Consider the following 288,358-nt stretch of genomic DNA (forward strand, 5'->3'; position numbering starts at 1 on the left):
CACATGTTGTTGGGGTCAGGGCCATTTGCGGGGCCCAGCTTATGGAAGAACTTCACGCATATAGTCCACATCTGCACTATATTTTAAGGCACTATGATACTACTTGGTTTCCCCCAAAGAATCATAAGAACTGTAGTTTAAGGTTTATAAGCAGTGCTAGGAGACTGCTGTTCTCCTCACAGAGCTACAATGGTCTGAGGGTAATAGAGGTCATGTAACTGATAAATCAGCCTCATATAACCAGTATGCTTAACTCTAATTAATGCACGAAGGGGTTAAAGCCATAGAGTAGCCTGTCCTTTGTTCTCCCACTTGCACCAAGTGACGAGGTCAAAGCTGGATGCTCCAGGCTTAGACCACTTGGTTTAAGCAAACCATCTTTGTGTTTCTATACAAATAATTTACCTCTTTTTGAAACTCCAGTTAAACTGCCTGTGTTTTGTAGTGCTGTATGGGAAAGGACATGAATATGACCTTTGGAGAGTTTGTAAGTAAGGCATTTTTTAACTTCCCAAATGTGTAGTCTCTTTCTATGCTAAGGGAAGTGGGGAACTCTGGAAGCAACTTGTAAGGGTTAAAGGTCTAACAACCTATATTTCCACACTTTACTTTGGTGCATTTTTGTGATTTTAAATCTCTGCTGGGGCTTCTTCACCAAAGAGTACTCACCCAAAAAACTTTATCTTAGGCAGCCAGGGAATTCTCCTTTTTATTTTAATATATTTTATTTTTTCCTTTTACCAGACTAACACCAACAACTCCCACCATCCTTAAAAAATTATAGTTCCAGAATTCTTTGGTGAAAGCCAAGACTGTTAATGGGGCATCATACTGAGTTAAATGCATAGTGCCAATGTGACCATAATGGCTTATAAAATCAGTCTCCTTACCCACAGCATAGCACAGTAATTTTTCAAGTAAACTGTGTTAGAAGCATTATATGTTAATAGACGAAAGCTCCATCTATCTTTCTGCCAAGCAAGCCAGACATTTCCTTTATCATAGACACTACTCTAGTCTTGCTTGTTATAAAGAGATTTACGTGAGCTGTTTTCTCAGTTAATCCTATTAGCCTTGTGGATTAACTGGATAGTGTTTGCTATATTCAAGAAGCTCGTGAGAAACACTCAAGCATAACTCGGCAGTGCTGTATATTATTCGAAGAACAAGTGTGCCGTATCCCCGTAATGGCTCATTTTTAAAATTGTGTATGGATATATATCTTCCAGTTAAATGCCTGGCAACCTTTATTACTGTCTTTGAGAACAAAACAAAAAGGATGGCACTATCAATATACTTTGTAAATACTCCCATTTATTTATTTATTTATAGTTTAGTTTAAGAATTCATCAGCCAGAGTGCCTTAAGCATACAAATGGCATCCTCAAAGTGGTTGTTTAATCTACACAACTTCAGAGACTTCATTTAACTTTCCCCCCCTATACAGTGGTGCCTCGGGTTAAGAACTTAATTCGTTCTGGAGGTCCGTTCTTAACCTGAAGTACCACTTTATCTAATGGGGCCTCCCGCTGCCATCACGCAATTTCTTTTCTCATCCTGAAGCAAAGTTCTTAACCCGAGGTACTATTTCTGGGTTAGCGGAGTCTGTAACCTGAAGCGTATGTAACCTGAAGCGTATGTAACCCGAGGTACCACTGTAGACTGAATATTGTTACTGACTCCTCATTCAGTAAGATCAGTGTTGGCTGCAGTACTCAAACAGCTCCAGGCTCTGAGGAGTTCTGGCTGAAAAAAAGCCCTGGGTAGAACTGAGGAAATTCTCTGACTGAAATTCTGGACATCCAACACTGAGGTAGAAAGACCAATTACCTGGCTTGGTACAAAGCAGGTACATTTGTTCCTGTGAATGTAATTTTGCTGCTGGGCCAGTTGCCAGAGAAGCAAGAGGCAGTTAAGGCTGGTCCCCCCCCCACCGCCTTAATGGTTCACATCAGATGAATACAAAAAGATTTGCGTGGCATCTTACGCATTTATTCTGGATTCTGCTCCAAACCGCACCAAAATCTGGATCCATAAATAAATAGCTGGTTCTGCCCAGGGCCTGGCTCTGAGTTCCACTATCACAACTAGAAAGGTCACCTGCAGTCCCAATACAGAAACCAGAAATTTGAGCTGGCAGTCTTATTGGGAAAATAGAAAACAATAGTATAGCAATTCTGCGTAAACACTACTAACGTAAGGGCAGAGGAAGATAAGATCTAGTTCAGCATCCTTTTCCCCAACTAGATGCCTCCGGGAAAGCCACAGGTTGACAAATATTTTGTTGTTGTTGCTTTTAAAAAGCGGCTTGCTCATTTATTTTTGTGTTGTAATTACTAACAATAATTTCCTGCTGTAATAATTTTTGGTGTTCATTATTGTGTTTGATGAAAGTGTTTTTTTATATGGTAGATAATTTTTTGGGAGAAACACTTTTAGTACATTTGCATTGCTTTAACACATTTTCTATTGTTAGCTTTATTTTTTGTGTACTGATGCCTTTCAGGACTCCTTTTGGCTGTGTGAAGCATTGCATAAATTTAAACCATGGGTTGGCAAACTAAGGTCCGCGGGTTGGATCAGGCCCAATTGCCTTCTAGATCTGGCCTGCAGACGGTCCAGGAATCCAGGCAGCCAGCATAGTGCGTGTGTGTGTGATGGTTTTTGCGACTCAGCCAGGCTTGGGGGTCAAAAGTGAGACGGGTGGCTACTTGAGACAAGCCCCTTCTCCGTCCGTCGTGCGCATGCAGCAATATTTTCTTCCGGGGTGGGGAAGAGTGAAAAGGAGCCACAGTTCGGATTTCCACCATGGAGCTGCTGGCGACTGACCTCAGGAAGGGCAGTTGCGGCGGCAGGGGCTCGGAGGTGTCTTGGGACCGACGCCCGCCGGTGTCTGTGGAGGCAGTGCTCCCCGCTAAAGGAAGCGGGGAGCGCCTGGGCGGTTGCACTCCAAAGCAGTTCAGTGCTTTACTAGGGAGGCTGCTTGTTAGCTACATGGTGCAAGCCATGGAAAGGTAAATAGCAGCCGCCTAGTCTTCCCTTGGACGCGGGTGGTGCTGTGGGTTAAACCACAGAGCCTAGGACTTGCCGATCAGAAGGTCGGTGGTTCAAATCCCCATGATGGGGTGAGCTCCCGTTGCTTGGTCCCTGCTCCTGACAACCTAGCAGTTTGAAAGCACGTCAAAGTGCAAGTAGATAAATAGGCGGGAAGGTAAACGGCGTTTCCGTGCGCTGCTCTGGTTCGCCAGAAGCGGCTTACTCATGCTGGCCACATGACCTGGAAGCTGTACGCCGGCTCCCTTGGCCAATAAAGCGAGATGAGCGCCGCAACCCCAGAGTCGGCCATGACTGGACCTAATGGTCAGGGGTCCTTTAGTCTTCCCTCACGCAGGGAAAAGAACGTTTTTGCTTGAGTGGCGCCAGCCTGACTTAGCGTGGCCAACGGCTTTTCCTTTCACCCACGCATGTGCACACGCTCTCCAAGGCTGACAGGAATGGTGCACTTACCTCAGCTCCCCACCCCGCCTTACGAGAGAAATAATAAGTGTCAACGTGTAAAAAGCAAAGGAAGCAGTGTGTGTGCATGAGGACCCCCCCCCCCCAATCACATTTGTGCAGCATTGGGGTTGGTCCCAATAAGGGTTTTTGCAAAAAATGTGGGTCATAATCATGGCGACATATAGTCTGCCCCCCCCCACAAGGTCTAAGGGACAGTGGACCGGCCCCCTGCTGAAAAAGTTTGCTGACCCCTGATTTAAACCAGGAAAATGAGGAAGGGGCTATCGAAATCCTACTAACATTGGTAAGCACTTTAGAGCACTTTCAGCATAGGTACCTCCACTCTTGGTTATGTTGTTAATGCAATGGTACCTGCTGAACTACACTTCCCAGAGGCCCATTTTGAGCCAAAGGATTATGGGTAGTGTAGTTCGGATTAATAGACAAGCTGAACCGAGCGCCAATCAGTGTGGAGTGTTTGCTAAATGCTTCCTGCTGACGGAAACTGCCGTGTGCTTTTATATAACAGTAAGTGAAAAGCTTTAATTTGTCATTCTTGACTACTGTCTGACCCTGCAGGGATTTAAGACTGAGAAGCAGCTTGGAGGAAAAAGCAAAACTGCACTTTTGAGATCTGAAGTTCAACTTCTCTGTGATTGATTTAACATTTACGGTATGGAAGAACCCGCCACAGAGCCTTCCTGGGACTTTGAATTCCTTCACTGATGACAGAAATCCCGCTTACATATAACTCTTTCTTGCTCTTTGACATTGCACAGATCGAAATAGGACATTTGTAATACGGAACACATCTTGTTTTCAAAACTAAAAATTAATTTCTGAGTGCTTCTCTCTTTCCACTTTTGCATATGCCTGAATACTTTTGTTCGCCTACTGTAGTACTACTGTAGAAGTACTGAGTAAGCTCAGAGGCTGTGTCTGATCCAGTGAGTCACATGACTGAGTAGAGATTTCATCCTGGGTTTCTCTCAAATCAGATACTCTTAACTCTGCACCATGTCAGTAAATCATCTTGCAACTGAAGTTACAGTATTTCCATTGTTATTGCATATTTTATACTTTTTAATATTTTTATATACTTTTATCTCTGATCCGCTTTGCAATTTTGAATGGCAAATGGTATAGAAACAGAAATAATAAATAAATCCCATCAAATTAAGTGGGAGTCAAGGGCTTTCTACTGAGTAAACATGCATAGGATTGCATTTTAGTCTCCTGCTTGATAGAATAGCTGCAACTGTAATGCAGGCAGCAACTATTATTGGCGGATAGAATGGAAGGAAAGTTAATGTACCTTTGTGCTTTTTAAAATACATTCCACGGGGAGGGAGAGCTACCAGAAAATAAGGACTTTTTTTCTGGTAAGTAGGAAGAGCTGGGGCTTCTGCAGCTGTTCCTGAACTCTCTTCTGTCTGTGACTTTTAGGGCAAAGTACAGTTTCTTCTCAAATGTCTGTTGTCAGACAGTAAAGATCTGAGGATACTACAGGATTCTATGACACCCTGTTTGTTTTTTCCTGTTCTGTTTGGATGGTGCAGTTAAGGTGGAACATAAGAAATTCATTTAATGCATAGTTGCAGTAGCAAGAGTTTTACTGACTGTAAATGATACCTTCTGTAGGTGAGCAGACAGAAAATGTGGGTGTTTGCATTAATGGTTTAACTTACAGTTTTTACAAGAACAAGAGAGAAAAAAGGCAGTAAGGTATGCTTGTGGTAAATCGGGTTTTTATTCATTTTTATTGAATATTGAAAGAACTTGATTTTCCTAAAAATGCAATATGGGTTCACAGTGTTGATTTTCCTCATTCATAAATGAGGATCCATCAGGGTTATTATAAGTCATGTGTGTTTGAGTGTGTGTGCATATATATCATTGAAGATGTATATCTGTGCATATGTATGACTTATTAATAATAATATGGTATTTTTCTTGTTTTTAAGCTATGGCACACAAGATGGTAATCACTTTGGTCTATCGAGTGGGATATAGAAGAGCTTCTTCTCTGTATTCCAGGCTGCATTCAACCTATGTCAAGAAAATGAGGTAAATGCTTAACCTGTGGGGAATTTGAGCCCAATATGCTAGAATTTGTTGTTAATGGGATAAAGCTAGAATTACTCCAGTATGTTTTTACGGCTTACTGTTTTAATTACCCAAACATCTGGTGGCTGAAGACTAAGGTTCATAGCAATCTCTGGATAGAATCGTGTTTTTAATTGTAACTGTTTTTCGTTTTCACTGTAATTGTTTTTAGAAGGTTTTAGAATGTTGGTTTTTTTTGCTGTTGTTGCTAAATTATGGATACGTTTGCTGGCATGGGCTTGTCTGGGAGGAAAGGTAAGATATAAATTCAATCAATCAGTCAATAATAGACCTTGTATTATCAGTATTTTTTCAAGTATCTGCAGCACAAAGATGGAGAATGCAACAACAGGTTCTGCCACAGAATACTTTGGATACAGCCCTGTACCCATATTCCCTGTACAGTGGTACCTCGGGTTACATACGCTTCAGGTTACAGACTCCGCTAACCCAGAAATAGTACCTTGGGTTAAGAACTTTGCTTCAGGATGAGAACAGAAATCGTCCTCCAGTGGCACGGCGGCGGCAGGAGGCCCCATTAGCTAAAGTGGTCTTCAGGTTAAGAACAGTTTCAGGTTAAGAACAGACCTCCAGAACAAATTAAATACTTAACCCGAGGTACCACTGTACTGGGAATAACCCCCATTGATCTGAGATGGACTTACTTCTGTGTAGAAGTAAGTAAGGAAATTACATGTTGGGCTGCAGTGGGAAACTCGCCTGGAGAAAATACCGTAGGAACAGATGCGTAGGCTTGCACAGTTAGTCTTCTTCATGTGCTGCACTTTCTGATCCTTTTCTACCTGCAGGTATATGTCCGAGCTAAAAGACAATGATGACGCTTGCAGGAAAGCCTCTAACTTGGGAACTTTCTTCCTGTTTCACAACTACTCTCCCTTACTGCAAGAGAAAGGAAACATGCTCCTGGTGCCAAAGTTAAATGCAGCAGGTAACAAGTTTATTCTGCAACAATCCTTCCTTTTCACGAGAAATGTCCTATCTGTTAAGGTGTTAAAGATGCTTTTAGTGCCTGCTCCCAGAGAACCTGGGAGAACAGTAGATTAAGCAGTGGAAGGTGGTCCGTTAGGGCAAAGAAGGCATTGCCTCACTAACCGGCCAGCCCCCACCTGCCAGCCTTATTACTTACAAGCAGTCCAGCGGGAAGCACTGCCTGTCCGCTTCCTTCCACCTCAGCCTCAGTGTTGTCCTTGGAGAACTCAACAGTGAGAAGGATGAGAGAGGACAGGGATAAACCTAAAATTTGTTGTCTCTGTCTGTCATTGGGTTTTCCTTCTCCTGCGGTTGGCTTCTGTATCACTGAGTTTAAATGGGAGGGGGGAGAGAGAGAGAAGTCAGGGGTCAGAAATTTTCAGCAGGAAGGTATCAGCACTCTAATAAAACTTAAATTCCTGGCGTTCCTTGATGAAACTTTTAAGCATGATGGCAAGGGGTGACATAACTGGGTTTCCGAGCCCCACAGGCATGCCGCAGAAAGAATGTAGTAGGTCAAGGGAGCCATGGACTCAAAAAGGTTGAAAACCTCTGTACTAGAGGTGCCACAGGCCTGATCTAGCAAGGCTGTGTTTATGTTCCTATGAAATTTTCAACTGTGAAACAAATTTCAAAACGACTTCAGGTTTTGTGGTAGAGATTTATAAAATATACCTGTGGCTTTTGTTTTAGGACAGCGGTCTAGGCCTGGGCGATGTACTGATACATCAGTGATGAAGGATGCTTGAAATCAGGGTGTGTGAGAGAGAAGGAAGGCACAGGGAGAATCAGGCATGTGGTGAAGGATGCTTGAAATGAGGTTGTGAGTGTGTGAAGGAAAGAGCTGTGAGATTGGGCGTGCGGTGAAGGAGTGTGGAGAATCGGGCGGGTGGTGAAGGAGACTTCAGACTGGGCAGGAGTGCACCGGAGCCCAGAGGACATATCAGCTCCTTGGAGAATAAGCTGCCCTGAGAGGAAGGGACTGTGGTGCTGGGGAAGCTAGCGAGCAAGAAGACGGTGCTCGTCTTTCCCCTCTCCTAGCTTGGTGTGTGTGTGTGTTCCATCTCCTCCATTTCAACAAAGCAATATATCGTCATATTGTGATGTTTGGCTGGTGATACATCGCAATGTTGAAAAGCGGACATCACCCAGCCCTACAGCTGTCCCAGATTACATAAATGTTAACCAATGTTGCGCTGATGTGCCTTTCTAAGCTTCCTCTTCCTCTGTTTGTCTGGTTTTCAGAAATTAAGAGGATTCTAGAGAAGTTCAGACAGAGCGAAGAAAAGATAGAGGATTCCATGCTGGTTGGATGTTCAAATGAGTGCAGGCCGTATTTTGCTTTGGACCTAGGTTAGAATGACCTTTTGTATACTGTTGCATGCAACCCGAATCTTCAAGCAGCAAAAGACTGCAGAGGTTCCTGCACTTACCCAGGGTTCAGTTTCCTTGGAATGAAGTTCAGTAGCGACTGTGGTATTTTTAGGATATGTGGCTTTGTTTACACACAGAGAAAGAACATAGGGGCTCACAGCATTAACAACCCAACACATCTTGCTTCTTGATTAGGTTTCCAGGGAATTGCCAAGTCCCATACAGAACTGACATGTCTCTATAACCAGCTTCTAGCACCTACCAGCAAACTCCCAGACACAACTCTGGCTATTGTTCTTCTACCTAGGATGAGGTGGCATCTAGCCAAGTGCAGGGAGCAAGGAAGCCTATCCACGCCCCTCCTTGGAGAGTGCCATTGCTTAGTTGAGATGCTGATGAGAGCACTTAACTACAACTCCCATCATCCCTCATCATTGGTCCTTCTAGCAAGGGATGGTGGGAGTTGTAGTCCAGCAACAGCTGGTGACCCAAGTTTGAGAAACACTGAAGGCAAGGAAACTTGCAAGGAAACTTGTCTGAGAAGTTCAGCAGCTTGTTCTACTACTAGATTCTAAGCCTCACTGGATACAGGATCACAGGCCTGAAAGGGATCCAAGGATATCATCCAGACTGGCCCCCCAACCCATAACAATACATATATATCCTGCTCTAATCCGAAGGTGGGAGATAGCCAGTTCTTCAGCCCCCAGTAGTGTGCCCCAATATGCATCCCTTTATGCTTAATTGTATTGAATTTGATTTCTTATTTTGGTGCCCATTCACTCACTCAATTTGGAGCCATTCTTCTGGAACACTTCGCAGAAAAGTTGGCCTTTCACCATCCTGAATAATATGGTGTTACCTTCAAACTTGTATACAGGCCTATATTTTTCACACCCGCTTTTCACTGAAGTCGATTTGTCCTAATGTGTCTTCATTTTGTAAGAACATACTGCTTTTGGGATGACGTTGACGCCTGTGTGACAGCAGTAGTCTCATCTGAGAGCCGCCCAGAGTGGCTGGGGAAACCCAGCCAGATGGGCAGGGTGTAAATACTAAATTTATTATTATTATTATTATTATCAGCTACAGTGCCATAATCATGTGCTAGTGATATAGATCAAAGGGCGTGGGGGTAGGGGTAGTAACTGAGATATCCAATTCCCACAGATTTATTGAATTCCAGGATCCTTGGAAAGATCTGCCCTTGAAGCTGAACTCAATGGATCATTTGGGGAAATGAGGAAAGCTTTCTTCCAGTTACAAGAAGAAGATGCCAGTTTGATTTCCACGGTATGATTTTACGTGTAAACACAGAGACTGCTTGTGTTGGATATTATATTAATGTTAGAAAGCTGAAGACCAAGATGGAGCTGTTAATTCAAATGAGTGTTTTTAGAATCCAGATTTTCTTACCTCCGCAGGTTCTGGCCCTGTGAACTAATTTTCTCTCCCACTTCTTATTCTCCTCACAAATGTCCTTCTAGCCTTATCCTCTCTGCCTCAGTCCTCCAACCCTCCTTCCATCACTGTAGGCCCGTTTGCCTGCAGTCAGGACAGCCCAGCTGAGCCAATGACATTCAGAGACCCTGATCAGAGTGGGCCGAATATTTTAGCCAAAGAACCTGGGGCCTGTCATTCCTTGCCCCTCTGTGATATTGAGACAACGCTGCCACTTGCTGCTAGAGGCTCCACTACACAATCCCTTAGGTCAGGGGTAGGCAAACTAAGGCCTGTGGGCCAGATGCAGCCCAATCACCTTCTCAATACGGCCCGCAGACCGTCCAGGAATCAGCGTGTTTTTACATGAGTAGAATGTGTGCTTTTATTTAAAATGCATCTCTGGGTTTTTTTATGGGGCATAGGAATTCATTCATTCCCCCCCCCCCCAATATAGTCTGGCCCACCACATGGTCTGAAGGACAGTGGATTGGCACATGGCTGAAAAAGGTTGCTGACCCCTGCCTTAGGTGGTTGAACCTTGGCTTAGCATCCTAGGTGCACTTTCTGGCATCTCCAGGAAGAGCTGGAAGAGAACCCTACCTGAAATTCTGGAGACCTCCTGCCAGTCAGTGTATACAAGATGGACCTAATTCACTATGGTGCAGCTTCCTATGTAGAACACATTGATGTAAGAGGGAGGGTGAAACTGAACCGCTTCTTATGCTTTTTGCGGTTTGGGGCTGGTTCCCACATTTCACTTTACCACATCAAAGTCCTCAAGAAATGCTTTTATCTTTTTGGTTGAAGTGTGCCCAGCCCACGGCAGTGTCGGCTGTTGTTTATTCATCACACTGCGGGAGAACCAACTCTTACCGGAGCTGGCAATTGGGTTGTCCAGGACCAAAGATGTTCATACACTCAACAGTTGTGATGCTCTTACTTGAGGGGCATCAAAGTGGGCTCTTGAAGACAATAAAGCCCTCGAAGGGCTGCAGTGGTGATTAAGGAAAGCAATCCATTGGGGAGTAATTTATTCTGATTTTATAAACCCCCTGGCAATACTTGAGAAGCCCGCTCCTGAGAGCAAGTGGACACGGAGGCCAAAGAAGATGGTGGGTGGCTCCTTTTGTTACAAGGCTAGCATGGTGTATTGTCTAGAGTGTTGTGTTTGGTTGTGGGAATCTCAAATCTGTTTCTCATCCATGAAGCTCAGTTGTTATTCTTGGGCAAGCCTCTGCCTAGCCTACTTGACCTGAGGGTTTTTCTCTTAGAGATTGTGCTACTGTTAGAGGATGTGTGGGGAACCTTGGAACCTTCAGATGTTCTTGAACTACAACTTCCCTCAGCCCCCCAAGATGGCCAATGACTAGGGATGATGGAAGTTGTGGTTCAGCAACATCTGGCAGGCCAAAGATTCCTCACACCTGTGCCATATGGAAAGAAAATATGCATTTCCTGGAGCAATTTGTTCTTATTTTGTAAACCAAGTTTTGATGGGTGGGGGAGCGGGTTAACAAATGGGTTGCAGTTCGTATCCTCTCAGCGTTCTTTATAACCTGATTGATGTTTATAGGCTCAAGCTCTCCTTCGTTGGCATGATAACAACCAGTATTGTGGGAAAACTGGACAACTCACAGTGAAGAACTTGGCTGGAAGCAAACGGGTCTGTCAGAGCAGTGAAATAATCTATTACCCACAGGTGGGCACCCTCAAATATTTTTGTCCAGTTGGCACGTGTCTTTGAACTCTGATCATGCATCTTGCTTGTCTGGATGGGGGACAGAGAAGGGTGGGTGGGTGTATCTAGAAACTAGCCAACTGTACAAATGTAAAATTTGCATCCAGTGCTCCACCTACTTTGGGTTCCCCTCACTGGTGTCACGTGGCCCTTGAAAGGTTGCCAAGAAAGGAGCAGGAATTTATTATATTCACTGGACACCCAGTTACCTGGGCTCTCTGGGCGATGTAGAATTGAACCATTTACCGTGATTAAAGCAAAAAGAAAATAATCAATTAATTGTAATCATAGTATGCTTTGTTGTTGTTGTTTGTTGTCAAATAATATGGAACCTAAAACTGTACAGAGAAAGTTGATCACAAACAGCTAAAATAATCTAAAAGGACAAAGCACCTTCTGCCCATCATAAAAGCCATAAAAGTGTCACTTTCAATATTTTTAAAGGATTAAGATGGTGTTCAAAGGCCTGAGAGAACAGAGAAGTCTTTGCTTGGTGCCTGAATTATGTTAGTGAAGGTGTCAGACAAGCTTCTCTAGGGAAACATTTGTAACAGGGGAACCATCAAGGCCCCCTCCTTCAGAATTCCCCAGTACCATGGATTGGATCCCAATCCTAGCATCTTCAAACACACCCAGCCCCCACCCCACCTGCATAGCTGCTATTTGAAAAAGTTTTAAAGAGACAGAGATGCATTCCACATCTCTTGTTTCCGCAAGAGCACTAAGGTGGACCCTGATAGTCAGGATGGTGCCAAAGTCTGCAGCAGGATCCTGTGTTCTGAACTGCCAATTATTTTGCTCCAGGGTCTGCCCATAACAGCCAGGAAAGTGTAAGTGTGGGGGCCTTTGTAGTGGTCGCTTGCATTTTTCACACATCCCGCTCCTGTGGTTGCAGTTTGTACTCCATATTGGAATTAGCAGGTCTGATCCCTCTCTCAATTTCTTGTCCTTTTTGGCTTTTTTTTTTTAAACATAAAAAGATGTCTCCAGTCGTTATTACTTTGGTGTCCGATGGGAGTCGATGCCTTCTCGTACGGCAAGCATCGTTTCCTAAAGGGATGTACAGTGCTCTGTCTGGCTTCTGTGATATAGGTAAGGAAACATGTGACACCAGACTGTTAAGTTTGCATGCACAGTATTCTAATTAGAGGGCTGCTACCTCATAGCATGTGGTAGAAAACTTGCTCACTTCAGAGATGATATATGATGAGTTGTGGGGAACCTAACAAGAATTTGCTCATTGTCTGACACGTAACTTACGAACCTGGGGAAGCAACAATTAATACAGTGGTGCCTCGCAAGACGAAATTAATCCGTTCCGCGATTCTCTTCGTCTAGCGTTTTTTTTGTCTTGCGAAGCAAGCCCATTGACGGCTTAGCGGATTAGCGCTATTAGCGGTCTAGTGGCTTTTAGCGATCAGCTGAGAAGCGGCTTATCAGCGGATCAGCTGTTAAGCGGCTTAGCGGCTTAGGAAAAGGGCGAAAAAAGCGGGGAAAAAATGTGGGAACTCGCAAGACATTTTCGTCGTGCGAAGCAACCCCATAGGGAAATTCGTTTAGTGAAGCGCCTCCAAAACGGTAAAACCCTTTCGTCTAGCGGGTTTTTCGTCTTGCGAGGCGTTCGTCTTGCGGGGCACTACTGTAGCTGTATTGCACTTACAGTGGTGCCTCGCAAGACAAAATTAATCCGTTCCACGAGTCTCTTTGTCTTGCGGTTTTTTCGTCTTGCAAAGCACGGCTATTAGCGGCTTAGCGGCTATTAGCGGCTTAGCGGCTATTAGCGGCTTAGCAGCTTTAAGAAAAAGGAAACAAACTCGCAAGAACTCACAAGACGTTTCGCCTTGTGAAACAAGCCCATAGGGAAATTCGTCTTGCGGAACGACTCAAAAAACGGAAAACTCTTTCGTCTAGCGAGTTTTTCATCTTGCGAGGCATTCGTCTTGCGGGGCACCACTGTACGCTGAAACTAACAATGATTGAGTCAGTTCTTGAAGTACTTTGATGGACTTAGACATTTTGCAAATTGAAAACCATTTGTGTTAGGCTTTTTGCAATTATATTTTCAGCATCAGTGCTGGATGGGTAGTGATTTAAGGCCTGCTTTCTTCAGGGAGTGGTTATGTGATTGAGTTCTCCTTGAAAAACTTGGTTGCACAGACAATCCAACCATGTCTCTACCTGCCCCTCAATTAATGTCACGTATGATTTCAGGTGTGGGGTACGTAGCCTTGGTTTGGGGAAAACAGCTTTGCTGGCCAAATTGGGTTCCTTGCTTGGCCTAACTTGGTGTTTGGACTGAGTCCTCCTTTAGGACTCATGATAACAGCTGTCTTGTACTGTGTCACACCATTGGTCCAAATAGCACAATACTGTAAGAGCTGCAGCTCAAAGGTAAAAGTGGATTAATACCATAAAAGCAAAATGGATTTCTGGAAGGAACTTCATTATTCCTGCATTTTTCCTGCTGAAGATGAAGTCTGAAAAAGGTGCAAGTAGATATGAGGAAGCCATATTCTACCATTTTAGATTCCCGTGTTTAGCATTTAGCAGTTAGTGCTGGTGGTGATAAAGATTAGCTGAAGAAAGGAGCTCTGTTAAAGTGCTGAGGGAAACCAGCCTGTAAAGGAAACATGTGTATCTCCATCGGTAGTTCCCTGTTCTGTTGGTTCGCTTGATCCAAAACACTGGAGTCACTTTTTACAGTGGCTCTCCAGCAATCCACCAGCCAAGTAAATTCTCCACTTGTCAGAATATGCATTAAGATCAAGTCTCAACTCTTCCAACTTAGTTGGGCACTTGACCAGTAAAAAATAAATAAATTGGTCAGCTGTCCCATCAAGCATTTTTTATTTATCTTTATTATCACCAAGTTTAATCATTGTGTTTATTTGTCAAAAACAAGTAAGTTAACTGCTATTGTGAAATAGTGAATTAACTTTTTAAAGGCTTGCAATAAATCATTATGACTTAACAATGTTAGGTAGGCTTTTCAAAGATGTGAACAATTCATGGAACAGTTCTTGTCATTGGTTTTTATCCTAACTCAACAGGGATGAGTCTGCATTTCATTTAAGAAGAAAACGTAACAGTAAGCAACTATTAAATGCTGGTTTTTCAAAGGCAGTTGTACCACCAGGTGGCAAGCCACCTCTTCAGACACTACCAGCATCAAGCCTTCATGATAAAAAAAAGTTGGTTGACTATGCTTGACCAACCCTGCTTGAACTATGTTGAAATAGGGCATTTAACCTAAAAGGTGGGCTGGAAATCCACTAAGCATAAACAAGAAATGCTTATCGTGAGGTATATCCTCATGCCTACTCAAAAGAAAACTTGTAAGCGTTCTCTCAGGATACGATGCTGCCCTTAGAGACTCTTTCTACTTCCAAGGTGAAACTCTGGAAGAGACACTCCGGCGAGAAGTGGCTGAAGAGGTGGGGTTAGAGGTGGAGTCTGTCAGCTATTCTGCATCTCAGCATTGGCCATTCCCAAGCAGCACACTAATGATTGGCTGCCATGCCCTGGTGAACCCGCAACGGAGCAAGGTAAGGAGGTGGTGGTGGAATCTTTCATACTATCCACTTACCTTGTTGGACTACAATTCCTATCACCGCTGACCAGTGGCTAAACTGGCTGGAGATGATGGGAGTTGTAGTCCAACAACATCTGGGGACCCAAGGTTACCAAACCAAACTTTATTGACTTGGCTTATCTAAATGTATATGATCAGTGACGTAAAATCCTTCGCCGTCTTGGTTCTTCTGTGGTTTTGACTAGCGAAAACAGTTCTGGAGAGCATGAAGGTGCATTCGTATTCCCAGCCCTGCTTGTCTATCCAAGCAGCCTGGCAAGCAGACGTTATTTTCACTGTCGTAAATAGCTGACTCTAATAGATATGTGTGTATGCACACAAACACACACACACACATGCATATTTGTCATTGTTGGCATCTGTCTGGCTCGAGAGACAATGGAGTGTGCCTCTGGGGGTGAGATCAACTTTCGTGCTCGCTTCGGTAGCACATATACTAAAATTGGAACGATACAGAGAAGATTAGCATGGCCCCTGCACAAGGATGACACGCAAATTCGTGAAGCGTTCCATATTAAAAAAGAGAGAGAGAGAGATCAACTTTCTGTGTTAGCAGCACTGAAGTGACCTTTCTGGGGTACAAGCCTGGGCAGTGTGTATGGAGGTCCTGGGCTGCTCATATGACAAAACCCCCCTCTCGGTCTCATTGATGTGGTCCAAAGGAAAGCAGAGAAATATGTTTGGCACCAGCCAGGCTGCAGGAGTTGCTGTTAAGATAGGTTATTGTTATTAACTTCACATTGATTGGGGGGAGAGGCAGGAGTCCATTGTCTAGCCACGAGGTGATTGTGTGACAGGGGCAAGATTGGTACTTGAGGCATCCTGTCTGTTAACTACAACACTACTCTAAGCTCTCATTATGACGCTGTTTTTATTTTTAAAACTTTTCATTTGCAGATTAATATCAACAGACAGGAGCTAGAAGCTGCCGAGTGGTTCAGCCATGGGGAAGTGGTGAAGGCTCTTGGGCGGAACCCAAAACCTTCCAAAGACAAGGATGACAACCTCTCATTTTGGGTGCCACCTAAGCAAGCCATAGCCCATCAGCTGATTCAGGAATGGGTCAAAAAGCAAGGTCCTGTGCCTACTTAGAGACACTTATTCAATCATTTACTGCTCCAGGTAAATATCCGAGTGCCAGTTGGCATCCTAATTTCAGTGACTCCATATGTTAAGATTTTCTGCAGGACATTTATAGGCAGAGAGGGTGGTTCCATTTCACACTTTGGGTTTGTAAGGGGGGGGGAGGATGCTAAGGGTCAGTGGCTCCTCCCTGCAACTTCCAGTGTTTCAGTTCTTGATGGAAATCATTCCCAAGTGCTTTTCTACAGTGTAACTGGTAATTCAGAATTGATCCAAAGTTTAAAGCAATGGTAGCCAGCCTTTTCGGGCTCATGAGCACATTTGATTCTATAATTTGCAATTGTTGTGGGCACCCCACAGCCTCTGCTGTTGACAACAATAAAATGAGTATTTCAGGCCCAAATTCAGTGGGAAAAGGAGCGAGGGGCATGGATCCCATGGGCAGTGACATGTTGGCAAGCTCTGGTCTAAAGACTCTCACGATGTTTTGTAAAGTTATTTGCTAGATACAATGCCAAAGTTCCAATTAAAAACAAAAGCCTCTAAAAAGGTTACGCCACCAGAAATGTGATTTATTTATTTTATTTAGTGACATTTATATGCTGCTTAATTGTACAAACTTCTAAACAGTTTGAAGCCAGCCGGCAGCTGAAAAACGAATACTCTACAGTTATTTGTAAAGTTCACTTTAGTAAAGGCGTTCAGCTCTCATCTTCTATTTCACTTCCTCTGTGACAGCCTGCAACTGAATTCCTTCTTCCTGGCAGAAAGTAGTTAGACTTGCCTTTAGAATGCGGCTCTTAGTATTTACTGCTATTGCTATAAGCTCTCTGCGGTTTGAACTGTTTCCTACTTCTTTCTTTCTTTCTTCTTGTGTATCTGAAGAAGTTTGCATGCACACGAAAGCTCATACCAAGAACTGACTTAGTTGGTCTTTAAGGTGCTACTGGAAGGAATTTGTTTTGTTTTGACTACTTCTTTTAAGGAACTGATATATCAAACCTGAATTATTATTATTATTATTATTATTTGCTTCATTGTTTCTCTATGGTAGTTCACAATTTTTCCTGTCTTGGGCGTTGTCTGTGTATAACACTCTCATCCTGCAAATAAAAAGGATTCCATCAGCCCACATTTCTTCTTTCTGGGAATATTGCCCATACGCTGCTTCCAAGCCAGAGTGCTCAACTGTTTTCTTGTTCGAAAATGCTGGAATAAGGTTGCAGTGATAAATGCGGTTGAAGCACCCATTAGGTTCAACAGCTTATTTACCTAATTAAATGTTCCAGATGGAAACTCAGATCAGTTATATAGAGGTCACATTCAGTTTAGGAGCCTGCTTATCAGTCAAAATGTAGAAGGCACAGCAACTGCCCTGTCCTCAGGAAAGATCAGTAGATGTTTCAACCCAACAGAATTCTGTACTGGGGCCTGCCACTCTGAGAAAAAGACCTTATGAGATTCTTGGAACCAAAGTGGAGTGGAGGGTTTCTTTTGGCCTCAACAAATGTTACACTTATCATCCACGACCTGCTATACTTAAGTTTGGGAGCAATTGTCCATTCTTTACCATAGATGTTTGATAAATGAACTGTTAAGGTTTATTTTAATTGATATTCATGTTTAAGGTAGACCATGTCCTAATTTTCCATGCATGTTGAAAGACTAGCAAATGACTCTGCAAGTATTTTAGCTATCTTGAGAGTCGTTATGAGCAGCTGTAATACTATTTTTTTGTTTTTGCATAACCTCACCTCTCTCTCGGGATGTGTTCCGTTCCAAGAGAAGGGTGGATTTGAAGCTTAGCAATGAATGTCAGTACTTCCTCCTATTGTGGTAAAATGTTTTGATATATTCCTTCTTTTGAGAAAGGCCAGAAGCAGATACTTATTGGTACTTAATAGAAAAGTCAGAAGAAAATAGAAGAAGAAAATACCTCAGGCTTGGTTTTCAAACAGAATGCGTTCCGGGAGTCCGTTCAACTCCTGGAACCGCCCAAAAACCAAAGCATGGCTTACGATTGGCTGCAGGACGTCTGGCTTCCAAAAATCATTCGAAAAGCGGAACACTCATTTCTGGGTTTCGATCATTTGTTTGGGAGCCAAGGCTTTTGGCTTCCATGGTACAACTGAAAGCTAGTCATTCTTAAGTGGGAAAAGTAATTTCTACTTTCACCCACCCGTTTTCAGTAGCAACTACTGAAGCTACTAATAGTTGGTGGCAACCTTATGCTTCAGAAAGCTGCTAAATCAGGGTGAGTAACTTGTTGTCCATTCATTGTTCATGGCTTGCAATATCCATCATACCTGACCATTGTCCATAGTGACTGGGGCTGCTGGGAATCAAGAGTCTACTCCTGGACAAAACAGTTGAAGACTTAAGTTCTCCACTGTTCCCACTAATGCCAAACAATGAGTTGTGACATGGAACCACGTGAAGGCAGGAAGCAGCAATGCACCTGAGACACCCCAGGCCCCACTTCAGGATGTAGTTTGTTCTTCAGCTGTAAACTTTCATCATGTATAACTTACGTATATGGAAAAGCAGTATCAAAATTAAAATATACTTCCAGTAACTACTTGAGGACAGAAAGACGATAAGAGCATTCTAGAACAGCCTTTCTCAACCTGTGGGTCCCCAGATGTTGCTGGACTACAACTCCCATCACCCCTAGCTAGCAAGGCCAGAGCTCAGGGATGATGGGAGTTGTAGTCCAACAACATCTGGGGACCCACAGGTTGAGAACCGCTGTTCTAGAACCTTCCCTTTTTTTGCCTGCAGCTGTTTTTGAATGTTTACCTACGTCAAAGTTGAGTTTTAACAGTGAGGGGTGTTGGAAAGACAATAAAAACAATCTTAATGCAAACTATAATGAAGGGAGAAAAGAAAAACATTTCGCCCATTACAATTACTTAATTTTGTATGGATAAAAAAAGAGCTTGAAGAAAAGGCAGTAATCTGACTTGGTTTTATCATCACTTTTAACAGACGGTGAGTTATTTCATTTGAAATTAGTTTACTTTCACAAGCTGGAGAGATTATGACATCATTTGGCAATTTATTAAATCAACTTGTTCATATTGCAGATGGGGAAGATGAAAGCCAGTTCAAAGGGATATACTTAGGACTTGAGACAGAAGTCAAATCTGACTCAGCTGCATCAGGACTTCAACCTATAGTTGACTCCTTATGTAAAATAGGCTACTGACAGCCTAAATGTTGGCAAGCAAGGTCAATCCTAGTACAAGTGCTGTTCAAACAAACAGAAAATATAGCTGTACAAAGAACACAAAGAAAACCTTAACAGCCGTGATCAGCTCAACAGATTAATGTTGCCTTCTCTGAACTGCTTAACCACACCAATATATGCAGAAAGCTTTTTCCTGCATAATCACTGAATGCCTAATTATCTAATATTGGAGATAAATATAAAGAAGCTACACTGAAAGATAATCAGATTTCCAGTTATTACAACTAGTAAGCAAAAAAAGAAAAAGAAAAAAGGGTAGAGTTGGTGTTTTGATTTTTTGCACTGTCTTTGCAGAAGCACTCTGCGCCCTTCTAATACAGTGGTACCTCGCAAGACAAAATTAATTCGTTCTGCGAGTTTTTTGGTCTTGCGATTTTTTCGTCTTGCGAAGCACGGATTTTGGAAAAGCTTCAAAAATCACCAAAGTCTTCAAAAACCTCAAAAAAGGCTACCACACCGCATGCTATGAGTTGCTCCTCGAAGTCAAGTCGCAACTGCACCCCCTGAATGCACGGTTTCAAGAAAAAGGAAACAAACTTGGAAGATGTTTTCGTCTTGCGAAGCAAGCCCATAGGGAAATTCGTCTTGCGAAGCAACTCAAAAAACGAAAAACTCTTTCGTCTTGCGAGTTTTTCGTCTTACGAGGCATTTGTCTTGCGAGGTACCACTGTATTTTTAGTACCAAAATTACAACATGAAAAAATGTTCATTTATGTGCCTTTTATTGAATATAAAAAGTCTTATAGAAAAATAATTTCAATCCTCCATCTTAATTTCTTATACTGTATACACCCATGACTTTTTTTTTTAAAGTTGGTTCTGCAAGGGTAGCAAGTGAAACTGCTGAATTTAACGTAGGTTGCATACTAGGTCTCCTAGGTTCTGAAAAGTTTTCATCCCTCACTCAAAAAATAAAAATCCAAGAACTGCTCTTGGGCTTCTGTTATGACACGTAACCAGATTTCTCCATCTGAACCACTAGTGAGATTTTTTGTCCGTATTTTCAGGCAAATGTACTCCCATGCTTTGTAGGAGATTAGAGGCAGGTCCTGCTAGTCCAGCTTGAGCATTATATGATTCCAGCAGGTTAGTCACAAGGTTCAAGTCTATATCCACAGGTGCCAAGTCAGTGTCTTCTGAACCAATGTTTTCTTCAAAATCACTGTCAGGGTCTTGGGACGAAGATCTTTTACCAGACCCAACCTGTAGAAAAAGGTAAACAGTGAAATTTCAATAACGTTTTTATTTGTTGCACGCAGAGATCTTTAATGAAATCACATAGCTGTTGGCAGAGACAGCCAAATGTTAGAAGCACTATGCAAGGTTAAATTGTAGGGTTTTTTGGAACAACACAATGATTGCATAGTATACTTCTTTCTTCTTCTCCCTAATGGTCCCTAGATAGGAAATTAAGTTAAACATACCACTTTGGGCCGACTAGTAAAGCTTTTCCCAATATTGGTGGATGCCAGTTCAGAGTCCATTTCATCCATGTATGATCTGAGACTTCCAGGTGTTTTAATCTGTGATACTGTTTCACCATGACTTTCAGCTTTTAGCTCAGATTCTTCATCACTGTCTAGGAATTCAAACTCCTCTTCTTCTTCTAAATCATCAGAGTCCAACTCTTCTGAATCTGCTCCTAGAAATATAATAGAATCAATGCCCCCAGGGAGAAAGAGAGAGAATGAGAATATATTCGAATAGCCAATAAAACTGTTTGCTAATACTTTGGGAAGAATGTTATATCTGCTTTATGCGTTTATTATTGCTGTTTTACTTTTTGCTGATTATACTTTATTTTGCGATTGGATTGTAATTTATATATCCTGTCCTGGGGATCTAGGGTAAAAGGCAGGTAATAAACAAAGAGATTCAGGCAAAAGGATAACATGATTTATATTTCAAGATACTTCTATATCTCAAGTTTCCACCACCAGCAGTAAACTCACCCAGTATTTTATCTAATGCATTTGTGAATGAGTCCACATCAAAAGTGACAGAGGCCTCAGCAGAAGACCTGAAAGTAAAAAGTTCATAATTGCATTTTTTTGTATATCTGGTGTTTGGTATTTGAGAAAGAATATATTGGGCTGGATTCAGCAGAGCCCTGCCATGAATGGAAGGAGTCCTATTTGCAGAAGGAGCTTTAATCCAGTGGATGCTTCTGCAAACAGGAACAGCAAAGCAAATTTTGTAGATTTCCCTGACTGCAGTCCCTTGTGCCACCTCCCACTCTGTTAAGTGGTGGTGGGGCTTCAGAAAGAATCTGGAAAAATCACATCAGCTCCCCTTTTCTAGGAGCAGAGATTTACTCAGGGACCGTTGGACCCAGCCCATTGTATATTAACAGAAAAGCACAGAAATAATTACAAATACAGTGGTAGAATCAGCATAAATGATACTTCAGTTGTATGGTCCAAAGCTTATACTAACTCCTGTTTTTGTTGCAGCACAGTAACATTACTATTCAAGAAAAAACATGCATCCATGCGTAGTCTGCCTATGAAGGTTGGCAGAATTTGCCAACCAGGATGGTTCAAAGTCTTTCAAAGTAAGACTTTTGACTGAAGACAGCCTTCACCTAAACATTAACTTATCGGGCCTGCATATTTTTAAAGTCATGTACATTGACCAGACAGACATGTATCATATAAAGTTCACAGACTAATTGTGCAGTCTTCTCCCTGTATATTTCTGGCCTTTTGGGGGGAATTCCAAATACCTGCTGTTTGTATCTTTCTGTCACATCTTTTGGGAGTGTTCCAGCCCACCCAATCCATCAAATATATGAGTGAAAAATGTCTGCGCTCATCACATCCATAGTACTTTCCCTCTCTATGGGGGCTTAGGGGAGCTGGCGCCAGTTTCTCCAGCTTATTGCAGCCAACAAGCCAGCCACACTACACAATCCATCAGCCTTACCTGGTGGATCAACTGATGAGTCTGTGAAAGCTTGCTTTGCTGCTGCCACTGCCAAACTCATGGAGAAATATTGTGTGTGTGTGTGTGTGTGTGTGTAGGAGACCAAACAACCAGAGCAACCAAACTGTACAGAGCAACCAAACTGTACAGGCCCCATATTATCCATAGATTCTATACCATCTCTAATTCTGAATAGGTTTTGCATTTCTGGAGTTTTTCCATTTCCTATTTTTGCTACAGTTAACCAGTTCCAGATGAGCCAATTTAACAAAGTAACTAAAGGACCCATTGGCAATTTTGTAAATGCTTAAAAGTTTTTCCATGATGCAAAATTTAGGGAAGTTTAAGCCTCTCTGACTTCACTATGTCTGCTTGGAAAACTGAACAACAAATGAAATGACTCCCACTACAAAGAAGCTTGATTAGGTACAGTGGTGGCCCGCAAGACGAATGCCTCGCAAGACGGAAAACTCGCTAGACGAAAGAGTTTTCTGTTTTGGAGGTGCTTCGCAAAACGAATTTCCTATGGGCTTGCTTTGCAAGACGAAAATGTCTTGCGAGTTCCTGCGGGTTTTTCCCCCTTCCCCCCCTTTTTCTAAGCCGCTTATCCGATAAGCCGATAAGCCGCTAAAACGCTAATAGCGCTAATCCGTCAATGGGCTTGCTTCGCAAGACGAAAAAACCGCTAGACGAAGAGAATCGCGGAACGGATTCTTTTCGTCTTGCGAGGCACCACTGTACTTAAAAGCATACCATGGTATTTCTGCTCCTTCGTGAGTTGAGACTTTAGATATAAAAGCCTTCATGTTTTCAGTGATCTGCGACAAGTCATAGTTCTGTTCCTCCTCGTCTGAGGTGTAAGTGGATTTGTTTGTGCCCGCTGCCTCCTTAAGAATTTGATCCAGTGTGTCTGGAGAGATCTCCAACCAACTGTCATCTGAAAGAGAAGGACACAATACATGCTGCTTAAAATGTGGCCACTTGTTGCATCTGACAATCGCAGCAAAGAAAGACATGGTAAATAGGCACAAAGTCTTCAAGATGTTCGGGCTGTGACTTTGCTCTTTCATTCACTCTTCTTACCATCTTCTGGAGGAAGGCTGGTGGTTTCTTTTCCTAAATCCTCCAAATTAAAGGAAGTTGCTTTCAATATGTTCAGAATTTCTTCACCTGGGCTATCGGCAACTGAACTACCAAAGAAGACAACACAATTCTAAAAATGCAAATAAAATTTGCTGGGCACACACAATTTATAACCACTTTTCTAGTTGTGTAGCTCACTACATTCACAATTATTACATGCTATGTTTCACATACACAGGTATAGGAAAAACCATGTACGGGTGTGAAAATCTTGAGTATTTTGGTATGTATACATGTGTTTGGAAGCCAGCTGTAGCGAAAAATCTAGAAAGGGTTGAAGTCTCTCTGCAGAACATTATCCACTGTACTAGTTTACTACACCTATTTTTTCAGCACGTTTGTAGTACGTATTTTTAAGGTTCAGTGTTTATAAACTATGTTTAGGCAGTCTTAATCCGGCTAACAGAAAACTTTTGACACAGTGTTGGTACATTCTTAGAAAAAATATTTGTCAACAATTCCAGATGGCACAATTTCTTTTTGTGGATGTATGATCACCAAGTCAAAATAAGGGGAAACACAATAAAAGCTATTTGACAGTGAAACAGACTTCCCCAAAGGTGGTGGACTCTCCTTCCTTTGAGGTTTTTAAGCAAAGGATGGATGGCCATCTGTCATGTATATTCTTGTTGAGATTCCTGCACTGCAGGGGGCTGAACTAGGTGACCCTCAGGGACCCTTCCAAGTCTACCATTCTATCATTCCATGACTGTATAATCTAGTGGGAACTGTATGTTAGAAATAAATATTTCACAGCACTGAATAATCTACATTTGCAGTGTACATACACATTAAGTGCCAGTGTAAGGAAAATACACAGAATTTAAGGAAACTAGAAAAGCTAAGCACAGTGAAATTTATATAAGCCACCTTGGCGTTCTTACCTTTGTGGGCTGATTACAGTATGTCGGAAATAATTTTCTGCTCTGTGCAACAGATTGAGATACTGCACAGAACCTTCCAGCTCTCCCTACGAAATTCAAACATAATAGCAGGTCAATACATTCTGCTCTGATACAGGTATACAAGGAAACATCCACAATGCAACGTATGTGTGGGGAGGTTCATGAACTCTATAATGCACAATAACTCTCCGGATTGGGAAATGATTTCGAAACACCTTGCCAAATTCCTAATCTATAGCCTGAAGTCCAGAAACAGATTAATTACGAGAAACTGAACCTTCTGGTTGAGCTCTTATATTCACCTTCCAAGACCCAGAAGAATCCTTTTTCGGTTGACTTTGTATAAGTGAAGAAAAAGGTACAATTCCTTTCAGTCTGTGACTCTGGGCGGGAACAAATCTTGTTTCATCTTCAAAGCGCTTAATGCAAATTTGGTTAATGGCCCAGCAGGCGTGTCCAACAGGTAGATAGCGATCTACTAGTAGATCGTGGGGGTGTCCCAGGTAGATCGCCGTATGAAGTTTAGTGGTCGCCTTTGGTCAAAGCTCAACAACTCCCAACTCCTGGCAATGACAATGGGTAGATCACAGCCGATCTTTTTCTACTGTGAGTAGATCTCTGTCTCTTGGGAGTTGCACGTGCCTGGCCCAAAGCAACTATGGTGACATTATAGCTGCAACACGTGACCTGCATTTCACAAAGTTAAATGGTAAAGTGGTTTTTGCAAAATCTCACCTTAAAATAACTGTTTTTCTTGAGACTGTTGAGAAAGGTATCCCACAGTGGAACATTCAACGTGTGTTCCTTGGAATCATCAGAAGGTGAACTGCACTTGGAACACAGAATTTCAAAACCATGAGCCTGTAAGAGATACAGAGTAAAACGAGTGATTTATTACAGTCACAGGCTTATAAAGTTAGATACATTAATAAAACATGCCATTACAGAATGCCAACTAGCTAAAACAAATAAATAAAAAAGTTATATATATATATATATATATACGTATAAGAAACTGACAAGCGTTCACTGAAATCAGGAACATGTTAGCAACCCTCTTGGTAACACGGGTAGAAAATCTCTCAAACTAAACAATACCAAATCTTCAGAAAACGGTCTCCAGAGAGTTCTTAATGAAGCCAAACAAAAGTTTTGTGTGGGGAAATAACTACAGGCTTACCAATTTCATGCCTAGTTCATATGCTTTGTACTGAGGATGCGAACGAGGAGGCAATGAATATCCACTTCGTCTGTCTGGTACAAACGTCTGTTTAACCAACTGTGCATACAGACACTTTGTAAAAGTAACCTGAAATGATCACAACATTTTATTAAATTTGCAGCTGCTTCATTTGAATGTACCTTGACTAGTATTTCAAGCATTATGGAAACTGGAAAAATACACACAAGGTTTTCCAAATATATACTGTTTGACACATTGGGGACTTCCTGTCTAATGACTCATGATGTTTGATAACCCACAGCTTGATTCATCAGATGCACTAAGATGAATTTGAGTAACATGAGCCTGTAAAGCTTAAGCCACAATACTGTACATCAGTTAGATGCTGAGGTCTGATTATGATCAGCTGATGGTAAACACAGAGACAGGCTTTTTCATTGGTGGTACTGCTGTTATGGAATGTACTCCCTGCTAAAATATGAGACCTGATCTGTAATGGCATTCTGCTGACTTCTGAAGACACAACTGCTTACACAGGGATTCTCTTGATCATGCAACCTGAGTTTCCCATTTTAATTGCTGTGTTTTAATGGAATTGTTTTAACCTGAATTACAGATATTTTTATGTTTGTGTAACTGGTTTTTATACTTCGAAAACTGCTCAAAAGCTCATTTTGTCACAAAATGTTATATAAATTCATTAATAAATAATATTATTAATCAGCATCATCATCACTCTCTCTTAATGCTATAAAATGTTATAGCCAGCATAAAAAGAGCCGCATGCAGATTTCTGCTCAGGTCCTCCCTTTCCATTTCAGCCCCTCCCACACATTAACAAAATGACTCATTGCCCTGAGTATCATTAAGCATAGCCTGACTAGACACAGAGAAGAAAAATCAGATGTGAAAGCTTCAGATGTGAAAAAACCACAGGACTCTTTTGATCCTGGGCCATGCCTACTTCGTGTTTTCATGTTCTATTTTCATACATTTTCTTTGTTCTATTAAACCATGAAAGAAAATTAATGCTTCTCACAAAAGTAGATTTCAATAGGTGCAGTTTCAATCATTTTTGCATTTCTGCTCGTCTTATACACAGCAAAGAGATGGCATGAAAGCCCATTTAAAACCTTATGTAAAGCACACATGATGGGACTTGTAGAATCATCACTTACTGAAGTCATTATGCGTGTATCTGGAGGGAAAATTTTGAAAATGCGGCATGCTTTTAAGTCAATGGGGTCTCGCAGATAAAAAGCTTGGACTGCCGCAGATACTAATGCAGGACATTGCTTCAGTACTGCTGCAATACCAGCTGGAAGGTAACAGTGAGCTCGGTGAAGGAAATTCTGAATTCGTTCAGGATACCTGTGGCACAAAAATTGTAACAAGATGCTGATTAGGACACATAGTTTGAGCGTATAAACCTTGTTTCTATGAAGGTAATTTCTCTCCTTTGGTCTAGCAACATCTGTATGTCAGATTTAAGGTAGCAAAATATATTTATAAAATCCAACTGGAAAACTCAAGCCTATCCACAGTGTTGGATATATTCAAAGTCTGGACAGAGTCAAAGAAAAATCTGTTTTCTCCCAGACTTCCACAAACCCTACAATTACCCAGGTGAGTCTAATGGGGCTTACTCCCAAATTAGTATTGGGCTGCAGCCCATGTGACTTGAATTTTTTTTCTAGTCAAAGAGACTCTTGATTCAGTATCATTTGTAATTTGTCTGCTCTTGAAGTGTGGGGGGGGGGGGAGGCACTACTCTGTGTTAAAATCTGCTAATGCTATTTTCTCATAGACAAATGACTAAAAGACTGGAGTTGCCAGATTTTAGCAATGTATTTCTCCACCTCTCCTTTTTTTTTTTTTGCACAAGCCAGGTGTGAGCATAGCCTTGGATGTCAATGGTTACACAGTCCTCCCATTACAATATTGTTTAGAAATCTGTTCAGAACATGCAACAAACAGCAACACTGAGAGGAAGCCTAGAAAAAACTCCCATGCCTTCATCATAGAAAACATACCATAACATGGGACACCTAAGCAGTATGTGAAGCATTCCAGACACTCTAATAGAAACATTTTTTTCAGATCAGGTCACTTACCCATTGATGCGTTTGTATACTGCTGTTCTAATAGATTTTGCAGCCACAAAGCCACCAGAATGGGCAGATAGCAACTTCAGCGCCTGAGGAATTGTAGGACTGGTAGCAGGTAATAAGGTCTCTTCTTCAGGTGTTTTTGGCAATGGAATTATGCATAATTCCCCACAATGAAAGAACACCTGACAAAAATATACATTTCTTTGCTAAGTCTGAAAGTACTTCATCCAAGTTACAGATCCACAATTTATCATAGTTTACAGAAACAAGAAAACAAAACAGAAACCCCACAATGTTAAAAGTCTTCAACATTGTATTTCTGTAAGATAAACATTGAAAGCATTTTGAGCCACTTGGGTGGGGGGCACTTCCGAGGCAGCACAGGGAAAAATAAAACCATTTTGAACAGGTTAAATAAGCATAGCCCATATAAACACAGTCACAGGTTTAGCACTAGTTTGGTAGCTGGCACACTTAAATCTCTCTTACCCGATTGCAACTGTTTTCAGGATTCAACCACTTGGGAAGGAAGTCAGCTGCTTCTATCAGAAGGAATTCACCATCATTATCGTCCACCCTATTGAAATGGAAAATGATGACAGAATTCAATGGGGCTTACTCAGGCACATGTGTATAGGACTGCACCTTTACTCCTATGTAAACATAAAACATTATCGTCCTGATTTAGCCAGAATGAAAGAAAATCTATAAATTACTTGGATGTAATCAAACTATGGCCCATTCTTAACTGAATACCCCCCTCCATTGGACACTAATATAATATAAATCTAATGGTTTAACATATAGAAAACATGCACAATTTTAGCTTAAGCTGCTTCCACAAGTGACACCTTAATCAGCAAGTGTCAAATTCTGAATGTAAAAATTGGTAATGAAAAGGTACCTGGCTGCTAATTCTGGAAACTCTTTTGTAATTTCCTTGATAAGGTATACAATAAACCATTCATCTTCAATATTATCCCCAAACTTTGTGAGACCACCAATATGAGCAGGAATATGTTCTAAAAAAGAGAAGGGGAAATGAGACTACAGTAAATACCACCAGACTAGTTTCCAGATAGCCTTTGAAATTACCGTCTGTTCCCAATACCTTATAGCAATCCAGCCAAAGTATACTCATTGAAGTTCATAGTATGATCTTATCCTATGCTGCCATCGCCTCCATCTCCTCCCTCCCCCAAGTGTCTATTTTAAAACTGTAAACTCCTTGGGACAGGGCTCTGTCAAAACTGCTCTTTGCAAAGCACAATGTAAATAATAGATGGTAACTCTAACAAAACCAATTTGTATTCTATTTTAGAAGTAAATAGAAATGTAATCAAGAGAAGGCTGCAATAAGAGAAGGCTGGAGGAGCTCCGTTTCCTCTTACAACAAAGCTGATCATTCGGCTAAGAGATTAATGTTCATTTGCATTTTTTTCTGAATAATTGAAACTAGACTTTGCTGTTTCTGAATAATAATAGAAAAATAAACATAGTTTTAAGAGCATAGGAAACATTTAAATAAGGGCCTCAAAAACCATACAGAAATATCCAGTATGGCAAAAAAATCGACAATTTTCAGGTAATCCAATATTCATTATAAAATTATGATCAGCATAAAATTTTAACTCTGCTGCTCAGAATGTTGCATAGAATAACTGTTTAGTGTCCAATTGGGTCAGCATAAATCATGATAATTCAGTATAAAAGCTCAAGGCAGCCTGTATAATGCAACAGAATCACTACCTGCATGTTCTATTGTTTCTTACAGAATTGGGAGACCCAGCTCTAGATTCACAAACATCAAAACAGAATGGAAGCAAATGTAATAGCTTTACCTTTGGCAGGTTTGTACTTCAGATTAAATGGTTGGCTTTGCCAAATATAGGAAACCAGCATGGGTGCAAGGTGTGCTAATATTCTTTCAATGTATTGTTGAAGAATTTTTTGACAGTGCGCAGGGTCTTCTGCTTCATGTGTTAAGAACAACTGGTACTGCACTGCATCTTCTGTTGCTGCAAGGTTCAGTTTCTCCATTCTGTACTTCCTGAAAAAGCACCATTTAGAAATAAATCTTTCAAGACCATTTACACAAGCACAATAAGAACTCCTCCAACACACACCACACTGAAAATGCTGGCAGCACCTTCAAGCAGTGTTCAAAACTCCCATTGTTCTAGGCACATTTTACAACAAGGAATTTCATTAGGGTGAACAGTTTCTGAGCTCTGGGAGTAGTAATGCACCTAAGATTTCAGGTAAAAACTGCAAAATGGAAGGAAAAGAAGACCTTTTTCTGCTTTCTCACTTCCAGCTACTCTCTTAAGACTGGATAAGAGACTTGCTTAAGAATATTAGGGGGGTAGGCAGGGAAGAACTAGACCATGTGAAAAAAGAACATAATATTTTAGCAGCATTTCATTCATTTTCAGCTTTGTAGTCATTATAAAAAGTGTGCCTAAACATTGTTGCACCTGTAACCTAGGTTTAAGGTGCCATTTTGCTCCTAGCTTTCCTATCTCAGTTTCTAACAAGTCAAGCTTTTATTGAGAGAACATGCATGCTCCTAATTTTCCTGACTAGGTCAAGGACAGGTGTATCCAGACAATTCATAACGAGCACTTTTAAATCAAATTTCCCTGACTACCAAAACAGCAAGAAGAGTCCCAGAGACAAGAATCTGCCATCAGGAAACCTCTAAATTTTAAAAGCCAGAGAGGGTATTTTTTTCATCTGTGTTGTCATCTGGACACACACAAAAAACCCATTAACCCGCCCTCCATTCAGCTTACCAGCCCGATTAGCCGTTGAGTGACTGAGTGAAGTCGCTTTGAATTTCCTCTACTTCTGCCTGTTTGCAAAGTGCCCCAACAAAGCAACAAAGCATTTGCAAAGAAAATACCACCGCCCCTTTCTATGTCAATACACATAATAATAATAATTTTTATTTATACCCCGCCCTCCCCAGCCAAGGCCGGGCTCAGGGCGGCTAACAAACAATAAAAACAAATTGAATTAATACAATTTAAAAACAAGATTAAACTACAATAATTAAAATATTGAAACATTAAAATATTAAAATGCAGCCTCATCACAGGAGGTACTCATGTATACACGTAGCTGCTCATGTATAATCAATAGAATATTTTTATTTGTGTTTGTGTACACGAAAACACCCCCCCCCTCTTTTCCACCGGGCGACCCACCGCTCACCTGAGCTGCCACTGACAACAACGCCGCCGCACGCGCCCTGACACGTCATCGCCGCGCGCCGCCGCCGGCCGAGCTCGCGCCCTCCCCACCACCACCGAGTGGAGGCTTCCGCTGGCCTAGAGCGGACCGGAAGGGCAGGCGGGGCGGGGCGGGGCGGGGCGTCGCCATGGCGGCCGAGGGCCCAGCCGGCCAGCCGGCAGCGCCGACAGGGACCGAGATGCAGCGCTGAGGCGGGAGGATGATCTCGCGATACACACGGAAGCCGGTGGCCCCCGACGCCCAGGGGATGTGAGTGGCCTTTCCTTGCTGGCGTCGCGACCCTGAGGCGCCTTCCGTCCGGGCGGGGGACCCTTCCGACTCCCCGACGGCGACCCTGCCGCCGCGGCCTGGTGGGGCGTCCCGGAGGAGACGGAGGCCTCGGGAGGGGGCGGGTCCGGGCTGTGTCTTTCCGGAGTGCCTCGGGGAAAAGCAGGCTCCCCTGACGGGATGCCCTCGAGCCCACCAAAACAGGCTCCTCCACGTGGAAAGCCGCCTTGCTGGAGAGAAAGGTCCCAGCCTAACTTTCACCCTGTTTTCTAGGCTCAGAGCAGGCATAAGCAAACCCGGCCCTCCAGATGTTTTGGGACTACAACTCCCATCATCCCTAGCTAACAGGACCAGTGGTCAGGGATGATGGGAATTGTAGTCCCAAAAACATCTGGAGGGCTGAATTTGCCTATGCGTGGCTTGAGTGTTGTTTTTTTCATTGGTGGAGGAACAATCTGTCATACTAACCCACAGGAGTTGATTTACCACCTCCCTGAAAACCAAGGCTGAGATAACAGCGATATCAATAAAATCTTGCCACTGCTACCACCTAGGGCAGAGCTTCCCAAACTTTCTGCTTTGGAGACAGGCATCATTTCACAACACAGTAATTCAGCTTTACAGTGGTACCAAAACTGGTAAATCCGTTCCGGAAGTCTGTTCCAAAACCAAGGCACGCTTTCCCATACAGTAGAAAGTAATGCAGAATGGATTAACCCGTTCCAGGCTTTGAAAAACAACCCCTAAAACAGCAATTTAACATGAATTTTACTATCTAACGAGACCATTGATCCATAAAATGAAAGCAATAAAGAATGTACTGTAGTCACACAATCAGTCAGTACCTGAACTGGGTTCCACACAGTCACAAAAACAAAACAAAAAAGCCGCAAAGCAAAAACACAAAATAAATAGCAAAAACAGATAGACCTCAGTGTAACACTCACATTGTCAGTGTAATGCTCAAAGTGGAAGTGTGGCCCTCAAAGCAGAAGTGTAACGTGCTACAGAACCAATCAACGTCATACGAAAACCTTTTGCATCCTTCTGGTGTGACAGGCTTGAATGTATATTTTAAAAACTTAAAATATTTTTGTTAATAAGAAACAGTTCCCAACAATTTTTAATGCTGATTGCTTGTTGGTAAGAAGACATTAAAGTCACTGTTAGAGGCTGTAATTTATTTCCACTGAAGGTAAATGGAGTTTCCGTGCGCTGCTCTGGTTCGCCATAAGTGGCTTAGTCATGCTGGCCACATGACCCGGAAGCTGTACGCCGGCTCTCTTGGCCAATAAAGCGAGATGAGCGCCACAACCCCAGAGTCGGACACGACTGGACCTAATGGTCAGGGGTCCCTTTACCTTTACTTGAATCACATTTTTACTTTTCTTCCCCCGCTCTTTTTTTAGCCGAGGACTTACAAAAAGTTCCTTAGAACATCATCCCCTGCCAGACTCACTGGATGACAGTTATCCATCTACTGAAAGTCAGGAAGACATTTCAAGGTATTCAGATAGTGTAAATATTTGTGGGGGGAGGTTTGTGAGAAGAGGTTGGAAAATACATTTCTGTTGACTGCTTTCATTTTTCATTCCTATGGCTATTTCCCCCTCCACTTTTAGTAGGTCTGGGACACTTGTTAAACATCCAGTCAAATAGTGACTGTTGTTTGGCCATGGTCAAATGTTAATCCTATGAAGCCAGCAATGCCTTTTTGGAAAGGCGTAACCTATTGCTTTAATTTGCAACATGGTGTCATCATATACCAAAGGCAAGAGATAGTCTTTCTCTCTCCTTTTTTTTAATTACAAACTTATTGAAAGTAAATAAAGTCATTCTTTTTTCCAGTGCTCTAGAATGGGGACATGGTAATACACAGAAACCCCATTTAACAAGAGGCACCAATTTTCTTGCACTAGATCATAGCTGCTTTTAAAAACAAGTCTTTATTTTCTAGTTGATATGCATGTTTCATTTTTAGTTGTATAATTGCAACTTGGGGCTCCAGAATAACAAACAACAACAACAACTGTTCTTAAGTATTGTTCACATACATTGATGTTTAAATAATGTTGTTAGAAACAATATAATGTGATTTCATTGTTACCAATCTTTATTTCATGATGTTTATATAATATTGTTAGTTACAATATAATTTGATTTCATTGTTACTAAACTTCATTTGGTGGTGTAACTTTAGCTTCCTTCTTCAGTCCAGTAGTAATAAATTGGACTAAAACATATTTTATCGTTAGCAGAACTTCATATGTGTGTCTATTTTATGGTACTTTTAACGTGTATCCACAGAATTACATTATTTGAAAGATATCTTCCCCACTAGAATCTAAACTGTTCCCCATATACTTCCTATTCACTTTGGAAAGCTTAACTCATATGACTTTTCTTATATTAAGATTCCCTTTCTCTCTTCTCTCTCCACTCTCCCTGTACATATTAGTGAGTCTGAAAGTACAAAAGATTCAAACTACCAATCTGTCACTTCAGTAGACGATGGAAACTCATGGTCAGCTAGTCAGAGCTTCACAGGCACCTCTACAGAAGACAGCTCAGTCTTTTCTTGGGGCTATGATGTGAGTAGATTATAATCCTTCAGTTAAAATGAGAATAATCCTTTGAAAAATATTATTGATAAGTTTAGACCTCTGTCCTTCACATAATTTCGCACATTGGTCCTAACAAATACACTTATGAGTCAGTAGGCAGGCCGGTACAAGCTTTGACATATTTCAGTTACACTCATGCACATGTTTTTTTTTTTGCAGTGAATGCTGCAAAAATATTGTAGTCCTAATAGAGTTGTGTGTATTCATTCTTGGAAGTTGGTTCAGAATTCAGCATCCTTAAGAACAGTCTTTATCTTAAAAATATTTGCAGGTTTCAGAGTCCAATAACTTTAGGTTTCTGATAAAAATTACTATTGTAGTTCTTCTTTAGAAGTCAGTGACCCTGTTTTGGATAATTTAACAAACAAGATCCTTCGAAAATTAGAATTGCAATCTGGCGCATTGTTTCAAATACTTAAATCATCTTATTACCTGGATTGTACCTGGGGCTCAAGAACTCCATCTCTTATCTGATCCTTCCCCATTCCTCCCTCTTCTGCTCTTCATCTTTGTTAGTTTTGTTATTGTATTGCCGATTAAAATGTAAAAAGTTTCTTGCAAATCAATCAGTAAAACTTTCATGGCTTAGGACGATACTCAGGTCTGACATATTACTATTTTAAATAGACCTTGGAAACAAATGACATTCAAATTTAAGCCATTCTGATAAGATTCTAGAAGACTTGGGTCCCATCCTATAGCAATGTACTTGGTGCAGCCCCATTCCCTTTTGGCCTTGAACTACATTTTGAGTTGTATTTGCAATTCTTCATTCAGCTTACTCATTTATTCTTTCCTAGTGGGCCCTGCAACAAAGAGTGCTCCTATTCAGTGTGTCAGTCATAACATCCCAATATCTTTGTTTATGTATTTATTTTTTAAAAATAGATAGATATTCCATTGTTTCTCCCTCCTAGGTTTCCTTAGGGAAAAAACACACTCTCAGCACACAGTCAGTATTCTCTGGCCACTGAGCATATGACCTGGATTTAAAGCCTTGAGTATCCCCGGAGGACCCCTTAACCCTTCAGGTGTGGTGCCTGGAGGAGGCATGGTGAAAAATGAATTATAAATCCCCCCATCTCTTCTCATGCGAGTGTGTGCTACAAGGTTAATTTTATATTTGCTTTACGAAGAAAGTTCTGAGTATCCTGCTAAATTGTGAAACTAGCTAGTTAGTCCACATAATACCCCAAAGATGTAATTTTGTTTCCTATTTTTATTTCTTCCCTAATTTCTGTTCAGGAATTTGATAAAGCTGCCACGCGGCAAGTACAACAAATATTTAGATATATTGATGAGCTCTTGTATGAACAGAAAACAAGCATGTATGTTGAAGGCCTAGAGGAGGAGTGCCAACAATGGATGTCAAGCTTTCCCCATCTCAGGTATTTTTATGATGTGTTAGTGATGTATTTCACAGTACTAGAAAACAGCACAAACCTCTACTTTTCAGCTTCTTCACAACTGCTGTAGAGGTTCAGTTTTTGTTCTAAATGTGCCGCCCTCTCTGCTCTTGTTCCTGACTGAATCATTATGGACCAACACCGTGGCTGATTCTGCTGTTTCTTTCCAAATCTCTTCTTTGATGCTGAATGACTCAACTGTAAGAATTGCTTTTGTTGGAACATACTAACATAATGTTGCAGGAGATGATAATTTTATCTTGCTGTTGCAAAGTAAGTGCTCTTCAAGAGTAGTTGTTGCTTACACCGTCCTTCCTTCACAAGTAAATTCCTTCCTTGAGTTGTAGGTTTTGTATACCTTTAGGTCTTATTTTGCTTTAGGTCTTATTTTGTGGATTAGGCATACTTTGCCAGTTTCTCCAAAGCCATTTCTAATTTTAAAAATAATTCTCTCTTTAATATCAGGATTGTAGGGAAACAAGTAGTGATTCCCACAGACGAAGGTTACGGCTGGTACTCGAGTTCAACTTGCAGCACCTTAGGTTCATCAGATATGACCCCATCACTAGAGAAAGATCCGAGTGAGTAAGTATCAGTGATCTCTAATTCTGCAGAAGTGTTCCATTATCAATGAATGATTGGCAGAGCAAACCTACTGGGGCAAGGTATGGGGAATGTTTGTGGTGGATTAACTGCCAAATACAAAGTCCTGCTGAGCTTTCCCCTTTTGAGCCTTTTTTTTAAAAAAAGCTCCCCCACTCCACATTTTGCATCAAGGTGGCCTCGGGGGGTGGACCTCATGCCCCACACATGGAGCTTCTGTGGAGAGGGAAACCTGCTAAATCCTATCACCCTTTGAATGCTTTCCCCTCGCCTCGCCCCTGCAGGACCATGGGACTGCACTTTAGGACTGCAATCTTATATATACTTAATGTTATATACCTTTACACTTATATACATACATGGGATTGCATCGTCAGCTGCTGTCAGATGAGGCATAAAATGACTTTTTAAAAATAGCATAACTTCTCCAAAACTACTTTCTGGAATATTTAGGAAAACTGTTTCTGAGATTATTTATTTACTCTTAGTGCTTAAAAAGAAGAGAGTGGGTATAATTGCATTCAGGATAATTAGGTCTTTTTTTTGGGTTTGTTGTCTAAAATGAAATAAGTCAACTCAAAAGCCTAACATCATCATCATCATCATTATTAAAACTGAATAAATTTTTCCAGCTTTCATTTTATGGTTGGGTTTTGATATTTGTCCATTGCTGTTGGGAGAGCTTAAGAGCCTCCATGGGTGAGTGGGAAAATCTGCCCATGTCACCAATACTATAACTGTACCATTGAGATATAAAAGTAATCCTTCTTGTTTACTGCCATGTTTTTCAGGTTTAGTATTTTGGGCAAAAAGGTTCCTCTTTCTGTTACTTCTATATGTAAAGAAGACAGCATTTCAAAACCACCTGAATTGTGTTTATTAGAGAGTGAAGAAGGAGACGGTGGAGTGATTGTCTCTGAAGGTGTAATGGAGGAATATTTAGCATTTGATCGCAGAGATGTGTAGGTATTGAATATTTGTTTAACCTAGTCTGCACTGATATTTGCTGCTAGTGACTTGGAATTAATTGCTAAAATGTAACTTGTTCCTAACAGTAGAAAATAATAAATTACACAGTGGTTTTTTGTTTTGTTTTTTTTGTTTTGGTTTTTTTTGTTCCACTGAAGTGCTCATAATAGCTTTGTAAATCCTTGTCGGTGGCGCCACCCTATAGATTTGGTGATTTTCTCACTAAATAGCTGTTGAGTTTAAAATTGCAGCTTTATTCCTCCCCAGCATCATGATGTTGTACTTAATGCTGATTATCATGCAGTGCGTATAGTTCTAGGTGGGCAAGTTGCTGAATGGCAGAGGACACACTGGAAACTTGGGAGCCAAAGGACCTGAACTCAAGCTGCACATTTTATTTATGCCTCATTTGAATAAAAGGTCTATTAACATGGTAGATCCAATGCTGTTTTACTAGTGGAAATGTACCGCTTGCTATTTATGATTCACAGAGTTCCAAAAAAATATATGTGCAGAGAGTTTTTCAGCCACTGGACTGACTGGGGATATGATCAGCATTTAGTGAATACTGCCTTCTAGAACAGTTATTCATCTTTACTGTAGTATTTCCTTCTAGCTGTCTTGATCATTTGTCTTTGGAATGGAGGTAGGGAGTGTTAATTCTGTGATCCAGTCATGGCCACTGAGTCCTGTGCCAAATCCTGGCTAGTCATTGAATCCCTCAAAGTTTTCAATTGCTCAGCAGGAACCCATTGCAACGGGGAGTATATCTTAACCAGGGAAACCACAGACTCAGGATTATAACTGAAACAAATCACTTGCTTTATTAGTGGACAAAGCTTAATGGTATTATGACATGGTAATACGAATGCTTACAGAAGTTGCAGAAAACACATAAGGTGGAATATTTTAAAATGAGGCAACTTAAAGCAACTTGTGCATAATTTAATTTAAAGCAGCTTAATACATTTGGATATGTACAAAAAATAATTATTGGTTTATAAATTAAACCATTGAAATGAATGAGCATGATTAAGTTAAGACCATTAATTTCAGTGGGTCTGCTCTGAGTAAAACTTCGTTGACTACCACTCTTAAGGGCAGGAGTCACCTAACCATCTCTGTCAGGAGAAGCCCTGTGCAAGGACTTTCACAACAGGGTTTCCTCTCCCCACCTCTTAGGGGCATTGGAACCCCCCCCCCCAGAGCAGTGGCAGGGGAGGGGGGCTCATTCCATCTGGTAAGCTGCAGGGATTGCTCAGACAGAACAATTAGAAGAGTTCAGCATTGAATTCCACCCATCAGCTCTAAATTTGTCAGGTAGGCACAAAGTCACTTCTGGCTTTGATTAAATAAAATTAAAACAGAACTGTAACATTATCTTGTTTCATTCAAAGGGAAGAAGAGTTGCATGATTGGAAAATGGGTCTTTCACCTGACAGACGGAAATTAGGTTTCCCTCCTATCTCGCCATCCTACTGCATGAGAGATGCTGTCCTTTCCTATGTGTTTGATGATGTCTGGAGTGAAGTCTTGGGCCATATGGAGCAATTAATCTGTAGACACTGGGAAGGGTCAGTCTCAGGTAAGTTTCAAGGCTAAAATGCAGTGGATAACATTCTCCAAAGTTTTCCCCGCCCACTTCAAAATGTAGTGTTAAATACCGGTACTTAGCAAGCTATATTGCCCCCCCCCCCACCGAAGTACGCCTTATGCCTAGAAACAGTTTCAGTCCAGTGAGTCATAGTTTAACACTCTTGCAGTTTGCTATAAATTGCATTGGGAAGTCTTATCCTGTGTGGATTTTAATGACCAGATATTTTGGTCCACTGACATGCATGGAACTCCATGTATTCTAGCTCTTTTAAATGTCTCTGATTAAAATCAAGAGTATGAAGCCCATTTATATACCTTTCAAGGAGATAAAAGCCACCTTTCTTAAAATTTTGCTTTATAAGAATCCAAAGTGAACAGTGCATTCTGATTTATGTTTGTCCTATTTCTGGTAGACGATGAGAAGAATGTCATAACTGTTGAAACAAACCGGACAGATTCAGGAAGTCCTTTTATGCAGTTTGAGCCTTTGCCACTGTTATTACCTCGAATGCCGCAAACTAAGATGCCCTCCATCCCTTCAAATCAGGTAAGTTTAAGAAGACACATCAGGTTGAGATGGTGTCTAGGCAAAGAAATTTGTCATGTTAACTTGCCTGAAAATTAGACATTGCAATGGCTTGACTATATCTGTCCTTGCAAAACTTTCGCTTTATCACATACTGTCACAACTCTTAAAATTCTATCTACCTTATTTAGAAAACATTTTCCTTCTTTGCGCTTTGATGAAATAAGAGGTATACAGAGTTAGAGGACTGGTATGGGAGATACCAACTCAATCATTTCCCAGCTTAGTGGGCAACGGAGAGCACTCTTATTTTGCTGCTTGGATGTATAAAGCATCTCTGTTGATTACCTTTGTTTTTTAAACTAGTTCTTGCTCTGCATACTCTCCATAATAAAGATAAGAACCCAAGGTTTAACTAGTGTTTGATCCATTTTAACTCGGTTTCTTTCCTTTTTTTATTTTCCCCCTTTCACTTCCCTGTATAATCCTCTGTCTTCCTCATGTATACCTTATTGTATGCATAGTACTCAAAACACCGATGTGGCCGCAAAAGCAAAAAGAAGAGAAAAACACCGGAAGTATGTATACCCCTGGGGTATAGCTCTTTTCTTTCTCCTGTCAGTGTAATATGGCGGGTGGATGATGATGATGATTTTGCGTTTTCTCAGATGATGCAGAACTATTTTGAGTCAAAATTCATTACCACAGAAGTATTGTACATTAATTTCAGCAGAACTTTACTTCCAAATTAGACAGCTTTGGGTTACGCTGTTTCTTGGATTCCTTTGTTATTAAGGAGGCAATGGGACATATGATGCAGTGGCTGGGGAAGGGAGAACCTCATTCAGTAGTGTATTAAGCAATTTAGTTTAGTCATACATTAATAATATCCCATCTTAGCAAGTTTAGGCTGATCCTGAATAAATTCAGTAACAAACGGCAATGAGATTTGTGCTTACATTTTTTTAGATTTGGCCCCCCAGTACTAAGTAGGACTTTTCCTAGTCCCCCTTTTGACCTTTCAAAAACCTACTCCTAAAGGTCAGCTAACTCTAGAGTGGTATTATATTGCATTGGAAGTTATAAGTGAGGGAAGGCTGCAGCAGGCTATGACAGACATCCATGTCTTTTCAGTACAGAAGCTGCTGTAACCAGATATACTTTAGGTGAGAAAATGCTTACAAGGCTGGGGGAGGCCTGCCACAAAGAAGGGGGGGGTGAGGGACCATGCCCTTTCTCCTAACCCAGGGGTCTGCAACCTTTAAGACAAAAAGAGCCACTTGGACCCGTTTCTAAAGAAAAAAAAAACTGGGAGCCGCAAAACTCGTCATTATAAAAATAACGTTTTTGTCACTTTTTTATTATTTCTTTGTTTGACCCCTCAGAATTACTCCTCCTCATAGAAATAAACGTTAAATTAACAAGTTACCTTTTTGTGTGTGTGTGTGTTCTTCACTCCCCTTCAAAACAGTGACCAGCGTACATGCCCCCTTTCAATGCAGTGACCAGCGTACATGCCCCTTACAATGTAGCGGGCGGGCGGGAAGGTGACGTTGGGACGGTGCGTGACTAACGCACGCACCGCCCCCATGCGACGTCACAGCCAGTACAGCGCCCGCCACAGTGGAGAGTGTCGGGGCGCACAATGCGCCTCCTCCCCTCGCTAGTATCCGCCCCGGAGCCGCGGCAAAGGTGTAAAAGAGCCACATGCGGCTCCGGAGCCGCGGGTTGCAGACCCCTGTCCTAACCTGATAAGAGAGGTGGTTGTGAATCACAGTTGTAAGCCCAGCTGACTTACTGATGCTCAAGTTTGATTTCTCTGCCACTGGATCAGGATGTATCTACCAATATGTGCAGCAGGGACCAGTTCAGCAGTTGAGAACAGCAAGTGCCCCCTCTCCCTGTTTCCTAAGATTTACCTCAAGATAATGCATTCTTTGTCAACAATGAGAATTTCAGCAGTTGTACACGTGTAGCTGGTAACAAGGTCCACTGAAATCAATCTATCATACATTCATGCAAATGTATGAGGACTGAGTAGTTGTTGGCAGCATATACACAAAGTAGAAATCTAACCATGTTGTCATATGTTTGCTTATGCGTGTGACCTAAACTTTTTTTCTCTGCTGAAAGTATTTCGTCCAGATTAATTTATGCTAAGCTTAAATAATTTAATTACCTTGGTTATGAAGCCATGTTATATAATAAACAGTGCGTAATTTAAAAAGATACAAGAACTGCTTATAAGACCATTAATGCCTTGTTACGCGTTACTTATGAACAAATTGAGGGTATGCACTGCTTTTCTTGAGTCCATTGACATTTACTCTTTTCCAATCCTTTTTTCAGTAAGAGCCGAGATTGGAAATTAACAAATGCATATCTTTCATTTAATGCTGAGGGCAAATTTAATTTCTTGTAACCTGCAGGCAAATCTCTCACAAGGAACGAGCGGTGGTCCACAACGTAATTTGAATGGTTTGATGGTTATTCATGGGATCCCCTTACAGCAAAGGAACTTGCCTCTGATGGATAAAATATTGTAAGAGTAGCCATCTTTTGTTTGTTCTGTATGAAAGCTGCACTGCGAGTTAGAGATATAAGGAAGCAGTTGTGTTGGGATTCAAGTTTTGCTAAGTTTATATTGACTTTTAAACACCTTCCTCCTGCTCTATGCATCCACAGCTGTGGAGGAACCATTGAATGCTTCTACTCTAGTCCATTTTGGCTTGTCTAAAACTGAGCTAGGCTAAAGATCAAGCTAGCTCAGGTTACTATCAAAACCCCCACATAGAAATCAATTACACCTCTCAACATGCAGAAGATGTAAAATTCATACTTAATATGCTAGTGGATTTGCTCAGTGTAGTGGCTCCTGCAGCACAATAGGTGTTTAGCATCCCCTTTTCATTGAAATACAAATGCTAAGGATAATAATGCTAGGATGGAATCTGTTTTCCTTGCACATGTTTAAAAACTCATTTTATACTGTGCCTTTCTTCTGTCATGGAGCCAAAGGTGGTGGACTTGTGGTTCACACACCCAAGCATGAACTGAACCTGCTTAGCTTTGACCTCATGTGCCTTCAGACCATCTTACCGGGATACACATGGGCTTTATAGAGCAGAATAGCTGTGCAGTAGCTGCCTTTGTAGTGGTATTGTGCCTCGTTAATTGATGTGGATGGTGCGAAATCAGTTTATGAATATTTCATTTTGCTCCTATGCTTTCCCCCACTTGGTGCCAGAGACTTGGATGACAGATTGCTTATGAGGCCAGGCTCCACTTCTATCCTGTCAACCAGAGCTCGGCCAAATCGCCCACTTGAGCTCAGTACATCTTCTCTGTCCTATTCTGCACAGTCTGCTAGAAGGCGCAACCCTCCACCACGTACTCTGCACCCCATCAACACGAGCCATTCTCGCTCAGGGACACCGAGACCCATGGAGGATGTCATCAGGGGAACACGGCTGTAGGTTGATACTTACTTCTGGCTTAATCTCTGCCTTTTGAAATGTTCAGCATGACAGGATCAGATCTTGTGGAAGTCGAGGGTGGGGTGCGTGAGACAGGCAGTCGGATAAGTAATATTTGTTATCTAATTTGTTCTGTTTTGCAAAAGGAGACACTAGACACTGCCTGTGAAAATTGTGACCATGTTCTAAGCTGTTCTTTTGTAAGATTTCATGTATGAGCTGAAGCCTTTCCTGGTTATCACTTTATTTGTGCAGTTATTATTTGATGTTGGGACGCGGGAGGTGCTGTGGTATAAACCACTGAGCCTTGGGCTTGCCAATTGGAAGGTCGGCGGTTCGAAACCCCGCAACGGGGTGAGCTCCTGTTGTTCAGTCCCAGCTCCTGCCAACCTAACAGTTTGAAAGCACGTCAAAGTGCAAGTAGATAAATAGGTACTGCTCCGGTGGGAAGGTAAATGGTGTTTCTGTGCCCTGCTCTGGTTTCGCTAGAAACAGCTTAGTCATGCTGGCCACATGACCCAGAAAAACTGTCTGCAGACAAATGTCAGCTCCCTCGGCCAGTAAAGCGAGATGAGCACCGCAACCCCAGAGTCATTTGTGACTGGACTTAACTGTCAGGGGTCCTTTACCTTTACCTTTTTATTATTTGATGATGTAGAGAATCAAAACATCCGCTTCTCCAGCTTATACCTCTTCTGTAGGGAATCACCATTTCCCTATCACCCAAGTCACAATAGACTGTTGCAAGGAAAATGCAGATATTCTCCAGCAATAGAGTACAGTGGTACCTTGGTTCTCAAACTTAATCCGTTCTGGGAGTCCGTTTGACTCCCGAAACCGTTCAAAAACCAAGGTGTGGCTTCTGATTGTCTGCAGGAGCTTCCTGCACTCAGTTGGAAGCCTCCTATTGGACATTTGGCTTCTGAAAAACATTCAAAACATTCAGAACATTTACTTCTGGGTTTGCAGAGTTCGAGAGCCGATTTATTCGACAACTAAGGTGTTCGGGAACCAAGGTACACCTGTACTACATAAAATTATTATAGCCATCTGAAAGATAGTGCCCATTATATCTTTAGTGCTGGCCAACACAATTCCCCTTCCCATCCAGTTCTTCACATCTGTGCTATTTTATGATCTGCTATTTTTGAGGTAAAGCATTTCACCATTGTACTGCTCAAGAGCAGGACTGTTTATGAAACCCTTTAAAATAAGGACAAGAAGGGTAACTCTATTGAGCAGATCCTCTACTTTACATAAGCCTTTAAAATGGATTCTTCTTTAAAAACACAAAGGTTTGTGGAGGCTCTGTTCCTCTGGGGCATGGTACATTTTTCAAAAGCCGCAGAGGGACCTTTATTTATTAAATTTGTATATCCCACCCTTCCTCCCAAAGGAGCCCAGGAACAGCACTTCCACCTCCAGAGCGAGTTTATCCTGCATGCATTGCATGTGGATGGCCACACTATGCCATTAATGCTGAATGAGGACTAGCACTATTATACCATTAAGAACAGAATCTGCAATAGTTTCAGTTCTTTGTAAACACATATTTGATTCTCTCCCCGCAGTCCTTCTGTTCTTGTTGTTTACTTGGAAGTTTAGAGTTTTGTCTCTTCGGGAAATTTCCCCTCGCCCCCTTTTATGGTGGCAGATAAGTTTAGAGTTGCATCATGCTCCCTTGGCTGTTGGCTTTTAGTCTTTGTTTTGTCGTGTTCTTTGATTTTGTGAAGCTGTTTTATTTGTTCATTGCTCAAAGAACATTGTTACAGAGTGGCTCATAAATATAATGGACAAATATTACAGAAGCTCTGCCACGGAGGGGTGCTTGCTGAGCAGTGAGAGGGCCAAGTTATAGGCAGAACAAGGATTTCCTTTGAGTCCAGTATAAAATTGAGAGGCAGTATAGCGGTGCTGAAAGAGATTGGCTACTTGAGCTTGGACCAGTTGCAGCTACTCTGTATTTTCCATTCTACAGCCCCAGGTAGAGAGCCCTGCAGTATTCATCCCTCAAGATAACCAGGGTGTAGACCTAGAAGAAGTAAATGTGACCACAGTTGAAACTTGGACACAAGATGGATTGGTCCCAAAGTGTGCACCACCTACACAATCAATGGACAGGTGCTGACAACTAAAGAGGTTGATGCAGAATCTGCAAAAAGCTTCCCTTTGCCCTCAAGCATCTGTCTTACTTGAGTTGAGTTTAACACAACTTGTCTCATCCATTTCAGTCATATATCAAGATGCATATTATGTCAGACACTTAGCGTCACTGTGTGGCTATATCTGCTTCAGATGCTAGTAACAGCTTGCCTTGTTCCATTGGTATGTTTCTTGTATTTCTGCTCACACATATCACTCTCTTCTCTCGTGATTGAATAATGGATGGCAAGCGAGTATTTTGCCTCAATCCATTCCTGAAGTCTAGGCCTTTGATAAGACTTATTAAGCTATCATTGCAGATACATGTTAAGCTTGAGGCAAATCCGTCAGTTAGGTCACGTTGGCCATTGATTTTTAGAGGTAAAAGAGAAGCAGTGTTTTGAAAGGACTCAATAAGGAAGGCATTTCATAGACTGAAAGCAGTCCTCAAGTTGTGTTGCTGTTAATTGCAGTGAAATAATTTAAATAAATCAGCTTTGAAGGGTGCCAGGTTACCTGTGGAAGACAGTTATTTTCCTCCTTTAGCCTTAAACTAGGAAAAGTGTTGAAGCTTGAAATAGTTGCAATCATTTTGTATTCCTCACTGGTGTTGGTTCAGTATTGGAGAGAAATGTCTACAAAATGCATGCCAATTCCTCCATTTCTTATCTCTGCTGGAGTTTCTCCCACATGGAACTCGCCATTTAAGCCACAATCTCATCGACTCCCCACACTGAAACCCAGTATTTTTCATCAACTTGCATGGACACTTCTTTTTGTTATTTACTTTGAATTCACATCAGTCTCGTAATTTCCAGTGCAAATGTCGTTTTTAGTAATTGTCATTGGTCTTTTCCAGGTCCACTGCAAATGAGCAACTGTCATCACCTTCCCCAATGCCACTGAGCAGAAATAACCTCCTTCCTCCAATTAGTACTGTAGATATAGCAGATCATTTGGGATCTCAAAAGCAAATGGTAAGCGACCTCTTCTGCTGAAACAATTCTGGTCTTAGAATGACAGGGGATTCTTCAAGCCTCGCCTTGTGGTCCTTACTGTAAGATAGTAAGAATCGGTTTTTGTTTTGTTTTGTTTGAATGAATGTTTATGATTTACAAGAGAATATTATAAAAATAATTGTTGTGCATTTTTTGAAACTAAAACCCACACCCACCCTCAAAGCAAATATTAATTCTTAAGTAGTTATATCTAATTTCTGGGTTGTGAGTAATCTGTTTTTACTTCTTGAGACTATCAACCTTGAAGCAGAATGCTTACATGCAGTGTGTTTACCAGGAGAGTGAAAAGGTTCTTCTCTCTCTGTTATTCATCAGATTAATCAACTGCACCACTGTCTGTTACTGCCTTAATGCAGAGGGTGTGATACCAGTATTTTCAAGCTTTTGCATTTCTTTTAGTGTAAATTTGTATCTAAAACCCATGGCTTTTTTCTCTTCACCATGCAGAAATCTCGGGGGAATGCTAGCCGGGCTCGCAGTGCAATAGCAGATGAAATTAACCATCAACCAGTGCATGAGAGATTTTTATTACCTGATAGTTTCTCCAGACCCAACACATCGCATGCATTTTGGGTAAGATGTGTTCAAATTACATTCAAACCTGGAAAGAGTAGATATTCCTCTTGCCATTATCCGTGGCCAGTATCAAAATCCATAGGTCTATGTTTGCAGGTTTCCCTGTTATTTTAAGTGTAGGTACAGAATCCTTCGGCACTCAATGGTAGATTTTAAGCAAATGAATTAGGATCTGTACAAGTCCCTTCTAATTGTCCCAGGTTGTGTGGCTCCCACACGTATATTAATTAATTTATATAACACCATCTGCGTACATGTAACTTGACAAAGATCTACGACAAGGGCTTCCCATCTAAAATAGGCAGAGGGAAATAAGAGGAAGCAAGGAATGGAAACATGGGTAGGTCGGCAGAGGTAGAAAATGGAATCGCTTCAGTTCCATATATCTTGGCTTAGTTTCAGGACAATGGGAGAGAAGGAAAGAGAAACAAGTGTGTGTGTGTGTGTGTGTGTGTGTGTGTGTGTGTGTGTGTGAGTGACTGTGTGTGACTGTGTGTGACTGACTTCCCTCTGAGAATAGATATGAGAGCCTTCAGAGTGGCTTTCAGATTCATAAAAGTAGCTTTACACAATGATTACTCTCTGCCTCTCAGTATGTGGAAGCAGCAACATACCAGGACATTACACCTTCTCTCTCCATGCTTAAATTACTTGAGATCACGAGAAACTTTATAGTGCAGAGAAGGAAGACTAGATGGGAATGTGGAAAGAGTACAGCCTGTTCCCCATAATGCCCTGGAGTGCTACTCGGCTTCGGGGTAGGGAAGAAGCAGAGCTACAGGAGAACCAGACATGGGGAAGGATTGTGAGCTTTGAGTATTTTGATTTTGCAATAGCCTGATCCAAAATACGGTATCTCTAGTGGGGCAATGGGTCAGTGCATCTGGTTGGTGGTGGTTCAAGTCCACCCTGGACCAGCTGGGGGCAGGATTCCTGCATTGTAGGGGGTTGGACTAATTGATCCTCAGGCTCCCTTCCAACTCTATGATTCTTTAACTTTTTTTTTTTTGCGCTTTTAGCCAGACTCGCAATATCGTCGCTCTTGCACTGTTATTGATTATGCTAATCAACCACGAAATAGTAAAGGATCTGCTGGCACAGGTATGTGCAAAGTGGAGCATGTATTGCTTAAAATGGCTTTGGTACGCTAACTATATTAATAATATGCCACAGCCTAAGATTGAAATCTCGTATTACGTTACAGATGCTATAAATGTTGGAGTGATGGGAGTCAGTTTAGGGATATCCAGCTCTTCCTATATTAATTCCTTCCACCACCAGGCTCTTGGTAATTTTCTGAATGAGGACGAGGAGGACAAAGAAGACCAACCTCCGCTGGGTAAGAAGTAAGAGGCAACCGATGCCCTTTATTTGGTTGCAAATCATAAAATACTTAGCATTCTCTTTGAAGTTGTTGGCCATTTTGTCAAACGTGTAATTTTGAACCTAGAATAGCATATTTAGGTTATATTCCTGTTGTTTCTACTGTTGAGCATACAAAGCAGGGTTCCAGCTGTGTTTATTCTTTCAGTCTAACCGAGTACCCATGGCACACGCCCTCATACATGACAGCCACGGAAGTCTTCCAAGTTCACACTTCTTCAGCCCTACAAATGTGAATTTTGTATTCCAAATGTATATTAATAGACAGTGCCTTTTAGATTGATAGCGGTAGCTTTGAATTGAGACTGAAATTGATATAGGGCTGCCATGTCTTTTCAAATACTTGTATGGAAAGAAGATGAAGCTTCTTCGATCACACCCAGTGTGAAGGAGCTGTGCTTGCTGTTTTAAAGACACAGAAGTCTTGCTCTGTCTTTTAATCCAGCAATATGAACCAAATTTAGGGCAGAGCACTGTTAATTTCCTTTTCCAATTGAGGTATAGTACCTCCATTGCAGGAGCAGGGGGGTTGCTGTTCTCTTGGTGACTTTGATGCCTTTTGGGTAATGTTGTGATTACGTGGGATGGACTGATGATGTGGCTATTTCCTGTGCCAGGCTCTCTGTACTGCTGATGGATGTAATTACTGTCATTGGTCCCTCTCATCAGAAAGTTGTAAAGGAAGCTACATGAGAACTCCTGAAAAGCAACTATACCCTTGTATAAAGTGGGCCTGAGAGCAAACTCAAATGGTACAGTCTTTTCACATGCCTGGGGCATCTTAGAATGCATCCCAGTCAAAATTTGTTTGGAAACGTACGTGTCATTGAGGGCCCCATATACATTATGATGTACACTGGCACGAGAGGATCACACCACAAAAGCATGTGCTGTTCTGAATCATTGACAGGTTTATTGTGGCATGAACACTTGTGGGCATAATTTTGGGTTTTATCCAGTGATGTGCCAGTGGGGTGCCACTTCTACAGTGGGACTTAGGTTTCCTCTCCTTTCCCAGCATGCTCCCAAAAATCTCCCCTGGTGGGTCTCCCAACCCTCTGGAACTGATTTTGAGTGTGCATGGGGAGCTGGAGGGGACAGAAGAGGAAGCTCTGTTCTGCATTTGAAGTCCCCTGCACTAGCAAAGCTGCAGTGCTGGATACAGCCCATTACTGCATGCATGAAGTTTGCTTTTAGTACAGTTGCTTTCACAGCTTTTATCTGGTTTTTGCTCAGTAGGTCTTCAGTTACATGGCTCTGTGAGAACTCACAGCCGAGGTGGATCGAGAAGCAGACAGGGACTATAACGTTGTGGCAATAAACCATCTATTTCCAAGATGAGGGAATGACTGTAGCAGCTTTTACAATCAGTATTCAACTGTAGCAATATCAAACCTGTTTACAGAAGAAGTCTTAAAACTTTCTTTACAAAACATCTTATTTTTGTATTGACTTAAAACAAATGCCAAAGACTACAAGGTTCTCTCTTATTTTTGTTCCTGTAAATCGGCTATGGTATTCTGTTGGGTGCTGAAAGCATGTGTTCAGGAAATCTGCTAACCTCTAGTATTATTGTTAATACAATCTATTACAAAGAATGTCTGCCTAAAAATAGGATTCTTCTAGCAGTGATAATGTTGTAACACCAATTGACTTGCCAGTTATTGGCACTTGATGGCAATATATTTAGTAAAATTAAATAAGTGTGCTTGGGCACACTTCCAGTATTTTGTCTTAACTGTATAAAATGTTCTGAGTGCCAGTTGTTTGCATACTTAGAAAAAGCTGCAGGTGATGATGTCCAAAAGGTGGCCAAGATTAAAACTTGGGAGTGCAACAGTTTTGTGTACTACCATCTATACTTTCAGTACTTACTTTCCCTTGTTTAAAATGAAGCAAGATGTTTGGTACACACATTATGTACAGCAGGAAGGTTCAGTTTTAATGTTCTCTCATTGGGGAGAGAACACTTTGTTAAGATGGAAATATTTAGAAAAAGCATTGCCTACATTGAATGTTGCATTTAATGTCTGCTGTAATTTTCATGTAACATAAAAAATAGTTCTAGGTCTTACTAGACAAAGTAAGTGCCAGATGACAATTGTATGAAGTTATGTAAATTAAAGATAGCTTTGCATTATATTCTAGATACCATGTGAAAGTTGTAAGAAACTGGTGGGAACAGATTCTTATTAAATTGTAATATGGAATAACTTTTATATAAAAATAAAAAAATATTTTCTAAAATGCATTTGAATTGTTATTAAATCCCAGTGGGTAGATCTTGGCTTTGAGAATGGTGCAGTCAAGAGTAACTGACCCAAGCAAGCTTCATGGCACAGCAGGGATTTTAACTTGGATCTTCCATCATTAGTCCAATTCTATCACTATAGCTTCTGGCTCTGACAAGTTTGTATGTATGTTCATAGTTATAGGCATAAGTGGCACACCGTTGGCAAGACCTTTCATACCCTTAGCACGCACTGTTTTTTCACTCACTGCATCAATCTTGTTTTTTAAAGTCTGGGAGATATTCTCCATCATTCAGGCTGCCCCTCTTGCACAGTTAGAAGGCAGAACCAGCTTGCTAATTTGCTTCTACTGTTGGGCGGACTCCCAGACCACACATACCAGCAACAGTGAAGCAAGGTTTTAGATAGCATACTACAGAGCCCAATGAACACCTAAGTTTACCATTTCCCCCTGTCTGCCTCCTACCTTCCTTCTCCAACTGATGCATTTTGGCTAGAGCCCATCATGGGCAAGTTCTGACTTTTCACACACTTTTCAAAAACATACTTTATTAAGTTTAATAAATGCCTTTATAAAATCAAACTGACAGTACTTGCCCAAACATATTCCTGCAACATACAATACTGTTTTACATTAATTCAGATGGGAAGTTTTTTTTAAAGATTGATGTTTTTTCATTTTACCAGTTTCTTTTTTGTTCACAGCAATCTTGCTGTACTGCTGCAGTCTGAAATGCCACCTTGACTCCTCCGTGGCATCTTGAAGCATTTAATAGCAGCTTTAGTTCTGCAGCTTGCCTCTTCAGAATGCCTTCTACCCAATGTGAGTTTCAATGAATTGATGAAAGCATCTTGCTTTCCTTGGCTGTCTCAAAGCAAGATTAATGTTAACGGAAGAAATGAAATGAAAGCAGAAAATTAATAAAGTCATTTCATTCCTTTCTTGGGTGCTGTTTTCTTTCCTCCTTTTTTGGATTTGGTTCCATACTTTGCTTCCATCTGAGCCAGAAAATCATCCATTTCCTTTTTTCGATTCTCATTTTTGCTCTGTTAAATGACAAAAACAAGATGGTTAAATGAGCTTACAAGTATTTCTCATGTTTTGACTAAATATTTGGCATTTAATCAAGTTACTAATAAGGTGGTATACATAAGAAAATGTATATAAATATTTTAAAATAGTGTATCTGCAGAATATTTGAAAGAGATCAGATTGTTGTGAAGTATGAATAATACTGTTCAAGACGAACTATTTAAAAATGCAACTCTAAGGACAACTGTTGGCAGTTGGTTAACTTTTATTTAGAAATCAGATCACATGTTGCCTCTCCTTGATGCGCAAATTCCCTTAAATATTCAACCCCTTAGTCACAGCCATATTCAAACCTCATCAGTATGTATGTGAAATTACAGTTATTATTTTGTCCCAACATGCATCACTTTACAACTTATTATACACACTAAATCTCACTTGCAATTTTGTCGCCTTTTGATACCACTATCATGAACAATTTAGTGTCATCTGTAAATCTGGCTGTCTCATTGCTCACCTGCGACTCCTGATCATTTTGGAATAAATTAAATAACACTAGTCTCCGTAAAAAAAATCCCAAGGGGACCTCACTGTTTTTTTGCTATCCTGAACATTAAAATTAGCTTTCCAATGCTGGAGGATTAAATCATTTAAAGTTAAAGGCTCCCTCTACCCTAACAAAAGGTAATACTATCTAACTTGTTAGAATGATTTGTAGCTTTCTCCACTCTTACTTGAATTAGTGCTTTTAGGTCATCTTCCCCTTCACCAAGACCCAGTTCTTCTCTGGATTTTTCTGCCTCTTTAGCTTCTTGTCGAGCCTGAAACATTGACACAGTTGTTGAAGTGAATGCAAAATTTCTTTCTTAACCTATTGCAGCAGCAAGCAATTTATTTGTTATTATTATATTGTAAGCATTTCTACCAGGCCATTTTCAACAAATTTGCAGGATGGCTTGAACAACGTTAGAAAAACTTGCTTATGTCTCCCCAGAGAGAAGAAAGGCCAGCAAATGTTTTGCTGCATTGTAGGTAGATTCTAGTGTTTTACATTAAAGGATTACCACATCATAAATAATAAATAAATGGCAGTATATCATAAAATCCTAGATGATATTCATTTAATACCTAGCAACTATAAAAGGAAGATCAAAAACCAATAGGATGCTGTTACATAAGGATGTTCTGAATTTGGCGTGTTCACTCAGTGCATCAAGATAAAGAAATACAGGCTTTCTCCCCTCTCAAAGAACTGGGTTGAATGGGGGGGGGGTCCCCTTCCAGAAACCAGTAGCTGAAGAAAACAGGCTGTGTTCTCTCTGCAACTCAAGCGCACTGGTTCAACCCCTGAAAGGATGTTATATTTGAAAAAGTACATTCCGTGAAATAGGAAATATGTTTACAGACGGTGAAACAATCAGAACTGGAGTTGATAGTAAGAATTACATATTTTGTCACACAGTCTTTTGCCTCTTGCAAGCCTACCTTCCGTTTTCTTGAATTCATCTTTTGCTTAGACTCTTTTGTAAAGGCTTTGTAAGATGGAAGTTCTCCAGAATCAATGGCATGTTGGATAATCTCTCTTATTCTCGGCTCATCTGTATAATCAACACACAGTACAGATTCCATAATTTTGTCCATATCGCCTTTAAAATCTTCATATGCTGCTTTAATGTCCACCAGCTCTTCTGCAGAATCTTTGTACTTCTTCTCAAAGTCTTCAATATCTTTTACAGTTATCTAATTTTAAAAGAACAACAAAGAGAGTTGAATTCCATGAATGACAATCCTTTTTACCACACTCAAGTCACACACACACATTTTTCCATCCCAAATTCATTAATTTAAAATTTTACTTTTCTGTAATTCGAGTTCATTTGTACAGGGCCTTTTTAATGGAAGAAAGTGTATCCAAAGCCAGGCAAAGCAAGACGAAACAGATTGGGGCACACACAGGTTGTATTCATCTGCAGAGGAAACATGCTTCATTTGGAGAAAATAGCTTGAATCCAATCTGTTTTCTCCAATTGGTCTTCAAGGGGGCTCCCTGTAATTGCTGATTGGTGGGTCCTGGGAGCCCCTTCGAAGGCAAGCTCCCAGCACCAAGCATCAGAATGGTGCTGAAAGAACATCTTCAAAGGACGTTGCTGTAACCACCAATCTGGTTACAATGAGCTCCTTTGAACTTTGGCAGGTGTCAGCCACTTGTCATTGACACCCAAAGGGTCCTGCCCACTTGTCAAAGTTGGCCTGCAAATGGGGGTGGGGGATTAAGGATCCATAAGTCATACTTAGACCCAGGGAAATCAATGGGCTTGACTAACTCAAGTGTATTGATTTGAATAGGTCCACCCTTGAGTATTTCACTGTTGGATACAACCCACGGTGTACAAATTTGAAAGGATATTTCAGCACTAAAGCATTTCAGAGCTATCATTCCTTGCGATTCCATCTTTTTTTTTTAGCTGCACCCTGTTTACTACAATAGCATTAAGCAAATTTTTCCAGGGATCAAAGAAATAATGAAAGGGCACTTAACATCTTGAGCTGTGAAAACAGAACATTGTATTTTGATATTACACAAAAAAACACATAAGGTTCAGGTTTGCAAAAATCCAGAGAAAAAGTTGGCATCACAAATAACAACCCATCCCACAGATGAAAGTAAAATAAAGGGGATGAGGGCAAAGGTCCCACAGAAGTTCCATTTGCCCTACAGATAAAAGAAATAGCACTTTCTTTACAGATTTTATCATTCCAGTTGTGAGAGAAGGACCACCATCACATTGAAGAAGACTACCTACTTTTTTGAACAGCAGCCTCCAGTATTCTTCCCAGTTGCGGTCCTGAGTCAGCACAGTTGACTCCTCATCCACAATCCCCTGCTGGTCATACAGAGCCCGCAGTTCCTGGTCACTCAGTACTGCATACACCTTGCCCAGGATCTAAGAAGAGACAAGACAAACCACCTCACTACTCCAGTAAGACACAACCCATGTCATCCCACTTGTCTCACAACTGGCTTCTTTCTTATTCAGGTTATGTTACTATGCTAGCATTCCCTCTAACAGTGGAATTTCCAAGAAGTTGGGTGCCAGTAAGTTTACAAACAAAACGGGACTACCCCAAAATTGCAGTGGTTTCAACATACTCGAGGGACTCCGTAGGCAAACAGAGGTGTATAACTATAAAACCCCAAAATAACACCAAACATTGGAGAGAACCAAAACGGGTAGGACAGAAGCCCTAACAGCTTATAGTAAGTTGGATTTGGGTTGAAGTAGGGCTGCCATATTTTAAAAAGTGAAAATCCAGACACAAAAGTTGTTGTTGAGCTTTTTCTGCAAAATTTCAAGAAAATAAGTAAGTTTTTGAGGTGTTTTTAAGGGAATTTGCCATACATCCAGATTTTCAAAGAAAAGGCAAACACAGGATGTTCCAGCACCTCTCAGGATTTGCACAATTGCTAGAAAAATGGAGGCGTTTGTGGTGAGTTCTGGCTCCTCTTTTTCTAAAATAATACCTTTTCCTTTTCTACCATGCATAACCATTAACCACCCCACCCCTGTTATATAGCTATAAAATACTCAGGTTCAGAATTAGCAGTGTACCCAATCCTTACCCATCTTGTGCTAGGCCACAGAGCAGGGCATGGGCTGGAAAAAAGGGGGAAATGGTCCTCTTGGCTCATGCATTTCCCACCAGGCCTGAACTGGAGCACTGCAGGTTCTACTCTCCCCCTCCAAACTTGAAGGTGAAGTGGTCCCTAAGACTGGAAGCAGAACAGGGACCCACCCCCAATAAAGACACACAAGTTGGGGAGGGGGGCTTCCTAAGTATGTAGATACATGCTTGTAAATTAAACGACCTGTTAATCAGTGCCACTTGAGACTGATAGGGTGGAAGGCAGGGACACCAACAGTAGGTGGGGGCAGGCAGAGGCAACTCTTTCTAGTTTTGCCTCATTCTGCTCCCTGCTGATGAGGAAGTTGACAGGCAGGACCAGCCCCTGGACTGGTTGTGAGCAAGGAGGCAGGCAGGTGGACTATTGGGGCTAAGGAAGGGCAGGGCTCCTACTGCAGGCCTGCCTAGAACAAGAGGGCCCTCACGGAGCTGTGCTTTGTTCTTGGTTTTTTTTTATTAACGCATTTTGTGTTTTTTATCTTAAGCTATGAACTGGCCTGAGATCTAGGGATGAAATTATATACTGGAAGATGCCTAGAGTGGCTGGGGCGACCCATTCAGATCTGTGGGGTAGAAATAATAAAATCATCATCATCATTATTATAAAAAAACCACAATTATTCCTATTATTTGGCGGATCGCACGCACTTTGGTCGCATTTCCATCCTAGAAACCCAGGGCAGTACACAATTTTGCGAGATGAGGTGGAGGGTGCAAGTGGCCTAAGTCACCACCTGACTTTTAGAAGGCACCTGAAGTTTAGGGAAGTTTGTAATGTTTGATACGTGTTTTGAATATTCTGTTGGGAACCGCCCAGAGTGGCTGGGGAAACCCAGCCAGATGGGCGGGGTATGAATAATAAATCATTATGACTGTATCATATTATGATTAAGTCGAGCTTGGTGCCAAGCGAGTCAGAGCAGGATTTGAACCCGGGTTCCGCGGCTCACCAACTCGCAAAAGCGCCAGCCGGCCAATCCGAGGCAGGTTTCCCCGCGCCTCCCCTCACCTGGAAATGCCGGGTGGCCGCCTCCTTGCTGTCCGGGTCGGCGCGGTCCGGGTGCACCCGCAGCGAGACCTTGTGGTAGCCGCGGCGGATCTCGTCGGCCGAAGCCTCGCGCCTCACGCCCAGCACCTGGTACAGGTCGGCGGCGCCGAAGGCCCCGCGGCAAAGCTCCAGCAGCCCCATCCCCGAGCCCAAGCGCGCGGAGAGACCACCACCGCGCCTGCGCACGCTCTCGCCCGCTCTCGGCCAGGGGAACAGCCGACGCAACCTGCTGCTGCGCGGGCTCCCGCTTCTCAGCCGCGTCCGCCCGTCCGTTTTCCCGCCCGCCACGCCCCCTCTTGCCTCCCCGCGCTGCTTTACGGCCGTCCTGCGAGATGTCGCGAACTGAAAAGGCCAAGAATTAAAGAGCGGGTGGGGGCAGAAAGGAGGAGGAGGAAAGTGAAGGGACTAACCCTAGATATACCAAAAGGTGAAGAGTGACACATAGGCTGCAGTGCCGTAAGACAATGGAGAGAAATGCTTGGCCGGGATTCTCCCATACTGGGACGTAGCCAAGCGGAAGCAGCGGCCCCTCATCAGTAAAAATCAATACAAATCAATGCAAATTTGAGGTTTTATCTACCCTAAAAAAAACCAACCTGCCTACGCCCATGTTCCTATGCGAGAAGTGGGTTTACAGGGAACCAGGCAGAGGGCCTTCTCGGCAGTGGCGGCTGCCCTGTGGAACGCCCTCCCACCAGATGTCAAAGAGAACAACAACCCCCAGACTTTTAGAAGACTCTGAAGGCAGCCCTGTTTGGGGAAGTTTTTAATGTTTAATGCTGTATTGTGTTTTTAATACAGGTATTCGGTTGGGAGCTGCCCAGAGTGGCTGGAGAAACCCAGCCAGATGGGCGGGGTAATAATAATAAATTATTATTATATTATTATATCCCATAATGAAGATGGAGCCTATGTAACCCACACGCGTTATTTTATATACTCTAAAGCTGGGAAGCTTACAGTGGAAAACTCCATTTGAAACATGGCGTGTTCCCAATACTCTCATGGATGTGTGACTCTTCATTTTTCCTATCTCTACTTGTAGAGTCTACCGCTTCAAAGGCAGCAGTGGCGCGCGGACCTCGTGGGTTGCCCAGGCGATCCATTGCGCGGCGGCCAAATGCAACGGGTAAACCTATTGGCAGATGGCATTACAGTAGATCTCACTCAGTGCAATTGTGGTTAAATCAACAAGTTGTCATGTTTTTTTCTAGAGAAGTACACTAAGCCCGCAACTTCTGCGGGATTACGTTCCGGAGACCACGTCTAAAGCTAAAATCGGGTGTAGTCCAAACACATCCCACTTTTAGAAGGCACCTGAAGTTTAGGGAAGTTTGTAATGTTTGATACGTGTTTTGAATATTCTGTTGGGAACCGCCCAGAGTGGCTGGGGAAACCCAGCCAGATGGGCGGGGTATGAATAATAAATCATTATGACTGTATCATATTATGATTAAGTCGAGCTTGGTGCCAATGGCAGGTGGAAGTCTTTCCCCCCAGACGCCAGCTCCCTTTTAATTTTTTTTGTCAAGTGCGTAAAGCTGAACGCACACAAGTTAAATGTGCGTAAATTGCAGGTATACTTTATCTCAATAACAGAGGGCCATATCCATCTGAGTCATATTCTTGAGTAGATACACTTTACTCAAACGGGCTGGATTTAAGTCTATATTTCAGTGGGTCTGTACAGGCTATGGACTCACTGGATGTCACCCATAAATATTTTTCATGATTTAAAGCAGGCTTTTTTCCTTCATGATTTAATATTTAAATCTGCCTTGCCAGTTTTGAAATGCTCCTCCACTTGAGGTTAGGTTGAAGTGTTAAGAACTGAAAAGGTATCTTGTTTCCCCCATATATTTTTTTCCAATTTTTTTGCTTTTAAATATGTTGCTGACATTCTTCTAATTTTCTTGTTACCTGATTTTTATGATGTTTTTGGCACAGAACCTCTAATGAACAGATTCAAATAACAATAAGTACAATAAAGATTCTAACTATATATTAGGAAGAACTTTTGACAATGGAATATATACTTCAGAAGGTGGTGTGTTCTCCTTAATTGTAGGTACTTAAACAGAGGTTGGATGACCATCTGTTAAACATTCTTTTGCTGCAGGGGGTTGGACAAGATGCCCCTTTGGGTCCTTTCCCAAACTCTACAATTCTCTGATTCTATGAATGAATCTCCATTTGATCCAACAGTTCCTGGTGTCTCCAGCTAGTGTAAAAAAACTGTCTGAACTGCAGGAGAATCACTGCCATCAGAGTAGACAATACCAGGATATATGCAGCTTCCTTTTTTTGTTCTTTATACTATAGCACAGGGATGTCCAGCCAGTAGATCGTGATCTACCAGTAGATTCCCAGCTGATCCTGGTAGATCACGGGATCCTTATCGTGTATGAAAAGTTTTTTTTAGGGGGGAAGCTAAAAAAAAAATCCTCCCCCCAAAAGCTCAACAACTCTGGGCAATCCACCCACCCCACGCACACTCCTCCCTCCAATGACAATGGGTATAGATCACTGCCAGTTTTTTTATACTGGGAGTAGATCACAGTCTCTTGGGAGTTGGATATTCCTACAAGACTTCAGCAAGAATGCAGTACAAGAGTTTGGATCAATATGCCAGTTGGGTTTTTAAACTTGTTTTTGTTTAAAATAAAGGTTTATCTGATACAATAAAATGCATTTTGAAAACAATCTTAGACAGAAATGACCTTATTCAGATTTGAATAAAATGAGCGGAAAAAGTGATTTATATCAAACTTGCTAAATTTATTTTTTCTAAGCAATATAAATAATAGTATGCATTGTTGGTACGTATAAAAATTGAAAAACACTATTGAAAATCTGTAAGTTCAGTAGTTCTTTAATTACAAGGCTGAAATCAGCAAATATACATGCTTTCTCCAGTGATTACATGCATTTACACACAAAATAAACTTGCAGCCTACATTAAATTTCTATTTCTAATTAGCGACTAGACATTATGAATTTATACAGATCACGGGATCTGGAAAAAGAAAATTTATAAGAGAATGCTTATTTACACATTTATGGAAAAAGCACCTCTTCTCTCGTGATTAATCACTGCTTAAATTCTCTCAATCTTGATTTACTCTACTTACTTGACAATTTCCAAAATAAGTCTAACCTTTGATTTGGGAGTCTTTCCTTTAATGAATAGACTTCACTTCAGTCTCTTTCCACTTGCAATCAGAAATGATGAAATCCAAGTATTTTCCAACTTACTCCTCAGACTGCCTTGCCTTTACTTTCTTTTTCGCTGCAGCTGAGGCAACTTTGCTTCCCGAAGGCTTCTTTAATGTTGTAGCCCTCTTTTTTGAAGCAACCTTTTTTTCAGTTTTCTTTCTTTTTGATAGTTTCCTTCTGTTTTTAAAACGTATAAGATCTTCGCGTCCAATTTCTGCCATTTGCTCCTCCCATGATTTCATTTCATTTTCGTAACGGATCTTATCATCCTCAGCAAGTTGCTGATATGTCTGGATATGCACAAAGAAATGGAATTCACATACTGAAAAGTTGCTTGTGTTAAAAGGTACTACAGAAATGTCAGGATATTTACTTTCCACTACTAGAGACATCTCTGAAACATCTAAGGACTAATATTTAATGTGAAAAGTATTTACACATGTTTGTTTCATGCAGCAAAACACCAAAAGCTGGTTATTATGACCCCTTGTTTTTGCTATGATGCATAATCTTCCTTACAACAAGCGCATGCATTTTACGACACAGTTTCATGTATGGCTTAAAGTGATGCCAGGATCAGTCCCTGAAAGCATGATTACTCATACAGTTCCTTCAGGAACACAACCTGAGGCATTTAAACTTTTGGTAGCACAAAGTGCCAAACAGGTAACTGACATTCTGATTTGTATTTCAAATATTACAATTTGAATCAGAATTTGAAACAGTGATTCAGCCATACGTAAGTACTAAGATTTGGCTTAGATTTCTAAACATATCTACAACTACACACACACACATATTCATACAGTGACTTGATTCAGATGTAACAGGAAACAATGGTGTTGTCCTTCAATATACTGGCTTACATTATTGAGTCAGAGGAGTCTGAAAACTTTGCTTTTAATTTTAAAATGAACTGTTATCTGGCCGCAAGTGGCTGATCTCCACGGCCAGTTCTTACTACAGGTGAATGGCATGTATTGAATTATTTCACACTTGTACTGCACCTTGACTGTCACTACTAGAACACTGGGCTGCACATTTAAGCATGACAGATTCAAATTCCTAAATTTAAATGTCAATTTATTGGAATTCAGAGTCACTTTTATGACAATACCTTCTTTTGGGAACTGCTCATTTTTTGCCATTCGTCAAATAAATTTTTCATCTTTGCCTACAAGGGAAACAAAAACAGACAATGATATTTGCTGAAGTTCTGTAGCAGAAATCTCCCTACACCCATCCACCTGCCATATATTTATAATGCAAGATATGCAAAATATGGGTGCTCCCTAAAGTCAGTCTTACTCACAACAGACCACTCAAAATCTATTATTAACAATTTAAGTCGATTGAGAAAGACTTAATTCCCCCCCTCCTTACAGCTGCACCCAAGTTTTATTTTTAAAATACCTGCAGGAGAACTGGCCATGGATCTCCCATTGTCCCCAAAAATTGGGCCCTTACTCAAAGGCAACATTTAAAGTTTTCATATCCATTAGCTGCAACTATCAAGCTAGCTTGGAATTTCAGTATATGTAGCTTGATAATGCCAGATCTTTGACAAGCTGTTCAACAGCTATTGTGTGGAAACTCTTGGTCAAGGGACACTGCTATGAAAACCCGTGAGGCACTCAAAATACCACAAAACTCCTACTGGATCTTCAACAGATTATGGCAGTAATGGGAAATAGCCATTAAATCAGTTCTAACTTTCATTCTCAATACAAAAGACAGAATCTTCATCCTTGTAGCTGTTAAAATGAACAGCCTCCCTTGGTTTACCTGAATTGAGATTCCTTTAGCTTCTTGAAAGTGTTCAGACATAAAAATGTTGAAGGCACTCCGAGGTCTTTTAGGTTTTCCAAGCATTGTTAGTTGCTAAAATGACAAAAGGATATCAGTGAGCACTTTTCTCAGGTGTTATTAAGTTCAGCCATAGAAAACACACACATACACCTTTATGTCTAGGATTCAGGGAATGGCAGACTTGGACATTCAGCAGACCAAGACTTAGACTATGGAGTGCTGCTCTGAAGGACCCTCTGACTTTTCAGGTGGAAGCTTTTTGAGGGAAGGGTGTAAGAGGCCACCACAAGGCAGGGGAGGCTGAAAAGCCCCATGCATGCGAGAACACCAGACACATCTGAATCCCGGCTGTACTTGACATACCAATTTCCAAGGCAGAATTGAAATCAGAGTTCTCCAAGTCACATTAAAAAGAATATCTTGTTAAAATCCAAAGATTCCTATTAAATCTGGCTTCAGTTAGAAAACCATTGCCATTTCTGTGTACAGAGTTGCAGTGCTTTATGCCGAGTCCTGTAAGACCACAGTAGGGAAAGGAGAGCCATGCTGCTGACATCAAGACAATGACATGGAGATCAGTCAGCGATGTTTTAGCTGAGATTCCTGAATTGCAGGGGGTTGGACTAGATGACCCTTGGGTCCCTTTCCAACTCTTATCATTCTATGATTGGAGCACAGAGCACCAATTCTGTGCCAACAGCACTGGTGGCTGTGTGTTTCCATGTCCAATTCAAACAGGTAGTTTTAACCTTTAAAGCCCTAAATCAGGGGCCCCCAACCTTTTTGAGTCTCTTGAGCACATTTGGAATGCTGTAGGTACCACCTGCTCTGGTTGCTTTTCTACCCACTTCCCTGCTCCAGACAGAAAAAGCACAGGTGTACACATGCAAAGGTGCCTTTTGTTTTTATTTTGCTTTTCCAGCAGCTTTGGGTAAAATTCAGACCCAGCAGAATTAAAATAGACGTTATAGAATCTGCATGATTTTACACAGATCCCCCCAAAGCCACAATCAAATCAAAGTTTAAATTGGTAGATGTACAGTAAAAATAAAAATAAAAATCTGTTCCCTTAGAAGTGAAGCAAGTTCAACACTTAGCTTTTACCCCAATGTTAGTTCTTATGCATTAATACCATTTTATTATTTGTATTGTTTGAAACTCTGTTTCTGTACACCACTTGTGTACTTCCTGAATGTAGAGTGGTTTATAAATTCTGGAATAAAAAAAATAGAATAATTTAAAGCTTTTCCCTTTATACTGTTTGTAAGGAGCAATCATAAAATATTAGGCACCAGTTGTAAGTATACAAAAGGAAAAAAGTTGTGTGTAACATCAAAAGACACACCACCTTCATGGGTAACTGGTGTGAGAGCATCCTGTGTTTTCTACTGAAACCTTAGTATAAGGTGGCAAGCGTTCTTCAGGTACTTGGACAATGAGATCATATTTCATGACCTATCCTGTTCCTGTGACTAATTTGTTTTAACTGTTTTTATTTCAGAATTTTAAAATGTAACCTGCCCTGGGACCTACCGGTAAAGGGTGGATAATAAAATTATAAAGATTATTTAGGTACTAACCCTCTTTTTTCTTGCTGCTCTTCTTTTTTCCACTTTCCTTCTCTTTTCCTCTTTCAAAGCTGCCTCCTGGGCAGGAGTTAGTTGCGCTTTGTATTTGATCATTTGTTCTTTGTAGATCTGTCTGTCAGTCTTGGCGGCTGCTTCGTATGGCTAGAATATGAGCAAACACAATTTTACTAAAACTTGTAAAAAGCATATACCTTAATGCCCTTTAATGCATATACCTTAATGCAGTGTTTCCCAACCTTTTTTGGGCAAAGGCACACTTGTTTCATGAAAAAAATCTCGAGGCACACCACCATTAGAAAATGTTTAAAAAATTAACTCTGTGCCTATATTGACTATATATAAAGTAACTCTCTTTAATAGGAATCAAATAAACACAAAGAAAGTATTTTATAATTACTTTATTATGAAATAGTAAGTACCGTATTTTTCGTCCCATAGGACGCTCCGTCCCATAGGACACACCTACTTTTTTGAGGGGGGAAATAAAGGAAAATTTTTTTTCCTTTATTTCCCCCCCAAAAAAACCAGGTCGGGGAACAGTGGGATGGCGGTGCTGCACCTCCCCGCTGTCCCCCGAGCTTGTGGGGCTGGCCCATGTCTGCCTGGCGCGAGGGGCGCTCTGCTTCAGGGCGCCCCGCGCGTCCGGCGGCAGGCTACAGTCCGCAGCATGGGGAACCCTCTGTTTCAGGGCGCCCCATGCGCCCCCCGGGTGCGCAAGGCTTGCCAACACGAGCGCGGAGCACGGGGCGTCCTCCGAAGGGCGCCCCGTGCTCCGCGCTGCCAGCTGCCGCCCGCAAGCCTTGCGCTCCTGGGGGGAGATCCCCCGGGTGCGCAAGGCTGGCCAACACCAGCGCGGAGCACGGGGCGTCCTCCGAAGGGTGCCCCGTGCTCCGCGCTGCCAGCTGCCGCCCGCAAGCCTTGCGCTCCCGGGGGGAGATCCCCCGGGTGCGCAAGGCTGGCCAACACCAGCGCGGAGCACGGGGCGTCCTCCGAAGGGTGCCCCGTGCTCCGCGCTGCCAGCTGCCGCCCGCAAGCCTTGCGCTCCCGGGGGGAGATCCCCCGGGTGCGCAAGGCTTGCGGACACCAGCGCGGAGCACGGGGCGATGGGATGTGGGAGGGAGCTCGCTCCCCGCCCCGCGTGTGCTCGCCGCCGCCGCCCCGCCTCTCGCCGCCCGACTCGCCCGCCTCCCTCCCACGGCACACCAGCCGACGTCCCGCGGCACACTAGTGTGCCGCGGAACACCGGTTGGGAAACACTGCCTTAATGCATATACCTTTTTACAAGTTTTTACTAAAACTTGTAAAAAGCATATACCTTAATGCCCTAGGCATTAAGGAGGTCTCTTCAAACCAAGGAAGCAATTTTATTAGTAAAATAGATTAACATTCTGTTGACATGAACACCAAAATCCATGCTTACTTGTTTGTCAGATGCTGGCAGCTCCCTCCAAGCGTGTGCTATCTTTTTTGTGATGTCCACAACACTTACGTCTGCAGAGTAAAAAAAACAAAAAAACAAAAAACTACTACAAGGATGAAGATCCTGTCAAACTTAATGTTAAATTTCAAAAAAATTTAAGGAATCAACAAATTCAAATTAACTTCATCACTGATATACAAGTTGGGTTTGACAGACATATATCCAAACTATTTGAAACAAAGCTAAAATTTGGCGTGTATTGTACAAAACGCCATTCTTACTTAGAAGTTAAAACACAGGATTTATAAAAATATTTATATAATGCCTTAGAGTTCTCAAAAGTGTGGTTTACAATTATGAACATACATTTTAATACAACAGAAACTGAGAGCAATAAAAATAGTGAAAACAATACTTTAAAAGACAGTCTCAAAAAAGATTAACCACACAAATACTATCAAAATCTTGGCAAAATAACATCATCTTGGCCACCTACCAAAGCCAGGGGCTGAGGAAATCTCCCCAGTAGATACCTTAATAACTGGGCTGTGACCAAAAGTCTCACTTCAGCTGAAGTTGGGCAAAAGCACTCTTAGCCACAGCACGGCCACCTAGATATCCAGGAGACACGCTGGGCTCAGCAGCACCCCTAAACTGCTAACCTGGTCCTTTAGAAGGAGTGGAAACACATCTAGAACAGGCCATACTTCCACTCTCAATGTGTCTACATGCAACACGAAGTCTTATAATATCAGCAGTTAATCAACTCATGCAACATTAAGTGTGCAAGTCTCCATACTTCTGGATGCAAGTCTCTGGTTCCCTAAATATATATGTCCATTATGCTGCTTATTCCCAGAACTGCTGCACAGTGACACCACTCTATTCCTTCAAACAATTCCTCAAAACTTGCCGTTTCTGGGCTGTTTCACCCGAAACGGAAATGAAGCCTAAATAAGTGAGGAGTGTTATTTATTTGCTTGCATTCATTCTCTCCTCTTCTCTGTTGATTCACAGGGTTCAGAATTGTTTTTGAGTATATTACTCAGCAAAGTGATATACATACTGATTTTGTGGTATACTTATGATTACCTAACCAAATTTAGGAACATACCACATTCACTTGGCTCTTTCCTTCCAGCATTCTAAATACAGTACAACCTATCTGTTTTTGCAGAATGTGGGTTCACAGATTCTCTAAATACAAGCGTACACAATGGCTATGCAATGAAAAAAGAGGCTTTGGAGATTAATTTGCTGCACACAGAAAACCAACGATTTAAGCAACTTAGGAGAATCCTGACAAAAAAAAATAAAAGGCCAGTCAGTCTTTTAACATTTTACAAATCAACAACAAAAACTTATATTACAGTGAAGTTTCATTCTTAGCGAGTTCCTTACCTGGATTTTGTTTCTTATAAAAGGGTTGCTGTTCTTTATAAAAGCGAATGTATGCTGTCAGTGGGTGCTTTGGACGGTTATCTGAACTACATTGTTTTGAAAACCACTTCTCTACTGAACAAGTAGCACTGCACCTTTAAAAAAAGCAAAATTGATACCTATTATAACAGAAGCTTCAGATAAAATCAGACATTACTCCAAGGATAAAAGAATAGTCTGAAATCTAGTGGAAATGAATAATGCAGCTACATTCACAAATATAAAAAATAACAGCCTGATTTAGGCAGTGTGGCATAGTGGTTAGAGTGTTGGACACGGGAGAGCAGGGTTCAAATCCCCACTTGGGTTGTTGTGATTAAATGAGATTGAGGAGAACTGTGCATGTCACTTTGAATTCATTGGGAGAAAAAGACGGGATATAAATGCAATCAATCTTCTACCCAATCGCAGATTTAGCAGACTTTCAAGGACACATTTTCAACTTGAACTTTTCCTAGACTCGCCTAAGCATTATATGACCAAACCCGAATGGGTCAAGTGGACACAAACAGAAAGACCTGACACAAAATTACCTCTATGATTTTGGTTTGTACAGCAGACCAGCCAATGCTAGCTCTGCTTACACCTCTATCCTCTTTAACAAATTGTCATAGGATCAAGCTCAGTTTAGAGATCAGATGCAATCACACACACTTAAATTACCCCCCTACAAGTCCTATGTAACTACCTAGTTAGCTAATGATGATGTAAACCACTTTAAGGTGTGTTTTTAAAGCAGTGTATAAATTTTATGAAATAAAATAATTTTTGGACATTTTTGTTTGACAGTTCTAATCAGGATGCCATTAATTTCAACAGACCAACAGCTTTGAAGGTTGAACAAGAGAAATGTACAGTCTGGACCAGATAAAAAGGTATTAACTAAATATAAAACCCTATTACCATGCTCCCTTAATAAAAACCACAGCATTACTTTGTGTGTTGCTGAAGGCTTCTTTTTCTTAATAAAAGTTAGAACCAACTTACTCAGCTGAAGCATATTGGTGGAGAATTAAGTTAGAAGAAAATAGGTGAGAAATTACAGCTGAAATGATGAGGGAAATATGGGGTTCACTTTGATTCCCCTCCAGTCAAGAATCAAGTCTCAAACAAAAATCCTTTCTAATCAAAAGATATAACCACAAAGTGGGTTGTAGCTAATTCTAGCTCATATTCTGAGCAGGGAAAATGAAATACATTTCTTCTCCATAGCGCTCAGAAATTCAAGTCAATTTTCAAATAGGTAAGAGCCACCAAGCCTCTTGAGACTCTGACACTTAAGGCTGAAAACAAATTTATGTGCTGGTTGTGTGGGTTCTTCCCAAGGAGGATGCAATTATACTGCAGGCATGGGATACAGATTATGTAAATACATAAATATATGGATGGTGTGCCTGGGCATTAGCCAAGATTTATGTTGGGGGGAGCATGGATAATGTTGGGGGGAGCAGAACTGAGTTATCTGTGACACAATTGGTTAGTTATTTTTATTTACTTGATTGGGGGGCAGCTGCCCCCCACTGGAAACGCCCACGATTGTGTGTATCAGGTCAGAGACCATGGAATGATTTTTGAAGATCTCATTCATATGCACATCAAGTGCAAAGTTACTATCTCCCTGCCTGCCAACTTTCACCAGTGTTTCCAAGAAAGGTACCAAGCCTGGTAAGATCACCACAGAGAGAAACAAAGGGTGGTCCAAACTTTTAAAAAATAATTATTTTCTTGTACAAGAGCACGTAGACGCCCCAAAAGAAAACCAGGTAACAGAGACAAAGTAATACAGAGTTGCTGAATCAAACCACAACAGCAAACCAGGGTGCCCATGGTGATAACGCCAAGGATGCAGGTTCGATCTCTCTCCCCCCCCCCCCATACGGGGCAGCAGCATTGCAGGGGGCTGGACTAGATGACCCCTTGGACCCCCTTCCATCTCTAGAGTTCTACTATTCACTAAATATCAGATTTTATTTTTAAGTATCCTAACTCCACCTTGAAGAAAACTGGAAAACAGCTTCCCCTCCTTCCTATTTCAAGTGCTTCCCCTGGAAACATCCACAGGGAGACTTCAGTCTCCAGACACCCCGAGCTCAAACCTCGAGATCTGGCAACGGCATGAGGAGGAGCAGCAGCAGCGAAGGACACAGAGCAATTCTGTGCCCATCGATTAAGCCTCCTTTACCTCACAGGTCAGCGGGCACCGGGTACGACCGAAAATGGCTTTTTCTTTCATCGAGAAAAGCGAGTGGGGAGATGCCAGGAGAGGATGCCGCCCCGCCGCGGGCATATTACCTGAGGAAATAACGCGGTCCAGAGACAGACGACGACCACACGCGGGACAGCAGCGCCGCCGCCATAGTAGCGCCGTCTCCGCTCGACTCGCCTCAGCCCTCGAGCCTCAGAACCATCGCGCGCCACTGGCGCGGGGCATTGTGGGCAGCCGAGGAAACGACCCGGCGCTCTGCTTATCTGCAATCCGCGCAGTTGCAGCAGGGAGGGGGGAGGGGCGGGGACTGGGGGGGGGGAAAGAATGACAGGCACCTGGGAGTGCGTGCGCTCGCGAACCTCGAGCAAGAGGGGGTGCGACACAACTATACAAGACTTCACTTCCGGTTCTCTATCGGCGCGCCGCCATATGCGGGGACAAGAGCATAGGGTATAAATATATAAACATAGGGATGGTGTGCTTGGGCACAGCCAAAATTTATGTTAGTGTGGGGCAGGCATTATGTTGGGGTGGGGGAGCAGAACAGAGTTATCTGCGACGCAACTGGTTAGTTAGTCAGGGCTTGGAACCTTTGTTCCGCTCCGTTGGAGAACCGCGGGTGTTTTAATTCTCTCGTTACGCCGCTTCTCTTGGGGAAGCGGCAGACGCGGGCTCGGATGCTTTTCTGCGCGTGCGCGTCCATTCCGTCGGCGGGGAGGAATGTTTTGAGGAGCGGAGGGGAGGGCGGGAAATCCGGGTGGGAAGGTAGTTTTTGATTGGAGCGCGGTCGGTGGGCGGAGCCAGCGTGCCCTTCTCCGGCTGTGAGGAAAAGGCGGATTTAGTTGCGCGCCTTTCCTAGTTGCGAAGCGGGGAGGGTTTGGTTGGTGGAATCGGATGAGAGGTCGGAGCGCCTCTCATCCCTCGCTGCTAATAGGAGGAAAAGGGGAGAAATAAAGGCAACATTGGATCAATATGGATCCAAAAAAGGAGGGAAATCCTGCTTATCTGCAGTAATGTAACGGAGATGCTCAAGGGTGGTCTGCGCGCTGCAGGTTGCAGCTCTGGGCTGCTGCACGTTAAAGGGGCACGTTAATAGCTGCGTCAGGAGAAAACTAAGCACCCTCTCAGCTCGCTCTCTTCCGGAAAAAATATATATTGCCCATTGCCATTTGTAAACCCGGACGCCCCCTTCTCTCGCAGCTTGGTGGGAGCTGCAGCCCAAGCTCCCCATCTCTGCTCTAAAGTAACTGACAGCAACCTCGTGCCTTTCCTGACCCCACTCCTCACCCAGCCTGGCTATTCTCTTAAGGTAGGAAACCCTGGGCAGCCAGTACAAAGCAAAGCTGGACAAATGGATGATGTCCCAGGAAGTTTGCTTTTGCAAATTATTATTATTAATTGACCCATCACCTGGCAAATAGAAGGTGAAGAAATGGAGGCAGTGAGAGATTTTACTTTGGGGCTCCATGGTCACTGCAGATGGTGACAGCAGCCACGAAATTAAAAGACGCCTGCTTCTTGGGAGGAAAGCAATGACAAACCTAGACATCATCTTAAAAAGCAGAGACATCATCTTGCCGACAAAGCTCCGTATAGTTAAAGCTATGGTTTTCCCAGTAGTGATGTATGGAAGCAAGAGCTGGACCATAAAGAAGGCTGATCGCCGAAGAATTGATGCTTTTGAATTATGGTGCTGGAGGAGACTCTTGAGAGTCCCATGGACTGCAAGAAGAACAAATCTATCCATTATGGTGTCCTGAGTGCTCACTGGAAGGACAGATCGTGAAGCTGAGGCTCCAATACTTTGGCCACCTCAGGAGAAGAGAAGACTCTCTGGAAAAGACCCTGATGTTGGGAAAGATGGAGGGCACAAGAAGGGGAAGACAGAGGACGAGATGGTTGGACAGTGTTCTCAAAGCTACCAGCATGAGTTTGACCAAACTGCAGGAGGCAGTGGAAGACAGAAGTGCCTGGCGTGCTCTGGTCCATGGGGTCACAAAGAGTCGGACACAACTAAACGACTAAACAACATTATTAATTGAATTTATATTCCACCCTATACCCAGAGGTCTCAGGCAGTTTTTAGAAAAGATCAGGGTGGTTCAAAGCTATTCTAAACATAAGAATGTAAGAAGAGCCTGCTGGATCAGGCCAATGGCCTATTTAGTCCAGCAAGCTGTTCTCACAGTGACCAGCCAGATGTCTGGGAAACTAGCAAGCAGAACATGAGCACAAGGGCCCACTCTCCCCCTCCAGTGGTTTCCAGTGACTGGTATTGATTGAATTGGCCTAACCAGCTTCTAAAGCCCTGCAAGTTGGTGGCCATCACTGCCTCCTCCTGAGGGAGCAAGTTCCATTGTTTGACTATGCTGTGTGTGAATAAGTACTTAAAAAAAAAATCTGTCCTAAATCTTCCAGCATTTCCCTTCCTTGGATGTCCATGAGTTCAAGTATTCTGAGGGAGAAAAAGAATTCAACATGCCGTGCATAATTTTATAAGCTTCTATCATGTCGCCATCACTTTCCTTTTCTCTACACTAAAATGTCCCAAATGTTGCAACCTTTCTTTGCAGTGGAATCACTCTATTCCTTGATCACTTTGGTTGCCCTTTTCTAATTTTTTCCAACTCTACAATATCCCTTTTGAGCTGGGCACAGTACTCCAAATATGGCTGCACCATAGATTTGCATAACAGCATAATTAATGCTGGCTACACATGCACTTTCACATTAAACTAGTAGTGTTCTTATATAGTAGGAAAGGCTTTAATCCCAATTCCACAAGCATGTAACAGGAAGTCTTCATTACTTTAAGATAATTGCATCCAATATATTAAGCTGTTTCCGCCTTAGGTGACACACACCTGGGTTCATAGCTGTCAACTTTTCCCTTTTCTTGCGAGGAATCCTATTCAGAATAAGGGAATTTCCCTTAAAAAATGGCAACGTTGACAGCTATGTCCTGGTTTGCTTCTGTGAGAACAAGCTATACCCTTAAGGAAAGAACCATGGGAATACAAGAGAGTTCAACACAGCTATTGAGTCATATATTACATATTTAGAACCTGGCACTTTCAGTAATGCCAGCACTCTAGTACATGACTCCAAAAGAACTCGGAGCCTCCTCTAACAGCTTGGATATAGCAAAACCACACCTACCCTCCACCAGACAACTGTCACTTGCAAGTTTAAAGTGCTACCACTCCTTTTCTCACTCAAAAGGGTGAAGTTAAGAATAAAACTCGACACACTCAGATTTCAAATCAAATCTTTATTTTCATTCAAGCCTCAGCTGACATCTTTAGGCAGAAAAAATACCACATCAGAAGTAGCTAGAAAGTACGCCTTATTTAACAACTAGAATGACTAAAGATTACACTTCAAGAATTTCAGTGATACAGAGATCCTTTGCTTTAGTCATGCCAATAGTGCCAAGTGAGGAATATACAGAGAATGAGATGGCTCAGTTAGTGCCCTCGCTAAGGCATTGTACAGTATAAACTGGTATTTGGTGGAGGGGACTGAAGCACAGACAACATTTATGCCACCATAATGGAAGCACCAGGACTGAGCAAATGATTGATACAAGGAGCGGGGCGGGGAAGGAACCTTCACAATGGATCATTTAAACAGCAAAAGAACATTTACCAGGAAATACAAAAATACTTAAGAGGGAATGCTTAACACCCTCAGAAGCTGTGGTTTAAAGAAAGCCAAGAGAACGGAGTTCTTGTCTTCTTAAAGGCGCTACGATTGGCCTGACAGTATGTAAAATAAGTCTCTGAACTTCAGTTTTAAATGTCACTGAAAAGAGAGACAAGTATGGGCTCAACACATTTGTTCACAAATAACTCTTATGAAGCAAGAATAAGAGGCTTGCTGATCGGCACCTTTTGCTCAGCCTGAAGACTTTGCATTATGGTAAGTAAATTCCTTTTTGTATGATGCATACTTCAAAGCATAGTAACATCTAAACAGTTTCAAACCAGCCTCCATATAATTTTAGCAAAGCAGAAGATTAAATGTTCTTTCACTTAACAGGCATGCAAATCAAACTACCAAATTACACAAGAGTTTATTGTAAGGGATTAAAGGACTATAAATTATTTAATCTGGGACAAGCCTATCATAAACATCTAAGACAGATAGGGGTAAAAAAGTTTGGGAAATCACTCCATCAGAATATTTTACCACGGGGTAATTTTTTTAGTATTCATGTCAAAATGTGGTGAATAGTTTTGCTTTTCAAGCTATGGCATCCCCTTTTTCAAGTACATTGAAGCAATCATATACTAAATTGAAACACTTATTGGCTATTTGTAGAAATTGTTTCTTTCACAGCAAGTAAAGTCACTTACAGAATGCAGTGAATTTTTTTCAGTGCTTATTTCAGAAAGCTTCTATCTTACGATTGTACAGATTGAGGTAAACAACTGAAGCCTAGATGACCATTACGATAAGTAGAGACTTATTTCCTAGGCTGTCAGAACTATCCAAGAGTTTCAAGATTAAAATGCTGCACAGGTTTTTTTAAAATTTTATTTAAGTCCAGTAATACAAAAAATAGCCACTGGGATGATTGCCACATTTCTACTTATTCCAGTTGTGAGCTTTTTGTTTAATTGTTCCTTGGTGTAGCCAAACACTAGGACTCTATTCCCTTCTCTGAAAGGGGTCAAATGGTGTTTATGGTGGCAAAACCTCCTAGTCAAGTAAGTTGTGTTTAGTTAGAATTGCTACAGCCACAAAATAAATGCATTCAATAAGCATTTACTACCTCAGAAGCAACATACTTTTTTAAAAATTAAAGCACTCTTATTTGTAAAATCCCTAAGGCTGTTTTTCTCCTTACATGCAAGGTGAAGTATACATATAATGGTTTAGAGGCATCAGCTTAGTGTGTGGAAGTATAACATCAATATATCGTTATACACGTGAAGAAGAGAAGAAGCGTCAGTGACATTTCAACATTAGTTGTTATCAATTTAAGCAAGATTCGGAGATCAAAGAAGATTTTGTAGTGGGTACAAGATCCAAGAACTTAGATCATATACACAACACAATGAATTTGCATGTAAAGTTATGCAACAGCTACCATAATATCAGTTCACAGCAATTTCAAACACACAGGCCAATTCCTCCCAATAGCAATTCACACATTTAACAATAATTTGATCTTTTTAGAGCAAGCACATGTAAAGGATGTGCAAGAGTTAAAGAACAGCCAAGACAAGTAGTAAAAAACACATTTTATTTATATGGAAAAGCTTCAAGTCAATTTTGTTAAAAGGTCAGAGATTATACTGCCCTTATGGGATAAAAAAGTCAGCTGTGAATAGAACAAAATTAGTTACATTTCTTTCTACAGAGTAGTGCAATTAGTTCACATTGCAATAAAATTAAGTAGGCAACAGAATCAAAACCAAGTGTTTCTCCATAATCAGTATACTGAGAATTAGAGTGCAAAGTTTGTTTTAAGAAGTTTATCAGTTTATAGAGCATTCCTCTGGGGAGGAATAGTTCACTCATTTAATAGCAGTTGTATTTTTTTTTCCAATACTGTGCAGGAAGTCTAAAGTGAGTTGACTTGCATGGTAAATAAAATATAGTCTATACAGTAAAAAAATACAAATTATACAATGAACTAACAAAGAATGAAATTCAAACACAGACTTACAGGACTGACATCTCAAAGACACACAGAATATTTCTCATGTAACACCTAGTTTTTCAGCAAAAATAATTTGGTTGCTCTACAACTGCATTATGGATCTTGTAGGCTGGAGACAGAGATGTCCACGTATCTTTAAAAAACATAATAAATGTCTTTTGCAAAGCATACAAAAAGGATAAATACTCTCATCACAGTCTTCAGGTTAATTTTCGTAGTTATTTCCTTGTTCCAGAAACACACTTATATGGGTGAAAATCAAAAAGGGCTTCATGGTACACTGAAACAGTAAACTGTGCTCCATTTACTTCTAATTTTGAAAAAACCCTAGAATTTACAGTACTCTGGTATATATGAAAAAGTCTTCAAAGTTTACATTGCATATTTCTGTGTCCATTCTCTTGCATGTCTGTTGTATCTGTAAAAGAAAATAAAAGTGAAAACACACAAGCTTAGGATTCACAGTGTTGCCAACAAAGTTATTCAAGGGCTTATTTAACAATCCTATTCAGTTATATGTTACGTATCTTTGCTTAGAAAACAAAGTATACATTCAAAGCACACTTGGGCAACCTGAGCAGTGATAAGTAGAAAGCACCCATGCCCACACTTGGGCAAAAGAGCAGTTGCTGAGCAGAAAGCAAAACAATCTATGGACCGTGCAAAGTTTTAACGTTAACACCTAAGAGTAGCAGATGGCTTTGGTGCATTTTAATGGTTCTGCATTTTATAGATACAGTATTTTAAAGTGTGTTGGTTACTGTTATGTCTTTTTTATTATTTTCTACTTTGTGTTTTAATATTATTATTATTATTTGTATATCATTCTGAAGTCTTTGGAAGGAAGGGTGATTTGGAAATGCAGCTAATAATTAATGATTTCCCAAGGCAAGAGAACCCCATGATGCACGCCTATTGCTTCCATTGTATAATATCATGGCTGTCTGCACACAATCAGTGTGTACATTTGCATCCTTCCTGGTCCGTCAGAGCTTAGGATACAAGCTGAATAAAGAGTTTGCTAGCCCAGCTGAAAAGCTGTGTACAGATAAAGTCACGGAATGAACATGGTGATGTGGGATGTTATCCAATGCTAGTGGAGTTTAATGGGTATGACTAATTTAGATTCATTGGTTTCAATGGGTCTACTCTGAGTTGGATTTAGTTGACTACAAGACATGAATTGCAACTGATTGGACAGTGATCTGATAATGGGCAGCACCACTATGCAAGATACAGACAGGGCTGCACAGAGATTACAACAAGGGATAATTCCGAAGTACAAACTTTGCCTTTACAATGCCTTCATATTGCTACACCTCAACATCTTTTCCCCTTTCTCAACCTTACAATTTAAGAGACAGAAGTTTACAAACTGAATTACAACAAATATTATCCAACACGTGGCAGGATTGTTGCCATCTACCTGACTCAAATGTGTACACGAATTAGCCTAGTTACCTTCATTAGGCTGAGTACGATACTTACAGCCAGTCGAACAAGCACCTACAATAACAACCATCTCAATCTGCTCACAAACTAGGATGCCACACAGGTAAAGACAGTGAACCTCTTAGTTAGTCTAAATTAGCTGAAAGTCTAGCTCAATGCAAGGGAAGTATGCTGAACCACAGACCAAAGATGATATGATTGAACACAAGGTCAGTTTGATGACACCCCAAAAAGTTCAATGAGGTTCTCTTCCAAACAGTTGTAGGGACACAAAGGTGGGTGTTCAGAACTTTGCAAAGCAGTTTGTTATCTAGAAATTGGCTCACACATTAAAGCCAAGCTGGCAGATCAGTGAACTTTAGGATAAGTAATACATCAGAAAAAAAGGAAGGAACAAGGCTGACATTGTATACAAGTTAAATTATTCTACAGACTAACTGCTGCTTCAAACTGAGGAATGCAATTTAAAATTTTCTACTTCTGTCCTTTGTGGCCCAGGTATGCAAGATGTCAAAATGGAACACTGTAAACATTCTGTAGTAGTAAAATTGTTTGTAAGCTTTAAAAAAAATATCCATTTTTATGTTATGCTAAAAAAAAACCCCTTATGGATGATATCCAACGTGAGTCCTATTCAAGAGTATACCCGCTGAAATCAATGCAGCTCTTCTGTTGCGTATCACCCTATCAGAGTAGTCAAATCGTAAGTGTGGTGAGAGGCAAAGAATATCAAAACCAACTGATTCAGATTTTTTAAAAATAGATCCATACTTACTTTTCCTTGTCTGACTTGTAGATTTGTGCAATATCTGGTACTAAAGGGTCATCTGGATTAGGATCACAAAGTAAAGAGCATATGGACAAAAGAACTATATTAAAAAGAAAAAAGATCAGTTAAAGAGTGTTTTATGACATGAATGTGATAGTAAAGGTCAAGAGGTAGATGCAAAGTTTTTCTCCTTTATAGTAATGCAGATTTTCAAACTTTATTGAATGATATGTCTTCCAAAATAGTAGATGATGTACATGGTCACACAGCCAATGCATCTGGGTATAAGATCCTGTGGAAAACTTTGAAGATCAAACACTTCTGTCTAGATAATGCCTTCTTTTAAACTAGATGCATTTTCAGCTATAAATCATAATCAGAAACCGGGATGGTGGCATTAAAGTGGGCATAGTATTTCTCCAAATAGTTACCTTTAGATACAGTCAGAGCAGGTGACCACTGTGACCTCAGGATATCAAGACAAATACTCCCATTACTATTTATGTTTGGATGGTATATTTTTGTTGTGAATGCAATCTGCAACAGAAGAATGGTTACATATTTTTACAGAGTTCTAATCACACACACACTGTCCTTTTCTTACTCTTTATTTTATTTCTCCATCTGACATCTCTAAAAGCCGAATACCTTGGCTTGATAACAAGTAGTGATACGTTCTGTTACACAATCTGTTACGAATGCACAAGGAGTATTAGCTATAGCTGTTCCCTGGGTAAGATGATATAAAAAGTGCCTTATGGGCTATGTAGAACATGACGATCCAATTCATCTAGCAGCACCTAAATGCAAGCTCCACAGAAAACATATGACCACTTAAACAGATTTAAGCAGTAATTCCTATTTTAACTTTATATACGCAATCCTAGCAAAGTTAAGACTGTAAAAAATTAAGATTAGCAATGGGATAGCGCAAAGATGCATTAAAACAATTTGCTTATTAAAGGAGTTACAGACCAAAAATGCATTTGAGGAAAATGGGGTTCGTTGGAAACGTACCAAGATCAATAATGTCAGAGAAGCTCTGCGCAGAGACCAATAGGTTTAGGTTTATTAAATTTATACATCACTTCCAACTAAAAAAGCCCCGAAGTGATTTACATCCAAAGTAAAATAAAATAGTAAAATCACGAGCATGGTTAGAAATGTGTTTTAACAGAACAATAGGCCAGATTGGTATTCTGCAAAAACCAAGTGTGTGCTTTGTACACTTCACAGAATATCCTGCATCATGGTTACTTTATCTTTTACCTTCCATGGTCAATAAGCTGTATGCGGAAAGAGTTCCTGGAATAAATAACTCATTTTAAGAGTTTCACAAGGCTCTCGGCTAGGCCCTCTTTAATTCTCTCTTGCTTCAATAAGTTATCTATGCTATTCTATACTGATCCCTCCAATGTATTTAGCCTTCCCAAAACAACGAATACATCAAAACAGATGTCAAACCTTATTCTAAAAAGCACATTCTACATTTAATTTTCATTTATATTTGCACATTACACTTAATTCTGAAAAGCACATATCACATTTAAAAGATTACCTTTGGTGGTTTGAATGGGTAGTCTGTTGGAAAATGTACTGTGAGAAAAAAGACTCCCCCTTGATATGCACTATCAGGCTGGAAAGCAAGCAAATTAACAAGGTAATGCTTTCATTCTTCACCAAGGTCTCCCTAGTACACTTTGCCCAAGTTCAAAGCCTTAGTCCTCCTCTTCTTCAACAGACATAGTCTGTGGCTGCCACACTCTATGTTACAGGAACCCACACCATGCAGGGCATGGTGCAAAAATTTAAATGTAGTATTAGGTCATCATGGATTTTTTGCAAATTCTGCTCATTATTTTTTTAAAAAAGAAAGTGCTTGCAGGCTCAGATCTAGTGTGTATAGAAGCATAACCCAGAAGAGGTTTCAAAGTATATTCTGCAGAAATTTCCCCACCTGAGAAAAACAAGTTAATGAAGTTCAAAAGGCAGAGCATTGAACACAAAGAAACTGAAGAAGACCACAATGTGATGCAAATTTGAGGGGCAGATTTAAAGTATCTTTCCCCACTTCCTTTTGATCAGGGGGATGCAGCTCAAATTGCTGAAGAATATACTATATATATGTATGTGTGTGTGTGTGTGTGTGTGTGTGTGAGAGAGAGAGAGAGAGAGAGAGAGAGAGATGAACTCAATGGCCGTATCACTTTTAACCATAGAGAAACAAGTGTATCACTTAAAAAAACAACTCCTCAGTATGTTCTTTTTAAGCCACTTCCTTCTCTGCACACCTTAGACCACACACAAATTTCTGACTATATGCATCTTTTTAACTTGAGGTTTTTAAAAGCAAATAGGAACAACAGCCCATTTTATTATGAAGGCACATACCAGAAAGTATATATTAATTAGCAAATTAGGTTTTGAAAACATGCCTATGTAATTCCTATCCAGATATGGCTCTATTTGTTCATATTTGACCTATCATGATATCAATACTATTTTTGTGTTGAAGATAATACAATAAAATGCAAGCTTAATCAAAATGAACTGTAACCAAGCTGAAACTTGAAATAGAAAGGTTATAATGATTAGAAATATACTGTACTTCTTGCTACAATGGAATATAAAAAGGGCAAATTAATTATTTCTATAAGCCATAATTATAAGCTTTGCTATTAAAATGTAACCAATGTTATGATACTATGTGATTATGTACCAACTCTATTCTGTATCCTACTCATTAATTTTTACCCCCCTAATTGTCTTATATGCATTTTGATTGCAAATGGCTCTGTTGTCAATACAAATACGAGTGGGGCTAGAGGTTAATCATTTTTGAAGCAGTCTCATTTATATAGACTTTTGCTTTCAGATTTCTGTATATAACTTGCACTCATATCATAGATATTTCTCCAAAACAGAAGGTGTTCAAAAGTTTGAAACAGGAAAGACCTTTCAATTTTATCAAAAGCTTTTCAGGGTTGAGAAATAACAGAGCTGTTTCTTGCTCAGCAATAGAAATAAAATCTATAATATGTGGTTATATGTATTCCATAACTAAAATAACCTTTCATCGGTCTGATTTTATAAATTCATTTTTATGCATAATTTCTGCATGCCTTATGCTTTACTAAAATAACACTTGTCTGAAGGCAGCTGCTGGACTGGGAAAGTAGTACATTTATGTAAAACAATGTATGACTTCATAGTACAGGAATGTGAATTAGGGAATTCTGAAATAGGGATTACTCTGCCACAGCTGGATATAAACCTAGTAGTAGATTGATCACAAATAAAAACACCAGTGGTCCTTGAACCCATCTTTGTTAGCTCACTTGTTATTTCACATAGCTCTCCACTACCATAGGTCTCTGCAATCCCATCTGTTGGTCCTATTTATTACAGTCTTTGGACTTATTTCTATATGAAAAACATGATTCAGGCTTTAAAAGCAAACAGTACCTTGGCTCAGAGTTCTTGAATGGCTTAATCTCCAGCCCAGCTCTGGAGTTTATTTTTTAATTCCCTATGTTGGCCAACGTGTATAAAGTGTGATAGTGTCTCTCTCGTTGTCTATAAAGTACATCTCTGGTCCACAAATAATCACAGTCTATTTCCTCCTCACATATGATTCTATGATCTAGAAAACATTGACATCTATTGTCTAGAATACAGAAATCCATTAAAGCTTGTTACAGAAGAGGAATCAGAAGATCAGTTATGTATAAATTGCATACTTACAGGTCCCATAATTGTTGCTTGCCAATGGAACACTGAAAAACACAAAATATTATTCACCTTATTAAGTGTTTAAGCATAACAAAATAGGCAAAAGTATCTTGCCATCAACTATAAAGATCTTACAGTCATCTCCAACAGGTCCTGCTGAACAGTGTGCAGGTGGGTCACGTTGCAGATCACTTAGCTCCTACAGGAAACATGAAAACATTTGCAATGTTACTTAAACAAACCCAAGATTAATTATCCAAATGTGGATCCTCTTTAGGTTTGATCAAGTGCTCCCACAATTTACAACAAAAAGGAAAGAAAAATTTCAATGAAGACAGAGTTTTCCAAATACAATGACAACCAATTCAGCATTAAGCGCTACAATTAAATTAGGCAGCTGATCACCATACTTTACGCATATAATTTACACTTCATTTCCATTAACATGTTATTCAACAAGAAAGTATGCATTCCACAATATTTTAGTTCTCAAATGGGAAAAACCTGATGTCGGACTTGAAACTCAAGTTGACCACAATATTGTAGCTTGATCTAGTCTGTGACTTGCAAACAGGAACACACAATGCATTGTTATTAAAGCATTTTTATTCTGCTATTCAGCCAAAAAGATTCCCAGAATGGCTTGCAATAAATGGTGCCGAATGCCAGACAGAAAGATCCCTCCTCTCCTTCCTCCATGTGCTGTTCTGGGGGTTCCTTCTCTGTGTGTAATCTTTCATTCCATTTCAAGGCCCAAACAATAACCTCCATTTCTTTTCCACAATATGAATTTCCCCTTTCAAACTTCTGCTTAATTACGATTTACCAAATGAAGCTTGAAACACTGTGGTTCAGCTCTCTCCTCACTACCCGTGTCTTTTGAGGTCTAATGTGGGTGCCCTTCTAACTACCATCAGCACCAGGCACCATGATCAATGATGATAGCAGTTGTTGTCCAGCAACATCTGGAGGGCATCACACTGATGAGCCCTGGTCTAGCGCAAACATGGGGAACCTCAGGCCCAGAGGCCAAATGCAAACCTCCAGGCACCTATATCTGAGCACACACCCAGGCCACATCTCTCTCTGGCCCTCCATTGCACCCACAGGTACTTTTCCCTGGTTGAAGTATGTCCTTTAACTGCATCTTGCTAACCTAGATAAAGAAGTGTGGTTGTGTGTGTGTGTGTGTGTGTGTGCATGTGTGCGCGCACGTGCTTGCATGTATGTGTGCGCATCTGCAGAAACCTCCAGTTTTTGCACAGCTCAAATGTAGCCTACTGTATGAAGGATAGGCTACAAGAGTCAAATTAACTGCTCTGCTCACTTTTGCTTCCACAAGGAACTCAGTGTTTGGATTGAAAGATTCCTCACCCCAACCTAGTTAGGGCCATTGGCAAATGTCTGCCCTCATAGATATTCAAAAGAGCACCAATCAGGTTTTTGTGTTCTCAGCGGAATATAGGGAAGAGGCAGATGCTTGAGTACATTTAGCCTCATCACTTTAGGTTTTTAAGTTCTCAAAGTTACTTGCTGATCACTTAGATGGGCAATTTTCAGTTAGCTGAATTCTCTGCACATCATTTTTGAAGGTGCCATTCATAGGGATGTTGCAGCTGACTTCAATTCTCCAGAATACTGCTCTGGACATTTTGCTCACCCACTGCAAACCTAAGTTTAATGAGTTAACTGGTGGCATGCAAAATAGTTGGTTCGGATATGTGGTTCACCAACCAGCGGTTGATTAGCAGCAGGAAGGTGTGCAAACATAACACCATGCCATCCAGGGGTTCATCCTTATTGGTACAAAATAGATTTCCTTTTTTTTTAAAATAAATAATATTTATTAAGAGTTTGGAAATTACAAAAAAAAAAAGAAAAGAAAAATTAGACATAACAATATAATAAAATACAAAAACAAAAACACTACATAAAACATTGAGTTAACAAAACAAAACAAAAACGATTAAAAACACTTAAAAACACTTCCAATATTTTCATAGATTTCCAGCTATGCTTGAGGAAAAAAATCACAGTTCAGGATTATTCACATGAACATTTCTTCTGGGAATATTCATTCGAGCAGAGCATATAGAAGGCATGGATGGGAGTGGTAACTCAGTATCCTGGAACTGTTTGCATTGGCCTCACTGGCATATGTAGGACTCACATGGGACTCTGCTGAATAACTAATGGTATAATGTGGAACATGCAGGATTTGGAGCAGAGAACCCCATAGGAGTGGGAGCTTTTTGTAGTATTGCTTGCACAGGTATTGAGCACCAGCAGGTGAAAAGAATCTTGCCACTCCGAATAATTGAGATGTTTCTGGGCTTCAACCAAGTACAGTAAGTTTTTAGAGAAGTGAACGAATTTAGGGATGTTTGGTTTCATCTGAAGCTGAAAACTGTAAAGATGTCTTCCTCTGCCTCGAGTTCTGCTGCTTTGTTTAAGAGCTTGCTGGCATCAATGTTCATGACTCATGGTGCTTGGAAATCCGACACTTGTGGATCCTCTCTCGAACTGGTAATATCTGGCTTTGCACATATAACTTGTTCTCCCCTCTCAGTGAAACCTGAGCCACTTAGATTAAAAAGGGAACTGCACTTCCAAAAGATTTTGCCATTGGTTTATTCGGACAAGTGTACACTTGAATGACCTCACTGGACTGGCATGCAACTCGTTTCTCTGAATAAAATTAGTTGCAAGTAGATAGGTGAGAGCTCTTTTCTGAAGGTCAAGGAAATTATTATGTGAGAGTAACACACCGGCTACTATATTCAGATAACAGAGCCAATAGTTTCCCCAAGATTGTTTGGAGAAGGGCAAACTGGTGTTTTTCTGTTTGCCATTTGGAAAAACAGGATTCTTCAAAATAATTTAAATAAGTATGAGAAGTATGAGAGAAGTGCAAATTTTGTCAGGCTTATACATGTCCTGCTCACCTATGGTAATTAAGCATCATTCCCAGGTGACCAAATAGGGAAGCTTTTACAAACTGGGTATGATATAGCCGAAGCAGAGTACTTTATTTTCTTTTATTCCAGTGATAGTCTCTAGTTTAAATCAACAGAAATACTTAACTTTCGTTCACTGTAATTGCTGGATGTGCCTTGTGATAGCAAATGTACTGCTTTTGAACTGAAGCTGACTAGAAGGGGAGGAAGGGAGAATTAGGGGGTTGGGAAACCTTTAAAATAGTTTAAATAACTATTCACTAATGTTGCTGGCGATGACAGCGCTGTTATCTTTTGTAATTATAGAACTGCCTGAAACTCAGTCTTGATACTGTTTGTTACAAATTATGCTCATCTTCTAAACTCTAGTCATGACTTTTGGTTCCAAATTTAGCACTGCCTTTCAGGCAAGAAAGGCTTTAACTACTGGCGGTACAGCTCTTTAAATGGGTTCTGTTAATTAAAAAAATAATTCCCAGCTGCTGCCATATTGGGACATAGCAAAGAGGAAACTAGTTTGCATCAAGGTGAGTACAGAGACAATAAATAAAAACTGATGGATCGTATCATTTTCCATTTAACATTACGAACAGTAAATTTGAAAAAAGGGTTTGTTAAACATTGGCATTTGACAAGGTGCCCCATGATATTCTTGTAAAGAAGCTGGTAAAATGCGGTCTTGACTATGCTACCACTCAGTGGATTTGTAACTGGCTGACTGACCGAACCCAAAGGGTGCTCATCAATGGTTCCTCTTCATCCTGGAGAAGAGTGACTAGTGGGGTGCCACAGGGTTCTGTCTTGGGCCCGGTCTTATTCAACATCTTTATCAACGACTTGGATGATAGACTCAAGGGCATCCTGATCAAATTTGCAGATGACACCAAACTGGGAGGGGTGGCTAACACCCCAGAGGACAGGATCACACTTCAAAACGACCTTGACAGATTAGAGAACTGGGCCAAAACAAACAAGATCAATTTTAACAGGGAGAAATGTAAACTATTGCACTTGGGCAAAAAAAATGAGAGGCACAAATACAAGATGGGTGACACCTGGCTTGAGAGCAGTACATGTGAAAAGGATCTAGGAGTCTTGGTTGACCACAAACTTGACATGAGCCAACAGTGTGACGCGGCAGCTAAAAAAGCCAATGCAATTCTGGGCTGCATCAATAGGAGTATAGCATCTAGATCAAGGGAAGTAATAGTGCCACTGTATTCTGCTCTGGTCAGACCTCACCTGGAGTACTGTGTCCAGTTCTGGGCACCACAGTTCAAGAAGGACACTGACAAACTGGAACGTGTCCAGAGGAGGGCAACCAAAATGGTCAAAGGCCTGGAAACGATGCCTTATGAGGAACGGCTAAGGGAGCTGGGCATGTTTAGCCTGGAGAAGAGGAGGTTAAGGGGTGATATGATAGCCATGTTCAAATATATAAAAGGATGTCACATAGAGGAGGGAGAAAGGTTGTTTTCTACTGCTCCAGAGAAGCGGACACGGAGCAATGGATCCAAACTACAAGAAAGAAGATTCCACCTAAACATTAGGAAGAACTTCCTGACAGTAAGAGCTGTTCGACAGTGGAATTTGCTGCCAAGGAGTGTGGTGGAGTCTCCTTCTTTGGAGGTCTTTAAGCAGAGGCTTGACAACCATATGTCAGGAGTGCTCTGATGGTGTTTCCTGCTTGGCAGGGGGTTGGACTCGATGGCCCTTGTGGTCTCTTCTAACTCTATGATTCTATGAAACATTTTTGTTGTGACCCTTTTCAGAAGAGCAGGTACATAAAGCTTGCACCAAGTAACAACAAAACTATTTTTTAGCCTAACAGACAAAAGGTGGTATCCTACTAAGTTCTACTTAAAGTAGGCTTGTAGACTTTAGTTGTGCATAAACCATTGATTTCAGTGGGCCTCCTCTGAGTAGGATACCACACAGATTGTAGGAAAATGTAATGCTAAACAGCGAAGATATAAATTTTGACTAATACACTGCTAGAAAAAATTACTCCTTTTTATAATTATAGAAAAGTAGTGCTCATTCATAATGGTACAGGAACTTGAAAACAAGACTATATACAAAGGCAACTGGCCAATTCTAATCGGAACCTGAATAAGCTCATATTTTTTTCTGCATTGGGCTTAACAGTTAATATACACGCAGAAGCACCTTTCAGCCGAGGACTGATTTGTACATTGAAATTAACCATTTATTTTTGAGTAGCCGATGGGTATGAACAATTTGTTATGAGGGAAAGTAATGGATTTTGAGAATCAAAATGCCTATTCAAGGAAATAGCTCCTGTGATGTTTCATGAGCTTAGAGATGTGAGCGGAAAGGAGGCAGCTAGCTGAGTTAGGGAGAGGACACAGTCTGCCAGCAGGCTCCCTACAGAAGCAGCTGGTTCCAAGAGGCTATTGTTCTGGGAGGATAAGGCCTTGTTGAGGCTTTCTACCACCTGCCTGAGTGCCTGCAGCTGCTCAGGGCACCCCCAAACCATCACACCTTGCACTGGTGCCGGTGCCGCACTTTCTCCCCTCTTTGGGTTGCATCTTTAGGATAGGTTGAGGACAAGGGTTCACCCTCTTTTAATCGTTTTATAGGTTTTTATGAGCTGTATCTGTCTTTTCCTCTGGGAGGTTGTCATGTTCCCTCCTTAAGGCCAGATGGTACTTCCCCCTTTTCCAGGGAATCATTCATCACTCCCTAAGACCCACCCAATCAAGGCTCAAGGGGGCAGGCGGTTAGCTGTACTTCTTCAAGCAGCTTGCTCAGATCCTCAGGCTGCAATAATCCAAGCTGATCCAGTACAAATGGAAGAGACAAGTCTCTTGATTAGACGTGCTCTAACTGTGGCACTCAAAACTATCCAAAAATCAGAGCCATCTTGTCCCTTAAGCGCCCTGCAAAGTTGCCCCAGGAAGCTTTCCAGATTGTAGCCACGGAAGATGGTTTTGTATGACGAGAGCTGTCTTGTGTCACCCATGCTACATCTAGGCAAAGCTGCTGGGAGTTGTCATCAAATTTTGAATGAAGTGCCAACAATATGCTCAGCTCTGACTCTGTGTTCCATCTGAAGCGGGAGAGGTGGTTGATAAGCTGTATATGGGACAATAAACTGAAGTGGAATCCTGAGAAGACCGAAGTGTTGTGTGTCTCAAGTTCTCACGTCCGGGAGGTGGGGAGACAGCCTATTCTGGCCAGGCCTGCACTCCCCCTGGAGTGCAGCATCGCAAATACTCCTGAATTCAACACTGCCAATGGATGCTCAGGTAGTCTTGATGGCTAGGAGTGCTTTTTTTTAAACTCCAACCAGATTGCCAGCTACGGCTCCTTTCGGAGAGGAATGACTTGCTTACTGTACTGTTCAGGTATCTTCCAGACTGAACTACTGTAATGCATTCACTCTGTGGTCGTTCCTTGAAGAAGACTCAGAAACTTCAACTGGTCCAAAATGCAGCAGCCAGATTTAGGTATCACATAAGCCCTGTTTTAAAACAGCTGTGTTGGCTGCGGGTTTGTTTCTGGGCCAAATTCAAAGTGCTAACATTATTGTTTAAAGGCCTAAATTTAGGCCCCAAATGGAGGAAAGACCACGTCCTTCCCTAAATACACTCTCTGGTGTTAAGATCAGCAGAAGAAGGCCTCTTTGTAGTTCAAGCCCCCTCAGAAGCACTGTCTAACACTAGGTCATATGCCTTCCTCTCCACTGAGGTACATCTGACAACTCCAGTGTAAAGCTTTCTGCAAATGCTGAAGACACACCTCTTTCCCCTGACCTTTGACTCCTCAGATGTATATTGTTGGAACCCACCCTATTTTTGTGACTGTAAGTTGTTTAAATTGTTGAAACCTGCCCTGGCACCTAAGCACAACTTTGGATTCAACCTCACAATCAAACCAATGAACTGAGATCAGCACTGATACAGTATCCTGGAGCTTAACAAGACAAACTCTACATTCCATTCTATTGGTCGTATGGTCTGTTTATGCCAACTAACCAACGGGTTTTCTAAACTGGATATTCAGTTTTTCCAAGGTTTCAGGTGCTCTTGCAAAATGGTCACCAGGGGATTCACTGGGAAATTGTGGCCTAATGCTGCAAAGTGGTACTTGTTTATTTTTTGTTATCATGACTCCTGTTTCAATTATGCTTTCAAAGCCATTGAGTGGTTCACAATGGAGAAATAAGCCACATTGAAAAGATGTTCTCTGCTTAACGAATCACCAGGTAATTTTGTTATATACTTTCATAGAAGAGCACTGGTGGGATCTTCTTATGCTTTCATAGACGGAGGATGAATTTGTCTATTTTCATAATGCTTGAGAGTCTGTTTTTTTTTAAAGGATGACACAGCAGCTGATTTAGATGACTTATCATGAGTAGGATCATCATTCTTGCAAAAATATGAGTGTGTTCTGGTCCTTGCCTGCTTCTAACCACTCACAATATGAAAAACAGCATTTAAAAATTGTTCTAGGTCTATACCTATCACTTCTTTGTTCCCTTCCCCATACTACAGCTGTCTTCTTGACCCACATTTGAATCCAAACTGGATGCTTTCTTTGGGAAATGGTGTAACACTTTCAGCTGAATTCTCATCACCAAGGGCTTCAGTTTCTATCTCCCCATGCACACACTTTTGATAAAAATGACAGCAGTGGTGTTTGTTTTGTCACCATGTTAGTGCTGCTACTTGTGCCTGGGTTAGCTATAATTCCTGCTCAGAATCCTCTTATCTGACAATGGAGTCGGTCTGTCTGACACAAGCAAGGAGCCCTCTCTGCACTGCCCTGAAAACAAGTAATGGCTATTTTGCTCCTACAAACTGAAGTGATGGACATCACCTTGGATGGCTTTAAAAGAGAATTAGACAAATTCATGGAGGATGAGGCTATTAATCTCCATGTTGTACAGAATGCCTCTGAATGCCAGTTGTTGGGAATCACAAGCAGGGAGAGTGATCCTACACTTAGGTGCTGCTTAGGGGCTTCCCATAGGCATCTGACTGGCAACCACGAGAAAAGGATAATAGACTAGATGGGCCTTTGGCCGTATCAAGCTGGGTTCTTCTTATGTCATCATCTGTGTTATCTGCAAACCTCAAAACCTATGCCAAAGTTTTGTGCTGCTTTTGTGTCATAAGGATGGGATTTTGTGTTGCAAATGACATACCCAGTGGTGGGTCCTAAGAACGAAAATCAGGACTATTTCACACCTAAGAATCAAATGCATTTCACTATAATAAGTGACTTCCAGCATGAATAATTATTTGCAAATATACTTTCCAGAAATATTTCAGGGATTCAAATATTTCCCCCTAATCCTGATAAGAATAGCTAGAATGAAATTTTTAAAGAAGTATTTCTGAGTAAAATTTGAGCTATGAGCAAATTAATTCCTTTCTTCTTTGCAGCAGAAAGGAAATAGCTCCTTATGGCCAAAGCATCTTCTCTGCTGTAGCATTTTCAACAAGAGAAGTTGTAATAGAAATGTGGATGTGTACTGCCCACCGAGTCCTAGACAGTGGTTCTGCAGATGAGCTGTGTGAATGATTCACTGAGTTGCCAACCACAAATAGAGCCTGCAGAGTTTAAAATTAGCACCCTAATAACCTCTCCAAAGTTCCCAGAGGTTTACTGAACAACTTGGCACTTCAGTACAGTTGAGAAAACACAACAGCGCTTTTTCAATTTACACCACAAAAATACTTCCAGTGTACCCAAGGTAGGGAGATGGGATTGAGAACATATATGGTACTGCCGGGCTGCAAATTGTTAAGACAGATAATAATGTTATAGTTCCTTCCTTTTAAACCATTTTCCTTGCCACTCCCCCAAACCTCCAATGTAGATTCAACACATCAAATTCCCAGCCACTGGACACTCGTGAAGAAACTACACCTCCCTCTCTGACCAGATACAGACCTATGGAAAATATTAGTCAAAGCAAAGTGCTTTGTCTACTTGAGGGATGTTATAGAAAAGCTTAATGTTGTTATTAATCGGCATGAACATTTCATCCATGTGTAAGAATGATGCATGGAATCCATGGGATGTACCCTTTTCACACACTTTTCCAGTGTATTTTGGTGTATTTAATGTGTAGCTTATATTTTAACAACAGCCACAAGCAGGGGGAAGCAGGACTGGGGCATGCAGAGACAGGGTTCAATGCTCCCCTCTGACATGCCCCTTAAGCTGCTATTAACTTCAGGAGGAAAGCTACCATTGGTGGCAGTGGAAAGCATTACTTCCATGGCTAACAGCATCTTGGGCAGGCAAGAGATTTTTCAATCAAATCACAGTATGCGTGTAGTTAAACCAGTAATCCCTGCAGTTCTGATTGTGATTGGGGCCCCTAGGGATGTTGTCATAGGAAAACACATACTTGTTCAATGTATTCATGTATTTAACATCAAATCATCTTTGGCCCTCAAGACTCTGCAATAGTGACATCAGTAGTTTATTTAACTGGGCAAGCAGTAGGCTTCCATGAAGACCTGCATTCTAAAATCAATTAAGCTAGCTGGCCTAAATCCAAGATCCTGGTTTCACACACTCTTTACCTATGTTACACAGCAAGGAGAAACCAGCCTAGAATACAACTGCCAGAAGCATGTTATGTTAGAGAGCATTAGCCTTGCTAGGCCTCCCAATCTGGATGCTGTATGGCATATGGCATGGGCAAAGTAAAAGCCACAGCTGGAAAGCACCAACTGAGAGTTTAAAACTGCGCTCTTGATTGTTTCTTTGTAAGCTTGACTTCCATTGGGCATTGTTGTGCTGCTTTCTGTTTGCATTGGTTCCACGCAGGAGCTTCCAATTTATAGTCACAACAAGTCCCATCATTCCTGACTTGTGGCCATGCTTGCAGAGGCTGATGGGAGTTGGGAGTCCAACCTCTGTAGGCCATCATGCTGACTACAATACTCTGCTCTATTTAGTGCATTCATTTGCCGACAAGTCTACTTCATTTCCTCATCAAGTCAGTCACCAGCTGCCAGTTGCACAGGGTCCTTTCAAATTATCAGCACACCTTCTCTCACATATTAGCTCACTCTTCTAAATAATGACTTTCCTGAATACACCATATATCACTAGGTGGATCAAATTAGTATTAAAGCTGTGCTTTTATGACAGAAAACCTATTTCTGGAAAAGGACCTCATACAGGGCAATCTGAGATAGAAACCTATAATACAATTTTTGAAAGTATTCTGACAATACTCATTAAACATAAAAACTTACTATAATGCAATCTCACACAAAACACAATATGAAAGATTAACGTTCAGCATAACTTTGCAGCTTTACCTCTCAGCAGGCACTTCATGTTAAGACGTGTACATTAGTAGAAATATTAATCTCAGCAGGGACTTGAGCTCCATGTACAGTGGTGCCTCGCAAGACGAAATTAATCCGTTCCGTTAGGCTCTTTGTATAACGGTTTTTTCGTCTTGCAAAGCAAGCCCATTGACAGCTTAGCGGATTAGCGCTATTAGCGGTTTAGCGGCTTTTAGCGATCAGCTGTTAAGCGGCTTATCAGCGGAACAGCTGATAAGCGGCTTAGCGGCTTAGGAAAAGGGGGGAAAAGGGGTAAAAAACCCACAGGAACTAGCAAGACGTTTTCGTCTTGCGAAGCAAGCCCATAGGGAAATTCGTTTTGCGAAGCGCCTCCAAAACGGAAAACCCTTTCGTCTAGCGGGTTTTCCGTCTTGCGAGGCGTTCGTCTTGCGGGGCACCACTGTACTCTATAATCCCCCCAGCTATTTTTAAAATACAGAACTCCTCCAAGATTAATTGTTTTTATAACTCTGAGATGGAACATGTTGAGCAGAGTTGCATATACATTTTCAGTAACAAGTGCCAGGGAGCAGCTGCTAATCTGCAGGTTTGGTGAATAACCATAATATGCATTGTGTTTTTTTTAAATGAAGCAGATGCCAAACCGCACTTGTTAGTCATGTTCAGCTGTTTTACATATTACTCAAAATCGTTCACTTCCAGCATATTTTTTTTACCATGGCTTGAAAAACTTCTCGATATTTGAACTTTTTGAGTTGCCTTTCTTACCCTCTGATTATGAGATCCTTTAGCATTATGTTTTTCAGTTTAGTCTCCATGACTAGGAGCTGTTTATTTGGCAGTTGTGTTACACCAGAATTCTACAAATGTTTCCCCATAGAACGTAAAAACAAATTGTGAATGGACATCTCTTTAACAGTGAGACATTCAAGGAGCCACAGTTATACTTTAAAATTGTATGTCACTGTTCCTCCAAGGAACCCAGGAGAGTATATAGTTATCTAATTTTACCCTCACCACCACCTTGTTAGACCAAGACACAGCGGCTTGCCTAAGGCTGCCTAGTGAACAGCTGAGCAAAGATTTGAACATGGCTCTCCTCAGTCCAAATCCAATACACTGTCCATGACATCTCAACTGGCTACATCTCCCTGCTACATCTCTTCCCTTCTTAATTAAAAATATTTACAACCAACACTGGTGTAAGTCATTATTTAACTTGGTTCCAGTAATTTCACAAGATGGAATTTGGAACTATTAAATTCTGTGCTTGTTAAACACTTCAATCCAGACTTAACATGAATCTACACATTTTTTCCAACTACCTTGTTTTTAAAAGCCATGTGCTTTATTTAGAAACCCAAGTATTATTCTGACTTGCAATCATTTAAAGTCATTTTGTTTGGCTATATACTTCACACAACTTACATGTTTGCTTATCGTACGCTGCCCTTGCAAATGTGGCCCATACTTTGACAACCACGGTGCTCAGTTTCTCTTAAGCCTCTTGTTAAAAAGGAACTTTCTGTGTGTACAATTTGATGGTGAGGCCAACTGGCTTGGCCAATGCCTTTCTGACAGTGCACCCTAAAACATGGTTCTGGTATCCTCTGCACTGCAGAAGAGGTTCTATACTTTTCACGTTGGCATTCCTTATCAGATAGGGAAAGGCTTCATGGAAGTTAGAAAGCACTGGTAAAGACAAATGTATTTCTATTAAACTTACCGCAAATTCCTTATGATGGCTGCCTTTAAGGCAGCAGATAGAGAACATAAGCCTGCTTTGTTGGTTATCAAGCAGATATTCCAAACCCTCCTGAACCCTTATCCTTATGGCTGTGCTGAGACACCTCCCACTTTCAGAAATCCTACCACTTCATTTTAAGTTGACAGGCACCTTAACGTGGAACGTACCTTCAGATATAAATCATTCCCCACATGCTTTTAGGGATTCACTGTCAAATTACTCTTTGGTATAGCTCCCCTTCCCATCCCTTGTAAAAGTGTGTTTTAATTTGTCATTAGTTTATGTAGGCGCAGAGGGTACCGAGTGCATTTTGTTTTGCAAATCTTCTCAAGCACCAGCTGACAGCTGGGTGGAGGGTGAAGTGCGCTAATTATTATATTACTTCCAGCTCTAGAACATAACCATAGTTAAGCATTGGAGGCTGAACACAAGCCGCATTTGCCATTTATGATAGCAGCATGTCAGCCTTACTGCATAACGTCATCTACAATTAGTAGAGATCCTTGTGTTGCCTTGTAAGATTCTGTCCCGGAAAGTGTAAGATTCTGTAACCCTGAAGGGCAGCTGCATCGACAATAGCTCTCCAAATGTCTCTCCCCCCCCCCCCATTTTACAACCTTTGTCTAAATCACTGCTCTTTTACAGCCAGATCTACTGCATTCCTCATTAGTATTTTATCACTTGGGAGTCTGGCTTGCAGTCACTTGCCCTGCCTGTTTAGGAGGGCTTTGGGGGTGAGAAAAGAATGGAAGTCAAGATGACGCTTAGCAAGAGTGTTTTCAGAGTAGGTTCTTCTGTTACCTGGAGCCAGTGAATCACCGAGCCTTCCTCTACTGCTTAGGTAAATGTCTGGTCCTGGTCCACAGGTGAGAAGCTTAGCCTGCAACAACCTGCCCATGTCATAGTCAGTCCTTCTGAAAGTGGGCCAGACCTCGAAAAAGAAGATCTGCAACATGGGACTTCTCACCTTACACCATGGTGAATAAAGGAGAAGTGCTGCAGCAGCTCCCTCACCACTGGGGATGCTGGCTGATGAGAGGCAGAAAGGGGCCCATTTTTGGACCTGATGATGTCATCCACTATCTATTCCAGTCATCTCCCTCCCTGCTTTAGCAGGACACATTTATTTAACATTGCTGACACTGCGGTAGCTGCCATGGTCTTACAAGCAACAGAGTGAACAGCAATGATTTGCCCCACCATTTGTCATTCAAGCTGCAGACTGTGCAAGATTTTTATATTATCCATCTTGTTTATTTCAGCACTAAAGAAGCTAGCCGGTGGTTCCTTTGCTGTACTGAAGAATATGCTTGTTCTTCACAGACCACCACATTTTCTTACCATCTAGCTATGTCATGGGGAGATAACTGAAAAGCTTTCAAACTGAAACTTAACTACTATAGTTCTGGTCACACAATGCAGTGAAGTTCTGCATGCAATTGGGGGCAAGCAAGGCACACAATGGTAGTTTTGCTGAAGCTTCCTCTTCAAGTACCTGCACTACTCAAAAAGCAACCTTGTCTTAAGCTACAACGGTATTCATTATTATTTCGATTATGCTATTAGCACACACAGTGCCTTAGAGAGCAATATAGGCAAAAACTGATAGGCACCCACCCCAAAGAAGAATACAACTAGAAAAACAGAGGGACAAGAGGATGAGCAGGAATAGATGCTTACCAAAGAATGTGGGTGATGCATATTCAAAACAGAAATTGAACTTTAAATATATATTAATTTAAAAGAGTTTCCTCTTCAGCAGAGAGGGCATTTCAAAGAAAGCTTCCAAAATCTTACTCTATTCTGGTATTTTCAAGGACAACTAAAGAAGCACAAGGAACTACTCACACTTCCCAGACCACAGTTTAAGAACCAATACATTAACCAAACTCTGTAATCTAGCTTAATAGCGTAAAAGGCATAGGGCCAACAGCGAAGCAGCTTAAAAGATGCAACTTTTAATACAAATCCATTTAAATATATGCTTGTAAGATTCCTACTCTACTTTTCCACTACGAAAAGGCCTCAGGGCTATTTACAACCAACATTACAATAAAAACATGTCAAATATCAAAATGCAGCATACTATTTTACAAAACCCTTTATATTAAAGTAAAAAAATATTGCTTTTAATTAAAAGCTTGGGTAGCTAAGATAGTCTTGCAACACAGTCCTATGCATAGTACTCAGAAGTAAGTCCCAATTAGACTTACCCTGAGGGTGTGTAAAAAATGACAGCCATAGCCTATCACTGAAATTATAATGGAGAGTTCCAGCCACATATAGTTTGCTTCTTGTCACTGACCAGGTAGTAGGATTGAAGTTTGACTGATCAAGTGTCACCAGTTATTGGTCAAATACAAATCTATCAGAAGTGTAACAAGAGAAAGTATATTACAGTGACAAAGACTTCTGTCTCAGGCCCTAAAGTTCAGCTGACCAAGATAGGAAAAGTGCTGAGAATACAACAGAAGAGAATACTACAGACCAATCATGAATAATCTTAAGATACTGACTAAAACTATCCAGGCTCATTCCGGAATACAGGGAAGCAAAGGGTGGTGTTTGCCTCCCTCGTCATGAACATTTCAAATCCAGCATAGGGTAGAAATACTATTCCTTTGTTGATCAGATGCCTTGGAATAAGAGCTACTGCATCTGTGCCAGACACACATGATGGATGCCCCTCAGTCCAGTGTTGGTTGGTATTTACCTTGGCTGGACTGTGGGTCTTTAAAGTGTACCACTAATCTCTTAAGACGGGACACGGGTGGCGCTGTGGGTAAAACCTCAGTGCCTAGGACTTGCTGATCGTAAGGTCGGCGGTTTGAATCCCTGCGGCGGGGTGAGCTCCTGTTGTTCGGTCCCAGCTCCTGCCCACCTAGCAGTTCGAAAGCACCCCTAAGTGCAAGTAGATAAATAGGCACCGCTTTCTAGCGGGAAGGTAAACGGCGTTTCCGTGTGCGGCACTGGTGCTGGCTCGCCAGTTGCAGCTTCGTCACGCTGGCCACGTGACCCGGAAGTGTCTTCGGACAGTGCCGGCTCCCGGCCTCTTGAGCGAGATGAGCGCGCAACCCTAGAGTCGGTCACGACTGGCCCGTACGAGGCTAGTAGACACAGCACCCCTCAATATAGGTGAACTGCAGAAATCATACCAGCATCCAATATTTACTCTTAAATTGTGCTTGAGCAGAACCACGTAGTTCTGCTCATCCCTTATTAAAATGTGCAACTGAATTAAAAATACGTATTTCACTCTCTATGCCAGTGGTTCAAAAATTTTCTCCCATGGACTGCTTGAAAATTGTTGAAGGTCTTGGTGGACCACTTAATTTTTTTCCTGCCTATCATAGCAATTGTAGTGCATTGTGCTAGATATTGTTGTACAAGTTTAAACTGTATTTTTACAGGCATGCTGCAGACCACCTGAATGAAGCTCGTCTGCAGACCACAGTTTGGGAACTCCTGCTCTATGCATTAAGAACATCTGCAAGGGAATATTTCCTATACCCAAAGTGCCTTTGAAGCGAGTCCCGATTTCAGTGGGCCTTACTTCCAAGTAAATGTAGTTAGGATTGCAGCCTTGGCACATTTGTAAAATACCCTAAGCAGTAAGCTGCTCCCAGAACAACAAAGTAAAGCTGAAGAGTTATAAGAACAGCCCTGCTGGATCGAGCCAAGCCCTATCCTGTTTCCCACAGTGGCCACAGTTTCCCACAGTAGAAGCCTGTAGGATGCCCACAAACAGGGCAAAAGGCCTCTTCCACTGTTGTTCCCCAGCAACTCTTATTCAGAGGCCTATTACATCTGATCCTAGAAACAGCATATAGCCTTCATAACTAGGGGCCACTGATAGCTGTCAAAAGAGATTAGAGATAAGCGTTTGGCTATCTACGTTGGTGGTCATCAGCACATCTTATGGCAGTGAATTCCATAAATTAGCTATGCAATGTATGACAAAGTACTTTTTCCTGTCCTAGATCTCCTGTCAAAGAGGATCTCCCAAAAGTCAACTGACTGCGTCTGTTGCAATGAGACATCACCTTGGGTAGACCATGAGTCAGACATGTCAATTCTTCTTGCACGTTGAACATAATTTCAGAAATGGTGTTAAGTAGTTCCCCCTTATCTACATTCACAAAGAAACTGTGTTAAGTGACACCAATTACTGATAGCTGTAACATCTATAGAGCTTGCCTCCTTTTTGGCAAACCTTCAGTTTCTCAGTCCTTCACCTCCCCTAGCTTTTCACTATTAACATTCACTTGACGAGGACAACATTTGAATATCCCTTTCTTTTTTTAGACTATTAGCAAGTACTGAAACATATCATTCATGTGGAAAACAAGTTAGAAACAAGAAATCCTCCCTCCATAAATGGCAATAGCAGCAATGATGACTACCAAGGGAAAAGGTAGAACACAGGGACATTTCAAAGCAACTGGACAACAGAATGCTCTTTCAGTGAGGCAGGTTCTAGACCCCTAATATTTGGGGGCAGAGGTGGAGCAACCTGTGGTCCTCCAGATTATGTTAGACTCCCAACTCTCATCAGTCACAGCCAGTATGGCCAATGGTCAGGATGATGGGAACTGTCATCTGTCCCCATCCATTTTAGGGGAATACACAAATTTACACCCTGTTATCCCAAGCCACAAGTCTCTCTCTGCCCTCATTACATCAACCAGAAAGCATTGCCAGCATGGTATCCATGTGCACTCTCAATTGCTACTAAGAATTAGTGTTTCAACAAACCTACAAGCTAAATGGTAGAGCAGGAGCCCACCCACTTAACAGATTTTTAATTAATGTGTGGATTGTGTCATTATATGGTCTACTCACTAGGTGGCACTGAACTTAGTTATGTTTGGGTGAAATCTGGAGCTTCTTGTTGTTTTGGAGACAATTGAGTTCTTATCTAGTTTCCTCACTGGTGTGAGTCCTCCAAACCTTCCAGGACAATTGGCTTGAATGTGAACTAGTTAGGTTTAAATATCATACTGTTCTAGCTGTTTGCTAACTACTGCATCAATACTTATTTCTGCCTTGTAATGGAAGAAGTCCAGAACATGGCTGGAAGAACTCGCACTGAACTCCCCTTGCCAGCATTGGCCCAATTTCCCAAATGCTGAACATGGTGTGGAGAGAAGCTGCAGAATGAACTTCTAACACTATCCCAGCAACACACAAAAATCTATCCCATGCCTGTGGAGCAACATAATGACGTCTCAGTATGCATTTCCCCAAGCATTCTTTTGCACCCGTTTCCACACTTGGCAGCCTGGAATAAGACAATTCACTAAGACCTTACTTCTTGTTTCTGGGCTACATTAATTCAGATTGCTGGTGGATCGGGAGCCTCTGTATGTGCAAATGCTCTCCTGGGGATTTATTATTATTTGTTGAATTTATATCTCACCTTTCCACTGACTGGTGGCACAAGGCGGCTGATTATGACCATGACATAAACGCCAATGCAAAGAGTAATCCTGGATGCTAAACCATTTCTATGGCCTAACTAGATACGATAACCCTTGTTTTCCTGTTCTGATGTGATGCGTGTGCGGAGGGTGTGTAATAAAATAAGCACACGCTGTACCCTTCTGCCTCCCTCCCATCCGAAGTGGTACAGTCCAGGAAAAAAGGGTGCTATACCATTGTATTGGTACAAACGCGAATATAGAAGGCTTGCCTACTGGTGGGGGGGGGGGAGCGGCCTGTCAGCTTAACGAAGGATTTTTCAGTGACCCCCAAGCGCTTGCCTAAACCATTGCAGAAACAAGACGGGGCCCTTACGGCTTCCCTGAAGGGGTCCGTGGAAATATACATGCCATCTTCTATAAAGCAAAAAAAGGGGGGCGGAGGGTGGTCTCAACCGAGCCCCCCCGCCCGCCCTTAAGCCCCTCCATTATAGGCCCACATTCCCCCCACAGCCATCACTCCCCCCCCTCCTGCGGCCCCTCGCGAGACCTGCGCATCCCCTCAGCCTCCTCGCCTGTCTATTACTAACCCCCGAGGCCCGGGCGGCTTGAAGCTCACCCAGTTCCCAACGGACGGCGAGCAGCCCAGCCCGGCCCGGCCCACTCGGGTGCTCTCACCTTCTGTATCCGTTTCAGCGCCATGGGGAGCCGGGGATGCGGGCGGGCCGGTCTGGGGAAGCTGCGAGAGGGGGGAAGAGAGAGGAGGAGGAGGAGGCGGAGGAGGCGGCGACGGCGTTGGCTGCTCCAGGAGGGGGCCGGGCTCTCACGGGGCGTGTTAAGGCCGAGGCCGAGGTGCCTCTCCGCTCCCAATCGAAGGGTCTTTTGTTTCCGCTTCTACTAATAGACTTCCACGCCCCGCCCACCGCCTCCTGACGCCCCCGCGCTGCATTCTGGGGCGTGTAGTTCCAGAGGCGCCCCAGCGGCTGCGGCGCGGCGACCCCCGCGGTTCTGCTCCGGGGAGGTGGGTGGCGATGGCAGGACCCGGAATTGGTCGGGAGCAGCCCCCCACGCGGCAAAATACTGGGTTGGGGATGACTTTAAAGGTTAAGAGCATTAGGGCTGACTTGCCGCTACATGGCATCATAGGCATCCCTCCTCAGCAAAATATGATTTGAAGCTCCATAAGTAATTATTGCAGATATTCCGAGAAGAGGTAGGCCAGCAGGGAAACACGGTGGAAGCCATTAGATGGGGCTTGAATTTTATTGTGCATCATGAGAGAAACCAGCAACTGGTAAAGAGCAAGGCACAATTCTTTTGGTCTAAAAAAAAAAAAAACAGAGGCCTCAGAGGCAAAGAGAGCTGTGTGATACTTTTATTTAAAAGTTGATGTTGGCTTAGAAAATAGTTTGTTTGACGCTGTGTAAGTAACTCAGTTGTCTTGAAGCAAGCAGTACAGTGAGTGGAAATGCACCACCCTTGAATCTCTGAAAGCAATATTTACTTATTTTTCCTGCTAGACTTTCTATACCTTTAAATAGCTGCCTAATAATCAACAGTACTGCATGGCAGACAGACAATCAACATCTCCATTAAGCAGCCTTTCCCATCCTGGTACTATCCAGATGTTTTGGACTTGATAACTCATCAGCACCAGCCAGCATAGCTTGATGGTGAGGGATGATGGGAGTAGTAAACCAAAAATCTGGAAGATACAAGGCTGAGGAAGTCTGCTATGGAATTTCTGTGTGCCATGTATCTGTAAAGCAGAACCTTTTACAAGAAAGAGGTAGCAGGGCTACTTGGAACAAAATAATAAATATGAGATTTCATTCTGAATATATGCAAATTGCCATTAAAGGTAAAGGTAAAGGGACCCCTGACCATTAGGTCCAGTCGTGACCGACTCTGGGGTTGCGGCGCTCATCTCGCTTTACTGGCCGAGGGAGCCGGCGTACAGCTTCCAGGTCATGTGGCCAGCATGACAAAGCCGCTTCTGGCAAACCAGAGTAGCGCACGGAAACGCCGTTTACCTTCCCGCTGGAGCGGTACCTATTTATCTACTTGCACTTTGACGTGCTTTCGAACTGCTAGGTTGGCATTAGGTCACCACAATAGTGAAACCATAGATACCACTATCCTGCACACTACACAACTGTTACTGGAAGAATGCATAGGCTATTCTACCGATTTTCTTTATTTTTCTTTTTGCTGCATGTGTGTGAAAGTTGGGGTTGTTCAGCCCATCCTCACCAGTTACATAACAGTAGATCTCCTTTCCAAATAAGCTGGGTATACTAACAACTAAGTATTTTTTAGGATTGCAGCCCAATATCCTATGCATGTGTATGTGGAAGCAGCACTGAATTCAATAAAGCTTACACCCAGGCAAGTGTTTCTGATGTTGCATCTTAAAGGCACAGGCAACTATAAGTTAGGGATCTGGAACTGATTTTCTTTCTTTCTTTTACACTTTTATATACCTTATGGTAAATTGTGGGTAAGAAATCTAAATCAATAAAATAGAACATATGGCGCATCAAAGGCCCCCTTCCCTGTTGTAAGTAAAGCATGGAAACCTGTCAGCAGCAGAGGACCTTCTTGATGAAGAAGCAATAGGCAAGCCAGGTGAAAAAGAGGAAAAATTAAGGGAAGGGGCTGTAGCTCAAAGTGGTAGCCCATCGGTTTTGCTTGTGGAAGTTCTGGGGCATCTCCAGGAGAGCCCCACCTGAAAGGAAATTCCAACATGTTTGCCTTTCTGGATGACAACCTACGCCTGTTGGAATCATCTCTCCTCTCAACTTCTTAAGGGTTTCGAGGACCAGTGGCAGCAGGTGCCCCTCAAGACTGGTAGGGTGTAGGTGGACCTGGAAGCAACTCTGCAAGAGCAACACCGAGACTAAGCAGCAGCAGGAAGAGATGGCAGGCAGTGCCATCCCATGGACTGGTTGCAAGCAGGAAGGCAGGCGCTTCGGTTGGTGGGGCAGTGCCCTCTTAGCCTCTGCTGTCCCCTTTGGCACCTGTCCCCCAAATCTTTCCCGGCTCATTTATTCAGCTGCTTCTCGCATTTGCAGCATTTATGCTCAGGGTGGCCTTGACTGTTCTTCCTCCTCCCTTTCTCCTTTAATCCTCCCGACTACCCCCGAGGTCTCTAAGTCTCCAGCCGCAAGCGATTTTACCCCGACCCCTGACCTCCTTCCACCCTTCCCGCTAGAGCCGCGCTTGGTAGTTTTGCAGCGCTTGCTCCGCCCCTTGAAGCAGAGAGGCCGCCCCCGGCCGGCGCCATGTTAAAAGCCCTGGCGCGCAGGCGCGTCGCCGCCGGGTGTCACTTCCCTCGCCCCGCCTCGCGTGCCCTTCGCCGGAGCCTCAGAGGGTGGCGGCGCGGCGTGCGTCCGGGGCTGCAGTCATGGGGCTCGGGTCGAATTCCTCCGTGCGGGGTAAGAGCTTGCAAAGGGGGGGGGGCGTTTAGGGGGGCGGGTTATGTGGGGTTTCTCCGTGGTTCCAAAGCAATTCTTTCCTCCCTTTGACCCGCGTTGCCAACCGAGAGAGAGACCTGTTACCTTCGCGCGGGGCCGTGTGTGCCATGCAGCTCTCTTCCCCCCTAAAAACAGGCGCATCTTCACGGCCGGGGAAAGAGAAAGGCTCCAGGAATGCGGCGCCTGCAACGAGGCGGGCGGGGCATAGTCTTTTTTTAATAAAGTGGCCCCAGCCTGACTGTAATAGGGGGCGAGCAATTTTGCACCTGCGACCTCTGCAGCTCCCATGGGCTTTTTTTTTTTTGCAGTGACCTTCAGCAGTTCTTTCCCCTCCAGGGCTCCGGTCGCCGCTGTGGAGCGTTGCGCTGCGCAGCAAGAGCAGCAGCGATGCCCCGAGGCTTCTTCAGCCTTCCCTCCTTGACTCATCTTAGCGGGCGTTGGCTAACCGCTCGCCTTTCTCCCCGCACCTGTTTGCTCCGCGGGAGCCCTCGGGGCGCCGCGCACTTCCGACAGTCGGTCTTCCCTGCCTGACCTCTGCCTCTCCCGCGCGCTTCTGCGCCGAGAACAAAGGAACTCGTGACTGCGCTGCAAATGCCAAGCGTCTCGGCTGCTGGAATTGTTGTCTCGGGTCTTTAAGCTGAGGCACCGCGTTCCTAGCCGGAATTTGGCTCTTTTTGGAAGGGGGCGTGGTGAAGCTCGGCCTCTGAACTGCTCGTGGTGGAAGCCCTTGAAGCTCTTGCGCGGAAACCAGCGCCTTTAACTAATACCTTTGGGGATTAGTGGGGTAGTTTTTAGTGCTCCTGCTGGGGGAAATGTAACTAGGTGTGGGTTTGAGAAAGGTTGCATTCAGGCTCCTGCTCCTAAGGGGAGAGGCTTCAGGGCTTCGTTTGCCTAAAAGTCACACTTTGATTTGAGGGCCGGCTTTTTGGTCAATAGTGAGCAGAGGGCACTTGGCACATAATCAGAGACTGGCTGGGATTCTCCCCTGTTTTTACTTGTAAGATTTAGCAAACCAACATCAACTAAGGGTTGAATTAGCAAGGATTGCTAATTCATATTTTGGAGAACTATTGCCCAGCTTTGAAAAGAAGAAAAGATTCTAAAGCAGGCTTCCTCAAACTCGGCCCTCCAGATGTTTTTGGCCATGATCCCTAGCTAGCAGGACCAGTGGTCAGGATGATGGGAACTGTAGTCTCAAAACATATGGAGGGCCGAGTTTGAGGAAGCCTGTTCTAAAGGGACCGAACTGTTCTTTGATCCTGGATAAGTAACAATCTTTCAAGTTCCAGGATCTGTAGAGCAAAACTGTCATCTTGTGATGAAAAACAGGATAAAGCAGTCAGGTGCTGTACAACAACACTAAATAAAGCACTATTGCTGTAAGAGCTGTTTTCATTATTTGTGTTATTCCCTACTCCATGTCAAGTCTCTCAATTTCAGGCCTTCTCTAAAGACACCTGATGCTCACCCACAGTTGTAATTTTTTGTAAGTGTCTCTGTCCAGCATTTTAGGCAGGTGCTTGTAGGGATCCTGACATCACATATGTTCTATAGCTCATTCCTTTTGTATATGATATTCTGTACATTCACCATAGTTCCTGATCACCCATTTTCCTTGCACCCTACAGTGCTCTTGGTCGCAACACTCCATCCTCCATTTATGTTAGTTAAGTTAAATAGTTGGAATCGGAATACTCTTGCCATATTTATCATGGTCTGCGTGATCTGTTCCCTACTATGGTTTATATGTGCCTATGGCACAGGTGTAGCCTTGCAGGTATGTAGTTAGACCCCGCTAACTTTCAACAAGTGCAGGGCATCTGAAAGTTGCAAGCTTCTATCTGTGATGTGTAGGTCCATGCTTTCCTGTGTTCTGTCTGACATGAGCTGGTTGGATTTCATGAGTGTGTAGTTATATACTGTATAGCTTTTGTTGTATTGACATGTGTGGGTATGGAGTTTGTGAGCGGTTTGCCTTACTGAACTTGGAAATAAAACTCGGCACCAAGGACTTTCCCCTATATACAAAAAGATTCAGCAGCAGCTGTGTTGCTCCACTACAGTTGGTTAAATTGAGAGTATAGTGTAACAGTTTTATGAGGCTTGCTAGATATTGACGGTAAAAACTTTACAGTTTCACAGAACTCTAGGCAGGCAGAGATAAAGAAGAGGGAGTAAATAAAATACTTTTGATGCAGATGGAGTTTCTGCCATGCCCTCCAATATGTTGCAGTTTCCAAAATGGTTGTCCATGAAGCCTTTTGCAGAGCTTAGTCTTATTCTCTGTTCAGCATAAAATATCTCTGTGTGATACGATTTTTCCAGACAATTTTTATAGGGAAAATTCTTCTGTAAATTAGGGTAATTTGCAAATGAGAAAATCTTCCATTTGCTTTAGTAAATTTTTTGATGTCCCAGATCTAGAGAATAACCTAATTCAACATGCTTATTTTACTTTAGTAGACAAAGCTAAAAACTCTGAAACTTCCAAGTTTGGCTAATGGCATCCATACTTTATTACTAATGAGCTTCTGGAATGGAACATTTTCTGCAGAAAAATGACTGGGTGTTCTCAAAACATTTTGGTTCTAACTGTAATCAGTCTTCCTAAAACACTGCCTTCATACTGCGATCACACATTGTAAACACAACTTTCTACCATGTCTTCGCTAACAACTTTATCTCTTCCCACTTCTCTTCATTTATTACTGAGCTTGAGAAGAATTCTGTGATTCTGCAAAAGCAGCCCACTGCTGGTTTTTGTTCTTAAGCTGGTCCTGATAAAAGTGTTATGGACTTGCTCATAGGTGATAGGGACAAGTTGGTGGAGCTCAAGCTTCCTACCCTCTGGAATATTTTTTGGTCTGCCTGGAATCTCTGCTAAAGCTTCTAGGGTAAATATTTTGGTTGTGTTGACTGCAACCCTAGCTTTAGTGCGGGGTGGAGAACTTCCAGCTGGCAGGCCTGATTAGGCCTACCAGGCACCCTCATTTGGCCTATGAGACTGTTTTGGCCAAGCTGCAGTAACTTTGTACCTGATGCTGTGATTTAGCTGAAAGTGTGTTTATTTGCACTGCTGATCAGCACCCTGAAAGGAACTTCTGAAGATCCAATAATTGGCTGATTGTCAGAAGCCCCTTTCAAAGCCCTGCACAAAATAGTATTTCAAGAAAGGGTTCTGAAGACCACCTAGGAGCAAAAAAGGCCAGTGGACCTCATTGTGATATCAGCTAATTGACAGATGGGAGAGATAACAATCTGGCTTGCTCGGCTAAAAGATGTTCCTACTCCTACTTTAGTGGAACTCCTGAATCAACATAATGCCTTCTGTTGAAATAACATGTGGACAAGGTATAAAGTATTATTGCACAAGATTGCATCTTCGGGGTTGCTAATCCAAACACATAAATCCCAATGTGGTCAGTGGGATTTTTAGAATTTGCTTGTGGGAAATATTTGCTTGTTTGCAAAGTTAATCACCTCTGGTTAGCCTGGAAGCTAGTAACATGTATTGTGTCAATCATAGTGATTGATGAATAGGTTGACTTCTCTTTCCTCAACAGAGTACTAGATTAATAATAAATAATAATAAATAAATGTACTGGTGACCTTATTTTTACCTGCCAGATAATATTGGAATTCCTTCTCTTCCTATGAGAACCCTTTCCAGGTTATCTCTTGTCTCAATATGTTGTTCTATGTAACTCTTTAGATCTAACTTACTTGTTTCTCATTTTGGCATTCCTTAAAGTCATGTGTTAGTTACATTTTTGACCTTTTGAAAATAGTACTTACGGTACTTGGAAATGGTTGTGCCCTAAGTTGCATAGGGAGGGGGAAGAAGTATTGAGGGTTAATCATTTCCTTGAGAAGGGAAACACGATTTCTAGTATTCCGAAGTTTATTTACCCCTTCTACTGGGTCTACACAAAAGAAATGAAGTGGTTCCTTTCCATGAGTGTCAGAACAAAAACTAAAACTACAATCGTATATTTGAACTTGATCAAACTCACGACTTGGTATAGAATAGCATTTTAGGGGTTGAATCCAACTAGGTTATACTTGGAGCTAGACCCACTGAAATCAATGGACCCATGTTAATTATGTCCATTACTTTCAATGTCTGTATTCAGAATAGGTCTAGATGTAACCCTAAGGCGCTAATCCTGTGCACACTTTGGAAGCAAAATCTTTCTGTGTTTAGTGAGTAAACATGCATGGGAAAGAGTGCTTTCCGTTTATATTCTGGCAGTTTAGGAACGCAGATTAAGCCCTACTAAATGCTATGAAGTGTGTATGAGGAGAAAATGAAAATTCTGCCAGACTGTAACTTCTCAGCACCAGTTCACACAAAAGGCCTTAGTGAGTGCTCTTTAACAATTTCTCCATATTTCTGTTTCAGTTGAATGGATTGCAGCCGTTACGTTTGCTGCTGGAGCGGCAGCCATTGGATATCTTGCTTACAAAAAATTTATCAGCAAGGACAGATGCTGTAATGGGATGGTAAATCTCCATATCCAGAAAGATAACCCAAAGGTAGTTCATGCATTTGATATGGAAGATTTGGGGGAGAAAGCTGTGTACTGCCGGTGTTGGAGGTCTAAGAAGGTAAGAGAAGAAAATGACAAATATCTTGTAACTTTTAAATTACAAATCAGTTGAACCCTCCACAGCCAAAGTACTTACCATATTTTTTGCTCTATAAGAGGCACTTTTCCCTTCCCAAAAAGTAAGGGGAAATATGTGTGCGTCTTATGGAGCGAACGCAGGCGGGAGGCTCTGCTCAGTGTTCCCTTTAAAGAGCCGCGTGGAGCGTGTGTTGAGGCTCTTCAGGGTTTTTCCACGAGGAGAGAGAAGCGCTGCCCTTCTCCCTCCTCAGGGAAAAGCCCCCAAGCAGGGCACACTCCGCACGCTGTTTAAAGGGAGCACAGCTCTTGTGGAAGCCTTAGCCGCGTGCAGCCTCTCCTGGGCAGGGGGGTGAAGGCTACCCCTGCCCGGAAGAGGCTGCGCGCGGCTATCTCATAAGCCAGGACAGCAAGTGGGATCGCTGTGCAACGAACCCGCTTGCTTCTGCAATTCAGAATATTTTTTTTTCTTGTTTTCCTCTTCCAAAAACTAGGTGCGTATTATGGTCAGGTGCATCTTATAGAGCGAAAAATACGGTACTTTTAGTTCATCACGAAGAATCAGAAGGAATAACTGAAAGTCCAATAATCGGCTATTTCTAGAATCAAAGCAATTTTCCATATGAGGAAGGTTTCCTCCTGAGAGCATATGAGTAAACACCACTGAATATTAATGTTTAAGCATTCATATTTTAAAAGGCAATTGAGAGGGGTAGGTTTTAGTGGGAAAAGAAATATTGCAACAGGAGAATAGGTTGTTCAATGTTAGAAGCAAAAAAAGGAATTATTATAGTGTAAATTGTAACAGTGGTTGTGTAATAAAGCAGAAATGTTGATCAAATATGTTGAAATACTTTGATCCTGTCCTTGTTTTCAAGGCCAAATGTTGATACTAGTCCTCAGACAAATGTATTTTATTTATAATGGCAGGAATTGAAAATTGCACTTTTTTGACGGGCCTGTGAATGCAAGTATTTTTGCAAGCCAGGCAGAATGACCCTGCTCTCCTGCCCCCCAACCCCAATGCGCTGTTTCTGGGATTCTCCTGACTCTTCAGAATAGATTTTGGAGGAGGAGAGGAGAGTGTAGAAGCCCCATTGCTGGCTTCTGCTAGTGCAGTGGGTTAGTTGAATCTAGGTCTAGGTTTAGTACGGACAAGTCTTCTGTCATATCAGCACAGGAACTGCAATACCTTCTGATGGCCTACTAAATTACTAGATGGTAGCATAGCCAAATTTCTTCAGCATTGGCTGTAAACAGCATTTAACTCTCGACCATGGTTTGTATTAATCATGGTTTGCTTAGCCAACCATGTGTTGATTTCACAGTTAAGAAAATACACTGTGACTTGGTTCTCCAAAGTGCAACTTGTTTTCTACCTGTGCTGATCTTGTGGCCCTGTTGTTTGGCAGGTACCTGGGAAGGAATAGTCAAACAAACCATGGTTAAGCAAGGCCATTGGGTTGAGAAATAATGCCAACCATAGTCTTCAAAAACAGTGATTCATAAGCCAACTACAAACCATAGCATTACATCCTGAGTTTCTTGCCAGAAAATAAATTATGGCTATCCACTGGGCTGCATTCAGATTTTCAAGTCAACAACACTTAGGCTAAACAAACCATGACTTGGTATAAATCAGGCCACTCTTAGGTTTCCTTGTTGTTTGTGAATTGCTATTTGCTATATATAAAAAAGTAAACTGAAGGCATTTTTTCCTCCCTAGTTTCCATTATGCGATGGGTCTCATACAAACCATAATGATGAAACGGGAGACAATGTGGGACCTCTGATCATCAAGAGAAAAGATGCATAAATGAGGAATGATCTGGACACCGCACAAACAACCATATTGCAGTGTTTTCTGCTCACTTGTAATTGGTGTAAAAATGAGGTCTTAAGTCATTTCACTGAAGATTTTTAGATGTGTGGTATACAGTATGCTGCAACTGATGTAATTCATGGTGTTTGCCTTGCTTAAACACTACAGTGTATGTTAGGAATGAATACTTGTGACCTTGCTTTTGTTTTGTCTTGTAAAATGTACATTCTCATTAAGTGTATTAAAAAAAAGACCTTTAGAATGTACTCGGAACTATGTATGGGAAGATAATACATTAAATTATTTTCAAATAAGCTGTTGTAAGCTGTCTTTATTGTTCACACCCACAAGCAATATAACAATGAAATGACTCATTTTAGTTGTTATTTTTTAACCAAGTGGCATATTTCTTCACCTACTTCAGACATGGTGCACTAGGAATAGGGCTTCAAAATGTAATGAAAGCATTAAAAAAAAAGACTGAATTTATTTTAAGGAAGCATTTTTGACCTACTAATAGTTGGTATAATTACTTATGAATGCTTTTGCGTAAGACATAAATAATATGAGAGCATTTTCCCCCATGCAAAATTATGTCAGCTTAAAGCATAATCCTATACACGTCTACTCAGAAATTCATTAATTAATTGCATCTTATTTCCCAATGGGTGGGTATAACATTGGATCCATAATGCAGAGTAATCCTACAGTGGTAGTGGTGGGAAATTGCATGGCAGAAGAACTACCATTTCAAAGCCCTTCTGCTTGCTTTTACAGCAGAAGGTGAAGGAGGTGCTTTTCCTGTGCCCCCCAGGTTGTTGTTTTTCAACAGGAAGGGAAATTACACTGGCTCCAGGGCTGGCATAGATTTTGCCCCCTTTCAGGGGTGCGTTGGGGAAATGAAGTGGCTTTTCATTCTGCCCCTGGCAGACTTATTTTTGGCCTCTTTGCCAACAACAGATATTTCCTCTGCCACACTGCAGAAGCCTCCACTTAGGGAGCATATAACGCCAAGCCTGGCCCGACTGCACTGGCTGCCAATTTCTGGGCCCAATTCAAAATGCTAGTTTTGACCTATAAAGCCTTAAATGGCCCAGGAACGCAATACCCCAAGAACCGCCTCTCCCCATATGAACTGACCCCACAATCATCATCTGAGACCCTTCTTCATGTGTCACCTACATAAGATGTCTGGAGGGTGGCAACAAGAGAATGGGTTTTATCTGTAGTGGCTCCCCACTTGTGGAATGCTCTCCCCAGGGAGGCTAATGTGGCATTTTCATTATATATGAAAAACATTCCTCTTCACCCAGGTCTTTGGCTAATTAAACAATCTATGGCTTTTGAAATGTGTGGCAGGGGAATTGTTTTTGGTTGTTGCTATGGTATGCATTTTTGTGTTTTTATATTGCAAACCGCCCTGTGATCCTCTGATAAAGGGCAATATAGAAATTTAATAGAAATGAATAAACTGATAACTGTACCCCTAGGCAGAGGTCAATTAAATGTACTACACAAGAATGACAATGATGTACTGCTGTATTACAAAAAGCAGGTTGAGTAAAACAAGGTCGCTTGCAGGATTTTTACATTTAAGTCTAGAAAAGTTGCAGACCGTTCCAGGCAAGAGAATTCTATTTGCACAAGGTGGCATTATTTGGTATGCAGTTTTTAAAGTTATCCGTTCTGCAGTGAGAAGGTGGCTAGCCAGCCTAATGGGAAACACCCACTGCCCATTTACCTAACAGTTGTTCTAGGGCTCCAACCAGATTCCTTGGACTCTGAACTATTGCTCTCAGTCCTACCTGTGACTATTAGGTTTCAGCAGCAAGAAAGCTTCACTCCCAACATACAGCAGACCATTAACAAAAAGTATTCTGTTTAGTAAACAATATTTTTTCTGGAACTGAGCTCTTGTTTTGCCCTGACTCTAACCCTTTATTTAGTTGTGGGCCCCTCTATGCTCTGGAGGAAATAGTAAAGGAATACAGTATTTTTTATTTTTTATTTTTTTTTGGAGTGCATAAGAGGAAGGCATTAAACACTGAGAACTCCGAGTACCACAGATAGTGTGCGTCAGTATGAGACTGCTGAGTCTACAGCACAATTTGTTCACTGCTATTGGGCAGATATTACATGTAGCCTTTTCTTGCCAGTGTGTGACTCCTTTAACAACCTTGAGTTAAATTTATGAAGCTGAATAATTAAATCACTTCTAGTACTGCAAACCTTGTGAATAAATGGCTGCAGGCAGTCATTACTATTTGGCAGCAGCCAGGGTTTCAGCATTGTAGCAACTTATGTTTGTGATAGTCCTTGTTGTCTGTTAGTAAAGCTGCAGCTTCTACTGTATTTCAAATATTTTACATGCAGAAGCATTTGTCTCCTGTCTTTTTGTTATGTAGCATCCTGGGGCGCTTACAGAAAATTTTAAAAAGATATTGAAACTATTATACAAATGCAATCAAATAAAAAAGTTGAGAGAGAATCATGAAAAGAGCAAAAAGAAAAAATTGGTATACCTAACAGAACAATTGCCTAAACAAGGCTTGGGGCACAATTCTAAGTCTAGATCTGCCAGGTTGAGTAGAGTTAGGATCCAGCTGATCAGCTTAACTCCCTTAACCTGGCTCAGCCAGACATAGGCTAGCATATCTCCTCCATCCTGGCTCAGCAGAGCCTATTGGATCTTAAGACCATGTAAACTCTGAAAAAGGGGTGTGGTGGGGGCAGGACAGAAGGGAGTGAAACCTGGGCTGAATCCTAATCACGTGCATGTTGGTTATGTGACCTAGAAACCTGGAGTAAATTAAGGCAATGAAAAGAGGGGTGTAACTCAATTTAAAGGCTTGTTTTCCCTCTTCCAGGTTAGGGCAGTTCAGCCTGGTCCTCAATGGTATTTGGATCCGGTGTACGTTTGCCGACTTAGTTTATGTTGGTTCAATTTATACCTGCTTCTTGTGTTTTAAGATTGCTCTCAGTGGTGAAAAGATGGTAAGGTGGAGTCCAGGCAGGGAGTTCCACAGCTTGGGTGCTGTTAAAGGGAAGGGCAGTATTCCTGTCAAATACACCTCCTTGATAGGACAGGTTCTTTATGTATTTTGGTCCCAAGCCATTTATGGTTTTAAACATAATATGTAGCATGTTGACTTATGCAAATAAACTAATCGGTAGTCATTGCAACTGGAGCAACAAAGTTATTGACATTAACCCTATAAAGATCCTGCTGGGCCAAGCCTCTCATAAAACAGGAAATTGGTAATTAGGAAAATCTGAAGATTTTAATCTGTTGACAGACAATTTTTTGGGGGGGGGCGTGGTTCCTTCTCAAACTGAGAGGAGATAATGCCCTTTTCTCTTCCTGTCTTCTGCTCAGGGTGTCCTGTTCAGTTTCCTAGCTACAAAGTCTCTGAATTTTATAGTGTCAGACTTGAGAACTGAACTCTTTATTAGGAAATGGAGATATATTACACATATGGAGCAAAAGCTGGTGGAAGAAACTACCCATATTTCAATTGCCATATCTTAAATGCATACTTGTGGCATAGCTTCACATGTCATTCAAAGTGATTTTACTTGCCATATTTCTGTCCCTGTTCCTCCAAGGAGCTAAGTGAAACACACAGTTCCCCCTCCCCTTTATCAGATCAACAACCCTGTGAAGGAGATTAGATGGAGATGAAGTGATTGGCCCAAGGTTATCTAGTGAGTTTCAAAGCTGAGTGGGGATTTTAACCACTCCTAGTTCAACACTCTTAACTATTCTCCCAGAGTGTCCCTTGGTCTGTTGTATGAACCTTTCCTCCATCTTGCCATCCCACCTGCAGAATCCTTGCTCTCTTGCAATATCACGGTACTTAATGGGTCAAGTAAGAAATGGTGAATTCAGGACTGTGACTTGGATGCTTTGTGTTACTAAACATATTTACTCAAAGTAAGTCCAATGGGGCATTTACAGCTTAGTAAGTGTGCTTACCAGAAATGTATCCTCTAGCTGTCTAGCAGAAGTCTAAAGGCTAAAAAAGGATACCAGTGTGAGGAGAGCAACTTTGATCCAAGTGAGACATCACTCATGGCCTTCACTTTGAGCCTTATTTAAAATCTGGAGTAGGGGGCCAGTCTTGCCTCAAACTGAGCTTTGTCAGACCAAGGGTGGGGAACCTTTGATCCTATGTTGCTGAACTTCAATTTCCATTACGGTATATCTAACAATTGACCATGCTAGGCTTGGGCTGCTGAGAGCGGAGTTGGAGTCCACTGTGGCAGAGTTTAGTTTGTAGCAGAACTTGTGGTTTATTACTAGAGCTCAGTCCCGTAAAAATAATATGTACTGGGACCTCCCTTCCTCAGAGCACATGCAGAGTGCTTTCTCCCTCTCACCACGCCCTAGACAACAGTAGGGCTGGCCCACTCATGGGGTGCATGCCCTCCAACATTTCTCCAATGAAAACATGGACGTCTTAGGAAAAGTGGGACATTCCGGGATCAAATCAGAAACTGAGGCGGCTTCTGTAAATCCGGGACTGTCCCTGGAAAACAGGGACAATTGGAAGCTCTGCTAATCAGTAGATCCCGGTTGAGATCTTTATCTCTCCATTGTTCTCATAGGAACCAACTTCCAAGAGTCAAAGTCCCTTTGCCCCCAATAAAATATTGTAGAGGGCCGGGCACCCCCAAAGTTGATGGGCATTACCATTCAGATGTGGTGTGTGCACTGCATCAGATGTGGGGCAGAGCTTACCTGTGCCAATATTTTATTCAATGTTCAATCGAATACCAATTCAATTCAATATCCAATTATTCAATACCAATATTTTATCCAAGTTGGCACCCCTGATTGCTCCTGATGTAGTAGATCTTCCATGGCGAAGGGGGCACCATTCTCATGTGCCAAAAGGTCTTGGGTCGGCCCCGGACCCCTGAGCTTAGAGGGAAGGTTTACCACCGCACCGAAGGGCGCGGCTGTCAGGTAGCGCTGTGCCCTTGATAACAGCAGCGCTGCCTCTTCCTCGCGTTCCGAATAGCCGCGTAGGGAAAGCCATTCAGAAGCCGCCCCCCACCCAAGCCAGGGACGAACGGCTTCAGTCGCCGGTACTGCGCAGGCTCGCTGCGAGCCGCGCAGGCCCAGTAACGCTGAGGTGCTGCCTATCGCTCTCTCTCCTCAGTGCCGCTTAGTCAGTCGACCCGAGCGGTTGAGGCGGCCGAGGGAAGCCTCCGCTCCGCTCGCCTGAGGGAGTGGAAGCACTGCGGGCGGGGGCGCACGCCATGGAGCCGCGGGCCTGGCCTGGGCTGCGAACGGCGGGCGGCGGCAGCGGAGGCAACGGCGGAGGAGGCCCTTGAAGGCGGGGAGGAGGAGGAGGACGTGGCGGCGGCGGGAGCCTCCGAGGAAATGGCCACCGAGCCCCCGCGCTGTGCGGCGAGCAGGGAGCCCGAGCGGCTTCTTCGGGGCGCCAAGGCGGACGTGCCTCCGGGCTCCGCGGCGTCGTCGTCGTCGGCGGAGGGAGAAGAGGAAGGAGGAGGAGGAGGGAGGAGCGCCCGGCTGCTCAACGGCTGCGTGCCGCTGTCTCACCAGGTGGCTGGGCACATGTACGGCAAGGATAAGGGCGGTAAGTGGCCGGCCTGGGGGGGGTGGCTGGCTGGGTGCGTGTGTGGGGCGGGTCCTAAGGGGAGGCAGGAAGCCGGGACCCACTCCCCGGGCACCCCTTCGGCAGGGAGTGGGAAGTGGGGCTGCTCAGGTACCCCCCCCCAACTCAAGCCATGTCAGGAATTAGAGTGGATTTGGATCTGGATACAAAGCAACCAAAGTCCGGTTTTTTTCTGCCTTGGGTGTTATTCCCCTCAACGTTTCCAAGTGTGTGTGTGTTTATGCACGTTTATGCACCCGCGTGCGTGTTTTTGGTGTGTGGGATCCAGTGCCCTAGTGTTAAATAATAATACCAGGGCGAGTTTCGTTTTTGCTTACGACATCGGTGTGTCCTTAACGTTGTGGGTTGCTTGTGTCTCTCTTTCTGACAGCCCTCTCTCTCAGCCGTGTGAGTAATATTCAAGACGTCCCTTGCATGCGTGGGGTTGCTTAATTTTGTCGTCGTCGTCCCCCGCCCCAATCCGGCGAGAGACCGCTTTGAGGTCTTCTCGTGACTTTTTTTTAATGGCTGAATGGTCTTTCCAGGCTCCCCCAATCCAGCCCCTGAACCCAGCTGAAAAAGACTACTGGCTGTGGCTCTATGCAACAATAGTATTAATTAAAAATAGGCATGTTAAATTGTAAGCCATCTTGAGCAATATGTGTAGGAAGGACAGGGTGTGTTACTGTATATGACAGCTGAAAATGATGCTCTGAAATGGATTTTCAAAAGTAGAATTTGAAGGTTTTTGAAATCCATGCAGAACTTCAGCTTGCTTTTTTCCTTACAAAACAACACAGTGGTATTCTACTGTCTCTGTTTGTATACACCTTGGTGGTTTACAGTAAAAAAAAATTTCTTTATTGGGAATGTACTAATGGAGCAATAATGAAATGACACATTCTCCTGCCTAATAAGCTGTTTAAAGCGTTTTCTTTTATGGTGTCTTTGTTGTGTTTGCTGCTGCACATTTTGTGTGTGTGTTAATTTGGTTTTCTAATAATATGACCTCCCTGCTCTTTCTAAATCTTCAGGGGTATCTACCTACAAGGTCCCTGCTTTTCTTGTTGATACCTAAGCATGTAGTCTTAATCTGAGGTGTTTTGTAGGTTTAATGTTTATGAATAGGAAGTTTTGAAGCTGGGGAAATGACCTGATTCTCTCTTCACCACCCCACCCCAAAGAAAAAAGGAAATTGGATTGGTAGGTTTGGAAAATAATGCCTGCGATTCTGCTCCAGAAATCCCAAAAGCAGTTACTTTAATTGTGAAATCTTGTTTTGGATTTCTACAGGAAACAAATTGCATGAAGAATAAACACACTGATGTACTCCTGTTTTGAGTAAACAGAAGATTTGGCATTCATTAGGGAGAAATTTCATCACTGCAGAAAATGTGTTTATCCTTGTATTCACATTGTGTTTTGTGGCAAATGGACATGAATACAATGAGGAACTTAAAGAGAGTGTGCCATTTAAAGTGATTTATATGGCAACTGGAGGGGCTTTACATGTGCATATATAAGATGCCGTTACAAGAGACAGATTCTGGTTGTTCTATTTTTCTTTCCTAGCTAGGTTCTTCTAGTCTTTGTATTAAACAAATCAGACATGATCAGCCAGTATTAGACAAATACATCTCCACTAAGATGAATTGGAAAAGTGCCTGATCACTTAACCATGGTTAGGTTTTTCAGCATACTGGTTGCTTCTCCTCCCATGCCTCTTCTTCCCCTTCTTTGGCAGGTATTTGTAAATTTGCTTGATACCATCCAAAGACCCTACCCGGGTGGGAGAGAGGAAGGAGAACGGATAATGTTTTTGTTTATATGATAATATATTGACCGAGATAGAGGTGAGTGAATGAGCTGGCTGTAACCTGTGCTTAATGCTTCTGGGGATGTTTTGCAAACCAGAGTTCTGGTTGGCAACAAATAGTTGGGTGGGGATTAGCTGTGTTATGAGTATAGTTAGTGGGAATACAGTGGTACCTCGGGTTACATTTGCTTCAGGTTACATACGCTTCAGATTACAGACTCCGCTAACCCAGAAATAGTACCTTGGGTTAAGAACTTTGCTTCAGGGTGAGAACAGAAATTGCATGGCAGCGGCGCAGCAGCAGCAGCAGCAGGCCCCATTAGCTAAAGTGGTGCTTCAGGTTAAGAACAGTTTCAGGTTAAGAATGGATCTCCGGAACGAATTAAGTACTTAACCCGAAGTACCACTGTACTTGAGAGTGAGGTTCTTATGTAGAGGAGTGCTAAGGCTGTGTCTGGGGCATGTTACTGTGGAGATGGAAGTGTGGAGACAGTTTCTATCTCATTTTAATTTGGCTAAAATACTTTCTAAGTGGAATTGTTACTGTATTTAATTTTTACTTGCATTTTTAAAAATTAGGAACATATTTTGTTTTCCTCTTAATTATACTGCTTTAATGTCTTTATTGTATTTTTGTACATAAATTTTCAGTTGTAATATTTATTGAGATTTTGGAATTTGATGTTTTAAGATGGGTTGTAATCCACTTAGAGAACTTTTCAAAAATATAATGTGATATAGAAATGATTTGAATAAATAACCTGGGTGCTGTTGCTGAGAAGGCCCTCTAGCAAGTTGTAGATCACCTGATTGATGTATGCCCCCTTTTCTTCAGTAACCGCACTAGATGGTTTCTCTTAACTCATTCACACTTGTAGAGTACTCATACTGAGTTCAAAAAGTGGTGAAAATCAACATTTCTTGTATTTGCACCCTATTCTTTCTTCCAGGAAGCTCATAGCAATGTGTTTTAGCACCAAAACAATGTCATGATTCAGGTTAAACTGATAGAGGGTGATTTGCCCAAGGCTGTGCAATAAATTTCGAAGCTGAGCAGGAATTTGAAACTGGGTCTGACACATGTTCAAGCTCATCATGTAAATATTCATCCCCATCATATTCTTGCATATGCATCTTTATATTTTTATAAGATGCAATTATTCATTTTTATAACATTGTTGACCCATGAAATGCAGATAGTTACAAAAGCATAGGTTCAAATGGAACAACTGAAAAGCAAGGATTTCACAAGAAAACCGGTTTGCTCCTGAAAGGAGAGGATTTTTAAGTGAGAACATAGATTGTTTAGCTGCAATTTCATGATTAACCTTCCTCACTGACTTCTGCTTAAGCCAACATCCTTCTAAGGTCATAATGTGTGTCTCTTCTCTGGGGGGGGGGGGGGAACCATGATTGAGAGCTATCCCTGTTGCAGTCAACTTCAGGAATAACAAATTTGCATGGATTATAAGAAGTTGAAGTTCAGGGCTCTGGCATGTACATGGTAGGGGATACAGAATTTAGCTTCCAGATTTTTTTAAAAAAGTGTTTCTAGCCCTTGTTGACTACAAATATAGGTATGAAAATGCATGGTTAATGCCTTCTGGAATCTCAGAACTTAAAGTGGCGACTGAATGATATTTAAAACAAGAAAATAAGCAACTTTCTTACATTTGCGTAACTCACACAGATCACAAGATATTTTTGCGTGTGTGATGCAGATATGGGGTTACCTTGGTGCAGATTTTCAGGGTTTATTTTTTAAGTGCAGAGTGCTTACAGCCCTCCTTATGTCAACGTAACTGCATTTTATTCCATCCCATGTATTTTTCTGTTCTCCCAACTCCTCCTCACTGCTGAAATTTAGATTATAAGCTCCTTGATTTTGTATTGTTACTGTGGAGTGTCATGTATATTAGAGTTCTGTGAATGAAAGGTACTTTTTAAACACATATTCATAAGGTGAGATCTGCTATATCAGTCTATATTATATTTATACTTTACTTATTCCATAGGTTTTCTTGGGATATAAGAATACCACTGGCTTTTTGTTGTGCTGGCTATATTTCCTCCAGTATCAGAGCTAGTATGTATGCTTCTGAATGCCAGCTAGGATTGAATCATAGAATCATAAAATTGTAGAGTTGGAAGATAGTGCTACTGCAGTTATGTCCTGCTCATGGGCTTCCCATAGGCATCTGGTAGCCAATGTGGAAAGCATAATGCTGAACTGGAGTCATTTGATCAGATCCAGCAGGGCTTTATGTATGATTTCCATACATAAAATCATAGAATCACAAATACAAAAAAGTAAACACGACAGCCTATATATTCCACTATTAAACTGTTGAAATAGTGGAGCACATTAAAATACCCTTTTAAGTTTCCCAGTTAAAAATTTGTTGTAGTAAAACTTTGCTTTCGGAAAATAAACAAGCTTGGGCTGAAGTAGTCTTTCATGAGCAAATATTTATGAAGTATTGGGGTCATCACTGAGAAGATCTTACTTCTCTTATCGCTGTCCCAGCTTCTTACCTTAAATTGCCTTTCCCTAGTTGCTAGCACACACAGAATTTCAAAAAGTGGAGAGACTCCTATGAGAGTTGCTCTCTCCACTACACTAGAAAAAGGCTGTTCTGACATGTGCTCCGATTACTTAAAATTCTTAATAAAGGGAATTTATAATAGAGGTGGGAAGGGGTAAACACTCATATTTTGCTTGTCTGACAAAGTGGTTTTGATTGTGGCTTCACTCAGGGTTGCATAATGTGACTGTAACAACAAAGATTTATTGCTGAAAATAACATTATGTTCAATTTTACCTAGAAGCTAAAGTTTTACTTTTACTAATAATAAAGTCCAAAGGCTGATTTTTATAACTATAACCATTACTAAATAGAAACCTTGGTTATTTTTCAACTAGTGGAGATAACATTTATTGTAGTCTGTTGTCCTAATGGTAATACTGCAGCCTAGAATGAGTCTCAATTTTAATTTGTGACGTTGTGGTTGTATTAATATTGCCTGTCTTGAATGTCTTGAATAACATCATTAGAAAGAAAAAAACGACATGATATTGAAGTTTCATTTGGATCCAAAGGGCTTATTCCAGTAGTTGCAAATAAATGTTTAAAGATTAAATTTTAAGTTACCACTGCTGTGAAGAAACTTCAGAGAGATGAAACTGTTCAAAACTAACACTGTTTTGGTGATTGAAAAATAGCAGAGAAGCTAGCTGCAGAATAACAAAACTATTGCTCCACATTTGTCCTGGTTCTTGTGTAGCTAGGCCATGGTTCAGCATTACGTGTGAACCCTTCCCAGCAGCTTATCTATTGTTTCCTTATTGCCGGTCATCCATGATTTGAAGCCATGGCCTGTTGCTTATGAGCCTGTCTTCGTTTTAGCTATGGCTTAGCATTACATGTGAGCTCAGCACTTTCCTTAGCCATAGTTTGCTTGGCTACTCCACTCCAGATGCTCACCAGGGTACAAATGCATGAGGCTAGAGCAGATGGGAAACAGACCAAACTTTGGAGAAACAAACCATAGTTTGACAAATCTGTGGGATAATTTATGGTTAACTACTGATTTGTTAAACAAATCATGGCTTAGCATTACATGCAAACCATGTGTGAAAGATTTGCCTGGTCTTTAGGATAAGTACCAGACTCTAAAGGTAAGGTGTATGTTCTCTGTGTTTTTGATTTCATTTAAAGAAAGCTGCTTCCTAACACGAACTCTTACTTTTCCCCCTAACAAGATCTCTTGGGTTTTTTTGAACATTTAGTGTATATACTAGATTATGTTATCATAGTTGGACTCAAAAGCATGCTGAAGTTAAGATGTGAACAAATGTATTTGTTGTTTCCCAGGCATCCTGCAGCATCCTGATGGCACAGTCCTCAAACAATTGCAGCCACCACCTCGAGGGCCCAGAGAACTAGAATTCTATAACAAGGTAATTGTTTTCTAATTCATCCTCTAACTGAAGTTATGCTTTTTTGTTGTTGAATTGAAGCACCCCTCTGTTTAATTATCACTGGGAACCTCTGTGCATAACCTTACTGTCCCAACTTAGCACATACTGTAAATGGCAAACTCAATATGGTAGTCTTGATCAGTGTCAGAGACTGATTATATGGGAGGAAGATGACATACTTTGGAGCTTTTGACATCAGTGGGTCTTGATTATGACTAGTGTTTGATGTCTTCCACTGTCAGTAATGTTGGTGTGCATCCCTTTATTGACAGTCTCAGAGGTCATCTTGTGTACACAGCAGACACACTGGGAGTTTCATCATGTGCCTGTCTGGTTGTTGGGCATCTATCCATAACTTTCCCCTTGTTTTTCTATACAGTCATACCTCGGGTTGCGAACGTGATCCATGCGGGAGGCATGTTCACAACTCGCAGCGCTGTGTCTTCGCACGCACATGACGCGATTCGGTGCTTATGCGCAAAGTGTGATCTAGTGATTTTGCACATGCGCGAGCGCCAAAACCCGGAAATAGCCCGTTCCGGTACTTCCGGGTTTGTAACCCGAAAACACACAACCTGCAACGTTCACAACCCGAGGTTGTGAACCCGAGGTATTCCATAAGTGAGCTTCATGCTAGCTGTGATGTGGCCCCATTGGCAACTGCTTATTTGATTATCTAGGGGGCTATTTAGGCATGGAGCCTCTGGAGGAACGAAGACTGGTTTATGCATTGAAGAGGGAGTGGTACACTGCACCAAATAAGGTGTGATATTGGAGTAAAAGCCAGTTTGGCTAAGGGGGTGCTAGAATGCTCCTGCTACCCTGTTTCCTTGAAATCACTGTATAGGAACCTGGGGCTATGTAGCTAGTTACTGGATCTCATGGCATAGGTGGCACATCTTTGAAGTTAAATTTTGGTTGTCAGTAGAACAAACTAATATTGCAAATAAATGTTGAAACCATTCTTGGGGAATGAAATTACAACATATGTTTGGTTGAGTCAGAGTGAATTATGTACTTTCTACCAGAGTTGCCTAAAGTAACATTAGTGTGCACGTGGAGAGAAAATGTAAATAGTTCATTAATATATGAGCTCTTGGAACAGTTTGTGCTGAAACATTTGGTGCAAATGATTCCATTCCCTATTAAAGCCAAAGACAGTGTGATCCTCATTTAGGAAATGTCTCCTATAACAAAGTATTTTTTCTGCTAATCAGACCTTATAACTTCTTCAGTATAAGTAATTTGATTATTTTACTACAGTGGTGCCCCGCAAGACGAATGCCTCACAAGACGAAAATCTCGCTAGACGAAAGAGTTTTCCGTCTTTTGAGGTGCTTTGCAAGACAAATTTCCCTATGGGCTTGCTTCGCAAGACGAAACGTCTTGCGAGTTCATGCGAGTTTTTTCCCTCCCCCCCCTTTTCTAAGCTGCTAAGCCGCTAATAGCCGCTAAGCCGCTAATAGCCGCTAAGCCGCTAATAGCGCTAATCCGCTAAGTTGCTAATAGCCGTGCTTCGCAAGACGAAAAAACCGCAAGACGAAGAGACTCGCGGAACGGATTAATTTCGTCTTGCGAGGCACCACTGTATTCCTATAGCTGGATGCCTATATTGACTTGGTTTTTAGGGGGTGGGGGATTTGGAAAAGGAATAAATTCACTAGAGTTTGTAGTGTGTTAACAATAATAATTTAGAGTCCTAAAATTAACCTGTTAGCAAGCTTCAGCTTTTTCCTGACCTACATAGGAGATAGCAAAATACTTATTTTTTTATAAAAGACTTAACAGTAGTCAAACGTTCTGGCACAGTTTACAGCATTTACAGCGGTGCCTCGCAAGACGAAAAGAATCCGTTCCGCGAGTCTCTTCGTCTAGCGGTTTTTTTGTCTTGCAAAGCAAGCCCATTGACGACTTAGCGGATTAGCGCTATTAGCAGTTTAGCGGCTTTTAGCGGCTTATCGGCTTAGCGGATAAGCGGCTTAGAAAAGGGGGGGGAGGGAAAAAACCCCGCAGGAACTCACAAGACATTTTCGTCTTGCGAAGCAAGCCCATAGGAAATTCGTTTTGCGAAGCACCTCCAAAACGGAAAACTCTTTCGTCTAGCGAGTTTTCCGTCTTGCGAGGCATTCGTCTTGCGGGGCACCACTGTATTCTGAAAGACACTTTGTTTCCTTTCTAAATGGATATTTCTCATTGAGTGTGAGGTTTTAAACATACAGAGGGTAAGATTCAACTAACAAGTCCTGTTAGTGGAAGCCCTGAGCAAGGTCTTTAGGTTGTGTATCCCTGAAACTGGTTGGGTGCTGGTGGTTGGAAGAAGCGCTGGGACAGCGTGCAGGGGTACGAGAATTGTTCCATCTGGCAAGCCGAAATGCTTGTGCTGAAGACTACTTTAGCATGAATTCCCCCCGAAGTTCTAAATATCCAAATGTAGACTGTCACAAGAGGGAATTGAGTGGTTTGTTGCAGTTCAAACATATTTCTTTTATTTCAGGTGTATGCTGCTGACTGTGAAGACTCTGTGTTTCTAGAACTCCAAAAATATTTGCCAAAATATTATGGAACCTGGTCATCACCTACTGCACCCAACGGTAATGCTGTTAGACAGTGCAATAAGCACTAACTTTTTGGCAACTGCTTGGGAGATGGCTCTGAAAATGCCAGAAACTAAGTACCTGAGCACAGCGTGATAAATCACTATCATGTGGAACATCATGAAACAATATATTGCTATGCTTCGTAGATGGAAAAATGTCATGTAAATAAGGGCTGTTTTCTTCAAACTCAATTGATTCTTCAGTAAGATCCAGTTTAGCATATTTAGGTCTATTGCAGAATTTGTATGTCAAAATACACCTTCTACTGCTAACAGCAACAGGGGTACCACTAGTAAGGTACAGTAGTCTTGCAGGAAGATAATAAGATGACCACCGCCAAGAATAAATGTTGGCAATTTAAAGCATGCTAAAGGGCTTATTATTATCTTTTAACATTTTATACTTTCTCAGAATGTTAGTTACAATTTGCTTCATTGAAAGGATGGTTACTGTAATTACTTACGTTCTTACACAGGAAGCTGAATCTGACCTGGACAGCAGATTTCATAATAAAAATAATTTATAAAACACTACTATTATATTAACTTATACAACACTGTCTGATAGTGAGAAGGGATATAAAAATAGACACAATGAAATAAAATCACAGACTAAAAGGAATCATTGTTGGGAATTAGATGGTTAATATAATGTTTGTAATATTACCACCACCAGGAGGACGCCATCTTTGAGCCACTCCTGTGCTTGTGTACTTTCCACTGACCTCTAATGATTGGGTTGGTTAGATTATGACATTGATCTGGTTTATTCTGAATTGTTAACAGATTTGTACCTGAAACTGGAAGATGTGACACACAGATTTAAAAAGCCATGTATAATGGATGTAAAAATAGGCCAGAAAAGCTATGATCCATATGCTTCCGCTGAGAAGATTAAGCAACAAGTCAGCAAGTACCCATTAATGGAAGAGATTGGGTTCTTGGTGCTAGGCATGAGGGTAAGATGCAGTTCTTCATTGGATTTTAAATCTTTTTATGCTCTTGACAACATGGAGGCAACTAAAATCATGTTTAGATGATATTTTCATCAAAACAACACCACCACAAACTGGCTTATAAGTATAAAACCAAATTTACTAGAATAATAGCTAAAATAGAGAAAGACTTATAACCATTCAAACAACAAACATACTAAGGTGCCATGTGCAAGACAAAGCCTGGAGATACTGTAAACATGGAGTGGATAAATGTACAACTCTATCTTAACAAGTTACATGTACAGTAAACCTTATACAGACTGGATAAATGAACCATTCAACAAGTAGCGTAAGTCCAATCATGGAACGGCAACCCCGTGCCGCCACAACGGCAAGGGTAGCATCCAGTGCCAGATAATGAACGAGATTCTGGCATGCTAACTAGTTATGCGACCCCCAAGCTGCTTTTGCCTACTTGTGTTATTCTCACCAGGGTGGTCGCTTTGATTTGCCTTCCCGTTATTGATCCATGTACGCGGCTTTGTGTTTCCAACTCAAGAGCCATTGAAGAACATCTCATCCAGTTCAATCTTTGAAAAACAGCTTTGAAAAACTTTTTCATATTCTCCAGTGTGCTACCCTTGCCGTTGTGGTGGCACGGGGTTGCCATTCCATGACTGGACTTAACGCTACTTGTTGAATGGTTCATTTATCCAGTCTGTATAACGTTTACTGTACATGTAACTTGTTAAGATAGAGTTGTACATTTATCCACTCCATGTTTACAGTATCTCCAGGCTTTGTCTTGCACATGGCACCTTAGTATGTTTGTTGTTTGAATGATTATAAGTCTATCTCTATTCTAGCTATTCTAGTAAATTTGGTTTTATACTTATAAGCCAGATTGTGGTGGTGTTGTTGTAGTATTATCACTGTCACCACATTTGATACTTTGTGTATATAGATGATATTTTCCCCACAGAAAGATATTAGGAGTCAGCATGCTTTGGGTTTGAATGTTTTCTGTCATGCCGTATTCCCTGCTTCCCTTATTGCAGGGAGATGTAGGTGACTGAATTGAGACAATCTGCATTAACTTCTCATTACGTAATAATAATAATGAGAAAAGAAGTGGGTAGGGTTGGCGATCCAAAGGAAGACCTATTATTGATTTCTCTTTTGAGTACAATAATCTGAACAGCATCTTCAAGATTTTCTTTTTTCATTTTATAAAGAAGATTGCACTTAGTCTAGATGTGGACTTTGATAATATATTTCTTTTTATCTCCCTGGTTTTCTCATATAGCTCTATCCTTCCTCCTTTATCATATTATATTCTCAGTAGTTCCGCCTCTTGCACCCCATACTTACGTTCCATTTCATTGTTCTACTCAATAACACCAGCAAATAGCTAGATTTGTTAACTTCATATTCATAACTTCATATGGGTTGCATTCAGAAATTTAAGCTGTTCACAGCAGTCCTCCAGAGAGCTAACATGTTGTGTCGATAGCTTGGCTATCCCTTCAGGCCTTTGGTGCAGCATGGTGATAAACGGCAACAGTCTTGCATAGCATTGTGTTAGCGAAGCATTAATTGACTTTTAATGTGCAAGATTTGGCTTTTAACTGTATAAACTGAATTCTGATGCTGAAGCGCATTCTAAACCTTAAAAATTAGCCTTCAGGCAATAGATTATAATTGTAATTTCCCTAGCCAAGTAGAAGAAAAGAAACAACATGTTTTCTGTTTGGTCCCCATGGAGACCTCAATGAGGCTCTAGTTATTAACATATTTTATCAGTATATTACTGAAGGTGGATGATGTTGTTTGGCACTTGAATTTGACAGGCGTTTTTGGTCTGTGTTCATAGATGTTTAGGGAGCTATTAATGTTCTGTACTGTATGTGATGTTCAAGTTCTTTAGTATTATTTTGCTGTCCAGTTGCTTTCTTATAGTGCCAAACACATGTTCATTAACATTTGGTGGGAGAAGTGTATTATTCCTTTATCATAATCTTGCTGACTTCAGTCAATTGGATTCCAACCATTCCCAGACTCCCTGTTAAAGCAGCCCTATATTTGTGCTTAACTTTCAGATCTGGTGTAGCAGAATAAATGTCCTATGTACATTCTGGATTGGCATAAAATATGTCAGCAAAAAATCTGTTCCTTTAATATAATGAAAATGGGCAGATTTGGATAGAGACATAGATTGCAAAAATATATATATGCTGTATTTCCTATGTCTGTATGCATCTCTCTGAGATTTTAATTGGAACACCATGGTCTGAAGCCTGTATAATAATAATAATAATTTTATTATTTATACCCTGCCCATTTGGCTGGGTTTCTGGTGGACCTTGCTGGATGCACTGTCAACTGCTTCTGTTTGTGTAGTTACTGAGAATGAAAAATAAGTATCAGTTCATTTGCTGTCCCATGTAACAGATATAATTTAAATGTTGGTTTAGTGATCTTATTCTAGATAATATTTTTTTTTGTTTCTAAACGTGCTGCTGTTAGTGGTTATATGCACACATATTTTCATATTCATTTGATTTCTATTTTTATGCAGCATGTTTATTGTTTTCCAGACAGACTTGTTTTGCAATGATGCTTGGTCATAAACTTATATGTCTGAGTTGAGATCCCCTGTAGAATACTAAGCTATCCTCTGTCACTGGCCTATATCCGAAGACTACATAGGCCAGTTGATTCTGGGGCATCGGAGTAGACATTCTGAACACCCATAACTTTATTTGCACTGGTTTCTTGTTATTGGACTGTAAAGTATAGAGAGGTATATAACATAACATCTCACTGATGTATTATTCCATTGAAAAAGCTATATCTGAATATACAAAGTTTATGATGTTTTCAATGTGAACTTGCTGAGTTTGGATTGCTAGATAGATCCAGCTCATGAAATAGTTTCAGAGATGTGTGGATAAAGCATTTTGAAAAAAAGCCTTCTTTTGTATGCTGAAGAGTACATTGGAACTAGTCCTAGGACAAAGACATTTTTTCAGAAATCAGATGGCAAAATTACATTATTATTTTGTGTGTTTTAAGGTTTATCGCGCCCATTCTGACAGCTATGAGACGCAAAACCAGCACTATGGAAGAGGCTTAACGAAAGAGACAGTAAAAGATGGTAATGTTTGGATTTAGACCAGGTTGTAGTACTACTATTTTAGGCCTTTATTACGAGACTGTGTGCTTATAACCTACGTGTAGCTTGTCTCATAGTTAAGAAAATTGAGGACAATATTATAAAACCCTCTAGCATGCAGGATTGCCAGGGAAGGGAAGAAAGTGGGATCATTCTGACTTGGGGTTAAAGGTGGGAGAGCTCGGATGGGGGAAATATGTGTATCTCTGACTTGGCTTCGGATGAGGGAGTTAAGACCGCATAGCCTGCCTATGCCAGGAACCTCCTAACTCACATGGAGATGCCCTGGATCCTAACCTGCTCATCCTAACTTGAGATCCTGCTATAGGATTGCTCCCCATGAATATTTTATAGTGCAGTCCCAGCTCTTTAGTTATAAGTTCTGAGCACTGATAGTATGTTTTGAGGGTTTAAAGTGATTCCCATAAACTCTCACAATAATCCTGGAAACTAGGTCACTTGTACAGTGCAATCACAACTCACTTAAGGGTTCTGTTCCAGAAGCAGCACACACATGCAGAATTGTGCATAGTCAAAAGCTGCCTGCTGGAAGGGGGGTGGGGATCTCACGGAGGAGCTCCCTGCATCCCCACTGCCAGGGGAAGAAGAAATCTTGCCTTGGCAGCAAGACGAGTGGGGAAGCAGTAGAAACAGATGGAGGAGGAAGAAACCTGGTTCCTTCAGCTGCAGAAGGGAGGAGAAAGGCAGACAGGGAAAGAGGCAGGCTGAAGCTGCAACACTGTTCCAGCTTTTTGCTTCTGCTTGTATGTCTCTGGGTTGGCGCCTCTCTTCCCTTCTGCAGCGGGGATTTTTTTCATCCTCACTTCCCTGCTCACCATGCAGCTGAGAGAGGTGGGTTTCTTCTTCCTCTGTCTGCCTCTCACCTCCCTTCTGTCTTAGTCTCCCCCCACTCGTCTGCTGTAACTGTTACCCAGAAGGCAACTGCTGCTTGAGCTGAGTGTGTATAATTGAATTTGCGCAAGTAAAATGTGTGGAAGATGTGATCATGCTATAGTATTCCCATAGTGCATTGGGAGGATAAAACTGAAAGATGAGGGCTTGCTTAAGTGCATGTAAGAAGTGAGACTTGAGCCAGAGAACACCAGAATAAATCAGACACACTTGCTCTGAAACCTTCAACATTGCAATTAATATTTTGATGATGGGAAATCTGAATTGGGGCACTTGTCTGAATTTTTGGGGGCATATTATCAGCTGACTGTGAATAGCAACTTAAACCTGAATTCTGTTATATGAATAGCTGAGAATTTGTTGTCAATTTTGCTTTTTGGAAGCTAGGCACCATTGCTATACTGCAGTTTGAACTTTCCAGTCAGTGGCTATTAATTTTACTGGTTTCTTTCTTGCAGGTGTGGCTCAGTTTTTCCATAATGGATTCTGCCTGAGAAAAGATGCTGTAGCTGCCAGTATTCAAAAGATTAAAGAAATACTGCAGTGGTTTGAGAAGCAGAAGCAGCTTAACTTTTATGCAAGTTCTTTACTATTTGTCTATGATGGCTTGTATCCGATGACAACTACATGGTTAAATGATGGCAGTCTGGTCGAGAAGGGAAGAGTGTCCAAGGGTCAAGTGCCAAGTGGTGGTACATTGGAATATAATAATAACATTCATGTCATCAGTTCTACAGAGAATGGCAAGGTAGAGACCTCTGTAGGCAAAGGCTTCTCTAAAATGTATGCACTTCACAAAAGGCACCAGAGTCAAATTTCCCTTAAAGTTGAAACTGTGGAACAAGACAACATATGGAAGAGCAGTGCTTGCCTTTCACAAGAACATCTGAATGGAAATGTTATACCTCAGCTGGAAAAAGTTTTCTGCCACATGCCTACTACGCTGCCAGAAAGCATGGAGGTTGAAGTCAGGATGATAGATTTTGCGCATGTGTTCCCCAGCAACACACACGATGAGGGCTATATTCATGGTCTGAAGAATTTAATTACCGTCCTTCAAAATATTTTAGATACTTAAACTTTTTGCTATGATTTCTACTGGGGGCCAATTATAATGAAAAGCAACAACATTTCTGCACTTGTGATTCTGTTATATGTTGGTTTGTATTGTTCTACATTTTACTTGTCTTTGTACTTTTGGTAGGATGATCAAGTATTTTATAATCTTACTCAGGAAAATTATTCTGTAGTTTCTTACAGTTTAGTAAGAGAGAAGCTAATGAGATTTAACTGGTAATCGTAGGAACTTGCATTTAACTTGTGAAGCTTAGCTAAAATTGGGGGATGATTTGTGTCAGATAAAATGGTAGAGCTTTCTCATACCCTTAAATATTTTTAGCTTAATCAGAGTCCGTCCATGCAGCCAGAACACTGAGCCATATCTCTAAATAACGGGTTATTAGGAGAATATTAGAATATTATCCTTAGGTGTTTACTACATCTTTAGAACTGGAGCATTTCTGAGGGATAAATACTTAGAAATCTATATTCTAAATTAACCAGCATTTTAGTGTGAGGTGATCATACTGCTTCGTTCTTAAAACTGGGTAGGTATGTTCCTCTTTTCATGGCTAAACTTAAAAGTATACTCGAACAGTGTAATTTATTATGAGTGCTATTGAAAAGTTTTTCAAAACTTATGGAATAGGAGTTGTTTGCCATGTAAAGATGTTAAATGCTGTTTTGAAACATTTGTGTCAGATTTTGTGCCCTATTTTGTTTATAAGCTTTATATTTAGATACTCAACTAGGAGTTGCTTTGGACATTGCAGAAAAACAGCAAAATAATATATCCTAGTGAGTCTACAATGTCTAAAGTCAGTTATAAAAATAAGGTAGTACTATGGCCATTCATTGTGTGGGCAGTTTTGTAAAATTGCACAACCAGTCGTTAAGATAGTTTTAAGAGGTTGCAGTTGGAGAGAGTATTTAAAGAGCTCTCCAGTCTCTTGAGTTGCATCCTCTTGAAATCCTCTCATCCAAGGAATGTATGAACACTAGAAATAAGTCCATGGTGAAAAATGGCCATTATAAGCCCAGGGTCTTCAAAATTATTAAATTGCCTCTGGGGAGAATAAGGACTGATTTATCAGACATAATACTACACATTGATAAATGCAAGCAGATGGAAGCCAGAGACTCAAGTAGAGGATGCTTAAAGCTTACACCCACATTTTGGAACAAACCACAGTTTCTGTTAATTCCAAATACAGGATTTTAATTTTTTTTTTAAAAAAGCTGAGTTAGTTCAGTTGAACCAGAATTGCACTGCGGCTTAATGTAGTTTCAATAAGCCACAGTTTACCTGTATTACAATATAATGGGAAACTGCATTTTGGAACGAACCATAAACTGTAGCTATAAATGCTTTCTTGTGCTCGAACAGGAGGGGAGAATTTGTGAGTCCGAGGCTTGTGTCTGCTTGCTCTCTTAGCATTACATTTGAAATGGGCCTTATTGTGCAAACGTTGGGCTGATACAAGAGGGCTTCCTTCTGGCAGCATGTGCATCTCCATAAACATAAAAAAGGCAGAAAGGAGAGTATGGACCTCGTTCAACTAATGTGTCCTGGTAGTGGAAGCCTGTGCAAAGACTTTCGTTAGCTCCAATGGCTCTAGAGTGTTAGGAGACCCCCAAAGCAGTAGGAGGTAGAGTGTGAATGTTTTGTCTGGCAAGCTTGACTACTTGTGCTGATTAATGATTGACATAGCTCTACAATGAATTTCTCCCTGGGTGACATTGCACGACACCCCACAGCAATTCTCATGGGCATGTTTCAGAATCTGTCTACCATGGAAATGGTTGCAAGTCAAATCCAGTGATACAAGATGGAAAATTGTACAAATCAGAAAATTTTCTGGAAAATCTTTCAGTGCTTTATTTTTTTCATGGAAATTTTTTTCCCTTTTTGTAAGTTTATTAATAACTAGATGCCAGCTGCAAATACAGTATAAGGCAAGCTTGGCAGTTTTGACATTTTTAGCTTTGTTTATGAAACACAGGTAAATTAGATCACTTTTTATAAGCCATCAGAAAAAAATTCTAGCACAAATTATGCTGTGTAAATTAAGTTTACTTAATTTGCATAGAAAAAAGTATCCTCTACCACCTCCTGAAATTCACATCGCTGGAAAATACTTTTTAACCAAATGTCCATTTTCTAGTTGTGCCGTTAAGGAGAACACTTTGCTTGACTTCAAAACTACCAAGAACCAGAGGCTTCTGTCACTGAGCAGGCCCCACTTGGAAGCACCTTACAGCAGTGCTGTAAGGGAATTATGCAAACAGACACTCTCTCCTGAATTTGATCACCCTCCCCCGAACTTTTTAGAAGGAAAGCTACAATTTTAGGATTAATTTCAATGTTCTGCTAATACTGTTTCATTGTATGGTGTTTTGTAGGCCAATTGGACATAAGAATTTATCAGAGTTTTGTGTTTTCACTTTCTAAGGTTCACTAGAATACTGATTTTAATTGGAAGCAACGTGGTAAATATACATGGACTTTTTATTTCCTATCAAAACAATTCTACATCGATAAACAGTTTTCACATAGCTTATAAAGTGAGCCTTAATTAATAAAAGCCTATGTCAAAGGTGATACTACCATCTTTAAGATTGATTAGAAGAATTCAGTGTTCTGTGAAGTAATTTAAAGCATATTCTGGAAAAAGTTACACTATTCTGTCCTATCGAGCTACCTTTGTCACAATTAGCTTATTCTATAGTAGCTTATGTTATCTGTGTCTGTTTTCTGTTCAACACAGAATCTTTACACTCTCACACACACACATATGGGTATGTCTAATGTAGGCAGGTATTTATTCTTTCTTGTCCTGTACCATTTCACATCTGTAGGGCAGTAAACTGTGTGCTCTGTAATATTAGTATTATAATTGTTCATTGCTGTGCTGCTTACACTATTTAATGTAACTAGAACATTGTTGGATCACCTTACAGAAAGCACTCCTATCTAATTTTCAGTTTTTATAGTTGCAATTGTAATAGAATTATACTTATTTTTATTCAGTTGGAAGAGTACTTTAAATTAAAAACTGGGTACAGCTAAAAGTAACCCATTCAAATGTAGACTGCAGAAATGGTAAATTCAGAACTTATGTGACTTTCACGGGAGGACAGAAAAGAGAATAAAAACTAGAATGGGATAGTATGCTTTCCTTTATGTTAGTATAGTCTCACCATTGTTTATGGACTAATTTCATTATTTCCCTTTCTTATTCATAGGAAGCCTTGTAGAGTGATGCTTTAATAGCATAAGCTTGGGTACGTAATTGTGAAAGTTCTTATTTCATAGATTTCCTGATTCTGTAGCTTATTGTGTATGTTGGAACTTGGATGTACACAGGAATGCCTGGTACACACAGAGCCTTCCCTATTCACCTAATGAAGGAGGCAAGTTGATTTTATGTGCAAAAAACAGATACGCCCACCTCTAATTGAAGTGGATATGAAAACCTGTGTATTATGAGAACTTTGTGTATATATCAGAGCACCTACAGGGCTTGAAATTGGAGCCCTTGTGTAGCGTAAGGAGTATTTAAATGTGTCTCTTTGGAAGGAAGAATGACTGATGTAAACACTAACGAAGATGACTCCACAGCTACAGCCTCTGTAAATGACATTGATTTTGAAAAATTGGCTCTTGTCACAAGGACACTTCTTAGTATCGCTTCTGATGTGTTTGTGAAAATACTCCTTTTAAATGTATTTTGTGGGAAATTATGTACAATCTTACCTGATAAGAATTTAAATTATATAATTTTTTAATAGCAAAACATTTTCATTCTTGGTATTTTTGGATATTAGTGGTTCCTGGTGCATATATTCAAATGAAATTTAAAATAATGGTATTATGAAATGTTAAAATATTTTAACTAACTAGTTTTACAGAACTATGAAATTGTGTATAATTGTGTTTTCACATGGAGGCTGTATTTTCAAACTGAAATTATTTTTGTTCTATTGTACAGGAGAACTATTTTTGCGTATCCCATACATTACATACCATTCCATATGAGATGCTTAAATTTTAGGAAGAGACTATTTTCACTTAAATTGTGGATTGAATGAACAATTTGGCAGGTTACAAGTAGGTCCTATGCATGCTTACCTGGAAATAAGTCCCTCTGCGTTTTGTGGTATTTCTTAATAAGCGTGCATTGCACCATGGCCATAGTCTGCCATAGCAGAACTGAATAAGGGTAACTTAGGAATGTGACTGGTTGTCACTAAGGGTGCAAAATATTGCACGGATTTTGAGGGAAACATATTTCAGTATTAAATACTAATCTAGAGAGAGAAAGAGAGAAGAGGGCACAACCACTATAGACCATGAGCCGAAACCCTTCTAAATTCCTTTATATTATGGCCCTTTTAAAGGACTGCAACTGATGCAAAACACTCCTTTCGACCTGTTCATATTAGCTATTTAATTTTTTTTTAATATAGTTTACACTATTTGCAATAACCGTCCCTGCTGAGTGCCTTCTGCTTCAGGTTTGGTACCTTTTAAATGACCTCACGTAGCATCTATTGTGATGTAATGGAATGCTTTAAGGGAGAGTTGAATGACTGTATTGATTATGTCCCACTAATGTTGGAGAGTATGGTTTCAATAGTTAGCTTCTTTTGATCCAAAACAAATTCATTCGGAAAACTGCCACGCTTTGTGCTTAGTTCCACAATAATAGTAAATTGTGAGCCATGCTTAAAAACCTATGAGTGAATCACATAATGAATTACTTAAGCCCCCCCCCCCCCCCCGTTATGTTGCCTGGCTCGCATGTTACCAAATAAGCCAGAAAGGTTGAGGAGGCATCTATAGTAACAGAACTTGGGAACGGGGCATTCTGAAGGGGTGGGAACTGTGGCTTTGGCTCACCCACCCCCATATCCCTTCTCAAGTGGCCCTACCTCAAAACTTTGCTTTCTGTGGACATACTGCCTTTACTCAACAATGACAAAACCCCGGGGGCTTAATACACAATCATATGCATCCATGTGCCTTGCCGGTACTCAAAAGAAGCATTGGATTTCAATTCCTGAAAAGAGGCGACCTCATCTGTGTGGTTGTGAACCAGTCCTTAGGGTGCTTGAATCTGGCCATATGTGAATCTTTTTGAAGAGAGCCTTCTGTAGCATATTGTGTGGAAAGGAATTTGAATAAGAGTTTAGGTTGGAGATGCTGAAGAAGGCAGCAGTAAATAATTTATTCACTCAATGTGTATCTTTTTGCAGATCGTATCCATCCAAAAGCCTTACATTCAGTTTTGTTTTGCCTGTTTTCTATGTACTGTTCATGCTGGTAAACCATTGAATTGGAGCATAGAGTGATGAACTCATTCAGCTGTGAAATATTATTACATTATATATCCAGGAGCTAAATACTGCACATTTGTAATTGTTAATTGTGGTTTTGTTAGCTGAAGTTAATGCACACTTTAAAAAATAAAAACTTTCATACTATGAATATTTCTACTAAACTTCCCTAGGTAGCAAATCTGAGTAGTTTTGTATGTAGGTATAGAAAATTAATTTTTGTTTGCCATTTAGAGAAGTGATGCCTGTACATTTAGAGTTTGTTGGAGATTAATCTTTACGTGAAATCCAGCAACAGGAAAGAGAAAGCAACAGTGGTTTGGGGAACAAACGAACATTTACACACATTGTCTAAATCATTGTCTAAATATGCTTTTGAAACATGTATAAATGTTGGCACTGGAAAAAAAAATCTGAACTGGCTGAACTGACTTTGAACTAAAATGTCCAAATATGATTAATATTGCACATCTGCATATGAATGATACCAGAGTGCACATAAGCACTTTAATATTCTGAGAACTGTACTGGAAAATATATGGAAGCATGTGAAATTGCACCTGGAGCTGGATTAACTGGTGGGGGTGGGAGGGGGGATTTTACAGTTTAAATGTACGTGAATGAATGAATGTAATCTGGCCTCATTTTCTCTAGCTCAAAAAGTTGAAATTGTGTTGTGCAATGTCCTTTTTTTGGTGTTTGACTGTAACTGATATTTTGGGAGGATTGTTGTTGGACTGCAGAGGTATGTGTTTTATAGTAAAAAAATATATATATTATGCTATATACCAATTCTTTTGTAATTTATGTGATATTTAGGTGATTCTAATAGCTGTATATTAGGCTGACTATTAAATTGTCTTTTAAGTTACCTTGAATGCATTGTCCTTGACTTCTTAAGCAATGTATTGCTTCAATTGTGAGAAAACATTCTCCCACTTTTTTAGTTTCTGTTGCCAGGTGAGTTCTTCCTCTCTTAGCTGTTTAGTTCCTCCAAGATACTGATGAAGGTGTGTACTACCAAGTCCCTCATACTTGTGTTACTAAGTTACTAATATCAATGCACTTCACACTTATTAATGTACATCACACTTAGGCAGTATTGTTAAACAAAAAAAGCCTTTGACCTGAGGAGCTTACTGTCTAAAACTGTGTGTTAGAGACAGAGGTATGTAGAAGTAGATTGGTTCTCTGTTCCAGCATTAGCAAAGTTCTGACTGATGGGCACTAGGAACAGGAGGAGATTTTCTGTAGTGATACTATAGTTGTGGAATTCTTTCTCCAGGGAAGTCTGGCGATCTCCTCTGAGGGCACTTGAATTTTTATTATTATTATGTAAGGGAATTTACGATTGACATTATTATGTTTCTACTGCGTGCTTGCTGTGTTTCGCTGGCTTTTAATCCTGTTTTGTATTTGTATTCATAGTGCTTTGTTTGATTTTTAACACTGTCTTTTCTTCTAATGTTGCTTTTGAGCTGTTTTAATTAGTTCTGAAAAGCAGTCTGTAAATAAATGCATAAATAAGAGTAACAGGAAGAATATGTGCAAAGGCAACGAGATGTGCTTGGGTTTCACCTTTGTAGGAAGAGAGAGCCAAAGGTGGTATTCACTAGCGATTTCCTATTATGGAAGGAATGTGTCTGCAAGACTACGAAGGAGGGAATTCATCCTCCTCCCTGAAGTGCCCAGCACCCCCTAAAATCTTCTCTGGAAGGACTCCCAACTCTCTGGAGCAGATATACAGGGGTGAAGGGTACTGTACTGTGGAGGGGGAATTGCCAAAAAACATCTGCTTCTCAGTATTACTGATTCCTTCTGTCAGTGAATGGTCACCCTTAAGGAAGTAAGCCGTATGCCTGGTAAAGAATTATGAGAGGTGATTTTTGAGGCAGTTTTGGTTTTCATTTATTACATATACATCCCTTTCTTTTATATAACTTGAAACCAGTGGGCCAAGGGTTCCCAGGAAGCCAGTGCGGTGTAGTGGTTAAGAGCGGTAGGCTCGTAATCTGGTGAACCGGGTTCGCGTCTCCGCTCCTCCACAAGCAACTGCTGGGTGACCTTGGGCCAGTCACACTTCTTTGAAGTCTCTCAGCCCCACTCACCTCACAGAGTGTTTCTTGTGGGGGAGGAAGGGAAAGGAGAATGTTAGCCGCTTTGGGACTCCTTCGGGTAGTGATAAAGCGGGATATCAAATCCAAACTCTTATTCTCCCAAGCACTGACCAGACCCACTTAACTTTAGCAAGGTGGCTGTGCCATTTGCCTTCAGATCGTAATCCTACCCTAGTTGTGAATGGAAGAGTTAAGTTGCTACAACAGAAAGGCAGGGAAGAGGGGGCCATAGTAGTCGAGGTGGAAGATGACAAGAGCAAAAGAAGTAGTGCTTGCCAAGGAGCTGAAGGAGGACTGGATTTCTGGAATATTGTACAGGGAGAAGCAGTTTAAGATTACGTTTTCACTAAGTTAGGAGTGGCAGCTGAAAGGTGTGGCAAATGAAAAATTGCATATTCCTGTGCAATGTGTGTGTGCTTCTAACAGCACGTTTTGCTGCTTTCCCTGTGTTTTTTCTCACCAGGGCAGCATGGAGGCAGAACAGATCTACACATTTATTGTAAGAAACTTGTTCCTATTTTACCCTCTTAAAATTTGAATGATTTTTTTGACGAAAGTTTAAGATATTTTTCCATTGACCTTCAGTAACAATAGATCTACGGGTATATCTATCATCTATCTATCTATCTATCTATCTATCTATCTATCTATCTATTATCTATCTATCTATCTATCTATCTATCTATCTATCTATCTATCTATCATCTATGTCTATCCCAGGGTGATTTACACAAAAGGGAAATAAAAAACAAAGATGTAAATAAAACAGACCCCAATCTTGAACTACTTAGAGGTATGCCTCAACAGCTGACTGTGACGAGCACTTGTCCAAGGGGTTTTGGGAAACTTGAGTCCATCTTGCTCAACATTTCTATTAAATCAATGAGCCTGGTCAAGGACTAGTTGACTGCTTTACCAGAGTGAAGAAGCAAATACTTCGGTTTCCTCTACCTACACACACACACACACCAGCTCAAGTGCAACCACTTCAGACAAGTTAGAAATGTAAGAATTGTTGGAAAGTCCCCTGCTGTTTCCCTTACTACAGCTCTTCTGATTCTTAGTGGAAGTTTGATTTCTGTACATTTCAGATGCAGTAGCCTGCAGGACAGCACAGCATGTACTATTTCAGAGGGAATGAATGTTTAAACCTCTAATTTTTTTGCCAGTGGGAAATACAGGAGCTGTGGAGTGCCACTAATGTATCTTAATTGCCATAACTTTGGATCTCAATGGAAAAAAACAGTTTACAAAGTACTTACAACCCCCCAGCCCACCCCCCAAAAATAATCTTGAAGAAAGGGGAAAGAATGAAGTTCAAGGATGATTTCTCAGAAGTGGGAATGGTGGTGCTTCTCTAAAAAATAGACTACAAAGGTGAAGGGAAAATGTTAACACGGAAAAGATTTCTGCTCTGGTGGTTGTTTTCGACACAAGATAATATTACCTTGTGTCAATTGCAGTAGACATTTGTATCACCACCCTGTTCATTGTTTTATTGTTATACTCTGGTTGTAGTTTGGCATAATATAGCCACCTGGGAGAAAACACTGCTAAAACTGCTTTACATGTTTAAATCCTTTCCATCTTTCTGCAAGAAAGGAATTTACAGATAATCTCACTGTGGGAAATACAGCAGATGTAAGGTTTTCTTTTGAGTCCCCCTATTACCCTTATTGCCACATGCATGCATGGTTTTCAGAACTGATTTATTATTTCCTACAATAAAGATGTTTGGGTTTTCCCTCCCTTTCGGAGAATCAAGATGACATTGGTGATCTCCTTCAGCCTGTTCTGTTTTGATGGTATTTGTAGTCCATTGTGAAATTGCAGTCACGGTCACGGTGCAATAAATTCCACCTGCTGCCATGAGGGTGCTAAAACCCACAGCGTTTTCATCTGATTTAGGGCTGGTACACGCAACCTGCCTACCAAGTGGGATCTACTTGCAGTGTCCCTTATTCTTGTGTCCATTTTGGGGTCTGCCTTGTTTGCATTAAGCAGAGTGAGCAGAACTGCACTTTAACCCCAGATCTTTTCGATGTGTGGTAAATGATGCCATGGAACAGGCAGGTTGCCACGTTCTTGCTAAGTCAGCTGAGAACGGTCAAAAAGTGGAAAGACTGGTCAGCATTGACTATCTGCACCAACACATGTAGCCAGTGTTTTTTTTTTCTGAGGGGATGCAGGGGTACACATACCCCTACCTAAACATTTTGTGAATCTACTTTTGTCCATTTACCGTATTTCCCCCGATTTGAACTATAAAATGGTGATTTTCTTGAGTTAAAATGAGAGCACCCCTAAACATTTTCTTTAGGGGAAAAAAAGCACTGCATGTAGCTGTTGGAAAATTCAGTTCATTAGCTCAGAAGAGCACACGCAAACACTCATTACAACCCGTTGTTCTTTTATTATCCAATACGCCAACAATGGCATGTATCAAACACAGCCGCAACACACCTCCATCAGTTGCTAGTATAACCCTCACAACAGTTGTATCCCATATTTGGGTCACCCCGATTCAGTGCTTCTACTTCTTAAGTAGATAATACTCAGGGCCAGATTTAGGTTTGATGAGGCCCTAAGCTACTGAAGGTAATGGGGCCCTTTATATGTCCAGCTGTCCTTTGTCAACAATAAATTGTCACTGTTTTTTGTGTTGAATATATGCTATATGGTCATTTATGGACCTAATAGGTATCTAAAGCCATTTTATTTGTTTTTTATCTTATATTTTGGAAATGTAAATCCAGTTTTTTCCCTTTAAATTTTTCTGGGGCCCCCAAGAGAGTGGGGCCCTAAGCTATAGCTTGTTTAGCTTATATGTAAATCCGGCACTTATTAATAGTTTATCTGTACTTTGACTGAAGATTTTCCATTGTGGGTTTTTGTTTGTTTGTTTGCATTCCTTGTTTTCTTCTTTATATTAACACTGCTGTTGTGTGGTGATTAAGAAAATGGTAGGTTCCATGGAGATGGCATTCCCACCGACCCCCACACCTTTGCCACAGTCCGGGAGCAAGCACATGTCCCAAGGTTCCTTGTTAATACATACTTGCCCACAAACTATTCAAAAAGGTCAAGGGGCATGGCCTACCTTGACTAGACAACTCTTCCCTGTGCCAATGCTATTGTTACATGGACACAGATATGGTATTTCAACTAGGAGAATTAACTGTCCATTGCGGTACTTTCTGTTTGAGATCAAGCTTTGTGCTCCTGTATATCCTAGCAGAGAGATCAGTATGTGCTCTTTCTCTATCGTAAAAATGCCCTTGTAGTTGCTGTTAAAAGTTTCTATCAAATAAGGGAGTGTGCAGTGTAAGGTTGGCAAACAACCACCAGATGGTGCTGTGTTCAAAATTTGCTACCTAGAGACTATTACAGCTAGTGGAAATGCTATACGTATCTTTATTAATGATGCAGTTAATTCTGGAAAGTTTTTTTGTGCTACATAAATGTGTTGCCTACTTGAGTTTCCGTTTCTTCCAGTATGATGATCTGGAGTAACGGCTGAGCTGCTTCCTAATAAGAGTTATTCTGCATCCCTCTAAATATAAGACAGCACATTAAAACTGTTTTGCGTTGAGTTTACTGTTGTGCATTCTCTGACCTTATAAATATGGCTCAGACCTCACCTACAATAATATAGTTTTAATAAGGTTGCTGCAAAAGCAAAGAATAATTATGCTCCTGCATAATGAGGAGTTGGGATAATTGGCATACAAGTGAATTATTAATTGGTGTTTAGAGAAATTGTGCCCCTGTGAGGGCAAAAATAGAGGCACATGTCCCTTACAGAGTCTCAAAGTTACATTTAATAGCCTGGTAAACAATGGCTGACCATTGTATACTCATCTGTTGGTTTAGCAGTTGATAGTGCACTGGAGTAAACAGAGGTAAGACTTGATGTGAAATACTTCCATAAAAACAACCTTAGACAAACAGACATTACTTGTGGAAATAAGTGTTGTCTGTTAGACACCTGGTGTAATGGAATTCCACAGAGCCCCTTCTAGACAGATGTATTTAACAAATTTAGAAACTGATTTATGATCTAAAATAAATCAATACATTATAAAAACAAATAAAACAATTTCTACAAACTAAATTCTACATTCCTGCAATCTTTAAAAACTTATATACGTAATTTTATTTGTAGGCCGCCTTTCCATAGTTTAAACCATACTCAAGGCGACTTTTTGTTGTTGTTTAGTTGTTTAGTCGTGTCCGACTCTTCGTGACCCCATGGACCAGAGCACACCAGACACTCCTGTCTTCCATAACTACAACATAACAAAAAACAGTCAAACATTAAATAAAACATTAAAAAAAATACAAAACCAAACTCAACAATTTCCACGCAAGTCACAACAAAATCTAAAATAAAGATATAAGACATCAATGACAACACCCCCCTCCCCAGAAAAACAATACTTTAACCCAAAATCTGTTCAGCAGTTTAAGGTTTTGTAGCTGTAGTCCAGCCTCCTACCCTCCCAAGCCAGGTCAAAAAGGCCTGCAAGGCAGGGAGCAGCTCTTCCAGGACACACAGCCAAGATGGTTTCTGGCCTCTTTAGCAGCCTCAGTTTCAGCAGCTATATGATTGATATTCCTTATTAAACCAAAATTTCTTCTGTAGGTGCCAAAATATCATGCTGCTAGGCAGCTTTCTAATTTGGGTAATTGTACAGTGTGGGCTCCTTCAAAGAATCATGGGAACTGTAGCCAACCTCTCACAGAGCTATAGCTCCTATCACCCTTAAAACCATAGCTCCACCCCCCCAAAAAAACTACATTTTTGATGTGCTTCTAATTGTAAGGTATGTCAAGCTTAGGCTTATCTAGTTTCAAGGTGCAACCTGAAACCTGCCTAGGTTTGCTGTGGGACAGGTGATAGAATACATGGAGCTGGGGGAAATGACTGGCAGAATCCGAGACCTGGGAGAAGAGTCGGTAGAAGAAGATTGGAAGAAATTTAAAGACTATTTACAAAAATATTGTAAAATTAAGGAATCTTAGAAGGATGTTGGAATGAAGTTATGTGGTTTTAGCAGCAATGTTATAAAGGAGTATTTAAAGATGGATTGTTAACAGGTGAGAATGTAAAGTTATAATATATTAAGATAAGGTATTAAGATAAAAGCAAAAATGGAAAGGATTTGCTGAAATAACTAATTGAACTAGAATACAAAAAAGGGAGGTGCGAGGAGGTCAGGGAAACAAGTAAATGAAAGTCAAGACATGGAAAGGTTGATTTGTTTTTAATTGTTTTTACTTTTTTGTATTTTGGGGTTTTTTTTGCTTCTTTTTGTTTTTGTAACTTTTTTGAAACTTTAATAAATATTATTCGGAAATGTTAAAAAAAAAAAAAAGGTTTGCTGTGGGACAAAGAAACGCATAGTGGCCGGTTCCACATTGTTGAAAATAGAAAATCCAGCAGCAGCTGCCTGCAGCTGCCTCTAGCCTTAAATGAAAGACAAAGGTTCCTTGTTAGGTAAGGAACAGAAGACAGGACTACTGAATCAATCACCCATGACTCACCCAGGGGAGTTCTGCACAAACAGCTTCCCAGAGCTCAGTTAAGAGGCACAATGAAGTCCAGGTCAGCTTGACCAGAGTGGCAGAGGAAGGCAGTGAAAGAACTGTCTGTTCTTAACCAGGTGATCAAAATGTTCCTTTGCTCTATTGCTTTTTCAACAGCAAAAGAATGGACTCCTTATGTTCTTACAAGTAATTTGCTTTCTGTTGAAGTTAATGGGCAAAACCTTCATTGATTTTTTAATGCTGTGGGTTTGCTCTCCTGAAGCTGACATTTCTTCCAGGCTGCCCTGATAGCAGTGGGCAACTGTAGTTTCATTTTCTTATTACCATATTACTACTTTCCTGGGCTCATCAACGACCTCTTATAAACGGCCCTTTTAATTCTGAAAGGGCTTTGTAATCTTTTATTGAGGCCATCTTCCTACTGGTTCTAGGAAGCAGGCAGGTGGTCCGCGAGAAGTTGAAAGGGAGGGTAAAGACAGAGGCAGGAAAGGAGATTATTATTTTAACAGATTATATGTGGAATTTAAACATAAGAAAATAACATGTCGAATGAACAAAGAACAGGAAGTTAGTTAATTCCAACACATAGCGAAACACAAGTAATTGAATATGCCCTGGCCAATGCAATATTTAAAAAGGGGTCCCAAAGCAACATGCTTGTCCTGAATCTTGTACCTTTTAAGTGCTTGTCCACAGCTGGAGCAAATCTGGATTTGCACTAGCCTTTCTCCCCATTAATCCAAGAGTGTCCACATGATGTCATCCCTATTCCAGTGTTGTCCTGAACCTTTCCCCGCTTTACATGAAGGGTTTCCAATCCTTAGAAAGTCTGAAATCACCAGGATTGAAAAAATCCCGTGTTTTAAAGAGGTGGCAAGCCAATGTGACTACACATTTTCTTCCATTATAAAAGTTTTCCTGTTCTCAAACTGTTTTTAAGTGGATTCAATGAATTGTGCTAATGTTGCTCACACCACGTCTTAAAGTGGCAAGTTGTTTCAGCGGTGTTGTCATGCTAATCTGGCCTTTGTTTAATTTGGAATGAGGCCTCTTGGTGTTTTGTAGTACAGTCGTACCTTGGAAGTCCGTTCGATTTTCCAAAACGTTCGGCAACCAAAGCACAGCTTCTGCAGCCAATCGGAAGCCATAGACTCACTCACTTCCGGGTTTGTGGAGTTCGGGAGCCAAAACGTTCGAGAACTAAGCTGTTAGAAAACCAAGGTACGGCTGTATTTTATCTGCAAATATACATGTGAAGCACAGGTGAAGGCACAGCTTAAACACTCCAACCAGCTTCCTGAAGGCCCCCCCTTCCTACATTTATTTATTTGACAAAAATTATGCTGTGTATCACTTCATCAGCAAAACCTCTAAGCTGTTTACCTAAAATATTATATACCTTAAAATTTGTGATAAAATCAGACATTAAAATAAAATTGCATATTAAAATGAGTGTCAAGCTTTTTAGTGGCTATTGAAATCAATGCAGTGAAGGTAGGAGTGGCCTCAATGCCTGAGGAGAAATGGGAAGATGCTGTCATCCACCACTTGTCACCCCCACTGAAGCCTTGCTTACTGGGGTTGCACAGTTGCAGCTTCCGGGTTTCTGGCAAGATTTTGCTGGGCTCTCGCTGGAACGTGCTGCTTCTCTTCCTCACTTCTCTGGTGGTGGTCACCCTTGGATTCTGCTTCCCTGAGGGAAGGCGTCTGCTGAATCTCAATGGGCAGGGAGTTCCAAAGTTCGAGTGCTGCCACACCAAAGGATGAATTCCTTGTGAAAAAGAAGCGGTCGAATGGGCATATATGGGCTAAGATGATCCCTCAAGTAAACTGGCCCCAAGCTTTTAAAGGCTTTATATACCAACAGCAACACATTGAATTTGACCTGGTAACAGACTGAACAGCTACTAATATTCTGTGACTGCAACTGACCACTCTCTGTGTGAAAAATGAAATGGCCACGTTGGTGTGCATGGGCTTCTCACATGTGTTCGGTAACAATGGGGGTTAAGGTATGAAAGAGAAGTCGCAACACAGAAGGAGAGGGGCTTGCGTCAGAAGCAGCTTTTCCACAGAGTACAGCCATTTTTGTTGAGGAGGCTGGTGCAGTTGCGAAGACATGAATCTCCATGAGAACGGTGGTCTATTTTGGGAAGCTTCCTATATCTTGAAAACAGAAGACAAGATTGTGGCACAGTTGCAGTTAGCTTTTCTGTGCAAGAATTCAAGTATCAGATGAGTTGAAAATTCATTCCCTGTTTTTGAGTTATTTGTTTTTCATTTCCTTGATATAACCCCCTCCCCCCCGGACTTTGGACTCTTGATGATAAGATTATTGGTTTTGATTTAGGCATTTAATCTATGTATGAGGAATCTTTTCCCCCCGCAACTACACTTCACCCTACAGAATATACATTTTCTGCCATTGCCCCTTTCCCCTGCCATAAGAGAAGTGTCATTTATTAGTTGCTTCAGACATCTTGTGAGAACATTAGCTTTTTACCTGGGCTTTTCCTGACCCATAAGATTGGAATTTGCTATTTCTGAATTCTTCATTTTTGTAAAAAAATCTGTTCTTGTTTTTATAATGCTGTTGTCTTATGTTTTTAATAGGCTGCTGAGGGATTTTTAAACAAAAATATTAAGCAGCTTAGAAATGCTTGTAAGTACATATATAATATATATCTTTGATTCTTTATGGGGGCTAAGCTGGATCAGGACAATGGCAAAGGAGGGTGGGACTTTTCTCCTGCTATAGTTTACAATGTCTGTTGGGCCTCATACCTGCCACCCTGAGGTGTGGCAGAGGATGTTTTCCTCTCACAAGTCTTGAAGTATGATGTAGCTACCACTCCCGTATGTAAGGGCTGCCATATACACAGCCAGGAAACGGGCTTTCAAATGGCGTCTGGGCAGACTTTCTTTGAATTGGCAAAATGTCCCAGAAAAGCCCCTCCCCCCATACATCAAATGGCCACCATCTTGTCCTTTGCCTCAGTCTTGGTCAGGCCTTCATGCTCAGATGTAGCCGCACTACTTTCAGACAAAAATATTCAGGACAACAAGAGCCACGAAAGGATTTCTCCTCAGGGAAGGCCATGATAAAAATGCTGGTCATCATGGCTCCCTGTGAGCTATTCATCAGTGTGGGGAAAATCTTGACAGAGGTATTTACTGCTTGGCTTATTGTTTTGTATTAAGGTTTTCTACTTAGCCCCAGGAATAGAGATTCAGCTGAAAGTGAAGCCTATTAAGGTCTTTAAGTAAGACGCGGCACCCTAATGCAGCTCTGCTTTCTTTTGCCTGCAGCTGAAATAAGCTTTTAAGGAGGTAATGCCTTGAACAAAGAATAATATGAAATAGGTTATTAGATTCCCTTCCCTCTTCCACCCCACCCTGCTTCCAGAGGAGAAGCTCTTCTCTACAAAGTGCAGTTCAACTCCCAAGCTATACCTTCGCATACATTGCTGTTCTTGCTGATGCAAAACCTGGGTGTAAATGCTAAAATGTGGACTTTTTTTTAGTGCATGCTTTGGGACTGTTTCAGGTGAGGTCGTTCTAGAACGGAATTGATTTAAAAACAAGACTGTTTTTATTGCTATTAATTTATAATGTAAAGTAATACTGACATTCCCCACCCACCTGCCTACAATCCATGCCCAAATTGCATTATTACAGGTGTAAGATTACAGATAAAGGCCATCTATATCAGGAATGGTAAATTGCTTGGGTCTCTTTTAATTGCATCTGTAGTGGAAGACTTCTATGAGGAGGTTGGCTTCTTAACTCTTTCATTTCCTGTGATCCCCATCCCCCCAGCTGCTAATAAAACCAGCCTTCCAAGCTGCATTTGCCTTTCTTACAAACCGAATGAATCTTGGGTCATACATGAGAGAGGCTGCTTGAATTTCCTGGAAGCATTCTGTAATAGATGTGATATACAAAAACACATTGTGAATCTGCATTGCATGCGGGTTTCCTTTTCCTTTCCTTTCCCTTCTTGTGGTTGTAGTTGTTCAATTGAATAAGAAGCCTTGGGGGGAAATGTTACATTTTGCTTTTCCCATTTCCCAGTGGCTTTGCGTCTGCTTGAATGAGACCCAGTAACTTAACAAATAAATCAACCCAGTGGCCAAGTAACACTTCGCTCAGTTGCTAAGCAGCAGATAGATTATTTAAAGAAATGGCCACCCACCACTCTGCCCATGCAATCCATAAAGGAATTCCAGGTCTCTCTTATCTCCATGTCGACTGCCTGTCCTGTTTGACACAGGCCCATCCATATTTGTGGTGCTGAAGGATAGCAGGTTAGCTGCATTGCTGAAGGGATTTTACAGTTCTTAGATCTCTATCTGTAACAGCATTGGCAGACTGCTGCCTAGCTACCTCCTTGGTTGTTCACACTGTCGGGCTTGTGTGTGTGATATCATACCCTCTAACAATCTACTGATTAAAATTGGGATGGGTGTCTTTCAGTGTTGTGCACCCATGCAAGCCAGCTGGGGCTTCCTCGCCCCAGCCCCCTGTCTCCGTTACTGGCAGCAGTTCCCTCAGTGAGCATCACACTGGCACCTCCAGCTCCTCCTCCTTTTCACCGTTGTCACCCTTGCCAGCTTCTCCTCCTCCTCTGGCAGGGGAGGTGTTGGGGTGGAGGAAGAATGGCCTCTGGGTTTGGCTTATACCACCCGCATCTCCCCCTCCTCTCCTCCCCAGGCTTTGGCTCGGGTGCCTTCTTTCATATGTGCACACATGTCTTTTGGGGCCGAGCTCTCATGTGAGCGAACTGACTTGCGTGAGAGCTCGGCACTGAAAATGGGACATCCAATCAGAAGTTGGGATAGCTTCTGTAATTCCAGGATGTCCCGGTCAAATCAGATACGTTGATGTGTGTGTGATATTTTCTTTGGCCTGCCAAGATGCTTAGACTAAGACTTTATGTAGTATGATGTTGTGTGAAGCCTATATGCAACAGTGTGAGAGAGAGACAGAGAGCAATGTAAGTCCCCCCCCGGTTCCTTCAAACCAGGAGTCACCAGTCTTTTGCAAACAGGAACAAGTGTCTAGTGCAGGCATAGGCAAACTCGGCCCTCCAGATGTTTTGGGACTACAATTCCCATCAACCCTGACCACTGGTCCTCCTAGCTAGGGATCATGGGTGATCGCAAAACATCTGGAGGGCTGAGTTTGCCTATGCCTGGTGTAGTGTCACCACTTGTGCCCACTAGACCTGATGAAGCTGCTAAAATTGCATGGGGGAATGGCCAAGTTTTGGTCCCACCAACCCCTGCAATCCTTGATAACACTCGATTGGGAGCTGCCCAGAGTGGCTGGGGAAACTCAGCCAGATGGGTGGGGTATAAATGATAAATTATTATTATAATATTATTATTGCAGTCCTTGCAAGCATGCGGTGACACTTTTTTGCACATAGCACCAAACAAAATTGAAAAGGGTCTTATTTTGTTCCAGAAGGAGTCTCTGCTGTCACAGTTGCTTCTCTGATGAGAGAAAAGTTGTGTGCCCTCCATTTCTTTTGGTTCTTTCCCTAGCCTCCTCCCTTTGGAAAGAAACAGTGGTCCCTTAAACACTCCAATTTTATTAATACGCAGTACTTAGCAGAGCGTAAGTCCTATGCTTGCTCTTATGAGTGCACACACAATTAAACCATACCTCCTCAGTTGTGAAAAGAAACATGGAACTCTTCTCTCAATGCTCTCTGAATCTTTTTTTTTAATAAAAAAAACAAAAAACACACACATATACAAACCAAATTCCCCATCCCTACAACATTTCAAGTGACATTTGCACACTCCTGTATATGCTAGAGAAGGGACAGAAATGCTTTTATGTAATGTACATTGGATTGAGCTATTGGATAAATGTTTGGAAAAGGACATGCACAAAATGGTGGCAGTGGTGGTGGTGGGCACTGGAATCATGTTCAGGTGCTGGGGAACTTATTTCATGAAAAATATGGTTGCGTATATGAAGCCTGAAAGTAAAATTTCAGCATTAGAAGATCTGAATCTTTTGGACACAGATCCTGACTAGAAGAATGAATGAGTTGGCTTGCTCACAGACACTGTCACAGGAACCCAAGTAAGAATAAAATGGAAGTGATTATTGAAACATAAGCATGCAAAAATATACAGTTATACCTTAAGTTGAATGCGCTTCGGGTTGAGCGTGTTCGAGTTACGCTCTGCAGCAACCCGGAAGTAACAGAGCGCGTTACTTCCGGGTTTCGCCGCTCGCGCATGCGTAGACGCTCAAAATGATGTCATGTGCATGTGCAGAAGTGGCGAAATGCGACCTGCACACGTGCAGACGCGTCGTCGTGTCTTGTGTTCCATTCAGGATGCGAACGGGGCTCCGGAATGGATCTTGTTCACATCCCGAGGTACCACTGTATAGAATACAAAATGCACATTGTCCAAGCTGTGGCAACTGTATTAGCAACAATGAAGTTTTTGTCTTTTTGTTACTCATATTTGGGCACTCATATTTCTGTTGTTTTTAAATCACATACAGGGCTTTTTTCCAGCTAGAACTCGCTGGGACTCATTTCTGGCACCTCTCAGGTCCCTGCCAATTTGAAAGAATGAGGGAAGTGTTCATGGTGAGTTCCTGCACCTTTTTTTCTAGAAAAATAGCACTGATCACATACCTTGCTATGAACATGAAGACTACAGAGCTTGACTCCTTGTCTGTAGCTGTTTAATTTCATTGTGGAACAGCAGACTCCAACTGTGTTTGAAAGCACTCTGAAAAGATGCTAGCATGTTGAGAAAGAGGGAAGTGTATTTGTGTGGGTGTGTGTGAGACGGTAGATGATCTTATGTTGTATATCTACACAGACAATCTGGTGACATGGGAAAAGGAACTCTACCCTGCTAGCATTTTGACAACATATCCAACAATAACCAATCAGCTTCACACATTCACAGCTATCTAATCTAACAAGCAGCATGGCCTATGGCTTCAAGGATTTTGGTGGGTGGCATGGTTTCTTAACAAATATCTGTGCATATTATCATCTCTACATTAGATAGATGTTTACATTCTGCTGGGATACATTGAAAGAGAACTTGAAGGTGCTAGCTTATCAGTAGGATGTGATTTCTCCCCTTAATATGAACGTCAGTTCCTGTTGTATCTTGCTGCTCATGCCCTTTCACTTCTAATTTATTCTGTGGGTTCTTCTGCTCAATTGATTGAAGTGTGCCTCAAAGGCTTTCACATGGTACCTCACCCAACCCCCATTTTTGGTGGCATAAAGACATAGGCTACATTCACACTATATATTTAAAGCACTATGATACCATTTTAAACAGCCATGACTTTCCACCAAGAATTCTGGGAACTGTGCTGAAGGTTATTATTCTCCTCACAGAGCTACAATTCCCAGAGTTTCAAGTGGCATGAGGGTACTTTAAATGTCTGGTGTGATGTGAACAGAAGCAGACTTTGATAATCTTTTGTAATATGGTGCCCTGTGTGAGGTCAAAATTGGGCACCCCTGAATGGATCTTCTCAATTATGGATCTTCTCAGTTTTGCGCACCCTCAGCCCAGCACCTTGTGTGGCAGAACCGTCCACACCACCCTAAATCTGTTGCTGGTGAGAAGGTGGCCTAAGTCTTGCTGAACCAAACCAAAGGACAACAAGTCAGATTGGGCATTTGCAGTGGAGTTCAGAGAACAATGCAGCTATGGAATGGAAAGAACTGCTTGCTTCTTATAACTTACGTTCAACTCTTGCTTCCAAGGCATGAGAAGTACCAGTCTATTCTGCTCTATTCTGAACTTCAGCTGAAGTTCTCTGTCCTGTTCTGGGCAGTACATTCCTGAGAATCTTTTTTTGGTTGCTGTAAAGGGATTTGGATCTGAATCTCGAGAGCTTTTCTAATAGCCCCAAAGTATTAGATCCGAAGTAGATCTGTGTGGAAATCAAAAAAACATATTTATTACAGTTTAAATGTTAAGTTTGAGCAAATTCAAAGCTTTACTTGGGCATTTATTTTTATTGGATTGCTAGTAAACATTTTAAGACATGACAGTGGTATAAAACCAAAGAATGGGGAGAATGTAGGAATAAGCCATCCATTTTATATTATATTTAATATACTACCATAAATATAGCAGTATATTTATACTATTTAAATATACTATTGTAGCTTCCTCCTTTGGCAAACGCAGTGGTTTTTTCTTTGATTTTTTAAAAAGATATTGATTAATTATATATGTGCAGACTTTTTCAACACCAGATGTCAGTAGTGTCTCAGTTATTTCTTCTGTTCCATGTACCTTTGGTAATGCTTACTGCTCATATATAAGAAGCATATTATCCTTCACAAATGTTTTTCTTTTACTTTTTTTGTATGGGTAATGGATTTTGTGTGGTTGTCCTTTACTTTTTATTCAGTGTTTATTAGCCCCCCCCACACTAACAGCACAAAGAGAAAACAATAAAAAGGAGGGGAAACATACTGGGTAAAGCATGCCAATTCACAGCACCATTAGGAAAACCAGACACCTGTAATCAAAGCCTATAAATATAAATATAAATATATCTGTAAGTTAATTTTAAAAGTGGTACTGGGAGAGAAGGGGCCAGAAAGGGAAGGGAAGTCGGAGATAGGATCCAGCAAAAGTCCACATGGCACAAACAGCTGTGAGCAGGATTTCCAGATATTGGAGTATTAAGTGTCTTTACACAGCTGAGCAAAAGCTGCTCTTTCATATACCACAAGGGAATAAAGGTTCTCTGACTGGTGAACAATACGGTGAACTGTTAGATCTTTCCAGCAATGTGAGACCAATCTCTTGGCCACCAATAAAGCATGCAGTGTCCCCCCCCATCAAATTCCAGGGCATCAAGATATAATGAAAACAACATGAACATCTGAGTATTTTAGAGATATCCTAGGACCAAGTTAATATGCATATGGACTTCTACCCAAAACAGTGCCACTATGGGGCAAGGTTTGATCATATGTTTCAGTGCTGCTCCTGTCTCACCATATCACCAACACACATCTGTAGACCTAAGATGCTTGGGACAGAGGTGATGGGCCCAATATACCCCCCAAAAACAACTTTCCCTTGGAAAAAATGCCACCTGAGGTCCAGGGAGCAAAACTGTACAGCATTCAATATTGATTGCCATTTTCTTCAACATATGGGATATTCAAGCTCTCCTCTCAACCCTTTGGGTGTTCATGAGCTCTGGTTGCTGAATGGAGGAACTTTTTATGCATGAACTGCATGAAATACACTCTTAATAGTTAGCATACCCACTGTCTAGGTGCTACTAAAAACCCTCAAATCTAGCTCCCTTCTGCCACACCAAACATGTGAGCAATAATTACCTGAGAGATAAATTAATCTGGTCTTCCTGATGCGATGAAACAAGATGTTATCAGTGATAATCTGCAGAAACATGTAGTTTGGCAGCTGTGTATAGCAAAACTAAAAATAGCTGGAGGTATTCTAAGAGGAGGGAAGTAATATATCTAAATCATGTTTGACCCACATTTCTTTCCCACTTTATTGAGTTTGAACTGGAACAGCTGTCAATCAAATGAATCAATAAAATGCCCTTTATTACACCATAGGAATTCATATGTGGGGGAAGGAAGTGGTAAATAAATTGTTGCTGACATTTAGGATTCCCATATTTCCCAGCTGATCTCAGCTTAGTACGCTTTTGAAACACCATGGAATGGACAGGAAATATTTTTTGTTTGGATTCTGAGTAATGAAGGAGATGTTTTGCAAGTGGGGATGGGCAAATCTGCCAGTTTGGGTTTAAGTTTCACATTTTCCCACTCTTAAGTTTAATTCTCCAGATTTCTGGAGAATTAAAACAACTACGGAATTTCTCCTAGTATACATAATTTTTGCAAACCAATTCCCCCATTTTTTGCTTTTTCTGTATCTTACTTTCAGTTATATATGCATTTAATTTCAAAACCTACCCTAGTATAGACTTTCTCATACACATTTCTTGACTGGAGAACTGCATTGGAGAAGTGTGAATTTTGAAGGACAGCTGTATTTTGGTTCACATAGTGTTTCAAAGTGTGTCAACTGTTTTCTTGCTCTATAGTTCAGGTGTTTCTAGAGTAGGCATGGCCAAACTTGGCCCTCCAGCTGTTTTGGGACTACAATTCCCACCATCCCTAGCTAACAGTTCCAGTGGTCAGGGATGATGGGACTTATAGTCCCCAAACAGCTGAAGGGCCAAGTTTGGCCATGCCTGTTCTAGAGAGTGGGAAAGTGAAAAGGCATCTCTGCATAATGCAGGGATTTGTTGTTTTCAACCCTACAGCACACATCCTCTCTCTACCCCAATGTAATTTGCTGTGCAAATGTAATTTGCTATAAGCTATTAAAGGTTTTTGGAGGGACGTGGGTGGCGCTGTGGGTTAAACCACAGAGCCTAGGACTTGCCGATCAGAAAGTTGGCGGTTCGAATCCCCACGACAGGGTGAGCTCCCATTGCTCGGTCCCTGCTCCTGCCAACCTAACAGTTCAAAAGCATGTCAAAGTACAAGCAGATAAATAGGTACTGCTCCGGCGTGAAGGTAAATGGCGTTTCCGTGCGCTGCTCTGGTTCACCAGAAGCAGCTTAGTCATGCTGGCCACATGACCCGGAAGCTGTACGCCGGCTCCCTTGGCCAATAAAGCAAGATGAGCGCCGCAATCCCAGAGTCGTCCGCGGCTGGACCTAATGGTCAGGGGTCCCTTTACCTTTACCTTTATTAAAGGTTTTACAAGTCCATTTTGCTCTCCTCTCTGTCTTTCATTTTCTGTGATCTCTAGCAACTGGTATTCAGAGGCATAGGACCTCTGATGGTGGAGAAAATAGCCATTGTGGCTAGTAGCCATTGATGTCCTTGTCCTCTATGAATTTGCTTAATCCTCTTTTAAAGCCTTCCATGTTGGTGGCTGTCCCTGCCTCCTGTGGGAGCAAATTCTGTAATTTAACTATGCTCCATTTTCAAGAAGGAAGCAGACTTAGGTGGCAGCTGCTGAGTTGAAGTTCTGCATGAGATCCAGCCCCAGTGGGGCTCTGATTGCATAGGGAGAGAGAATACAGAACCATGGGGATTTGCTTAGGGAGTAGTAATATCATATTCTGGGTATTTAGAATAAAGCTTTGTAGTGAGGGATCAGCCTAAACTACATTCTCACTATAATGATGCCTAACCTGGGGAGCAAAGGGGGGTGAGTCAGGTTGGAAGCTTTACAGAGGAGTAGAGTTTCTTCCTAGCTTTTGCTGAAATCACAGAACTCCCTACAGAAGAAGCTTATAAGGACCACTAGGGGGAGAAGCAGATCACTGCTCAGGGAAGACTTGGTATGCAAACTGGAAACCAGTGCAGTTCTCCACAGAGTGGTTACTTGTGTTGCCAGTACAGTGGTATCTCGGGTTACATACGCTTCAAGTTACATATGCTTCAGGGTACACACTCTGCTAACCCAGAAATAGTGCTTCAGGTTAAGAACTTTGCTTCAGAATAAGAACAGAAATCGGGCTCCGGCAGCACGGCAGCAGCAGGAGGCCCCATTAGCTAAAGTGGTGCTTCAGGTTAAGAACAGTTTCAGGTTAAGAATGGACCTCCGAAACGAATTAAGTACTTAACCTGAGGTACCACTGTAACTTGCTCTTGTGAACAGTCTGGCTGCTGTGTTGAGCACTAGCTGCATCTTCCAGACCAGATACAAGTCTTGCTGTTAAGCGGTCTTGAGAATGTTTCCCTGTTCGTTCCGCAGCTTGGCGAGGCAACTTTCCCATCACAAAGCGGGAAGTGCTGAGGCAAGCTGATGCGAACTTTGTGATAGAATCAAGAATCTAATTACTTCTCAGTGGGGAAGCTTGTCATAAATATTCACTTTGCATTTGGGCAAATATTTGTTCTGCTCTAGTTTTGGCTTGGAGATGAAGCTGTTTCAATCTCATAAGCACATTTGACATGTTTACAGTTTCCCTTTCAATGGGACACAGTGGTTCATAGTGGTAGTACTGCTGTTCTTAAATGGCTGGCAGTTTAAGCTAAGTGATGCATCCTGGGGAGGACGGAATGCAGAAACCATTGAGAATAATGAATGTTCCATTTAAGAAAGAGTTGTGCTCTAGCAGGCTTGAAGATGCTAAAATAAGGCCCTTATTGAAGTAGCCCTTTCTAGATCCTCATGACTTGAGTAATTATAATTATAATTATAATTATAATTATAGGACTCGCCTAACTTTTCCTTCCTAGCCAGGATGATCAAGTGGACCAACATCTTGCTCTTGGATGAAATTGAATATATCTTGATCCCTCTTAATCAGAGTTCTGGCTAGACTCAGGAGGGAGAGAGACTTAGCTGTCCTGATTGAAAACCTTCTCTGGCAGAGTGACAAGAACATGTGTGACCCTGCTGATTCTCCTCAACCACTCGGGTAGTCAGTATCATTGATCATGGCATCCTTCTCTTGCCAGACAGCAGTATTCTGCCACCATTTTCCATGCTTCTTCCAAATTTAATTGGCTGCATTTCAAGCCGGTAAGGTTCTATTAAACTAGGAGGAAGCTTTGTGTATGAACAGCCAAATCTATTTTTCCTGTATTCCTGTGAATACGGTGGCAGTCTCCATTGCTGAATAATTGCTTGTAGGGGTTACCAATGTGCTGGATTAGGGTGAATAAATGGAAATCAAATCCAGATAGCAATCCAATTGCTTATGACTAGTGGTCTCTTGATCAGGCAAATGGCAATCAGCTTATTCTTCTGGGGGAAAAAATGCAAGCTCAGAATTTGAGAGTTTCCTGGATCTCTGCCTCCTTCCGAATGCTCAAGTTGAGGTTATTGGCCAGGAGTTCCTGAGCCAATTGTTTCTTAGTGGAGCAAATGACAGCTTCAAGGAAGGTGGGGTAAGTTGGGGAATTGCCACTGAGACAAATGTTAATTTCCCCTCATCAGACATTATAGCCCTGAGATATGCAACCCGCTTCTTTTGGGATGGAAGAAAAACCATCCTAGCCCACCCCCCGGAACTCCATATAGCATGCAGACTGGGCTTTATAAGCTCATTCATTGCGCAGTGACTGCTGATCTAAGTTTTTAGTCCTTATTTGGGTCACATCCACACTGTGCATTTAAAGCACCCCTTTACCACTTATCCCACAAAATTTGTTTCCCCTAGCGGATCTGAGATTTCCTAGGAGATCCATCACAGAGTTGCAAGTTAATTTCCAGCATTCTCAGGGGGAAGCCATGCCTGTTAAAGTGATATAAGAGTACTTTTAATGTATGGTGTGACCTATCTGGACACTCACCCCTTCATGCGATTACAGTGGCAGGAGGGGTACTGTGGAGCCATGCCTGCTGCCCCTGCCCCCTTGCTGTCCACCCCCAGCACACATGTTTTGGCAAGGAAGGTCTGAAAGAGGCAGCCTTCTGGGTATGTCCAGGCCCTGACATAATTCAGAGCCCTAGGTTGATGATGAAGAGGCAAGAACCATGGGGAGCCAATGGCTAGGGCAGGTCTTTCAAGTGCAGCCCCACTCTCCTGAGGAGAATACTGAGGTCCAGCGCCGAGGGCCTTCTAGCGGTTCCCTCGGTGCGAGAAGCCAAGTTACAGGGAACCAGGCAGAGGGCCTTCTCGGTAGTGGCACCTGCCCTGTGGAACGCCCTCCCACCATATGCCAAAGAGAAAACCAACTACCAGACTTTTAGAAGACATCTGAAGGCAGCCCTGTTTAGGGAAGCTTTTAATGTTTAACAGACTATTGTATTTTAATTGTTGGAAGCCGCCCAGAGTGGTTGGGGAAACCCAGGCAGATGGGCAGGGTATAAATAATAAATTATTATTATTATTATTATTATTATTATTATTATTATTATTATTATTATTATTATCCTCAATGGCCTAAAACTGTTTCCTTTATGACCACATGTTGGTTCTTAAGTTCAGTCACTATTCATTATGGAGAACCCCCCTTCCCTGATAAGATAATTCTGCAACTTCACCATTCTTCCATAACTTGTGGCATGCTTAGGTTGCTGTGCTGTCAGTGTCACTGCAAGTTTATGTACATGGTATTGTCATGTTACATCAGTTGCATCATGTCAGTGAGAGCCACAAAATGGTGCATGATGTAGCCCATGCCTCTCCACATCTGGCCCTTGGGACTTTCCTCCCAGGCCTCCTCCTCAGGCCATCCCCTTCATGGGCCCTGACCCACATTCTCCTCCTGTGCTGAACGTCTCCTGGATCTGTAATCATGTCTCTTGCTTGCCTGGATAGTGAATGGAGGGATTGTCTGTGTGGGGTGTACATGGGGTGTTGTCTGGAAACATATGATCTTTTCTTCATCTGGTAACAAGTAGCAGAGTCTACAAAGGTCAGAGCGACAGGGCTTGCTCTGATCACTTTGGCCTCTGGCCCTGTCAGGGCTGGCCCAGAATGTTTTGCTGCTTGAGGCAAAAATGAAAATGCTGCCATGTCTTCTCCTTCTCCATAGCCCTACCTGCTGCCACCTGTTCCTCGTCTCTAGCTCCTCCTGCCATTGCCACCTCTCCTCCTCGGCCTGAGGAAGCAGCAGAGAAGGCAGTCAACAAGTGCAGTTCACTCCTCAGGGTCAAGATCAGCCACTCCTCCCAGCTGTCCAGAGCCTGACACCTGAGGCAGTGGCATCACAATGTCTCTTGAGTGGGCCGGCCCTGGGCCCCATCCACTGTTTGCATGTGGCTTCTGATAGATTCCTCACAAAGGAAGATTGCCCGTGAGTTGAGAAGGTTTTCCCCATCCCTGGTGTAGCCTGAGATGAAACAAGAGTCAAGGCCTTCTGTGTTTTCCTGGGCAGGTCTACACACCATATTGAATGCAACTTGTCAGCCATGGAATTGAGTCCACCACTTGCTTGACAACTGGCCTGTTTTTGCAGATGTAAGTGGTCAGGGGGGGTTTTGGAATTCCTCCTTGGCTGCTATGCAGGTTACATTATGCAGACCTGACTGAGGGCTCCCCCCCCCACTCCCTTTCACCTTGCATGTCTTTCACATTATTCCTTGAGCGTTATTCACAAATCAGAGGCTGCGGTGATTTAAGAAGTGGCTATTTCGGGAGAGCTGCTCATATAAGCAAGCCTTGGGTAAAGTATGAAATATCTCGCTCTGCATAATCATCTGGAGCAGTCCTGAAGAGTTGGCTTGCTAAGCGTCGTTCACCCCCACCCCACTTGCTAAGGACGGCACATATTATGACTCGCCCCAAAATTAGAGCCATTTTAAAAGAAAATAATGAGTCCATTGAACGCTCTCTGTGACTGGAGAAAAAAAGATTCATTAATTCAAAAGTGAGTGTTCTTTACTCTGGCAAGCAATCGAAGGCTTTCTCCCAAAGAAAAACATCTCACATTTCCTTCAAGTGCCGGAATGATTCATGTTAAGATGAAGCCAAGCACAACCCCCTTAGCAACTGCTTCACTTACCCATTTTAGTACATGAACATGTTCTTCTAGTAGGATTGATGGCTCGTGGTTGACAGAACTTAACCATTCTCATGCAGGCAAAATAAAACGGGCAAATTCGTCTGTTGAGCAGTCAGGGAGGAATTTTAATCTACTCCTAACCTTGGTTTTGAGCCTTTTTTTAAAGCAGATCAGATTATCCACCACAGCCATCAGTGGGAGCTGGGCTTTAGGATCACAGCCTCATGTTAGAAAGAGGCAATTGCTGCTGTTTTTTGTTTTTAAGAGAGTTGAAAATCTTGTGCGAGAGGTTTTGCTTCCTGTGGTGTGGAGTGGTTCTTCTACTGCCCTGTCTGTTTAACCCTTCCAAATAATGTGAAAGACTGCTAAACCTGTTCATCTAAACTGAAAATTGGTGACCCATCTTGAGCAGCAATCAAACTGCCTTCTACTCTGTTCAGCTCTGTATGAATGAGAGCCAGGACTGGAGTTGGTCCCAGGAGATAATAACGCGAGACCTGGGTCTGAAGTGAGCGATTGACTCATGATACGAGATATCTCTGAGAAGACACAGGCCCCACATCCCTTTACCGCCTTGTACCATTTGTAAGTTCCTCTAATTGGAAATTGATTTATCCTATTTATGTGCCTTTTAGCTGAATGTGATCCATTGCATCAAGATTTGCATTGAGGTGGTGTGCTAGCACGATGCTTAATTGCTCTTGACATATTATATTGACTAAACTAAAATCTGGAAGAGTAAGATGAAAAAACACGTTTTAATCAGAAAGATATCGCAGTGGCTGTGAAGTCCTAAAGCCTTTTAATGTATTTTTAAAACCATTTCTCTTGTTCCCTGTTGTAACTTTTCCACCTTAACTTTCTTTCCTTGACCTACTTATTAAAACAAGATAACTGCCTTTGAGCCCACGCAGATTTTTTTTTTTTTTGCCATCAGGTAATTTAATTTTAATAGAGGCTATGAATCAATGTTATTTAATTGTTTCATTGTCAGCTTCCTGTGAGCTATTCATAGGGACTTTCTGCAACATTGTGGAACAATGGTGAACTTTTAACCTAACCTCTAGAAAAGTAACATCCATCCATCTAGGTCTGAGGTCACAACCCCATCTGAAGTTACAAGCTAACTGCGGCTTAACAAAGCATATGGAGAATCGGAGTCCTAATGGTACGAAATGAAATTGCCCTTAAAGCCAGCATGTTTTCTCCTTGAGCAAGATCATGTGAGTGAAGTATAGGGCCGGCCCTACCGTTTAAGCAAGGTGAAATGGCCACTTTGGACAGCAGATTTCAGCATACCATGAAAGGAAGGAAACAGGGGTGGCATCATGCCCTCAGGATTGTGGGTGCCCACCACAATAACATGAATGTGCGATGGCACACGTCTGCATGTCACACGCATTATGTGCAGGCGTGTGCGGGTGATGTTCCACATCCACATGGCAATGCTGGTGGTTCATCATCTCTGCAGCCAGCAAGGCACCCTTTTCTGCCTCTGCTTCCATTCCCCGTCTGAAACTGCTTCTCTCTCGGAGGCAGCATCACAGAGGCTGGCTGGCTGCCTCTCTCTCAGAGGCAATGACGCCCGCTAGCTTTGCTCACTGACTTTGTGGGTGCCCAGCCCCCACAATTATATTATTGTGGGTGCCCAAGTACCCACAGCCCCCTGGAGTTGGCTCCTATGGGAGGAAATAATTGATTATTAAGGCTCAAGCTACCTGTGGCACTGACAAAATCTTCTCCAGCAATGTATCAAGCAGGAGTAGAAACTCTGCCATGGGTGTCCACTTATATATAAATATATAAATCCATATTTTGAAAACTTTTAATCATATTTTGTGCATTGTCTTGAGATACAGTGGTATCTCGGGTTAAGAAGATAATTCATTCCAGAGGTCCGTTCTTAACCTGAAACTGTTCTTAACCTGAGGCACCACTTTAGCTAATGGGGCCCCCTGTTGCCGCCGCCATGCAATTTCTGTTCTCATCCTGAAGCAAAGTTCTTAACCCAAGGTACTATTTCTGGGTTAGCGGAGTCTGTAAACTGAAGCGTCTGTAACCTGAAGCGTCTGTAACCCGAGGTACCACTGTATATATTTGGTTACAGGAAATTATTGATCCCCTTCCAGTTTCCCCTTCTGCCGCCATTTTGCCAAGGCCACTCTGTATAATGCATCATTTGTCTTTGAGGTTTGCTTCTAATGCCTTAAGAGTACTGGATCAGCTGTACTCTTAAGTTCAGCTATACTCCTAAGACTTTGGCTACCAAAATATATCACTGAGGATGACAGCTCAGAGCACTATGGGTTTCTATCCCAAAAGAATGAGGTTGAGGACTTTCAATTAATAAAACCAGTGAAAAGTGTTACCTGACATGAAAGTGGATAACAACGGTGCTAAAGACTTATTGAAGCCCCACAAGAGTTTCTGGTACAGAGCAGATGCTCTGAATTGAAAGCCTCCTCCAGTCAGGAATAAATCCATGCAGATAGCTTCATAGTGGTAGCAGCCCCATCTCAAAGCCATGTAGCGTGGTCCTTGAAACAGCATCCCAGCAAGTATTAATATCCTGCCATTCATTTGTTCATTGATTCTTACTCATAGAACCAGATTTCACAGAATCTGGTTGTACAAGCTGCAATGTATTTAGAAAAGTCTGCCTTATTCCCTCTTTTTCTCCCCCCTTTAATGTGCTTTAAACAAAACACAAGGAAACGCAACAATGAAAATGAAACAATCCTATAATTTCCCCTCTCTACTAATCCCTTGGAAATCTTTTTAATCTTGCTTTCTTAAAAATTGGATTAAGATGGCTACATTTATTTCAGTGCCGCTAATGAATGACAATGGGCAATTATTATTTTATTGTTTTTGTTCCCTTATCTTAAATTCCTGGCCAAAAAGAGTAAAAAAAAAAAACCCTTCTTTGAACTGCTAGCAACATAATTCAATCCTGTTACAAGATACAATAAATATAAAATCTACTTATCTGTCCAACGTTTCCACTACTATGATAAATTTCAGTAAGGAAATCAGCTGGCTTGTTAACATATGCAGCAGGATGTTGTGACACAAGTTTAATAAAACCGCAAACAGCAAGGCAAAGCTTGAGCTGGGGTTCAACAAGACTAAGTCCTTCAATCTATTTGTCATTGTCCCATGCTTTCAATACATAGCCTAACAAAAAGAGAGGGGAAGAACCTCTAATTGTAGCTGTGGGTGCCGCTGTGGGTTAAACCACAGAGCCTAGGACTTGCTGATCAAAAGGTTGGCGGTTCGAATCCCCACAATGGGGTGAGCTCCTGTTGCTTGGTCCCTGCTCCTGCCAACCTAGCAGTTCGAAAGCACGTCAAGTGCAAGTTGATAAATAGGTACCGCTCCCTCGAGAAGGTAAACAGCGTTTCCGTGCGCTGCTCTGGTTCGCCAGAAGAGACGTAGTCATGCTGGCCACATGACCCAGAAGCTGTACGCCGGCTCCCTCAGCCAGTAAAGCGAGATGAGCACAGCAACCCCAGAGTCATTTGTGACTGGACCTAACAGTCAGGGGTCCTTTTACATTTAACTTACATTCACACTATACATTTAAAGCACTATGATACCATTTTAAACAGCCATGACTTTACCCTTTACCTTTACCTTTACTGTCTAAATCTATATGTGTAAACAATGTTAAACGTGGGTGTCAGGGCTCCCTCTAGGTCCCAGCTCACAGAGGACCAACGCCAGGCTGATATTATGTACAAAAGTCTTTATTGAAGTATAATTTCCATTTTAAAGCCAGAGCGTGCAACCCTACGTCTAGACTCTAGACAGGCGAAGTCCCCTCTGAGTCACTGCCCCTTCCGCACCAGTTTAAGATCCTAGCCCGGCTCCACCTCCTGCGCTGTTCCTTCCTCCTCTGGGTCCTTCTGCCCCCTGGGGTTTCCTCCCTCCTGGACTCTTCTGACGCTGACCCCCCTGGTTCTTGCCCTTCCTTCCGGTGGGCTTTGTGACCTGGCTCCCTATCCGGGCTACCTGCTGTGCCGCTCGCCTGTACATTTGAACTTGGCGCGCGCGCCCAGCCGGTGACTTTCCTCTTGACCGTTTCCCCGCTCTCCGATGGAGGCGTGGCCAATCCTGACTCATCTCCTCCCTCTGGTGGTGGGAAGACTGGTCCTGATGCCTGGGACTCCTCCCCCCCACTACGCTCTGGTGGGGACGCTGGTCCTGATTTCCAACTGCTGCTCAGGGAGTCCCCGCTGGCCCCTTCCTTCTGGGGTTTCCCCCTTGGCACCCCCCTTGCCCTGGCCATCGGCGCTCCTCTCTGTGAATCTTCCGATTCACTGGAGAGACTCGTGGACTCTCTCTGACCACTGTCACTGCCTACACCCCCCTCGTATTCCTCCTCCTCACTCTCCATTTGCTCCTTCTCCTGTGTCTCTGCTCCTGAACCCCTGACATCCATCCCCCCTTCGAAGCCCCCCCTTCCCCCTCCCCCTCTCCAGGTGTGGGTTCCGGGAGCTCCAGTGTTGTGGGGGTGAGCGCTGGATACAGTTCGTCCCCGGTGGCTTGCAGCCATCGGGATAAGTCCGGGAAGTCCTGCATGGGCTCATCAACGGCGATCTCCTCTGCTTCCATCTCCTGGGCGGTGTGCTCGAAACCTGGAGCCGCCCCCAAATCACCCAAGACCCCCTCTCCCCCTGTCGCCAGGGGTGACCCCTCGTCCCAAGGTCCCTTCAGCAGGTCTCTGCGCCAGCCCACCTCGGGCTGGTCCTCCCACCAATAAGATCCCCCCGTGCCAGACCCTGAGAGCGATCCCTCTGGGGAACTGTCTCCCGGGGCCGACTCCTCAGCTGAAGAGAAACCCCGGAAAGTGCTGGCCGAGAGTGTGGGTGTGAACAGACAGTCATCGAAAAAGTCCGCTGGCATGGGCTTGTCCAGGAAAAGTGTATGGAATTCGTCTTTGAGCCACTGTTCCTCCACTGCATAATCCGGCACCCACCTGTTGGCGCTGGCCGGTGTGTCCTCTGTGGCGAGGAGATATTCAATCCCTTCCTCCCCCCACCTTGAGTCTAAAATCTCTGTGGCTTCATTGAGTGGCTCCCCTCTGGGCGACCCCCCTGTCGTGGGCGCTTCCCTGAGTGGTTCTGGTGCTGTCCCTGGCGCCTGAAACCTGTGAGGGGCCTTGTAGGGCGTGAGCACTGATCTATGAAAGACCGGGTGCATCCTGGACCCCTCCAGGAGTGTCAACCGGAAGGCCACTGGGTTGATCTGCGCCTCGACTTGGTACGGCCCTAGCTGCTTGTGTCCGAGCTTCTTCTTGGCCAACGATCTGGCCGGGACTGCCTGGGCTGCTAACCAGACCCAGTCTCCCACCCGGATGTCCTCCCCAACTCTCCTGTGTCTGTCTGCCTGCACTTTGTAAGCCTGTTTTGCTAGCTCTAACTGCCTCCTGAGCTGCTCGTGGACCTCCTGCAACTCCGCCGCCACGGCCTCTGCTCCCTGCGGCTCCCCCTCCCTCACTTTCTCCACCCCGGGAAGGTTCTGGGATGCCGCCCATTGTTGGCGAAAAACGGTGTCACCCCCGTGGACACGTGCTTCGTGTTGTTGTAGGCAAACTCGGCCAGCGGTAGGTAGTCCACCCAGGTCGACGGCTGTTGGTTCGCGTAGCATCTCAGGTACTGCTGCATGATGGCGTTGACCCTCTCCGCCTGTCCGTTGGTCTGCGGGTGTCTCGCCGACGCCAGGCTGACCTTGACGTTCAGGATGCCCATCAGCTTCTGCCAGAAGTTGGAGATGAACTGGCACCCCCGGTCGGACAAGATAGACCGTGGCAGGCCGTGCACCTTGAACACGTGGTCTATGAACAGCTTAGCGGTCTGCTCCGCTGTGGCCACCTTCGCGCAAGGAATGAAGTGGGCCATCTTGGTGAACAAGTCTACTACCACGAGTACTGCTGTCTTGCCTCTCGAGCTGGGCAGATCCGTGATAAAGTCCAGAGCCACCCTCTCCCACGGTTTGAACGGTGTCTGTAGCGGTTCCAACAGGCCCGCCGGCGGCCTGTGTACTGGCTTGGCCCTTTGGCAGGTGTCGCACCTATTGACGTAGTCCGCGATTTCCCCCCGCATCTTGGGCCACCAAAAGTCTCTGGCTACTAATTCCACCGTCTTCTCCTTGCCGAAGTGCCCAGCGCTGGGCGCGTCGTGTAGCTGTTGCAGTACTCTCGCGCGGAGGTCGTCTCCCGGTACGTAGAGAGCCCCTCTGCGGATGAGCAGTCCGTCGCGTATTTGGAACTCATCGTCCCTCGCCGTGCCGCTGCGCACCTCCTCCATCTTGGCTCGAGCGAAGGAGTCCGTCTGCAGCGCTCGACGCACTGCGTCCAGGTCCACTGTGGCTGAGGCGCATGCCCACGCCTTGGGCGCGAAAATGTGCTTGGCCGCCGCCGGTGCCTCTTCCTCGAGATACTGCGGTTTCCTGGACAGCGCGTCCGCCATGATGTTGTTGTCCCCTGGGATGTATTCTATCCTGAAGTCGAAATCCGCAAAGAACTCCGCCCAGCGGATGTGTCTCTGGTTCAGGAACCTCGCCGTGCGCCAGTACTCCAAGTTCTTATGGTCCGTGCGGACCTGCACCGTGTGTTTGGCTCCGATGAGGAAGTGCCGCCACGCCTTGAAGGCTGCATGTATGGCCAGCAACTCCCTGTCCCAGATGGTGTAGTTCTGCTCCGACTTGCTGAGTTTTCTGGAGTAGAAAGCGCACGGCCTCCAGTCCCCCTGGTGGTCTTGCTGCAACAGGACGGCCCCCACTGCCCTGTCTGAGGCATCCGTCTCCACCCTCATGGGCCTGCTGGGGTTCACGTGTAGCAGTTGTTCTTCGGACGCGAAGAGACGCTTGAGCTTCTGAAAGGACTGCTCCGCCTGCTCCGTCCAGATGAACTTCTTCTTCTTGGGGCTGAGGGTGTCGGTGATGGCCGCTGTCTGCATTGCGAAACCCTTGATGAATTTGCGATAAAAGTTGGCAAAGCCGACAAACCTCTGGACTTCCTTCCGATTGCGTGGGCTCTTCCAGTCCAGCACTGAACGTACCTTGGCGCTATCCATGGCGAGTCCCTTGTCGGACAGCTTGTAGCCCAGGAAATCCACCTCCGTCACGTCGAACTGGCACTTCTCCAGCTTGGCGTAAAGCCTGTGCTCCCTCAGCCTCTGCAGGACTTCCTTGACATCTATCTCGTGGGCCTCCTGCGACTCCGAGAAGATCAGGATGTCGTCCAGGAAGCAGACGCACTTCTTGTAGAGGAGACCCGCTAAGACGTGGTGCATGAAGGCTTGAAAACAGTGGGAGCCATTTTGTAATCCAAAAGGCATAATTCTATATTCATAGGTGCCTAGCGGCGTAAACATGGTCGTCTTCCACTCGTCGCCCTCCCGCACGCGTATGAGATTGTACGCTCCGCGTAGATCCAACTTGGTAAAGATGCGACCCTTCCTCACCGTCGCCAGGAGGTCATCGATCTTGGGCATGGGGAAGGCTGTGGGCTTGGTTTTTGAATTTAAAATTCTGAAATCAACTACAAGCCTCTTCTGGGGCGTGTCCCGCTTCTTCACAAAAAACACGGGGCTGCCCCCCACTGCTTTGGACTCCCGGATGAATCCCCGCTTCAAGTTGAGGTCTATGAACTCCCTGAGTTCCTGCAGTTCATCTTCAGACATGGAATACAGTTTCCCCGTCGGCAGCGTCGCCCCCGGCAGGAGGTCAATCTTGCAGTCGTATGGTCTGTGGGGTGGTAGCTTGTCCGCCTCCTTCTCGCAGAAAACCTCCAAAAAGTCTCTGTACTTGTCGGGTACTTGTCGGCTTGCAGCATGCCCAAGTGCAACTGTGGCCCATCTTCCAGCCCCTCATCTTCCTGGGTGGGCAGTATGCAGTTTGCTGCGCAGTAGGAGGAGCAGAAAGTCAATTGGCGCTGGTACCATGCTAATGCCGGACTGTGCCAGTCCAGCCAACTCATGCCCAACACTTTGGGTGTGTCTGACAGGTGCGTAACATTGAAGCTGATGACTTCGCGGTGGTTTCCAATTCGCATCACCATTGGTGGTGTTTGCTGTAGCACTTGTCCCCCCAGTAGCTCTCTGCCGTCTACTGTCACTACTTTCAGGGGCATCGTGGCAGGCAGGAGCGCTACGCCATGTTGCTTGATGAAATCCACTCCTATAAAGTCTGCATTGCTGCCAGAGTGAATGGAAATGGGGACTTCCATGGTGAGCCCATTTGGAAGCTGGAGGGATGCGGTGAGCTGCACCACTGGTTTGGGTGGGAGGGGGTCTGTGGGCTGTAAGATGCCTGGGGACTGCTTCACTGATACGTCTGGCTGGGCCCCAGTGGCTCCATTTCCAGCCAGACAGTGTCGTTTCCCTGCTGTGGTGCAGTCTGCTGAACTGATTCTGTTACTGTTGCTGAAGCTGCAGTGTGCTTGTGGATCCTCCGGGGACACTCTTTCGCCATGTGCTGAGCACTGTCGCAGATGTAACATTTCCTGTTCCCTCTAGGAGGCTTCGTTTTGACTGCTCCCTGCGTCAGGGCTCCGGTTGCTGACTGAGCCTTAGCACCACCTATCTCCATCGGCTCCTCTCCTCCTCCCAGCGGAGGCGTGGATTGAGCGCGCGCCGTTTCCCTGGGAAAGGAGGGCGGTGCTCTTGCTGGCGTGCATCCCCAACGCCCTTCCTCCTTGCCCCAAGGGCGTTCTTCCAGCCTCACTCCAATCGTGAGCGCCCTCTCCACCACGTCTTTAGTGGTCTGGGGTCTCTCCCCCCTTGCAATTTCGTCTTTCACAGCTCCATTCAGCCCCTCCCAGAACAGGTCTCTGACGGCAGCTGACTCTTTCTCCCACCCCAGCGCGTTCACCAGTGCAAAAAAGCAGGAGTGATATTGTCTTACAGTGGCTCTCCCTTGTCTTAATCCATGAACCTCCCTCCTGGCGATATCCACATCGATCTCTGACAAAAAACACGCATCCATCGCTTTAATGAAGGCAGGCACATTTTGGAGGGCTGGATCCTTATCTCTCCAGAGATTGCGCAACCATGCTTTAGCTGCTCCACGCAAATGACTGACTATGAATCCGACTCTCTCCTCCTCATCTCTAAAATCCTTTTCCAGCAACTTTAGTGCATAAATCAAGTCTGCTTTGAAGTTAGGATACTGCTGCAGATCCCCATCGAACGGAGACACAAGGCTCGCTCCTCTCTTCCCCAGCCCAATCCCCTCTGGTCTGGGTCCCGGCAGCCCCTGTGTAGACAATGCTTCTAACCTGGCTCGCAGATCCCACCTCCTTTTTCCTGGATGCCAAAATCTCTGCATTAAGTTGTGTTACTGCGTTCTGCAGGCTTGCTATGTGTTCTTCGGTAGTCATTTTGCCTCCTTTTCATGAGCTCGCGAAGCACCAATCTTCGCCCCTCGCTGCGTTCCCTCACGTTGCGAGGTTTTAAAAGTAGAGAGGGGACTTACTGTCAGGGCTCCCTCTAGGTCCCAGCTCACAGAGGACCAACGCCAGGCTGATATTATGTACAAAAGTCTTTATTGAAGTATAATTTCCATTTTAAAGCCAGAGCGTGCAACCCTACGTCTAGACTCTAGACAGGCGAAGTCCCCTCTGAGTCACTGCCCCTTCCGCACCAGTTTAAGATCCTAGCCCGGCTCCACCTCCTGCGCTGTTCCTTCCTCCTCTGGGTCCTTCTGCCCCCTGGGGTTTCCTCCCTCCTGGACTCTTCTGACGCTGACCCCCCTGATTCTTGCCCTTCCTTCCGGCGGGCTTTGGGACCTGGCTCCCTATCCGGGCTACCTGCTGTGCCGCTCGCCTGTACATTTGAACTTGGCGCGCGCGCCCAGCCGGTGACTTTCCTCTTGACCGTTTCCCCGCTCTCCGATGGAGGCGTGGCCAATCCTGACTCATCTCCTCCCTCTGGTGGTGGGAAGACTGGTCCTGATGCCTGGGACTCCTCCCCCCCACTACGCTCTGGTGGGGACGCTGGTCCTGATTTCCAACTGCTGCTCAGGGAATCCCCGCTGGCCCCTTCCTTCTGGGGTTTCCCCCTTGGCACCCCCCTTGCCCTGGCCATCGGCGCTCCTCTCTGTGAATCTTCCGATTCGCTGGAGAGACTCGTGGACTCTCTCTGACCACTGTCACTGCCTACACCCCCCTCGTATTCCTCCTCCTCACTCTCCATTTGCTCCTTCTCCTGTGTCTCTGCTCCTGAACCCCTGACAGTGGGTCAACTATCTTTCCTGTTGCTTCCATGAAAATGAAGAGGGCATATTCAAATATTTTCAGGGGGGAAATTAATGGGGAAATTTCATGGGGGAAATTTGGCCAGGGAAGGCTCCTGACCTTAAGAAAATAAGAACATAAAAAGAGCTTGCTGGATCAAGCCAGCGGCCAATTTAGTCCACTATCCTGTTCTCACAGTGGCCAATCAGATGCCCATGGGAAACCTGCAAACAGGGTTCAAGCCAAGAGCTCTCTCTCCTCTTCTGTGGTTTCCAGAAACTGATATAAGGCTATCCCCCAGTGATAGAGTTCAGGCCCAAGGACACTTCGTGCTTAGCCGTGCATAGTTTCCCCTGACAACATGTTCTCATCTGACAATATGCAGCCAGAGAAGGCAGCAAAGAAAAATCATGAGAAGAATGGGTTCTTATAACTCTTTACTTTTGTGATTTCCCACCCTCACTATCCCCTGCAAGTGAACATAGCTTGACCTACGGAATTGGCAAACATACAGGGAGAGACCATAGCATTTCCCAGGCTCTTGCTGCTAGGAAACACCCTTGTGTGAAGCTGCCTCTTAGGGTAGAAGATTGTGGTACCATAGACAGGCTGTTAATCTGAACTGGTTCTGAGGTCATCAAAGGGAGACTGTGTGTTTGAGCATCTGTTGAAAATCATTTCTTTCAACACCGAGTAACCATGCAGCCAGCCTTTCCCTAAGTCTTGGATTCAGGGAGATTTAGGGGAACCATTTTCAATTTGCATAGTATTACTTTTGTGCAGGGTGCATGGGACAGGCTGAGCTCTCTCAGCTACACAACACAACACATTTAAAGCATCTTCCTGAATCCAAGGAACTGCAGTTTGTAAAGGGTGCTGGGAACTGTAGTTCTGTGAGAGGTAAACTACAGGATTCTTTAAATATATGGTGGTACAGCATTGCGCGGGATGCGGGTAGCACTGAGTTAAACCACAGAGCCTAGGACTTGCCGATCAGAAGGTCGGCGGTTTGAATCCCTGCGACGGGGTGAGCTCCTGTTGCTCGGTCCCTGCTCCTGCCAACCTAGCAGTTCGAAAGCACGTCAAAGTGCAAGTAGATAAATAGGTACCACTCTGGCAGGAAGGTAAATGCATTTCCATGCGCTGCTCTGGTTTGCCAGAAGTGGCTTAGTCATGCTGGCCACATGACCCGGAAGCTGTATGCCAGCTCCCTCGGCCAATAAAGTGAGATGAGCGCCGCAACTCCAGAGTTGGCCATGACTGGACCTAATGGTCAGGGGTCCCTTTACCTTTACAGCATTGCGCAAGTGTACTTCCCCATCTGCAACCTGCACCTCCCCAATCTACCCTTGGCACTGGAGGTAATATAGGTGTAATAGTCTTATCCTCCAATCATTTTAGGCATATGTGTGCCTGTAAATATATACTGAGCAACTCTCCTTTGTGCACAGAACAGAATTTTGTGTTCAACTCTTCTGATATCCCCACAACCTTTTAAAAAATACACTTTCATACAGAATCTGACCCTGAAACAAAATGGACTTTTCTCTGTAGTTTTTGTCAGTACTGAAGAAGGAGAAACTTTGCAGGCTCTGTGCCTTTAAGGATGTGATATTCTTGGTTAAGGTGATGGATGCTAAAAAACACAGAAAGCAACCCAGCAAAACAACCCCCAAAACTTTCCTTCTTCTGTCTTCTTTTCTCCAAACAACTTCTGAACCAAATCTGGGGGAAATCCAAGATTTTAGAAATACCATCTCACCTCCTCCCAGCTCTTATTATTGTTGTTGGAGGAACAAAATTGACAACATCACAGTTGGAAGCCTTTGTGGCCTCAGCCTGAAGCTTTCGTAAAGATGGAGCAGTAGAGCCAGTCTGCCCTGAATAAATGAAACTCCGTAAAGCCAAAGGACTCATGGTGCAAAGCTAAGCATAAATGCAAGACCCTCATTCTGACAGCTGCAGGTAATATACCAGTAAGGACCCTGGAGTGAGTGACTGACATCTGCAGGGATTTTCTGATATAATGCTGTCCCAGATACATATAAAGCTGCTAAATCCTACCTCTCAAGGTCACCTAAGGTCAATACCTAAGTGGTCTCTCCTCACAAATTTTCCTTCTTCACTGAACACTCAGGCACTCCGATTCACTGCCAGCGTCTCCCTAATGTTGAATAATAGCCACAAAGATAAAGCAGGTAGTAGAAGAAGGTGGAAACTGAAACTGAGCAAAGAAGCCATTATATTTTAAAAACCAGAAGCCCGGGATAGCTGACACCAGAGAGAGGTAATAGCAGCAAGATGCATGGTTTAAGCATTGTGAAAGGAAATAAGTACTAACTGGGTGAAGGAAACTGAATTCCATGAAACATTGGGTTTTCAAAATGGAAGCCAGGCCACGTAGTAGACAGAGGACTGAGGAATGGATCATCTTATTTTATCCCTAAGTCTGAAACTGATGTGTGTGTGAATTTAGGCAAGTCATTCTTGTGGTATTTTATTGTTATTATTCTACTACTACGACTATGACTATGTTTTGTTATTTATGGCTTTTAGTGATTTACCTCACACATCTTGCCTTCAGGCAAAGTGAGACATCTTGAGCACTGAGGAGAATGTCGAGGTGAGCTGTAGTGTCCCCCCCACTCCTATTCTATGGATGGGGGACTGGAGTGAGGGTTTCTTGCCCCAGGTTCCCCACTGGGAAAGAGGTGGGGTTACAAGATGAGTCTCCAAGATATGAGTCCTGCTTCTATCTTCTGTGATTTTCAGCTTTAGATGAATGTTGCACTTTCAGGTAGCAACAGTAGATTAACATTCCTGCTAGGCAAAAAAATACAAAAGTGCTTGACAAAACATGGAGAGACCGAACTCATGTGTATTGGTGAAAAGTAATATAGCCAGGAAGCAGTGCTTCTGCAAAGAAGAGGATGCAAACTAGGAAAAACTAAGGGTGATGTTGAAATCAGTGAATGTCACAATGGGTGGTGTGCCTAATAGCAATTGTTTGTGTTAATGCTGGCACAGTAAAAGCCAACACAACATTGGTTGTGTTGTTTCATTGTCTTTCCCCCCATGAAAATATCCAAATACCCCCTCCTCATTTCCATGGGGGCAGTAGGCAAGATAGTTGACTCATTTTTAGCATTGCTACACTTGTAGATTTAGAATGTAAGAGGCTACAATTAGAGGTTCTTCCCCTCTCTTTTTGTTGGGCTATATATTGAAAGCATGAAGCAGTTGTTGAAAGCCATTGCCCGTGGTCACACAGGGATACACACAAAGGCTGAAGAATGGGCAGGGACTCCCCAAGGCTAATATGCCAAAAAAAGAGAAGGTTTTCAAACAGGCTTTAGAGTAAGACACAGAAGCTATAATTACCTGCAGCAAAAGAACTGAGTTTATGTGCTAATATGAAAGATAGAGGGTTTTTTTAAAAGCCCCACTGAGGTCTTTGAAGCCGGAAGTTTTAATTTGAAAGGAATTCTTATCTCGGAATGTAACAAGAGAAAACAGAGCCAGCATATTACAAGTGAAGGCATCCAAGTGTGATCAGCCCCCAACCTCCCGCTACATATACAGAATTCTGTGCAGAATTATTGTCTTAAACACCTCGAGGCTGGACCACTTTTGCTAAACATTATATTGGCCAACTATCAACCAATATTGTTCCATTGTAATAACTTCTTGATAGAAGCAATATGTGTATTTTTAGATTCAGGGTGGGTATAGGGATATAGACCCAGTTTACAGCTTCCATTTGTGCCCCTCGTGTGCACCACCATGCTATAGGTGACAGTGGTATGTTCCAGAAGGCAACTATCTGGTGAACAGATGAGGGACAACAGAAGGATGAGTTCAGAGAAGCTATTTTTTCCATCTTGAACATTGACCTGATGAGTAGTAGCTGTAGGGACATGAGAAATGGACACTAGGTGTCTAGTTCTAAGAAATCCCCTTCTTTCCCCAGAGAGGATTGTGGAAACCTCGTGCATTGTGGAGCATGATTTGAATCTGCCACTAGTCTTGGGTACAGGAGTCCAGATTCTTGGAGGCATATCTTAAGAAGAGCCAATGCTGGCAAAAGACTGCATTGATGCGAGAAGCACAGCAGTCAAGGGGGTAAGCGGTGAACTTGGGGGTCTGTGCTTGAAAAACAAAGAACTTATTTATGTATGCTACAGCAGCAGCAAGAGTCTTGTTAGCACAAGGATGGAAGAATGAGGAAATCCCAACGAAAGAACGGTGGCAAGAAAAACTGATGAGTTATGCGGAACTGGCCAAACTGACATACAAATTATGTGAGAAGGACAATCGTGACTTCAAAGAAGATTGGGAACTTTTTACAAATTATTTTAAAAAACAACAAAATGACTTGGACTCCTTGGCAGGTTTTGAATAAACATACACAAATTTATTAATAGAATATATGACAGATAAGGTAATGATATGTACAATTTTTAACACGCAGAGAATAACAAGTGCAAACAAATCAGAGAAGGGAGCTGAGAGAAGTCTTGGGAGGGAGGGAGAGGGAGGGATGGGGAAGGGGGGATAAAAAGGGGAAAAAATAATGTAACTGATTATTTGGACTGGTAATTTGTTTTGTTGAAATTGTTATATATATATATATGAAGAATGCTAAAAAAAAAAAAAAAAAGAATAGATAGAAACCTTACCTCTCAAGGCTTAGTTCTTATTGAGGTATTTTTGGCTCCATCGCTTTGATTTAAGTGTGAACTCTCTCTGTATAAAACATTTCCCCTGCATAGAAAATTGGATACTACTGGCCCCTATCTGGAAGTGCCAGGAGCTGAATCTGGGATATTTTAGATGCAGAGTATGTGCTCTGCTGCTGAATTATAACCCTTTCCCAAACACCCCCTCACCCCTCACCCCCCCCAACACTGCTGCTGTGAGGAAATGGACAGACCCTCCTGCATAGATGCCTTCAGGTTTTTTCTTTTTTTAAGGCAGAAAATTCAACCCCTGTTCTTGTGATATATGGCGAGTACAGATACCTTGGAATGTATTAATTTAACACCCAGGTTAACCTGAGTGCAGTAGACAGTTGTGGATTTATACTTAAAGGCACAAAAAAGGAGTCTGTGAATCAGATGGAGGTACCATTTCCCTCTGCTCATGGCACCTTTAAATGCCAAAGGAGTCAGCTTCGCACAGCTTGTCCCAGAAGAGCGACGTGCTGCGTTCCCCAAGGGAAGACTTGGCTGCCTTGTACTTTGCTTCTTAAATTTCTCATGAAGCATCTGCTTCAGGAATCTGCATAACATAGTTGGGGAGGGAAGCCATGTATCTCAAAGCAAGGGGAGGAAAAGCTTGTCTGAAGATTCAAGGCCTTTTCTTTCCATTGTTTAAAATCACCCTTGTTTTAACTTCGACATCATTCTCTCCCCCTCTTCCAGTAATTAATGCAAGTTTGAAAAGGATTGCTGGCATTGTTTTTTTGGACATAGCAGTGTCATCTTAACCTCTGAATGTATCTGGTTTCCTAACTCCCGTCCAGATGAACCATGGTGCCAAATAGATTGCCAAGGTATTTGTTCCGTTTCCATAGCAATGATATATGCATTGTTAAAGTATCACAAATTGTTCTTAACCAGCACACACAAACACACAAGGACACAGAGAGAGCTGTCATCCACTGCACCTACTCTAATGTGTGTTTTATGAAGTCCCTGTAATGGCGGCAAGAGTGCAACGGAGCATGACCAGCTTCACCTAATGGCTGGATTCCAAACGACTTGAATCTGATTTCCATAATCTTTGTGCTTTTGTTTGTTTCCTTCAAACACAGATGATTATTTGTATTTCGCAAGCCGGCAGCGCCGAGACAGAGGTGCCTTGTCAGATGCTGGATTACCGCAGCGAAGAGCACTTGCTTTTACAGGTCAGAAAGATTAATTGCTGTCCCCAGTGACTCTGGTTCACAGAAGGTGGAGGAGACGCTGCTGGCGCTGAGGACCCCTGCATCTGCCGCTGTGCCCCTTTGACACTGCCTTGGTGGAAGCTGCTCTTGGCTTCCTTGCGCCTGCTACTAGTACATCTGTGGTTGTTAGGATAAGTTGGTACTGTGTTAAATCCACCTGAAAACATCAACTCTAATCCACGAACCAAGTGCTGGATATAGATAGGATTATGCACCTAGTGCCAACCCTTTACAAACCCTCTTCTTTCATGGTAATAGTAGAGCCTAAATCAGAAAGTTGCAGCATGGAGTGTTGCTCTTCAGAAGTCCACTCTGTTTCATTCCCTCTCCCAACCTCAGTTTCCTATTTTTCTTTTTATTTACCCTGGCAGTCAAGGACAGAACCACACCATACATTTAAAGCACACCCAATGCATCTTTAAAGCAGTTGGTTCCCCGCAAAGAATCCCGGGGACTATATTTCCCCCTTCACAGAGCTACAATTCACAGTACTCCTTACAGACTATAGGTTCCAGGATTCTTTGGGGGGAAGTTAGTAAAGGTAAAGGGACCCCTGACCATTAGGTCCAGTCGTGACTGACTCTGGGGTTGCGGCGCTCATCTCGCATTACTGGCCAAGGGAGCCGGCGTACAGCTTCCGGGTCATGTGGCCAGCATGACTAAGCTGCTTCTGGCAAACCCGAGCAGCACACGGAAACACCGTTTACCTTCCCGCCAGAGGGGTACCTATTAACCTACTTGCACTTGACGTGCTTTCGAACTGCTAGGTTGGCAGGAGCTGGGATTGAGCAACAGGAGCTCACCCCGTTGCAGGGATTCGAACCGCCGACCTTCTGATCGGCATCCTAGGCTCTGTGGTTTAACCCACAGCGCCACCTGCATCCCCTTGGGGGAAGTTATTTGCTTTAAAAGTCTATTGGATGAGGGTGGACCTGCCCTCAGACAACATGCAGCACCCATCTGAGCATGGAAAGTTCTTATTGACCTATTTGGGGGGTGGGGAAGGGTATGCCCCCTTACATTTCCCCCCTAAATAGTTTTTTGGTTCTTCTGCTATGAACTTTGGGATTCCCACAAGCATGTTGACAGCTCCCTTTTTTTGCATCAACATTGCCACTTTGGCTACCTATTAAGGACTACAATGTCAGAGAACAGAGATTCCTTTCTCTCTTACATTTATATAAACAGATAGCATGTAGCATTCTCTTCTCCCTGCTATTTTCACTATAAACAGGACTCCATTTTTGCACCCACCGCTTTTAATTGTTCTCCGATACGTGGAGAGAGAGGGGGGAAAAGGAAAACTGGGACATTACGGGATCAAATCAGAAACCAGGATGGCTTCTGTAATTCCTGGATTGTCCCTGGAAAATCAGGACACTTGGAGGGTATGGCATGGTATAGAGGTATGCAAGAGCCATCAAGGTTGCTTTCCAAAGTTCACGTGATCCAGGTCAATCTCTGAGTCTGGAAGCTCTAATACAAGAGTGGGAAAGCTGCAGACCCCCAGATATTGTTGGACTACAACTCCCAGCAGCTGTGACAATCAGGCATGCTGGCTGGGGCTGATGGGAGTTGTGGTCCCCAGATGCACCTGGACTCTGAACTTCCCAGCCCATGCGCTGTGTAACTTGACCCTATCTGTTGCCATTTTGGCTGTTAGTGGACTAACATTGATTTAGCTGTTCAAGCTAAATTGGCTTTTATGGTGAAAGGAGTTGCAGGGAATTATCCCATCACAACTTTAATAAGATTTCCCCCATGAATATTTTGTCTTGGTCTTGCTTCATTGTTTGCTCCAGAAATGTCATAAAATAAGCAGAAAACTCTCTGGCATTCACTCGTTGTTATTATTATGTTGGCTGCTGTCTCGTAGAGGGACGACTGTTCTACAGAACTATTAAATGACAAAGAGGTTGTGGTGCTTTTCCTCTAGGACTTGACATTTCTGGAATGGCAATACAGATGAAATGACTGAGAGTGTAGGTGGAATAAATACTCTACACCTGATTTGAAATGTGTGTACAATAGTGGCTGTGGTCTCTTTTAGGCTGTATTGCCTTTGCCAGCCAAAAGGCATTTTATATGGCAAAAGATGTGAACTGAAGCTTCTTCTATGTGCAAGGCATCTTCTCAGAGTAAGTACCCTTTTATAGTAAGGATCAATTATTCTATCCAGGAGCGAGCCCTTCACCTAGACTAGGGCAAGGAAACCTCCCACCTGGGGACCTGAAATGGCCTCCAAGAATATTTTTCTGGCTTCACCTATTTTGGCAGCAGTGGCAAAAAGAAATAGATAATTGAGGTGGTCATGGCACCAGAGCAGGCAGAGAGGTTTCAAGTTCTCCAGCTACCTCAGCACCCTGAACGGAATGCAAATGGGCCTTTCTCAGCTATCTGAGGGACAAAGAAGGGATAATAAACCCCCTCCTCAGATCAGCTCAGAAGGGGGTCTGTGTGTGACTTCTGAGTATGTGTTGATGAGTGTGTAGATGACCAAACTTACTTTTGTCCACCCGCTGCTGTCACATGGCCCCCGGAGGGGCGACTAAGGTTGAATGCAGCTGTCTGGTCAGAAAAGATCAGCCACTCCTAAGACACACAAAAGAACTCTCTCTCTCTCTCTCTCTCTCTCTCTCTCTCTCTCTCTCTCCCTCTCTCTCCTACAAAGCTGAAAATATTGTTCAATCTGACCAGTCTTGTGATGAAACAACTTCAGGGAATGTTCTTCAACTTTGTAAAAAAAGGTTCTCAGGACACAAAAGATTACCCAGTAAATAATACTAAGTGTGATACAACAACAACAACAAAAATGGTGCAGCTCTGAAAATGAATGCTGGTCTATTTCTAGACAGTTGGAATTGTTAATACAGTTCTTTGTGAAGTATGTTATTTTTGAGGTCCTTTTTTCTGTTAGTTTTTCATTATTTAAAAGGCTTACAGAATCCCACAGAGAGAAGCCAGAACAAACTATTATTTTATAGAACAGAAGATCTAACTTGTGTGTTGTTATCTCTTTTGTCAGAACAACAAAATCCCTTTTCTGTTTTTTATTACCCACTCACCCTGAAAAAAAGCCACATCGAATTTTGGCTAAGGTTGATATTTCAGGTTGTTCTTGTCATTGTCATCACCATTATTAAAAAGTATTTGCTCTCTTGTAAATGATAGCCCCCCCCCCGTCTGTTTCTTGGTGGGTAATGTTTGTTTTTACCAGTGCTTTTCTCTGGGGGTACGCAGGGGTATGCATATCCCTAAACATTTTTGTGATTTAATGGGAGAATAAACTTTTTTTAAAATAAAAAAAAGTTTCTTCTCTAGCATGGTGAATCATCAGTTCCATTGAATAGCACGGTGAATGGTCAGTTATGTTGCTATCCCTGATGACGGCCTCATTTCTTGTCACGGTGTTTCCTGAGTCTCAGACGGAAGTGAGCATTTAATGTGTGAAGCAGTGTGGAATGTGGATGTGTGGTGTTTTACTGATGAAAATTTGGCCTCATTGTGGGGCAGTATTTCAATACGAGTAGGAAAATTACTATTTTTCATCATCATGAGGTAATGCATGTTCTTTGTACTTTTTATTTCCCCCGATTTGAACTATAAAATGGTGATTTTCTTGAGTTAAAATGAGAGTACCCCTAAACATTTTTTAAGAAAAAAAACATTGGTTGTTACAATATACATCCTGGTCATGGCAATTTGCCATGGTCCACCACTGGCTTGCTTGCTCTGATGTCATGAAGGGTTCCTCCAGAGGACCTGTTTACTGAGCATTCATCTTGATTTGCTTCCACAAATCTGTTAGAATTGACTGGTCTTTATTGACCCTTCATGTTCATTTGCTTACAGGGTGTTACTATGTCATATTTAATCATTTCTTTAGCCCACATTTTTTCAGTGCATACTGTGGTGGGCTTAAAACAACATGATTTAACAATGTTGTTTAAGAACCAACAAAAAATGATCCCAATAAATTACAGGGGACTAGAAGACCCTTGGGGTCCCTTCTAACTTTACAATTCTATGATTCTATGAAATTTTGAGAATGTGATTAAAAAAAGAAAGAAAGATGAGTGTCAGAGATTCTCTGAACGGGGTTTTTTTTAACCCTCTCATACATCACTTTGCTCAATGTCTTGCACACATTTTACAATGTTCCAAAAATAGGCTCTACCCTTGAGCTTGATGCATCTGAGCTTGTGTCAATGGGTAATGTTTTCACAGCAGAATCCTACCAGTTTTGAGCAATGTTGCCATTTGCTGTAGCTCTTTACATTGCATGCTTACACCCAGTTGCACCCAATTTCACTGATCAGTAGCTCTGGCTTTGCTTTAGCCCTCATGAATTTAATAATTCAGCAGCTTGGTGAAGAACAGAGGAGAAAGTTGCATCTTGTACAGGCTGGAACGGATAACGTGCATTGAGAACTACTGCTTGCTGATACTTAATTTGTCCATGAAAGGAGCAAAAAGTAGCAATATTAGTTTCTTTCATAGGTGAGCTATTTTCAGTAAGGAGCAGGAAGTTTGCTGTTCCATGTATGGACTTTCTGTTCTAAGGCTCTCCAAGAGCAGGAATAGCCAGATGTTGAGGGACCACACCTCCAAACTTCCTTGACCATTGACCATGCTGGCTTGGGCTGACTTGGACACGGAGCAATGGATCCAAACTACAAGAAAGAAGATTCCACCTAAACATTAGGAAGAACTTCCTGACAGTAAGAGCTGTTCGACAGTGGAATTTGCTGCCAAGGAGTGTGGTGGAGTCTCCTTCTTTGGAGGTCTTTAAGCAGAGGCTTGACAACCATATGTCAGGAGTGCTCTGATGGTGTTTCCTGCTTGGCAGGGGGTTGGACTCAATGGCCCTTGTGGTCTCTTCCAACTCTATGATTCTATGACTGGAGCTGTACTTCAACAGCATCTTGGGGGAGCACCATATTGGCTATCCCTGCACTAGACTTTCCTATGCCACACCAGTAATGTGCCCTCACATTAATAAATGCTGTGATTCAGGGACATTGCTGGGCACAGGCCTGTGGCACATATTTGCATAACATTTGCATAGGCTAATGTATATGGATAGATGTCTGGGAAATTAGTCTTGTCTCTTTTGTCCTAGCCAAGTATTGAATTAGACTTCAGGGTTTCCTAATCTGGGGTCTCCAGCTGTTTTTGGACTACAACTCCCATCATTTCTAGCTAGCAGGACCAGTGGTCAGGGAAGATCAGAAGTGTTACAGGCCCTGCGGAAAGAAATTAGATCCTGCAGGGCCCTGGTCTCATGAGGCAGAGCGTTCCACCAGGCCGGAGCCAATTTGATTCCAATTTGATTCCCTCCCTCCCTCTCTTTTTTTTCTTCTTTTTTCTTTTCCTTCTCCTCCTGCGATGAGGCTACATTTTAATATTTTAATGTTCCATTATTTTAATGTTGTATTTTATTTTTGTTTTTAAGTTGTAATCATTCATCTTGTTTTTATTTTGCTTGTAAGCCGCTCTGAGCCCGGCCTTGGCTGGGGAGGGCGGGGTATAAATAAAAAAAAATATTATTATTATTATTATGCTTCCAGTTGTTGCTGAACTACATTTCTGGTTATTTCTTAATACCCATCATTTCTGGTCATAGCGGATGCTGGGGGTTGGACCCTGACAACATCTGGAGGGCCACCGGTTCCCCATTCCTGGTGTATGGCAGGTGGAGTGCTGCAGTGCGACTCCTTTTCACACTCTTTGTATAAAATGAGCAGTCTCGGTGTGGGATGGGCTACATAAGAGGGAAGCCATGCATCAAAAACTGAGATGGGGACAAGCTGTGTGTAATAGACTTCTCTCAAGAGATCTGAGCTTCTCATACTCCCCAAAGTGGCACAGGAAAAAAAAGTCACTTTGCACACCACAAATGTAATAGGAGAAGGCACCTTTGGTGTTTTGGGTTGAGTGTGGAAAAGGCAGCAGGTGCTCACTGCAGCCAATTGCTACCATTCTCTTAACTCTGGGTTCTTACCTTTCTGAGGCTATAAAACTAAGCACAACCCTTTTGTTCTTCCGTTTAGAAGTAAGTGAATGTAAAAGTGACTAACATCAAGGCTGATTTTTTTTCCTTACGAAAAAGAAGAGACAGCTGAAACACAAAAAAGAATAAAAATTTTAAATCAGCCAGCTGGCAATTTTACTGTACTGTAAGTGAGATGAGGAAATGGGATAGATTGGGCAGTTGGAGTCTCAGCACACAGCAGTGAAATGATAGCGCTGGTTTAATATGCAGATGTTCTGCTACAACAATTCTTCACTCGCACCGGCTCTGCATGTGTTCAGTTGCAGGGTAATATCTCCTTGAGGCCTGCCATGCTCTGCTACTTGTCTAGGTAAGGTAAAGTAAAGGACCCCTGGATGGTTAAGTCCAGTCAAAGGCAACTATGGGGTGTGGGACTCATCTCACTGTGGCAGGAAGGTAAACGGGGATTCCATGCGCTCTTGCTACCTGTCTGTTGCTACCAGCGCCAGACGCTCCCACTTTGCAACAGCCTCCTAAAGAAAACTAGAAGATTAAATAACAAATAGAACAGTTGCTGCTATTTTTGTTTGCCATCTGTTTTTTAGAGCCTGAGGTCACATTCTATAGCACTTACAAGTGATGGAAATTCTTGCTAAAAAATCTCCCCTCCCCAAAATGCTCAGATTTATGATAATAAAATGTTCTTTAAAGGGCAATCAATTGGTATTTGTATGGGTGCACCAGCAGCGATGCCTTTGAAATAACATCAGTGTTTTTAGGACCCCAGGCAATTTTTGCTCCTCTGGGTACTCTAGCACTTTCTCTTCTTTAACGTAGAAAGTCAGGATATTCTGCTGACTGTGTTAGGATTCACGGTGTGTGTACGCAAAAAGTGCAATTTGCGTGGTAAATTCAGCCAGCCAGAAGGTCCTCATCTCCTTTTTCAGGGTATATGCACATAAAAGTCCATGCACCATTTTTTGAGTTCACTAGCAGTATGCTTTTGGTTCAGCAGCTGATACACAAAGTCCTGGGTGGTTCAGACATGTAGGAATCACTTTGTTTTTCCTTTAGCAAATAGCAGGTATGAAATGTGAGCAAATTACTAAAGTAGGCAAAACTTGGTGTCCATGTATGTGGAGGGAAGTCACAGGCCTGTGAGAAAACGAATCTAAGAAATACATGCAAGAGGACGGATTGCAGCCAGTATCGGTAGGGTTGTTATTATGTCTTTGAAGGCTTTGTGCCTTGTCCTTCAGTATTTCTCAGTGTGGCATTCAACGAAGCAAAGACATTCAGCAAAGACGTGGAAACCCAAGTTAAAAGAGCAGCAGAGAGGTAGTCAGCATAAAAGTGATCAGCAAAGATAAAACAGGTCAAAATCTGGGAAGAAAAGAGAAGCTTCTCTAGAGGCCAAAGTGACATCACAGTAGGTGCTAAGTGAGCATCTCTCGGGAGAGATCTCTACCTTTAGGGTGCCACCACCGAGAAGGCCGTCTCCCCTGTTGCTAGCTACGTGTTCTGATGGCAGGGGCATCTGAAGAAGGGCCTCTGTCAAATATCTTATGAAATGGGCAGACGACTTTGGAGACAAGCAAGTGAGTGGTTTAAAAGTTGAGTAAATCATAGGTTTGCTGTCTTTTTGCATCATCCAGTTGGCCCGACTCAATGACTGCCTATGTGTAGCTCACAGTAAAAAGCTCAGCTTGTGTTAGCATGGAAGGTTCTGCTTTTGCTCCCTCTGACTTCATTTTGGGAAGAGCTTTGTTGTTTGGCTGCTCTTTCCTTTTGAGTGGTATGAGATCCGTGCAGGTTCTTGCTGTTGGGAGTGGAGGGTTTTGTCTACTGCTGTGGGGGTGGGCAGGAGAGGATTTCTCCTGCTGCAGCAAGATGTTGAGTCATTTCCCTTGCACTCGCCTGGCAGAGGCTGACCTGCAAGCTATTGGTTTGAAATGACCAGGGCAAGCTTTGTACGCACACTCCCCATGTGAAATGAGACTAAGGAGGAAACTACAGGTCTGCCGTACAGATTTCCTCCCATTCCTATCCTGCTTTACGGTCATGGCTCTTAAGAGACTGTGGAGCATGCAGTGCTGTGAAAGGGTCTGGACCTCTAACAACAAATCATTCTCAGCATCTTGACAAAACTACAACTTTCAAGCTTATTTAAGGAATGCAGTCATGTTGATGCTTTCACTGGGGCGAATCAGAGTGACTCAGTTGTGCCCTTTTCTCTTCTGTGTACGTGTATGTGTATTCAGGCTACTGTATTAATACTGGTGATCCAAATGAGTGTGTTTGCTTAGCAGTCCGATAGGCCTGTTTGGATCCTGGGCATTTTGCTCGAAGAACCACTTTTGCCTGCCCCCTCCTCCCCCTCTCCACCCAGAGATGAAGGCGTTTAATGGAAAGCCCTTTTAAGGAGCACCTATAACTCAGTTCAGATGGCACAGTGTTACTGGTGTCACAATAAAAACAGTGGTGTGCTTAAAGCCGGGGGTGCTTCCTCACTTTTATGCTGTTTTCCTGCCATAAAAAGCATACTAATGGAACTCTTGCTAATTGCATTGCTAGCACCAGATCAACGGCAATCTCTTCAGCACATTGTGTCTTTGCAGAAATCTGGGAGCCACGATCGCCGCAGAGCAGCCAGCTTTGCTGATTAGACTGACCGCTGAGAGCAAGAAATTATAAGTACTGTACAAAGGGCTCGTGATAGCGGGGCCAGTGACTGCTGGCATTTCAGATCTGCAAAATTTAAAAGTGCTGGTTTCCAAAGAGGGACGGCTGCCATCAAACAGAAGGCAGTGTTCTGCGCTAGCAATCTGCCTCTGAGAATGGGCTGCGGGGCCTGTTTTAAGCAGCGAAGGCGGCTTTCTGCAGTCGGAGACTTCATCTCTGCTTGCTAGCAGTGTTAAAATTAGAGACCTTTGCAGATGTTCCTGACAGTGGTCTTGGAAGATGGGAATGGGGGGCGAAGCAATTTGAGAAGCAATGCAATGAAATGGATAGGCAGCAGGGTTAATGGATAAACTAGAGGAAGCATGTATTCAGATGCCAAATAATTAACTCAGTGAATTTCTCCAAGATGTAGGAGCATGGATTTTTGATTTTATTTGTGACACTTGTCTCTTCTGCATCTTTTTTCACCTGGTGCACTGGGAGGAAGCTAAGAAGGGAGCCACTGAACCCACAGTGCAGTGATTCCCAGGGTCTGCACTGAAATGACTCTTAGGGGAGGGATGAAAGAGCTCAAGGCTCTCCAGATGCTGTTGGACTTCAACTCCCATCAGCACCCTACTAGCATGGTCAGTAGTCAGGGATGATGGGAGTTGTAGTCCAGTGACCTCTGGAGTGTCACCGCTTCCCCATCCCTATGCTAGAGTGCCTTGAGAGGAGCTGAAATGTGCCGTGAAAGAAAGGGGGAAAAATAAGCCTCTAAAGTTGGGCGCTATCTACCCAATGCAAATCTTGGAGTTGATCTGCTCCATAGAACCACCCAGCACTCTCTGCCACTATGTAATGACTTCCAGATGGGCAGGAAGAAGGATGTGCTGGGATTCTCTGATGCAGTTGTTGAAAGGTTCAGGGGTTGTTCACAGAAATATGGCGCTAGCCCTGAAAGCATAGCTCCACCCCCGAGCTCTGATTCACTGGGCAGAGAGCGAGGTGACTTGCCTAAATGCAAGAGGGAGGCCTTCTCATCCCCCCCAGATCTGAACGATTATTTCTTTCTCTCTTGATACAAGTGTGGAAGCAAACAAATGAAATCCTTTTGTGTGTGTGTGTGTGTGTGTGTGTGTGTGTGTGTGTGTGTTCAAGCAAAGAGATGTGTGTCCCTGATTTTACTCCAGCAAAAGCTGCATCCCATTGAAAGGTTGGGAAACCCCATCCTAGCAAGCAGAGGTCTGTGCACAGTAAGGTATCGTTGAGATTTCCCTTTTGGAAAGAAGAGTGACGAACCTACGGAGGGATCTGAAACTGAAAGTCACGTCAAAGCCATGGGACTCCTTTGTGAACGCTAGGTGGCACTCTCAGACTGCAAGGAGCCGATTCGTCACCGATTGCCAGGGTGGCTTGTCATTCTGGTTTTAACATGCAAAGGCCGGGGGTCCATTTCAGGTTTATGCTCATCACTCAGGTAATACGCTATTTGTGTTATTTTGCATGATATTGTGCGGAAGACTAAACACCTAGCGCTTTATGAGCTCATGATATTAATGGAGAATCTGAAAGTGTGCTGCGAATGATAATGCCCACTTAATGAAGCTGACCTTGACCCTGCTTGGGAAGTAAAATATTGCTGACTCTCTCTCCTCAGCATATGAACATAGTAGACCTTGCTGAGGCTTTTGATATATAAATATATTTCTTTCAGATCGATCGCCAGGCGCTGGGACAAATAGTTACCAGCAATTCCCCAACAAAGGTGGTTCCTCTAGTGGGACACCTGGTGGTTCCACTGACTTACTTTGGGGAATCCACGGTTCATCTTCTTTTGCAGCTCAGTCTCCAGCGCCGCCGTTAGGAGGTGGATGTAGCAGGGGAGATAAAGAAAGAACCAATGGCCTTTGATGCTCAGGAATCATTGCCATGCAATATGCAGGTGATGCAAAGGCAGTAAAGCATCTTAACATCTGACATCAGAGCTGCCATTTGGGTTGGGTTTGAGTAGGCCCAATTGGAAGTGAAATGATAAACGAAAACAGGAACGTGGGTAACTTTCTGATGTAGGGACGCTGTGCTGGCAGGTGTCTTTACAACATGTAAACACCACAGCCCAACTGGGAGGTGTTTTTTGTGCTTCTGATGTATAGCAGGCTGGGTCTTAGGCCTTATTACAGCACATGTTCAAAAAGATGGATGCTGGAGTGACACTGGGGATGGATAAGGGAAGATCAGATTTGAGTCCTTGCTTTGGCCTAGATCCAGAGAGCTGAACTGTGTCAGGTGCCTGGGAGCTTTGTATGTGTGGTTCAGACACCATGCTGCATTTATTTATGGGCTTATGTCCCCACTTTTCCAAGGAAATAGCTTTACCCTATATTATAAGCTTAGCCCAAATGCATTTTAGCACCTGCCACTTGGTTTTTGCCTACCTTGTAGCAAATCGTCACAACTTTCTGGGTATTGGCGGTTAGACACTGGAATAGTTCTGTAGAAGGGGAGGTAGCGCCATCACCTGCCCCACATTTTGAAGGGTAGTCCATTAAAGGATTCTGGGGGGGATGGCTCTGTCTGAAGCCTAGGGAGGTTAGGGCCTAAGGCACGGCCCCTATCGGTGACCCCGGGGGAGCTCCTAGTTGATGCGCATCAGCAGGATTCCCCCTACTGGTAGTTAACCCTTCCTGGACTTCCAGCGGATGGGCTGGAGTCAGATATAGTCGGTTAGGTCCAATGCCTAAGCCAATACTGCTCATCACCTGTAACCAATAAAGTTGTGGCCTTTTTTAGCCCATTAACCTTAATAATTCCCAGATCAGCCTTGTGTTTTAGTTTTTAGTTTTCATGAAAATTGCATTTTGGTGTAATTTCTTTTTTCTAACATGCAAATCTTTGAGAAGCCATTCCCCCCAATCCCATGCATTTTTCTAGCATATCTTCATTAATATGTGCATTTAAATCCAACCTAGTATATGGTTCCCCTCCCTATTGCTTGGCTGGAGAACTGCATTGCAAACTTCAGAGTAGTGCGAATGTCAAAGGATATCTGCATGTTGGTTCTCGTATTGGTTGGGGAAGTGTGAGTATGGCAAGTTTACCTTTAAATGTGAACTGAAATGAAGTTCTTTCCTGTCTGTAGTTACCAGTGACCTGCTTGTGATCAAGTTCAAGGTCTTTATTACAGTCATAGACCAGCATAAGCAAAACAGCTAAATAAATAGCATAACAGTATGAATCTAAGCGAATAATTATTAAATAAATGGGAGCAAGAACCAAAGTAACACATAAAATACTTAATTAAGCATAGATAATGGGTGAGTAAAAATTTATAAGAAAAATTAAAAGATCAGTTAACACAGCTATATGGGATGGGCTTCAGAAGTGCGGATCTAACAATATTCAGTTTAGGATGGAATTGTAGCATAGACCATTTTTCGCTGAATATCTATCATGGCAGCGCAAAATCTGGCGACTGAATATGTGATTTTTGGGCTTTGTCCTGTAATAATAGGGAGATGTTATGTTGTTCTGAACACCCAGGAAACTTATATAAGATGGGTTGGATAAACCTAGTTTGAATGTCTATATAATACTGGCAATGAAGAAGGGCATGCTCTGTTGTTTTCTGCTGCCCTGCTTGTGATATTTGTCCACTGTTGAAAGCTGGATGTTCTACTAAAATGGCCTCTTGGTCTGCTCAAACAGAATTCCCTTGTTTTTTCACTGTGATTTCTTTTGTTTTTGTTGCTGCTTACATTATTTTTAGTTTAAGGGGTCTCTCTCTCTCTCTCTCTCTCTCTCTCTCTCTCTCTCTCTCTCTCACACACACACACACACACACACACACACACACTCACACTCATCCATCCATCATCGAGGAAAGAATCATCTATGTCTTCTTTTATTTCCAGAAAGTGAAAAGAGCAATAAGTCTGAAGATGACACATTTGATGTACTTCCTTTCGCTACAGCTCAACTATATAAAAAATAAATAAAGGCTGAATAATTCTCTCTGATCTCATTAGATATGTTTCTGAAAACAGTTGGTTGCAAACTTATCAAAAGCCTGGGATGTCTTAAAAACCAATAGCAACACAGTCCCATACTCAGTTAAAAAGCCCAAAACAGATTAGGAAGGTTGTTGACTAGTAAGAGATGAGCGATATGAAAGGTCACAGGCTGCAGTGGAACCATTCTCTGGCATGTTGCTTCTGCCCACATTCCTGTATTCAAAGATTTAAATACATTTTGTGAACATTTTTGTGTGTGCTTGATAAATAATGCCTTCCTACTTTTGCAGCCTCATCCACAGGTTGCTAAAATTGGAGGGTGTTCTTCAGTGAGATGCTTTGGGAGGGGCAGATGAAAATTTAATTCTTTTGCAGGCATGTGCATGTGTGGAGCTTAAGTGTAAATGGTGAGGGCAAGAGCATTGTTCAGTCAGCAGCCGGTTTTTTCGGAACAAAGCTCCATTATCTCTCTTATCCCACAATGCACCTGAAAGAACTATCATAGCATGGCATCATTCCAAGTGCAGTATCGAGGGGAAATGTGGTGTCTTGGCTGGCTGCCAAGAAGAATGTCTGAAAAAGAGAGAGGTTTTTTTTTAAAAAAGAGGTGCTTCTACCCACTTTTAATAGTAAATACCTGCCTCTGAATTTTTAAAAACTTTTCTCTGCCCTACCTTAGGAAAAAACAAGAAGATCCCCACTCATTTTCACCTGCCTCTTCTGAAATCAATGCAGATGTTCCAGTCAAAAAAACTTTGGAACAATGCTATATTTAAAAAATGCAAGCAGCTGTGCTGATTTGTTAGAGGCGTAAAAAGTTTCCAATCAGGGATTGTTACAGAATACTAGACCAGCTAAAAATCACATAGCAGATATAACATTCAAATTTTGCAGAACTTCCCCACTTGTTTTAAACAAGTGGCTTGTTTTAAACAAAAAATAAGAATAGGTCAGGAGAAGAGAAAAATATGTTGCTAGTAAAGGTCATGGAGGAAGCAGTGATATGGGGTGGTTGTTTTATTTGAATTGGAAAATTTGCTTCGGAAAATGTTCAGTTTGAATAGGATTTTTTTCCGATGTTCTAGAGAGTGATATAATTTGGCATGTTCGCTTTACTTGTATTTGGTAAACAAAGCTAAAAACGTTGAGACTGTCAAACTTGCCTAATATTGAATTTACTGTTGATGTCCATTTAGTGTAGAAATGAATTCATGAAATGGAAAATTGTGGAAAACTGAAGAATTCAAGTTGTTCCTAGGCATAATGGGGCAAATAAATAATAGGTGCTCTTCTGAAATCGTAAAAGCCTGTCATGAGCCAGGAGTCAGCTTTCCCTGCTGAACAGCAGCCTGAAGGGGGAGCAGGTGGAGTGACTCCGCCTGCATCTGATCAGCCTACAAGGACACGGAGGAGAAGGTGCTGATGACAATCACCTGGCTTCAGTCTTCTTAAGCAGAGCTTCCAGCAGCAGTCTAGTGCTGGTAACAACGCTTGTAGTTCCTGGCCCTAACTTGCTGCTTCCTGCTCGTCTTAACCCTTGACCCCATGATCATTGGATTCCCTGACCCCTAGACCATCTGACAACATGGTTCACCCAACCCTAAGACTGGACCTGACTTTGGATGCTGACTCTGCCTCCAGGCAAGTGCACCTCAGAGACTCTTCAGGTTGACTGGCCTCCCTTGACTGGCACCTTATTGCTCAGCATAAGCCAGGGCTTATGGGGACTCCATGTATTCCTTGTAAGGTAGAGAACAGAAGCAAAAAACCCCCAACCGCTCCCTAGTTCAGGAACTGGAAGACTGGTGTCCTCTAGAAGTTGATGGACTACAACTCCCATCATCTGTGACCACTGGCCATGTTGGCTGAGACAGATGGGAATTAGAGTCCCATGATGTCTGGAGGTCCACAGGTTCCTTAGCCCTTAACTAGACTAGTTTTTGTACAAGCTGGGAAGCCTGGAGATGAAATTTAAATGGCACTCTAAACAAAAAAACAGCACCACTGCTTGCGGATGAAATTCCTCCCCACATAACATTTATTTTGCTGTCTTTATATCCCATCTGTCAAGGAACTCATGCCGCATACATAGGATTCCCAGGTGTGTTTCCATTCTCAGCACCGGCCATACATTAACTTCAGCATTGTTTACCACATTATATGCATTTCAGACCATGTTCTGGGATCATAGAACAGGTGTGAGCATACTGGTGCCTGCTGATGGGTGATAGGCTTCCCAGATGCATCTGGCTGACCTCTGTGAGAGACAAATGTCGGAACAATTGGGTCTTGATCTGCAATACTTAAAACAAATTAGCTGTGCAGTTGTTTAAAGGTCCTGAATATATAATCTTCATTTGTAAATTCAAGACACATTGTGGATCACAGGGATTCTAGGATATATTTATTTTTTAAAAAAGAGAAAATATTGCAAACCTGGCTGGCCTGTCTTTGTTGTAGTAAATCACCTGTAGTAAATAGATCTTATTCTTTACATTTGTCAGTTTCCCACCCAAGGAAAGCACGCGACAGACAGAAGAAAGATGTGCATTGTTTGTAGTGTTGGTTGTGATTTTATATTAGGTAAATGTAGCTGTAACTTCGGCTGGTTGGTTCAAATCGATGTATAAATCTATCCTACTGCAAATATCTTAGCCTCCTCCTTACTGCAGTGACTCTCTGCAGTTGGAGTTTGTGTTCTCTCCGCCTTCTTTCTAACCCACAGCATGCACTTCTCCTCAGCCTTACTCAGCTTGGGAGGCCCTGATCTCAATCAATGAACGGCTCACATTGTGACAGAACATCAGTGCAATGCCTTTCTGCCTTTTGATGATTTTGGGGATTGACAAATGACTGACCAAACAATTGTCTGTTTTGGCAACCTTTTTTTATTCCCCAAGTCCCTTTCCTTGTGTAATTTATGCAGCATCCTTTGGCTTAGTGTCATGGGTCTTGTGGCATCAAGGGGGCAAGGGCAGTCCTGGAAGGATCTTTCAGCAGATGGTAAGGAGCAGGAAGACTTAAAGCCCCACTTGTGGACATCCTAGGAGAGGAGGGATAGCCAAGTCAACTGGCCATCGCCCTGCCTCCTCAGAGTGAGGTAGCCCTGGCAACTGGGAAATTGTGTGAACCTGAATTGGACAGTGAGCCGACCTAGCAGACTGAGGGCCCATCTCCAAGGAAGCTCTGTTGGATGTGCTGGTGCAAGCAGACCCAGCCCACTTTCAGGAATGCCCACATGCTAGCCCACTCCCATCACTTGGGGTGAAAACTGTACAAAATAACTGTGCCCACCCTACTCTTCAGAAGTAGGGTAGGCACATTTGAAGAAGGTGGGCATGTCAGGTGTTGAGACAACATCTTAGCTTGCACCTTTGTCCCGTAGAGCTCTGCTTCTGAACTGCAGAACCCGTATCTTGATCTGTGTTTAAACCATGTACTGGCTTGTGGAGTGAAGCCTTCAAGAATCCCTGTTCCGAGAGTCTGCGAGTGGGAGCCAGGACACTTAGGCTGAAATCCTCTGCACATTTGCTTGCTTGAATTCAGTGGAACTTGGCTCTGAGTAAACATGCTTCGGCATGTAACTGAAGAACCTTACAGGCCTGTTTCCACCCTTTCCACTTTGAACTGCCCTTGAAAGCAAGAGTGTGTACCAATGCCTTGTTGTTATCTCAGCCGACTGGCTCAGACTCTTCCTTGTGGATCCCTGCATGGATGGCATAAAGGCTTGACATGGTCAGGCAGCAGCCGAGTGCCCATATTCCACCAGGGAGCCCACTGCCAGAAGCCCCCTGGACTTGTCTTGGTGATGGAGGAGGTATCTTGCCTGAGGGTGTTCCAGAATCTGGAGGTGATGTTGTACTAACTTTCTCCTCCATCACTTGGAATATGAATGGACAGTCACAGAAGCCTGAGGATTTTGTCCAGAGTCTGTTAGCCTCTGATTAAGCCTCTATTTTGCAGCAAATTTAATTTTGTGAAAGGAAAGCAGCCTAGTTTTTCAGACATGTGCATTCAACTTGTGAAATTCTCTAATTGGGTGATCTCCATCAAAGTGCAGCCCTTAAGACATTCCCCATATCCCATTTTGGGTGCTGTTCCAGATGCCATCATAAAGTATTCAGGATCTTGTGGAACCATGGTGTTAGGAAATATGGTTATATTCCACTCACAAACTTCTTTAAAAATTGAAAATTATTTTTATCCACTCTTTTGACCCAAACATCACACAGATGTGTTCTTTTAAAACAAATTGGTTGGTTATTGTAGGGCGTGTGGCAAAACAGATGGCAGAAAAAGCCATGCTGGATTTTGAAGTTGAAATTACAACGAGCAGGGTTCGTGCCAAAGTGAGCTTGTACATTTCCTTCATCTGAAGTTGCTAGTCCCCTTGAGTCAGAGACATCATTACTTTCCCATCACCTTATGCAGAGCTATGGGTAAGATGATGGCAGACACTTTTGATAGAAAATGAACTCCATTGTGAAGCAACAAAATTAGAAAATTTCTTTGGTGTTGGCTACCAGGGGCAGCGGTATTTCATGGAAGTCTACAGAGATGTTAATGCCCTGATGAATGGCGGGTTTTTTATGAGGCTAATTTGGATGCAAATGCTTGGGAATCCTATTACACTGTGGTTACAATGCTTTAACAGTGTGAGATTACAGCGACAGAGCATTTAAGAACTGCCCATCTGAGGGCTCAGGTAATGATTCTATTATGATCCAGAATTATTAATGTGGGGAGACTATTATTATGCAAATCTGTGGCTGTCAACTGATAAAAAAAATCTAGGCTGATTATGCTACAATTTCAAAAGAGAATCAAATAGAGCATAGTTTTTGTGTTGTTGCGAAAATTAATGCTGGAATACATTTGTGTCAGGGATACCTGAGTCTGCATGGTAGGCAGCCATTTTATGTAAAGGCCTGTTTGGAAATCAAAAGGATTTCCCTTAACATAGAAAAGGAATGAGATATGGAATGAATACCTTTTGTTACTAGGCAAGAAGGCACAAGGCAAAGGCTGTAAACTGGGTAGGGTTTGGGAAATGTCCTCTACCTAGGACATCATTTGAAGAAGGTGTGCAATTATGTTTATTTTCTATTGTAAACACGATTCTGCCTCAGAAGCACCTGCTCAGCATTGGTTCTACTCAATAGAACTTCTACTCGTTGAATATCTGTCGTTAGAAACAATGAAATAGACCTCTGGACTAAGTATGACTACAGGGCCATCTTTACCCGGGGCTGCAAGGGGTGCGGGGCACCCGGGCAGTGAATTCTGGGGGGTGCCCAGTGCCTGCCGCTGAAGATGCCTAAGCTCTTAACTATCTACCTGTTATGAAATAATAAATAATTTTGATCAAGCTAGAAAAACAGAATACATATATACCTAGGTGTTACCGAAATGTATGCCTACTGTTTCACTAAACGACTTTCAAGTTTGTTCGCTCATTTACCAAAGACACGTCATGCCAGCAGCGGCGCTTGTCATTCTCAATGGTGCAGTGCACGCAAAATTAACTCTTACATCAAAATATTATGTTATGTTTTTGTACTGAGCTGCTATGCAGCAGCGGGGTCAGTGGCACCTTTCACACGACTGATGTTTCTCCTAAGTAGGTGCCTAAACAATACTTACAAATTTAAGTGTGGCGGTGTTAATTTGGGGGCTAAACTAAATTTGGGGGTGCTGGGCGGATCTTTGCACCCCGGTGGCGCACATGCTAAAGACAGCGCTGTATGACTGTTACTGGTGACTGGAAGACCTATCTTATGTTCTTTTTTGAATAGCTTCTAGAGGGATGTGTTTGGCTATCCCTGAGCTAAAAGAATAAACCAGTGTGGTGATCTTCAGATGATGTGAACCACAACTCCCATAATTCCTGACTGTCCTTGCTGGCTGGGGATGATGGGATTTGTAGACCATAATCTTTGAAGGGCTACCTCTGCTTTAGTTGACACCTCTTTAATCTGTAGGTCATTTTTGTGTGTGTGAACATTCAATGCAAGATGGGATTATTTTCTTACCAGGACTAAGAAATTGCTATGAGTAGTTCTTTATTTGAAGAAAGCAGGCCATATGCATTGACGTTACAGTTAGTCTGTCATCTGCTCCCCCCCCCCCCCAGGACAGATGATTCCTTTCTATTACATGCTAATGCCAAGAATCTGACAATGAAAAGTCTTAGGACACAATCTGCATAACTAGACAATCATTCGGATATGATATTTTGAAGCATCACAAGAGCTTAGGAGATCTGCTTTTCAGTTCAACAGAAATAAACACAGTGATGTGCAGCGCCAGCTCCATCAGAAGAGCAGCTGCCATCTGGGAAGAAAATGGAGAATCAGGTTGGCACTTTTCTGCGCGTTATGAATAATGTTCTCAGGAAGCATGCAAATGGCGAAAGTTCTCAGGAAACAATTTAATGGTAGTTCATTGGATGCAGTCCAAAGCCTCCCAATTAAGAAACAATAACACTTCACGAGAGGCATACTGACAATGTGGTAATGTGCCAAGCCCGTGCTTTTGACATATCTTCTTTCTTTTGTGGGTTGGAGTGTGGGGTGAGCAGGGAGGGAAAGTAGCACTTGAGTGGATGAGGGAACACAGGAACATTGGGAGCTACCTTGTTGTTGTCGTTTAGTCATTTAGTCGTGTCTGACTCTTCGTGACCCCATGGACCAGAGCACGCCAAGCATTTCTGTCTTCCACTGCCTCCCGCAGTTTGGTCAAACTCATGCTGGTAGCTTCAAGAACACTGTCCAACCATCTTGTCCTCTGTCGTCCCCTTCTCCTTGTGCCCTCCATCTTTTCCAACATCAAGGTCTTTTCCAGGGAGTCTTCTCTTCTCATGAGGTGGCCAAAGTATTGGAGCCTCAGCTTCACAATCTGTCCTTCCAGTGAGCACTCAGGGCTGATTTCCTTCAGAATGGAGAGGTTTGATCTTCTTGCAGTCCATGGGACTTTCAAGAGTCTCCTCCAGCACCATAATTCAAGAAGCTACCTTATACTGAGTCAAAGCATTGGTCTATATTGCTCAGTATTGTCTACAATGTACATTGACTGACAGTGGCTTTACAGGAGTATCTCCCAGCCCTACCTGTAGATACCAGGGAATGAACCCGGGACCTCCTGCATGCAAACTCTACTGCTGAGCTATGGCCCTTTCTCATGGTTGGTCAGAATTTCTGCTTGGGAAGATGTGGGTGGTAAGAATTGCAAGAACTGGTCAGAATCATCGAGTGATGATACTTGATGGTCATCCCCCCTCATGTGAAAGAAGGTCACTTTTGAACTGATATTCGCTTACCTCTTTGTACAGGGCAGTCTGAGAGAGATCCCAAATGCTCCAATAATGCACAAAACTGGATGAGCAGCAGGAGCATTTACAAAGAATCATAATGGCAAAGCTCACATGAGGAAATGTGCCAAGACTCTGGTCCGGTCCTGCTGTTAGGCAGGTGGCTGATTTTGAGTGCTATGAAAGGGCAGCAAATGGTTAAATCGTTCTTTGCATTGTTGCAATGCAATGGGGGGGGGAGGTGCTTGTGATCTCCCCACAGCACTGTAATTGTATCATCCTTGGGCCTTAAGCACTTTCAGTGTAGGGAGAAGGAACATCATTTGCTGCTTCCCCTCAGGCGGCAAAATGTCTTGGTCTCAGCCTTGCTAGAGAATACCAGGGGAAAGCTAGCTTTTCTAAAGGTAATGAATGCTAACAGTTTGCACATTCAGTCCCCAATGGACTGACCAGCCTTTATTTACCTTTAGGCAGGGCTATTCCCGCCTCAGGTACTTGTACTTTGTGTGTTTGGAAACTAAACAAAACCATACTGGAATTCAGAGGAAGATTCCTTCATTTTCCAGTGCTTTGGCTAATGTGACAGAAGGAGCAAAAATGTGACTCTCTCCATCTCTAGTCTTTTCATGTGTAAGGCTTACTATATTCCAATTAAGGACACTGTTAGGAGCCTGACCTGCAGTGACTAGGTGCTTATTAAAAGACTTTGGTTTCAGCCCCTGACTGTGATAATACGGGATAATTCCCCCCCCCCTTAAATGCTAATAAGAAACCATTTTCATCCAGAACTTTGAAGTTACGTCTGCTGTGTAGATATGCAATTTTCTAATTTAATGTACAATCACCAGCCTGGTTTCATAACTTGTTTGAAATGTCAGCTTTTCTCTGGCGTTTGTTGCCCCATCTTTAATATGTGCCAGATCACAGGCAAGTCATAGGTATGTAGGGACATGGGAAACTCTCTTATATCAACTTGGACCATTGGCCTTTCTAGCTCAGGACTGTCTGCACTCAGTGGCAGCACCTCCCCAGGGTTTCAAATAAGAGATATTTGCAGCCCTACCAGGAGATGCCGGGGATTTTGAACCTGGGACCTTCTGCATGCAAAGCACATGTTTTACCACTGAGCCACAGTCCCAGCTCAGTGGGCCACCTTGGAAATCCAAAGAATAAACCCAGAAAATCCAGGTGTGAAATTGTCATTACCATCTTTCACATGGGGAGATTAGCAACCTGAAACTATTGAACATTAGTACTGTACATTCTGGAGAAAGATCAGGCTGCAATTCTATGTAAGTTTACCTGGGAATAAAGTCCCATTGAACTCCATGCTTCTTAGTAGATACAGGGTTGTGCTTTCGGACTTTCTTGGAGAAAGATGAGAAGAAAGCATAGGTAATTAAGAATTAGTGAAGGTTTTTTTTTTTAAAGACATGCAGATCCCATGACTATGGCAAACAGTACATTTGTACAAAAACTCCAAACAGCAATATATTTTCACTGTGAAATAGCAGCGGGAGGGAGTAATTTTCAGTAGAGAAGAGAGAGGCATGGGAAGTAGCTTTTGGCCTCTTTCGCAATCTCAACTTACTTCCAAATCCAGATGCCTTCTCCATGATCACAACCCATAACTGGAAATCTGCCTGGGAGAGAAAGGCGGCTGGAGGTGGTGGTTGCAAAGGCAGAGCAAAGATTCCAGGAAAAGTTAAGCAATCTTTCCACCCACTATTTCCCCTCTGCAAATTGCCGCTCCAGACATCACCTTGCAGAGAAGAAGTAGCCATCAAGATATCAGTACCATCTGTCATGCATGATTTAGTTGAGATTCCTGCATTTGGTTTGGTTTGGACTAGATGGCTCTCAGGGTCCCTTCCAACTCTACAAGATGATTGTGTAATGTGTAGCTCTGGCTTAAGGTTCCTTCCTGATGCTGACTTTGCTGTGTGTTGATGTGGTTTTTTATTTTATTTTATTGGGTTTTATAAACAAGAATGATGTTATACAGATAAGTATACCAAGTTTTCTCATGTCATTTTTATTTCACGAAAATAGCATAAAAAATGTGGAAAAATATCTACAACATATGTTTCATTACTACTGGCCAATGTATGAGTTCTTGGTTTACCAATTGGTTTAAAAAATTAGGAAGAAGAAGAAGAAAAAGGGGGGAGTGGGGAGTGGCGGGTGGGGTGGTTATGCTTCTATTATTCTACTTAGTATGTGTTATGGCAGGTGACCAGCATGCTAATTCTGAGTATTCATAATTCACAATCCACATATTATAGTGGGGGGAGAGAAGTGATCTCCATGCTATTTTTCTGTGCTTCCACACAAGGAGCAGGATTGGCACGGATGAAGAAGCTACTGTTGCACCTAGATTGTTACACCTATACAGTGATGGTAATTCAACAGAAAGTATATTGATAAGAAGCATGAAAGACTTAGGACATCAGATGAGTACATTCTGTGAACGTAAGCCTACCACTCCCACAATTAGCCCATGTTTCCATATGGCCCATCACCAGGAGAGACCCTGTCTGAGTCTCCTTTCCCAGAGGAATCAGGATGTGGCAAAAGGCCGCCACTCAAGTGTGGGAGCAGCGTTGCTAGTATGCAATTGAAACCCACCTGCAAAATAGCGACAGTCTGGTTAAGCAGCCCTAGTGAAGTGCTTGAATTCCATCAATACAAATTAATGAGTCTTTCCTCTGGATTGTGTCCACCGTTAATTTACTGCTGTCTGCTCAATGGTCCATTATTGGCCCATAATAATTCATGTAATTGTCAATTGGGGTTTCTTAGGGAGAGCTATTTCTCGAGAGCTGCTTACTCTTCTACAGCAGGGTTCTCATTTAGCACTTCCTCAACTCAAGCATGCGACGGAAGTAATGAGTAATTGGGCTTCCAGTGATTGTGCTTCTAAGACTGCAGCTGAGCAGTGTACCTATAAACACGAGCAGCGTGAAGCATGAGAGAAACTGTTGATCTCAACATGTACGGCTCATGCGTTTAAGGGTGGATGTGCGCTTGCTAAATGTGAGCGGAAACTTGTAAACAACTGAGCAAATGAGCGGAATGGTGTCCTAAATGTTATTGAATGGCTACATTTAGAAAGGGACCATTTGCGCTGCTTCTCAAGCTGCCTCCTGCACACCAGAGAAAGGGGTTTTGGAGGAGAAAAAATTGACACGTTATTTCATGTGCTTTCTTTTATCACACTACTCAGCAAACAGTGCATCTCCGTTGCAGGTTGGTCCACATGGAAAGCCTCCAACATACATTTGGTTTGTAGTCTGCCATATGAACAACAGCAGCCACCCAGCCTAGTCTGGGAGCCTGTTGAGCAGGAAGGGAGATCTGCCTGCAGGATGATGATTCCATGTTAGGACACCATTGCTTTTAGCAACATAGGAACACATGAAGCTGTCTTGTACTGATTCATACCATTGGTCCATCTAACTCAGTACTGTCTACACTGACCAGCAGCAGCTCGTCATAGTTTCGGGCAGGGAATCTTTTCCAACTGTCCCAGGAGATGCCAGGGATTCAGCCTGGGACCTTCTGAGATGCCCCACCACCGATCATCCTCCTGAACACTTTCCTGTTCATTTTGAAGCATAGCAACCTGACAGACACAACAGTGACTCCCCAACTTAATATACACGTTGTGAGTGTGTGCAGCTATGGAGCCAGAGGTGGAGCAAGCTGATCTGGCGCCTGGGGTGGTGTGCGTGCCCTGCACCCAGGGGCGGAGCCAACTGCCCATGGGGGCGGGGCCAGCCACCCACGGGGTGGGGAGAGCCAGATGATGATGGACTTCAACTCAGATTGATTTCCCCTCATAAATAGGTACCTAGGAGACCACAACTGTCATACTCATCCTCCTGTGCCCTAACATTCCTCTTAGCATGGTCATTTCAGTTCTTCATTCTGGCTTGAACATCTGTGGAGTGTCCCCATCCTGTTCTTGACACGTGTTTCCAGGTATACAAGAATATTATTGCAATCACAGTAATGCTCTTGGGGGTATCTTTCTAGTCCTGCCCTCTTCCCCAGATCCCTTGTGTTCATGGCACCACTTCTTTCTAATTTTCTTAGGTACATTTAGCAATGAGCAATGCCATTGCTCATTATGTGGCAAAATCTCATTCCTCTAAGCATAAACAGAAAACAGTTTTAAGATCAGCATATCAATATAGCATGATACTGTTAGGATATTTCCGTTCCACCTTAAAAGGGAGCAGGCTTTGTGAGTCACAGAGTCTGTGTATTTCCTGTTCACAGGAAGTTTATGTTTTGTCTATTGCTTTCGTTCTCTCTCTGTGCCTGAGACATCGAAGCAGGCAGTCATGTTTTTTCTTTGTTCTGATCAACACTAAATAAAGTTGTAAATAATGCTCTCCTGAGTGTGCCTTTCGTTGTGCGAACTCTGCTGATAGAGCGTGCATAAGCTCTGGAATGTGGCAAGCTATTTCTGAGGCTTCGTGTCGCTAATTGACTGATACTGTATCTACGGGAGATCGATGGATCGTCCGGAGACAACGTGGAACCATGATGGCCTCTGTCTCCCTGGCAGTATCCCAACAGATACAGCAGGTAGAGATCTCACCCTCTTACATTCAAGGGAAGTAAGAAGCTGCCTATGAAAAAAAAAATTCCTTCAATTGCCCCCCCTTTTTTTGGTTACTCATGCATAATTGGAAAATTCATTGGAACCTTGCTAATCTCATAGGAGAGCTAACTTGCCCTTTTAATTTGCTAGGTGACTTTGAGAGATGCTGTTGTGTAACCAATGTGATGGCATGGAAGCCATACATTTTGCCTATGTTTTCAGCATGTGTGACATACATATTTGCAGAAGCCCCCCCCCTTTTAATTTCTTAAAGCGATCAGGTGCCCATGACCCTCATTGCTAAGTTTCCCACCAACTTTCATTTGCTGCCCTTGTAAATCACAAGTAATTTGCCCTTAAGATGCCTACTTGCTCAATGAAAGTTTTCTGGCAGTTGCACTTGCTTTACCAATAGTTCCTCCCCTACAAGCTTAGTTCACCTGGTGCTAGATACATCATTTGTGAAGTGTGGCCAACCCACAACATTGCCATTTTACCTCTCCACAACCGCTGATTAAACAGCTGAGGAGCTGCCTCACGGTTTGCTGTCTCTGAGGCACCAGGCTATCAGTCACAGAAAGGAGAGGGGCGTGTCTGTGGACAGCGTGGAGGCAAAGAGAAGGGTGACTTGCCTGAAAGGACACAATACTAGAGTACTAAACATCTTCTGGTTTGGGTGGGATAGTTTTGTGGGGCAGAGCCCCTTTCACATCACATTTATCAGAAATTTAACACCCAGAACAGGTGGAGGAGAGGAAGTCCTTTTAAAGGGCACCACATCCTTGTTTTCTTTTCCCTTACATTTCCCCCCAGGAACTAAAATCTTAACAGCATGTTTTCTGAGCAGCAGATGGTCTCTGGCAAGCTGACAGCATGGAAATCTTCGGTTACGTCAGCTAACATCACCCCCATCCCATCCTACCAAATGTGTCCTGTTATAATACATGGCTATTAAGCACACACAGAAGTTTGAGTGGTGCCTTATGTCCACAAAAACGGCAGCACACCTCTGCTGACTCAGGTTTACATGTACGTTAGAAGCTCAACAAAAGCAGATTTCACTTGTGGCACTTAAACAACTGTTGAGCTGTTTTCTCCTGCTGCTGATTTGTGTGCACGCGAGAAATGCAATTTTAAAATGTGCTTTCGTCAGGTTTCAAAATTAATGTATTTACAAGCACATTTCAGCTTCCGTGTGTGTGTTTTTGGTCTCCTGTGAACAGATGCATTCCACCTGGAGCTCAGTTTCAGCCCTGCACCCAATATGTAGAGTTGAGAATACCCCTACCCAATGTTTTAATCTCTCCTTGCTGTGTGGAGGGAAAAGCTTTGCCTCTGTTTTGCTGACACAGATGTACTTCATGGGCCCTCGGGCTTTGCTTATTGCGGGGGGGGGGGGGGACGACACCTCTCTCCTCTCTTCTGAAACAGATATACATGGGGTACAGGTTTGTCAGTGTGACAAAAATACCTTCATGAAGAGAAATTTAAATGTAAGAACATTCTGTTCTGCACACTGTTTAGAGTGCAAATATGGAGCTTTGTGACAGGGAAAAAGCTGGTTTCCCCCCTCTTAATTGAATCCAGAGAGACACAATGTACAGTGATACCTCGGGTTAAGTACTTAATTCGTTCTGGAGGTCCGTTCTTAACCTGAAGCACCACTTTAGCTAATGGGGCCTCTCGCTGCTGCCGTGCCACCAGAGCACAAATTCTGTTCTCATCCTGATGCAAAGTTCTTAACCCGAGGTACTATTTCTGGGTTAGCGGAGTCTGTAACCTGAAGCGTATGTAACCTGTAGCGTATGTAACCTGAGGTACCAATGTATGCTCCAGATGTTGTTGTGCCATAATTCCTATTATCCCTGCCCATTAGCCATCTTTGTTGGGGCTGATGGGAGTTGTAGTCCAACAACATCTGAATTGGGGTACAGTTGGCAGTCTGCTACAGAGCCGTAAAATGGAAGACGTTGCTGTAGAGAGATGACAATGTCATTCAGTTATGGCAATTTGCTGTAGAATTCAGCTTTTGTATATCATTCAGGGGAATCTGAAAGGCTAGAATGTAATAGGCCCATCTGTGGTCATTCAAGTCATGCTTCCTGGTCCATAAGTACAGGCCAATTCCTGTGAACATTGGGAGGAGTGCAGGTTGAAGAAATGCCACGGTGCACTTGTAGCAGTGAAACTGGAAGCCTTCATCTGCCCCAGCTGCAATAAAACTTGTCTCTCCCGTATTGGTCTCTACTTCCACAGTAACTCTCCAATGGATTGATTTCCCCCCCATGACACACTTTTCCATTGTCTCTCAAGACAGATGGATGCCAGCAACATGTATCTTGGGTATAGCACTGCAGCAGCACTCAGAGATACCCCTTCATGTGAATTTCAGCTGAGAATAACCCAGGAATCCCCACTGATCTTACCTATCTTGGTAAGTTTTGAGGACTTTGAAAAGCAACGATTTAAATATGGGATATGCATGCTGATTTAACTTAGCTGAAATACAAAGTTTCCTTTCCTTCCTTTCTTTTTTAAGGGTAGGGCTCAGGATTTTGAAGTATAATTAAGTACAGCAGTAGAACAATGGAATTATATCGCTAAATGTGTGATATTCAGCCCACAACTGATAATGAAGCCATAATATCATACATTATGTGAGTAGCAGGAGAAAGCGACTCTTATTGCTATTACTAGACAGAAGGCAAGGCCTTTGCAGCTTTGCTGAAAGCCTGCTTAAAGAGGAAATAAATATATAAATAGCAGAGAATCATTAGCTGATGGAGATAATAGATATAACACTGAAGCATTAATACAGAAATCACTGCTTGGCAATTGGTGTGCATTAAATCCACTAAGAAGCTGGTTGCGCTTCAATTTCAGAGATGCTGATAACAAGGCACCATATTCCTCTACGTGAAAAATGTGAAATATCACAGCAGCCAAACGCTACAATGCCCTGATGGAGCCTTTAGTTAAAGCATAATGCAAAATGCTTCTTGCTTAAGCGGTCTAGGGGATAACATTAAAAACAACTTTAAAATATTTATATTCCAGCAAAAAAAAAAAAAAAAAAAAAAAAGGAAAAATGAAGAGCCAGAGAAGTACTCTTGGGTTATATATGCTTATAGCTCAAGAAAAAAAATGTACGAGAGAAGTGAACTTTCGAAGGCAAATGCTAGCATAAAGAACAGAGCTTGACATTTATACATTTTAAACCAAATTGTCAGTGGCATAGGAAAATAAATTAATCCCTTAAATCTTGCATCCTGGCTCACCAATGGGGGGGGGATCTCAGTGCACAAATTGGGTAGCAGTCACACAGTGCCTTGCCTTGTGCCCTTAATAGTGGCTACTTCCTTAACAGATTGTGCCACGCCTACGTCTCCAGGTGCTTGCTTTTGGTTTGTTTGCTTTCCGTCTCTTCTCTGCATCAGTCCTTTTACATGGTGTAAAAACGACTTGCAACGTCTCTCTGTGCCAGATTGGCATCACTTTTTTTGCACGTCACCCTTGGGTTAGTATGCAGACAGCAGTATTCGAAGATCTAAGGGCAAGCCAAGCGTTCACCAAGTTTGACACGAGTTGTGTGTGCTTCAGCCTCAATTGGTGTGCAAAAACCAGGGAACACAATCTGTTGCTAGGTATAGGTACAGCCATGCAGGATCTTGCCAGGTAAGGGTGGGCTTCAAAACTGGAGCCTCCTGGTCTTTTCTGTCCCATGCGGTGAGGCAATCACACTAGAAGAGTAGAGATATAAGGAGGAGATTTTGCATTCTCCAAGGTTCCAGCATGGATCCAGAGATCCTAGCTCCCCAACAGGCCCCCTGACCTTTATTTCTGTATTCAAAACTATTTGTATACTACCTTTCATTTCAAATAAATACCAAGGCAGCACACTGAGCAACAACTCAACAACATGTAATAAAATATAATGATACAAATAAAGCAACAACAAAACCTTGGCATTGGTTTCCATAGCCAGAGAAGCCAGGAGGCGGTCAGGAAATGCTTTGGCGATATATCTGGAATCACCCTACGTTAATGTAATACGCAATTTGGTATATTATTTTCACTAATATGTGCATTTTAATGCACACTTCACCCATGCATATACATTTTGGTAGAGATTACTAGGCAGGACAACTGCATTGCAAAATTCAGAGAAGTGTGAATCTTGAAGTGCGGCTGTCCTTTGGTTCATGAATTATTTCAGAAAGTGCATTCTCAATATAATTTCTCCGCCATCCGTACTTTCACCTGGCTACTCTATGCAAGTGCATTCTTATATGTTGCTAAAAGAGATGTACATCAGTTCTTATCAAAGACCCCCCCTCCTTTTTTACAGCACAGCTATTTCTGGCTGGCTGATGAAAAGCTCTCATGTTTGTTAATGAAACAGCTCTGCTCCCGTTTCCATTAAACAGGTGAGTTGAGCCGTATCAAAGATGGGGGCAGGGAGCAGTTATTTACTCGGCGGCACACACAATGCTGTGTACTAATCACTAGCTGAGTGCAAACCAGGGCTAGAGCTAATGTTTCCTGTTTTTCTCCTGTAATGGAATGGAGCGTGTTTGCACCTAGATGAAAACAAATCTGTGCTTCAATAACCTGGAGGACTTTTAATAAATAAAAAAATTTAAACTGAAGTACATCTATTTACTGCTGCCTCTCTGAGGTGTACAGCTGGTGTAGAATGGTTGCTCTTTAATTTAGAGAGTTCAACAGCACAATGCTGCAGCACATGTACTATTCATGTGAGCTGTGTAATTACTCTCCGGTAGACTGTTGGACTTCAGCTCCCACCAGCCCGCCCCCACCTTTTGGGCTATGGTTAGGGATGATGGGAGTTGTAGTTCAGTAGCACCTGGAGGGCAGTACATTGGGTACCTCTGTAGCAGCAGACTATACACAGCCGCAGTGATGTCTCCCATGAAGGGAACACCAGAAGAATGTACTTTAGGGAAGTTTATTCTAAACTGTTCCACCTGTCATGCTAGTTCTGATTCTGTAGGACTTTCAACTCAATGTAAATTTCCTCTTCTTGTGTGCTGTGGTCCTGATGAAAATCAGGCCATTGAGGTCAGCTATTAAATAAGATTGAAACCAAACCAAACCGAGTGATGAGCTTAGTGTAGCATGGGCTGCTTAATTCTTAGTCTTTGTTACTACTATTAACCCAATTGCTTTAGTCAACTGGAAAGCAAAATTGCTCTGGATTCCCACCCTACTGATGGAAATATTTGGCATATTAATTGGTAGAGTGACTTTCGTTATGCGTTTTCAGAGGACTTGCTCAGATCACGAAGCAACAGTCACGAAGAACATTTTTCGTTCACGAAACTCAGCTTTAATCTTCTGCATGGTCCTGCTTATTTGGTTCTGCATGACCTATAACATGTTATGGCTTTCCAGGTCAAGACAATCAGAACAAGGTTTAAGAAGCTAAACCGCCTTTCTAAGCCACTCAGTAGCTCCTGGGTCAACTGTATGGTTTCCAAAGATAATTCCCCTCTCCTTTGAGTCTAAGATAGACAGAACTGCCATCCAGTATGCATAGAGCATCTTACTCAGTGCTCCAGGTATACATTAAATAAGCTTTCTTTGATTCTCCCAGCATGGCCTGCCTTGACACCAGACTTGAAGTTATTGAGTTGGCTCAAAAAAATGTACTTTATATGATCTCTGTGACTCCATTATGTGTCTTATGTGTCTTCCACAGACAGAATGGAAGAAGAGAGAATACTTAAAAAGAGTCTCCCCAGGAAGAGACAATCTGTTTGAAGTCTATGTATTTGATAGTTGAATAGTGGGAATGGAGAAAAACTTGGGAGTACGTACAGGCTGGGGAAAAGTGTGCACACTGACAAAATGTGAAATATTTATGCATTATTTTGGCAAAAAGCTTTCTTGCCCATATTTTATGTTCTGATGCACAATGTTAGGGATAGCACATTTCCTCAGTTTCCCTTGTATAAACACAGATTCAAATATAGGCTGTACTTCCTTTGTTTTCTGTTACCACCAGTTCACTCAAAATGCTTTCAAAACGTCCATGTATGGCTTAAATGTGACATGGACACCAAATGTAGAGGAACTTTAAATTAAGATTGTTGGTTTATTAAATGAATACTGTGGACAAAATGAACATATACTGGGCTCTTAAAGGTGATTGTTCCCAGTTTCTGAAGAATGAAGAGTCACTGTTGCTGACACCAGCCTCTAAGTGGCTTTTACCTCAGGCTAATCTCCCTAAACCTTCAACCCAGTCCAGCTACTGGGGACAATCTGCTTCTGTACACCTAAGCTTTTCTGGTTATACTTCTGGCTGCTTGCACAGTTTAGCCAACTTAACAAAACACACTTGTGTAACCTTCCTCTGCTAATACTTTTACACAGGGCAGCTTCTTGGACCCACACAGCCTCTGGATCCTTTATTCTGATCTTCACCTGTCAAGTAATTAATAGCACACTGGGTACTAATATAAATTCATTAGTTTTTTCCTAAGCTAGTCTCTGGTCTAATTCCTCACATTTTTCTCATCAACTTTATTTCTGCCTTTTGTTTTAATGTCCCCAAACAATTTAGTATCAGCAGCCAGCTTGGCCACCTCACTGGCTCATTGCTAACTCTAGATCATATATGAACAATTTAAATTGCAGAGGTCCCAATACCAACCCTTGGGAGACTCCAATTTCTGCAGTATACTGCCCATTTATTCCCACTCTCTGCTTCTGACAACTTAACCAACTCCTGATATACAAGAGGCCTTGTGTATCCTCTTTTTCCATGTCTGCTATGTTACTCTTACAGATTTCTTTCTTTCCAGGCTTTAACCAGTCTTTATTACTCCTGTGGATGGGAGATTGTTTTTGATTCCCCAAATACCATTTTAGTGGCTATAAGAATATTAAGTATAAAATAAAATAAAAATACCTACCTTTAAAACTACCAGTATCCCTTAAATAGTGCCTCTTCTCCAATACCCACAGGGTATAATCCAAGTACATAACTAAGAACATGATAACTCTGATAATCATCCCCAAATGCACAAGAACCCTAGGATATTCTCAGCAGACATATATAAAATCTATATCCCTCCATTTCACATTTCCAACATCCTCTGAGCTTATTAACCTTATGAATTCTGTTTAGGTTTTTTAAATAGTAAATACAGTGGTACCTTGGGTTACATACGCTTCAGGTTACAGACTCCGCTAACCCAGAAATAGTACCTCAGGTTAAGAACTTTGCTTCAGGATGAGAACAGAAATCATGCTCTGGCGGCACAGCGGCAGTGGAAGGCCCCATTAGCTAAAGTGGTACCTCAGGCTAAGAACAGTTTCAGGTTAAGATAAGACCTCCAGAACGAATTAAGTTATTAACCCAAGGTACCATTGTACAGGGATGGGCAAATCTCTCAATTTCACTTCCTCTCTATCTTTCATTTTCCCACTCCACTGTTCAGTTCAGTTCTCCTCATTTTTATCTACATCAGTTAGGAATTTTTTTTTTTTATGTCCCCATGAAAACCCACCAGAATTTTTCCTAATATACACAATTTTGTATGCAATGTTGGTTGTACCAGTCTTTGCAAAAGACATTTCCCTTATATTGTATGCTATTTTGTATGCTATTTTCACTATTATATCCAGTTTTATAAACCTTTTTAGCCTTTATTTCAGGGAACTGCAAAATTTGAAGGATGACTGTGTTTCAGTTTGCATATTGTTTCAGAAAGTGCAAATTAGGTAATAATTATAGTAACAATAATTTTATTATTTGTATCTCGCCCATCTGGCTGGGTTGCCCCAGCCACCCCAACATTTATAAAAACATAATAAAACATTAAACTGAAAAAACTTCCCAATCCCTGAAGGGCTGCCTTCAGATGTCTCCTAAAGTTTGTATAGTTACTCATCTCCTTGACATCTGATGGGAGGGTGTTCCATAGGGAGGGTGCCGCTGCTGAGAAGGCCCTCTGCCTGGTTCCCTGTATCCTCACTTCTTGCAGTGAGGGAACCGCCAGAAGACCCTTTGTGCTGGGTCTCAGTAGGTTCACCTATACATGCAAACTGAGTAGAATTTCTCTCCATCCCTAGTTAAATATCATAAAGCCACTCCCGACCTAAAGAGGGGGTGGAGTTGCGGGCTCACGCCCCCATCAGCAATCTCGCGGGGCTGGCGTCAGCCCCGCGAGAAGCAGGGATTCCCCCAGCTCATTGATATTCACCGCCCACAGCGACAGCCAATCGGCTGGCGCTGGGGGGGCGGGCCTCCCGGGGTTCATTTAAGGTCGGGGCAGCCCTGGCTCGCCCCTTTTCGTCCCCACAGCAAGCAATGCTGGGATTTCAATAAAGGAGCACCAGCGCACCTCTTGTAAGTACTTGCATGAGTGCAATAAGTGTGCAGGCAACCATCCTGCTGTCAACTGCTACAAGGGTAAGCAACAGCCCTTTCGAGGCGGCAGGGGTCACCCATATCAGGGAAACCAGGGTGCCCCCTCCGGAGCAACAGGACCCGCCCAAGGGGCAGCAGGGAACTGCTACTAATTTGTCTTTGGGCCTAGTTCGCTCACCAATTAAGCTTTTACCCCTGAGATCCCTTTTAAATTTGTATCCCAATAGGAAGGCCGCCCTTCTCTTAGGGGAAGGGTTTTCTCTAGGGTTCAGAATACCTGTACTCCCAACTCCAGCTGCCTCCCCAACCAAAAATCGGTTTTAGAAAGACCGGACATTGCGTGGAAAAAGATCCAGAAAGAAATTTTGGCGGGGAGGGTAGCTGGTCCATTTACAGTTCCTCCCATAGACCAGCTCCATATTTCGCCGCTTGGCATCGTCCCGAAAAAGGCGCCTGGCGAATTCCAGCTAATACACAACTTGTCTTACCCCAAGGGCACCTCAGTCAATGATGCTATCCTGCAGGAGCTGTGCACTGTGAAGTACGCATCCTTTGACCAAGCCGTTAAGTTGGTCAGGGGTTTTGGTAGGGGGGCCTTCATGGCCAAATGTGACATTGAATCAGCCTTTCGCCTCCTCCCAGTTCACCCAGAGGACTATCGTTGGCTAGGGTTTAAATTCCACGGCTCTTATTTTATCGATAAAGCTATGCCCATGGGGTGTTCGATTGCTTGTGCCGCCTTCGAGACCTTCAGTACTTTCCTTGAATGGGCACTAAAATTTAAAACCAGTTCCGAGGGGGTGGGGCATTATTTGGATGATTTTATCCTGGTCGCAAATAATGCACATGATTGCAACGCCTTACTGCTGGCCTTTAAGTCCATGGCTGAGGAGCTGGGTGTCCCTTTAGCAGATGAGAAAACGGAGGGCCCGGTCACCACGATGACTTACCTGGGCATTGAGCTTGACACTATTGCCCAAACTTCCCGCCTACCTGCCGAGAAGTTGATGGCCCTAAAAGAGCTTATTTCCCAGCTTTTGCCCCTAAAGAAGGTTACCCTGAGGCAAATCCAGTCACTCTTGGGTCATCTCAACTTCGTGTGCTGGGTAGTTTCCCCTGGCCGGCCGTTTTGTGGTCGTTTGGCTAAACTCTCTGCAGGTCTTAGGTCGCCACATCATAGGGTGCGCCTTTCCAGAGCAGTAAAATCCGAACTCCAGGTTTGGCTTCAATTCCTAGATGGCTATAACGGGATTTCACTGTGGCAAGATAGTTTGGCCCTGCAAGCAGATTTCCAGGTGCATTCGGACGCAGCTGGGTCCCTGGGTTTCGGCGTCTACTTTAGGGGACAGTGGTGCGCACAGCGATGGCCCTCTTCATGGCAGGGAAAACCCATCCTTCGTGACTTGACGTTTTTAGAATTCTTCCCTATTGTTGTTGCAATCCATCTTTGGGCCGAGCAGTTTAAGGACCGTAGGATCTGCTTCTGGACGGACAATCAGGCGGTGGTGTCTGTATTAAATAAACAGTCCACTCGTTCCCCTAGAGTAGCGTCGCTATTACGGTACTTTGTCCTCTCCTGTCTTCGCCTTAACTTATATGCTTCTGCTAAATTTGTACCGGGTATTGATAACAACATTGCGGATGCGTTGTCTCGTTTCCAGATAGAGCAGTTTCACTCATTGGCGCCGGATGCGCAGCAGCTGCCACAGCCATTTCCGGAACACCTCTGGAGTATTGGCAACGAGAAGCAATAAAGGGAGTATTGTCATCAGTCGCACCCTCTACATTAAGATCCTATAACAAGGCGTGGTTAGATTTCACATTATTTAGACAGAATAAAGGGCAGTTTAAACCGGGCAGGCCCCCGTCTAAGGCAGAGGTTATCGAGTACCTGGTGCGTCTCCATGACTTAGGCCGGGCCCCCAAAACCCTTAACATTCACTCTGCAGCGATATCGTTCTTCTCCAAAGCCTTGTTCTCAGTTGACCCCTGCGCACACTTCGCGGTGCGGAAGATTCTAGAGGGTTGGCGCAGGTCCCATCCTCCTAGCGTGGATAGCAGAAGAGCCATAACTTTTGACATACTCACACAATTACGCGCTGTGCTCAGGGCCATCTGCTGGTCCAAGTATGAGGCCAGGTTATTTTCCTCAGCATTTTCCTTCGCATTCTTTGGCGCCTTACGCATAGGCGAAGTAGTCTGCGACGACCATCCGGTCAGTAATGGTAGGGGGCTCCTCTTAGGGGATGTGTCCTTGTCCAGTTCAGAAGTTATGCTAAAAATCCGTAGTTCAAAGACCGACCAGCTTGGCAGAGGGGCCCTGGTCCGCCTACAGGCTACGCAGAGGCCCGGTCCATGCCCAGTTAAGGACGCTAGGAAGTTCCTCTGCCTAAGGCAAAAAACAGGTGGCCCCTTCTTCATACACGCTGACGGCTCTCGCCTTACTAAACACCAGTTCACGAGGGTAATGCGCAAGGCTATCGCTGCCATTGGGCTCCCATCGGAGTCATACGCTGCTCACTTGTTCCGCATTGGGGTGGCCACCACTGCCGTTCATATGGGTTTGCCGGCCGAAAGGATAATGGACATGGGGAGATGGAAGTCGAATGCCTACAGGGGCTACATCCGAAAATCGCGCTAAACCCCCTCGGCATCCTCCCCCTCTTCCGCCCCCTCCCTGACCCGGCTCTTCTGCTCTCTTGTTTTTCCAGGTGGTGGGACGGTGCGTATATGGATCTTCGGCCATAGCATCGTCCACTGGGCTAAGCTGCGGGCGTTTAGCAGAGGCTGCTGCCATGATCTACAGCTCCCCAACAATGTCAAAGTGTCCTGGTTCGCCTGTCGGGGAATGCGGTGGGAGGAATTCCTCCCAGCAATTTCAAATAAATTTGCAGTGCTAGGCCCACCCGAGGCACTGGTCATCCAACTGGGCGAGAACGACCTAGCCTATAGAAAGGGGGTGGACGTCATGTGGCATATCATTAATGATCTGGAGGTGTTGCGGGCCGTCTGTCCAAAGCTTACAATTATTTGGTCATCTCTGCTGGAGAGGCGCTGTTGGCGGGACGCCGCTAATCCCGTGGCTGTTAATAGAGCCAGGAGGATCCTGGAGCGCTCGGTGGCGCGTAGAGTGACCGCTATGGGAGGGTTAGTCATCGAACACCCTGGCATCCATTTTAGCAAGGAGGCACTCTACCGCAGTGATGGTGTGCATCTTTCTGATGATGGTAACGATGTCTGGCTGGCCGACATTTTTAACGGTATCAGGGATTGGTTACAGGTTTGAGGGTATTGGCGGCGAGCCTGGCTCGGTTGGCGGTTAGGCATTGGCAGGGGTATTGTTATGGAAATGAGGTCGGGGGGAGGAACGCCATCACCTCCCCCAAAAGCTTGAAGGGTAGTTCGTTAAAGGACTCCGGGGGGCGTCGCCTCGTCCGAAACCTATGGAGGCTAGGGCCTAAAGCGCGCCCCTGAGCAGTAACCCCCTGGGGAGCGCCCCAGGGATGTGCATCTCGGGGGCTCCTCTGGTTGGTGCTTAACCCTTCCCGGTTAGACCGGATAGTCTGGTAGGGCCAATGCCTAAAGCCAATACCGCTCTTTCCTGTAATCAATAAAGTTGTGGCCATTTTAGCCCATTAACCTTAAATTCTGTGTCCGGTGTCTTTATTTACTTCATCTTTGGGATGGGGCGGGAATTGCCACGCAAAGCCACTCCCGACCTAAAGAGGGGGTGGAGTTGCGGGCTCACGCCCCCATCAGCAATCTCGCAGGGCTGGCGTCAGCCCCGCGAGAAGCAGGGATTCCCCCAGCTCATTGATATTCACCGCCCACAGCGACAGCCAATCGGCTGGCGCTGGGGGGTGGGCCTCCCGGGGTTCATTTAAGGTCGGGGCAGCCCTGGCTCGCCCCTTTTCGTCCCCACAGCTGTAGCGGTTTCCCACCCACCCGCCCTCTAGGTTTGCACCTGGACTTTGCTATGGGCTTCGGCTGGTCGCCGCATGGGGCCGGGTAGGAGTTTTTCCATTTGGCTAATTGGCTGTATTTGGAAGCCACTTGGTTTTTTCGCCTACCTCGTAGCAAAATGTCACAACTCCTGGTTTTGGCGGTTAGGCATTGGCCGGGGTATTGTTATGGAAATGAGGTCGGGGGGGAGGAACGCCATCACCTCCCCCAAAAGCTTGAAGGGTAGTTCGTTAAAGGACTCCGGGGGGCGTCGCCTCGTCCGAAACCTATGGAGGCTAGGGCCTAAAGCGCGCCCCTGAGCAGTAACCCCCTGGGGAGCGCCCCAGGGATGTGCATCTCGGGGGCTCCTCTGGTTGGTGCTTAACCCTTCCCGGTTAGACCGGATAGTCTGGTAGGGCCAATGCCTAAAGCCAATACCGCTCTTTCCTGTAATCAATAAAGTTGTGGCCATTTTAGCCCATTAACCTTAAATTCTGTGTCCGGTGTCTTTATTTACTTCATCTTTGGGATGGGGCGGGAATTGCCACGCAAAGCCACTCCCGACCTAAAGAGGGGGTGGAGTTGCGGGCTCACGCCCCCATCAGCAATCTCGCAGGGCTGGCGTCAGCCCCGCGAGAAGCAGGGATTCCCCCAGCTCATTGATATTCACCGCCCACAGCGACAGCCAATCGGCTGGCGCTGGGGGGTGGGCCTCCCGGGGTTCATTTAAGGTCGGGGCAGCCCTGGCTCGCCCCTTTTCGTCCCCACAGCTGTAGCGGTTTCCCACCCACCCGCCCTCTAGGTTTGCACCTGGACTTTGCTATGGGCTTCGGCTGGTCGCCGCATGGGGCCGGGTAGGAGTTTTTCCATTTGGCTAATTGGCTGTATTTGGAAGCCACTTGGTTTTTTCGCCTACCTCGTAGCAAAATGTCACAACTCCTGGTTTTGGCGGTTAGGCATTGGCCGGGGTATTGTTATGGAAATGAGGTCGGGGGGGAGGAACGCCATCACCTCCCCCAAAAGCTTGAAGGGTAGTTCGTTAAAGGACTCCGGGGGGCGTCGCCTCGTCCGAAACCTACGGAGGCTAGGGCCTAAAGCGCACCCCCGAGCGGTAACCCCCTGGGGAGCGCCCCAGGGATGTGCATCTTGGGGGCTCCTCCGGTTGGTGCTTAACCATTCCCGGTTAGACCGGATAGTCTGGTAGGGCCAATGCCTAAAGCCAATACCGCTCTTTCCTGTAATCAATAAAGTTGTGGCCATTTTAGCCCATTAACCTTAAATTCTGTGTCCGGTGTCTTTATTTACTTCATCTTTGGGATGGGGCGGGAATTGCCACGCAACTCTACATTGTGCTTCATTTAGAGTTGGAGTATAAATTTCTCTGTAGCTTGTACTTCTAAGGGGTTAGATTTTGTCTAACCATCCTTTGCCACTATTCTAGTGAGTCTTACTTTCTTGTATTAACCCAAGTCTCTCATCATATTACCATGAAACAACGGTCTTTTCTTTCAATTTTTATTTATTTATTTCCCTCATTCAATACCTCTCCAAATCCATTATTATTTGACGCAACATCTCATTAATAAAATATGTAATTTGAAAATATGAAAACATGGACCTTTGCCCAGATGTGTGCCTGGTCTTTATTAAATTTATTATACAATGTTACAGTGTCATCTTCAAATCTATAAGCATTTTGCTTCAGTTCAGCCATAATTCAAAGATTCCAAATATTGATCGGTATTGAATGCACTGTGGTGCATCATGGTATCTAAAGGGGAAATTCCAGGGCTGAGTTTAATTACTAGCCAGTGCTTTCAAAATCCTAATTGATTAGCTGGTAGCTTGTCACTTTTTTCTATTCTTTCATATGCATGGCCATTATCCATAGTAATACATCTAAGGCCACTGTAGCTTATTTGGCCCTGCCCCTAGCATTAAATCCATGATGGCTCAGGCCTGTCCCACTGCTTCTGATTGTGTCCCTTCTTGATTTAGGCTGTATTCAGATGTGGGGGGTAATTGTGTTCGTTTTACTTGTTAAAATGCTAGCGCTTCTGTCCTTCTCAGAGGCTGTTCTTCTCAGAGGCTGAGCTAGCTGCTCCGGTGTCCGGAGCGGTGCATGTGCTGTGCACCTGGGGTGGGGCTAGCTGCCCACAGGTGGGGCAAACATCCCAGGGGGGCAGGGCGGCGATGTCACCCCCCTCAGGGATGACACCCAGGGTGGACCGCACCCCCCGCACCCCCTTCCCTCTCAGTGCCTAATCTCCCAACTTTACTTCTATACAGTGGTACCTCGGGTTACATATGCTTCAGGTTACAGACTCTGCTAACCCAGAATTAGTACCTCGGGTTAAGAACTTTGCTTCAGGATGAGAACAGAAATCATGTGGCAGCGGGAGCGGGAGGCCCCATTAGCGAAAGTGGTGCTTCAGGTGAAGAACAGTTTCAGGTTAAGAACAGACCTCCAGAACAAATTAAGTACGTAACCTGAGGTACCACTGTATGAGATTACCTTGTGTTGTGGAACTGTGGCTTTTTGAATATGTCAGCATGTCACGCTAATTTTAAATGGTGGGAAAGAATTGTATGCATGTATACCACCCTGAATTTTGCCATTGCAAAATGCCCATGATTTTCTGAGCTAACGGGGTTGCAAATGGATGTTTTTCTGGAAATAATTAGCATGGAAATGAGTACTAAACTTCCACTAGATTCTCAGAAGTAGGAGGGGTTTTTTTTGGTCTTATGAAAGATCACATGAAATGAGCATGTAAAGAAACATTAAGATGGAATAAAATGACATCTGAATACAGCCCTGGAACCCCGAATGGGCAGGGTTGTGGCTCCGTGCTATTCTAATATAGGTCAAAAATTATTCTTAAGAGTTGAACCACCTTGTAATTCACACAATTCACACAGTTTTATGGACTACTAAAAGATTTGGTACAGCCAACCCCCACTTTTTGCCTAGCCATAAAACTACAGTTTGCCAGCTTTTTACTGTAGCTTTAGATTAAAATCTTATACATTACATAGCAGTAAGTCCTACTGATCTCAATGGGATGTTAAACAGAAAAGGGGGAGGATGCATTGTAGGCATTATACTAATTTTAATTGAAAATATTCCTCTCAGCCAAGATCATTTAAGAGATATGTAGCTATCTTTATAATATTCCTAATAACTGACTCATAATTATAATGTTCTTAAATCCCTGGATACCTTGATATCTTAGTGCATTTTACATTAAACTATCCTTTCATTCTCTGCCCTTAAATTCCCCCTGAAACACCATCCTAATCATTCTGATTTATTTTTAAAACCTGTGTTTTAAATTATCGAAGAATAGAACAACATCGGCCACAACAGTGGTTTTAAGGGACAATATCTCATTCTGGCAACTGATCTTAATGTCATTAGCATACAAATGAGGCCATAATTTCTTCACCTCAGTTCTTCAGTCCATGTGTATCATGATACTTGTGTGGCTAGAGGTTTCAATTACTAGTGTGAAGAGGAGGTGATAAAGGGCATTTTCTCCTTGCAACTATGGCCGTACAAAACTAGTCTGACAGATTGCAAGGATACAACCTTTACTGAAAATTAGATGATTCAAGATTCCTCCCACACACCATTAATTAAATACTTGACACAGTGAAAGATTCTGGGGGCAACAATGTGCATGAATTCAATGACCATGTCACATGTTGATGCATATATAGTTAATTTCAGTTTGCGACAGACTGGAGGATAATCTTGAGTCTACTAAAAGTTTTGGGCACCAGTGAGATACTTGATGAGCATCTAAGAATGATCATTTTAGTTATAGTTACAGATAGGTAGCCGTGTTGGTCTGCCATAGTCAAAACAAAACAAATTCCTTCCAGTAGCACCTTAAAGACCAACTAAGTCAGTTCTTGGTATGAGCTTTTGTGTGCATGCACGAAAAAGCTCATCTGAAGAAGTGTGCATGCACACGAAAGCTCATACCAAGAACTGACTTAGTTGGTCTTTAAGGTGCTACTGGAAGGAATTTGTTTCATTTTAGTTATATATCTGGAGCAGATATGGCTGACAATGCATAGCATGGAGATGCAGTATTGTCTACAATTATCTAAATGCTTGGGAAATGATAATAAATAACGCTTATGAGAAGACAACAAAGTTTTTGTTTTCTGACCATTATAAGAACAGCTTTTCAACATTGTTTTTTTAAATTCACACCTTTTATTTAATGCAGAATGACCCTAAGATAGGCATCTCTGTGACCTAGATGGAGAGGTGCCCAGATATTGTGATGGTTGGTGGCTTGGGAGTCTTGGGCAGTGGAGCTGGTCCATTGGGGTGAATGGGGCACAGTCCCACCAACCTCTGTCTATCTTCAGACTGCCCCCTGCCACCTGCTGGGTGGTAGCAGCTGTCTGTCAGTTTCCTCCTGAGACTCGGTATACCTATTATGGAACTCAGTAGGGAGTTGGATGGGGGCAAAACTAGAATTAGTCAGCACACACGGAAATGCCGTTTACCTTCCTACTGCAGCAGTACTTATTTATCTACTTGCACTGGCATGCTTTTGAACTGCTAGGTTGGCAGGTGCTGGGACAGAGCAATGGGAGCTCACTCCGTCGCAGGGATTTGAACCACTGACCTTCTGATCAGCAAGCCCAAGAGGCTCAGTGGTTTAGACCACAGCACCACCTGCGTCCCTTATAGCAGGAGTCTAACCTCTCCCAGAACAGGATGTATACCTAATTCCTAGGTATGGAAACCACCCACCCACAGCACTGCTGTCTTGTCAGGATTCAGCCTCAGCTGTGTAATGTGTACTCTTTTATTCCCAAGTAGCTCTTTTCATGTATAAGAAATAGATGCCATCATATAACATTCACCCGTAGTATTCTCATAAAATCGTCCTTATCACCGCACATCATCAGGCAGGCTATGCTGGTACAGGAGTGAAATTTCACAAAAAACATGGCCTATTGGCCTATGCTTGTGGTACACCTAATGTTTTTCCTTCTGAAGTTTTTTTCTTTTTTAATAGCTTCTTTATTAATCCACTTACCTTGTTATGTCTGTAGATGGTTTTAATCTCTTCTGTGAGAAACCCTCTCCAGCTATATCAGAACTTGTTTTTAAGAACTGGTGCTGGCAGAATATCTTTGTCACTGTTGATTCAGCGTGTAATTGCAAGATAAGTAAATGGTAGCAAGTAATGGAATACACTTTTTGTTCATTCATCCTTAACTTATACGAGTGGTAAATATATTATGTTTTATGTTGCCTGGAAGTGCACGTAGTGCATCTTAAAAACTTTGAAAAATGTAATTTCAAACACAGAAGAAAATGATAAAGTCAAGTTCCACTGGATAACTGGTACTGTGTACCACAGAGGCAGGGAACGTGTGGCCCTCCAGATTTTGTCTGACTCCAGCTCCCATCAGCCCCAGTCAACATGGCCAATAGCAAGGGATGATGGGAGCTGGAGTCCAGTAACATCTGGAAGAGCACTGGCTCCTCACCCCAGTATTGAGGTTAAAGATGAAATCCTATAATATTTACCTAGGAGTAAATCCTGCTGATCTCAGTATGACTTACCTCTGAGAAGACATGGAAATAATTGCTGTATAATCAAATGAACTGTAAATCAGGAAGTTCTATGATCAAACATTGCCTCCTAAGTGGATGGTGTATTGCTGTAATCCACCTCAGTCTCTGGATGATGCAATATTCTTGTGGTTCAAGTTGCTTAAACAGGGTTTGTGTTTCCTTTGGGAATGAGGCACGGCATAGACTGTCACGTGTTTATGATACATGGTTTATTTACACATATATGCAACATGAACCTAGGATGGAGGGCTTGGCAGCATTCACACCCCATCTTGTTTCTCCCATAGTTGCAGCCTTGGATAGAAACAGAAATCAAACATTGTACCTGTATATCTGTTTTTTTAGTCATGGTGTGTACATGGTTACCATTGTTTACTTCAACTCTAAAGTGGCAATTTGAGCAGGCAGGTCGTGATAAGGTATCTCCTGAGCCCTGTATCTCTTTCACTTCCACCTCCTATGGACTGGCACAAGTTGCCATTCTCCAAATCTGGCCCTGCCCTTGGGAAGCCAACAAACTGTCAGAAACGGGTTGGTCCATACGTGGCTGTCTTACATGGTGAACCAAGAGCTGCAGGGTAGCAGCTTTCTCAAGTGAAGTGATGTTCTACCCCTGGACTGACTCCACCAACCAAAGTGGTCACTGGATCTTCCTGGGCAGGAAAGAGCCCTGCTCCAACTGCAAGGCCTTCCTGACCATGGGTGTGCTAACCATTGATGGTCCTTCTCTGACCCTGACCCTTGACTTGTTCCTTGATTTTTGCCTTCTGGTTTGCCCTGTGCCTCTGATTTACCCTTTGGTCCTAAGCTGTTCAACAATGGAACAGACTGTCTTGGAAAGGGTTTTCCTTTGGAGGAGTCCTCAGCTAGAGGCTTTTAAGCAGAAACTGAATGGTCACATCTCATGCTATTTCCTGACTAGGCGACTTCTGAGGTCCTTCCCAGCCCAGATTCTATGGCTACTAGCTGGTCCTGGGTCCCAGGTTCTGGTGTACCCCAGTCTGCTTTTATAACCTGATACTGGGACTACAAATCCCAGAATCCTTGGCAGGAAGCATACACAATAATCTACACCTCACCTTTTGATACCCCTCCACATCCTGCAGTAGTAGGTGGGACACAACTCTATGATTCTATGGCCCAGGATTGGGTGAGGGCTCAGTGATAGCTCAGAAAGGTGGAGTTGGAAGGGCCATGGCTCAGCAGTAGAGCATCTTACTTGGAAAAGGCTCCAGGTTCAATCCCTGACATCTCCAAGTGGGGTTGGGGAAGACCCCTGCCTGAGTCACTGGAGAGCCACTGCCACTCAGGATAGACAGATGGCATAGCTAGATGGACCAATGGCCAGGCTTGGTTTCTATGCTCCTAGTGGATCATTCACTTCTCCAAAAGCTGGGAACAATTGTAAAACCGGTGTAAATGGAGTTTTAAAGGCAAATGGGACACAGCTGTTATTCTCTGTCTAACTTGAATGCACTTTTACCCCATTGTAATTCTTGGGCTTTGGCAGCTGAAACTTGAGTCATGGAAAAAATTGGGCTGCCCATTAACTGGTAACCTCACAGTCTGAAACGTGTTGCACAAGGGATAAAAATATTGCTTGGATTGGTAGGGGGGAATATATTAGATTGTGCCATAGTCAAAGGAAGCCTCTTAAAATGATTGGCCTTTAATTGAAGCCGCTGGGAGCAGAACAAATATAGGAGAACTGGGATCGCTCCTGGATTAGCAGTGAGTAAAAAGGTTGGATGGTCTGGAGTGGTCTAGGGGCTTATTAAGACTCGCCAAAGTGCTACTGTGAAGAGATATATTTCTGATATTTCTAGGGTTGCTCTAATACCAAAAAAGTCCCTTCTGCTTCTTTTAAATTGGCTCAAGATAAGCTTTGCTTTTTTTGACATCTGCATTTTTAGAGTTTTTTTAAAAAAATGTTTTTCTTCCTTGAAGTTTTCTTGTTAGTTGAAGTGTTCCTGACATAGGGGAAAGCAAGATTAAAAATGTTCTGGTAAACAAGATTTTGAAGGCCTAGCAGTACGATTTGTTGTTGTTGTTTAGTCGTTTAGTCATGTCCGACTCTTCGTGACCTCATGGACCAGAGCACGCCAGGTACTCCTGTCTTCCTCTGCCTCCCGCAGTTTGGTCAAACGCATACTGGTAGCTTCGAGAACACTGTCCAACCATCTCGTCCTCTGTCGTCCCCTTCTCCTTGTGCCTTGTGTCTTTCCCAACATCAGGGTCTTTTCCAGGGAGTCTTCTCTTCTCATGAGGTGGCCAAAGTATTGGAGTCTCAGCTTCAGGATCTGTCCTTCCAGTGAGCACTCAGGGCTGATTCAGTACTAACAGGTGGATCCTGTGAAGCCCATCATTGAAATCTACAGGAATGGAAGGTGTTTTAGCTGTGGCTGGATGGTTTCACACCCTATACTTTTAATCATCTGGAAAGGTCTGTAGACGTCCTTAGTGTTTACTGGAGGACACTTGCCGGTAGGTCATTTCAGCCAGCACAGTGTGAAATGAAGTGGGGAAGGATAGGTCTGGAGCAATTACCAATTTTAATTGCTGCGAGTTGGACAAAACCTCTTTCCACAGCCTGAGCAACAACTTAAAACCCATCCACTTAGTTTGGAAGTGAAACATGACAAGATCGATGTATCCCGTCCCTGGAGTAATAAGCACAGATTCGATTTCATAAGGTGCAAGGAAACAGGTTGACAAATGCAGCACCTGCAAAATGAATAGAGGAGACACCTACTTACCAAGCACCCAGCAGGCCAAAATCTTTTCTCTTAGAAAAAAAACAAAAACAAAAACAAAAACAAAAAAAACAAAAAACCTCTGAAAGAATTATTCAATTAATATAGATATATTTTAAAAAAATCACATTTGGTTTATCATTTTGGTAGATAGGGAAAAGTTGCAGGAAATGTCCTCCTAATATGACATTTGTCATATGGGTTTATCATATGGGACATTCATAGATGCCAAATCGGCAAACCACACCTATACCTGTTTATTTATAAAAACACTTTAAAACTGCTCTTTTGGCCCAATGAAATTCTTAGCTAGAAAAGCTCCCAGACCCAAAATGTAAATAAAAGTGCAAGAAAACTTTAATGTAATTTCTCACAAACTATGATTTCTAAATGTATTTTTCTCACTCAGTAGTGTTTAAATATAGATTTTCATGCAGATGTCAAAAGATAAATATGGAAATGGTGTGGAAGAGACTCATGAATGAACACATGGAAAACTGAGGATGAGTAGAAATGGACTGATCCTTTTCCACTAGGGACAGAGTTGTGGGGACTCAGTACATGGAGGAATCGGGGAATTCAATGCAAACAGAGAAGGCTTTCCCCAGAATTAATTCCATAAAAATAAATCCATATCCCAGCCAGCTGCTCATAACTTGTGAAGAGTACACACCATACATTTAAGGCACAAGCCCTACTCCCAAGTATCCTGGGAACCGTAGCCTATAACTCAGAGCTACAACTCCCAACACCCTAATCCAGTTACCAGGATTCCCTCTCTCCATCTCTGTGTGTCCATAAAGCTGAACCCTCATATAATTAATTTACGCTAGTTGAACACTCTGATTTGAATGGTCAAAGAAGAAGCAATATAACTCTCTTATGCCTATATATGTGTGTTATTGTTTTTCTCTCTCTGCTCCACACCCCCGGCCAAACAAACTTCTCTCAGACTTTTTACATGAGGGAATGCAATGTACAAGCAATCTAATTTGTATTGTGTTGCCTAATTATTGTAATGGAACAAACTAAACAATGTTTTGCGTTATCCTCCCACGGTATATATAATAAGGGGTGAGCTCCTTGGGGCCATCATTTGCTTTCCAAACCGCAATCATTTTTTGGCAGTTAAATAAGCCAACAAATAATCTGTCAATCTTAGTGGCTGCTAATAATGAAATTCATTATTTTAATCTAATGCATCTTTGAACCTGAGCCAGGGAGGAAGGGCCCCTCCAAACTGCTAGCTCTGTAGGGTGTGAAAGTGTTTTATATTTCCCCAAAACCAGATAAGGCTCAACTGCAGTGAGTTGGTTTATTTATTTTTATTTGTCTTTGTTTGCGTTCTGATTTGTGTTCATGATAAGCCAGTAGCCTTTGTTATAGCAAGACACTGGTTCATTGTATCAGCTCCTGATTCATAATTTTGACCCGACAGATACCACATTTTGAACTGGGTGAGTGAGAGGAGAGTTACAGTCCACTCTCTTCTATTTCTAAAATAGAAAAATGCTGCTATTGCGATGGGCAGGATGTATGTGTGGTAGGAAGGCAAACAATTGCAAGGATCCCTGGGATACGCAGTGCATCTTAACCAGGTAGGGGGGACACGTAGACTATGACTTCCATCAGTCCCAGACAACATGAGCAATGGCTACCTTTCTTCATTTCAGCTGCCTAAGTTGGTTGGGAAACTCATGTTGTTCTTGCTGTTTTTCAACAAAGAGGGGGGCATAAACCCTCTCTGATCGACTGTAAATCACACCATTAGATCTAGCAGTAGATCCTGACCTACCTACTGTGCACCCCTAGCATAGAGCATGATTATCTGTCTGTAAGGTAAAGGTAAAGGGACCCCTGACCATTAGGTTCAGTCATGGCCGACTCTGGGGTTGCGGTGCTCATCTTGCTTTATTGGCTGAGGGAGCCGGCGTACAGCTTCCGGGTCATGTGGCCAGCTTGACCAAGCTGTTTCTGGTGAACCAGAGCAGCGCACGGAAACGCCGTTTACCTTCCCGCCGGAGCGGTACCTATTTATCTACTTGCACTTTGACGTGCTTTCGAACTGCTAGGTTGGCAGGAGCAGGGACTGAGCAACGGGAGCTCACCCCGTCGCAGGGATTCGAACCGCCGACCTTCTGATCGGCAAGCCCTAGGCTCTGTGGTTTAACCCACAGCGCCATCTGTCCGTAGCCGAGTACAAAATGTTCTCCTCTTCCTTCCCCCAATGTGGGTGGCTGATACTTATTTTTCATGCCCCATCCATTTTTCTCAGCTTACATATTTTTCAGAAACCCTGGTTTTGAACTGCATGGCAGAAACAAACAATATCAACACACACAGAGAGAGAGGTTCTCTTTTGGCAGGGATGCCAGAAGGAGGAGGCATCCTCTAGAAACAGAGTCTTTGTACAATTGCTTAAAGAAGAGAAACTGGTCACACGGTTAGGACTGGCAACTTCTGTGCTATCCCTTGGGGGTGGAGGCTATGAAGATTGAGCCAAAAGAGAGAAGGCAAGCAGATGGGCAGAGGTGACAGCAGTGAGGAACAGGTGGGATCACTGCAGGTCTGTTTGCTCTCCCAAAACCTAGAGCATAGGAAGCTGCCCTATACCAAGTCAAACCATTAGTCCATATCGGGGCTTCCAGGGTGGCGCCTCCGGCAATGGCGGAATTCCTCTGATTGGGAGGAATTCGCTCCATGGAAATTAGGGTCTGGCCGCCACGGCGAAGGCGGAGACCCACTAAAATCACAGGCGGGAGAAGCCTGTGAACGTGGGATTCGGCTGGCACCTTTTGCGCCTCCCCTACTTGCGGGGAGACCCGGTTTCGGGGATCCGGAGCGACGTGGGGTGAGCGGCGCGGTGCTTCGAATTGATTGCTTTTTTCATGGAGTGAAGCCGCATTGCTGTTGCCGGAGAGTGCTGACTTTTTCCTGTGGACAATTTGATTCTAAACAACTACCTGTGAGTAGAACAGAAAATTGGATTCTTAAACGTCTTAATTTGGCACCGAAACGGGGAGGCTCTAAACAGGAAGTCCGCCTTCCCCTTTTGTAAATAGATTGAAGCAAAGAGCTTGTAAGCTAAAGTCTTGGAAAGTCCTCTGTAAAGGATTAAACTTCCATCGGCTAAAATCATTAAACCCCCCTTGGAAGCAGGAGAAGAGGGGGGAAATTTTGGATCGTGTAAGCCTGCAGGAGAGAGGGAAGAAAGTCAAATTACCACCGCTCTGAACCTGGAAACGGGCTGCTAGCAAGACCGACATTTTGGGAAAGTTCATTGTTGTTGACAGCTAGTTAAATAAGAGAAATACATTGTTTCCATTGTCTCCTTTTGCGTTTAAAAAGGAGTAAAAGTAACTGAAAATTGAAACTAATTTTATTGCTTGAACTGTGCCTAAAAGGATTGATACAAATAGAAATTGTTTCCCTCTAGAGGGAGCCTTTGAAGCTGTTATAGGAGTTGATCTGGGGGGATTTCCAGCTGCAAGATAAAAAATTGTGAGAACCAGGGATTGACCTTGGATTGTTTAAGAATGTCGACAGAAGAAGCCTTAGTGACTGCATTTTGTAAGATAAGTGATTCATTGGAACAGCTCATCAAGAAGATGGACGTGATGACTATTAAAATTGACAATTTGGGTCAAAAAGTGACTAATTTTGGACAAAAAGTGAATATTTATACAGAACTATTCAGGAATCGACACAGGAATCTATTTTGATATGGCAAACTATGGAGAATGCGAGGGAGAAAGTTGTTGTTGCTGAACCTAAAGTAATACAAGTGGAGAGGGAGAGAGCCCCAGTTTTAGAGAGGCAATTTGATGATTATAAGTTGTTGCTTTCTATGAGTGAATTCAGAGAAAGTCAGATTTTGAGGATTGGAGCCCTGCTTGGACTGGAGAAGGAAAGTTGGATAGATCCCCTCATGCAGGGATTTACTGACCTTTGGGACCTGGACCTGGGTCAGGAGGAGATTGCAGTTGTGGGGACCTTCAGATTTGGAGGAATTTTGAAACATGTCCTGAAATATCTTTTGGATTTTAGTTTTAACTATGGAGATTTGGCTGACCTGTCGAGAAGGAATAAAAACATTGCTAGGTCGGAGCTTCCCCGAGATCTACTCTTCAGCATCAAAGGAAGGAAATTAAGAACAAGATCAGCAGAAGACAAAGTAAAGTGCATGTATAAATATGAAGAAGATATGCAGAAGGGACTTGGAAAAGAGTTAAGAGCCTCGGACAGAAGATCACCAGGTTGATGGACTATATGGAATTGACGGAAATGACTGGCAGAATCCGAGACCAGGGAGAAGAGACGGTGGAAGAAGATTGGAAAAAGTTTAAAGTTTATTTATAGAAATATTGTACAATTAATGAGTGTTAGAAAAATGTTGGAATGAAATTATATGGCTTTAGTAGAAATGTTATAAGGAGTTAAGCATAAATAAGTATTATAGTATTAATGGAAAATAAGGTTAAAATAAGTCAAGATAATTATAAGACAGAAAATAGAGGAAGATGGAAAGGAATTGCTGAAACAATTAATAGAATTGGAATACAAAAAGGGAGGTGAGAGGAAGTCGAGGAAACAAGGGAATGAAGGATAAGACATTGAAATGGTATGATGTATGTTTTTAAACTGTTTTTGTTCTGTTTTGTTTAGTTTAATGTGTTAATGTTGTGTTGTGTATATTGTAATGTATTGTTTTTTCTTTCTTTTTCTTTTTCTTTTTTCTTTCTTTTCTTTTTCTTCTTTCTTTTGTAAGGTTTAAAAGTAATAAATATTATTTTTAAAAAAACAAACAAAAGCAAACCATTAGTCCATATCGCCTGCTCTGATTGGCAGTGGCTTTCTCAGATTTTAAATTGTGCTTCTTCCCAGCCCTACCTGGAGATGCTAGGGAGTTATCCTGGGGCCTTCGGCATGCAAATAGGTGTTCTACCACTAAGCTATGACCTTTCCCCAGGCAGCAGCAAAAAGATACAAGAGAAGGAACAGTCTTCCATGAAATATTGAGTGTCCCATGGAAGGGCAGCCCCATTGTATGTACCTTAGGATGCCAAGGTTCTCTTGAAGCTTTGATGAAGTTCTCCCAATACCTTTTGAGTCAGCTGCAGGCTTGTCAGTGGACTTTAGCAGGGTCAGGACTTACACACGGCCACATGCTTTGTTTTGGGTAATTCCCAGTGTTGAGAACTTTACAAGAGCAGAGTTTTATGCAGAATAAACATTTTATTCTGTCACACATAAAAATGAAAGAGTGGGCAAATGAATCACTTTTCAAGCACTGCCAGAACCATGAAAAATGTAGCATTCTCAACCTCTGGCATTTGTTTTCTTGGGGACTTATCTGCAAGCATACAGCACTTCAGTAATGCCCTTTAAATTAGAAGTGCTCCTCTATGTTAAAGTTATAAGTTTAATGTACATAGAATGTCTCTTCGAATGCATTATATTTAAAATGCTTTTCGAGGGAAGTTTACATTAGGGAAAAGGTTCCACTCTGGCAAAAGCGTCAGAGAAGGCTGATATTTTCCCAGAACAATGAGTTAAGCTACCTGATGACTAATCAGTGGAAACATGAGCTTGCAGAGCTCTCACAGCAGGAAGATGAAACTTGAGAAGCCGGTTTGTGTGCTTGTTGGAGATGGTTGGTGGCAACAGGAGCTCTGCATTGATGAACAAGCTTATGATTTCCCTCTGGGACCAGAAAGAGGAAAGTTTACTGAACTGCATAAAGGACTGAACCCCATGGTTTGTTTGCATTGTGTTACTTTGTTATTTTGTGACATTTATCTCATTGTAGCTAGTATTTAAGACTTCTGCTGTAAAACTTTGAAACTCTTTCTTGTGCTGGAGAGAATTCAGGGATTCCGCTGAACAACTCTAACTCTCTGCTGCCCCAGCAAGTAGCGTAAGCTGCCCCCCCTACTCTGTCCCTGAATTTCCATTGCTCAGATTCCGACAAACCACTGAGTGTATCATAAATCCCTGGAAAGACAGAAAGAGATGTTCCAAATGGCTTTGAAAACATGGTCGTTCGTGCATAAAAGGCCTGTAAATTTTAATCACCATATAATTCAGCTGAGTAGAGGATGACAATAAAGTAATGGTGTAGGAGAGATGGAGATCGAGTATAAAACAGAGTCCTTCAAATGCTTAGTTTTATGCATGTGTTGAGTGGCACATATATATATTGTGTTGAGTGTGTTGAGTGGCACGTATATATTCTAACTAAGGCCTAGGGGCCGAATCCGGCCCAGTCGCCTTCTAAATCCAGCCCGTGGACCGTCTGGGAATCAGCATGTTTTTACATGAGTAGAATGTGTGCTTTTATTTAAAATGCATCTCTGGGTTATTTGTGGGGTATAGGAATTCGTTCATTCCCCCCCCCAAAAAAAAATTATTGCTATTGCTATTGCTATTGTTATTATTGAAAGGGAGGGTAATATAAGGAAGACTCTGGAGAATGACATCAGAGGAGGCAGACACTGTGTGCAAAAATCACTCCAGAAATCTGTCTCCAGTTGTCTGTGTTAGGTCATGAGTTCATATGAGAACTGGGAGCTGAGCGGTCGGAGAAATGGCAAGGCAGGATGAAGAGAGACCAAAGGACACTATGGAGTTTGTGTGTGGTTATGTGCCATTGCCGTTATGGTGATATCAAATTTGGGAGAAGCTTCTCGTGCTTCTCCCAACATAGCTCAAAGGCATGCATTCCCCCCCACTCTTCCTCAATGCTTTGCTGTCACTCCAAACCCTTTGAGTACCTGGATCGTGTAGGGGGTGAGTACCTTGGGTAGGGGTGGGTATGCGCCAATACAGCTCCTTCCCAAGGGTGCAAGGGCCTCCCCAAATCTTACTCCTTATATCTTACAATGCCTCCTTAAGAAACCATTAATTAGTCTATGCCTTTTCATCTAGGTTTTAATGAATAGCAGAGCAATCTGTTTATAAGTTAGCCAGAGTTGGTTAGCTATAATAATTCCACATACAAAGAAGTGCTATTTAATGTATTCCACTTCAGGCACTAGATTTGTAATTCTACTTTTGAAAATCATCTCCGCCTTGTGCACTTTCTTTGCTATTGCTCATAATTTCATTGCCCTAAAGCTTGGTAAGCTTCTGCCATATTTTTAAAAGAGTCGGCTAGGAATAAAAATTAAGTTTGCAAATGCCTAGATTGTTTATTTTCTTTTAAAATCAATTTAATTTCACTCTCTGCCCCTGGTTTAATTTGGCACAATTCTACAGCAATAACTGGGCACATTATCATAATGTTGAATGGGTAGTACTGGGGTAGGAGACCTTCAGATATCTGTGGACCTTCAGATATCGTTGGACTCTGCTTCCCATTAGCCCCAGCCAACATGGCCAATGGTCAGGGATGATGGAGTTCAACAACATCTGGAAGACCACAGGTTCCCTACATCTGGTGGTGTGGTTAATCACCCTCATGCGTCAATTTTCCTAACAGGTATCTCTGTTTTTTATAAGTTAATTATCCTTTGGCTTATTTTCAAGGACTGTAATGTGGGAAGGAGAGATGCCACCATCCTGATTATCAATTTGAGGAAAGTTTCCTTCCATAGATTTGACTCCAAATCTATTTACTTCTCATGAAGTGGGACTCTAACCTCTGAAAGCTTGTGCCATAATAAATTTGTTAATCTTTAAGGTGCTGTTGAGCTCCCTTTGTTGTGTTTTTTCATCCATATGTTACAGCAGTGCTCTGTCTCAATTCTTTGTTTGATATCAAACATTCATAAAATGATTGATTCTATGGATTCATCTGGTGGCTGTTTATTTCCTGCTGGGATCCATTGAAAGATTTATTTGTTGTCCAATAACGACTGCTGTTACTGCAAAAGGGCTGTATGTCAGTATTTTTTTTAAAAAAGCAGACTGTTTCATCCTTCATTGCACTAAGGCCAGATATTTAATTTCTATGGTGACACTGAAATACACAATGCGATCTGCATGACCATAAATCAGAAATATGCAGAGAACCAATCCTGACATAATGGATTGTTCTGTGAACAAATATCAATATTCCATATACATATATGCTCACAGTAATATCTCCAGGAATGGGTGCTTGTCATGGTAAGTAGTGATTTATGGTAGAGTATTAGATAACTCCCGATGTCCTCCTTGAGAGACATACAGAGTGAGAATTCCAGCTTCTTTTACTTGGTGAGAATCTGTTTTTAAAACAAATAAAAGTATCTATAGAACTAAGGAGTTTATGCTAGCATGTTATGAAGTACCAGCAGTGAAATATTTCCAGGGCATCTCCCCAAGAAAGTGCTTAAGACTAAAATCACCTGAACAATTCAATATGTGAGTGGTCATGGAGGACCTAAGCCATGTCTTGTTTTGATCTAAGCCAGGAATGGGTAACCTCCAGATATGATTGGATTCCAATTCTCATAAGTCCCAGCCAGCATGGCCAAATGATCAGGGACATAGGTGCCAACTCCCTGGGGCCCTGGGTGCCTGAGCACCCACAAAATTCCCCATGAAGGGGCAGGGCACCCACAAATTTAGGTGCCAGGGCCATGCATGGCACCCACGGCCCCAGGCACCAACAGTTGGCACGCCTGATGAGGGGAATCATAACATAGAAAAGTCTGGAAGGCCAAATGTTCCCCATCCAGAGCTAGGTAGAAGGAATATCTCTGGCATAATTGTAGGTCTGATATTAAGTGGAAGATTTTTTAAAAGATGCAGGCATTGAACAGGTCCGTTTAGGGATGTGTGTATGTATATCAAATGGATTGCAGATCTCAAGATAAAATGCATGTTTACACCGACTTTCCTCTTTCCTCTAGTATGCTATAAATAGGACCCTTCACTGTCAGATCATGCTGGTCATCTAAAACACCGATCAGCTAGTCTCTGTTAATGAATTGCGGATGATCCTTGATCAGTTTCCTAAATGAAATTGATGGAAGGTGGAGACAGCAAAAGGGAAAGCACATAATTAACTCATGCAATTCACATTGCCACAACATACAATGATGGATGCTAGCTTAAGAAGGCTTTAAAATGGATTAGACAATTTCATGGAGGATAGTTCCATCAATGGCTATTAGCTATAATAGCTAAAAACAACCTCCACGTCTAGAAATAGTAATGGTGCTAATGTTCATAATTACATAGTTCCAAATATGAACATGTCCTACTCGTAATGCTTGGCTGCGGCAGTTGTTTTCTGGCTTGGGGTGTAAAATTAGATTTTGCGAGATCCTGTGCATGCATGGTCTGCTTTTTGCCCAACTAGGCAGCCAAAGCCCTCTGCTTCGTAAGCATGTGAGCAACTATTCTTTAATATTAAATCCCTGGTTCACTGAAACTCTTGTGGATTACTGTAAAATGAGAGATTCTTTTGCACATTCAACTAATTGCCTTTGTGGGGAGAAGTGGGGTCATGCCTAGCAAGCTTACATGCACATGGGTTTTATCTATGCAGCTGTAGATTCTACTTATTCAGGTGCCTGCATTCCACAGACAAAATCTAGGTATGCCCAATTTGTACATGTGTGTGAGTGTACACACCTCTGCTCAAAAATCCTTTGAGAAAGTTGCCTAATACTGATTGGGGCTATTGTTACCTCCAGCTCAGTCCTATTTATACTGTCCGGCTTTCAGACTGGCTATTTCCCAATTCTACCTGGGGATTCTGAGGACTGAACCTGGGGGGGCCTACTGCATTCAAAATAGATGCTCTACCAGTGAGCTACGACTTACCCTTGCTCTTGCTGAAACACCTGGTGATTGCTGGTGAAGCCATCAGCTTTCTAGGATTACAAAGCTCTTCAATGTTTTTATATTACTCTCAAATAAGTTATCACTGGTTGCCATGCACTATGAGACCTGGAGCTTCCAGCTAATCAGCCTTTTTACTGGTGAGTATCTACTGTATTCGAATCAAGGGTTTCCATAGTTTCTTGCAAGCTTGTTGTGTGGTGGTTGCCCTCCATCCAGATCTGAAAGCTTCTCTTCTTCCTGGGCATTTTTTGGGGCGGTGTGTGTGTGTGTGTGTGTGTGTGTGTGTGTGCATTCCCTAATGACTTTCTGTTGGTGAGCTGGTGCTGGAAACTACAATTCCCAGTCCCCAGGGGACAACATGCTGCAGTTCATGCACTCACCAGCATAAATGCACATGCATTCACATGACATGCCAGAAAAGAACTCTCAAGAAACAAGATAGTAGTAGTAGTAGTAGTAGTAGTAGTAGTAATAATAATAATAATAATAATAATAATAATAATAATAATAATAATTTATTTATACCCTGCCCATCTGGTTGAGTTTCCCCAGCCACTCTGGGCGGCTTCCAATCAAGTGTTAAAAACAATACAGCATTAAATACTAAAAACTTCCCTAAACAGGGCTGCCTTCAGATGTGTTTTAAAGAGAAGATAGCTGCTTATTTCCTTCACATCTGAAGGGAGGGCGCTCCACAGGGCGGGTGCCACTACCAAGAAGGCCCTCTGCCTGGTTCCCTGTAACCTCACTTCTTGCAATGAGAGAACCGCCAGAAGGCCCTTGGCGCTGGATCTCAAATCTGGATTTGAATTTTTTCCAGGAATGCTGTGAGAGAAGTGGGTAAACTTGTTCTGTTGACGACCACATTCCCTCAAGGCTAACCTCCTGGAGGCTATAGCCAGTGGCAGGTAAAGTCACAGCCAAAAGTGGCCAAGGGGCACATTGCTCTCTTTTTCTTCCACCCCTTCTCTCTCTCTCTCTCTCTCTCTCTCTCTCTCTCTCCACTCCTTTCCCTCCATATGAAATTAGGCTGAGGCACATGACCCTAGGTCTGTAGGTTGCTCAACCCTGTTGTAAATGATAAACTGATTCGGAATCCAATGGAGTGGAGTTCTTCCATCACTGTCCAGAAGCAGTAAATCTCCACAAGCAGCACATTTACAAGTATCTTCTTGGCATCTGGTAGCCATAACCAGAGACAAGAGTGTTGGCTGGTCCAATCTGTGTTGTGACCAGCAAGATGATCCTTACATTCTTAAACAGCTATGGAATTTGGTCGTGTTGATGCATCTGCTTAAAGCACAAACTTACCCCCAAAAGATATTAAATGTCATCTCTTGCAAAGCAACTGTAATTCAGGTGAACACTACACACTAATCTCTAGACAAACAGGTATGACATTTAAGGGGAGGGCAAGTGTCAGACTTGATCTGATTATGTCTCTGAAACACTTCTATCTCTGGTCATCTCACTGGTTCGACACACTTAACGGGCCATTCTGATTAACAATTAAAGGAACTGTGTTCTAAGAAGGCATGCCAAAGCCACAAATCCCTTTGCTTTTCTGCCTTGTGCTCATAACATTGCTATGGCTATCATGAAGTATAAATAAGCAGATAATAATAATAGCAAATGCTCTTTAAAACACATTGCCTTTTCACAGTGTAACTTTGGATGGGTCTAAGAGTGAGTCTGCAGATTCTTTGCATCTCTCCCCCCCCCCCAATCTGAAATGGTATCCCTGTGGAGAGGAATAAATATTGAATCAAGATGAAGCACTTAATCTTAAAACAATTTCAACTGTGGAGGAGATTGAAGGTTATTTTCACATTGCTGGGCTAATGCTGGTGTGAATGTTGGTGCGCAGACTCAAGGTTGTTGAATCAAAACAAGGTTTTGATTGTTGTTAGCCGCCCTGAGCCCAGCTTTGGCTGGGGAGGGCGGGATATAAATAAAATTTATTATTATTATTATTATTATTATTATTATTATTATTAAGGTCTGTATTGCTCTGTGCACGTGAATTATGAACAGTGATGGTAAATGCTGAAGTAAACTAGCAAGTGGCAGCTTAACACCACAAAGTATTTTGAACCTTTGGAGTTCTGATAGGAACAAAGCATCAAGTCTGCTCAGATTTACATCTCTAGAAACCGTTCACTCAGTCAACTTTTACTCAATTTTACTCAGCTCATTGAAGCGGTAAATATGTTTCACCCCTTCAGTAGGCATGACCTTGGCTGTTACGTGTGAATGTTTTCTCTTCATCTGGGCTACTAGCCCCCTTTCCAGGTCACTCATCTCTGGAGAACACCAAAGTCACTGTGACAGATCTGCGGGTCTTTGACACAATCCAACTTGCAGTACCGGCAGCTCCAAGACTGAGATCCTGTCACTACAGTGACTTGATCCTGAATGATCAAAATAGATCTAAGCAGACCAAACAAAGCTAGTGGTTCTTGGCTTTATTTTAAATACTTTGCATCATGCATAATGGGCGGAGTATAAATAAATATAACAACAACAACAACAATTATTATTACTTCTATTAATATTATAAGGTTTGCCTTTGTGGTTCCGCAGATAGGTGGGACCTCAGATAGAGGTCTCTGTCAAGTCTGTTTTATGGTTCCATATGACAATAAAAAATGTAGATATCTACAACCGTGGGGGTTTTTTTTTTTTGTTAAAACATTGCAGTTCAGCTGTGCAGTGGCATCATTTTAGGGTGTGGGTCTGGTTCCATCCACTACTAGAATGCAGCCCCTGACAGATTATTTCCATCATGGTAATGTAGCCCTCAAGCCCTCACAAAAAAGGTTGCCCACCCCGATCTAGTTGTAATCCGTGTGAAGTGTTTTTAACACTTGAAAGCATTAAACAGATGTTAAGCATTTTGGTTATACCAGAAGAGGAAATGAATCTGAACGAAAATTCGTCTGTGCTCAGTGTATATTTTCCAAGGCATCTCATCTATGTCAGTTCAGAAGATGTTAAATTTGTCACTGTTGAGCCATCAGGAGTTATCTGCATGTGAGAAATTTCTCTATCTCTGCTCCATTGCATAAAGCAGAGCACTTCTGGGGAAATCTTAAAATAAGAGAATGTGGAATTTCTGTTATTTAATTATAATTTGAGTTTGTTAATTCAAAGCTACTTGCCCAGTGAATTGGAAAGCTGCACCAAGGAACAATGAAATGAGGGAAGTCGAAATCCTGGAAGTCTAGAAAGTTTGTAATATTGCTCCTGGAGAGGGAAGGTGATTTATAACCTGCTCACAAAAGACTTAAATGCACCCTGGTTAGCATTCTTTTAACACAGCACCAGAGAAGCCTAAGCAAATATTTAACAGTAGTCACTGCAGCCAAGGGACCACTAAATAGATGGCATTGTAAACAGAAGAGCCATAAAGGTTCAAAATCAGTCATGGAAAGGGGAACAGTAATGGGGTTCCTGGAAAGATGGAAGACATCCATGTGGCTCATTCCATAGATTTTATGGCAACTATTTAAGTGTCTAACTGGAATAAACTAGGTTTTTAATCAAAGCTGTAATTTTACTCAATGATGCCACTGGGGCTGGATTTTGAGGCAGAAGACCAGGGCCCCATTCAGGAGAATGATCATGAGGGGACATAGATGCAGAGCCCTCCTGTAAGACCATTAAGTGCAAAGTCTAAAATTACCCAACCGCACCAGTGACTTTACTACTTTACTTAATACAGAGAGTTATTAGTAGGTGTTGAGTGCAATCAAGAGCTATGTAACGTGAATGTCATGCATCTCATGGAAACATTTTGGCGGGACTGGTCCAAAAGGGAGAAGGATTGAAATGAGAGCAGGGATTTCTTTTATTTTGGATTTGTTGAATACATTGTTTTGGTAATGATACCCTCATGAGCCCTCAGGTTTGGGGCCAGTTATATAGAAATGATTTTTTTAAAAAACCACTTTGACATTTGTATCCAGCCTTTCTCAGAGAAAGAGAGAGAGAGAGAGAGAAAGAGAAATATGTACAGGTCCCCTCTCCTTTCCAACCAGTGTGGTGATTCATGTGCTGAGCTAGGGTCTGGGAGACTAGGGTATAAATCCTGAAGCTCACTGAAAGACTTTGGGCCAGTCACATTCTCAGCCAATGCTACCTCACAGGGTTGTTGTGGGCCATTACTGCAGTCAAACCAACAATTCATGTTTTGCCAGATTAGGCACATGAAGGGGCTGACGCTCACGGAGCCTTCATGTAAAAATCGCTTGAGAGAATCTGTGAGATCATGTCCTTTGTCTGTCTTGGCAGGAAGCTGTAACACAACATAGTTCCTGCCTGGGCATGTGTCCCTTTCTGCATCATGCTTCCAAGTTGATCACACACGTATGTCTGAGCTCTACAGCTCAGACACCATTTTTGAGCTTAGATTTTGTACTCTTGTAACTTAGATAGCAGTTGTAAACCTGCCTTCATTTTGCTACTGTAACTGCTGTTTCAAGACCTAGATTATGTAAGCAAATACTACTCTTTTTTTTTATAAAAATTTTTTTATTGAGAGTTTTTTATTACAATAGAAAGAAAAAAGCATAGCAAAAAACAAACAAAAAAGAAAAACAAACAAAAAATTTAGCATCATATAATAACCAACTTTTCTTCATTTTTGGACTTCCTCACGTCTCTCGCTCCTACTTTCCATATTTATAAAATTTTAACCAGCAATTTATCACCTTGTTTCCATTCTTATTGTACACTTTTCCAATATTTTGTCCCTAACTTTGAATATTTTTATCTAGGTCTTAAATCTCTAATCTTACCATAATATATATTCAAAATTTATTTTTCTCATAAAATCACTCATTCTCACAGTCTTTTCACCAAATTTTATGGTGCCCTGTTATTTTCAAATCCCTCATCCTTCTTAGCACTCATACAATTTACAGTGTTTTTGTAGGTAGTCCTTGAATTTCTTCCAGTCCTCTTCCACTGCTTCCTCTCCCAGGTCTCGGATTCTGCCAGTCATTTCTGCTAGCTCCATGTAGTCCATCAGTTGCATCTGCCATTCTTCCAGCGTGGGCAAATCTTGAGTTTTCCAATATTTAGCGATGAGTATCCTTGCAGCTGTTGTCGCATACATGAAAAATGTTCGATCATTCTTTAACACCCTCTGGCCAACAATGCCCAAAAGGAAGGCCTCTGGTTTCTTAGGGAAGGTATACTTAAATACCTTTTTCAGCTCATTATATATCATTTCCCAGAAGGCCTTAACCCTGGGGCAAGTCCACCAGAGGTGAAAGAACGTTCCTTCAGTTTCCTTACATTTCCAACACTTATTATCTGACAGGTGATATATTTTTGCAAGCTTGACTGGGGTCATGTACCACCTATATATCATTTTCATAATGTTTTCTTTCAAGGCATTACATGCCGTAAACTTCATACCGGTGGTCCATAACTTTTCCCAGTCAACAAACATGATATTATACCCAAATACTACTCTTACTTCTTCACAAAACTATGTGTGTGTGAATGTTATTACTAAGGGGAAGAAAAAGGGTAATACCAGAGAAAAGCCAGTCGGCCTTAAAGCATCCTGCATTATTGTTTCTAAAAGGTTAAATCAGCCTTCCAAGCTGCAAGGGATGGTATTCCCTCAGTTGAACAAGGAAGGATAATAACTAAATAATAGATCCTCTCCTAGGTCCTAAATCTATTCCTACAGTTGTTATGGTGATAAAATACGGAGGGAGAGAACCTGATATGCCAAGATATTTCCTTGAAGGAAAGGTGTAATATAAATGTGATAATAAATAAGATATGCTACCATTTTATCCTTGCACCAATTCCTGTGATGTAGGTTATGCTGAGAGAGGTTGGCTGGCCTAAGGTCATGAAGCGGACTTCATAACTGAGTAGTTCCCCTGGTATGAGTCCAACTCACCATCCAGTATACTATGCTGCCTTGCATAGTAAAGTCAGTTAAGAGCCAAATTAGATGATTGATCCATGACCAGACCAGAGCTCCCTTTTCTTTTAATTTTTTGTAAACAACAACAACAACCACCGCCACTGTGGGAGAAAGGCACATTGGATTGGGAACATGATGTTAGGAGGGGATAAGAGTTTTAATCCTTTCCTTCCTGTGATTTTTCCCAACCTAGCTCCAAGCATTTATTTGCCCAGTTAAATAAATAGGGTGTTCTTTTCCTCACGAATGCAGTGGTCTTGATCCAATTTACCCTCCTGGATTTAAAATGAATTAAAAGATTAAAAGAGATAGAAACGTAGATCTAGTTTGATCTAGTTTGGGCCTTACTGATGAACAGTTTGAGCTCAACCAAGAATGGGAAGCCTGTGATGCCTCAGATGCTGTTGGACTTCAACTCCCATCAGCCCCAGATAGCATGGCCAATGGCCAGGGATGATGGGAGCTGGAGTCAAACAACATCTGGAATGCTGCAGGTTCCTTATCACTGACCTAAACAATAGGGCAGAGAATAAGCACAACTTTGTGGCAAATAAATGATCTTCTTTGCAAAGGTGACAGTGAGAAGGCACCTAATGGTGAAGACTGATGAAACAGCTCAAGTGGGAGAAGGCACATATGTTTGTTTAATGGTACAAATAAAAATAAAAAGGACAGAAGTCTCAAGATGCTATATATCTATAAAATCAGTTTCATCTTCTGTTTTGGAACCTTCCAAGTATGAGAGAATGAATAACAAAGCTGTGCGAGAATACTTGAGACGTCAAAAATCTCCTGAAACAAACACGCCCCTGCAAAGCATTGTTTCTCTAATTTTACGTGATCACAATGCCAAGCAAGTTCTCATCCTCCAGAAGAAATGTGTGTATGTTTGTGTAAGTGAAGCAAAACTCTACGGTGCATCTTAATGACTGTTTACATGGAAAGGTACCTTAGTCAGAAGGAGGGCAGCGTTATCTCCTTTGTTTGATTGCCATTAAAATGGTTTCATTGTAATTGGGCTGATAATGACTTTGATTACATGGCAAGGGAGATGGATGCATTTATCATCTCCATAGCAGCCTTGTTTATTGTGAAGATTTTCGTTTGTCCTCACCGAAAAGGTTGAAATGTAAATGCAGTATCTTAGGTGAGCCTACTAAAAAAGGAGATGGTTGAATTTGGCTTTCCCATACAATGCAGGGTCTATGCCACATGCATGTGTATGGCAAACTGTGTATATTATTGAGGCATCTAATCATAAGCCTGCATTTTTATCAAAGCTTCTATATATTTCAATCAAGGCTTGTATTTAAAAATGAGCTTAAAAAAAAAGGATTTTCAAATGTTTCATGCCAGGCAAAAGACCAGCTGCCTAAAAGAACCTTGGCAAGATGTTTTTCCTCCTAAGACAAGAAGGGCCCCATTGATTTATAGTAGAAAAACAATTCTCAAAGTCATAAAAAGGGAGAATTACATATGCTGCCCCAAGGCTGAGAAAACACCATTAGGAATGGGGAAGATAATACCAATGTGCCTCCCAGTAAAATGAGCCAGATCTTCTTTCTAAGGTTAAAAGGCCAGGAGCAATGGGGAGAAACATTTAGCTGGAAAGAGAACATTTTTGGGGAAGTCTCTTCTAAAGCTGTTTCTTAAACTAAGAGAGTTAAAAAAGGTTAAAATGTGTTAAATGTTGGAAAGGCAACTGGCTTGGCAGAAGAAGCAGCTTCTTCCTATTTTATTTTGAGGCTGGAGAGGAGGGGGAAAGGGGGAGGTGCAAACTGAAGAGGCTTCTTTTAAAAGCTGTGTTTTATTGAGTTCCTTCCTTTTTACTTTGAAAAGCTTTATTCTTTTAAGAGGCTACCTATGATAAATGTATGAAATATATTAGCTTAAATATATTGGCTTAAATGTAATTATGCAAAGGATTTAAGGAATGCTAGATTCTTATTTCATATGGTTGTAAGAGTTGTATTTATCCTGAAATTAAGTCAGCCACCAGCCCCCCCCCCCCCCGCCAGACAGAAGACGCCATCCAAGCAGTCTTGATATATAGTTGTCAGGCATTTTGTTTAGAAACATTAAATGAAGGAAATCTTTCAATGTTGATGTGAAACTCAAGATCCTTGACATCTGTTGAACATAAAATGTAAGATTAAACCATTTGTTTTAGAAGGCAATAGGGCAAGAAGGGCAAGAGGTGAGCTGGTAATTAAGATTCCATGTAAGATATATTATTACTTATATGTCATATATATAGCTCTTTGTCTCCCTTATAAGGGCAAGGAAGTGGGTGTATCTTTTGTGGGTGTATCTTTTGTGATTGGCTCTAGCAAACAGCCAATAGGAATTTCAACCAGGCTGATTGGACAGAGGCAGCCACAGGAGGAGCAAAGGGGGCTGGATTAAGGGAATATAAGTGCTGGCCAGAATGGCAGGAGGCCAGGCCAGAGCTTGGTAACCACGTACCACTGAGCCTCTTATTTATTTGTCTGACAAATAAATTACTATTTTAATTTCTCTATTGCTGCGTTGAATATTTCATTCCAGCTAAGCGTTAACCACAAGCAGGGTGCTACATTTTATGGTGCCCTGTGACTCGGATAAGTGGTCTGCTGGAACGCAGCCCCTTCGCCCTACTGGGCAGGGTACAAGAGAGAGGACAACTGCTTACCCAAAGCGCGCACTGGTAATTTTTTCCAGGGGGAACGCAGAAGACTCGTCTGTCTGATACCCTGCTCACTGGCGGCGACGGACCGGGGGAAACAGGGAACCAACCAAGGGTAAGTGCACAAAGGGATTTTTGGCCCTCCAATTAATTGGGAGGAAGAGAAGTCTTGATCAAACTTCTGCGTCTCAGTAAGGGGAAACTGAGTACGCTAGGTGGTTGGGTACATCAGATGGTGATCTGGTGTAGGGAAAGGGAAAAATTGGGAGGTAGAGTGTGGTGAAGTATCCAGCGCATTGTATGTGTGAGAAAGTACAGAGCAATCTGTAGCTGACCCGAGTGTGGAGTGGGCAGTACTTCGGTTCCTAGTAAGGCGACTTCACTAGGCAAGGAAACCCACGAAGCGCGTCTGTGAGTGACTGAGTGGATACTTCACAGGGCCATACAATGGGAGTTGGGGGTTCAAAGGGGGAAAATACACCTCTTGAGTGTATGTTAAATAATTTTAAGAAAGCCTTCTCAGGGGCATATGGAGTCAAAATGACGCCAGAGCGCTTGAGAACGTTATGTGAACTAGAATGGCCAAAACAAATTACTGGATGGCCATCCCAGGGAACCTTTGATATAAATTTAGTAAGCAAACTTTGGACTGATATCGCCAAAGAAACTGGAGGGTGCCCAGAACAATTTCCATATATAGATTCCTGGCTGAGCACATTAAATAAAAATCCTCCATGGATAAGGGAATGCAAAGTCAAACGATGCAAATTATTGGCTGTAAAAGCCGAAGCTAGGAAAGGAATCTTGCCAAATAAACTCAAACCCATTTTTGAGGGGCCAGAGGAAGAGGTGCTTCCACCTCCACCCTATGCTCCACATCGAAGGGAGCTTAATCCAAACACTCCACCAGTTGTAACCCCAAGGCAAGAAACTGGAATGAATAATGGGAGTGGAGTCACAGAGCTTGATTCCTTGATAGATTATGATAAATATCTTCAGGAGGCATTGGAGTTCTATAATAAAGCCCAAGCAGAAGTGGTTATTCCACCTGTGACTCCTAATAGACCTCCATCTACAGTCTCCTTTAGTGGAACAACTGATTGCCCACCCCAAACCCCTGTACATCCAAGTCCCAGAGAAATGTTACAGAAGTTACAGGGAGACCTTGCTCGGTCAGCAAGCAATACAGCCAGGCGTATAAAGCTGCTAAAAGAACGCCTTGCGACAGATACCATCCCCTATGATTTGAGGCCCCTAGAGCAAAGTGAAGAGAAAGATCACGTAGTAGCCCCTCTTAGAAGAGTATTTGATGCACTTGAGGAGCCTGCGCTGGTTAATGGGCAACCCGGACTACGGCCACCTCGAACTTCGACCCTGCAATATATTCCATTCACAACTACAGATCTGATGAATTGGAAAACACACACCCCATCTTTTGCAGAAAAACCTCAGGCTATGATGGACTTGGTGACTTCAATAGTAAATACTCATAGCCCTACTTGGACAGATTGTCGCCAGCTCCTAAATACTCTGTTCACCACTGAGGAAAGGAGAGACATAATTGAAAAGGCACAGATATATTTGCGTGAGCAGGCCAGAGCGGGAAATATTTATAATATTGACCGTCATCTCCAAGATAACTTTCCCTTGGAAGATCCTAATTGGGATCCAAACAATGCAATTCACCTGGCCAGACTTACCACCTACCGCCAGACACTTGTGCAAGGTATCCGCAGGGCATGCCAGAAGCCCACTAATATGTCTAAAGTCTCAGATGGGTAGATGTGTTACCCGTAACACTGTTTCGTGTTCGGTGTGCACCCACAAAAAGACTTAAGTTGTCACCTTTTGAGCTCCTGTATGGGAGACCGCCCTCCTTTGTTCAGGATATTCCAGCTGACCTTAAACAAATAGGAGACCATGTGACACAGGGACAAGTGCAATCTCTCTCCCGTGTTTTTGTTTCTCTTAACAGGTGGGCCCTCGAGCGCACGCCGTGCAGCATTGCCGAGCCGATTCATCAGTTCCAGGCTGGCGATAGCGTATGGGTGAAAGAGTGGAAACGCGATCCACTTGCACCTAAGTGGCGTGGACCTTACACCGTCTTGCTCTCTACTCCAACAGCGGTGAAGGTAGCTGAGGTGACCCCCTGGATTCATCACTCTCGTTTGAAGAAGTCTGAAGGCAGTTGGACGTGCAAAGGTGACCCCTCTAATCCTTTAAAACTAACTCTCTCCAAAAACCCCTGTATCTAGCCCTACCGGGAACGGGCTAGGTCACGGGCAACATTTGACGACCGGCCTGCTGCAGCCACAACCTGGAAGCTGGCTGACCTGCGCACGCCTGAAGCTTGAGGAGCGTCTGAACCAGCGACTGTGAACGGAAAGATTCTCTAATACAATTGATTGACTGCCCCCCCCTTGTGGAACAATTATCAGAGATATTACTCATTGGGGATCCTCGGGATATATGTTTTGGTCTTGGTGGTTCCCCATTTCTGTCACTGGGGGAATTATATTGGGGCTAATAATTATTTGCTATCACAATAAGGTAATCTTTTGTGGAAGGAATGCATATACTAGACATCAACATGATTTTATTAATCCTGATCCCTTGGGAAGGGGAAGGGTCCTTGAATCTGACCAAATTGGCTAAATATGGATTCAGCCATGACCACAATATGTGGGTAGGTTTAGCTGAAATGGTAGCTAATGTTGCAAATAGGACCAATTGCCTTGTTTGCTCTCTTGGGCCAGATGATTCAGAGGGAGGTATGCCGTTATTACCGATACCATTAGATGCTATTGGTATGGTAAGCGAAATGCCACACCAAACTGAAATACAGAATTTCCCCGGATGGAACTCAACTAAACCATTACGAGTTATACCTGTACAAGGGGAATTCTGTGTACATAAATCATCAGATGCAGCTGATTCTCCCATGATAGGCTCTTCTCATTGTCACTATACTTGGGATTATAAGAAGAATAGTCATACCTGGGCACACGGTACTACCTATCGAACTCGGAATGCCTTGCCCTGTGCACCTCCTTTTATTCATGCATGGAAAGTGGTGTGGAACATAACTGTGACAGAAGAAGGCAATCTAACATACTGCACTGTGAACTCTCTACCCCTTTTGGTATTTCGCCTTCTGTATTCCCCGTACCAAAAACCTCAGACCCGATGGTTGTGGTGGATATGTGGAGAATGGGCATACAAGAAACTCCCTTCCAAATGGAGTGGGACTTGTTTCTTGGGTTGGGTATTACCACCAATGTGGATTATGCCCACTAGTTCGGCCAGGCGAACACGAAGGAATGCTGATATTTCTCATATAGCAGGAGGAAGTACCCAAAGTTGGAGCGGTACTGATGATTGGCCGCCAGAGCGCATTATAGCCTATTATGATCCTGCCTCCTGGAATCCTGGTGAGCTCATACAAGGGGCACGGGATCCTATTTATAATCTAAACAGAATAATTCGATTGCAAGCAGTAGTGGAACTTGTAACCAATGCAACGGCCCAGAGTTTGAGACTTATTGCACAACAGTTGGATGAAAGTAGAGCCGCCATTTTGCAGCTGAAAATGGGAATGGATTATGTACTTGCCAGGCAGGGAGGCCTATGTGGAGTCTTGAATTTGACAGGGAATGCCTGTTGCTTTAACATTTCTGATAATGGTGAGGCAATCCGTGTGTTGGCCACAAAGATGGAGAATATAGCACATGTCCCAGTACAAACATGGGAAGGATGGGATATGGGATGGCTCACCAATTGGTTACCTAATGTCACAGGACTCAAAGGGATACTATTGTCTTGCTTGTTTTTCTTGACAGTAGTAGTATTGGTTTTATGTATGATGCCATGTATCATTTCATGTTTTAGAAGTACAATTAGCAAGATGGTTTCAAATGAAACTCTACCTCATATCATGGCCCTATACAGAGCTTTACCTCAGGAATATGATGAAGGTCAAGCTATCAAGGACACTTGGGATGAAGGTCCTTGAGCTTGAAAGGGGGGAATGAGGCATCTAATCATAAGCCTGCATTTTTATCAAAGCTTCTATATATTTCAATCAAGGCTTGTATTTAAAAATGAGCTTAAAAAAAAAGGATTTTCAAATGTTTCATGCCAGGCAAAAGACCAGCTGCCTAAAAGAACCTTGGCAAGATGTTTTTCCTCCTAAGACAAGAAGGGCCCCATTGATTTATAGTAGAAAAACAATTCTCAAAGTCATAAAAAGGGAGAATTACATATGCTGCCCCAAGGCTGAGAAAACACCATTAGGAATGGGGAAGATAATACCAATGTGCCTCCCAGTAAAATGAGCCAGATCTTCTTTCTAAGGTTAAAAGGCCAGGAGCAATGGGGAGAAACATTTAGCTGGAAAGAGAACATTTTTGGGGAAGTCTCTTCTAAAGCTGTTTCTTAAACTAAGAGAGTTAAAAAAGGTTAAAATGTGTTAAATGTTGGAAAGGCAACTGGCTTGGCAGAAGAAGCAGCTTCTTCCTATTTTATTTTGAGGCTGGAGAGGAGGGGGAAAGGGGGAGGTGCAAACTGAAGAGGCTTCTTTTAAAAGCTGTGTTTTATTGAGTTCCTTCCTTTTTACTTTGAAAAGCTTTATTCTTTTAAGAGGCTACCTATGATAAATGTATGAAATATATTAGCTTAAATATATTGGCTTAAATGTAATTATGCAAAGGATTTAAGGAATGCTAGATTCTTATTTCATATGGTTGTAAGAGTTGTATTTATCCTGAAATTAAGTCAGCCACCAGCCCCCCCCCCCTGCCAGACAGAAGACGCCATCCAAGCAGTCTTGATATATAGTTGTCAGGCATTTTGTTTAGAAACATTAAATGAAGGAAATCTTTCAATGTTGATGTGAAACTCAAGATCCTTGACATCTGTTGAACATAAAATGTAAGATTAAACCATTTGTTTTAGAAGGCAATAGGGCAAGAAGGGCAAGAGGTGAGCTGGTAATTAAGATTCCATGTAAGATATATTATTACTTATATGTCATATATATAGCTCTTTGTCTCCCTTATAAGGGCAAGGAAGTGGGTGTATCTTTTGTGGGTGTATCTTTTGTGATTGGCTCTAGCAAACAGCCAATAGGAATTTCAACCAGGCTGATTGGACAGAGGCAGCCACAGGAGGAGCAAAGGGGGCTGGATTAAGGGAATATAAGTGCTGGCCAGAATGGCAGGAGGCCAGGCCAGAGCTTGGTAACCACGTACCACTGAGCCTCTTATTTATTTGTCTGACAAATAAATTACTATTTTAATTTCTCTATTGCTGCGTTGAATATTTCATTCCAGCTAAGCGTTAACCACAAGCAGGGTGCTACATTATAAGCAGCATGGAGCAACATGTGGGTGCTAGACACCCTAAATTCCTGGGCCAGTATGTGGTTGTTATAATTTAATAAAGGCTTGGGGTGTTAAAACTGGGAAATAGCCAGACCCATGTGTATTAAGTGTGCTTATATTAGGCTGTGTGTTAGATACTTTTAAATCCTGGAATCAGCAAGTATTAAAAGCTACTTCAGTCACGCTAGCCTCCTGTGGGAGTGGATAGCCTGGAGTAATCCACCATTAGGACAGCAGAGGATTAAAGGAGCTGTGTGAGACCGTGAAGGGGTGAGGCCCCTACAGGTGAAACCAAAGGTTAGAGAAATAGGGCGGAGAAGCAATGTGAGTTAGAAGCTTAGAGAGTTAGAGTTAGGAGTTATGTAACATAGAAGTGGGACGCGGGTGGCGCTGTGTGTTAAACCACAGAGCCTAGGACTTGCCGATCAGAAGGTTGGTGGTTCAAATCCCCGCGACGGGGTGAGCTCCCATTGCTCAGTTTCTGCTCCTGCCAACCTAGCAGTTTGAAAGCAAGTCAAAGTGCAAGTAGATAAATAGGTACCGCTGTGGCAGGAAGGTAAACGGCATTTCCGTGCACTGCTCTGGTTTCGAAGCAGCTTAGTCATGCTGGCCACATGACCCAGAAGCTGTACGCCGGCTCCCTCAGCCAATAAAGCGAGATGAGTGCCGCAACCCCAGAGTCGGCCACGACTGGACCTAATGGTTAGGGGTCCCTTTACCTTTTTAATATAGTAGTAAAGCAGCGATCTGGAGAGAGAGTCAGAGAGTGTGATGCTGATGTCTGTTTTCAGTCCAAGGCTGGGAGAAGAAAGACCCTCTTGGGGTGCTGATGCTGTGAACTACTCTATCGTAGGCTCAGGTTGTATACACAGGTAAATAAATCATACATCGTAAGGACACCACAGTCTCTGTTATGCTTCATTTCCAAAAGGAAACACGAACCCTGGGTAAAGTGTATCTGGAGCCCCTTGCTCCGCTCAGAGATTGTGGTGGTGTGCAACAGTATTCAAAACAAGCAGCCACTCACTGTGACTCTGGCAGTATGAAGCAAGACATAAATTGAATTGCACTGAATCCAGAACAGCAGAATGTATTGATAAGCAATCTTACTGCTGTTGAATAAATTAAGAACTGCAGTGGGACTGGAAGCCATTGTCTCTTGTCCAGCCCAACAAATAGAACCACACTTTGTTGTTAGTTCTAATTCAGCTTTTTCACCTTGGACCCTCCCTTTTAAAATTCCTTTTAACAGTGAATAGCAATTTCCAGGTCCACAGCAGTGTGTTCAGGGAGATAAATTTTCCCCTGTTGCTTTTTGAATGTTGCCATTTCTGATATCAGATTCTTCACACACTATACGTATGTCCCATATCAAAGCCCCCACCTCTATCCCTGTAGTGCTGTCATGGGATCTAATAGCATCAGCCGCAACCTCAGCTTCCTTATTTATAAATGTAAGGGGCTCATTCACCTGTTAATCTTCCAGCGTGATATCTGCTTCCAGCAAAAGCAATGCTCGCTTTTTTTCCTTCATAGGGCAAACAGGTCAGCCACTATGGAAAAGAACCAAAGGACACCAAGATGCCAAATGAAATGACAATATTCAGTAGGGAAGCTCACTGTATGGCTGTTTTTCTCCCATGCCAGTTTCATCTTAATCATTTTGCATATTTGCATGTTAAGAGGAGCTTTGTTCGATCAAGACAAAAGGCCACCTGGTCCAGAATCCTGTTCTCACCTCAGTCCAATTCTAGTTCTCAGCAACTGGTTTTCAAAAGCATGCTACTTCTGGCAGAGAACATAGAACATAGCCATAGTCCAATCCTGTTTTAAAGCAATTCAAAGAATCATAGAATTGTACAGAGGACGCTTGGGTTGTGAAAATGATCTGTGCGGGAGGCATGTTTGCAACCCGCAGAGTCGTGTCTGCACACACACGGGTTGCGATTCGGTGCTTCTGCGCATGTGCAAAGCACAATTTAGCACTTCTCTGCATGCACAACTGCTGAAACCCAGAAATAACCTGTTCCGGTACTTCTGGGTTTCGGCGCGTCCATAACCTGAAAAAATGCAATCTGAAGTGTCTGTAACCCAAGGTATGACTGTACAGTCGGAAAAGGACCCCAAAAGTCATCTAGTCCAACCGGCTGCAATGCAGGAATCTCAGCTAAAGCATCCATGACAGATAACCATCTGCTTAAAAAACCTCCAAGGAAGGAAAGTCCACAACCTCCCAAAGAAGAGCGTTTCACTGTCAAATAGCTCGTACTGTCAGAAAGCTTCCCCTGACCTTTAGTCAGAATCACCTTTCTTGTAACTTGAAGCCATTGATTTGAGTCCTGCCCTCCAGAGCAGGAAAAAACCCAGCGTGCTCCCTCTTCCATGTGACGGCTCTTGAGATATTTGGAGATGGCTATCATATCTCTTCTCAATTTCTTCTTTACCGGGCTAAACATACCCAGCTCCTTCAACTGCTCCTCATAAGGCTTGGTTTCCAGACCTTTGATCATCTGCAAACCCTCCAGCTTGTCAACATCCTTCTTAAATTATGGTGCCCAGAATGTTGGTGGTCATCACTATCTCTTGGAACAGGGGTCAGCAAACTTTTTCAGCAGGGGGCCAGCCCACTGTCCCTCAGGCCTTGTAAGGGCTGGACTATATTTTTTTTTGGGGGGGGAAATGAATGCATTCCTATGCCCCACAAATAACCCAGAGATGCATTAATAATAATAATAATAATAATAATAATAATAATAATAATAATAATTTTTTAAAATTTATATCCCGCCCTCCCTGGCCAAAGCCGGGCTCAGAGTGGCTAACAACAAGTAAAAATAGCACAGTGTACATAAAATGAAATAAAAGGACACATTCTACTCATGTAAAAACACGCTGGTTCCTGGACCGTCTGCGGGCTGGATTTAGAAGGCGATTGGGCCGGATTCGGCCCCTGGGCCTTAGTTTGCCTACCCATGTCTTGGAATATATGGTTTGCACAGGAAAAACTGACGAAACACAAACTAGCAGAATAGTTTGTACAAATCAACACTGCTTTCAACATCACAGAGAAGCTGATTGAGGACAGTCAGGGAGGAGACAGTGTCTGGTGTTGAGAAGCATTGCTACTATTTAGCTATAATGCTTTTTTTAAAAACACTTTTTCATGTAATGCAGAACAAATGGTTTTTTTTTTTTAAAGAAGATTCCTATGGCAAAGCAGCTCCAAAATGTTAACTGTCTCCTTTTGCAATTAATATGCCAGTAACACGAAATGAATTCCTCTAAAGCCCATAGGCCCTCAGTAGCTGCCTGACATAGAATATTAAGCATTGTAACTTGGGCAATTCAACTCTCTTTGGCCTGATAGCTTCTGCTTTTTGCAAGATAAGAGCTCAACAAAGAGTCCGTAAATCAGTAGTTAAAGGTGCAACAGCTAAGAAACTTAATTGCTGATGTTCTGCACTGGAGAAACCAATGTGTTCTTCTTGAAAAGCCATTAATAAAATGCCAACCCCTTTCTAATGGTGATTATTCTTTTATTCACCTTGAAATCTGATGAACTTGGAAGAAACGGTAATGTGTGGTTTTAAGGGCGCGTATCGGTCTATGTTTTATGCATTCTGAAATAATCTGTTATGTGTGATACAATCTTACAAGACACCTAGGAAAACAAAGCATTGGTAAAATTAGCTTTTGTATAACCCCCCCCCCCCAATCTGTCATCCGATACATTAAATGTTGCTGTGTACAGGGAGTTTTGTGTCTGCGAAAACAGAGATAGGAGAAGTAATGGGGTTTCAGAGTCCTAATCCAAATATATGATCCCTGGCACACTATGAGAATACAAGTTGTTGCAGGTAGTAAAATATATGTATCACACACTTCAAGGTTCATGAAGGTTTCTTGATCTTTATTCATTTTTTTTTAAAAAAAACCTGTATTTATGTCCAGTTCATTGGAGCAAACAGCTTTCATTGATAACTATATGATGCATTTAAACGAGAGAATTAAAGGTAAAGTACGGGCTGTTAAAGGTAAAGTACGGGCCGTACGGGCCAGTCTTGACAGACTCTAGGGTTGTGCGCTCATCTCACTCTAGAGGCCGGGAGCCAGTGCTGTCCGCAGACACTTCCGGGTCACGTGGCCAGCGTGACAAGCTGCATCTGGCGAGCCAGCGCAGCACACGGAACGCCGTTTACCTTCCCGCTAGTAAGCGGTCCCTATTTATCTACTTGCACCCGGGGGTGCTTTCGAACTGCTAGGTTGGCAGGCGCTGGGACCGAGCGACGGGAGCGCACCCCGCCGCGGGGATTCGAACCGCCGACCTTTCGATCGGCAAGTCCTAGGCGCTGAGGCTTTTATCCACAGCGCCACCCGCGTCCCTAAAAACGAGAGAATTAGGTGGCATTTAAACAGGCAACAAAAGTTGTAATCCTGGGCATGCTTATTTGAGAGAAGAGTCATGGATCTCAGTGGGAACTAAATATAGACTAGGCTGCAAGACAGGTCAGCATTCTAACCTGCATAGGGTTGGGCTCAGGGGCAGCACTGGGAAATTGTTTAGGTTCCCATTTTGCATTGTGATGATGAAGCTAGAGGAGTCATGGACCATAGTTCCTACTCCTAACTGTAGAGTTCTTTGATTTGCTCTTGATGTATGTACTTATTTGGCCTGTCGGCATTCAGTGAGGGCTGATAAAGGAATATAAGCACTCAGCTGACAGGCACTCTGAGGCATTATGGGGTTTTAGGGCACTCTTGAGTCACCTTCCACAGCCTTCTGCTTGGGTAATTTCTGGGGGCTGTCCTTTAGGGCCTTGTGAACACTGGACAATGGGGTCTGGGTGTGCAAGTTGGGCTCACATTCCCAAGGCTCACTTAGCAGGGAAGGGGAATGCAGCTTACACGTCAGAGGAGTAGAGAGATACTTCCCTCATAATACATTAATTCAAACCCACCTCCCCATTCTTACATAATTTGGTTTTCAATTGGCGGGGCTTCTACTGTTGCATTTGAATAAATGCGACTTTCTCCCCATTACTCTGTCTCTTGCACCTTCCTCCAGGGTGTGCTGGTAAACACCTCATCCAAAATTCCATACACTTTAACAAGATGGTGACGAGAAAAAGCACGTATGAATGTTTTCGTTGATTTGTTCATAAAATGAGGTTTAGGCCTTTTCTCCTCCCCCCACAAACTTGTACCTGCTTAATTGCCAGATAGAAAATCGCTCTTAATTAGCAAAGCATCCAACATTAATGATACTTTCACTGCATAGTTTCTACCATGTCTCATTTCTTTGGATACCATTGTAATAGGACTCAAAAGGTCAAAGCCTATTACAGTCCCACTCACTGAGTAAACAAGTTATAAAACCCATTATACAACCCATTATGCACATAGTATTAATTACAAGTCATTCCCGCCTTCTCCTTCTTTTCATTTATCATATAGATGCAAGTTTATGAAAAGAGAGATGGCTGGTGTTTAATAAGACCCCGGCAGCCTCCTATCAGATACTTTCCCCATAGAGGCAGAAGTTGAACTGGGACATGTATTCCATCTGCTGTGAGCATTGTAAAAAGAAGTTGAACAATATTATTATATCATCTATCTATCTATCTATCTATCATCTATCTATCTATCTATCTATCTATCTATCATCTATCTATCTATCTACCTATCATCTATCTATCTATCTATCTATCTATCTATCTATCTATCTATCTATCTATCATCTATCATCTATCTATCATCTATCTATCTATCTATCTATCTATCTATCTATCTATCTATCTATCTATCTATCTATCATCTATCTATCATCCATCTATCTATCATCTATCTATCTATCTATCTATCTATCTATCTATCTATCTATCTATGTATCATCTATCTATCATCTATCATCTATCTATCATCTATCTATATCTATCTATCTATCTATCTATCATCTATCATCTATCTATATCTATCATCTATCTATCTATCTATCATCTATCTATCATCTATGTATCTATCTATCTATCTATCTATCTATCTATCTATCTATCTATCTATCATCTATCTATCATCTATTTATCATCACCTATCATCTATCATCATCTATCTATCTATCTATCTATCTATCTATCTATCTATCATCTATCATCTATCTATCTATCATCTGTCATCTATCTATCTATCTATCATCTATCTATCTATCTATCTATCTATCTATCTATCTATCTATCTATCATCTATCATCTATCTACCTACCTACCTACCTACCTATCTATCTATCTATCTATCTATCTATCAATCATCTGTCATCTATCTATCTATCTATCTATCTATCTATCTATCTATCTATCATCTATCTATCTATCATCTATCATCTATCTATCTATCTATCTATCTATCTATCTATCTATCATCTATCTATCTATCTATCTATCTATCTATCTATCTATCTATCTCATCTATCTATCTATCATCTGTCATCTATCTATCTATCATCTATCTATCTATCTATCTATCTATCTATCTATCTATCTATCATCTATCATCTACCGTACTTTTCGCTCTATAAGATGCACCCAACCCAAGATGCACCTAGTTTTAGAGGAGGAGAACAAGAAAAAAAAAAATTCTCTCCCTCTCTGTTCAGCGCCTCTCCAGCAAAGCAGGTGGAGAAATGGAAGGGGCTCTGTTTCTCCTGCCACTTTGCTGAAGGGGCGCTGCGCAGCTCTCCCTCTCTGCACAGCGCCCCGGCAGCGAAGTGGCAGGAGAAGAGGAGCCCCTTCCATTTCTCCTCCCGCTTCACTGAAGGGGCGGTGAGCAGAGAGGGAAAGCTGCACAGCGCCTCTCCAGCGAAGTGAAGCCAGGAGAGCAAGAGGATTCGGTGTGCACTGATCCCTCTTGCTCTCCTGGCTTCAGTGAAAGCTGCGCGGCCTGCATTCACTCCATAAGACACACACACATTTCCCCTTACTTTTTAGGAGGGGAAAAGTGTGTCTTATAGAGCGAAAAATACGGTATCTATCTCTATCATCTTGCATATTAATAACTGGGCTCTGTGTCTGATTAAATGCACGGGTTCGATGATTCTCTAAGTTATGCTTTTGGAGTTATTCAACTGAAGTAGAGGGGTGGGGAGAGAGAGAGTGAGAGAGAGGTGCATTGCTTAAGCAAGTCTTTGGTCCCAAACATCTAACCACACGTGCATTGGAGAGTCCTTTGAGATTTTAAAGAGTATATTTTGGGGTTCAAATAATATATATCTGAAACCCAGGTTTAAATTTGTATAAAAATAGGGCTTGGAAACTTTGAGGGAAAGGAAATGTGTATATGAGGGAGGGGGGAATCTCACTAAAATCCTGATGAATTTTCATAAGGAGTTTTAATATAAAATTTGCAAACTGATGCAGAAAGGTAGAGGACTGAATTTAAGATGGGGGGGGGACAGGAACTGAGAGAAACCAGAACTGACAGATCTATCCACCCTTACGTCAAACCTAGCCAGTGAAGCTGTTGCAGTCCAAACCATCTAAAGGCTCTTTCCTCCAAAGAGGGCAGAAGGACAGTTTGCAAGAGGGGCTATGTGGTAGCACCTATCTCAAGTGCAGCAAATCTCAGAATATGCACCGGCCAATATGGTGGCAGCCACTTTCCCATTTGTAGATAGACTCTTGCATTCTTTAGGGAGGGAAGGCACTGTCTTTAGCTAGAGAACGCTGTCCTAAATGGTTTGAGAGACAGATGGCATCTGTGTCATGCAGTGGAATTTAGCTATCCCCTTGAGCCACTGGGATGAAATATTGCTCCCTTTTCAGGGCAATGAATACTTTTCATTCATTTGAAGGATTGATTATGGTATCATCATCTGCTCTAAAGGGTGCTGGCAGGATTGTGCAAACTATTAAAATATCAAATGGGAAAAGAGGAACGTGTTGGATTTTCACATTTGGAGATGATTCAGCTTTCAATTGAGGACAGCTTCTTTCTGTTGGCATCTTTTCTTTTGGCACGCACACATGAGCGCAGGGTCAGAACTGACTGTCACAGTCAAACAGCTTTCAGAAAATTGTATGTTGAGATTGACAATTGAGACACTGAAAAATTCCAAAATGGTTCAAGTAATGCCTGGTTTTCATTCAGCCCAATCAAGCATGCCAAGCCCTATTTTCAGCAACGCCGTGCTTTTGCTTCCTCTCCCAAACTCAAGGTGGAATTGTAAATAGATGGGGAGTATTCTATTCTGTACCTTTCGCTACACTTAAAGGCCCCTTAATCTGCAATTCTCTATCTCTTATGAAGGTGAATTGGACATTGTCCACCGAGATGTGGATTCAAATCCATAGTAGACCTTTGAGATTCATGGCATGGTGTCAGAAAAGTATTTTCTCTTGGCCTAACCTACCTCACATAAAATGGGATATAGTCCTGTGTCAGGGGTCAGCAAGGTTTACCTCACCTGGGCTGGTTCACTCCAGTTGAGATCCCTCCATGGGCTGGATCGCGCACACAGCCACGATTTCCGGCACCTGCACCTGTTCAGAAGCGATTTCCAGCATCTGAGCATGGGCAGACGCGATTTCTGGCACCGTGAAAGCGAGTCCCCGCGCCTCGCTGCACCGGTTTAGCACAGCGTGCTGGAACTCGCGGAGTGGGCGGCTTGGATGGGGGTGGCTCGGGGGCCGGTTAAATGACGCCTGTGGGCCGCTTTTGGGCCATGGGCCTTAGGGTGCCTACCCCTGTCCTATGTGAATTGCTCTAAGATTGGAGAGAAAATTGTATCCAATATAATACTTTCTGCAGCCCTGATTCCATTGTCTTGCTCTCCCCATTTCTTTGCCCTTATTTCATATTTTAATTTGGTAAACAGTACTGTATCCTGACCCTGGATGAAACATACACAAACTGTTGGCAGTTCTAAAACTGTAAATGAGTAATTCTGTATCATCAAATGCATTCTATCATGTCTTGTGCCCAGTACTGCAAGCAGGCAAGCACTGGAGGTTCCTTTGTTGGGTAAAGTGGGCCATAGCTCTCCCAATATTCTGAGCCCCTGAAAAACCTCCAAAGCTATCGTCCACTCCTTGTCCTGTTGCTCACAGTCATTTGATATATTTTCCACTTACTGAGAAGCTTCCTAGATGAAGCTGCTTCCCTGCTTAGGCAATCAAAATAGTCACCACCAGGAAGTCTAACCCTTGTCTCCAGATAAGCAACTCTCTCCCATAGAAATGGCTAGGGTAGAGTGGGGAGATTCTATGAGCAGCGATGATCCTTTCCCTCCCCATTTTTTCCTCTAGAAAGCCCCACAGTAGCCTGTACCAGCCAACTTTAATTCAGCATCATTTGTACATTTGCCTCCTTTCTGAAAACTGCTTTCTCCTCCTCAATCTTCAGCTCTCCTCGTGTCTTGCCCCATATGTGTTCATTCACAACGGAAACAGGAAAGGAAGCTCTTTTTAAAAGTGAAATTCCCTGATATAATAATATCCAGTGATATGAATCTGAAAATACCAACTATCAACTAATGTTTAATTTAACAAACTGAGTCTCCTGCTGTGATGAAAATGTCCCTAAGGCGTGTTTGTTCTTACTGGGACAGACAGATGAAAGTAAGTTGTTGTTTTTTTACACAGCTTGTAGTTAAACTATGGAATCACTGCTACCAAAGAACATGTTGAGGGCCACCAACACAGATGTCTTTAAAAGGTGGTCAGACCAATTCATGGAAGATAAGGCTACTGATGACTACTAGCAACAATGGCTATATGTTCTACATCCACTGTCAGATTCCTGACATGGGCTTCCCTTGCATCTCATTGTAAATCCAAACTTGCCAAATACAATGGAAGGCAGAGCTCCTGTACCATGAATAGTGGTGGACATTTTTGGTGGATACTCCTATCCTTACTCCAACATAAGTAACACCTGTCAAAATGTACTGTATTAAAAAGGCAGGAGCTCTGTCTTATGTTGTATCTATTCACTATAAGCAATCTTGTTTGTGATGACTACTCACCTGTGTGGTAATCTGTTTTCACCCCAGAACTTTCCTCCTTCCCACTGGGAGGTAGACTATTAATGCTTCAGTTATCTTTTTTGATTATAAGCAAATACTGATCCAATCTAAAGCTGGGATTATCTTGGAAATATGTGCAGCTATGACAGAAAATGACACATGAGAACATAAATATTTGAATAGGTTCAGATAAAAATCCCAAACCAGATTAGGGGACAGGATGCTATAACCTTCTGTCCATTAAAAAACCCAATTCTGTATTTATATATAAACCAATTTTCTTCTCATAAACAGTATATAGAACGAAATAACCTCAAAGTAAGTAAACAATACATTTCTCAACCAAAATGGGTTGGCTGGCATTAGCTTTGAATCCTCACCTCTGTCCACCCGTGAACACCTGTTATCATTTCTCAGTTCCCAGTGTGAAGATGGATATAATATAAAAAGAGATGTCATTGCAGGTTCTTTACCCATGATGCATCCTTCTGGTTTAGCAGTTTGTATGACAGATGCACATAGCAGGGAACTGAGACCTGGTGCAGCCATCAGTCTTCCCCTTTTCTAATGTTTGAGGTGAGATGCCTGCCTTTTCCTTAATGTTTTAGTGCCACGTATATGCTCATCCTTTGTCACAAAACTTCTCCAGGAATGGTTCGTTCTCTCTCTCTCTCTCTCTCTCTCTCTCTCTCTCTCTCTCTCTCTCCCTCTCTCTCTCCCTCTCTCTCTCTCTCTCTCTCACACACACAGCTGAACAGGGTTATTGTGAGGCTAAAATAAGGAGGGGTGTGGGTGTGTGAAGCCATATAAGTCACCTTGAGCATAAACAGCGCATAAACTATGTAATTCACTCTACCACAAAATGTATTGACAGACACCAACAACACAGGGGCGTAGGAAAGGGGAGCGGTAGGGGTGATCCGCCCCAGGTGTCATCCCTGAGGGTGTGTGTGACAAAATCCCCCCTGGGCAGATCGCTGTGCCACCCCCTGGGCGCCAATCGAACCCTTTGGCGCTGATTGCCACACCAATTTCTCCCCCTGGGCGCTGATCACCGTGCTGATCGCCCCCCTAGGCGTCAATTGCTGTGTCAATTGGCCCCAATGGGTGCCAATCGCCCCAACCCCCTGGGCTGCTCGCTCTGCCCCTGGGTGCATGGCATGGTACTCTGGGTGCCCAAGCGGCTAGCTCTGCTGCTGCAACAACAGATGGGGTTCAAAGAGGATTAGACACACATATGAAGAATAAGGCTTTTACTGGCTTCTAGTCTGCAATGCCTATCTCCATTGTTCAGCCCAGACACTGAGATCCAGCTCTGAGGTCCTTCTGGCGGTTTCCTCATTGCGAGGTGAGGCTACAGGGAACCAGGCAGAGGGCCTTCTTGATAGTGGCGCCTACCCTGTGGAACCCCCTCCCACCAAATGTTAAGGAAATAATTAACTATACAACCTTTAGAAGACATCTGGAAGCAGACCTGTATAGGGAAGTTTTTAATTTTGAAGAGTTTGTTGTCATTTAGCCGTGTCCGACTCTTCGTGACCCCATGGACCAGAGCACACCAGGCACTCCTGTCTTCCACTGCCTCCCGCAGTTTGGTCAAACTCATGATAGTAGCTTCGAGAACAACCATCTCATCCTCTGTCGTCCCCTTCTCCTTGTGCCCTCCATCTTTCCCAACATCAGGGTCTTTTCCAGGGAGTCTTCTCTTCTCATGAGATGGCCAAAGTATTGGAGCCTCAGCTTCAGGATCTGTCCTTCCAGTGAGCACTCAGGGCTGATTTCCTTAAGAATGGATAGGTTTGATCTTCTTGCAGTCCATGGGACTCTCAAGAGTCTCCTCCAGCACCATAATTACTGTGTTTTAATTTGTGGGACACTGCCCAGAGTGCCTGGGGCAACCCAGTCAGGTGGGCAGCATATAAATAAATTATTTTTATTATTTTATATTTCCTCTTTCCCCTTCCTCCTCTACTTTTGGAGGCAATATTCCTCTGAACAGCAGTTGCTAGGAACTTCAGGTGTGGGAAATGCTGTTGCACTTAAGTTTGGGTTGTGGGCTTCCTATGGGTGTCTGGTTGGTCACTGTGAGGACAGAACACAGGACCTGGTGGGGTTTTCTCCTGGTCCAACAGGCTTATGTTCTTATGGTGGGATTTAAATATAATAAAAATAAGAATAAAAATTGTTCTCTTATTCAAACTCTTTATCATTTTGATATGTCTGTCAGCACTAAGCAGTGAAACCCAGCAGGACTGGAAGAGGTTAGAAATCTTTCTCTCCAAATCCTCTCCTCTTCAGTTGATAAGAGGAATATTCCTACTGCCCGTGCAAACTGTTGTGCTGCTTTTCTGACAGGTTAGCTCATTACTTGCTTTAAATAGACTATAGGCAAAGGGAGGCTGAAGGATGAACATCTCCAGCTTTGATAAGCAGGGAGACCTGTAACCCAACTGCTTATGCCTGGCAGAGATATTAATTATTGAGTAAGTCAACAGGAGCCCCTCAAGATCTCTTTGTGTTGTGACAAATAAAGGAAATAATATCCAGGAAGGTTTTTCCTTTGGATATTTAGTTTCTTTTTAGTTCTAGAGGGGAAAAACAGAATGGGACAAAAAACAACCAAAATGATTTGAACTGTAAATGTACCCTTACATTCAGAAAGCAGGATTTGCAAACCGTTTTAAAGAGCAATACGAGCATTCTGCAGGCTGGCTCAGCGTTCTCTTTGGTGAAAAATGTTTCTTGTAGTTTTTAGCTGTATCTGGCATTTAGGGCCCGGTTTTGTTTTTTCTTCCTCCTGCCGGATGATAAAAGAAATGGGTAATTTGTCTACAAAATAAACTCCAAAACTGCAAAGTAGGGGGAATTCTTATTCATAAATAATTTAGGCTAGGTTATTATCCCTTCTGCTTGTTTTTCTTTTTAAAATCCAGGCTTGAAACAAGATGCCTTTTAATCTGCAAACAAAGTTAGTTACATATTGCTTCCCCACATACATTTATTGCAGCGCAGCCAGCTGTAAGTGTTGGCAAACATGGAGGAGGCGGGGGAATCAATAAGCTCCGAAAAGTGGATGCAAAACTTCTGTCCTACAACTAAAATGTAGATGCTGCACTGTTCCCATTGGCTACAGCAGCTGTTGCCAACCTGGTGCCCTCCATGCTGGCTGGATTTGATAGAAGATGCATTTGGAGGGTACCAGTTTGCCAAAGCCTGGGCTACACAAGGAGGTGACCTGGCTAAGTGCAAACAAGGACAATACCCTTTAGTGGTGGTACACGGAAGGGAATATTGGCGGGTGACTTTGCTAACACCTGCTGAAATTCCCACCATATATATAAAAGCCCTTTCCTCCTTTGCATCAGGTCACATTAACTATAGTGTGAGGGTTAGGAACTAAATACAGCTAAAAACTACAAGAAACATTCTTCACCAAACAGAATGATGAACCTGCAGATGGCTCACCTCACTCTTTAAAAAACAGTTTGCAAATTCTGCTTGCCCAGTTTCCCCAGACTGCCGCCCCAGTGAGCCTCAAAGGAACAGGCAGGCCCGGCACGGACAGGCCCACAGCAGCCACCCTACTTTGTTGCTGCATTCCTCCTCCTTGGCTTCCAACTGCTGAGGATGAAATGGTGGTATCGGTGTAAGAGAAGGATGGTTGTGGGGAAGCTGCCCTGGTCTGCCCTGGCTGTTTCTCTACAGCTCATCTGGGGCATTTTCTCACTTGCTCACCTGCCTCAAGTCCTGTTGTCACACTGAGGTTGGGGTGGCCGCCAACTGGGAGCCATGCAAACAGAAGCATGCGTAACAGCATTTTCCCCCATACAAATATATTATGAGAAACTGAAACGGACAGATTTACCCATCTGCCTGAGATTGGTGTGTTTACTGATTTTGTCTTTGAGAGAAGTGCCTCCATTTACCTTCTTTAAAAAACCGTTTCATTCTGATTTCTTTAAAAGCAAAAGGACATTACAGTGGTACCTTTGGTTAAGAACTTAATTCGTTCTGGAGGTCCGTTCTTAACCTGAAACTGCTCTTAACCTGAGGCACCACTTTAGCTAATGGGGCCTCCCGCTCCCAATTCCTGCATGATTTCTGTTCTCAACCTGAAGCAAAGTTCTTAACCCGAGGTACTATTTCTGGGTTAGCGGAGTCTGTAACTTGAAGCGTCTGTAACCTTAAGCGTCTGTAACCTGAGGTTCCACTGTACTTAAAAATAAAAAAATGAATTGTATGAAAAATCACCATGAAGGCACATAGTATGCAGCCTCCCCTGTTGGGCATTAAGCAGTTTTCAGGAAGGGCAGGCGCCAGAAAGCAAGAGCACAAATACAAACCACTGGAAAGATGACGTGAACAAATAAAGAAAGGATACCTATAAAACTTTTCAAAAACAAGGTAAGTCCATTGAGACCATGCATTACCCAGGATAATTTCACCAACTGTTTCTCTCCTCTTTGCTAATTTTTGAACGCAACTCCGCATTAATTGATGAAAAGTGGTTAAAAAAAAAGCTTATTTCTTACATGTTAAATTTACATGTTAAGTCTTGTCACTTTTAACCCTAAACCTTGTTCTTTTTGTTTTCTTAATTTGCCAGAACAAGGTTACTTTCCCCTTCCACCTTCTGATAGGTATTTTATGTTCGCTCACAAAAATCAGGCCAGAACCTCGGCCTTGTAAGTGATTTTCAATTAGCAGTTTCTGAAGTTGTGATGTGTGAAAAACGACAGAACTCAGTTTTCACTTCCTCAGTTGCAGCCACCCATCTGATGGGATGAAGGTGTTGCATTGTAACAGCGAGATTCAATGATGTTTCTTTTAGTTAAAAGGAAACAGATGCTGCTCTTAGATGACCTCAAAGCTGGGCTGATGTGTTGAATAAGCAGTTGTCATTTTTTATGTCGCTGTTGGGCCAGAATTACCCTTTAAGCAGCTGTAATAGCTGACACAGTCTGTCTTTTCGATGGCACAACTTGCTGATAAAACTGTTTTGTATCTGCCTGCTCCTGCATTCCTCATTCAGTTGGGACTCCCAGTCTTCCATCTCTGCACAATGTTTGGACTGATTTATGAGCTATATTCAAAAGACAGTGGTGAAGCTAATTCTACTTCTGGCTTCTACTTCATCCGAAGACTCTTGAGGGACACATTCTCTACTAGGTCTTGTTTAAAATGTGAACTTGTGGGCATATGATACCTGATCTATAGCCCAGTACCTCAAGGACTGCTTCTCCCCTCATGAACCAACATGAACCCTTTGGACATCATCTGAGGCTCTTCTTTGAGGGAGGTACAGAGGGTGGCAACAAGAGAACTGGTCTTTTCAGTGGTGGCTTCCCACTTGTGTAATACTCCCCCCAAGGAGGCATGCCTGGCACCATCATTATCAATTTTCAGGTGCCAGGTAAAAATGTTTCTATTGGTTCTTAATCTGGAGTGTTTTAGGTGTTCTGGGCCTGTTTTAGTGAGGTGGGATCTGTTAGACCTGCACATATGTTTTCAGGTTCTTATTGTGCTTTGGTTTTTATACTTCGTAAGTTGCTTTGAATCCCTTTTGTTAAAAAAAGTGACTAGTAAATGCAAATAATACCGTATTTTTCGCCCTATAGGATGCACTTTTTCCCCTCCAAAAATGAAGGGGAAATCTGTGTGTGTCCTATGGGGTGAATGCAGGCTTTCACTGAAGCTTGGAGAGCGAGAGGGGCCGGTGCGCACTGACCCCTCTCGCTCTCCAGTCTTCAGGAAGCTATCAGCAAGCCTGGGGAGCCCACGGGAGTTCCTGCAGGGCTCCCTAGGCTGCGGATAGCAGCCTGCTGCATGGAGCGCGGGGAGCGCTGAAGCAGAGCGCCCCGTGCTTCAGGCAGACATCGGGCAGCCCCACAAGCTCGGGGGACAGCGGGGAGGCGCAGCGCCGCCATCCCGCTGTTCCCCAACCTGGTTTGGATTCCCCAACCTGGTTTTGGGGGGGAAATAAAGGAAATTTCCCCCCCTTTATTCCCCCCACAAAAAACTAGGTGCGTCCTATGGGCCGGTGCGTCCTATGGGACGAAAAATACGGTAAGTACTGAAGTATGGGAAGTGTAGGCTAAGGGAAGCATGATCCATGAATAGAACGCAAGACTCTGTTCCTCAAGGTTCTTTCCCACCGAGATTGTGTTTCACAGGGCATTCCAAGTCCCTCCTGTCTCTGCTTCTCCTCCTCTGTTTACCACCTTACTGGGGGAGGGGTCTCAAATTCTCATGAAATGCATGCTTCAGTATTTCTTTTAGTTCAGCTAAATGACTCTTTTATACCTTAAATTATTATTTCTTGCATTTGTTGCTGAAATTTACTCACTGCATTTCTCTGTTAGAAATGGCAGCTGAAGTGACTTGCAAACAAAAGTACATGGGGAAATCTCTTAAAGTTTTCTTACCTGCCCTGCACCATAAGGTTTTGGGGTTCCCTGAAAGGAATTAGCTCTTTCAGTTTGTGTCAAGGTTGCACAAGTTTTGCCTGGATCGTTTATTTTTTATTCTCAATTCTTTGCTCATTTTTTAATATAATAAAATGTGCAATATGCAGTTGAATCGCTACATGACTGAGTACATGGGACGATAAGACAAATGAACAGATGGAAATATTTCATTGTGGTGATACTAGAGACGAATCATTCAAGCATTAAATTTCACTGAGATTTTCGAGTCAATCAGCACATCTTCGAAATCCTGCATTAAGTTCCAATAATATAAAGCTTGTCTAGAATGGTTAATCTTCATCAGGAGGTCATGGACTGATCGTTAATATTCATGGCTGTTTCTTAATAATCAGATGGGAGAAAATATTTTCTCTTGCTATCTGCATAATTAATAAATGCATTTTTATCATAAATTATATGTGATCAGTGTTCATGAAATGGACCATAAACTATGGATATGAAATGAACAAAACATCTCATCTACAGATGCATTTGCTCAACACTAAATTCAATCAGGCTATAGTGATGCCCCCTTTAAAAATAAAGACCCCAAAGGAGGAATGTAAGCAGATTAGGGGCACAATCGACTGGCAAATTCTCTTGTGCATGCTTCAGGGAAATTAATGGAAGTAGGTAAAAATTGCTGTTCTCCTATTCACTGCTGTGGAATTTGTACAGAAGACCTTTTTAAAGTGGGGAATGAAAAGAAGGTAGATCTGAATCTACTGCTAGATTTCTGGGTGATTTGATGTAGGTCAGCCAGGATCTTCTGGTTCCCAATCATTTAACACTAGTAACAGAAAAACAAAAACTGCTGCTGTTTTGGCTGCTTGAATTAGGCTGTTGGAAAAACTGGGGTGGATGAGGAAGAGGAACCAAGAATGGGTTTTTGAGTGAAAGTCCAATTTGAGCATTAAAACACAGTTCCCTGGGCTGAGAATGTGCTCAGAGGAACCCTGTTCCTTTATTCTATGTCTGCTCTCACCCTCCTATACTATTATTTTTCATCTGACTTTGGTTGGTCTATTGGATCCTTGGCTTTTAGAACAAAACCCAAGGTTGGTTCTACCAGCCTGATGTCTGCCCATCCTTGTCCTAGAGACACATGTTCTAAATTCAGGTGCGTGTACACAGACTTGAAAACATAGTACAAAAGCTGTATTTGAAAGTTATATGGGTGTGAGCGGGGAATGCCCAATTCAGATACACTTGGGAGCATTGAATTTTACAAGGCTACTGTAGAAGACACCATTTTCTCTCTGGAATGATGTCATATTTCTAATAATACAATGTGACATCGTTCCAAAGGAGAAAAGGTACTTCAAAATTCTGTTCATGCAGAGCAGGGATTGCCAGCCCATCAGCCATGGGTTCCATGGTACCCATGAAGGTCTTGCCTGGCATTCCCAGGCATCACGGGGTGCCCCTGAAACACCAGGTTGGTCACCTTCAGTTCAGAGTTTACTTTATCCTCTAAGTACTGTAATCTGGGAGTGAAAGAACAGAAACAGGAACCTTCCAGTATTACCCCTCACAGGAACATATTACTTTGGGCCTCTGTATGGTAAAAGACTGCTATATTTGACTCTTCAAATTAGTTGGTTTTAGCAATGAAGGCAATGGTGTTTCATCTTTGCAAGAAGTTAAAATAACAACACCCAAACACTTCTGAATATCCCAAGTGGCACATATTTTTCCTGCTAAGCTTGGCCTAAATTCACATCTTGGCAGAAAAAAGGAAACAAAAAATAGATTTTAACCACCCAAACAGCATTCCACAAGATTAATTTAGAAGAAAACCTGCCCCCCAAACAAAACCAACTCAGAAAATGGCATTATGAGCAGAAGCAAAAGCTTCACCAGAAAAACATACTTTGTGTTCAGAGTTTATCTATCTTTCCCACACTCTCTCAAAGATATTATGTTGATGTTGATGTTGGTTTATGCTTTCCTTCCAAAATGTGTGCTGCAAATGTATGAGCACATATTATGATGATGTTTATTTCATTTTAGCGCTGATTGGATGTGATGGACTGAATCAGCTTATTATTGCAGTACCCAGCTGTAGGCATCCATAAAGTAATGCTTTGGATGTGGAAACAGAACAATACCTAGAAAACACTAGCTTTTGGGTATGGTGTCTTGATTTCTTTTTGCTGGGTCTCTGTGTACTTGGAAATGTAGGAAGCAGAAAGAGAAGCAGGGGCCGTAGTCCCATATCAGCCCAATCTCTTCAGTAGTGGCAGTCATCATTTGCTCAAGGAGCAGCAGTTTTTATCTAGTCACGTAAGATCAGCTGTGGCCAGAGCAAGCGAACCAAACATTTTAAGAAGATAGCTGCAACAACTCAATGGGGCAGGTTGATACCCTCTCTCTGACTCCTCAGGAAAAGTGGTGATAAGCCAGTTAGCCTCTCTAAGCCATATGTTTAGAGCACTGTTGGATTGGGACCTTCCCTCCTTTTGATTCCAGATTGTGTGTGTGTGTGTGTGTGTCGCAGTCAAGCATTGAAGGAAGCAAGTATCTGAAGGTAAGCCATAGATGAAACACCATTTTCAAATACCTAGGCAGTGGAAATGTGGAAAAGTACAGGGAACCAAAGTGATAAGTCCATAATAGCAGTGGAAAACTGTGTCAATATGTGACGGTATCTAACTCCAGTCAAAGAACTCAAAGAGACAACAGGGCTATTCTAACATTAGTGCAAGACAGAAGAGGGGTTTGTTTGTTTTAAAAAAGTAACACGACGAGATGGCAATTTAAACACGAGATTCTGAAAACTAATCTCGATGCAGTAAAAGAAACAACTTAATGGGAAATCATCTTGTGATCCTAAGGTATTTTACCATCATAAGTGGAGAGGCACTTTTTGCCAGTTTTGAGAGAGGTTGGTGAAAGTGACCCACATATCAGGACGGAGAAGACTCGCATTTCAAATTGAAGGCATCTGTGGCATCTCCCTTCCTGCTTTACTTTTCTTTCTAAAAGACTTCTTACCACTGCGGGAAGTGGCAGCAGAACACCTTGCATACTCTTGGGCCATTTCCCTCACAATGCTTCTATGTACAAATGCTTCATGTTTTGCCACAGCATCCTTGTGGGCAAAATGGCTGCCCCTGCTGTCCCACTGGAATGCTCCTGGAAAGATGACATAGCATGGCTTACACAGAGGCATTGTCGGGGGAAATGGCCAGGAGCCATGCCTTTTGCCATGGCAACCAAAAGCCTTTTGAAAAAGTGGGTGGGAGAAATATCCACTGGTCACCTTCAATGTGAAACACAAGTGCCCCTACATGATGTTTAATAGACAACCAAAGGATATAGATTTCTTTTGGGAATTATAGAGACAGAAATACCTAAATTGTATAGAAATTTATTTATGTATGTGACTACAGCAGCCAGAATGTTACTTGCCCCAAAATGGAAAGAAGCAGAAGTCCCAGCACATTATGTAGAAATGGCAAAACTTACCAGAAGAATATGAAATCAAGATAAAAAACTTTTTATAAAAGAATGGAAATGGTTTATTGAATATTTACAGATAAATTGCAAACAGATAAAAACACTGGCAGGATTATTGTAATAACCTGCAGTTTCATAAGAGTATATATTTAAAGTAGATAATTAAATGAGCAAATTAAATGAATTTGGATATGCAGAAGATATTAAAAATAAATTTAAGGAACCGCAGAAAGAGGGGGAAGGAAGTCAAACTCTGAAATGTTAAAATGATTGTAAAATTAATGAAATGTATAAATTTGAAAAGTATAATTTTTTTAAAAGAAAAAGAAAAAAGAATATAGATTTCTTCCTCCTCTTTGCCTCCCTTCCTATCATCTATGAAATTGTCAGAAATGTATCCATTGATTCCTTTGGCCCATTGCTAATATTTTTCTTAAATGGCAAGTGGCTAAGGATTAAGAGCGACTTCTTTTCTATATGATGGTGGCTCACACCATTGCTCGGTTCTCTCCTCCCAGGCTAGTATTCTGATCTTAGGGCCCACAGAAAATGGGACCACAGCTCACCGTTTCGCTCTAGTTTACTGCCAGGGAGCAGCCATGGTGCTTTGACTGTTGGTAAAACCTATTATTTTTCAGACTTGCTAAGCAATATCTGTTTGCTTGAGGAGGCTGAGAAAAATATTTATTAGCTGCATGTTGTTGAGATTGCTGACCCATACAGTGTAGTTAAGTTAAACCTTAACTACAGTGATGGGATCATTTTCACCATGAGTGCATGGAGAGTGGGGGTGGGAAGCGACTGAAGAGAAGTGATTGCTTTGAATGTCAATCTTCTCCTATCACTTTTCGGAGCTTGGTGTTATAGATGAGGTATTTAAGGGATTGAGAAGACTGCCTCTTGCCTCAGTGTGTGGTTCCAGGCTGTTGAGTCTTATACAGGCGACATGACAGCTTTGACTTCTAAATCCTCTAGCTTCTAACTTGTAAAATCACTGATGTCTGGACCAATGTGGTAGGTGAAAACTTTGCAGGGTTGCCCAAGACATTTTGCTGCCCGAGGGAGCAAGGAACAGCAATTGATGCCTCAAGTCCAGATGTACCCAAATTATTTTGAGCCAAAAAGTGCTGCAAGTGCCTCTTTTCCCTCCCCTTTCTGTAAAAATGCAGTAGTTGTTGAGTAATGATACACTACTAACCAAGAAGACCAAAACTTTAACAAAGAATGGAGAAGCGAATATTATGGAGAAAATGGAGGGAATAATATGCAGTTGGAGAGGTTGAGAATAGGACCCACAGAGGGGAATGTGGGAAGTCCAGAGATTTGGAGGAATCTTTAAATATGGATGTGTATGGTGGTGCTGTTATAATTTTATATTTGTAAAACCAAATAATAATCATTTCAGATAATATAAATGAAATAAAATAAAGTCAGGAAATCCTATTTTGTTACCCTCATCTTTGGTTTACTAAAATGGTAATAGGAAATCTGGTGGGACTTTATATTTTATGGTTCAAAAAGCAACCTACCTGCACAAAGAAATATGACTCTCCTAATTTATGTGTTAGGTTAATATTCATATGCTGAGTTGTATTTACCACTATTGCATAAGTATCTTTCTGATGACTCTCTTGGGTTGAGAAATAAAATAATAATAATAATAATAATAATAATAATAATAATAATAATAATAATACACTACTGACCTGTTCCCCCCCCCACCCTGACACTCTGCTGAGCATACTGTCTGCATTGAGCATACAGCCTCCACTAATTTTGTAGGTTCCCTACTTAACTAAGAATACTGCAAGACCAGAAAGTCAGAGGCCTACACGAGTAGAAGAGGCCACTCTCTGAAGAAGAGGGCCACAGGAATAGCAACAGGGGTTTGAGTAGCAGGGGCGCAGTATGGCGGGCTGGGGTCGTGAACCAGGCATCCCCACACAGGCATCGGTTTCTTTGGGGATCCTTGTCCCACCCAGGCACGTCCTGGTGGTCTCCCCCCCCCGGCGCCCCCTCCTTCCCTGCCTGCTGTTTGGAGTCTCTGGGACACAGAGCCCAGCCTGGCCTCACCATCGCATCCTCAACCTTCTCACTGAATGGCTGCCTGGCTAGCGCTCACTTGCTCCTTGCCTGGCTCTCTCTTCAGAGGAAGGCGGAGAAGAGTTTGGAAAGTACTATTTCCCATTACAAGGGACGCAGGTGGCGCTGTGGGTTAAACCACAGAACCTAGGGCTTGCCGATCAGAAGGTCAGTGGTTTGAATCCCCGCAAAGGGGTGAGCTCCCATTGCTCAGTCCCTGCTCCTACCAACCTAGCAGTTCAAAAGCACATCAAAGTGCAAGTAGATAAATAGGTACTACTCTGGCAGGAAGGTAAACGGCGTGTGCTGCTCTGGTTTGCCAGAAGCGGCTTAGTCATGCTGGCTACATGACCCGGAAGCTGTACGCCGGCTCCCTCGGCCAATAAAGCGAAATGAGTGCCACAACCCCAGAGTCGGTCACGACTGGACCTAATGGTCAGGGGTCGCCTTACCTTTACCTATTTCCCATTACCTGTCAGAGTTTCTGAAGTGCTGTCCAACATATTAAAAACATTCCCAGATATCTCCATTGGGCCTCAGTTTTTGCCTGCCTTGCACTTTGCACTGAATGCACCTGTTGATGTGACTTACAAATCATGTCCTTATCCCACAGATGTGAAATTTGTGGAAGGGTAATGTCGAGATTTAACATTACAGAGTGCACTGACCAGCACTGTGGAGAATCAGAAGTTGTGGGAAAGGTGCCACAATTAAATGAAAGGAAAACAGAAAATTTAATTACCCAAACTGACTTTAATCTGATCTCATAACCCATGATACTTTTGCAAAGATCACAGTAGACCAAAGATACACAGACTGCATTGCAGAGTCAAGGTTTGACTCTGTGGAGGTGGAAACCTCAAATGAAGGTAAAGTGAAAATATTAGCAATAATGTCAGGTAAATACCAACGAGTGGGAAATGGAAAAGTCTTGTGCATTAATAAACATTTAGAAAACAAGAAGAAGCAATGGAGAAATATTGAGGATTGCCACTTACTCACTTTTTAGAAAACAAGCAAAACTCCTTTCCTGCATTTCCCTGGTTTGGAATTACTCTGAGGGGACTGTTCTCAATTGATATGAAGACGAGTTGAGTGACAGCCCATTAAAGTGGTTCTCCCTCCATGGGGAATGGGTTTGCTGTGAGGGAAAGAAGAATCTGTTATGTTGTGGTTCAAATATCTACCAATCTATGTTCAGTGAATTGCCTCCAATAAGTCCTAGTTATCGAGCTTCAAAAAGGGAATGAAAATAGCCTACTGCAATCAATTTGCTACAGTATTTTCTTACCAACCTATGGACAACTAGTTTACTGAGTCGGTGGCAGCAGCAGAAGAATGAGTCCTGATTTATATAAGGCATTATTACATTTTTCAGTTGTTTCACATTGTTCATTACACAGTAAATCGCAATGACTATACAACATTTTTGCTTCGGAAAAGGCAAACTTTCTGATCATGCTAACATACACACACATATTTTTGCATGCCTGCTTTACATTTTGATGTTTGTGTGTTCAGTACTACCATTTCAACCAACTGGGGCCTTCTGCTGGTAAGGCAGGATATGAATTGAAGGAACTAAATTAAACAAAATGGCAAGTATTGATTCTGCGACTGCTGATTCATGTGGTAGCTACAAGTACTAGTGAAAAAGAAAATTGGGCCCTGATACAAGTGACACCACAAATGCTATGCAGTCGGTCAACTCGTAACAAACTCCCATGTCCAGAATTCTTTCAGGGGAAAATGTGCTTAGAATGTGCTTTAAAGGTATAGTGCGTACACAGCCTGAGGGATATACTAGAGCAGGGGTGGGCTTGAAGATAGATCAGGATCTACTGGAAGATTTAAGAGTGATTTGCAGTAGATTGTGATTCCAAATGGTTTAACAATAGCAGTAACAACAATGCCACCTCCATTCCCGTTTCTTAAATAGGGGCTGAGATGAAGTAAGCTTTAGAGGGGAAACCAGGGTGGGTTTTTGTGTGACAGAACTTTGAGCTCTGTTCTGGTGTGGAAAACAAATTTGGGTGTCCTAAAAAGGGCAACAAATAATCAGTTATTTAATTTCTTATTACTGATACTTTTGCTCTCAGGGAGCTGGAGGAGAGCTTGTGAGATTTTCTGCCATAATAACATGACTTTCCTTGGGTATTATGTTGGAAGTATTGGGTATCTCCTGGCTGGATAACGTACAAAATTCAATTGATATATGTGCATTTCCCAATACCTTTTGGAGATTATGTGGACATTCTTCATTAGAACTGGTGAAGGGGCACAATGACCAACCGCTATACTCTTCAATTGTTCAATTTATCTTACCCCTAAAATACACACACACCTGTTTGTAACTTTCTTGAACTGAGGACATAAGTGTTTTTTGTTTTTTTTTTTAGCTGAGGACACAACTTTCATCTCATCAAGATGAGCATGCTCCCCTACATCTTCTAGAGAATGGATATTAAATTATATTGCAATCTCTTATGTCTAAATTGCTTGTAGGGTTCAATTCTTCTGGGCCTTGATCAACTGCTAGAGGTGCTGTGTGATTTCAACTCCCTTTGAATTCATTCATCAGATTTGAAAGTGCCCACCCTTGAGAGTGGCTGAAATATTCATACAGTGCAGTAAATGTAAATGTTTAAAAATTGATTTAGGTAAAACTAATTGCTACTTTGAGAATAATTCATGCACCATTTTATATGCACCATGCATATAACCTGCCTCTCTTAATTATGCATAGATTAAATCACAATGTTGTTTATAGGTATTTGCAACACGATAAGACACTAAAAAAATCAGTCAATGGCTACATAATGCTTGAACATTTCAATAGTGTGGGCAACAACTTAGACGAATTTGTCTCTGGTTGCACATTAATGATTTTCTCTCATTTCAACGGTGACCTCTATAGATGTGCCATTTTACTTATAGGCACCTGTGCTGTTTACTTATTTATTTGGCTCTATGAAACACATGAAAGTGCTCCAGCACTTCCTTTATTTAGCCCAGTAAAATAAAACAGCAGTATTTTGCTCAACTTCAGCAGAGGTGAGGGAACCTACCAACCTTTTTTTGAGGCTAGGGTATGTGCACACCCAGAAATTGTTTCTGTCGCTGATCCAGCTACTTGTCAGTTACCTAGTCACATTAGCAGCAACTGTGATCAATGCTGATTGTACGTCATCACATTGACTTATTGAAAATGATTTTGGCCTCAGCAGTTCCCTTCAGAACCCTGCTGTGAGTGAAAATGGAATGTGAAGAAAATGGTCTCATGGTGCCATTTTGGAATGTGAAATGAGGCGAGTAAGAGTTATCAGTACAAGAAAGAGCCAAGAAAATACATCTTCATATAACCACTCTGCTTCAAAAATATTGAGGAAAACAGGTGATCTGTGTAGCATAACTTAAGATTAGTACAGTTGTACCTCGAGTTAAGAACTTAATTCGTTCTGGAGGTCTGTTCTTAACCTGAAACTGTTCTTAACCTTAGGTACCACTTTAGCTAATGGGGCCTCCCGCTGCCGCCATGCCGCAATTTCTGTTCTCATCCTGAAGCAAAGTTCTTAACCAAAGGTACTATTTCTGGGTTAGCAGAGTCTGTAACCTGAAGCATCTGTAACCTGAAGCGTCTGTAACCCGAGGTACCACTGTATAAGGAAAAGACCTGGGCCAGGAGGCCTGAGGTAGAGATACCTTCTGGTGTTTTTAACCAGACAAGGGCCTTTGTGTTCAGAAGTAGGAAGCCTGACAAGAAGAGGCAAGAGAGGAGAGCACTCCGGTCACACCCCGGTTAAATTTCCTGTGGCCACGTCCTCTGCTGGCTCTGATTGGCCAATGGGGCCATGCAGGGCGTGGCTCCACCCAGTGCCAGGAACACGGCTGGGGTGGATACATGGGGGGTGTCAACTCCCCACCCCCAAGCCAGATCATAGCAGGGTTCCGGATGCCTGGGTCGCAACACAGCCCACCAAAAAAATGAATGAACTTACTGGGGCATATGCTGAAATAGCTCCCTTTGAAATCCATTGGATATAAAAGTTCATAACCAGGTCTAGGTGTAACATTATATGCAGAGCTAATTGCCATAGTTGAAACAGAGATAAATCTCACCACCATTGGGGGGAAGACTATGAAGATCTGTGTGCCTGCTCAGTCTAGTATCTGGGTGCTAACTGTTGATGGACAACTCCAAGGCCCCTACTCTCCCTTCTTAGAGTTCTTTGTCTTTGAGCAAGATTTAGAACAGACACAAACAACCTTTCAAACAGCAGGTAGATACAGGGCAAAGTCACCCAGCCATCCTAAGCACATTCCTTTTTGGTTTCGACACCATTACTTCCCCTCTCATCTTGCACTAGATCTTTGTGTATGTTCACTCAGTATGGATAACCCTATTTGGAGCACCCTGAGGGCCAACTCCTCTCTCTCTCGATTGCTGCATCTTCTGTACACAGAGCAGCAATAAATGAAGCCTGCCTTGTCTGGAAGCCCTGACTTAGGCTTCACAAGGGGAAATATATAGAAATGGAAAACAACAACAAGAAGAAGCAATGACTCCTCAACTCACAAGCAATTTGCTTTGTGTACTTGAAGGCAGACTTTTGCAATGTTTTGTGTCAACAGAGAAATTATTGATCTACAATTTGCTTTTGACACGTAAGCTTCCTTAGGAAAAGAAAATAGTTTAATTAGACCTCTAGTGACATTATTATCCATGTTTTATTTGTAAAGATCATTGTCTATAGTGCTTCTGAAAGACACTGTATTGATGGGTGTGCTCTGCTTCCCCAGATGTAGTAAAGTTAAGAATTGTGCAAGGAATTCCCCAGTGGTATCCAGTATGTGCTTTGCTATGACTTTGAGAACCCAACCGTGGGGGTATTTTAGTGTTCTTGTCAATGCGCCCACACAGGTGATTTTCACTGGAGAAAGTCAATGAGTATCAATTCCTTTTGACAAAATCCAACAAAAGTTAAACATTTTCAAGCCCCACATACTGATTTCAACGAGAGAGGTAAGTATGTGCTTAGCTCTCCCCTATTGATATTAAAAGGGCTTAGATGTGTTTGCTTCTGTCTGAATTGTAGCCCATGTGTTTATTTTTTGAGTGGATACTTCTGCTTGGAAGTATGCCCCGATTCACAGCCATAGTCATCAGAGAACAGTCACATACTTTTGGTTTGCCAACTGAAAAAATATTGATTTTTTTAATAATAAAAAAGTACTCTTTTAATTCAGAAAAAGCAGCAGCTATCAAGAAGTAATATTTATGTTATTTATTATTACTATAAAACAATACAGCAGCTTGATCCACTGTATTTTTTGTTGCTGTTATGGCAAGTATTAGTCTACACAAAAATAAATGACGACTTTCACATCTCTTATTTAAGCAGTGAGGCTTTGTTCAATCTGACAGTGGGGCTATCCAGCAAGAAAGTAACTGGGAGTAACTTGCAACTTCTGGAGACAGTGAAAAGAGCAAGTGACCGGCACTTCTTGTTTTCATTCTTTGCTACGGTGTCTGAAATGCAGGTCACACAGGAGAATGCACAATATACACCCTGGTACGGAAACCATGGAGCTGAGCACTGCTATTTTTCAGTAGGATGCAATCACATACTGGCAAATCCAGATTTCACAAATGAAGTTGACTTGGAGGTCTTGGGCAACAAAGCTGTTCTCTCTTTCCCCATCTCTCATCAGACTTTCAGACTTTTTTGCAGTAAGGAAAGTGATGGGGAAATGTGCTGGAAAGCATGGGATAATGCTGACTTGAGGCAATGTTGTCTAGCCTCCCCACAAAAATATCAGAATGAATGCTCAATATATGGCCAGCATCGTCTAATCTCTCCTGGAGCTTTGCACAAGCAAATCAGGTTAAATGCTCACTAAGCAAGTCATCTGGAAGTAGGTTGAAGATGCCACTATTGGTTCCAATTTCTCATTTTTCTAATGCTGAATTCAGTTCTCCACAGTTCCAGATCAGCTTTTTTTAAAAAAAAAACTAAACAAAACAGTCCTCATGAAACCTCAGCAGCATTTCGGTGTGAAATTGTCCTAATATGCATATTTTTCAAAGCAATTTACCCTTACAGAATACAGTTTTGTATGCTCCTTTCCTTAATATATGTGCTTTGTGCACACACTACTTTAGTGTATGTGTATGTACATACTGCTTGACTGGATTGTATTGTAAATGTCAGAGAAGTGCACATTTTGAAGGATAGCTGCATTTCAGTTTGTGTGAATTTGCTAAGTTTGCCTATAAATGCAAACTGAATTGAATTTCTCTTTCCCCCATCTAAAACAAATCTGGGGCTCCATTAGCATCTGGTCCAATTAACTGGCATTGTCCTGGTCTGCAAAGTGTGTTTGTGATTATTGTGTTGTTCAGAACTGAAGCAATGGGCTGATCAATTTGCATAAGGGTTGAATATGTAACATAACAACTAGTCTTGTGACCTGAAGAAAGCACAATATAGCAGCATAAGGAAATGCTCTCAGGTTGGGTTGGAAATTCCACATCTCTCCCCACTTCTTTTTGCCATTGCAAATAAAACAAAAACAAAAATATATGCCTTAGTTCTTCAAGTCATTATTATTGAAGCAAACAACTGGGACTAAAATAGGATCGGGCTGGCTGATTGTAGAATTGCATTTATATTGCTCTGGTTACTCCATTATAGAATTGTGTTTATATTGCTGTGGTAGGGACTGCAGATGACAAAAACGCCCCTGTTGCATCAAGCTCTGTACACAGATAACAACAGCCAGTCAAGGGCACCATCTACTGCGCATCTAGCAGCTGTAGTGCTATGTGGTTTGTGCTCACCAATTGCTCAATAAAATTAAAGTTTTTACAGAAAAATCTCACACATCCCTGCAATTCTCCTCTGATTACTACGGTTTATAAATATTCCCATCGCTAATGGAAAATAGACATAAGTAAACTTGATTTTTTTTTTTCTGTTGCAGAAATTCATGGGTTGTGTTTCATCACAGTTAATAAAGAATAACCACAGAAAAATTACTGGGATTATTCACCTTGCGGTGTAATTTTCCTTTAAAAATAAAAGTGAAAGATCACCCCTAGAGATCAAGAAAACAATCTTTAAGATCCACAACCAAGATGTAGGGAGAATAATTGATTTGCCTCTATTTAAGCAAGCGTTTACTTGGGTTTATTTTTTTTTAATGGAGAGGTCTAGACTCAGGAGAGGGTCTTTTGTGGCCACAGTGCTAGATTATGAGACACATTGCCCTTTGAAGTTTGAATGGCCCTCTTTCTTGAAATTTTGTATACAAGCATATAGTTCTGAATTACCTGAACGTTGCAATTTTCACAAGGTGTTCTGATCCAGAGCTCCATGTTCCCATGGCAATTTGTTCAAGGCTGGAACACAGGAACCTGACTTCTGTTGAGTCAGGCCTTTGATCTTTCTAGCTCAGTATTGTCTGCATGGACTTAGCAGCATCTCTCCAAGATTTCAGACCACAGTCTTTCCCAGCCCAATCTGAAGGTGGGATTGAACCTATGACTGTAGCCTTATTAGACTTTACCAATGGTAGGGTGAGCAATAGGGAGGAAGGAGTCAAATGACACCAAGGTTGATTCAGAGAAAGAGTTTATTCTGCTCTCCGGATAGCAGAAGGCACTTGTGTGGTCAGTTCACAGCAAGTCCAAAGAAATGAGAAATTTCATGCAGTACATATATCCTCCAGGCACCCTCTCCCCCCTTCCCCAGGAATCCAACCATGTCAGCTCATACATGCAAGTTGACATCCATGACCATCCATGATCCATGACAGATATTCCTGTTCCAGTACTCTTGACCATAAAAGGGTTTTCCTCTTCCTGTACTCTTGAGCATAAAAGGGTGTTCCTGTTCCTGTTCCTATACTCTTATCTTGGAGCAAGAGGTCACCAACTCCTGGCGCCATTCCCGGACTAGGTCTGTGCGTCAGAGTGTGGTCAGGATGTAAGATAAGACCCAGACATGCCATCCCTGTTCCACTTTGGAATGGACAAGGCCATCCGTCATTACCAGCCTTCATGGACTGATAAGGGAGAGAGCTTTGAGCACTTGTTTATACAGCTGGGTTTTGGCTCAAGAGCTCAAATTAAAGCATTTTAGAAATGCTCCCTTGGAAACGGTAAAAAGTGGATTTTGGGTCCCGTTTCAAACTGACTGCACAGAAACCCATTCCTTCAGGACCTTCTATATGCAAAGCCAAATGCTCTGCCATTGAGCTATAGCCCTTTCTTCAAGGTCCTTTTGCTTAGTGGTGGATGGAACTCTAGGGCAGATGGAACTCTATGAATGCTTGTTGGACTTGCCTTTGCAGACAGTAGTGTAGTTGGGACATATAGGACAGCGTCATCTATCGTTTTTGGGTGAAGATATTGATAATGTAATCTTTATATGGCATTTTTTTTTTTAAAAAATGAACTCCATTAACTTGTATTTGCAGAGTCTGATTACACTGGATTATCAGTGCCAAATGTCACCCGTCCCTAAAGACACACATTGCCCATAAAGAGAATTCTTCTCAACGTCTCATTTCTGGGCAACTTTGCAGTCAGCCGGCACTTCCAAACATCCTATTGATTTATTGTCAGACTGCCAGAAGTCTTCCACAGGTAGGTCAGAAGCAAGAATTTATAGAGAATTTATGACTTGGATTGAAGGAGGAGACAGAAATATCTCTTTAATACTTGACAAGTTAAGGTATAGATTTTTTTGGGGGGTTGCTGAATGTTGAATAGTGATATTTCATTAACTATACTCAAGACATATGGCATTATGCTTTCACTCAGTTTATACTCTCTTCCTCCCGTTAAAAATTCGAGGGGGAAAATTGACACTCATATTCAAATATTTTTCAGATACTGCAGTACATCACAGTAGTGGCAGACCAATTCCAAGTGCATGTATCATAATAGTTAAAATATAATTTGACTCTAGTGAAAATGTCATAAAACTGAACTTGAAACCAAGTTATTTTCACAGTCATTTTTTGAAATGCCGGTGTCATCGGACCATAATGTGCATACCACATATAGGTTTCACTGTGTTAAAACTGGCTTGCAAGCCAGTGTTCAGGCTGAAATCTGGTATCCTCCAGATGTTTTGGACTATAATTCCGATTGATCTCAGCCATCACATCTGGAGGGCACCAGGTTGGCAAAGGCTGGTGTGAAGTTTTTCTCATTTAAGTAATGTAAGCAGAAAGTTTCAACAACTTGGACAAAGTTTTAACCGTGAATTCACTGATTAATTTAATGGTGAATTTACTGATAATCATTCTCATGCAAGAACAGAACAAATGCCCAGCCTGACTTAGATTAAGAACTAAGAATTTAAAAAAGGAGGAGAGGAACTCTGTAAAGCAAGCTGAGTTGTTGGGATGGATATTTCAGTTTTCAGAGCCTTGGGGTAACAGAGTCTGCAGAGACCACCCATTATGTTTTGGTTCCTGTGGCAGAAAATCCAAATAGTGCTCCACTCTTCTGGTAAAAATATAATCATCTTCTAATGACTGACAATTTGTTTGACACCAAATCTTTTGACATTATGAAGCCTGTCTCATGCTGTTGTTGTTGTTGTTCCTACCACTGTAGATGGTTTGTGGATTGCGTTGTTGGTAAGAATGTTTAGGAACTAAAATGCCCAGTCAGTGGCCCTTTTGGACCCACTATGTTTTTGGGGTCAGGGCTAGACCCCTCCATGTTCAAAAAGCATCGGGGCTCCTTCTCCTCCTCTGTTGGAAGTGGCACCAGGAAGAGGAAGAGGAGAGCCACTGACCATTGAAGCCATGCAGCCGCCATGTTTGGCTGTGCCCCGGCTCCTCCCAGCGTCCTGATGTCACATGCGCAGTGTGACCCAATTGCCCTTGTAAGTTGGCACCTCTGGCCCCAGTCCTTTCTACCCTGAGCTATGCCAAATATAAGATGGCCTGAGAAATTCTGTAAGCTTCGCATGTAACAATGTCAGTATCTCTCATTACCGCACAATCACCTTTCTCTGGGTGACCTTCATAGCAGGTTTTCTAATCCGATATCCTAAATTACCCAATATTAAATTATTGGAGATTTCTCATGGTGTGAAGGAAGAAATTATAGCCTTTGTTTAATAAAGATAATGCATGGTATAATAATAGCGAAGTCAAAGTCTATGAACAGAACAATATATCTGAAATACCTCTTGTCTTGCGAAACAGGGAAGTTGAGATTGAGTGTGCTATCACAGAGACTGGAAATGGAAAAGGACAAATAACCTTTAGCGCGACTGAAATTAACTCCCTATTTAGAAATTACTTCTCAGATCTCCCTTCCACACACTGTCACTCAGTTGATGGGACTTGTGATGATTGCTGTACATAGTAGACATTAATCTTCCATCTCCACTACAAGAAGATAACATTAGTCTTAATCGAGAGTACATTAGATGATATCAAATATATAATTGGTTCCTTTAAGCCAAGTGAAAGTGCTAGGACCAAACTGCTTTGAAGTTACTATTTATAAGTCATACAGGAAAAAGCTATTCTTTGAATCTGCTGCTTTTTGACACAGTTGAATTGTAATGTCTTCCCCCAGTTCAGTGTAGGTTTATCTGTGTTTTTATCTATTACAGGAGTAGTTCTAACTGTTCTCCCTGTGAAAATGCCAAAACTCAAAGCTAATGTACTTATTGCATATGAAATTATTGCAACCTGCATCCCATGTGTATCCTGATACATAACTATATGCAGAATATACACATTTCTCCTGCTTATCACTGTCATCATCACTGAACCTCCATTTGTATTTTGGGCCATAGGGAATGATGCGCAATTAAGATTCCCAGATAACATAAAAAGGCATTTTACTTTATCTAAGATTCCTTAGATAATACAATTAAGTAATATTAAAACAGTTTTCCAGGATGCACAACCATAATACATCTCTAAATAGCACAGGCTAAATGTGTCTCTAAGAACCTGCATGTGCATGCATCCACACAGGACCCTTGAAAACACAATTATGTGAGAACTGGAATCTTTAACATGGGTCAAACTGTGTGCCACTCTAGAGAGATATGTCCAAAAGAATTCAGGAATTCACATCCACAGCAAAGGCTTCAGTTAAGTAACAGAGTGCCCATTTACTAAAGAGGGGTGGGAAAAATAAACATCAAACAATGTGCGAACATCAAACAATGCAGTGTAGGTGAAATTCATTGGTACAATTAACCGTAGCATTCTACTGCATTCATGCCTTAAAATAAAGATTGCAAATAAACTATTAAGAGGGAAAAGAGAGCCCTTCACTAACAAAACGAGGAAAAATGCATGGGCGCAGAACCTATGTGGTGTGGAGTGCCAGAAAAGAGAAGTACAGTGGTACCTTGGGTTACAGACGCTTCAGGTTACAGATGCTTCAGGTTACAGACTTTAAACCCTACCTTTAAAACTACCAGTATCCCTTAAATAGTGCCTCTTCTCCAATACCCACAGGGTATAATCCAAGTACATAACTAAGAACACGATAACTCTGATAATCATCCCCAAATGCATAAGAACCCTAGGATATTCTCAGCAGACATGTATAAAATCTATATCCCCCCATTTCATATTTCCAACATCCTCTGTGCTTATTAACCTTACGAATTCTGTTTAGGTTTTTTAAATAGTAAATACAGTGGTACCTTGGTTACATACGCTTCAGGTTACAGACTCTGCTAACTCAGAAATAGTACCTCGGGTTAAGAACTTTGCTTCAGGATGAGAACAGAAATTGCGGGGTGGCGGCGCAGCAGCAGCAGGAGGCCCCATTAGCCAAAGTGGTACCTCAGGTTAAGAACAGTTTCAGGTTAAGAACGGACCTCCAGAATGAATTAAGTTCTCAACCAGAGGTACCACTGTAGATTGAAAGTTACCTATCTAGCACTTGGAGAGACTCTTGTTGCATTCTCTTGGTGTGTGTATATAAGCATATCAAAACCAGAGACTTGGGCGAATACTTTCTAAGCTTGGGTTTCCAGTCTGAGAACTTACAAGTTCTTCCATAAAGACACTTTGAGTTAAGATCACATCAGAGAGGAACACTTAGCAATAGAAATTCCTTACTTCAAGCCTTTGAAATCTGGTGCACTCTGCTTGTAATTGTGATAAAGATGAAGATGACTGATTGGGCTAAAATCTACCCCTTTTCTAAGATTTCGGTCTCATGGGTGTGTATGGAAAGAAGGAGGGTGTGCTTATGTGGGGAAATAAGAGAAAAGCTGGGAGGATCCCCTCCAACCTTCTGGGTGAGGTTCAAATTGTTAAAAATTCCTTACAGGACAGGCATGAAAAATACCATCCTGCCTCAAGCCAGATGTTTTCATGTTAGTTATGTTAGTTATGGAAGAACTAGGAGGAAAGAGCTATTGTTCTGCTTACTCAGGGTTAATAATTACTAACTTCATTTACACAACAGTAGCCTCTGTATCTGGCAGGACGAAAACTGGTCCTTCAAGGCAGAGTAAGCTATTTTGTTAAGAGGGGTTCACCCAGTATTGCCAGTTCTTAGCAGTTCTCCCAGGCTTGCACACAGAAAGATTGACCCTTCAAGCTACTGAGTTTTAAAACTCATGTCAATGTATAAGGTGTTGTGTGTGATTTTCCCAGCATGCCTCTTGGTTTTGCCAACTTCTTAGTCCAGCACACAAATTCTGCCATGAGCTGCCATTGTTGCAGAATGTATATTCTTGTGGGTGAGCTGGTCTGCTTGTTTTCTAACCCATTAATTACTGCAGTTGTACTGAAGGAAGAGGGAGAATGGCCGCTGCTACTTTGGATATTTTTTTTAAATGCCTCAAAATCTCATTATTTTGAAAAGCATCGCAGATGAAGGTTACTCTACTTCAGTTGAGTGAGGCTTAATTTTGTACAGTCAGTGTGCTGAAGAAGAGAACTCCAGAAGGAATGCTTCCGAGTAGCATAGGCAGTATTTTTTAAAAGCTGAAACCAAGTACATAATGCATGAGGGCAAAATTGATTTTCAACACCCCAATTAAAGGTTAAGAATCTCTTTGCAGTCTGACACACACTGAAAGCGGGGGTGTCAGTCACATATAGCTACAAGAAAAGAATGACATAGCATAACATTGATGTTGTACTGCATACTGTTTGCTAGCACTGTTAGTGATTTTACTAACATTTTCCAGTTAAGTGGCATGTAGATTGTTTTGCCTTGTCCTGGAGCTCCTGCCTTACCCAGCTAGAAGTGTTTGAAGCACCTTTATTGCTTTGTGGCCTGATAGAGGCTTTGGTTTAGTACGGCAGTGTGTGGACAATAGAATCTGAGGAAAAAATAGTTATGAATGCTTCCTTACAATTAGCAGTGAATCTGACAGATTACCGCTAGAATTAAGGATAATGCTTTGGAGAATGGAATAATGCTGAGGATGTAAATATTTTACACCTTACTTATTAACTGAAATTAAGGCTGAGACAGGATGGTTATAGTGCTGTCTCCATTTTAGTATATAGACCTATTTAATGAACGCAGTTCTTTTTAAAGTCGTGACTGCAGCTGCAGCCGTACAACCCAATTTTTAGGGAGACGCAGTCTTCGATATATGCAACAACAGCCTGATCCATACATTGGGCCTATTCTAACACAAAATGGGGTGCACATGTATGGTATGATCCCTATTTTATTCCCCCTAGTTGTGCTATCTGGGGATAATTCAGGGTAGTCATGTATCTGTTTGTGGAATGTATAGTACTTCCTTATGGCTCTGTTCCATCTTCCTCCAATAAATTGTCTCTACTGACATGAGACGGAGAATGTGGGCCACAGAATTCAGCCTCTTGTCAGCAGAGGCAGAGCTGGCTGCTCCGGTACCTGGAGTGGTGCGCATGCTGTGCATCCAGGGGTGGGGCGAGCCGCCAACAGGGGCGGGGCGAGCATCCCATGGGGGTGCTGTGGTGATGTCACCCCCCCTCAGGGATGACACCTGGGGTGGACTGCACCCACTGCACCCCCTTCCTCCACCAGTGCTTGTCAGCCCCTCCCAGCTATACTGTTTTATAACTGAGAAGCAGGCATGCAAGACAGCAAGTATGATGGCCAAATAATAACTAGAATAAGCCTCAGTTTTATAGAATTAGCTTTTCCCTTTCTTAAGGGAATGCAGATATTCCATTTCCTCTCCCTTACCTTAAGACATTTTTTACAGTTTTTTTTTTTTTACAATGAAATACATTTCCACATAATACACAGAGTGTGTGCCATTGGGTGGACTGAAACAGCAGGTGCTGAGGAGCATGTAGCAGGTGGAGCTGGGTGTGCCGCCTAGTGGCCTGTCCAGTATACCTTAACTAACCTACTGCCCTCAAGAACATTGTGGGACACTACCACATTGTGCTGAAGTAAGAGTCAATGTCCAGTCAACTTTTGTATGTGGAATGGCTTGGAGGCGCCATTTTCTCCTTTGTCCCAGGCAGCAAAATGTCTGGGGCTGGCCTTGCTTGCCTAATGGCAATCTATATACAATCTAATTACAAAGATTATAATTGATAGTAACACAAAATTCAATGTTTCCAAAATATATTCTTAAACTCGCCTTCATAGGCACCTTCTCCCAAACTTTGTTGAGCAATATTTCCCTCTCTTTCTCTGAGTTGTGAATTTGTTCTCACAGGAAACATTCCAACTGCTAAATTCCTCAGTGTTCTGGTGTCCAAAATTAACTCTCTGGCACTGAATGTTTCTGTCCTGGGGCTTAATCCAGAGTTTCCTATATGCCCAACAAACCTATAACTTAAAGTCCTCATTATAATTTGCCAATATCTTTTCAATGAAACTGAGTGCCAGCTTTGTTTTCCCAAAGAGCTATATGCTGAACTATAGACACTCAGAGAACGGATGACAGCCACCTGTAGCTGTGAGAAGCAACCTAGAGAATGTGTCAATGCATATCTTAAATGGCCCAGAATTTCCTTTTTCATGGAGTAGCCCTTCTTATGTATATTCATATTTGCATAGGGTCCTCCAACCACCCAATGTATTGTGGGCATGTGTTACTCTTGGAGGTGGCCAGGCTTGTATATGTGTTTTCAGCTTGTGAGGACAATTTGTATTTAAGTGCTCACTATGAAAGCAAACAAAAATCCTGCACTCCATCCACAAGAATTCCATGCAAGCATCTTTTCTATTTGATAATTTTTAACGTAACTTTCCCCCCTTATTATTTGATGTAAAAGGGTCAAAAAACAATAACAACAAACCTGTAGGATAATTGTTTTGGCACAGCACCAGCAAATATAGACAGTTGGGGAATGGGTACCATGTCACCTTTAAATTATCTGAAAAGCTACTATTTTGACTCCTGCCATATCCTCAAAATAGCCTGTGATGAAAGGCTTAGTAAACTAAGTAGATGAGAGAAAAGAGGCCTTGAGGAAACACATTTCACCCAAATTTCTGATGACAGTTTTGGTGGAACAAGGAAGATAATTCTAATGAAAAACATGACATCCTAAGGAAATAGAGTTAGGATCCTAGGGCAGAATTCAAATTAGAGCTCATTTCAAGAGAAAAAACACAGTGAGAACCTGCATAACTAATGGTCCCCCCCCCCCGGCATTAAGAGAATCGAGAATCAAATATGTACCTAAGAAATACATACACCACACACTGTAGACTGATCACATTCTTTCAAGGTGCGGCTAGTGGCTAGAGATTAGATACTTTAAAAATAAATGCTAAGACACTGGAGATAGGAACTTCAAAGAATTTTGGGTGTGCTGGAACATCGTGTGCCATCTGCTTTTGATCTCTGCGGAAGCCTGCTGTGGGATATGTTTAAAAAAAAATATCGGAACATAACGAACTGACACTGTTGTTTGTGCCCTGAGGCAGCACAAAGAAAGGCCATTAGTACTTCCAATTTTAGAGGACAGGACTTACAAGTGCAAGTAGCAGACAGTTGATAGGAGGCATTTGAGGCCCTACCTTTTATTTATATTCTGGTCTGTCACCTCCACTTCCCACATGCTTGCTTTCATGCAGAATCACTGGGTATAATTACAGCTTTACAACTGTAGCTTTTATTCATTCTGAGAAGAACATGTTAAAATGGTTTCATTGGGAACATTGCATAATACACACCTCCTGTCAGAATGCGAATAGTCCCTCTGGTAATTTAGGTCAACTTCAAACCCTCAAGCACAAGTACAATTTGTGATCTACTAAGCCAGATGGAGCACACAGATCATGTATGGTGAAACACCCCATCACAGGTTCATTAAACCTCCATTCCACCTCCCTTTAAAGATTACAGAAGGTCTGCCTGTGGTAACCACACACAGAGCCTTTTCTGGTCCTTTAGAATGCCTTCCAATTGGATACCCTGTTGCTATCATTTCAGCACCACACAAATACATGTATGTTTCGCCAGCTTTCAAGAGCTGTTAAAGTAGTTGTTTTCGACTAAGAACAGTTTGGTTTCTCTCTCTATTCAAGCAGGCTGTTGCTGCTTCAGTTTGCTGTTTTGCTTTGATGGCTTGGATCTATATTAGTGTCTATTTATTTGACCTCTCAAGGTCATGGTAGTGGTTCAGTGGCTGAGCATAATAGGGCAGAGCCTTCTCAGTGGTAGTACTGAAGCTTCAAAATGCTCTCTCTGTTGAGCTTCACTTGACTCTCTCTGTGTTGTCTTTCAGGCAGAAAACAAAACATTTTAGTTCAAACAAGCTTTTGATCTCCAGTTACAGTTTTTTATTAGTTTAACTGCTGCTTCGCAGATGTATATATAAAAAAACACCTGTGGGTTTTGCCTCACATTTAACACCAGATGGTGAAAAGACACACCTAATACCTCTAACTCTTAAAGGTAAAGGGACCCCTGACCATTAGGTCCAGTTGTGGCCAACTCTCGGGTTGTGGTGCTCATCACACTTTACTGGCCGAGGGAGCCAGCGTACAGCTTCCGGGTCATGTGGCCAGCATGACTAAGCCGCTTCTGGCAAAGCAGAGCAGCACACAGAAACGCCATTTACCTTCCCGCTGGAGTGGTACCTATTTATCTACTTGCACTTTGATGTGCTTTTGAACTGCTAGGTTGGCAGGAGCAGGGACCGAGCAACGGGAGCTCACCCTGTCGTGGAGATTCGAACCACCGACCTTCTGATCGGCAAGTCCTAGGCCCTGTGGTTTAACCCACAGCGCCACCCGCGTCCCAACCTCTAACTCTTACATCATAGCTATTTTTATAAGTGAATTAAATTAAAGGAGGTTGGGCCAGATGACCCTTGGGATCCCTTCCAACTCTGCAATTCTATGTTTCTGAGCAGGCAGAACTATCTTGGCACTGGCTGGAGGAGACTGCACTGAGATACTGGGAGCCATGACTGACGACTGCTTTGGACTCAACCTTGCTGAAGCTATAAGAGGGACTCTTTGGGTACAATGTTCTGCACCCCCCCCTCCACTGAAGTCTCCAGGTGTAGATATGTGTATCATAAACCATATTTCATAAAGGCATTAGCCTCCACTGTGCCTCAATTTCCCCACACATATATAACTTTGGGTGAGCTCTTGGAACCCCAGGGAATTTTGCTCCCATTCGGCAGAGGTTGCAGGTGGTGTGCAACCTTCATAACAGCAAATAGATATTCCCAGTGAAGACATATACAGCCAATAAAGTACATTCAAAAGCAGAAGAGGATTTACGAAAAAATGGTTTTTTGTTCCTTTTCTGCTGCTAATAGTATGTGGCTCTGTGCACTTCTCCAATTAGTTATTTTGCTTATTTCATATGACATTCATCTTCCTTGAAAAAGGCATGGGATGTCCAATGGAAGGATGGCTACAAATCTCTAGTATGATGAGCAGGGAAATATAGGATTTAAAATCGAGCCTATTCCTGCCCAGCAAGAGCAAGTCAGGGACAGGATCACTCTGTAAAAAAGTAGTATTTTTTAGTCAGTCCTTATCCACCTTTAAGAAAAAGTCTTCATTCAGTCTCTTTAAAAGGCTGATGATATCTTAGCTTTTATATTTGTCTTATGTTTGGACAGATCGTATTATATTTTATTAGAATTTGTGGGAGGGGGAAAAAACCATGGAAATAAAACCCCATGTGAAATTTCTTGAAATTGCCTTTCACTTGCCTGAATAAATTTGTTATTGATTTTGCCCTTTTATAAGAATGAAAGGTTAATGAAAACAATCGTGTGGCTTTCAGCCCACGGTGGAGATTATGTAATATATATATGATTTGGTGCCTCTTTCAAATACAAACATTAGTGTTTAGAACTCAGCCTTATGAAAGATTAGCTCCTTTGATGAGGAATGAACTATACTCAGTGAGCGACAGATTAATAACTCCAGTGCTTTTACATTTGCCAGCCTTAAAAAATAATAACAACAGTGCACACAGTTATGAACTGAGGATAATTCTGCCCTTATGTTGTTTGAAATTGTAGCTTATAACAGGCTAAGACACTCAGGTTCAGAAAGTGGAAATATGCATTTCCACTCTGTTCATATATTGCAGTCTCTCGGTCTTGTTCTTGTGTTAAGCTTCTCCAGTTTCTGAACTTACAACATTACATGGGAAGGAGTGTGGGACTGTTTCATGAGGCTCAGGGCATCTCCTTCTACTCTGGCAGTGCAGGAAAAAACCACTTCTCTTCAGTGACTCAAACGCCACCAGGGTAACATAAGAAGGGAGCTGCGGTTGCAGTGTGTTATGACTTTGCTAGATTGCATCTTATACCATCATTTCATGCTTCATCTCTGCTACACATATATCAATTAGGCTAAATGTGATTCCAAATTCTTCAAAGAGGCTCAGTCCTGAGGTAATCTTTTGCTCCTTCCTAGCCCAAATGCATAATTATTTTCTCTGGAGAAAGTGGAAAGCTGGAGAAGTAACATGGACAAGACCTACATGCAACCTTGGCAAGATGTAATTTGTGTGTGTGATTAACATTTTCTTTCTCAGCAGTAATAATGTCATAATCTAGAAAAATAATTTTATTTATTTATTTATTTATCTTCTCTAAGAAGTGAGTTCCAAAGTCTAGGGGCAGCCACCAAGAAGGTCCTTTCCTGTACCCACATCAAATGTGCCTTTGAGGGTGGTAGAACTCCCCAACATATCTCAGAGCCTGTGCAGATTTGTATGGGAGAATACAGTCCTTCAGCTTTGGCTATCTGTTGCATTTAAATTAGTTACAACTATGTCTTATTCCATGGCTTCTAGTGGGGTTTAGAAATCTATGGACTATGAAGTTTACAATCCTATACATGCCTACTGATAAGCCTCACTGAGTTCAATGGGGCTTATTCCTAGTTAAGTGTGCATTTGGGTTGCAACCAAAAGACAATGCATTATTATTTAATAATGGAGTTTTCTAAGAGCAAATATGAACTTTCTGTTCTCTAAACATTATTATAAGTGTTCTGCAGGGCTATTATGGTTTATACTTATAAATATTAGAAAGATGGACTTTCAAGTCCTATGTCAAGCCCTAATCACACCATTATGATGAATAATAGTGGAGCAAATAGGTATTTGGGAAGCCTGACCTGTTTCAGAAAATATTTAAAATCATTAAACCTGTGGACTAGGAAAAGGTAAATCGGGAGACATCATGGGAAGGCATTCTGCCTGCAAATGAGATAGGTGTCCTCAGGGATTTTCTTAGCTACCAAGCTGTTCAGTTTTGAAAATATTAATAATTTGTTTTAAAGGACAAGGTTGGTGTGTGTGTGTGTGTGTGTGTGTGTGTGTGGAGCTCTTCACAAATATTCCTGAAGTTCAGCACTCAAAAAATCTCAAGAGTTTGTTTTTGTGGGGAGGAGGAGAAACACAGAAATTTGGGAGATGGAAAGCTGGGTTTCACATACTGATTTCATTGCAAGCCCATATCTCCTCATTAAGCTTTAGAGAAGACTTGTCCATATTGACAACACAGACCCCTGATGTCTCACAAAAGAGCCTGGAGAACACTTATCCAACTTTTTCCTCTAGGTTTTCTCTCAGAAAGCAAAAATGAAGCCACCTGAGAGCAGCTCTCCTTGTTTCGGTAAACAGATCAATACCAATCTCATGGTCAGATGTTGATAGACCTAAAAGAATCAGCAATGGTCATTTGCTGAAATCCTTTGCTAGGAGGAGACCCATCAGTTAATGCAGTCACCGGTTCAATAGATAGAAACCACGTACAAGAGCCAAAAAGGGTCACAATGGAGCATCAACAAGTGCTCTGTCACAACATTTTTAGCTTATTTCCCCTAAAACCGGCACCAACCAGGGCGGTTTCTAAGCCTTTGCATGTTCACTCAGAAACAAGTTCCACTGTGCTAACTGAGGCTTTAAGCCAGGAAAATGTGCATGGGATTCTACCCTAAGAGGCAGCGCTGCTGTCAGAGGCCAGCATTGCTTAGCACCTGTGAAAACCCATGCCCCAGTAGGGTGTTCACTATAAATCCCTGGAGCCCCCCCCACCTCTGCTGTTGCTCCTTGCTGCTGCTGCTGCCTGTTCACCTGTACTCTTAGAGTAAACAAACAGGGAGAACAGGGAGGGACAGGAGCTGCGATCTCTGCATGCCTTGTCTTGTCGCACTTAGAAGCGGTGAAGGTTCAGCCCAGACATATAAATGCGTGGGGAGTGGCAATAGCAGTGAAATGGTGAAGGGGCCCACTGGGACTTGCTTCCTAGAAATCTGGAACCAGCATGGCTAAGACCATGGGTAGGCAAACTAAGGCCTGGGGGCCAGATCCGGCCCAATCGCCTTCTAAATCCAGCCCGTGGATGGTCCAGGAATCAGTGTGGTTTTACATGAGTAGAATGTGTCCTTTTATTTAAAATGCACCTCTGGGTTATTTGTGGGGCATAGGAATTCGTTCATTCCCCCCCAAATATAGTCCAGCCCCCCACAAGGTCTGAGGGACAGTGGACCGGCCCCCTGCTGAAAAAGTTTGCTGACCCCTGGCTAATTCAAGTAATCTTGAAAGTGGAATACTTCTATTATAGACTTTCCAAGTGCACAGATTTCTTAGATGATCTGCAAAGTGGATTATTTTAAATGTACATTGATGTTCACATGTTGCCGTACATTCATCTATCTAGTTTTCTTCCATGGTGTACATAGCAGCCTTCTTAAGGCATCATTAATCAAGTGCAGTTTTCTTTAGACAACTGGTTTGGATGAAGAATCATCTTAACCCCTATCTTTCTGCTTCATTTTTGAAAGCTGTATATGCCCCCCACAAATCAGGAGCTAAAGCATTACATCACCCAAAGCCCATGAATTAAAGTTTAGGCCTGGAAAGTATTGAACCGAAAGAATGGATGTCATTTCTACACCAACGGTTAAAGTCTAATCACATTTCCCAGAGAAGACAGTTTCTGACAGAATGGCAAGTTCATTTTCCTGAAGAGAGTCAGCTGATAAATATAAAATGCACTTGGCAGATTTGGTAATTTTTCAGCTTTTGAAAACCTTTAGAATGCAGAGCAGGCTCACGACTGGGATTCTGAATCAACTATCTGCTGTAGCATAGCGTTAAAAAAAAAAAAAAGCATTTGTGCATGCCTTTGGACAATTCAGAGAATCCGTAATCACTGTAATGTTGCCAGTCATGTCCTACTCTAATATGATTGCTTATCGAATCATATTAAACAGACTGCTGAAAGAGGATCCTTTATAGAATGTATTAGAAAAGTGGAATGCAAAAATGTTTGCTTCTAAGACCCTTTTGAAATGCAGTACTACCTCTTTTTTATGCAAGACACTAATGGTGCAATCCTATAGTATCTACTCTGAAGTAAGTCTCATTGAATCCAGTAGAGTTTACACCCATGCAAAATGGTGCATGATTGTAAGATTTTGTCACTGCTGGTGCATACCAGGAATTGGTGCAGTACTCTGGTAAAGAAACTGAGCAATGCGCCAATATTTGTAGGTATTTAGAAATTTCACTGTTGCCAATTCCTTTGGGGGCCTATGATAGGGCCAAGAAGCAGTAGAAATATTTGTTTTCTGAAAACTACATAAACAACCCAGGATGTCTCTGGCTCAGATCTTGCTTCTGAGCAGACCACATGGCCCTAAGCAAGCCGCTATTTCTCCAACTCAACCCCATCCCATGCCTGCAATATAAGGATAATAGTTAAAATCTAATGGTGTCCATCCATCAATAAAATAAGCATATTGATGGAATGCATTCTCCTGTTCACCCCTGCAGTCCGCTGTGTGTCCCCCAAATCTCTGTTAGCAGAGTGAGAGGTATAATGGACATGGAGTTCAGAGAGAAAATATATTTGATAATGATTTGCTGTCCTGCCCCTAAGTTGGCTAGTGCCACTGGCGGAGGAAAGGGGTGGGGTGGGGGAGTGCACCACTCCTGGCACCATCGGGGAGGGGGGTACCATCACGGCTGCCTCCCAGACACACGCCGAACCCCCCACTGCAGTGGGCTCCATGCCCCCACGGGTGGTGCACCACACCCCCAGGATGCATGCCATGCCCCCGCGGGTGACATGCCACACCCCTGAGATGCGCTCCACACCCCATGGGATGGCGTGCCACACCCTCGGGACACATGCCATGCCCCCAGGGCACATGCCGGCCACTTCCCCGTCCGCTCTCCGCCCTGGTCCTGGAGCATGCAGCCTCTTCACTGTCTAGTGCAGAAACATTCTGTAGCAGTTATGGCTCTGCTGTCTAACATATGAAGCAATAGACCTGCTAAGCCCACAAGGGACTTTGGACTGTGACCAACATCCATGTTAATTTTCGTGGAGCACCACAGCTATAAAGAGTATGGAAACAGCTTCTCAGACAGGTAGTGTGTGATGATTCAGTATCTTCTTTTGCTGGTTCCCACCAAGCTTCCATCTCCTGCTGCCCTGCATCTTCGTTTTTCCCTTCCCTGAATTATTATTTTGCAGGATGAATTTAACAGCCACATCTTAAAACACACTTATTGGAAGTCCCAGTGCGGTCCTTGTAGCATACATCCAAGTAAGTGTGCTTGACATTGCAGCCTAAGTGAACTTGTTTATCCTTATTATTTCAATTCACGATTATATTAGAAACCTTAGAGGTCTTTCGAGAGGTGCACTGATCTTGTCTTCAGCAGCTATATTAGCCTCAGAAATGTTGCCTTGGTGGTTTGTTTCGCTCCTGTTGATGGCATTAAACGGTTCTGTTTAATTGGCTTAAATAGTCAACTGCAAAATTGGGCCACCTTATGCAGACCCCCATCGTTCTACTGGGACACTGAGGTCCAGTGCGAAGGGCCTTCTGGCAGTTCCCTCACTGCGAGAAGCCAAGTTACAGGGAACCAGGCAGAGGGCCTTCTTGGTAGTGGCCCTGTGGAACGCCCTCTCACTAGGTGTCAAAGAGAAAAACTACTACCAGACTTTTAGAAGACATCTGAAGGCAGCCCTGTTTAGGGAAGCTTTTAATGTTTGATGGATTGCTGTATTTTAATATTTTGTTGGAAGCCACCCAGAGTGGCTGGGGAAGCCCAGCCAGATGGGCGGGGTATAAATATATTATTATTATTATTAGACACTGTTTATGTTCAAACATGCCTTTGGATATGAGATACCAAATTATTATTTGTGGGGATTATAATCCACTTTTCGACTCAAAATGCATTCTCAATACAGAGCTGCTCTAGCATAAGATGCAAGCTCACTCGTTCTGGTGCCAGCCCACCCCCACCCCCCGACATCTCTGAATATTGGCTTACGTAAGCAATCATATTGTGTGACCTTAGAATGGTCAAGGATCTTGGCTGTGGCAGCTTACACAATTTCAGATGCCTTGTCTCTAGAATTGCGAAAGAATTGCCTTGCTTTATTTGAGCCACCAAGGCTAACATCTTGTCCCAAGCAGCTAACCACAACTTATGCAGTTGAGTTTCCTGCATTTGAGGCAATCACAGGGGTCAGCACACAATACTTCTAGGATTTCTACAACAGAACACAATACTCGATTGTTAGTCTCCCCCATTAAGTGATGCACTGCAATTCTCAGCACCATTCAAGACAGGTTATTGTCAGCTTTTATCTCAATATTTTTCATCCGCTTATAAAGCACCTTAAATGTTCTAAGTGTTGCACATATATGAAAAGATAAGGCTCTCAGATCCAACAGGCACAATACAAAAGGAAAAAGGAATGGGGAGGGTAGAGGAAAGCAGGCGTTTGTTTTATTATTGTATTATTTACTCTTGGTGGTGTTGACACCATCTGGATTCTTCTGTCCTAGTACAAAAGATATATCTGACTAGGGCTGTTTATTCATTCTTGAATAGGTGCCTATGAACAAATGGCATTGGCTGTGTTCAACCTTGAGAAATTGCATGAAGAAACTTTTCCCTCGACAAAATGAGCTCGATAATAGAGAAGAACGGAGCTGGTGAAGCACAGTACTATGGAAGTAAGCTGTGTGATAGATAGCCCGGTCGGCAGATATTAATTAAGTGCAAGGAATAGGAGCAACACACAGGGAAAACAAAGCTGATTGTGATCCGCTGTGAGCCAAGTCTCTGCTTTTCCCTCTGGCTGTTTTGTTCCAAAGCCTGTTTTGAATAGCCTGATCCTGAATGTTGCTTACAAAAAGCTACAGGCACTGTGATATCATGAACTGTCTATCATGGAAGGAGCATATATGGGCTCCTTAGCTTTCAGTCCTGAACGTATTTACTGAGAGGTAATGCCTGTTGATTTCAGTGGAGCTTCCATGTCCTTGTGTTTATAATCACAAAAGCTTTAGTTCGCTAACTCACAAGCCGCTCTCTCCTCCCCAGCTTACATGTACAAGCAATTCTTTTCAAGGACAGTTGGAACAGCTGCATTCAGATCCATCTTGCCTTATAATTGGGGCACTGCATGCCATTTGTTTACAGAAATTACAGTCAAGCCGGTCTATGAAATTTCTGAGAAATGTTTCCTCAAAGAAAACTCAGTGATGGTAGTAAATGGATCACATAAGAATGGAATCCTTCTATTTCAAATAAGATATGTGCAGTGCGATCCTGTATATGTCTGCTCAGAAGCAAGTTGGGATGAGTGAATCTAGCAATTTCGGTTTCTCTTGGTTTCTCTCTCTCTCTTTACTCTTAAGTTGATTTCTACATCGGTTTGGTTTTTCAAAAAGCAAGTCCTCATGAAAATGCCGCAGTTTTTTAGTGCAGATTTCCTCTGCAGCACCCATTCTTGGGTGCAATTCTGCCTGATGGGCGCTTCTGCAAAGGAGTTTCCCCTTATGCAACACATTTTGGTATGCAATTTTCCCCGATAGATGCGTTTGTATGCACACTATACCCTAGTATATGCATTTTGTACATACTACTTGGAAGGAGAACTGCATTGCAAAATCTGGAAAAGTGCAAATTTTGATGGTGGGCTGAGTTTCCAGTTGCTTATTGTTTCAAAAAGTGAGTTAGGTAGGTTTGCCTTTAAATCTGAACTGAATCGGTTTCCTCCCCCATCCCTACTTAGCTTATTGCTTGAAAGACTCATGGAAGTTGAAGTCAAACAATATCTGGAGGACCAGAGTTTCTCCCACCCCTGCTTTGAATCATAGCATGAAATACATTTAAATGTTTTAATTGAACTGAATTACTTGAAAAACTTCAGTGCTCTTCTTACAATACACAAATAATCCCTTGACACACTAAAAAAAGAGAGGAGCCAGTTTATTCCTTGAATTACAAAAAGTCTTTTAGATGTTCTTTTTAAAAGAACAACTGTTTATATGAGCTGAGACATGTCTTTTGATTTCAGTATTTGCCGCAGTGTTTATATTTTTGCATTTTAGAGTACTGTGCTGCTAAATAAAATTTAAGAAAAACAAACGCACAGCAACTTGAAACTGAAGTTAAGTTGCTGATATTGCAGTTTGGGTATTAGCAAGGCCTAGGCAACAGGAGCATTTGGATATACTATTTAATAAAGCCTAAAGCTATTATTTAAATCAACACAAACTGTGCTGTATGAGATATATTTTATGCACACATTAAATATTGCAAAATTTATGCACTTGTTCATTAGCAGAACTGGAATATAGATCATATATTTTATTAATATTACTAATTAGCCATTTAATTTTTATAAAGTGTATTGCAGAAATTAAATATAAAATGCTATGAATTATTATTAACAGAGTATATGGAGTATTAAAATTAAAAGTAGACTGACATATGATTAAGTGCCTAGAACTTTCCCCATTTTAAAATAATGAAGAGGAAATAAGCCTATTTGCATGGCTGCTTATTTATGTTCCTTTAGGTGGTGGCATGCATTATTTCTTTGGGAAGGCAATCAAAAAGTTCTTGTTGCTGATTGAAAGCAAAGGATCTACTTGAAATGGGTTCTGAGGATACTGATTGCATAAAGCAAGGCTTATGCAGTGCAACATCCTAACACTTAGGACCACACACACATTCACACATCCTTAGCTAAAGGAGGAAGTGTGTGTGCAAACAAGTGCTGTGAGTATGGCTCCTAAGTCCTGACCCAATCTACCTGCTGGGGCTAGGTCTGTGTCACCTTGTCTGAAACCCCATCCCCACCAGCAATAATGGGAATGGAAGCTGAACAGCTGGATT

General features: G+C 42.4%; 8 protein-coding genes and 1 long non-coding RNA gene across 18 annotated transcripts; 5 read left to right on the top strand and 4 right to left on the bottom strand.

The window, feature by feature from the left end:
- The first annotated feature begins 771 nt into the window (after positions 1-771).
- On the top strand, positions 772-19,385 carry NUDT13 (nudix hydrolase 13). 5 transcript variants are annotated; one of them, XM_081861951.1, is made up of 10 exons: positions 772-905; positions 4,078-4,171; positions 5,463-5,565; positions 6,414-6,553; positions 7,840-7,947; positions 9,155-9,261; positions 10,985-11,110; positions 12,130-12,241; positions 14,540-14,694; positions 15,639-15,962. In XM_081861951.1, exons 3-10 carry the CDS (start codon positions 5,465-5,467, stop codon positions 15,831-15,833), a joined length of 1,044 nt encoding a protein of 347 aa, XP_081718077.1. In that variant the 5' UTR covers positions 772-905; positions 4,078-4,171; positions 5,463-5,464; the 3' UTR covers positions 15,834-15,962. The 5 variants fall into 5 exon arrangements, with proteins under 5 accessions (XP_081718077.1, XP_081718078.1, XP_081718075.1 ...); XM_081861949.1 differs by lacking the exons at positions 772-905; positions 4,078-4,171 and adding exons at positions 3,939-4,026; positions 18,911-19,385 and having other exon boundaries at positions 15,639-15,863; XM_081861952.1 differs by lacking the exons at positions 772-905; positions 4,078-4,171 and adding an exon at positions 3,938-4,026 and having other exon boundaries at positions 14,540-14,705; positions 15,653-15,777.
- A 396-nt stretch (positions 19,386-19,781) lies between these two features.
- On the bottom strand, positions 19,782-30,620 carry ECD (ecdysoneless cell cycle regulator). Its single transcript, XM_081861808.1, has 14 exons — positions 30,558-30,620; positions 29,183-29,391; positions 28,246-28,363; positions 27,831-27,918; positions 27,345-27,523; positions 26,409-26,601; positions 25,228-25,356; positions 24,783-24,908; positions 24,027-24,112; positions 23,083-23,189; positions 22,753-22,936; positions 21,027-21,094; positions 20,499-20,716; positions 19,782-20,277 (listed from the first exon to the last, which is right to left on the bottom strand). Exons 2-14 carry the CDS (start codon positions 29,379-29,381, stop codon positions 20,053-20,055), a joined length of 1,920 nt encoding a protein of 639 aa, XP_081717934.1. The 5' UTR covers positions 29,382-29,391; positions 30,558-30,620; the 3' UTR covers positions 19,782-20,052.
- Positions 30,621-30,686: 66 nt separating this feature from the next.
- FAM149B1 (family with sequence similarity 149 member B1) lies at positions 30,687-49,430 on the top strand. 5 transcript variants are annotated; one of them, XM_081861799.1, is made up of 16 exons: positions 30,687-30,845; positions 32,273-32,368; positions 33,322-33,454; positions 34,733-34,875; positions 35,359-35,478; positions 36,288-36,458; positions 37,863-38,050; positions 38,475-38,608; positions 39,112-39,165; positions 41,017-41,129; positions 41,835-42,059; positions 45,065-45,182; positions 45,672-45,797; positions 46,820-46,901; positions 47,005-47,139; positions 48,420-49,430. In XM_081861799.1, the coding sequence occupies exons 1-16, from the start codon at positions 30,796-30,798 to the stop codon at positions 48,488-48,490; spliced, it is 1,959 nt and encodes a 652-aa protein (XP_081717925.1). In that variant the 5' UTR covers positions 30,687-30,795; the 3' UTR covers positions 48,491-49,430. The 5 variants fall into 5 exon arrangements, with proteins under 5 accessions (XP_081717925.1, XP_081717926.1, XP_081717927.1 ...); XM_081861800.1 differs by having other exon boundaries at positions 48,423-49,430; XM_081861801.1 differs by lacking the exon at positions 39,112-39,165.
- Positions 49,431-49,967: 537 nt separating this feature from the next.
- Positions 49,968-55,478, bottom strand: DNAJC9 (DnaJ heat shock protein family (Hsp40) member C9). The gene is made up of 5 exons (XM_081861982.1): positions 55,162-55,478; positions 53,273-53,413; positions 51,954-52,208; positions 51,203-51,289; positions 49,968-50,482 (listed from the first exon to the last, which is right to left on the bottom strand). Exons 1-5 carry the CDS (start codon positions 55,339-55,341, stop codon positions 50,363-50,365), a joined length of 783 nt encoding a protein of 260 aa, XP_081718108.1. The 5' UTR covers positions 55,342-55,478; the 3' UTR covers positions 49,968-50,362.
- Positions 55,479-58,056: 2,578 nt separating this feature from the next.
- Positions 58,057-67,137, bottom strand: TFAM (transcription factor A, mitochondrial). The gene is made up of 7 exons (XM_081862052.1): positions 66,967-67,137; positions 64,636-64,769; positions 63,235-63,305; positions 61,806-61,955; positions 60,202-60,297; positions 59,534-59,590; positions 58,057-58,706 (listed from the first exon to the last, which is right to left on the bottom strand). The coding sequence occupies exons 1-7, from the start codon at positions 67,029-67,031 to the stop codon at positions 58,452-58,454; spliced, it is 828 nt and encodes a 275-aa protein (XP_081718178.1). The 5' UTR covers positions 67,032-67,137; the 3' UTR covers positions 58,057-58,451.
- A 2,999-nt stretch (positions 67,138-70,136) lies between these two features.
- UBE2D1 (ubiquitin conjugating enzyme E2 D1) lies at positions 70,137-96,849 on the bottom strand. 2 transcript variants are annotated; one of them, XM_081864660.1, is made up of 7 exons: positions 96,614-96,847; positions 78,640-78,703; positions 78,517-78,548; positions 76,331-76,408; positions 75,204-75,309; positions 74,779-74,872; positions 70,137-72,969 (listed from the first exon to the last, which is right to left on the bottom strand). In XM_081864660.1, the coding sequence occupies exons 1-7, from the start codon at positions 96,635-96,637 to the stop codon at positions 72,924-72,926; spliced, it is 444 nt and encodes a 147-aa protein (XP_081720786.1). In that variant the 5' UTR covers positions 96,638-96,847; the 3' UTR covers positions 70,137-72,923. The 2 variants fall into 2 exon arrangements, with proteins under 2 accessions (XP_081720786.1, XP_081720787.1); XM_081864661.1 differs by lacking the exon at positions 78,640-78,703 and having other exon boundaries at positions 96,614-96,849.
- Positions 72,956-74,763, top strand: LOC309343325. Its single transcript, XR_014157243.1, has 2 exons — positions 72,956-73,069; positions 73,143-74,763. It is a non-coding gene; the product is annotated as an uncharacterized lncRNA (long non-coding RNA).
- Positions 96,850-99,223: 2,374 nt separating the features above from the next.
- On the top strand, positions 99,224-106,172 carry CISD1 (CDGSH iron sulfur domain 1). Its single transcript, XM_081862016.1, has 3 exons — positions 99,224-99,372; positions 103,814-104,019; positions 105,763-106,172. The coding sequence occupies exons 1-3, from the start codon at positions 99,342-99,344 to the stop codon at positions 105,850-105,852; spliced, it is 327 nt and encodes a 108-aa protein (XP_081718142.1). The 5' UTR covers positions 99,224-99,341; the 3' UTR covers positions 105,853-106,172.
- Positions 106,173-111,009: 4,837 nt separating this feature from the next.
- On the top strand, positions 111,010-132,178 carry IPMK (inositol polyphosphate multikinase). The gene is made up of 6 exons (XM_081861977.1): positions 111,010-111,464; positions 117,174-117,259; positions 119,775-119,871; positions 120,663-120,835; positions 123,890-123,971; positions 125,360-132,178. Exons 1-6 carry the CDS (start codon positions 111,248-111,250, stop codon positions 125,977-125,979), a joined length of 1,275 nt encoding a protein of 424 aa, XP_081718103.1. The 5' UTR covers positions 111,010-111,247; the 3' UTR covers positions 125,980-132,178.
- Positions 132,179-288,358: the final 156,180 nt, after the last annotated feature.

Source organism: Podarcis erhardii (genome assembly GCF_964252035.2).
Source record: "Podarcis erhardii genome assembly, chromosome: 5".
Classification (NCBI taxonomy): Eukaryota; Metazoa; Chordata; class Lepidosauria; order Squamata; family Lacertidae; genus Podarcis; species Podarcis erhardii.

What these genes read in the sequence shown, in the direction of transcription:
- NUDT13 (XM_081861949.1), top strand. Translation starts at nt 3,984, where the DNA reads ATGCTTCCTGCTGACGGAAACTGCCGTGTGCTTTTATATAACA. An exon ending in GCCAAAGTTAAATGCAGCAG is followed by an intron (nt 6,554 to 7,839) that starts GTAACAAGTTTA and finishes TCTGGTTTTCAG; the next exon opens with AAATTAAGAGGATTCTAGAG. An exon ending in TGAACCCGCAACGGAGCAAG is followed by an intron (nt 14,695 to 15,638) that starts GTAAGGAGGTGG and finishes TTTCATTTGCAG; the next exon opens with ATTAATATCAACAGACAGGA.
- ECD (XM_081861808.1), bottom strand. Translation starts at nt 29,381, where the DNA reads ATGGAGAAACTGAACCTTGCAGCAACAGAAGATGCAGTGCAGTACCAG. An exon ending in TTTCCAGAATTAGCAGCCAG is followed by an intron (nt 27,919 to 28,245) that starts GTACCTTTTCAT and finishes CCATTTCAATAG; the next exon opens with GGTGGACGATAATGATGGTG. An exon ending in CTGAAAACAGTTGCAATCGG is followed by an intron (nt 27,524 to 27,830) that starts GTAAGAGAGATT and finishes TATTTTTGTCAG; the next exon opens with GTGTTCTTTCATTGTGGGGA.
- FAM149B1 (XM_081861799.1), top strand. Translation starts at nt 30,796, where the DNA reads ATGATCTCGCGATACACACGGAAGCCGGTGGCCCCCGACGCCCAGGGG. An exon ending in CCTCCATCCCTTCAAATCAG is followed by an intron (nt 38,609 to 39,111) that starts GTAAGTTTAAGA and finishes TTGTATGCATAG; the next exon opens with TACTCAAAACACCGATGTGG. An exon ending in CCTCTGATGGATAAAATATT is followed by an intron (nt 41,130 to 41,834) that starts GTAAGAGTAGCC and finishes ACTTGGTGCCAG; the next exon opens with AGACTTGGATGACAGATTGC.
- DNAJC9 (XM_081861982.1), bottom strand. Translation starts at nt 55,341, where the DNA reads ATGGGGCTGCTGGAGCTTTGCCGCGGGGCCTTCGGCGCCGCCGACCTG. An exon ending in TGAATTCAAGAAAACGGAAG is followed by an intron (nt 51,290 to 51,953) that starts GTAGGCTTGCAA and finishes TCAATGTTTCAG; the next exon opens with GCTCGACAAGAAGCTAAAGA. An exon ending in ACCTAAAAGCACTAATTCAA is followed by an intron (nt 50,483 to 51,202) that starts GTAAGAGTGGAG and finishes GTCATTTAACAG; the next exon opens with AGCAAAAATGAGAATCGAAA.
- TFAM (XM_081862052.1), bottom strand. Translation starts at nt 67,031, where the DNA reads ATGGCGGCGGCGCTGCTGTCCCGCGTGTGGTCGTCGTCTGTCTCTGGA. An exon ending in GAGCAGCAAGAAAAAAGAGG is followed by an intron (nt 60,298 to 61,805) that starts GTTAGTACCTAA and finishes TTGTCATTTTAG; the next exon opens with CAACTAACAATGCTTGGAAA. An exon ending in CTAAAGGAATCTCAATTCAG is followed by an intron (nt 59,591 to 60,201) that starts GTAAACCAAGGG and finishes TTTCCCTTGTAG; the next exon opens with GCAAAGATGAAAAATTTATT.
- UBE2D1 (XM_081864660.1), bottom strand. Translation starts at nt 96,637, where the DNA reads ATGGCGCTGAAACGGATACAGAAG. An exon ending in CGCTGAAACGGATACAGAAG is followed by an intron (nt 78,704 to 96,613) that starts GTGAGAGCACCC and finishes TGTTTCCTGTAG; the next exon opens with GAGCTAAGTGATCTGCAACG. An exon ending in AAGCAACAATTATGGGACCT is followed by an intron (nt 76,409 to 78,516) that starts GTAAGTATGCAA and finishes CTTGCTTTCCAG; the next exon opens with CCTGATAGTGCATATCAAGG.
- CISD1 (XM_081862016.1), top strand. Translation starts at nt 99,342, where the DNA reads ATGGGGCTCGGGTCGAATTCCTCCGTGCGGG. An exon ending in GTCGAATTCCTCCGTGCGGG is followed by an intron (nt 99,373 to 103,813) that starts GTAAGAGCTTGC and finishes TTTCTGTTTCAG; the next exon opens with TTGAATGGATTGCAGCCGTT. An exon ending in GGTGTTGGAGGTCTAAGAAG is followed by an intron (nt 104,020 to 105,762) that starts GTAAGAGAAGAA and finishes TTTCCTCCCTAG; the next exon opens with TTTCCATTATGCGATGGGTC.
- IPMK (XM_081861977.1), top strand. Translation starts at nt 111,248, where the DNA reads ATGGCCACCGAGCCCCCGCGCTGTGCGGCGAGCAGGGAGCCCGAGCGG. An exon ending in AACTAGAATTCTATAACAAG is followed by an intron (nt 117,260 to 119,774) that starts GTAATTGTTTTC and finishes CTTTTATTTCAG; the next exon opens with GTGTATGCTGCTGACTGTGA. An exon ending in TCTTGGTGCTAGGCATGAGG is followed by an intron (nt 120,836 to 123,889) that starts GTAAGATGCAGT and finishes GTGTGTTTTAAG; the next exon opens with GTTTATCGCGCCCATTCTGA.